The 286418-nt window shown below is 31.7% G+C and overlaps 16 protein-coding genes and 1 non-coding gene across 28 annotated transcripts; 6 read left to right on the top strand and 11 right to left on the bottom strand.

Moving 5' to 3' along the window:
• Positions 1–35882: 35882 nt before the first annotated feature.
• On the bottom strand, positions 35883–43890 carry LOC126780641 (uncharacterized). The gene is made up of 7 exons (XM_050505263.1): positions 39578–43890; positions 39285–39444; positions 38996–39174; positions 37084–37275; positions 36707–36825; positions 36103–36238; positions 35883–36027 (listed from the first exon to the last, which is right to left on the bottom strand). The coding sequence occupies exons 1-7, from the start codon at positions 43888–43890 to the stop codon at positions 35883–35885; spliced, it is 5244 nt and encodes a 1747-aa protein (XP_050361220.1).
• An 897-nt stretch (positions 43891–44787) lies between these two features.
• On the bottom strand, positions 44788–46778 carry LOC126780462 (lysophospholipase-like protein 1). The gene is made up of 4 exons (XM_050504962.1): positions 46544–46778; positions 45684–45950; positions 45452–45592; positions 44788–45060 (listed from the first exon to the last, which is right to left on the bottom strand). The coding sequence occupies exons 1-4, from the start codon at positions 46626–46628 to the stop codon at positions 44867–44869; spliced, it is 687 nt and encodes a 228-aa protein (XP_050360919.1). The 5' UTR covers positions 46629–46778; the 3' UTR covers positions 44788–44866.
• Positions 46779–47270: 492 nt separating this feature from the next.
• On the bottom strand, positions 47271–49178 carry LOC126780635 (uncharacterized). The gene has a single exon (XM_050505257.1). The coding sequence runs from the start codon at positions 49176–49178 to the stop codon at positions 47355–47357; it is 1824 nt and encodes a 607-aa protein (XP_050361214.1). The 3' UTR covers positions 47271–47354.
• A 1477-nt stretch (positions 49179–50655) lies between these two features.
• LOC126780700 (uncharacterized) lies at positions 50656–74158 on the bottom strand. 2 transcript variants are annotated; one of them, XM_050505332.1, is made up of 15 exons: positions 73990–74158; positions 71325–71384; positions 66448–67352; positions 66243–66359; positions 66068–66129; positions 64037–64143; positions 61630–61755; positions 60954–61211; positions 58543–58652; positions 57961–58090; positions 56980–57083; positions 56361–56625; positions 54068–54436; positions 53164–53318; positions 50656–51332 (listed from the first exon to the last, which is right to left on the bottom strand). In XM_050505332.1, exons 1-13 carry the CDS (start codon positions 74035–74037, stop codon positions 54275–54277), a joined length of 2454 nt encoding a protein of 817 aa, XP_050361289.1. In that variant the 5' UTR covers positions 74038–74158; the 3' UTR covers positions 50656–51332; positions 53164–53318; positions 54068–54274. The 2 variants fall into 2 exon arrangements, with proteins under 2 accessions (XP_050361289.1, XP_050361290.1); XM_050505333.1 differs by lacking the exons at positions 50656–51332; positions 53164–53318 and adding an exon at positions 53840–53917.
• Positions 74159–77057: 2899 nt separating this feature from the next.
• LOC126780585 (circadian locomoter output cycles protein kaput) lies at positions 77058–95282 on the top strand. Of its 4 annotated transcripts, none has more exons than XM_050505182.1 (14): positions 77058–77098; positions 77392–77550; positions 78342–78490; positions 78574–78755; positions 78836–78953; positions 81325–81420; positions 85137–85197; positions 86821–87059; positions 87233–87380; positions 88021–88204; positions 89040–89219; positions 89328–89489; positions 89825–89947; positions 90451–95282. In XM_050505182.1, exons 2-14 carry the CDS (start codon positions 77513–77515, stop codon positions 90637–90639), a joined length of 1869 nt encoding a protein of 622 aa, XP_050361139.1. In that variant the 5' UTR covers positions 77058–77098; positions 77392–77512; the 3' UTR covers positions 90640–95282. The 4 variants fall into 4 exon arrangements, with proteins under 4 accessions (XP_050361139.1, XP_050361141.1, XP_050361138.1 ...); XM_050505183.1 differs by lacking the exon at positions 77058–77098 and adding an exon at positions 77108–77171; XM_050505184.1 differs by lacking the exon at positions 77058–77098 and having other exon boundaries at positions 77105–77550; positions 89831–89947.
• A 684-nt stretch (positions 95283–95966) lies between these two features.
• LOC126780605 (multidrug resistance protein homolog 49-like) lies at positions 95967–113102 on the bottom strand. The gene is made up of 26 exons (XM_050505214.1): positions 112961–113102; positions 111749–111797; positions 111079–111275; positions 110522–110666; positions 109075–109175; positions 108578–108749; positions 108114–108238; positions 107199–107394; positions 106894–107118; positions 106292–106478; positions 106018–106160; positions 105712–105920; positions 105226–105320; positions 104972–105148; positions 103261–103376; positions 102610–102750; positions 102352–102534; positions 101853–102056; positions 100719–100848; positions 100425–100620; positions 100165–100327; positions 99886–100080; positions 98524–98733; positions 96886–97032; positions 96470–96578; positions 95967–96252 (listed from the first exon to the last, which is right to left on the bottom strand). Exons 1-26 carry the CDS (start codon positions 112984–112986, stop codon positions 96164–96166), a joined length of 3930 nt encoding a protein of 1309 aa, XP_050361171.1. The 5' UTR covers positions 112987–113102; the 3' UTR covers positions 95967–96163.
• Positions 113103–134079: 20977 nt separating this feature from the next.
• On the top strand, positions 134080–183874 carry LOC126780578 (dendritic arbor reduction protein 1-like). Its single transcript, XM_050505175.1, has 8 exons — positions 134080–134204; positions 138352–138423; positions 181459–181896; positions 182149–182253; positions 182393–182549; positions 182857–182916; positions 183136–183374; positions 183462–183874. The coding sequence occupies exons 1-7, from the start codon at positions 134154–134156 to the stop codon at positions 183324–183326; spliced, it is 1074 nt and encodes a 357-aa protein (XP_050361132.1). The 5' UTR covers positions 134080–134153; the 3' UTR covers positions 183327–183374; positions 183462–183874.
• A 6251-nt stretch (positions 183875–190125) lies between these two features.
• On the top strand, positions 190126–192340 carry LOC126780634 (uncharacterized). Its single transcript, XM_050505255.1, has 7 exons — positions 190126–190267; positions 190380–190532; positions 190608–190738; positions 190837–191092; positions 191237–191421; positions 191643–191844; positions 192213–192340. The coding sequence occupies exons 1-7, from the start codon at positions 190126–190128 to the stop codon at positions 192332–192334; spliced, it is 1191 nt and encodes a 396-aa protein (XP_050361212.1). The 3' UTR covers positions 192335–192340.
• Positions 192341–192525: 185 nt separating this feature from the next.
• Positions 192526–196683, bottom strand: LOC126780447 (prostaglandin E synthase 2). Its single transcript, XM_050504939.1, has 5 exons — positions 196318–196683; positions 194827–195036; positions 194548–194750; positions 194256–194468; positions 192526–194111 (listed from the first exon to the last, which is right to left on the bottom strand). The coding sequence occupies exons 1-5, from the start codon at positions 196585–196587 to the stop codon at positions 193853–193855; spliced, it is 1155 nt and encodes a 384-aa protein (XP_050360896.1). The 5' UTR covers positions 196588–196683; the 3' UTR covers positions 192526–193852.
• Positions 196684–199230: 2547 nt separating this feature from the next.
• On the top strand, positions 199231–213739 carry LOC126780445 (ankyrin repeat domain-containing protein 11). 5 transcript variants are annotated; one of them, XM_050504932.1, is made up of 16 exons: positions 199231–199426; positions 199541–199697; positions 199775–199930; positions 201594–201851; positions 207741–207899; positions 208139–208337; positions 208470–208641; positions 208863–209082; positions 209506–209654; positions 211193–211327; positions 211442–211502; positions 211766–211932; positions 212021–212205; positions 212344–212452; positions 212620–212781; positions 212945–213739. In XM_050504932.1, the coding sequence occupies exons 2-16, from the start codon at positions 199562–199564 to the stop codon at positions 213116–213118; spliced, it is 2442 nt and encodes an 813-aa protein (XP_050360889.1). In that variant the 5' UTR covers positions 199231–199426; positions 199541–199561; the 3' UTR covers positions 213119–213739. The 5 variants fall into 5 exon arrangements, with proteins under 5 accessions (XP_050360889.1, XP_050360888.1, XP_050360887.1 ...); XM_050504931.1 differs by having other exon boundaries at positions 207741–207923; positions 208485–208641; positions 212945–213738; XM_050504930.1 differs by having other exon boundaries at positions 207741–207923; positions 212945–213738.
• A 1678-nt stretch (positions 213740–215417) lies between these two features.
• On the bottom strand, positions 215418–219181 carry LOC126780448 (surfeit locus protein 1). Its single transcript, XM_050504940.1, has 5 exons — positions 218933–219181; positions 218503–218624; positions 217423–217620; positions 216761–216934; positions 215418–215692 (listed from the first exon to the last, which is right to left on the bottom strand). Exons 1-5 carry the CDS (start codon positions 219104–219106, stop codon positions 215476–215478), a joined length of 885 nt encoding a protein of 294 aa, XP_050360897.1. The 5' UTR covers positions 219107–219181; the 3' UTR covers positions 215418–215475.
• Positions 216723–226381, top strand: LOC126780446 (uncharacterized). Of its 3 annotated transcripts, none has more exons than XM_050504937.1 (8): positions 216723–216820; positions 222023–222137; positions 222748–222918; positions 223009–223306; positions 223420–223620; positions 225163–225328; positions 225501–225628; positions 226212–226381. In XM_050504937.1, the coding sequence occupies exons 1-8, from the start codon at positions 216800–216802 to the stop codon at positions 226339–226341; spliced, it is 1230 nt and encodes a 409-aa protein (XP_050360894.1). In that variant the 5' UTR covers positions 216723–216799; the 3' UTR covers positions 226342–226381. The 3 variants fall into 3 exon arrangements, with proteins under 3 accessions (XP_050360894.1, XP_050360895.1, XP_050360893.1); XM_050504938.1 differs by lacking the exon at positions 216723–216820 and adding an exon at positions 220150–220168; XM_050504936.1 differs by lacking the exon at positions 216723–216820 and adding an exon at positions 221236–221313.
• A 1810-nt stretch (positions 226382–228191) lies between these two features.
• LOC126780559 (acetyl-coenzyme A synthetase) lies at positions 228192–247741 on the bottom strand. Its single transcript, XM_050505145.1, has 9 exons — positions 247352–247741; positions 244280–244475; positions 243747–243983; positions 243524–243639; positions 239581–239773; positions 235934–236067; positions 231632–231821; positions 231287–231476; positions 228192–230842 (listed from the first exon to the last, which is right to left on the bottom strand). Exons 1-9 carry the CDS (start codon positions 247651–247653, stop codon positions 230400–230402), a joined length of 2001 nt encoding a protein of 666 aa, XP_050361102.1. The 5' UTR covers positions 247654–247741; the 3' UTR covers positions 228192–230399.
• A 478-nt stretch (positions 247742–248219) lies between these two features.
• Positions 248220–273325, bottom strand: LOC126780286 (membrane-bound transcription factor site-1 protease). The gene is made up of 20 exons (XM_050504613.1): positions 272827–273325; positions 269829–270008; positions 268135–268227; positions 267713–267809; positions 265995–266215; positions 265347–265487; positions 261100–261258; positions 257079–257166; positions 255926–256107; positions 255419–255583; positions 254732–254881; positions 254567–254649; positions 253594–253799; positions 252670–252868; positions 252533–252596; positions 252263–252403; positions 252004–252144; positions 251415–251589; positions 250912–251100; positions 248220–250246 (listed from the first exon to the last, which is right to left on the bottom strand). Exons 1-20 carry the CDS (start codon positions 273049–273051, stop codon positions 250020–250022), a joined length of 3126 nt encoding a protein of 1041 aa, XP_050360570.1. The 5' UTR covers positions 273052–273325; the 3' UTR covers positions 248220–250019.
• Trnay-gua (transfer RNA tyrosine (anticodon GUA)) lies at positions 259427–259515 on the bottom strand. The gene is given in 2 exon segments: positions 259427–259462; positions 259479–259515. It is a non-coding gene; the product is annotated as a tRNA-Tyr (tRNA).
• A 394-nt stretch (positions 273326–273719) lies between the features above and the next one.
• On the top strand, positions 273720–277959 carry LOC126780297 (palmitoyltransferase ZDHHC16). Of its 2 annotated transcripts, XM_050504640.1 has the most exons (5): positions 273720–273932; positions 274642–274789; positions 276111–276302; positions 276499–276754; positions 276873–277958. In XM_050504640.1, exons 1-5 carry the CDS (start codon positions 273880–273882, stop codon positions 277373–277375), a joined length of 1152 nt encoding a protein of 383 aa, XP_050360597.1. In that variant the 5' UTR covers positions 273720–273879; the 3' UTR covers positions 277376–277958. The 2 variants fall into 2 exon arrangements, with proteins under 2 accessions (XP_050360597.1, XP_050360598.1); XM_050504641.1 differs by lacking the exons at positions 273720–273932; positions 274642–274789 and adding an exon at positions 275846–276035 and having other exon boundaries at positions 276873–277959.
• A 2852-nt stretch (positions 277960–280811) lies between these two features.
• LOC126780302 (T-cell acute lymphocytic leukemia protein 1 homolog) lies at positions 280812–285766 on the bottom strand. Its single transcript, XM_050504649.1, has 6 exons — positions 285714–285766; positions 285430–285605; positions 285217–285337; positions 282498–282618; positions 281525–281615; positions 280812–280930 (listed from the first exon to the last, which is right to left on the bottom strand). Exons 1-6 carry the CDS (start codon positions 285764–285766, stop codon positions 280812–280814), a joined length of 681 nt encoding a protein of 226 aa, XP_050360606.1.
• Positions 285767–286418: the final 652 nt, after the last annotated feature.

Below are 286418 nucleotides of genomic sequence, written 5' to 3'. Positions count from 1 at the left end.
CGGCTATTATTGACTTGAATATGTTCGTTTTTACATATGGTTTCATTGTAATGTTCAGAAATGGCTTCTCTACTTCACCCTTATAATCCCTATTTAACTCCATGAAGGCAGAAGCGGTTCTATCTATCTTTTATCAATATATAGGTATAAATATGCGAATGTTATGTTTTTGTTATATAAAAGGTGTTACAGTTATTATATTTTTTCTAAGTATAAAAGTTTTGAGGCAATTATACATTTGTTTGAAGTTGTATGAATCTATGTATCACTAGATCTAAGAGAGACGACCTAATTATCTACATACATATATATTTATATGAAGGTATTACCGCGTCAATTATAATTATGGTTAGTATATTATTTCTTTACAATATTGTAATAGCTTAGAAAAAATATTAACTATAACCAAAAATATTTCAAGGAACTACATCGATGAAAGGTATTTCATCGATGTAATATACATACATCGCATCATATGTCGTACGCCATTTTTTTATCTTACTTGCAGTATAGGTTCCGTTACTCAGGTGTTAACTCACTTAAATATTGAACTAGTTAGTTCAAATTATGAAGTTCAAATGACAATGGAATCTACATCATTTTAATAATGTCATTCAATATATTTGTATTTTGAGGCATATATCATAAGAATTACAATTTATATTGTTATAACAATTCAATAAAGTTCAAGTTTAATTCAGTAGCATTTTTTCTAAAATTAATCAAAGTAATGGAGCATTCAGCATAATTATGTGTTATGGTATTTGCGAAATATTATGGCAGAAAATGTGCCTCTGGACTGCCATCTATAGTCGTGTTCGCGAATGAACTCAATCTGCAAGTAACGCCATCTACAGCGTGTTAAATAAACTTTTACACAGAAAGTAAGATAAGCATGCGTATTAAGTATAGTGAGATTCAGTTAAAAAAAGTGTAGGATCGGTTTTTTTTTAATATAAGTTGGTATGAAGTAGAAAGAAAAGGGTTGATAAACAACAATAAAATAATTCACCTCTATACAATAAACAACCCCTAATCTGTAAGGGACTATGTTTTGAGAGTAGCCAAAAAAGTTGAGAGACCATTTTGTTTGAAATTGTATTGGTTATTTTTTTATTTTTAACTTTATATAATCTTTCAAATGATTTAAAAAAAAATTTTGTTCGGCCCCCGTGGATTGATTTTTTTTATGATAGTTTTTTCTCTATGTCTCACTTTACAACATTTCTATAAGAAATCAAATAAACTCAAGTTTTTATTTTTAATTCTTTTGACTGAACTAATTTTAATAAAGGACGGGCAAGTTTGCACTACCTAATAAAATGACCAAAGAATGAATTCTGGTGATATCGTGTACGGTACGCATATGATTTAAGTAGCTTCATATACGTATATATGTACACACATAAACGATGGCACAAAAACTTTCATGTGAGATAATACGAAAGCTTAGTTATAAAATAATTTTGCTCAAAATCTTCCATGCACATTCTAATTATCTATACGTAAATTACTACTAATACATAGCTAGAAATACCTACAATATTTGCAATTAAAATTGCAGTATTAAGTCATCGATGTAGTAGCCCGAATACGACATTTCAATTTATCACTGTGTCTTGTAAGCTCTGCGATTAAGGAGTTGTCGATTTATATTATGATTTGTTTGTTAGGGGTTGAAGGTCAAATCTACACAAATAAAGTTGATCTTATCAAAAACAGCCCTATTCACCAGCCTAATCACTGCTATTTTTCGTTACAACGCTACAAATAAAAAATAAAAAGAAGTTACTAAATCATTGGCTAGTGTCTATCTTTGAATCATCTTAAAGACTAAGAAAATCTACGAGACATGGAAATGTCTACGAGAATGGAGTGTAATTTTAAAGTAAGAGTTGCATCCGTTTTACAAATTAAAATTCACTGAGTATGGATTAAAATTCATGAAATATGGTGGCCATTTATCTTTAAGATACTGAAGTCTTGTAGGTAGTTAATCGATATCATGATGATAAAATATTTGTATTTGTAGCTTCGTCTATGACTTTTCAATTGTTTTTATTCAAAGTATTCAGATCTGCTCTGTGTGTGTTTAGAAAAAGGTACTTACAGTGTTTATCTGAACAATGTAACTATTCTCTTATCTTCAATATAACTAGCCAATGGAATATCCCATCGGATACATTATTCAACATTTTTTGCTAGCTACTATTTGTGTAACCCTGCTAACGAAAAATATGTTAACAATAAATCAACTGTAAGCTTTCACGGAATACTTCATTTTGTGTTTAAATTTGGGAGTGAACCCGTTATTAATTTACGAAAACTGACACAAAACTTTCTCCCACACGTAATGTGCTATGGTGGGGTTGTGTGTTTTACCAATTTCCTCCATCTGCGAATCAGGGCTTGTTGGGCTAAAGCACTGATTCGTCACACCTGCACTTACCTTGGATTGTCGTCGCTCACACAAACTATCGTCCACGTACTCTACGGTAACGTTAGGCCCTCAACGCTCCAGCTGCATCCGCGGGAGCTCCTATTCTGAGCGGTGGGAGTGTCAACCTCATATAGGTTGACACCTCATATAGGTGCACCGTACAGCACCATGGAGCGTACCACCATGGAGATCAGGCAAAGTTAAAACTAAGTTTAGCCAACATACTGATTTCCGTATTTCTACCTTGAGAATTGACAAATTTCCATAAACTTTAATCTCCCATTTAACCCTATGAACCTTATCTTAGTGCTTAACTACGAACTATAAGGTTTTTTTGAACAAAATTTCAGTCAGTCATTTTAAAATTTTATGAAGTTTATTACCTAAAATATCAGAGCTCTGGATGTCAGCCCTTGCGATTTTATTCGTTTTTAAAAGCATTTGTGATTGTTCAAAAAAAAAACAATCTTAACACAGTCCTTTATTTATAATTAAAGGAAGATGTCTGCTCCAAGAGTAAATAATATAGACATTTTATTCGCTAGTTACCTAATTACTCTACCTAAACTAAGCCAGACTGTCATGCGTGAACACGATCGACCGTGCACGCAAACACTTAGCTACGTAGCCTTAAAATGTTTTGATATTTCGAGAACTGGACCTTAATGCAAGAAAGCCTTGCATAAACAATTGCTATCGTTCTCAATAATTCAATTTGTTACGAGATATTTTATATAATTATAGAAAAAAATATGATAAATAAACTTTTTATTAATTTTTCATGCATGTACTGTCTGACTGACTGAAGGGGTTACCGACTCCATTTTTGCCTCTGAAATAACTTTTTTCGATTTTTTGAGATCTCGAGTGTTGGATTATATTTTACCAGGTATTTCTTAAATTTAATAAAAACACGTATTTTTAATAATTATATTGAATAGATACCGGGGAATAAGGAATAAAAACAGACAAATTTCGTTAAGACTTATTTTGATTGTTTTTACGATTTACATACCTACTTGCTGTCCCAATAATGTTGATATTTCCAAGAATATTTTTGTTAAATAAAATTGTCTTCTATAAATCGGATCCAGCACAATATCTATAAACTTTGAAGTTAACATTATAAATCCATACAAGATGGATACACAGAAAATAAATGCAATATTTATTCATTCGTCACTGTTAAAACATTTTCAGAATGATTTGCCTAAACGTTTTAATAATCAAATAATAATAATTTAAAATACGGGAGTTATTTAAACCTACATTTTATTAACAATAACAATAGAAAATATTGCAAGTCTTTTATCATTTCCGTCATTTAGGGTGACTAGTTGGCAAGAGTTTGGTAATTTAATCAACTATATTTAATTATTCCAAAAGAATTTATTGAATTATGTGACCGATCATCAATAATACTACGATATTTACATGAATGCGGTTAAAGCTTATCCCCGTAACAGCCTGTGACTGTCCCACTGCTGGGCTAAAGGCCTCCCTTTTTTGAGGAGAAGGTTTCGAGCTTATTCCAGCACGTTTTTCCAGTGCGGGTTGGTGGAATACACATGTGGCAGAATTTCAGTGAAATTAGGCACATGCAAGTTTCCTCACGCTGTTCCTTCACCGCAAAGCACTAGATGAATTATATAATCACAAATTAAGTACATGAAAATTTAGTGGTGCTTGCCCGGGTTTGAACCCATGATCATCGATTAAGATTCACGCGTTCATACCACTTGGCCATCTCGGCTATTGCTAAGCTAAGCTTAAGATAATTAAGAGCTTGTAACCACAATTGTTAACTAAGCTGTTGGTTATTATTTGTTTGTTGTGACTAAGCTTTGGTTAAAAATCATTGGGATCATTGCTATAAACCGATTTGTTGATCATCTTATTAAAATATTATAATGATTGTTACTAGTAACTTTGGATAGGCATCAGATATTGTTTTTCTGTTATTTAAAGCCGTAGAGCGATCCAGTATCGAGTTAGGTTTCGAATACTAAATGGTAATCCACAATTTGATAATCTACAATAATTAATTTTCTTCTTTATAGATGACACTGAAATGTATGAGTGTATTTTCCAATCCTCAGATTAAATGTTGTTTTATATATTTGGTGTGCTTGTACACAAATGCTTACTTAAAGTTTTTAAGACCCTGATTGAAGTTTGATTATGTAATTGTCTTTAATCTGAACGGTCATTGGTTCATTGTAGCTGATGACGCAGTAAGTGACCAATGATCTTTTAGTCAGGTTAGGTCTGACTTTGATTATCAGCACTAATTTCAGAAGTGAGGTGAATCTCGCATGTCAATGTTTCGGCGCAAGTAATGTATTTCTGTTCCTCAATAATTGTGAAATCAGATAATTTTACATGGAACATATAGCGAGTTGATATTTTTTTAATATTGTTTATTTTTTGTAAGCCGTACGTTGAGCTCTTGTAAGATAACTTACTTGTTCATTAGATAAATACTTTTTTGAAACTCTGTATTTATGTAAGTCGTTCGATACATTTGAAGTAACTGTATAATGTTATTTTGTTATTATCTATACAATTTGTTGAAAGTAATTTGGCTCATGTTGCATATTTAAACGTATCTGCTATATTTATTAGAGGAAAACTATTTTTTCTCTAATAAATATCTATATGGCACTGAATTTATCCACAGTAAACCTATTAGTTTTAGTTACCAGACCAACGGGGCATTTATTGATTATTAGATATTTATTGAAATATTCATCCTCTTCAAACGTCTTGATTTGGCGTTAATCTAATTAACATGAATTGTATACATATTCAAAATAAATAATCAAATAGTAAAGTATTTTGCACTTATTGAGAAAACTGCAATATTGCAAAATATCTATGAAAACTTGTCTTAACGACTTTGTTACTGTCTTGATAATATCTCGCCGCATTGAAATCACGATCACAGAAGATTTTTGTTTGTACAAGTTCTCTACAACCACACAATAACGAATGATATGACAATGATAAAACAATGATATATATCTACTTGACTTGACTTATTGAATTAATAACTGCCAAGATGGTGTTCGATTACAAAAGGTCAACTAAAAATTTAAAACAATTAAAAGATCACAGTCACAATAATTATATAGAATATTTACATTATTTTATATTAGTATTGTAATAATGATTACAATCACAGCAATAGTGTTAAGAGAGACATATTAAAATGGCTAAATCTTAACTTATCAATCCTCAGCAGGTCATTCTTGTGCGGCAGTGGAATATTCTATAGAAAATTAAAGATTGCCTATGTAATTGGTAATTATATATCTTATGGAGATTTATAAATATGGATTAAAAAAAACCGCGCTGTATTTCTTTCAATAGTCATTCCCACATCTGAGGTATTTATTTTCGAATCTGTCGTATTATATCTTACCTGACAACCTACATCTATTTTTAAACTTCATTTGAAATATATTATAATATATTTTAACTACTGGACCAAATATCAAAATGTAAACGACAGTTTTAAAATGTCGACGTTAATAAAGATTAATATTGCTTAATAAATAAATTTAACTATAATTATGACGATATCAAAAACAATATATCACGATAACTAAAAAAAATTAATTAAAAAGTAAAAAAATTATAGCCGTTGTCGTTCGGGATGATAAAAGGGTTCTATCGATACCACATTCGATATAAATGTTTAATAGAATAATCAAGAACATCAAAATATTTTATCTGAACTTCAAACTAGTACGTAATATAAGAAATTAATTTAATTTCTTATGAATGTCGACTATTTTAGATATGTGGTTAATATTTATTGATATAGAGAAGCCTATAACAATAATCTAAATACAGTAATCAAAGCATGTTGGTACATGTTGTAGCTTTAATTCCAGTATCGGTAATAGTAAGTACCTAACCTAACACATATGGAGAATTTTAGTTAGTCCTGAATGATCTCTCTCTTATTAGATATTAAATCGTAAAACCAATTTTTACGATCCAGTCAGTTCAGTCTCATCGAAATGTTATTGTTACTATTAAAATAATGACAATCGATTAAAGCTTTCGACGTTACTCTATCTTCTTACACTTGACTTCTTTCAGGTACCGTCTTAATTATTTTGAATACGTTCATTTCTCAGTTATTTCAAAATTTATGAGGAGCTTTCAAGTCTGTGCCTGTGTTTAATCTTAAAATCCATTATTTATGTACAGATTATTAGCAGATTAAAAACTTTAATGAAACGTATTTGAACAGATATGAATATTTTTTTAACTATTACCATTAATTACAAAAACATATCTATTAACAAAAAATAATATAAAGATATATTATAAGATGCGATCAGTAGTTCCTTTTCATTATTATTCTACACCAAACGGAGATATTTTTTCTGTTTCTTCCTTCATCCATTATTCTTGTTATATCCCTCTTACGCACGTTAAAGCTTATATTATCTTTCTCGCTCTAAGGCGTGGGTGTGGGCCCATCGGCCGATGAACTTTACAACAGCTGTTTTCGTTAACTAATAATAATTTAGTTATTTAAGTCAAGCCTTTTTATTTTATAATAATAAATATACAAATATTTATTGGTAATAAATAAATGAAACGCTAGACATTTTAGACATTATGTGTTATAGGCGCAAATACTTAAACGAAGTATTAAACAAGTACAAAAATAAAGAATCAATTACAAATTACTAGTTATTTGTAAGTAAATCCGCGTCTCTGTTAAGTTTGAATCGATTTTGATGTATATTAATATTTGGTGTATATATTTTGTAGATGAAGTTTCTCAGTAATCGGTAAGCGATACGGTGGAATATTTTTAAAAAATTGCACGCGAACGTAGTTGCGGATAAATATTAGTCGTTATTATATATTGATGGTGGTCCTTAAAACGATCTATCTTAAAGTCTGTATCTATTTCGTTCTTTCTCAACGATTTTATAGGTAGAGATAAGTATAAAATTTCCTTATTAAGCAGGCTTAATATGACAACAAGTATATTTTTGAGTTTGATCAGAGAATTTGAAAAAATGTCATAATTCTAAATGTACATTTATTTACTTACCAGTTTGAATTTTAACTTCACGTTTTCAGAATAAGCGTGGAACAATTGTAGTCTCATAAAAAATTATTTAAAAATTAAATCATTATTAATATATTAAAAAAGGAATCGCGATATATGTTTACAAGCAAGAAACGTAAATACGAAAATAGTTTAGTTCTTATTTTTAACATTTTAATTATCTTAGGCAGATTTATTTTATCTGCAAAAACACTACTTGAATAAAGTATCTATAGGTACTTTGATTTAGGACAGAAGGCTTCGATATCAGGATACAAATACTTGTTATTAATGTAACGCTCAATAATTTTAGAACAAAATATTGAAATACAAAAATTTATATGGAAAATGTATCGAATTTGGAAAGTACATTTTTAATTTTAATTTGATTTTCTACTATTTCCAAGGCTAACGCTTTACACGTCGTTATAATATACGTAGCATCTACAGAATCATCTCGTGATTACGATCTGCGGTTCGCTTGGGCAGTAGGGACGCGGCTGGATCGATCGAAGGGTGGCGAGAACCCCTTGCAGAGTGCGCTACGACACCCTGCGCGCCGCTCTCTGTCGCGCCCCCGACGTTATTACCTACGTTAAAGTTGATTTATGTTTGTAAAATGACGTAGAACTCACTGAATTTGTACAACTTCGAAACTTTGTTCTGACGTGATTCTGGCGATTGACCAAGTTACACAGGCTTACATTGGGAGCGAAATGACATAATTATATAAGAACAATATATATTTTTATTAATAAGCTTTAACATTAAGTAATTACTCATTTTATATTTTCATATGTTATGGTACACACAGTAACACACAGTAACAGCCTGTTAATGTCCCACTGCTGGGCTAAGGCCTCCTCTCCCTTTTGAGGAGAAGGTTTGGAGCTTATTCCACCACGCTGCTCCAATGCGGGTTGGCAGAATACACATGTGGCAGAATTTCAATGAAATTAGACACATGCAGGTTTCCTCACGAAGTTTTCCTTCACCGTTAAGCACGAGATGAATTATAAACTCAAATTAAGCACATGAAAATTCAGTGGTGCTTGCCCAGGTTTGAACCCATGATCATCGGTTAAGATTCACGCGTTCTTACCACTAGGCCATCTCGGCTTCGGCTCGGTTATGGTACCTCAACATTGAAATAGTTGTCGATTTTTATGTTTGCAATTGTTTTACCTACTTGCTACTTACATAAGAGCAATAATTATGATTTTTTAGTAAATTATAAGACTATTAAAAAATCCTATATGACCAATATAACTTACATATTAAGGTAAAAATCGACTCGTAATTCCGTAATTTTTCAGTCGAAGTTCAAGTACGAATTATTATTTAACTGGCATTTATCAATTAGATACTTAAAGATATCGAAAGTGCAAAGTAAGCATGTTTGGTATGACTTAAATAAACATGGATCTACCTTTTGTCTCGTCTGTTATGGACTTAGCAACTGTCTGTTTTTTATTTTAAATGTTGGTAATATACTACCTACTTGTATATATTTACAACACAATAAAAAAATCATATAGTTTTGCATCTTTTATTTATTACTATAAAATTATAATACGGCAGTTATTTTTTATTAAATCTTTATTTGTCTTGAATAATTTGTATGATATGATACTAAAAATTATTAGCAGACATTTTATACCTATAAATTGTTAAGATATAATTTTAGAAGTGTATAGTAAACAATAGAGTCACCAAAATCGTTTTGTATTGGATTTAAAAAAAAAGAATCGTATCTACTCCTTAGTATTCAATTGATATTGATTAGTGTCATTGAGCAATTTCAACATGGGACTGACGTAATTTTTATTAAAACCAAAATGTATCCATAAAACTGCTCTAAAATATAGTTACTAAATTTGCAAAATGTCGATTCTTAGAAAGTTAAACAACTATATAGTAATTGGTATAATATAATAATGCATGGTTAAAAATAATTGTACGCTTTTAAATATGATAGAGTGGGATCGATATATCGTGTTCGTCTCCGGAGATACTTTGACGCTGATCACACTCAAACAAAGAATTTCTCACAAACAGAGGTAATACTGTCCAAATATGGTTACATATTATATTTACGTCTCTTTACAAAGCAATTAAAGGAAAGGATGCTGGAATAAGAAGCAATGTACATGACTAGACTATTTTTAATATTCTTATCTTAAAACATTCACATTAAAAATTATAGTTATGCGATTCTCTATAGCCAAAGTAACAAATTCTACTTCCTTTTATATAAAGGTTTGTCATATATCCAATCCAGTTATCACTTTTTTCAGAATCGTCGCATTTGAAGATTGAAAAAGCTTACTGTTAATACATTACTACGATTTAATACATATAAAAGTTTTTGTAAAGATCATTTATCAGTAAAGTGTTAATCAAAGATGCCATGTAGCTTAAATCTTTTAGTAATATTTATCCTACAATCAGCCAGTTAGTTTATAGATAAAACACGACATTTATACGTAACATCAAACTCAAAATATTAAACTGCTCTTATTGAGATCGAAAGATGAACGAAAATCACCACGTTTTGTAAATACAATAAATTTAGAATGTAGCTCTAAAATGTCAGCAAGTGGTATGCGATATTGACTATAATAATTATAACTTTTAAAGGATATGCGTATCAAAATAGCGTATCAGTCGTTGTCTGTAGGTCGGTCTTTAACATTTCACGAGTGAGATACGAAATATGTTTTTCAGAATAGCATTGTAGACATTAATTATCAAGTTTTTTATCAAATAACTTCCCCGTATTTACTTATTAAGACATACGAAGCATACGCGAGTTTCATATCGGAAATCGTTTGGGTATGTAACATCCACTCAACAGTTCCACTATCAACCATTAATACCTATTATGTATTGCTGTTTCGATTGACGGGTGGGTGTGCCTCTGTAGTTAAAGTCTAGTAGTCTTCGGTATTCAATTGTAATTAATTGTATATCGTATGTTAATACTAGTGAATTCCCTCAACATCATCTTGGGGCAAGTTATAATATTGACAAAACACGTATAAAATATTTATATGTATGTTTGGTTAGATTTCTCATAATTTAATGATCAAAACAAAGAATAGCAGCCGCATCTTTATATGTCCAAACCACTTCACGTGAAGCGCACACACACGTAAGTATGTTGCGATTTTATTAATAGTTATATATGTATATCTACAATAAATAAATAAAAAGACACACAACGATGATCTGATCGATTTTGCATATATATATAACAATTATATTTGTTAAGTGTTAATGTGGACTTTTCTTCAATACCATTTGCAGACTAGGTTACAGCCCACATCCGGTGCTCCTTAAACTACTGTATGTAGTATTTTTGCATTCACTTAGGAATGCAGGAGCATAGGGTTTTAGTGACAATTATGTAAAAAAAAAATGGCTGAATAAAATACACTTTTTTTGCTATTCAAGTAGCTTAAATTGATTCGTCGTTGAATATGTTTTTCCTACTTTTTTAATGACACCTATTTTATTTGTGACTAAAAAAGAGTGGAACACATTTCACTACACAGAAACCGTATCATTGGTTTATGGTACAGATATTTATTAGTTATGCAGAAACTAAATTTACATTAATAAAACGCTATTTCGTTTTTATAAATATTTGACAAAAAATAATTTTGTATTGTTGAAATTTTATATTTCCAAAATGTGAATGTGCTTTCCACATTTTTGAACATACTCTAAGCGAACATAGATATACAAATAAATAAAATTTTCCTCATGACGTTTTCCTTCACGAGCATGAGATGAATTATAAGCACAAATCAAGCACTTGAATATTCAGTGCTCGTCCGTCGTCCGGGTTTGAACCCACAACGTTCGATTAAGATGCAAGTGTTTAAAGCACTGGACCATTTCGGTTTAAATTATTTCTACAAAGCTAAAAAAATAAGATTACATAACTCTTTCATTTAATTACGCAAAGGACAGCCTTATTATTATTGTGAGATTTAAAATATTATAAGTATAGGTACCAATTATTTTCTCTTAACAAATTTGATGACGATCGTGTAATATTATCATTTATGATGTCGTTCGCCGTTAGTACGCTTAAGCTTACCTATACTTAAAAGTTATCAATTGTTTTTATTCAAAGCGATTATACAACATAGTACAAATTTAAATGCCTGCGTACCATATTGAAACATTACACTTATTGATGGTCAAAGTAAAATCTACTTTGGAAAAGAAAACTATTAATAGAATTAAATTAACTTAGACGATCTCATGTAATGTTTCAGATGATTGCGACTCATTAAAGATAGTCTAGTTTCGTATAATTATTCCGTAACAGTGAATGTCCCACTGCTGGGCTAAAGGCCTTCTCTCCTTTTTTTTGAGGAGAAGGTTTGGAGCTTATTCCACCACGCTGCTCAAATGCGGGTTGGTGGAAACTATATAAGTATAACTATTCAGAAAATTCGAATTTACAAGGATCATAATCGTAACAAGCATTCAAACTTGATCCATATCGCGTCAATTCGATGTCAAAGTTGTTTATTTGTCTTCACTCCTCTTGTGGTTGGAATAGGATACACGTTAAAAAAGGTTGATAAATGACCAATATTTAACATAATTAAGAGAATAACATACGGTGTGTTATATACGTATGTCATTGGATGGGATACGATAATCATAATTTAAGCTCTAATGTCAAGAAGAAATATTCAAATTGAAGTGGTTTACGTCTTTAATGACGTAACTTACTAGTTGATTCGTTGAATAAGTCTTGAATTGATGGATATCGAAATAACTATTTCGAATTATTTAAATTTTCGTTTCGGCAATTAAAATTAATCAATAAAGTAACATAATCGCAACTCGGAATTTGATGTATCGATGTTTCCAATATAAAATAAATTTGAGTAGATAATTTTATATATTTATGACATTTAAATACAACAATATTTTTTTATTTTTTAAAAATACTTTAAAGTAATAATAATAATATAAACAATTAATCTTTCTCTTTTTCTTTTATAATAATAAGCTTGAATTGTCTGTAGACTTCGCAACATTAGTTTATAAATTTCTTTCTAAGATTGTTACAAGCAGTTAGTAATTTAAAATATCTTATTATTCCGTGTAAAACATCAAGCCATCCCAACTCAAAACGTACGGTCGTGGCAACAATAGTAGATCAGGTAAAAACGAGACCCTGTCGTCCTTTCGGCCACGCTCTTATATCTAACCTCTCACGAAATATTTGTAGAAGAGCTTCGATTTGGCAACGCCGCTGTCACTTGGTAGCGTCCAAGCAAGGGAACGTCAAGCGTGGCAACGTCGCATAGCCAGGATGTTCCACTCGGTGATTCCACTCATCCCATTAATGATTAGTAGTTACTATCGTAGTTATTGTTGTCGCTTTTTACGTGTGTAATGACCTTAAAATGATGTAATGACAGACTTAAAACACGACGTAAAACTGGACCATAAAATGTCGATAAGGGCAATATTTAAAGGATACAAACATCGAAATAGCGTAACACTGTCGATTTTCAACATTTTATGGTCGGTTCGAGCTTGGAATATCATTGTCTGAGAGAATAGCAGCTTTGTAGTTGAGTTTAGTCCTCAGTTTGTGTCAGTCATCGGGCGCTTAAACATACCAATTTATAGTGCGAACAAATAATGTTTTTTTTTTATTTAACCAAGTCCGAAGTTTGGTGCGATAAGTGTTTGTGCAAATAGATTTGAATATTTTTAGTATGCTTACCACTTTTGTTAGGTTCAGAATCGAGATAAACAATATCGTGTGGAATGTATCATTTAACTTTACTGCAAATTCTTTTCCAACTCCCGTATATTATACATATATTTATTTTACTCTATATTATACTCTACACATAAAAGCTTTCTTTAAAAATATGTTTTTTTTTTAAATAGACTAATATAAAAGCGGCCGTAAGAATATTTAATTTATATTGAAATAAAGTCACCAAAAATATTGTATTGTCTTAAATTGATGTAGTAATTTATCTGTAACGTTAAGATTTTAATTCAATTTACACTCGCATTTTATTTATTTTTTATACACAAGTTTTGTTACAATTCTTATTCAAGCCCTGAATTCCAAAAGAGCATTTCGCTCTGTTTTGGAAATTTTATTTCGATAATATATCTACCAAGCCTAGCCTACCTATGAGCAGAGAGCAGCCATACGCTGCGTTTTAAGGGTTATTTCTTTAAAATTATATATTAAAGTGGTATTTCTCCAAGTCACAATATTGATAAACAAAAACTTTCAGGAGCTTTGAACTTTTTTAAAAATTATTTGGGATCTTTATTATAACTTGAGGTACTTTTATTAAATGAGAAATTCTTATATTATTGTATATATTTAATGTATCTAAAAGCAGTTTTATAAAAAAAATATTACAGCCAGGTCGCTCAGTTACTCATGAATTATTTAAGTAATAAAAGTATATAATTCTACTCGAGATCTAAACTAATAAAAAAGTAAGCCCGTTTTATTGAAATATTTAATAGTATTTAACATTTGCAATTGTTTACTTATTTTCTTGGCACCTTTTTCTAGATGTCGCGGTCGTAACGAATCCAATGAGCCCTTACAACTGTTTTAATTTGCTCCAACAATAATAGTCACGTGTATTGACTTTTGTACATAAATTGAAATGTTTAATTACTTTAACGAACTTTACAGCTAGGGAACATTTGGTATTGTCCTATTTATAAAAAACTTTATTGAGTTATTTTTTATTTTACTGATCAGGGCTTTCTTTTATAAAGTGACTTTTTCGTTGGTTTTATTTTATACTCTTAATTGTTTCGTTTGCATTAATAATTTATACATTTCTATTCTACTTAAAACATATATTTTTGTTTCGATTGTAGCGTTGTAAATTGAATACAAACTAGTCTGGTTACTCATGAATAATATTTTTTTATTAAAATTTTTAAAGACTAGCATCGCTTATATTAATTAATTAAAAAATAAAAAGTTAAGGTGCGTCAATTATTGAAATTATGAAAACTATATAAAGTACTTTATTTTAAGTGTTAGTATGAAAATTCGTGCTCATAACACATTTTTTATGATAGGTATTTAATATTAGATATATTTTCCTAACATTTGTTTTTTTTTTAAATTTTATAAAGATTGAAACGACTGTCAGAGATTGACGGAATCGATATTAGTATCGACTAATTCTGCAATAAAATAGTCTTAATTTTATACAATATATATAATGATAGAAAAAAAAACAATTCTTATATTACATTGTTGAAAATAATTGTGTTCTGAACGAAACAGAAATGAAAGTAAGTGAGATGTACCTAATTACTAACTACCAGAAATACGCAACAATTCGAAAAGTCATTTAAATGGTATAGTATTTCAGTCTCATTGTGTAATTACGTCATTATTTGCTGGTCTCTGTCTACACTTATTACTTATGGAGATGGAGGGGCAGTGCGGTATTTCCACGTTCTTACATACATTTATAATTTTATCTACACTTATCCTAATTCCTTCCTCTTAGGTTAGGTACTGATTTGTTATACATGCCACCCAGACCGAATATATTGCACGTTTTTTTGTGTCTTATAAAGTTATAACTGTCAACTTGTTAAACTTCATTGTTTTAACTGATTGCCTATTTATATAATATTTTTGTTTTGTTGAGGCGATGGTATATTCTATGATCCGATGGGCAGCTTTGCAGTCAAGTTATTGAGAAATTCTTTATGCATCAAAATTACTCATATAGGTACGATACTTTAAAATAAATCATGAGATGATGCAATAGAGTTATTCGAAAACATAAATGTTATATTTTTAAAATTTTATATAACAATTATGTTTTTTTATATAAGAATACTTCATATGGGTTAATGCGTTTAGGTGTCGTCGTAGAAAACGGCTTTATTATATCCTTCATAATATTAATTATATTATTTAATTTTAGCTACACGACGAACAAATTATAACGTGTTGTTATTTTTCGTTATAATATAAAATAAAATCAATTCATTTAAATTAATTGTTTATTATACAAGAAAAATCTGACTCGCTAAGACTTAGGCCTATATGTTTTCTTTTATATATAAAAAAAAGGTTCTAATATATCTTTTTCCGAATAGAGTATCGTTCAGCCTATCTATTTATGAGTTATTCTATAGAATTGCTGTGTTTAAAAATTAGTAAGCCAGTGGAATAATCTTGAGGCTTGTGTTTAGAGTAGTTTTTGCTTATTGCCTACTTCGTGCTTGTATTTATGGACAAATATGATTATCATCATTTGGCCTTTTTTAAATTTGAGTTATGCAAAAAAAAATTATTATTTAATTGTATTCAAACTCAGTATAATGGAGAAAATATCTGTAATCTTATTTGAATGGTTATACATATTACAATAAGAAGAGGACGTTTGTAAAAGAAAACTGTTGTCAAATATTTTCATCTAAAAAAATTGAAAACAAATATATTTCCATCGTAACTACATTACTTTAAAAAAATACGTACTAATTTTCGAAAATTATGGATTATTTGAAAATTAAAAGTTTTAGAATCTGTATTAAGGCTTTCTTTTACTCGTCATCATCGTGTTTCTTGTATCTGAAAGATAAAAAAATACACGTTATCGCTCATTAATGTGAACTAGGGTCATTTTGTAGGGCTAGCTAGGGTTGGCAATTAAACTTTACTAGCCGTGCCTACCAGTGCGCTTCGCTGAGCGTAACTCAATAATTATCGAGTACGTTTCACGGGAATTAACTTCTAGGACGGTCTCGAATGTCAATTGTTTTTTATCTTCCAATTTTAGATATACGAGTTCCATAGCTATATAATTGCATATAGTATACATGCAATTTATATAATTTCGTATTGCAAAATTATCGTTTTTGATTGTCTTTGAATACAGTTGTTAAATTTGAACGTGAGTGAAGACAGTGGTTATTCAGTAATTATTTTTCTATATCATTTAATTTCAACTTTTCCAATTTGATATATGTCAATAGATTGACCTGTATATCCTTGTGTATAATTGGTCATTGAGAAACTTAGATAGGTATATATGTACTAGTACAGATGTCTTTTGTAATTTGCCGTGAATATATATGTTTGTATTTTCCCTGGAATTCATTGTGAACTGGCTCTAAGAAATCGAAACGAATGTATAATAGACATGTAGAACAAAAACGAAACCAAGTTTGGAAATGCATTCCAACTGCGGTAAAATAAATTAAAAAAGACATCTTATTGTTAAAAATATAATACGTAACTTACGTTAACATTAGTTGACAATAATATTAAGTGCCTGTTTAAATATGAAAATGAAAATAAAATTTATTATAAAATATGATAAATATGACTCAAAATATTTTCTGAATTCAATTTATTATAACCTTTTAGCTAATTCACTGTATATATGTTTATCGGAAGAAATGTATAGAACATTTCTTTAATATTAAAATTGACTTTTAACCTTAATTTTTTTAAATTATTAGTAGTATACTTGCATGTATTAAAAATCTTATTAGATTTTACGCCAAGAAATGTTAAATAAACATATAATTTTAGACTAATTTAAATTACCGCAGACTTTAAGGTCTCGTTCTCATCAACATTTCGTTCGTTAAATAGTTAAGGTAGTCTAAATAAAGTGAAATAGTGGAAAAGTATGAAAAAATAACTAAGAACATTTCTATTATTATTGATGAAATCATGAAGAATCACATTGATAAGACAATGTTATAGATATATATCGTGAATAAGAAACTATCACTACGATTTTACATACTTATTGAGGATTTAACTTAACTTAGGTGTATAGTCATCAACATTTGATTGTGTTTTTTGTGCAGACATTTGATTTATAATAACTATATTGTCATTTTCAAGAAAAAGATATCTAAAAATTAAATATTCTTATTTTATGAAACTCAAATTTGACCTTAAACTATTTATAAAGTATATTGCCGCTGCATACTTATTGCTATCGAAATACATGTCAGTGGTCAGTATTAGATAGAAAACGCCAACAAAATAATTCATAAGTTGGCGGAGTTACAGTCACATGTCCCGGAAAGCCGTTCTCTCTCTCTCTGCTCTCTATCCGGTCGTTTGCAATTGCTGCCACATCAGAATAAGAGAAAATAGAGTATAGATATAGATATAGAATATAGGATAAAGATGTACAGTATGTCTATGCATATATTAACAACAAAAATTTATATCACCTTTGCTAGTGTATGTGTTTATTAGTCATTGATTCTCCTTCACTGATAGCATTGAGAAAAGTACACACATTTTCAAGACAAATAGTTAAAGTATAAATAGTAAGATTAAAACAAGAGTGTAAATCTTATTTCGTAAGCCATTTTAAATTGTTGAGGTCTCAGTGCATCAATCTAAGAATAAGGCATCGTACACGCTTTTGCTTATCGCTGGAAGACACGGGAGTTAGAATAGGTACGCGTTGCGTAAAAAGCATAGTTTCTTTACCGCTTTGTTCCAAAGCGGATCAAATGAGCGCTTTAAATAAAAACTTTGCACCGATACATTCAATATGGACGCGCTATAAATTAAACCTCATTTGCAGCAAGTGGTACGTATACCCAGTAGATCGATTGTAAGAATGCCAAAAGAAAAAAGTCTAAATTGATTGTTCATCCAATTATAAGTGAAATATTTTTAAAGGCAGTTTTAAAGGCAGGCAGTGAAATATCTTTAACGTTACACGTCTACTGCAAACTTGTATAAACATCCTTTCTTTAGATAATTAAAGATATGTTATATAAGATTCTTAACTGTCAGAATCAATGTTTCAAAAAGCACTCGTTCAAACTTCTGTATACGTTTATCAATGTTGTACATATTAGAGACGCTTTGTGCCCGGAGTTTAAAATAGAGCGTAGACTGATAAAAAAACTTCAGGCGTAAAAAAGCACCAACGTGCGATCATTGGAAGCGAGCGTTAGAACATTGAAAAAGCGCTCGTGCGAACGATGCAATATATTGGCAGTAAAATAATTAATGAGTATTGATTGATACTTAAATAATTTGTATTGCAGTGTTTAAGCCAATGAATTTACAGGTACAAAGAATAGATTTCATAGTTTTCAGCGCGGCAAAGAGACTACAAACCACAGGATATCCATCAGCTCGTCTGCTTTGTAAATAACTGAAATGTAATAGTTTTAAAATAAAAATAAAGCCATTTTAGCCACAATGAACTATCAAGTCAGTTTTCGAAATAATTCTTGCTGCAATTTCAAACAGAACTAGTAAGTATTCTTATATTATATTACTTTATTTTACAATTTTAGGACGGATACCGGCTATGCCTGTACTGTTTCTGGACGAGTAAGTCAGCTAGAAAACTAAAAACGAAACGAAAGCTAAAAAATGGGAAAAAATAACGACATTGTACAAATCCGTATCAAAATAAATAACAAATCAATTACAAAAGTTTTTTTAAGCCATTTGTACTTTTTAGTTTTAGAAATATAACAAGATATTAAATGAACGCGTGACGCGTTTTACGCTACATTAACACAATACGGACGACTAGATCGGTTGGCCAATGTTTATATTTCATCGCTTAAAAAATAACACGAGGTAGATTTCTTATTTCAAAATTGCGAAGGCGAGACGAACTAGTTATAACATAGATATATACTTTTTAATTGTCTCATCGGTCTAGTGGCTCATAACAATACCCAAAAAAGGAAAGGCTAATAACGAAAATTGGTTTTTTTTTGTCAGGAAATACTTACTAGCAGGGCAAAGTTTGAAAGTTAGCAGTGTCAACATCCCCTTGCCTCGGACAGCACATAAAAACCGTTGGTTTGAGCACAAATTCGAACACTATATTATAATCTCAAATCATCATCTCTTTATATCTCCTACGCAGTTGGGTATTCTCCATTGAGAATTTCCATCGTGATCAGTCACGAGGACATCATACTTTAACTAAAAAAATTTATTTTAAGACAGCAATAAAACCTTATTAGATAACGGATCGAACCTGTTCTTTTTACAAAAAAATATTGATTGATGGTTTAGTGTTTATAGCATTGATTTTAAATTTGCTAATCATTAAATTTAATCTGCTTAAATTATAAATATATATAATTTATCGTTGGAACTCTAAAAACCAGCGACGTTTAGATGAATATTTCTTATTATATAATACACTTCAAATAAATTTAACTAAAAAGCCTGAAATGATAGACGAATTACGAGCACATACTTACGCTCATATTGCATTACAGAAATATACCATACACTACACTTACACCTTCAATAACCACGGAATTAAAGATGTTATGACCCTGTAATTACACTAGCTCACTTGTTCATCCTTGATCATGATCAATAGGTATTGATCAGTAAGTAGGTACTTTATAATAGTATCGTTTGGCGGTAAATGGCGATTAAAAATATAAAATAAGACTCCTAGAATTTAAATTATTTTTAAATATCGATTATAGAATACATGATTAAGGTCGAACTCATAACATAACCATAACCCAAGCAATAAAAATCCAACGTAATATGACTATCTAATGCAATTTATTTCGTTAGGTCATGGCGAAAATGAATTTAGTTGGGAACAGCTAATTTCTTATGTGTTTTTGTACTTATGCGCTGAACACGACGTCATTTACAAATAACGAGTACATTCTTACGAGTACAACTTGTATGCGTACCTATATTAAGCAAACTAATTTTTTTATCTGAAATTATAAATAGCTATAAATTTGCGTTTCATGTTTTATATTAGTTACAATACTAGTTCTTGGTATATTTTATCGCATCAACTTTTAAATACGTTCTCGGCATTGAAAAAACGGAAATCAGAAGCAATCCAAATAGAATAATTATTTATTATAAAATATACACATGTCTGAGATAAGCACCGAAGAATGAAGCATGCGCGCTTTCGGTGGTTAAGAACTTTGCATATTTATGATAAAAATCTGCCACATTCGTATCAAACTCCTCAAAATGGGAGATGACGGCTTACCACTAAGGGTAGTAGGATATGTCCAGGCTGTTACTTTACATTTACACATGTTATTTTAGGTAAGGAATCACTCCGATAGTATTATGTCATGTTTATCAAAGTAGTAATTTAGCATCGCGCTTTATACAAATTATTTAGAACTTCCTACTAGATCTATAGTTTTTTTTGTATACAACTACGTAATGAATAATAACAATATTATTTAAACAATCAAAATTAAAACAAGTAATAATTTTTACATTACCAGAATTCACTTTTACGCATCTTAGTAACAGATATTTTATTACCTGCACTTTATCAATTAAGAAATTATAAAGCGACTGACTGTCACAGGAACTCACGGATCATATGACAATATGCGAGTAGTGAGAACGACTCGTCACTCGAGAGCCACCGATAAATAACCCTGCTAAGTTGGTAGTAGAAATAAATCTTACAGCAATAAGAACTTTATTAGAATACATGCAAGAATTAAATTCTTATGAGTCCGATATTCTTTAATACCGTTGAAGTGGTCTGTTTTTTCATTATAAAACGGTTAGTATTTAATAGATGAACTCATATTGATTACATTACACTTAATAAGTGACTGATCAATTTAATAAAATATATATAACAATATAATTTAAATTGCTTAATTTTAAAAACCTAAAATTTAATCGATGTTTTTAAGTATAGATTGTTAAACATTGGGCGCCCTTATAGTCCTTGTTATTTCCCAGGTAGCTCAAATAAATATTATCTGAACACTTACCTATCGGCGGAGATTATAATTTTGGAAACTTTAGATTTAGATGATGTAGAATTTCGAGTAGTTATTGGTACGATCTAATCGTCACTAAAATGTCTTGTAGAAAGACCTCATTTAATGTCCTGCTAAATTAAAAAAATACGATTTTCTGCCCTTAAAACATGTCGCCCTAGTCTCGAGACAAAGCCTGCTGGAATGTTCATTTATGACGGTTTGTGCCTTATGAATGTAATAATGAATTATTAAGAACGAACTGACATTATATAAAATTGTTTTATTGAAAAGCTGTCAAGTGGTTAAAATATTTATTCTTATAAATTAATTATTATTAAACACTTTTTTTTATAGTATAGGTAGGTGGACGATCATATGGGTCACATGTTGGTAAGTGGTCACCAACGCCAATAGATATTGGGTTTGTAAGACATGTTAACAATCGCTTACATCGCCAATGCGCCACCAACCTTAGGAACTAAGATGCTATGTCCCTTGTGCCTGTGATTACACCCTTGGCTCACTCACCCTTCGAACCGTAACACAACAATACCAAGTACTGCTGTTTTGCGGTAGAATATCTGATTAGTGATTAGTACCTACTCAGACGAGCTTGCACAAAGCCCTGGTAGGGCTCGTCTGAATAGCCAGGGCCAGTAAAACTGAGGTAACATGTACTAAAAAATATACAAAACGTTATAATTTGTTTTATTGTTTCCATTGTTATTATTAGAGAGTTTATAAAAAATCTATAATAAAACATAAAAAATGGACTCAGACTTGAGTCGTATTTTTCAATTAATAATATTTCCTAAATTAAAAAGCCTTATTTCAAACACTTGTACACACACTTTATACACAGTACAACCGAAAATTGTAAGCAATTTTATTTACGGAAAATGATTTTTTAATTATGTATTTCGATAAAGAATAATACCGTGACAATTTAATCGAGCTGACGAACAATTCTCAATGGATAGTGCAGCAGATATTAAAGTGGTTAAGACAGCGCAAACGCGCACACTTTTTTCATGCACTCTCATACTCCGATGGGTCAGCAATCCGACACGGCTGGATAGAGTTCAGGCGCAGGATGAAGGGCTTTACTTGATTTCCGAGGTTCGCGGACTGCGGTGTAAGCAGTAACGATGTCCTAATTTCGGGCTGCTACTGAGAATTTCTTGACAAAAACTTAGCAACTTCTTATTGGGACAACCCGCGGTTTGAACAAAGATTTTAGTTTCAAATACGTTTAACAAATGGTTTTTTGTCCTAAATATGACAACCCAACCTAAAGTGGTATAGTTAAAACTTCAATAAAGATAAAATAGTAATAAAAAAATTACATGCAAGGCACTTCGAAACAACACCTTCATCCTGATGCTTTATCTACCATAGTTCCATTTAAAGGTGTAGCAGATAAAACGAGACATAAATTAGTTCCTCGTTTAATTGTAGCTTTAAGAATCATCTCATTTATGTTATTGAATATCTATCTAAGATCCGATAATGATCTAAGATGAATATCGGATCTTAGATCAAAAGCTTAAGATTTGCAAGGAAATACATATAATAACCACAAGATTAATAACGCTTTAAATTTTCTCTCGAATGACATGAGGATATTAGATATCTGAAAATAATGTCACATAAAAAGCTAATTTCATAATGTTGAATTCTAGTAAGATTTTCCTTCAGGGACTCCGGCTCGATGTGATGAGTAATGACATTACTGTCGATGCAACGCTTGACTTGGTTTTATTCAATATGCCAAAGCTAGTTAGTTATATTTGAATTCCAATCACTATAAAATAATACCAAAAGATTATCTTTTATTTATAAAATTATTAGAGACTAATTAATTTTACAGCATCGTTGAAGTTAGACTACGGTATTTGTGCGACACCTTTTCAGCATAAGCAACTTGATTCATAGGGAGGAGGAGGGGTGTAATCAAATCAATATCTAATCTAGCAACAAAAACCGGCTTTAATATAAAGTCTAATAATAATCTGATAACCTTAATGCCAGAGTTATAGATTAGTTTCTTCATATTAAGTTACTCATATTAACGTAAAAAAGCTTCCTTTTGAGAGCTAAGTTGAGATGTCCATCAATACACACTTGATTAATTAAACTTTATTCTTTATTTTTTGTATATTTTAGTGTAGGTTTTTAAAAACCTATAAATTTACGTGACACTCACAGTTACAAAATTACGTTAAGTGTTTAACAACAAATCTTATAGGTTTCTTTAATAAGAATGAAATATTATTTACCAAAATATAATTTACGTTAAGACATGAAATAATTAAATGTCTTTATAGGAATCAAAATGATATTGAATTTCGTTTTCTCCGAGAGAAAAATAAAACAGCCTCCGGTCACCAGAGGAGACAATAAAGACGAAGTGTTTAATCTTTTATATTTTTTTTCATTTTAACACTAATGGGATAAAAAGGTAATTGGAGAATAAGTGATGTAAACAGTTAATGGTTACTCTTTAATGGTTACTTAATATAGGCATTTAAAATATTAAAAAAACCTTTTTAAAAACAAATTTATATTTTACCTTCCATGAACTAAAATGAATAAAATGTAATTATAATTTACATATTTAGGATTGTATTGTGTACACGAGAATAAGGTAACAAATTTGACCAACTTATACCTACTAATAGGTGCTGGAGCTAGATACACATTGGCTGAGAATTCAATACAGTTCACTTCCATCTTCTCTGATCATACTCAAATTAGCCAATTTTAATATTTAATCTTGTCATTGGTCGACGGCAGCCGATGACACAATAAGCGACCAATGAGCGCATTTTAAGCCAAATTAGTTAATCTGTCTTTAACCAACGTTAGACTTACAATGAAGGTATGACATAAGACAATTATATTCTAAGTACTAGCTGTGCCCGCGGTTTCACCCGAGTATAACTTCAAGATATCACAAGAGCAAACTTATAATATTTAAGTATATACAAGATTTTTAGTTTCATTTTCGTGGGATATTAGTATTTTTTACCGTACCCGGATCTAGAGAGGGCCACATGCAATTGACCATGAGAAAAATAGCATTCCCTTAAATCTATTCCGGCATACTTGTTTTCCTGTGCTTTATTTATTGTGACTGCAAACGATACCCTCACAAGAAAACCAACTAAGTATAAATTTAACAAAGAAATTAGAAAAAAATAAATGCGGCGACAAATGGAAATATATATGTAACCAATAAACTTTAGCTTACAAATTTACAAACAAAAAACTAATACTTAAATGTATTTTTTTATTTTGTAATCAACCTACTCACTACCTGTTGAAACATGTCAAAACTATAAAAAGTAATAAAAACTGTCTATGATTTTATCTCAATATCTTTCATATAAATTGCCACGTTTATAATAACGACTTCACAAATGAAGCATTATTTTAGAACAAATTTGATTACCATAAAAAAGGTTGAGTCAACCTTAAAAGATAGATATATGCTATTGCGGATTCTTTTTAGAACTTTTCTAGAGGAATAATTCTGTCATACATGATTGTTGTGTAACTTTAAACGTTTACGCAACGGAAGTTTTCGTTTTTGCAACATTTTTATTTGATGCTCCGCTATTATTGATCGTAGCTTGGTGTTATATAGCCTCAATAAATGGGCTATTCGACACTAAAATATTTTTTCAATTCCTGAGTGCAGTTTCTCAGAACTTCCTTTACAACATTAAGCCAAACAAACTCTTCAGCTTTAAAATATTTGTATAGATATATGCCTTGTTGGTCTAGCGACTAGATATTAGGCCGCAGAACCCGATGGTTCAAGTCCCATGCCAAAAAGTTATCGAGTTTTCTGTAGAAAATTCTTAGTAGCAGCCCGGAGTCTGGTAGTTAGAAGTGTGTACACTGTGTGTGTGTGTGTGTGTGTGTGTGTTTCTGCAGACATTTGTGCACTATAATATGTGCTGCGCTTGGCTAATCTCTCTTGACATTGGCCGCCGTGGTCGAAATCGGTCTGGAGGACATTATTATTATTATAGATACATAAAGTTTTCAATGAATAAAATAGTTTTATTTAATTTCAATGTTTTGGAATAATAAAATATATTTGTGCACTTGGTCATTTACAACATTAACAACGACGTGGATGACGGGGGCATCTGAGCTTCAGCATCGTAGATCGGAAAACATGTATAAAATTAAGTTTTGGTTCAAACCACTTACGTCACTACAAGATATATTAAGTCAAATTAGAGGTAGTCACTCTAAGTTCAACGCTATAGGCAACAGCGCGGGAATCGGCGCGTTTAACAGGCGTATGTCCAGCATAAACTTAACCCTTTTTAATAAAATTGATCATATAGATCTGAGCTCAAGTTACATTGGAGGATTCTAAATTTCTGAAACTGTCAATGATTTAACTTTTTTTTAAACTTTAAATTATCATCACTTTACAGACTATCATTTATATGTAACTAAAGTTTAAGCCAATTCAGCTGAACAGTTTGTTTTGTAGCATTTTTATCGAACAAATATTTGACGTGATTCTTTAAATTGACATAACACTTTTATTTATAAGCCAATTGAAGTGAAACAAACACTTAATTTTAAGAGAAGTTTGCCACAATACATTAATGAAAATTGCATCCAAATCAGTTTAGCAATTTCTAAGATTAGCGCGCACCAACGTACAGACAAACAGACAAAAATTCTAACAACCATTGTTTGGGTTCTATTGCTTTGATAAAGGCCCCAGATAATAGTTATACTTATATATAATATAATATTATATATGATAGTAGATATATATGATAATAGTTATACTTCCTTGTACAGGCAGCGGCCTGTACTTGGAAGATATCAGTTACATATTTATTATATGTATAGAATAGATGATATAATATTACTTATATTAATAACATTTAACAAAGCAAACTTAAGTCCTATCTAATCGTAGTGTATATTTTCGACAGACTGTATTCTAAACTTTAACGCGCTATTTATTCAATAATATAATATGAATTGCATTAAAGAAACAGCCTGTGAATGTCCCACTGGGCTAAGGCCTCCTCTCCCTTTTTGAGGAGAATGTATGGAGCTTATTCCACCACTCTGTTCCAATGCGGGTTGGTGGAATACACATGAGGCAGAATTACAGTGAAATTAGACACATGCAGGTTTCCTCACGATGTTTTCCTTAACCGTCAAGCACGAAATGAATTATAATCACAAATTAGGCACATGAAAATTCAGTGGTGCTTGCCCGGGTTTGAACCCACGATCATCGGGTAAGATTCACGCGTTCTTACCAGTCGGCCATGGTCCATCTCGACTTTAGCCTTAATAAGGAAAAAATAAAATTTACAGGATTTTTTTTTGTCACATTGTCATCAGCAAAGTACTCTGTTTTTTAAAAAGGTCTAGATAACAGTTTTCTAATTTATAAAGTAATTAAATCTACACATGGTTTCAACGAAAAACGTATATCGTATATCGTACCTACACGATTCCATTAAAACTATGGCTGTGTCATCAGCATATGCAAAGATCTTTCTTTAACGAACAACTGTTGATATAAATCATTAATATGAATCAGAAAGAGAGAAAGTCTAAGAATAATAAACTCCGCAGAACAGGTATCTCTGTACTGACATAGTGTTACCATTTATTGCCTACTATTAAATCAAATATCTTCAAAAATCATGTGCGAGTTACTACTTATTCTAACACAATTAAATTTGTAAGCTACATAGTATGGGTATCGATTCGGAGTCAAGTGCGTTATCTAAGTTAAGTCTATAATAAAAAAAAACTCAACAACAGCAAACATTAACTTATGTTCAGTTTACCTTTCAATTCTCCTTCTCCCTTTATGTTGGTTAACAGCCTACATAATAATAATGCCGACTTCATTTAAGATTAGGGTTTATAATGCTAAAACTAACCATGTAAAAATCCTGTTACTAATTTATTATGCAAATTTATACGTACAATTAACATTAAATACAAAAAACATTATTTGACGGGAACATTAATGTATAATAAAAAGATGATAATTATCAATAAATAATTAAGGCATTAAGCTGGCTTAATTCAGTAATCCCTATTAAGATTATAAATATGAAGGTGTGTTTGTTTGTTTGTCTCTCTAACACGTAGCAATAGAGCATAAAAGTAAACATGCTGCTTATGAACCCAAGAGTGATAGAATTTGTATCCCGGAAAAATGTACGGTTTCTAAACCGTAGCAAACTTTTTTATTATTTAGGTAGGTGTGATGAGTTATAAAAGCAGATTTGCCGAAATATATATCCCTACAGTCCAGTAGGTAATTAATCAAACTTGCATTTTATGTGAAATAAAAACTACCTTGCTTATTTTTTTATATTACAGTTTGAATCAAAGAAGTATTATTTATTAAAATAATCTTTATGCTACAAATATAGAAAAGATTCAAAACAAAAAATGTTTAGTAGCTATATGAAAACTCATAACTACCTACTAAACTAAATCTTTAGAGCTTGGGGAATTAATATTTGCAATATCCATGAACAGCGGTTGTATATACAACACTACGCAGATTCAGTTTTCTCTCGCATCCAATAATAATTAGAGAAAAAATTGAAAAAAGCGTTTATTCAAATTCCAACAAGACAAACGAAAACCATTACCCATCAAATTATAAGCCTGTAGCTGTGAGCGATAGTAAGAAGTTTTGAGCGTTATCGCCTCTGAGATGGTATTTTGGAAAACAAAATTAAGTTATGTTAGGGGAACGGCCATGTCAATTTTCAATTCTGTATGTTTAATAGTTAGGAATAGAAATCGCAAATAATTCTCCATTTGTTAAAATTTGTTGTTTGTTATACGGCGTTGCTTAAAAACGTTGCTTTATATGTAGAGTTGAATTGTTAACAGCAGCTAAGCAAAGTTTTTAACACTGATTTCGCTCTTTCTGCAATTAAAGATTTGACATTCGAAAGAATTCAAACACTGCATTGTTTACCTAAGCACCTGCTAAGCAATGTTTATGACTATGACTGATAATTACTAATCTGTCATAGATACTTATTTACGCATATTTTTGATGCATGGACACTCTGCGAATACATTTCTTAGACAACACATTCTTGGTAAATAATTACATAAGCTTATATAAGCTGACCAAAGTGAAGTGATTATTGTCACTCTCGAACTATTTTCACCTAGGTCTAGGAAGACTTAGGCCTAGATCTAGGAAGTTTAATTTCATGATATTTTTTTTACTTAATACCGCCGTATCATCAAATTATGTTTTACGTTCTGCTATGGTAGACGGGTTAGCTAGTTAATTAAATGCTGATGATTAAATTCTATATAAAGTCGAGATGGCCCAGTGGTAAGAACGCGTGAATCTTAACCGATGAACGTGGGTTCAAACCCGGGCAAGTACCTCTGAATTTTCATGTGCTTAATTTTTGTTATAATTCATCTCGTGCTTTTCGGTGAAGGAAAACATCGTGAGGAAACCTGCATGTGTCTAATTTCATCGAAATTCTGCCACATGTGTTTTCCACCAACCCGCATTGGAGCAGCGTGGTGGAATAAGCTCCAAACCTTCTCCTCAAAAAGGGAGAGGAGGCCTTAGACCAGCAGTGGGACATTTACAGGCTTTTACTGATTAAATTCTGGCATGAGGATTATTAAAAATATATAGAGACCTGGGAAGAATTACGGAAACAACGCAGATTAACTTATATGCCCATCGATTGCGTGAGTTATGAAGAAAGCTACGTCGCGGCGGCTTTAAAGCCCCGTTTTTTTAACCGAAGCAATCTTATTTCGAGATTTGATGCAAATTGAAAGATATATTCTGGGGCTCGATTATCTGCTTACCTCTTTTTATTTGTTTTACATGGTATAGATGTATATTTTTAGTTACTTCAGTACAAGGTTTTAGGGCGGTATTCTTTGAGGTAATGCAGTTGACCGCTGTTACGCAAAAGAGGATTACTTACACAATCCATTACCCGGACCCTAAAGCTTCATTAGGAAATAAATATGAAATAAAAGCATTGATTGTCACTTATCAATAATATAGTTAGATTAATATTTATAAGAAACAAGCATACAGTTATGAGGCGCTATTACAGCGGGATTCAAGAAAGCCAATAAAAAATCGTATTAAAATGATATTACTCCTATTTCTTCTTTTTTGTACAATTCTGTGTATAGGTAGGTACTTCCAAAAAAGGTAAATCTCGGGTCAGTTTCAAATTTTGCACAGAGCTTCGATTACATGTTTTGCGAGAGCGTGTAAGAACTTTTATCTAGTTGCAATATTTTCCAAGAAATCGAATTTATAAAATTATCGAAGTTAGATGACAGATTTTGGTACAGTTATGAGTGGCAGAAAAGTCAAAAGTCAAAAATCTTTATTCAAAGTAGACACGTTACACTTGCTTATTGATTGTCATAAATCTAGCACCGGATCGGAAATAAACACCACAGACCTGAGAAAAACCAGCGAAAGAACCTCAGCGGGATTTTTTTATATCTCATCCTTTACAATTACAAGCAATATGCAACAATAGCATAATAATATAGGTATATATATTATTAGTTTGAAATAACCTGGAGGCGATCGTTTCAATCCCAAGGTGCATGTGCACTTTCATCATCATTTAAAAAGTCATTGGTTGTGTATGATCCTTTAGCACACAAGCGTTCCTTAACAGGAACAGTATTTTGTACTCAAAATAGTTTTGTACTCGAAAATACTATTCAATGTTGTGGTAATCCAAGGATAAATGGTGTTATAGGTGTATAATGGATAATCTGGTATGAACTTGAAATATAAATATTTTAATTAATTACAAATTACTCTGGTAATATGTTTTAACTTTCCATGTTCACACTGCTATCACTAACTGAAAAAAACTCAATGAATTTTTTTTTCAAATATCCCTTAATATTATAACAAATATTTATAAGGACCTTGATCTTTACACAACATAAGATATGATTAGCCATCGTTGGTTTTTTTTCCAAAAATTAAAAACAAAAACAGATAAGTTGGTTTTATCAAGCTTATCACAATGTTTTTGTCAATTTCACCCGGAGTAATGAGCAATTGTAATAATGTTATATTAAATAAAAATTTTGACTTTGGCTCAACTATGCAATTCAGTCTTAGTTAGTATAATAAATAGCTCAAGAATTCATTATATTATAATGTATACAGCAAAGGTGAACAGAAGACTAAGTATATTCAAATCAATAGAACTTAATGTTCAAGGTATATTATGCATTTATTGTTTTATAGCTTATTATAAAGTTCTACGGTTATATCTAACAGGTCTTTTTTCCAATGAGAACATATAAATAGGTAAGTACTGTTATAGTAAATAACTTTTTATATACAATTAAAATGATATATATACAATTGGGTACCATTAAAATTATTTCATATTTTAAAACTCTCACAACTGTTGTACATTTGTTTCAAATGTTATGTGATGTGTGTACTACAAGTTACAATACGACGCGAGATATGCAAGCGTTGCGGATACGTAAGGGTCATTAGACCTTGGTGACTAGGACTACTCAGAACGCGTCATCAGAAGACAATTCTGAATTTCGATGGTATGGAAGATAGCCTTATTGTTGTTTTAGATAAAAGTAAATTTCCAAGAATATTTGAATTCCTTTTCTATAAACGTCGAAGAAATGAAAAGTGTCGATTTCTATTTTTAGATTGAAATAAATAAACAAGAGGCATGCATTCGATAAGTTGTCAAACATTGCGATCGTAAACTAAAACAGACCAACAAAGTGTAGTTCAATGACACGACTGGAGGAGATATGCATCCTAACGCCATCTATCACCATAGCGCGGAAACAGTTATTCCATTAAGAACTAACTACTCACGTGAAGAGTATATTGTTGTTCAATGAAACACGTCCTCAATTTTATAATCAAATGCACATGCACTCACAGTTATTAAAGACATTTGTTTGCGAACATATGACAATCCATGCAAATCACGGAAACGGCACGATTCTTAGCAAGGGCCCGGGACGGACTGTGAGCAGTGAGTATCCGGGCATCTGCACGATCCCTTTCGTGCTTAGGGCCGATATACGAACGGCTCCACATTGGCCGTAGTGTGCACCAATCGCATCGCTCGTAGCTCTTCGTTGCCACTGGCCCGGCGTCACAGCGGAAAAAGCGGTGGGGAAAATCGTCAAACGAATTCGCCTATGTTGCTTAACACTTCTCCCGCCATTCGAATTACACATAAATTGGCTGACGAGGCCACACCGCTCTATGTAAGGACACCAATGGGCTGCAACCATTTAACTGCTTAACGAGGAAATCCTAATATTAAGACAATGTGATTTGTCATGCGAAAGAATGTACATGTTGTCACTTTCGAAATTCATTAAAATGAGCAGAAAAAAGTCTTGTAATATGGTATAATAAAACTTAATCTGCAAATAGTCATAAAAATAATTTAATTGTTTATAAACAGCTAAAAAAACATAGTTATATTTTTATGTCTACCTATTTTTTCTCTTTTACTAAAATATCAACGATAATCGCTAATTTATGTTTTCCCTTTTTAAAAAAAAAACTATTAGGAAAAGAACATCACTAGTAACTACCTACATAAAGACGAGGTAAGGAGCAGAAGGAGCAAAATAGGAGCACCATTTTGTACACCCATATTTATGAAGTAATTAAATGAAACCTCCCTAATAGGACTGGCGTTAGGTCTATTACTGAATTAGAGAATGCTAAGAAAATATGCTTCCACGTCTGAGGAGCTTTTATCGGTAGTTTGAATACTTTAGTACACAGATAGACATGTTAGTACATTTCTGAATGAATAATTTGTGGAAACAGTAGGTTATCCTAAAATGTGTAGTAATGTGAAAGTAATCTAGACCCAAATTTAAATATAAATAAGTACTACAGAACCTTTTATGGGACGTAAATACCGATAAAGAGGTATTTTAATTTTAATGAGACTAATGAAGCATAAGTAGAATCGAAGCTGCATTTCACCTACAAATTTCGCAATCATTTAAAATCTGGATGCTTGGTGCAACAGGTGCATTTCTCGATTATTAGAGTATTATAAACAAATAGGTCTTATAGGTTAAATGTAAATTACGTTAGTAGCAGTCCGATGGTTATAAAAAACCATTTATTTAATTTTTTTTTTATAACTTAATACTTAATTATGACTAACTTCTAAATCGAAGTATGATCAACTAATGATCATTACGAACTAAAATTATAACTAATTGGGTGACTACTGATCGATGTTAGATCAAGCAGTCATTATTATGCCTTCCTGCTATGCTTAAATACTTCGGAGGTCACGTACGATTGAAATGAACTTAGGTTGTTGCTAAGCCTTGCGGGTTCGTCGATTGACGTCAATGCCGTCATTGGTGCTGAGCTTGCACTTCGTGCTGTCGAGGTTTGTAGAGCGACGCTAATGCGGCGGTTTGCAAATGTTGTTTTTGCGTAAAATGTATCCCAACAAAGTTTATTACAATTTTTATTCCCAATTATTAGATTATTGCTCGTACAATGAGTATTACTACATAATTTTTTTACGTAATCTTTATAAATATGGAGATGCAAGTTGATAGGTAAGTATGCTTCGTGAATATTTTACTTGATATTTTATTTTATTAGAGCCTACTCTACCCTACCTAGTAAAACTATATTGATATATTTCAAGTATCTATTTCACCTTAATATATGCACAAAACTGTAACTAAGTACATATAATTTCTTTCTTCTTTATATATCAAAATAAACTTTTAGTCGATAGTTAAAACCTAAACCATAAATGTATGGTTACCTGCACATTTTTAGTTCACTCTAGTTAAACTGCGCATTTAAATCTGAATTTATTTTATATACACTAAGATAAGGCAACTGCAAATTTATACAAATAATATGTCTCTGCCGTTGTAATATAGAGATAGGTATAGGTATGGCACGGGAGAGAGATCCCGCAGCCTCTCCGATCCGTGCAGAGGACGGCCATCGCAGTGGTTTTAGTGGGTAAGAATCCCACATAACCTGGTTCCACCCCCATAGGACCCGGGTACCTTTCTGAAGGTTTCCACTGTGAGAAAAAAAAAGGTATAGGTATAGACTACCATTTAATATTTTAGAAATATTTTTATTTTTACTTGTAATCAACAGCGTTACAGAAATGGTTGTACAGTTATTACTCATTACTAAAGTAGGGCCACATAGGATTACAATTTTATAATAGGAAGCTTGAGATAAAAATAAAAGTAAAGATTAGAATTTACAGTAAAAAAAACATTCTTGTTTAATATTAATGCAAGAGATTCATACGCGTGCGTTTGCGCGCATGTTTTGTGTGTGTTTCGCTTTTTTTCACGACGAATTCGAATTATTTCTTTTTTCAATTGCATTTTGGATATTAAATCACTTAATTATTGTTCCTAGATAGGACCACACCGGACCACCAATTTGAAAAACAAAAAATACCTGAGGCAAAAATCTTTCTTAGACAACAAAATATAAGTCAACATTAATAAACACCAGGATAGGAGTTCAGATACCTAGGTTAACACAAACATCGGTTGTAGTGTATTTATCTCTTATATGAAATAAAATGATTCAAAACTGTTCAATATAAGATCTACCTACTAGCCTAGCTGATACTTACACAGCCTGTTAATTTCCCACTGCTGAGCTAAGGCCTCCTCTCCCTTTTATCATAATTTCAATGAAATTAGACACATGCAGGTTTCCTCGCGATGTTTTCGTTCTCCGTCAAGCACGATATGAATTATAAGCACAAATTAAGCACATATATAGCATAATGTATCTTTATGGATTCTATTGTTTAACTCAATTCTTACTTACAGTATTTTTCAAAGGAGCGTTCACGAGCCTTGTTTTCACTGTAAAGCTCCTTTTAAAATAGTCGGCACGGATGATCGGTTTTGTCTGACGGGACACGTAGCTTGTTAGCAGGATTGTTTCATTCAACGGGGCGCATGATCACGTTTCTAATAGGTCGTATAGTAATATCAGACAAAAATATCTAACTCTAAACGTAGAGCGATTATATATATTATTCAAGTGCCTACCCGGTTAGAAATTTTTAAGCGCAGTTAGATACAGCAGATTGTTAATCAAACATACATATACTTAGTTAATGGTAATGTCTGCCTATTAACAACTGCTATTGTAAATTCGCTCTGTTATAAAATTTCATAAGCTTATTTTAGTCCATAAATATATAGATAAAAAATTCAATACAATAAAGAATTTATTTATTTTCAATTATTCATCAATTTATTTTTAGACGAAAAATACTAATAGGTACATTGGTAAATCAAATTAAGTAAAGCAACAAAACTTTACCTACATCGAATTTTGTTTACAATATTATTATTATTATTATTATTATACGCAATTCTTAAGTAAGAGAATTATTTTTGTATTATTCCATAAAAAAAACGCTACGGGGAGAGGAGAATGTAAATATAAACCTCGGGTTCAAAATCATTAACGGATGGTTAACTAAATTTTACGCCCTGAGCCAACATGACAGGCCACCCTAGTGCCCAGTACCCAATAGCAAAATTGAAAAAAACTAATACAAATAAAAACTCTCTGGTACCTGCCGCTCGATCTGCCCTGACGATCGCTCACTAAGCTCTAATCTATCAATATCCAACTTTTGTTTATTATTTATTAATGTAGATAGAGCGTTGTACAACACGAGCGTTATCCTATACAGTAAAGGTATAACTTGGAAAAAAGTCTTAATATTTCCAGCAAATATATATACGATCTTGATATCAAAGTTTTTTTGAAATTATTTTATGAATATACAATGTAAAAAAGCAGCATTGTAAACGTGACGATAAATAGCATGCATTTCTTATACATTTTAATTAAATGTATATCCTTTTTCCATACCAATGTTAAATATTTTTATTGATATTAACATTCGTATTTTGTACAGCTTGGACACTTTTTTAGGACATATCGTTCAATTTTCACTAAAAACGCTTGTCAGCTTTATAACGAAATGCGACACTGAATGACCGAGGCGAGGTTATAAGCCAAAAATTTCCTAATATTTTTTTCAAATACCTAAATACCTAATCAAAGATTAAATATAATAAGTAAAAGACTGTATAATGTTCTACAGCTGGGTTAAAGCCTCTTCTCCTTTTAAAGGAGTTAATTCTAACACACCTTTCTAATGTGGGTTGGAGACAGATATAGGTACCATTATAAACGTGGCAAATTTTCATCCGACACATCGTGGTTTCCTCACTATGTTTTCTTTCACGGCTGTGCAAATTAGGCACATGAACATTCAGTGTTCCTTGCCCGGGCTTGAGCCCGCAATCTTCGATTCAAATTCGCCTGTGCTAACCACAAGTAGTAGGTACCTAGGTATAATTCCCTCAGTTTAAATGTATTCCTACGTAAAAAGACAACATGACGACAAGCTTTCTAATATAGACCGAATTTTTTTTAAACGAAATAATTATATTTCCGTGAATTTTTAATTAATCTTCATCACAAACGCATTGCATATGTCGTCTTTCCGCTTTTGTAACTGCGTCGTCCGCAGCCTTGCTCATTTGCCACCAAATTGCTCCTCCGAGTACGTTACGGAAATATGGAGGAACGCTGCCCTCTTGAAGAAGATATCTGTAAAATCAATTGTAATACAATTTCGAGTTCCCGATATTATATCAAAAAGCGCAAATTTAAAAAAAAAATTACTTATAAAACTGCTCCTCTTTGAATTCCTCGGCGCGTCTATTCCAGTAACGTTTCAGATTGATAGTCGTTGCCTCCGCAGATTCTGTTTCTTTTAGATTTTCTCGTCTTTCTTTAATGAATTTAAGCTCTTGACTCTCTAGAATATTTATTTATTTATGAGGATTTCAAAAGAACATATCGCAATTAGGTACACTTATTCCTGGTTCACTTGTTTAGGTACCCATTGTACATCAAGTATGTTAATACCTTGCTATTTATGCTATCAAAAAATGCGAAGAGTTTTTAAAGTCAGTCAAATAGAAAAAACACGATGAGTGCGGCAAAGCCTACTCAACGTTCTTAATTATTTCATTTAGGTTTAGCTTTTGTTTCAAAATGGAAATTGGCGAAAGCTATAGGTGAAACGAAGTCAAATGAGCCAGTGTAACAAGTTGCCAAGGCTAGTGGCAAGGACTTACATAGTCAAGGTTACATTGACTGTGTAAGAAATATTTAATGTTTCTTATGGCGCCAACGACTTTGGGCGGTGATAGCCACTTCAATCTAATCATCAGGTGGCCCATTTGCCTATCCACTTATCTATTTTATAGAAAAAAAAACTTACCTTCCTCTGATTCTTCTTCGGAGATCTCATCAAGGAGTGAACAAGGTTTGGTGGTAATTGTAGGCTGTGCTCGAAGCTGCATGTCTTCTGCCAGACGTTCTTTCAAATCCTTATATACCCTACATGGTATTTATAACGAGCATGATGATAAGTACCAGCATACTTGTAGTTAATAAATCGTTTTTTAAGCGTTTATGTATTATAGGTTGTGTAGTGATTGATTACTTATAGAAGTAAGTATCTTTATAGGTATAGTTAAGAGCTCTAAAATCTTTAAAAATACTTTGAATCAAACGTTGATTCGTTACATTCAAATCATTCGGCGTTAACAGTCGATTTTATGCAAAGATTACGTTTGCGAGAAAGATAATGTTAACCTGTTTGCGATAGCCTGCACTAGGTCGTCTGTTTTCCTTTCGTTTTCTGGACGTCGATCTTCAACCGGTACTTTTAAAATAGTATCCCGATTTGCCTCTAAACGGTTTCGATAACACAGTATAGCCTTCGAAAGTTCCTTTGCACCTCTTAATTTTTCACTTTGCGAGTCATTCCATTGTTGTTCTAAAGTGCTAGTGCATATAATTTTATAGTGTATTTAAGGAAAAACTATTTATAATATTAAAGAAAATAATTATCTCTACTCTAAATCGATTGTAAAATTTAAGTCCTTGAAATAATTATACTGAATGGGCTCAGTATCGTACTTATCTTCAGTACTTATGTCATAATAATATTATGAAAATGTAAGCTTAAACAAAATTTATATTTTCCAAGTTGGTTAAAAAACTACTTATCCGATTTACCTATATGCAATTTTGATATTATTAGATTATTTATAGCACATGTTTAAAAAAAATAGGTGAAATAAATGAATTAAATTATTTATCGAAAAGACATAAAAAGGAGCTTTCGCTACAAAAGGTCAAGACAAGTTCTAACGTGCTAAATTATTACAATTTTGAGTGACACCGCCACCGTTGATTTCCATTTATTCAGGTATTATATTATTTCCTTAAATACTCATAATATCTAAATTTTTCGTAGGAAACTTTTTTGAGTCAAATAAGTAGTTCACGCAAAGGTTCATAACAGAGTCAAAATCAGCATTTTTTTACAATTCATAAAATCGCTAATTTCTTTTTTATAATAAAATTGTTTCTGTATTCATAGCAAGAGAAGGTTTTCGCGTCCTGCCAACACTACTAGTGAGATCTCACACAAACAATTACACCGCAACGTTTATTCGCAAGTCAGACAGAATAAAATTTTATGAAGAATAATTTACTCTTCTTGACGTAGAAAGAAATAGAAGAAAGAAATAGTAATAAGAAATAGTGCCAAACTAGTTTTCTTATCATGTTGTCTCCCAAAAACCTACGACGTAGATTTTTGTCGATCAATAAGCAAGTGTAGAGCATAAAAGCTCCTAGAATCTCAGTACTGTCGCTAATGGGTACAGATACCTTTTGAAAAGTTAGAGTCAGGGGGAATGGAGTCCTTTTGGCGGTGAACAAAAACGTTTGTGTCTTGATAGCTCTAAATTTGATTAGGTCAACGTCACCCTAGTCCAATTTCGTGCTTAAGAATTTAGGCTCCACTATTTTTCGTTTGAAGAAACCCGGGTTGTAAGAGGAGGGGAACACGTAAGCTGAAAATAATTCCATTTTTTGGAAGTGCGACAAAGAAAGGAGTTGCCAAATTTCTTTGTGCGCGAATGAATTTTTACAATTAGGCGATGACATAGAGAGCCAGCACGCACTATAGACTTATAAATAAAGGGGCAAGCAGGAATTAGAGAGAATAATTCCTCAGAGCACTCGCCGTGACACAGACGATAGAAAGCGCTTAGCGCTGCTATTTCTCGACGCAATTGTAAAAGCTCGAGGGTGTTTGTGACCTTTACGTCGCCAATAATGCGAATTGTGTGTGGCAAACACTAAAAGATCCTTCGACTGAACATCTTTCTCTTCTCAAATACTCTGTACGCTATAGTACCCCGGGTATTCGCTCATAACTTCATCGATTTATCTCTGGACCCAATTCTAAAGACAACGGGTTGAAAAATACCTTATGTGTTAATCCTGGGTATGAATTAACTGTGCCAATTAATTCAAATTTGTTCAGGCATTTTTGCGTAATTGAGTAACAAACATCTAAACTTTTACATTTGTAATTTAGTTGTATTCAAATTTTAAAAGATTAACTTTAATTACGCGAAAGCGGGATGGGTAGTCGTAGTATAAAATAATAATATATATATTATAACAAATAAATAATAAATTTAGTAACCGCAATACGAAGGCTCTAGGCAGTCTTTCCGGCAGGACAGGTTTCGGCTTAATTGGTTCCGGTTGAAATCTTTTGTAAGGTCGCATCCAATGATAAAAACCTTTACCAGTATCATCAACCAGATCTTTATACGTTAATTTTTTTGGCTTAGGTGATAATTTCGAGTCCATTAACCATTTCTGCTTTCGATCATTAAATGATAAAGAGAATATTAATAACAGTGGGTTTGTAATATTTTTGCAGTTTTAATTTAATACCAGTAGTTACAGTAGTAGTGTAATTACTATACCTCTGATTCATTAATATGTACGGGAGTGAGTATGGACCAGATGCTGCGGTGGTCTCCGAACGTATCGAACTGGTTAACAGAACACCATCGATGACTGCGACAAATTTCTTTATAACGTTCGACGATTGCACGATGTATCAGTTCTGAACATGTTAGATCACTGAGAATTACACAAGCAAAAATTTATATATTTAAAGTCTTTATTATGTTTGAAAAATAAATTGATAAATTGACCTACAACGAAGTTTGTAAGCTTGGCTAGGAAAAATTTCGTGAATAACAAACCAACCTACCGTCTAAGAATAAAGAATTTTAATTGTTTTGATTTCCACATTTCCTCACATCTATTATGATATTCCTTATTTTTTTCAATGATTTTGCCGATATTATCAAGACCTTCACTATTAATCTCATCGCTACATTTAGAATTTCTTCGTTGTAAATTTTCGTCATTTATGACTTTTTCTATAACGTTTATATTACCTTCTTCGTCAACAGATATTTTTTTACACGACGCGTTACTCGAGTCTGTCATATTTAACCAATTTTTTTGCAATTGGGATACACTTTTAACTTCACCTGACTTCATTTTAACTTCACAATTAGTATGTATATTAGATTCAGGGCAAATATCATAATTGATAGTCAATGCGTTTCCATCAAAATATGCAGAAGTTTGTTTATCTAAAGTAAACTCATATATATTTTCTGTGTCAACAGTAACGCAAGTGTTGTTTGGCGATTCAATAGATATTTTTTCAGTATATTTATTAATAGTAACTGTAGTAAAATAAGAATGTTCGATTGTATAAGCAATATTAATTGAAATGTATCCATCTTCCCTTGCAATGTTGTTATCCGCTTCTTGCAATTTTGTAGAAGCAAAATAATCAGAGCTAATGCTATTAGTATGTACCATGTTATTTTGATTTATAGAACTCTCTGATTTAAAAACATCTACATCGGGATTAAAATTATTTATTGAGAAATATTCCATTTCCTCTTTCGTCCATTCTGGGAATATTTCTTCATCCTCTATAATAATACTTGTAATTATTCTCGTATTATTAGGAAAAGTAACAACTTGCACTCCATCCTTATTTAATAGAACATTCGTTCCATCCATGCGTTTTGAAAATATTTCGCCTAAGCAAAAATCTGTCGCTGTTTTTATTAACAATTTTTCTATGTCAAATTTATTATTCTGAACCCACTTTTGTCTCAAACCGTTACTACCTATAGTTTCAAACTCTTCAATAATTAGTTCATGCTCTATTGACCGTGTATGTGTATTTTTATCGTTTTCTATCAACATTTTTTTTGATGGCTTAGACGAAGCTTTAGCCTGTTTATCTTTTCCTTTCTTGCTTTTATCAGAATTAGTGTCAGTTATCATGTTTTCGGGATTTTCATCATTAATCATTTTCTTTTCACACTTTGTAATCCTAATGTAAGTTGAATCTGGTTTTAGTATCTCTATTTCATTATTGCTTTTAAAAATGACAACTTCCCCTTCTAAGCTTATGCACCGCATATCCTCATCGAGGTGTTGCAATGGAATAAGATAATGTTGCTTGATATGGGAAATTTTGGCTGAATTATTTTCGTGGACGCTTTCGGTTACAAGCCCATTTGGCCATGTGACAAACAGTGAATGAAATGATTTTGTTTCATATATTTCTGGAATTACGTCGCTCAAATCAGATGACGGGGATTTTAATGGGTTAGCTTTATATATCGTCTCGCCTGACTGGATTTGTAAGGTTCGAACAACTTTATATAATTGTTTTTTTACATACATAATTAATTGGTCTTTTGTGTGAACTCTGAATGACTCGCGGATATCAACTGTTCCCAATTTCAGTTCTCCTAATTTGTTATGAACCCAAAACTCATTATTTGAATTTCCAGTAATTATATTCAAGTTAACGTATTCTAAATTCATAGGTATTATTAAAAAATAAGAACTCGAAATGCGAGTACCATCTTTAGCAAAATATGAAGAATCTTTTCCAAACACTTCTACCCTTCTATCTCCTAAATCATAACCAAAAAAGGGTTTTTTTAATGACTCAACGTTAGCTTCTGAATCTGAATCATTGCGTATAACTTTTGGCGTAGATATTGCCGGTGACTTGGTCTTTCTGCTACTTTTAGTGGAATCCATATCTGTAGTTGATACGGGAGTTTTTTTCGTTATAAATACTTTAGAATCTGACGTATCAACATCGATTATTTCATCATTCTTTATTTCTTCATACTTTAAGGAGCCCTCCATAAGTAAATCCATCTCTACTTCACTATTTTCTACGCAAGATTTTTCAATTAAAAATTGTTGAGTGTTTTTGAATTCTGATTGCGATCTCAGTAAATTGTGTTCATCGTAATTTTTCTCTTCATTTTGTATCCAATCGTAATGTTCTTCTAACACAAAGTCAAAAAAATCTTGCAAACATACAGGTGTCGGAAGATGACAGCGCCATTCTTCTCTGGTAATGCTGTCCTTATCGTAGCTATTATAAAACATTGTAACAAAACAATCAGTCACTTCACAATACTTGTAATCGATGCAGTTGTAAGTGTTAAAAGCATCGAGAATAATTTGAAAAGCGCTTGTACCTGTAAAATCTTCAAAATATTTATATTCGTCGATCATATGATCACACGGCTTTTGGTTTGCTATTTCAACAGCTGATACCAATTCGCTTATGTCAGGACAATCAAAAAGAAGTTTAAATCCGCGTGATGCAACATCTACGTCACTAATTATCTCGTGAGATTCTTCACTTTCTGTTTCTGAAGAACGTACCGAGGAAGAAATAGACGTTTGACATCTATAGGAAGAATATTTATTAAGGGGTTCGGCAAGTATGCTGCGTTTCAAATAAATTTTCTTAAATTCTGCAATAGTTGATGGCAATATGTGTGATTTTTTTAATGAACTTCTATTATTGTATAATTTACGGCATGTCAATATATGTATTAGTCTACATAATTCCGCAGTTTCCACATCGTCTCGATCAAAGCAAGATAAAAGCAAATTAACATGAAAATTATTTCTAGCACTCATCTCTTCTGTTGGTTTGTTTCTATTAAGCCACAGTTTATGTAAAGGGATGCCGTACAACATGGAATATACAATATTATCTAAGTTTATATTGCCTAAATGAAATGTATTATTTTTACAAAAATCACCATACTGTAATACAATTGGGTTTTTGTGATCTATATATTCATCACCATTTGTAAGTCTGTATTTCTTTTTTTGGGAATCAACCTTACAAAAGTCGTTTATTAAATCCTTAACGAGTTTTTCAGATTGATGTAATCTAATTTCCTCAATATTGCTTTGGTCGACTGGAACTATATTAAATGTGTCATCTAAGGAAGAAATTGTACTTCTGCTGTTTTTATCGCTAGTGTTATTTTTACATACTGCTTGAAGAATAGCATCAAGAACCAAATATGCCGAGACCGATTCGAATGGTATCCCATCTAAATGTTTCTGATAAAATGATTTATAAAAATCCACTTTATTATCATCAGGAATAGTAATGATATCCATGTTATCTAAATAATGCATATGTTGCCTCGTCAAATCTTGTATGTCGTACAATAAATAACATATTTCATCGTAAATTTTTTCAGTACAACCAGATAAGTTTTCAGTATTCCAGTAAGGTGGTGTAAAAACAACAAATGCTGTATTTTTAAAATCATTTGCTGATGCCATGTTTATACGTAGTCGTTGTAAGTCTTCCCAGAATTTAAGAGATTTTTCAGTCTGCATTTCGGTTTGACTTTGTCCTCTTTTTGTCGCTCGAAGTAAACTGGATGGCATAGGAGAGTGTGTAGAATCAATGCGAATTTGAACTACAGCTGTTAAGGGAATGCCAACTTTAATAAGACATCCCGCTAAATTCGGTTCTAAGAAACCCGTTACAGCAATATAAAGATTTGGACCATCTGTTGGGTAGTCATCAATGTATATTTTATCTCGCCATTCTTCTCCTCTTACCCTTAACAGTGTACTGTATTTTTTATTTTCGTCTATTTCTATAGAATAAACATCTGTTTCAGTTTTTTTTATATTAGAAGACGGGGCGGTATCTTGTTGTTCGGGCAATTTAACATTTACTGTTCCTTTAACTTCGGCCCTATTAATCATCGTTGCCGATTCTCTCTTTATTCCTTCTCGTACTTCTAATCTTTGTCGCTTTATAAAAAGATACTCTTCCTTCATCTTAAGAATAAGATGTTTAATAATCAGCGCCATTATTTCTGGTGGCACATCCCGTTTTTCTTTTAGGTAGCTTTGACCTTCTTCAAATACCCGAAGATTATCATCTTTTACTTTCTTTTCACCACCGAGTTGGTTAATCATGAAAGTAGTTTCAGTTTTACAAATATTTTTTATTACAAATCGTCTTTCTTGAGCGGCATAATTTTCAAATTTATTTAAATAAATACGATCATGCTCACTGCCAGCCGCTTCCATTAAGATTACTTTAACAGTCCACGTTTCATCATTTAACGGGGTTTCTTCGATGCATAATCTCCAATAATTTTCGTCGTCTGTACATTCTTTGGCTTTTTTCGGACCCATTAGAGTATTGTTCAGTTTCTGGATCTCAAATGAATCTTTTACGTTTTACTAATAAACAATAAAATTATAATTAAGTGGAGAACTTTGGCAAATACAATATAAATGTCAGACATAAGATATCGGTCAAAAGGAGGCGTCAATATATTTTATTTTCTAAGTGTTATAGGGTGACTGTGTTTTCATTTATGATATGACATAGTTTCTTTTTGGTACCTTTCAGAAGGTATTAAGAGTTTTTATCTTATTTTTTTCACATTATGTTGGGCTAGTCCAACGAAAAAAATAAATGTTTATTTATTTTATAACGGCACCCGACCCTTGAGTCAAAACGTATCTTGTCCAGATACTGACGACACGGCTCAAAGTAGTAATTATACGTAGCTAATAGGTATACGCGTGTCAAGTGGCATCAAGTTGCGGTTACAAGATCATCTTGCTGATGAACTCAACTAGTGCTATGTATATTCGTCTAATATCTTTTGGCATCTGGAATCGTTTTTGTAAATAAGCTTGGCAGTCAACGCGCTCACATTGCCAAGTTGACTGATATATACTATTATTATATATACTTTCCACATGACAGATAGATTCCATTTAAACTATTGTAAAAGAATTGTCAAACTTATATTTATTTAAAATATATGTTATCTACTAAAAATGTTCTAATAAAAATGTCAATTAAATTGGTGATGCAGGAATTGGGAAATAGAAAAAACCATAATTGTCCTTTTTGAGCATCCTATATTTAAAAATAGTAATATTAATTAATTTGCTATAATTATTTGTTCTTTATTTTATTGCTTCATTAAACAGGTTGATTTAATTCTTAACATATGTATTTTCATATCAGTCACAATTCTTAGTCTTTAAGATTTTTGTAAATAATATAACCCCATAGATATTTTATATAGCCAGGTTTTTGTTTTTATTTCAATTCAGTCTAAAAAATAACAAATAGAAAAACATGTGTTTATCACTATGAGTTAGGCAACAACTTTTCTATCCAATCCTTTATAATATGTAACCCTTTTTTGTTCAATGAGTGTCCCAACCTCTCCATAATGTGAAACTCTCCTTGTACTCCAAGAGCTTGCAGCTCGTTAAATGTATTTTTTCCCCAAGAAATAGGCACTAGGTCATCAATATCTCCATGTATTTGAAGAAGAGGTACTGTAATTCATAAAAAATCATTATTAGAAATATATAAGAAATTACACTTGTAACAGTAGTTAATGAAAATAAATTATATAAATATACTGCAATCAAATTGCGATATAATATTAATTTTGGCAACTACTCTTATATATACATAATAATGTTACATCTAAACTGAACCCAATCTATATGCAAAACCGATCTTCAGAACTCACTAAGATTCATTTAATTTTTCAAATTATTACTATTAAAATTTTGTTTTAACATCTTTAATTTGATAAGATATGAGAGTACACAAGTGAATTATATATATTAATTTATGTTAAAACAATTGATTGATTATTATGGTTATATTACTTTACTTATTAGTAAATGCAAATGAATGAAATATTCTACAATTCCTTACCATCCTTTTGTGATTCTGTAAGTTCTTTATATACAACAGAATTATCATTGAGAAAGGAACTAAATGCAAACACTCCAGCTAAGTTAGATTCCCATCTATATGCTGTGTGAAGGGCTAACGCTCCACCCATTGAAAAACCACCTACATTATAAATAATGGGATTAAACAAATATATAACATGAATTAACTATAAGTAAACAAATAAAATAACAAAATTAATATGCAACATTACCAACTATGATTCTATTGTTTGGTATACCAACATCATTTTCACTTTTAATTAAATTTCTGACATGCACCTCAATGTTTTTCAGTGATTTTTCTATCTCTGGAACTTTTTTACTTATATCGATACGATCAAACCAAACATTGCTCATTAACCCTCCTGCAGGAGTGTAAGGTTGCAGTGGGGCTGTTGGATACAGAATTTTAATATGGGGAAAAGAAAAATTTTTGGCCATTAAATTTACCCATTCCTGCATATGTTCACCAGAAGCACCTGTAATTTTCCAAATAATAATTTTGGTTGCCCACAAATTTAGTCAACCAATTTTAATTCAGTCTTGTGAAATAAAAAATCATCTATTGAAATTGAGGTGCCAGATTCTTTTATAGTAACCGCAATGTTATTGAAACATTCAAATTATTTACAGGAAATTGTGGATTTATATAAGTCCATATTTATAAATTGCTTAAAAAAAAGTTTTTATAGTAACTTTAATGAATTAATTTTTTTAGTTACATAATATATAAAACTGTTTAAACTGTTTAAAAAATGTTTAAATTATGTATCATATTAAAAATAAGATCTTTATCTTATTTTTGTAAAAAAAAGCACTTTCACAAAAATGCAGATGTCCGTGTCTACTTAGCTGCCATCGATATATTCATTTTATATTTATAAGACAATAAAAAAACATATATAACTGTATAGCACTTTCCCATACCACCAGACATACATTTTAAACTGTACTATAGACAAATCCATTTATTACATATTAACCCAACAATTAAATTCAATATGGAAACTAGTTTAATATAACACTAAAGTTACCAACGCAACTATGTATATTATAAAAAAATATAACATACCTGAACCATGAAAAAATATAACTGTTGCAGTATGTTTTGCTCCTGTATTTTTTGTTAAATGTAAAGCTCCTAAAGTAGCCATCATTTGTTATAATTGTTTAGCTTTAAATATCACAATTATAAAACAAGCGGTAAATAATCATTAAGCATTACAATAATTACACGCAATGTATTTAAATTTTATAACTTATCTATTTAATTATTTTAAATGATAAGATTGAGAATGAAGTATGAACACGAGATTCATTTTCATATTTAGTTGTTTTATTTATGTACTTTGATCATGATAGGCAATGGTATGTAGTAATTCAGCCGATATATTTCTTTTTCTTAAATTATATGTTGTAAGAGATTTCACCTTTTAAGTTCATATTATTTAGTATGAATAAATAAAAATATTTACAGTATACAACAGATTTTTGCTGTTTTTGTTATAAGAATTTATTTGTATCACGACGCTGTAACGTGCTTTGTTTCAAGCTAACCTTGGTGTAAAAGCTCTTTTTTATTTAGACTATATATATATATACCTATATTTGTTATTATATATACCTATATTTGTTTACGATTAATAGAAAAAACTCATTTTCTAAAGCATAATCTGAACGTAATGGTACAAATAAGAAAAAAACACTCAAACCTCAATAAGAGATTTGGTCAAAAATATATTTTTTAAATTATTAACCAAATAATACAAAGATCGTTTTCGTTGTATTTCATTGTAGGGTGTGATTTTTAAATAATGGAATGATTCTTGTTGCTATTGCGATTTTGTGGCATATGATAAAGAAAATGAGTGTCAATTTTTCATTTAATAGTACTGTTTGACTTTCTTGGCGTAGAGGAAACAACGTAACAATTTCGTTTGGTCAGTTTCGCTTTTGTGTACCAGCGACCGAGCATCCTTTTTTTCTTCACATTTTGAATATTCGAAAATATCTGGCACATCTAATAGTGCAATAGATTTGTTTAACAATATACCCACTTGTTCATCTAAGCTTAATTTTCTTTGTTCCACAGGAACCTTCCAGACATATTTATGTGTGTTTTTGACATTTTTTTTCAATTTTTGGTTGTACGTAGTTAATTTATTTTCCAGACCTATCTCAACGTTATATGCGTTAGGAGCAGGAGTTTGTGTTGCATGAGAAGTAAAACGTTTGGATTGACATATTGGGCCATTTCTAACGGCAGACAAACACTTTTGTTTCTCAGCATTATAGTAAGCTGGACCTGGAGTTTTGTCTTGACCTTTTACAGGTATCCAATTATACCAATTTCGAAATCGCGCTTCAGATGAATAAAAAGGACAATTGTACTGAAACTGAAGCAATCTTTTGCCGCTTGTACTGCTTGAAATTGGCAAATCAGCGGCCCTGGATTCACTAATTGATTTAATTAATGGTTTAATTCTAATGGTTTTTGATCTAAAAACCCAAGTGGGTAAATTCACTTTACTATGAAGTTGGTGTTGCTCTGTGGTATCATCTTCAAGATTTTCATAATCATGAGTTTGAGTATCTTTTTCAAAGCTATCTTTAAATCTTTTTGAAAAGGAACCGAACGGTGCTTTATTACAATGTCTTATATTACACAATGTATTATTTATGTTATAGCTAGCTGGGCTTGGTCCTACTTCAGGTCGATATTTGAATCTACGAGCTTTTACACCAAACGGTGCAGATGTAGGCAAAATCGCAAGACAAGGTTTAAAAGGGAATCTATTTTTATCGAAATCTCTTTTTATAAAATACGATGTAGGATTAGGTTTATCGTCACATTTAGAAGACAAAAATCTGTCCGCTTTAGGTCCAAGAAATCTTAAATCGGTACCTTTAGGAAAAGTAGGTTTATAGTTAGCTGGCCCAGGTAAAGCATCTAAAATATTTTGTCGTTGGACTTTTTCGATAAATCGAAGTTGTTTAGAAGTTTTACGTTTTAAAGCTCGTAACCTTTCGATGCACATCACCGCACAATTGGGTTGATTTACATCAATAGTGTAATCTGCTGGTCCTGGATTGAGTTTAATTGACTTATCATTTCTTTTTGATGTCCATCTACTCCATTTACAACCGCGATAAAATGCAGTTGATTCCACAACCCTTGCATCATAAAATGGAGGACAGTCTTCTTTAATCTGTTTAAACATACGTTCCTTGGAGCCATTTGGTAAGATATTGAACCCAAAATCATTTCTGGATGGAATTGAAAGTCTTTCTTTCAGTACAGACCCAAGAGTTTGCCCTTTAAATAATCGTCTACGAATCCTTTTATGACACTTTATTTCGTCTTCTATATCAGTTTTCTCTTGGCCGACTGAACAATTACATGGATTTTGTGCTCCGCATTGACATAAAAGTTCTTCAATATCTTCAGTTCTTAATTTTTCGTTCGCAAAACGCGGAGTTATTGACGAAATGGTAGTACAATTAGGAATTTTCGGTTTGATCTCACTATAATAAAGAGCATGTGTCCATATTTTGTGTCCACTTTGAGTATTACGTGGTACTTTTGAGAGAAACGCTACTTTATTTGGTTTTACCGGTAATGAATTCACATTTTGATAGGCACCAGGATCTAAAAGTTGAATTGATTGCTTCACTTTTGGGAATCTTTCACACAAATTGTATGCCATTGTGCATGGATATATTATTGGCTAAATAACCGAAATATCAAAAATTCATTCACAAAATAATTTCTAAAACTATTACTAAACTCACAAAAACACATTATAACATGTCAATGTCATATCCTTGTTAACAACTAATTATAAAATAAAACTTTGACAAAGGTTGTACACGACGAATAATGTACAATTAGGATAATAATCAAGGTTTAATAAAAAATAATATCAGGTGCAAATATCTTCCAAGATGGTTCACCTGTAAATACGATATTAAATTAATAGTAGGTAAATAGCGATATTGTGATTTGAGTAACTCGAAAGACAGGCAGATAAGAACAAGTATGATTATTTAAAAATAAAATTACTTATTTTAGGTATATAGTCCTACGAGGTTATTAATGTGTACTGATAAACCTGTATAATGTTATTGAAATAGACTATAGGAGTTGCTGTAAGTTAAAAAAAATCAAATGAACAATACCAACCGATTCATAACCTAGAAGATCACTGTCTTATTAAGGATCGTCAATACGGGTTTCGACCAAACGATCCGGCCGGTGATCTTCTAGTTTACGTAACGCACCTCTGGGGTGAAGATATCGACAAACATGGGGACTCGTTGGCTATCAGCCTCGATATCTTTATGTCTTTCAATAGGGTCTGGCATAAAAGTCTTATTTCCAAGCTTCCAGCATATGGTCTGCCGGCTCAGTTCTTCACCTGGATAGCCAGCTTCCTGTACAAGCGTAGCCTTCGAATTTTATTTGACCACCTAACTGTGACATCAGTTCGATCGTGCACGAAGAAATTTGCCAACAACTTCTTTGTCGCACTTCCATGAAATGGAATTCTTTACAAACACATGTGTTTCCCTCCTTTTATAACTTGGGTTCCTTCAAACGAGGCGTTAAGAGACATGTTGCGGGGCAGTAAGGCGGAGGCGGCTAGTGCAGGCCATTCATTCTGAATGAAGTCTTGCTTTATATTTAATTATACACAAAGCTACATAAAAGTTAAAGTTCTTTGACACAAATATTCCGTCTCATCCATCTGTATTGTCTTTTAAATAAATATATATTTTTGTTATTCTCACTTTGTTTGAAATTGAAAATGACATTAATAAGATTGCCACTAAAAATGTTTAAAAAGAAAAATGAAATCCACGATCTATTGATTTTTTGACTACTTTTAATGTAGAGTACAATGTGCAATCAAAATCTCCATACAAAACGAAAACATCTTTCAATACGACAAATCAACATGAGCCGATGTGTCTTACTGAAGAATTACATAAGTGGGAATCACATAATTACATACAGATTCGGTTGACATTATTGAAAGGTTTTATTACCATGTATTTTGTCGCTGCGTCATTGCTGTTACTTTAAAAAAATACTATACTATTAAAATATTTTTAATCAATATATTTATTATGATAATAAGACAGTAAAAGACATATAAAAATATATAGAAGTAGGAAAATCCAAATAAAAAAAGTGTTTTATTATTTTACATATTAGACGAAAAATTCATTTTTACAGTGACATAAAAGCTACTAAGTCCAAGCTTTATCAAAAAATATACTTAATAATATGCTTAGAGTGATCACAGCAAACATTTCAGCTTTGTTGAACTGACTTTATACAGACAAAAAAATATTTACAATATTATAATAATGACAGATTTTTTAATATTCTATTACTTAATAATCATATCATTCTTACAATTTGAATCTTATACCATAATTTAATTATAAATTGGAGAGATCATTAAATAACTAATTCCATATTTTACATTTGTTTTAATGCACTTAATTAAAAAAGAAAGAATACTTTAAAGAAGTTACTTAAATCTAAATGTTCCCATAGGAAGGCAGATCGTACCACCATGAGATCTTATTTTTACCTCTCTATTAGATAAGAAAAAGTATTGTATTCAAATCAATTTACTGATAAATACTTGAAAGTACAAAATTTACAAAATCCATTAATTAGTTAGCATTCTCTTTCATTCTCAAACAAAACATTACAAATCTGACTGTATTGTGTATATATATTTGTAATGTACACATAATTGTAACAAATTCTATGTTAAGTTAAAGTTGAAGTTATTTTTAGGTACTATTGAAAAATAAAAATAAATTTACTTGATTCAAAGAAATACCTGCAAAAAAATGCAAGTAATATTTGCATAAATTATCATATTGTATTGTATTGTAATGTACACATAATTGTAACAAACTCTAAGTTTAAGTTAAAGTTAAATTTAGGTGCTATTGAAAATGAGAGCCGAGATAGCCCAGTGGTAAGAAGGCATGAATCTTAACCGATGATCGTGGGTTCAAACCCAGGCAAGCACCACTGAATTTTCATGTGCTTAATTTGTGATTATAATTCATCTCGTGCTTTACGGTGAAGGAAAACATTGTGCGGAAACCTGCATGTGTCTGATTTCACTGAAATTCTGCCACATGTGTTTTCTATCAACCCGCATTTGAGCAGCGTGGAATAAGCTCCAAACCTTCTCCTCAAAAAGAAGAGAAAAGGCCTTTAGCCCAGCAGTGCGACATTCACAGGCTGTTACGGTACAGCTATTGAAAAGTAAAAATAAATATACATGATTCAAAGGAATACCTGCAAAAAATGCAAGTAATATTTACATAAATTATCATATTGTATTGTAATGTACACATAATTGTACAAGCTCTATGTTAAGTTAAAGTTGAAGTTATTTTTAGGTGTTATTGAAAAATAATAAATAAATATACATGATTCAAAGGAATACCTACAAAGAATGCAAGTAATATTTCCATAAATTATCATATTGTATTGTATTGTAATGTACACATAATTGTACAAGCTCTATGTTAAGTTAAAGTTGAAGTTATTTTTAGGTGTTATTGAAAAATAAAAATATACATGATTCAAAGGAATACCTGCAAAGAATACAAGTAATATTTACATAAATTATCATATTGTATTGTATTGTAATGTACACATAATTGTACAAACTCAATGTTAAGTTAAAGTTGAAGTTATTTTTAGGTGTTATTGAAAAATAAAAATAAATATACGTGATTCAAAGGAATACCTACAAAGAATGCAAGTAATATTTCCATAAATTATCATATTGTATTGTATTGTAATGTACACATAATTGTACAAGCTCTATGTTAAGTTAAAGTTGAAGTTATTTTTAGGTGTTATGAAAAATAAGAATATACATGATTCAAAGGAATACCTGCAAAGAATACAAGTAATATTTACATAAATTATCATATTGTATTGTATTGTAATGTACACATAATTGTACAAACTCAATGTTAAGTTAAAGTTGAAGTTATTTTTAGGTGTTATTGAAAAATAAAAATAAATATACGTGATTCAAAGGAATACCTACAAAGAATGCAAGTAATATTTCCATAAATTATCATATTGTATTGTATTGTAATGTACACATAATTGTACAAGCTCTATGTTAAGTTAAAGTTGAAGTTATTTTTAGGTGCTATTGAAAAATAAAAATACATGATTCAAAGGAATACCTGCAAAGAATGCAAGTAATATTTACATAAATTATCATATTGTATTGTATTGTAATGTACACATAATTGTACAAACTATGTTAAGTTAAAGTTGAAGTTATTTTTAGGTGTTATTGAAAAATAAAAATAAATATACATGATTCAAAGGAATACCTACAAAGAATGCAAGTAATATTTCCATAAATTATCATATTGTATTGTAATGTACACATAATTGTACAAGCTCTATGTTAAGTTAAAGTTGAAGTTATTTTTAGGTGTTATTGAAAAATAATAAATAAATATACATGATTCAAAGGAATACCTACAAAGAATGCAAGTAATATTTCCATAAATTATCATATTGTATTGTAATGTACACATAATTGTACAAGCTCTATGTTAAGTTAAAGTTGAAGTTATTCTTAGGTGTTATTGAAAAATAAAAATATACATAATTCAAAGGAATACCTGCAAAGAATGCAAGTAATATTTACATAAATTATCATATTGTATTGTATTGTAATGTACACATAATTGTACAAACTCAATGTTAAGTTAAAGTTGAAGTTATTTTTAGGTGTTATTGAAAAATAAAAATAAATATACATGATTCAAAGGAATACCTGCAAAGAATGCAAGTAATATTTCCATAAATCATCATATTGTATTGTATTGTAATGTACACATAATTGTACAAGCTCTATGTTAAGTTAAAGTTGAAGTTATTTTTAGGTGTTATTGAAAAATAAAAATAAATATACGTGATTCAAAGGAATACCTACAAAGAATGCAAGTAATATTTCCATAAATTATCATATTGTATTGTATTGTAATGTACACATAATTGTACAAGCTCTATGTTAAGTTAAAGTTGAAGTTATTTTTATGTGTTATTGAAAAAATTTATATAAGTCAAAGGAATACCTGCAAAGAATGCAAGTAATATGTCCATAAATCATCATATTGTATTGTATTGTAATGTACACATAATTGTACAAAATCTATGTTAAGTTAAAGTTGAAGTTATTTTTAGGTGTTATTGAAAAATCAAAATAAATATACATGATTCAAAGAAATACCTACAAAGAATGCAAGTAATATTTCCATAAATTATCATATTGTATTGTATTGTAATGTACACATAATTGTACAAGCTCTATGTTAAGTTAAAGTTATTTTTAGGTGCCATTGAAAAATAAAAATACATGATTCAAAGGAATACCTGCAAAGAATGCAAGTAATATTTACATAAATTATCATATTGTATTGTATAGTAATGTACACATAATTGTACAAACTCTAAGTTGAAGTTGAAGTTATTTTTAGGTGTTATTGAAAAATAAAAATAAATATACATGATTCAAAGGAATACCTGCAAAAAATGCAAGTAATATTTACATACATAATCATGGAATGCTAGCAAAACTTAAACTAACATTATAAGATTTATTTAAAACAAAGACTTGTTATTTTATTTAAGCTATTCGTAAGTGCTTTAATGTAGCATTACAGAATTGAATGCAAACATTTTCAATTTGCATTAACAGTCATCGCCTATTAATATTTAATCTGTGTCGCTTCACCTGTTTCGGTTCAACCATTCCTGGTTTGTGAGTTCGTTAAGAGGAGGCTCACCGTCTGATTGGTTACTCGATGTAAATGAGTCCATATCCATAACATCGAGTGTGCGTGAGACGGCCAACATGCGTTTTAGAAGACTGCGGGTGGATAGAATCAATATCTATAAACAAAGAAATGACATTTTATTTATTATATTTTCCCTTTTTTTTCCTTTAAGGAAAATCTTGCATCATTTGGAGGCAATAAAAAAATGTGAAAGTAAAATTGTCTGTCTGTTAAGCTTTAAGCGGCTAAACCATCTGAACTGATTTTGATAAAATTTGGTATGGAGCAAGCTTGGCTGGTACAAAGTATGGAATAAAGTGAAATATATATTTCGCAAGTGCTTCTGATTAAATGATAAACAACTTTTATTGGGATGTGTGTAGAAATCGTCGTTGGACAGGCACAGCGGTTCGAACAAAACGTGCTAAATTACACAGTATTACTCATAAACATATTATCATTCTCCAATTTATTCTCGATAAAAATATAAACAAAATTTAAATATGGTAACGATATTAATGAATAAGTTTTATCAAGGCATTACAAAATATCAATGGAATCTGTTCTTCTGTTACGACATGGATCAAGCCAGCTCGTAAACACAGCTGTGCTGTATTTGCTTTAACAGAATAATGAGTAGACTCAGAGTATCTTGACAATGAGTCAAGCACGAAACATTTAGTTTCATAACTAATGTGGAATAACATTAAAAACACTAGATTAAAAATTAATTACGTATTTAGAAACAAAAATAATATTAGGTATTTTAATAAAAAAACTACTTACTGATAAAACGAAATATCTCTATTCGTAGAGTAGTTAGATATTCGTAGAGTAGTTATATATATAAAGTTACTAGATTGCAAAGGAGGAATGAGGCATTTTCTATTTTTTTTGCTAACATTTTAATGCAGACAGGTTAAGAATAAAATGCTTACGATTGTTAATTTTAAAAGTTGAAGAAAAAATAAGTAGATTTAATCCGTACCATCTACCTCTATATACTATTGTTTGCCGAGTGCTTAAAATTCGACCATTATTATTGACAATTCGAGGAAACCATTTAATGATAAGCATATTTCGAACGTTATAACACGACTGCCCATTAAAGGAGTGTAATATTTTCAGGGTTCATTTATGTATGTGTGAGTTTCTTCATTCCACCATAACTATTAAATGCCTGAACAGAATTGGGTGTACGGGGTATCATAGAATCCTTAAATAAACTAGAATGACACTGGCTATAAATTCATTCAATCATTTATATATTTAGTTCAGGTGTTTCTTTTTAATTTTAAAAAAAGTTGTTCTTTTACTCTTTTTTTTAAATTTGGTGATAACACTCATGCTCATCAATAACTCCTAGACAAACAAAAGAAATTGGGTCACAAACTGAGAAGAATCTCTTTTAGAAAAATGCATTGAACTGCTTTATTTTAGCTTATGTTTATTTATTGTATGTAGTCTTAAACGGCTGGACCGATTGTGATGATTTTTTTGAATGATTATGGATGGTTTAGATTGGAACCAGATGACTGCAATTAGGTTCCAGGATTTTTTTTAATCGATGAAATAAAAAAAAATCATTTTACCCATACATAGTAGGGACGGGGAAATAAGTATATAAATAGATTAATATATCTGATGTAAAGTTTTGTGCATTATATTGAACGATTGACATGTCAATGTTTCCCGTTTGCTAGAAAAAAGAAAACACTAACGGCCTTACTTATAAACGTTATTTGGCGAGTGATTAGTTAAACAATGCTGTCTTCTTCTTTCGAATGTCAAATCAATAATGTCAGAAAGAGCGAATTCAGTGTTTAACTAAAGAGCCTTTAAGCAACGTTTATAACGTAAAGCAGTAAGTTTCTTGGTGGTTTTTCTCGGTAGAAACTGAATTCTAAATCGGTAGGTCGGTAGCTTTATAATTCATATAGTTTTGTAAAATTTAAATTCAAAAGTGCTTGGTAGTCATTTTTGAACGAAGTTTTCCTTGTTTATTTACAATCAATTTAATTATTTTTTTTTGTTTTTACCTTTATCTCGGATTTAAGTGGTAATATTGCTATCAGCCACCATAACCAATTCGGTCCATCGGATGTTTTCCACCACTGGTCAGGGGTTCCGTCATAGGGAAGGGAACCAAATGCAGTCTCTATTTCCTCTCTTACACCCTCGTCCATGTTCTTCAGCCACGTCAGCGCCTTACAAGATATCTGACCAGCCAGTAAATGCAGATCTTGGATTTCATCTTCCGCTGGAATTATATCAGTCAAAGGCTGGATGCGGGCGACATCGTATCTACACAAAAAATATTAACAGATATTATTATATTATATTATTCATTTAATGAGCTTAATTAAGCCAAAATTTATAATTAATTGGACAATTTTTTTTGAGTTTTAAACCATAATCATATTTCAAATATCATTAAATATCAGTCAAAATTACAAAATATATTTGAACGATTTGTTTTTAAGCAAGAAACTAAACACGAGCTTGATTGATTTCGATAAAAATCGAATCATTTTCATATAGAGAATTCAATCAGTAATCATATCTAAACAAACGGCAACCCCAGTTGTAGTATATCTATATTCGTTTTGAAAATATTAATATTGTTTAAAAAAAAACCATAATATAAGACAAACTGACCCATCCTTCACACGTCTCTCAAGAACCCTAAAACGTGAGACACCAATAGTCGATACAATACAGCGGCTATCTTCTAACACCACACAGTCACAAATTTCAAGGACCTGTAAACACAATAATGGAGTTTTCAAGTAATTAAAAGTTTTACTATCGTGATAATGTCTTCTCGACCGATGTCAACAACGGCGGTAGGAGGGAATAGAAAACTGCGCTTTTAAATATCCCAATTCCTAGGGTTGTAAGAATTATCAACCATTCCGTACATCGCCAAAGCGCCACCAACTAAGATGTTATGTCCGTTATGCCTGTATAACCTATTCCAATTGTAGTCAAAATAAACAAACTTTAAAATTAAACATTCTATGCGTGCAAATAGCTGTGCTGCATTAAACATTACAATCACTTCTCGATTAATATTTTTTTTATTTATAATACAAGACTAATCCACTTTAATTTTACTTCCAAAGTTTCGATAACAACTTCACCGACACCCAAAACGCCATTTTGTCGCAAATCCATAAAAAAATATCATAGATTGTTCAAGATCTCGACCAACGATATCACGTAAATTCAACGTCAAAGTTGTTTATTTACCATTACTCCTCCTGTGATTGGAATAGGCTATAGTTACTAATTCACTCACCCTTCAAAAGGGAATACGGCCATACTAAATATTGCTATTTGGCGGTAGAATATCTGATAAGTGGGTGGTACCTACCCACGGGTGTGCACAAAGCCCTACCAACAAGTTCTATATAATTTGATATGATTTCACGACGAAACATAGGTTTCTAAAAAAATATTTATTATTATAGGATCTTATCGAAATTAGACCATAATGTTAAGCAGTGCCCTTCTTCAAATAACAATATTTAAAATTTCGAATCGCTGTTATGTGTATGTGCCCTAATCCCACGAATTACATGGTCTTTATTATATAAACGCTTAAATAGTATTTCAACTGAAATATGAATAACTCACAGTTCCATAATCGGCAAACGTATGTCCCCTTTCGTAGGCGAGCATGCCGAACCTTCTCGATCCGGACTCCAGCACCCGCCGCACCATCAGCCAATAGCGAGGGTCGAAAATGAACAGCGGACATGGCATTCTAAAAAGTCATAATAGCGAAGTTGGTGCTTAGTTGGAAAGAAAAAACGAATTCTACTAACGTTACAAGAACATATTCTGATGTAAGAAATGTCAACTAAAATGTTTATTATATCTTTATACTTTACTGTTTCTAAATTTATAATGACTTTAAAGTATGAGCTAATCTATTGTGAACCGACAAAAGTTCGTCATAATTTAATTAAAAGAATATAAAAAAAGAATCATTTTTTAAACAATTAACTTTTTAAGAATTTCAATTCTATAACAGGAACTTTTTCAATGTTACAGAGACTTCATTGTTCCATAAAAATAAATGCTTTTAGGTAATATAAATATCGAAGTTGTTGATATTAAAAAATCGTAACTTAATAAATGTTTTTATGGCATTATGTCAACAATGACCTTTTCATTTGTTATTCTACGTCAAAAGCAAAAATAAGTTTAACTTACCCAGGAAATGCTACGTAACAGGTAACAACTGGTATTACGTCCGTTTCTTCTGGCAACGGTAAGACGTCAATTGAGGCCAAAATTGATGTAATGAATTGTGTATCGCGAGTCTGGAAACATCAATAATTTTTTTTAATTTTTTATTTCAACTGAATGTTCTCGAATGTCTGAATGATTATAAAGGGTTTTTCGTAACTAAATAGTAACATTCATAGAAGAAAAATAGTAGTTTACAAGGGATAAATATATATTGGGGTTTGGAACTAAATATTCTTAATTTTTGAAGATAGAAATAGTATAGGTTATTTATTTAGGTAAGGATTAAAATAGAAATAACAAAAGGCGATTTAAGATTAGTGTCAGCTTCACCACAAAATGGTTTTTGAAGATAGATTTTTATGTCATAAGTACGAAATAATATACTTTTTTTTTTACAATTAATAAATAGGCCAGCGTTTGACCGTTGACTTGCCTGATGTTAAGCATCGACACGGTCTAGGATGTAACACGCTTGCCTGGAAGAAACCTGTTTACTCTGGATTTGAAGACACCAACATTGTAACTATCAGGAAATACGGACTCTCGAAAATACATCAAGATAAAACGTAATTTCAATGAAAGGATAGCACACAACTTAATCATATTATCTGCCCTGTTTATATGCTGTTCTGCTGGACAAGGACCTCTTCTTAGTATAAGTAGAGTTATAGCCTATTCCAACCATAAGAGCAGCAAAGACAAATAAACTATTTTGTCATCAAATTGACGCGATATCATTGGTCGAGATCTTGAATAATATATGATATTGACAATGGATTCGCGAGAAAATATCGTTTTTAATGTCCGAGCAGTTGTAATCGGAACTTTGGAAGTTACATTAAAGTTACGTTACGTTATAACTAGATAAGTGGAATAGTCGTGTAATATAAATAAAAATAAATTAATCAAAAACTGTTTATAGTTCATAATACAGCGGAACTGTTAGCTAATCGAATGGAATTTGTAAATCTAAGGTTTGTGGTTTGTGCTTCTTCGATTTTAATAGGGTACAGACACCGTTCAAGTTCGGTTTCAAGGCAGTAGGCAAAGTGCATAGCAAATCTCCGAGAACTCTGACATGTTTCCCAATGTTTTCCTTCAGCGTCAAAGTCAGCGAAAAATTACTAATTAAGACGAACATAACTTCGGATAGCTGACAAAAGTTCGACCCCACTGCACGCATCTTTGAAGATCCTAATATGAAATTACTTCAATCCTTCAAATTATTGAACAAGGATTTTTGTGTCAATCATAAATTCACGCAGGCGAAGACGCAGGTTCAGTTACTATCTGTTGTTGTTGTTGACGAGATGTTTTAATATACAACAGTATTAAACAAATCTATCCTAATATTATAAATGCAACCCTAGCTCTGTCTGTATGTTACGCTTTCACAACTGAACCACTAAACCGAATTTTGATGAAATTTAGTAAGAAGCATTTTTGAACCCTAAGGAAGAACATAGGCTACTACTAAATATTTGATTCAAAAAATTCAAACCCCGACGCGAGCATAGCCGCGAGCGAAACTAGATTGCTACAAATGTCATCTTTTCGAAATAAATAATCAACAAATAATGACCCGTTTTGATGTGTATTCTTTATTTGTTGGCTAAACGTTTTCATATTAAATTGATTTAATACTACGCTGCACGTGTGTTATGTAATCGGCGATACAGTATAAATGATGGCGACATTGCCTGTGATATACTTTTGATATGCAATTTTATCCCCATTTAAATTAAATGAAAAGCGAATCACGTGTTTAACGATAATTATGCAATTAATTGCCGGATAAAACTGGAGCATTCAATGTTGTTAATTGCTCTCAAGATAGGCGAGATGGATGAAACAAACACGCGTACATAATATATATATCCAGTATATAATATTCAGAAAACTTTAAATGTTTTATTCTTTATTAAAATCGTGATAAGTCGATAACATTTTAAAAATACAATTGTTAAAATAAAAACCAAATTATTGCTTAGTGTAAAACTATTGTTATTTAATTATAAAAGAAAAAATATTTTTAAATACTCATCAAAATATTGCATTGCATGAGACAAAAATTCGTCATGCATTCATGGCTTTGACTTTTAGTTATATAATACAAAAATTATATCGAAATGAAGTTCAGGTAATATAATAGCCTTCTTTGTACATGTATTGGAGAATGGTGACGTTTGAAATAACTTACCTTGGCTTAAGTTATATAAAAGGTGAGTTTCACGCGTATTGTAATTTATAATTAACTTAAATTGATTATATCACTTTCGCTTACTGTGTACTTTATCAGTGTAGAGTAAAATGTATTATCATATATCAAACATTATTAGAAACTAGAAACAATACAACGAAACAATACTCACCTCGGCGAGTCTAAAATTCTCCAAAGGTCCCAAGCACAGTGCGCATTTCTTTTTGTAGTACATCGAGCGTTCGATACAGCTTCGACAGTATGTGTGGCCGCACGGCGTCGACACGGGATTCGTGAAAGTATTGGTGCACAGCACACACTCCAGGTCCGAAGGACTGACCCAGCTGTGCGCAGACTGTTCACGGACCGATTGTGAGAGCTCGCGAGTTATGGTGCGACGTTTTCGCACGTTACACATGGCACTGATTGTCTGTAATGCGAGGATTCTTTCTATTTAGATCATAACTAAACGCAAAGGATAGAAATATTTGCAAATAAAAGAAACATACGGTTGTGTTGGTCCACTAGTTCGCTTTTCGATCAGAGATCTCGACGTATATTCGGCCGAACTATTCGAACGTATTTGAAGCGAATTTTACATTTGATTACATGGTTTGAATTTTGTAGCGATAAACAATGATTATAAAAATATATTTAACTTGACTATTTTTAAAATCGATATTGTGCCAAATAATATTTTAGGGCACAGAAGGTCGAATACCGAACATTAGCCGAATATTCGTTGAAATTACTCTAATTATAATGTAATTTATACATTTATCAAAATAAAGTCATATAAGTCTTTTAAAAATATTTAAAACTAGAACAAAATAGTTGCAATAATATACCTGCGTCAAGAGAACACGGGCGACGCGCGCATATGGTTCCGTAGAGGCAGCAACGCGTGCGAGATGTGGTGCGGCTTCTAGAAACTTTCCCGCGTACATCAACTCGCGCGCTCTGCGATGCCGAGCCTACCACGAAACAAAATTACTTGTCATATATTTAAAAATTATATAGACAGATTGATAACAGTTGGAAAGCTTTTTAGTATTTTTTTTTTAATACCTAACTATTTAAATTATTTTATGTTTATGCATAAAACATTTTGTTACCAAAATGATGCGTTTATTTATAATGTTAAAATTGACGATGTAGTTAACATTTATCAATGTGCACAATAATATTGACACCGTTGAGAGAAATTGTGACGTTGTTTTATGACGTAAACAAAAGAATACAATATAATGTCATTTACAATTATTATCTCTGCTGGGATATGCAGACCAATGCTTTGTATAAATTAACTGAAAAGATCTTCAACTCAATACAATAATAAACTATAAATACAGTGTAAAATAAGACAAATTATAGAATCTATAAACGTTGCACAGCGGGTTAACCATTACACACCGTTTTATCTTTCTTTCGTCAGTAATTTATGACTCGAAAGGACAATACAAAGCTGTGTAAAATTTCAATCACTACGCAACTTTTCTTAGTACGAAGGTTAGGGTAATAGAGTTTTTAGTGAATCTACATTTATACTCATATACAGTTTAAAGCACAGTGGATTTCCTTTACAATATAAAGAACTAGGTTGTGACGTTTTTTCGGTTATAGCGACGTAACAATTAAGTCTCGAATTTAACGCATACTTTTGAAGGAAAATAACTTGAATTTTGCAAGCGAAAGATCATAAGGCTTGCCTTGCTTTTGTTTACAACAGTTGTTGTTATTACACGCTTTTTATAAATATTAAGACCGATAAAGTTAAATCTAATATTCATTTACACATTAATTTTCAGTGCGTTAGCTTGTGTTTAATATGGCACCTAGTCAGTGGTATCTAGAACAGGGCGAGGCTATGCGGTGCACTACGGCCCCCTAAGGTGAAGGACCCTTAGTGTCAACGTGTTAAATAGATTATATTTCAATACCAAATTTTATATATTTTTGCATACCAACTTTCATTCTTGCTATATTTTATATAACAATAGCTTTTGGTTCAATTATGACTAGAAAAAACGGAAAATAGTAGTTATAGGCAAGGTGAAAAAACCTAGTTATGTTTCATAAAACACAAAACTTTAGCAATTGACTAGCGAAGCAAACAAAATAGCCTTAATGACGTCGGAGATAGTCGAAAAATGTTTACGTAAACAGGACTGAGCTAAGAAGACAAAAAAAGATAAATGATCTATGTTTTGACAATTGTCGTATATTTCATACTTTTACAATACTAAAAAGCCATTATCGAAAGCTTATTGTGCAGCAAATAATAAACTCTATCATATATACGAAAAAATAACCCATTTTTTGACAATCTCCTGGATACCATCGATATTGTAAAGACAGGGTGGCTTTTAGTGACAAGTTAAATAGAAAATACCCATTTTAATTAGACACACCAGGCGCGCAATGTGCATAAATTGGATATGCGCAATGCGCGCCTGTATTGGGTCGCAATAAATACAGTTATAGTGACCCGATACAGTGACGGTATTTTATATCGTCGTTATAATCGAAATCCACTGTATTACAATTTTCTTTTATTTTATATATTAGTAAAATTCGCTTAGCAATAACATATTACTTCGCAAGAACTTATATAACTGCAAGCGTTGAAATTAAAGAGAAATAATAAACAAGCGAGACCAATCTCAGTATTATCAGCAAGCACTACTATGTTAGTTTGTTATATAAAAATAAATAACGAAGATAAACTTTTAATGTCATCCGCGCTTATTTTTGTAATATTGTTTATAAAGCGATAAATGTATTTTGATATTATTATTATTATTATCAATTTAACGTTGCAGGATCCACAATCGTTTAAACAATGGGAGCAGTGGAACTATGCAGAAATAATGATCCGTCTGAGTGAATAAAATCTACATTAAAATCCAACTATACCCTTGTTTTCCATGAAAGGTTAGTAGACGAGTGTAATTAAAAATGTATGTAGATGCCGATGGCCATGGCTTGAGTAAGCGACGGCATGCACCGCATACCGTTCATGCCAATGATAGATATTAAATAATAATTGTGAATTTTTTTGGAGTATTCTAAAATCTGATCGCAAATATTGAGTGAGGTAAGAATCTATCCTAAGGCTATTACTAGCATAATGATTTAAATTAAAAAAATAATTCGCAATGCAATAAAAAAAATCGCAATTATGTAACAATACATTTGCTATAGCGTTAAAAGTAAAAAAAAAATAATACATATATTAGGACAGTGTATAATCACCTGCACCGTCATTGGGACCCGCGGCCGTGAACCATTGTGAGGACAGTTCACATGTTCCCTGCTTGTACGAGTCTGCATACTGCGTCTTATCGAATAACGTGGCCTGGCTGTTGACAATAGGAAAAATAATTATAGACATTGATGTTCTTAATCTTATTATTTTATTTGATTGATAGTTCATTACGCTAAATCCTATTATCACTAGTATTTAATTAACATGACATAAATGAAAACAGCAAGAACTGTTAATCAGGTTATACAATATATTAGCAAACGGTTCTATGGATTAAAAAAAACTTGGATTAAGTAATTCGAAGCAGATCGCGTTATACATACGCATATACTCGTATTTTTACAAATGATCTAATAAAATATGGATAAGAGAAGCTGAATGTATCTGCGACATTAAGTCCGCAAAGCTACATGGTCTTATGTGGCGAGGTTACGTAATTTTGAATGAAGTCAGAGTTTGAACTACGTTACATAACGATATTAACCAAGCGATGAACGGCAGCGGTTGTCGGATTATCAGTTAAATTAAATTAATTAAATAAATACTTTAATTGTAATGCGACATTATGATAAACATCTTAATCAAGCGTTCAAACGCATCCCGAAAACTCTAATCTATCCGACACACTGATGAATAATAATAACAAAGCAATCACTTATAATTGAGTAAAATAAAAATGAAAGAATTAAAATTTAACATAGCACCCTAATGAAATATTTAATATCAGACCAAACCAAGGCCGAATGAAGACCAACTATTTAAAAGGACTAAATTGGTCAATGTTAAAACAAAACAGATTATACAAATAAATAAAATGTAACATTTCTTTAAATAGTTTTTATATAACAACGTACTAATATGGCCTTGACTTAGTAGAATAATCGCCAGTCGCTTCTATCGTCGGCATATTATGGACTATATAATACTATTCAAGTTCGCCTATCGTCGTAACCACTTACTAGCCAACGACCTAACTTTAGCGCAAAATAAAACTTACGAAATTAGGTGACCTTTCACTATCGTGTAGCTCCACAGATTAAAAATATTTTGTAAACAATTTGTCTATATCTAACCCATCGTATATCGTTATTAGTGTTGTACCTCATTGTAGAAACTGTGAAACTACTTAGTTTTTGCAATTTCTTGATTAATAAGAGCTTTGTTTTTACTCTAGACTCAATATGTAATTGATGAGACGTGATGAAAAAAAAAAAATAGTGGCCCACGTGGACTTACGTATCTACGAGGCTAACGTAACCTGCGACCCGACGCTCTCCATTGCGTTGTCGACAATATACTTATATAACCGCAATGTAACAAACCAAACGTCGATTTACATAATACTTGTCGGTGTGCAATTATTATTGTTCACGTTCAGACGTGTTATAAAACTTATAATCTTTTTTGTAACAAATAATACATTCATTCTTTCCAAATTTTATATTGGTTAACCCAAATCAACTTGAACCAAATGGGCTCTTTCAAATTACAAATACCAATGGTAACTTAAAAAAAAAAAAAGCCGAGATGGCCCAGTGGTAAGAACGCGTGAATCTTAACCGATGATCGTGGGTTCAAACCCGGGCAAGCACCACTGAATTTTCATGTGCTTAATTTGTGATTATAATTCATCTCGTGCTTTACGGTGAAGGAAAACATCGTGAGGAAACCTGCATGTGTCTAATTTCACTGAAATTCTGCCACATGTGAATTCTACCAACCCGCATTGGAGCAGCGTGGTGGAATAAGCTCCAAACCTTCTCCTCAAAAAGAGGAGAGGAGGCCTTTAGCCCAGCAGTGGGACATTCACAGGCTGTTACGGATGGTAACTATACTGTCAAAAAAAGATTCATTTCTATCAGAGAAGAACAAGCGAGAAACTCAGTAATTACTATTTTAACCATTTAAATAAAACAGTATTTACATTTACCGTACATTATATTAACTCCCAATTTTTGGAATTGTGTGATATATGTATTGGTTTAAGATATGCCTTCAAAGAAATTGTACATTCTTACCTCCAATTACTGGAACAGTCCTTTGCTCGACCATTCTTGTAAGTGATCCAGGATCTATTGTTCTGTCACAAAATTAATATTTTAATTAAGTAACTTTAGTGATTTAATTATTGCATACAATGTAAGATGATATCGGTTCAATGACGATCATTATTAACTGTTAAAATCTTTGTACCTTGGCTTTTTAATATATTTCATCATTTTTTCTACTATTTCCCGTACTATTGTGTTTACAAATAACGTTTTTGGAGCATTAACACCACAAGGACAGGCCCCGTTCAATAGGATACATCTGAAATTAACGAGAAAAAAAAAAACAATTCTATAACTAATGGCTTGATAAGAAAATGAATAATAACATAACATTTTTTATATTTTACCTCATACATCTCGTGTGGCCACATTGTCCTGTTACTGGTAACACAGGGATGTGACAGCAATTCAGGCAGCAAAGTTCATTTAGATTTGGAGACTTCAGATAACGCGAAAGTTTTATTAAATTATTAGCTAACTTTTGGGCACTTATTGTAGGTAGTGGAAGTTCAGGAATGAGACGTAACAATGGTGACAATGGATCTTCATCAACATGATGATAATATTTCGTACTTGTTATTACTCTTAATGTTCTTTTACTATTTGATTTAAGTGATTCTTTGCTATGGACATGGTTGGATCTAAAAAAGGAAGTCAGAAATGAAGCCGAAACTGGCTCTAAGTATATTTCACTCGAAGAATTTGAATTTTGGCGACTACTTTCAATGGGGGCGGTGGGCGATGTCGAATGTGCAGGATGTGATTGGAAACGGAAAACAAAATTTTCCATTGAATCAGAATCCTGATTAGAAACCGATGGCTCGGACGTAACGCTATTGTTCGACGATATTTGTAAACGATTTTCTGATAAACTATCGTTTTCTAACGATCGGTTTTCTCTTTCTTGCCCGATACTGGACAGATCATCAATGCATCGGCCACGACGTCTTCGCTTCGCTAGAGCTCCAACGGGTTCAACTTGACTATCACCACTTCTTAAAATGTCTTCTTCAGTATTAACTAAATTACAATTCCCAGTATGTACTCCGAATAATAAATTAATATTAGGTATTCTGTAAGGGCGGAATCTTTGAGCGCCATACGTTCTTCTACGTTGATTTCTAAACCGTGACGGTTGAATATTTGAATTCATTTCTAACAAAGTGTCGTGAGGCAAAAGTTGTGTCACAAAAGAGGAAGTGACGTCAGGTATTCCATAACATATTAGTGTTTGGCGAGAATTAGGCAATACCTGTAAAGGAAATAATTGACACAATTTTATAAGCGAATACATCTTACACGTACCAATATCCGTTTTAAATCAAGAACTGGCAATAACAATAATAATATATAAATAAGAAGCAAGTTTTCACTAAGTTATAAAAAAATCAAATAATTTATAATATGCAAAATTGACTACTATCACTGATCATAAAATAATAATTGTAAGATCTCAAACTGTATTAAACGAAACTGGATTCCAACGACGTCTTTTTGAAATAATAACGTTTAACGAAAATCTTTAGCTTTAGATGATTTTCAATGGAACTAGAAAATTAGAAATGGATGCGCCCCTCTCGAATGGTTGCAACAACTAATTTATTAAAGATTTAGCTTAGTACACTTTAATATATATTTTTTGATATTATAAATGGTTTGTACATTATTTTTGTACAAACCTAATTTACGAAGACGGAAACTAATATTTTATCTTGAATTTGTTATAGATAAATATAATTAAACTTAAGTTCGTTAAAGACATCGTTAAATTATTCAAAGATTTGTCAGTAAAATGTCCGTTATATTATATTTTTCCTATATTCATATTTGTAGAAGACAACATGATTTATTAATAAAGCTACTAATATACTGCATAGGTGTCTTCAAAGTATATTGTATATTTATTTTATTTAACTGTGTTCACATTAAACTATTATATCACCCTCCCACAACTTGACAGACCAGGCATTAATGACGTAATAAGATGTTATTAATTCCTATGACAAATTCATACACATCAACTTTATTTTCGTACGTACCTAATCTAACATTTACGTATCTTTCTTCCTTTCTTCGTTTTAATTACTATAATTAAAATATATAATTTCATTTGTGTTTCTGACATAGTACCGTCAAAATGCAATAGGCGGCTCGCAACTAGTATTTTATTTTTTTAAACAGTAATAACAAAACCCGTTTATCAACCTCCAATTAGGCATATAGCTTGGGTTTGGAGTGGGGACGACAATAACCGAAAGGGTCTAGATCGAACCAGCGACTTATACATCGCTAGGCGGCCCGTAACCCACTGCGCTACTAACGCTTAAAACAAACCAAAAAAATTAAAGAATGAATGCAACGCATGCCACAAAAAGTAGTTTTTTATATTAAAAAAAATAATTTAAATCGTTAGGTCATGTTTATTGGTCATAATATCAACTATGAATTCTTATCAAAATAAGTAAACTTATCGCCTCAAGTGTTTAGAACAAAAGACTACATTTTTACTGCATATAATTTGGACCAATGGTTAAAGAGATAATAAGACATAGGTATGTAGAAGCCACCGTGTTGTAATCTATTGAGTGACATTTCTATTATACGGTTTTTTTTCATATACAACACGTTAATTTATTTAAAAAATAAATTGCTTTATTACCAAGGAAAATTTATTTATATAAAATTTGTTTTTACGGTTTATTTTTTGGTTTCATAGTTTAAGAGATAATTTAAAATATGAAATACGCGAGACAATTTTATTAATGTTCGGCCAATCGAACACAAGTAAAAATGTTTATCGCCCAACAAAGTGGGCACGGGTCAACTAGTAATATTATAAGGAAGTAAGGATTTCCACAACACTTTAAATATTTTGTACGAGCGCTTGGCCCGCGGCTTTGCTCGCGCCATAATCGAAAAACAAGTTATACACAACACACACCACCTTTCGTATTTAAGATATAAGTGCGATTATATTATTATTATAGTAACTAAAAATGGATATATAGAATTATTGTAATGCCTCCTTATTTTCTATATTAGGTGTAGTATTTCAATTTACTAGGATACACGTGAACATGCTATATATATAATTGCCCATAGGTTAAGCAGCAACAAGTAATAGTAAAAAATATAAGTAATAGAAAAAAATTATAACCCTTCCTATCTTATAAAAGTATAAATAGGATAAAATTATATAAAATATAATAAGAATTAAAATTTAATGCAAACTTTATTAAATCCTACAACTTAAGCATAGGTAACCTTAAAAATAAAAAGTAGTAATCTATAAAATTAAAAACAAAAATATTACTCGTGAAGTTCATACTAATAGAACAAAATTACAACCTAGTTAATAATTACAACTCAAAGCCACATAAGTATTAAATATTATTAAAGTAAGTTTTATTATTGAAATTTAAAACTCAAAATAAACAAGCGGTACGAATATAACGCAAATTTGAACGAAACTCGAATATGTATGGCAAAAAGTCCAAAAAAAATATTTTTGGTCTCTCGTAAATAGCCAAAACAACCTTAAAGGAGGTATTTATTTTGAAATCACAAGCGAAACTAGTTTATATTAAGAGTTGACTAGGCATTAGTGCATTTCGTCACCGTAGCATGCGAAAGCCGATCCCGTGGCGCTCCTCGTTAAGTCGGAAAGGGTACCGCTGGTTTTTAGTGGGTATTCCGATGTCCGAGGCGCACTCGGCGCATCGACGCCCCACACTGTTGCCGTGGGGGAAACGCTTAACGCGTTTTTCCAGCGAATAAAACAAAAGTAAGGTAATAGTGCATTTACACGAGATCAATAGCCCAGCCAACCCACTAAGCCAAAACATTACGCCAGTTGAAAGAAAAATGGACTGTAACTTACACGTAGGCCTATATACGAGGCTTTCTTCTTTTTGTAATAGAAATTGTTTCGTTTAATTGATTGGCTTCATCAATGAGAATGACCAATATTTATAACGACAGACGTGTTTGATATCGAAACAAATAAGATTTTGTAATGCTACTCCAGCATCAATGTATATTGAATACTCAATTTACACGGTTAACAGGTTCTTTAAGAAGTGCTGCTATAAAAACAATTAAGAAACAATCTGTCGCAACTTTTTTTTTCAAAGCAGTGAACTAATAGATACGCTGTTTTAGTGTCGACATCTGTACTAATGTAATGGATGAGATAACTTCAAGTTAAATAATAAATTTAAATAAATACTAAGTATTGTTAATAAGCTGATATTTTGATTAATTTCAAATTCATACCATATATTCCAATAATATAACGAGATCCTTTTTTACATACAACGTAATATATATACTATTTGTGTCGTTTATGTGGGCACACTAACTAATTAAAAGTTTATACAGAATTTTAGTATTATTATATTATATACTTTACTTTTTGTATTTTAAACTTACCTTCTAAAACAAAGATAAAATGAATGCATGACTTTAAACAAAAAACATAATCTTTTAAACAAATATATTATATAAAAGTTAGCGTCAAGCTATATGATACTGACAGACGATTGTCATTATACATACATACTTAGCTTGCCTAAGAAATACGTAATAGTGAACTTGGCCCAGTAAAAGTAGACCGGTTGGAAGACTGCAACACGTACGTAATATAGTGCAAATTTTCGACAAGTTTTATAGTTTAAAGTTATTAATAAACTAACTATCATTAACTAACTGTAATAGCATTACAGTTTGAGATATAATGAAGTAGGTAAACGAGTCAAGCGCGCAGTAAAACTTTGTTTAGTGTTATGAGTTTAGCGCATGATTAGTCATAGAAATGTTTTGTTTATGATTACAACTACCCGAAAGTTATTTTTAAATCATTGAAGTCATCTATTTGAATAGAGTCAGATATAATTCACAAATCAATTAAGGTAAGGCAGTGATAGATATCAATTTGCATAAACGTATAATCTGGTTCAATTAAAACATAATATGTTATGAAACATATATGTTTTTCCATTAAAACTTTGGCAGTACCTTATCATTTCGAAAAATGTGACAATTAAGTTCCTAAAATGTTACTCATTAGGCTAATTAAAGACCATATTGATATTAAATTAACTAAACAAAAAAATGTATTTTCAGTTTTATTTAAATAATAAACAAGAGTGAACAATACATTAGTAGTGCGTGATACAAGTTTTAGAATTTTTGTTTTAAATATAATATTTAAAAAAAAACTTACACCATCATTTGGTGAATCCTGTGAAGTAGGCGAATGGTTAGATTCCTGTTGAATTGAAACCTGTGTCCAAAAATATAAAAATGCGTAAGTAAAAATCACATCAAACAAACAGCAGCAAAAGTTCCAAAAGAACACTAATTAAACGTAATTAGTTAAATTAACAGTAAATCGCGTTGCATTATTTAGAAACTGAGCAATCAAAAACATGAAAAAACCAAGGTCATTTTTTTTAGTTTATTGGTACATATATATATATATATATATATATATATATATATATATATATATATATACCTTTGTACTAAAGATTGGATGTTCGAGCTTAACTTCGATGTGGTCCAAAGTAACACTACTCACAGGCAGGCGACGTACAAGTTAAGTCATCGTCTGGCTGTGTATTGCTTACGACGGTTCTTACGCAAAGGTAAGTGGGGGGCGGTCTCTTACATAATGCGACCTACTGGCACAGTGACTCTGTAAGTGCATGCGCTTGCACTTACTGTAATCTATTTTTTACTTTGTCAACGTAAGCACAAAAGCACTTATTAGGAAGGTGAGACGAAACTCGAAGTTACGAAAACGTATAGTAAATATTGAGACAAGGCATCTTGTTTATTAAACAACGGAAAATGATGTTAATTACATTATATTTAATGATTTAATTATAATATCATTAAAATCAAACTTCAAACCAGAGCAAAAACTGCCTACTTAGAAAGAAAACTAATAGTCAACAAATTAAATCGATAATTGTCGGCTGGTTAGTTTTTAATTAAGTTAGTTTGAATACCCAAACTTAGGAATACCTTAAAAACATTTTTTTTAATCCAGTCAATAAACTACTTAATAAATCGCATGGGTAAGCTAATAAAAATGTGTATATAAATTTTTAATACTGTTTGGCTCCTCATGAGACTAACAAATTTAGAGAGTAAGTAAACAAAGTTTTAAAAAAATTTTAGTAATAAAAAAAAATATTCCACATTTTTAGTTTTACTAATATTAATTTTAAATAACCAAAAAAGTTTAAAAATAATTTTAATGTAAAATTTTCTTTTAGTTAATTCTTTTTTAATCTTGCCTTTCGAATAATTTTTTCAGTTATTTATTTATATAGATTTTAGTGCATTTCGCTTATACCAGTGGATTTGCGCTATATTTACTCAAGATCACAGTGCAGTAGGGTGACGTAATAAATACTATATATACTATAAATAATAAATACTATATATATGTAATTTTTACACAGTATCTAAAGTTTTACTCATAATGTTTTATACAAAATTAGATACTTGCAACCCACTGCCTGCAAGACAAGAATTTCATGATTTCATATTCTGTAGGAAGAGTTATGATGGCTATAGAAAGACAATTTTTTATCATGTGTATGAACGAAAATAATGATATATAACATAAAAAGCCCATCTGAATAGCAACATGACATTGACCATCATATAATATAGATAAAATTATGGTAAGGCGGGTTATTTTTATTAATATACATAAAAATAAGATTGTTTACAGTTATAGCACCATTTATATGAAGCATAATATAATAATCCTAATAATATAAATACGAAATTACTACAAGCAACTCTAGAATATAGCATGAGTGCCTCCTGAACTCACAATGGACCAGAAAGAACATCATTCAATAGAACTTGACCATTGGCAAATATTTTGATAGACATATTTTTTTTAATTAAAATTGATTAAATTTGATTTGTTTTTAATAATCACTCAATAATGGAAGAAAACATATATCCCCCAACCTATCTTATTTAGATAGTTGTACTACTACTATAATATACTTGATATTAAATATTCTTCTTGATATAGATTGAATATAGAGGAGAGTGTGCCTTGACCTAACGTTTGTGAAATTTACGGGCCTTTGTTAGAACTGTTTAAGTTGGTTTTATTGCCAACCTTTTCTTACAGATATTTTCTTTCTTACAAGGAGCCCTATCCTTGTGCAGGTTCTGGTCTATGTTTTTTTTTTGTTGATTTTTTTTTTTATTGTAGTTATGTAATGCCTGATTGTAATTTGTTTATTAGTAATGTAAATTTTTTTCTTTTGTTAATTTAATAAATAAACAAACATTATAATAGCCCTTTAACTTAATTTTAAGTTTATTGTTATAGTTAAGATCCTCTTACCACACATGAAATAAATTCATAATCTTAGTAAGTAGTACTTTATATTTAATGTGAGGTTTTATTATTATTGATTATTAAATTATTATAATAACAATTAAGCAGTTTCTTTTTACATGGTATACTAATTAATAACAAATTTGGTACTAAGAACTATGAAAAAAAAAACATATTGTGAGAGCATAACATCTAAAACACAATAGAGAATGAAAACTAAATAATATTGTTAGAATATTGCATATTCAGACAGAATAGTTTTTAAATTTCTTTGTTATAATGTAATTTGTTAGGCTCAAGAAAATTCCTATCCTTCCACTTCTTATATAATTGCAAACTTACGTAATAATTGCAAGGTAAGGACATAAGTAATTTCATATCATAAAAAGTTAGCGTTATAATATTACATAACAAAACACCAGAAAATATAGTGACAAGCAACATTCCAACAAAATTATGTTACCGGCAAAGAGTTGTAAGTTTTTTTAAATATTCGTTTCTTTCTCCTTACCTCGCTTGTTAACGAAGACGGAGAATATAAGGATGATGACTGCCACATATTCTATGCAATATTTTTAAAAAGGCGCCAATTTTCTAATAAACAAATATTCAAAATATCTTGCACTGAAGACACAAACACTTCCCGCCACGTGCAACGCACAATTAAAATTAATGTGATATTTAAGACCGTAAGCCGATAACTCGACTGATTTCATATAGGACAATATCTGTCTTTTTCTTTTGACAGATTGACATTAATAAAGTGTTTCTAGACATAAAAATGGATAGCCTTTTCAAGTGTGGCATTTAATTTTATTACAAACTAAGATTCAATTTATTACGGACAGATACAATTACCTTAAAAAATACGTGATCACACGTTTATTTTTGAATTGGCAACAGCCTCAGTTTTTTTTTAAATCAGCTTAGGTTTTTTTCTTGGCGTATCTAGATACGCGGTAGCGTGTCAAGCCAAATTCAAGCTAACAGATCTGGAGAGCAGCACCGTGTGTTACACGATTTTGAGCCACTTTTGACCCTTTCATAACTCAAAAACTATTCCACATAAACATGTCAAATTTGGCTCATATATAACGTCCAAAAATCGTCATGTTTATCACTGACTGACCAAAACTCTAACCCAATTCCAGATGATCTAGAAAGTTCAAATTTGGCATCCTGATAGGTAATTGGGTGAATACAAAGGAATAAATCAGAAACTAGTACATTTTTATCATTTTATTATAATTTTTCAATTAATTGATTCTATTAGGAACATTTTCTTATAGTGCCTGTAATGTAAGAATCTGCAATTAAAATTGATGACAGCCGGTCTTTATGTGGATTTTAAAGTTCACGTGAATATATAAAGAGTGGAATACTATCAATGTTTTTTATTGAAAATCGGGGCAATTTTTTTGCTGACGCTGGCAGCACTTAGATGATAAATAATAATTAAGAATATATGAAAACTAGAAAAAAATCTATAAGCAACTGTCAAAGTTTGTTTCGCAACTAGAGTTGCCAACCTTCATAAAACGGTTTACGAAATAAAGGGCAAGAAATTTGATACCAGTATTTCTATCTAAAACATTTGTTATATAATATGCGTTCTCTTTCTTGTGTAAGTGAGAAATGAATCGTTATTAGTTTCCTTGTCTACGAACTAGGCAATCCCGAATGACAATGACGCTGACACTGCAAAAAAGTTAGTAAGTCTGTCAAGAATCAAGATAAGGGGCTATCGAAGTATATTATTGTAGAACGTAGGCGGGAAAATAAACTAAGCTAAAAGGATGTTCTTCAATGTTACTCCGTTGCTTATGCCGCTAAGTAGTTTAAATCAAACAGAAACGTTTCTAATTTTATTATTCTTAAAGATACCTAGATTCATTATTTCAGAAGCAATATATATCAGTAATAATATTAAGAATCAGGCAATCACTGTCATTAGCAACCCATTAATAAATCATACATCTGATGAATATTTATATAATTATGTCGTTCATGATGTTGTTAGCATGTTTTCAATATTGTAATCCATGCTGCATACTTTCCATTGGAATATTGAAATTACCTTAAAATAAAAAAAATGTCACAAGCATTTCGCCATTACCGTAAAAACTCTAACGGTAAATATTTTATGACTAAGAAAAAAAAAAACAGATATACGACAGCTCGCCCCTTCTTCATTTCTTCTTGATATGGATTCATTTTTTCTTGATGTGGAATGTCAGGAAAAGGGTCCAATCAGCTATTGGCATATAAACTGGCATAATAAAGAAATTCGATCCAGAAATGTATGAAATGATAAGGAAAAAGAAAGATTAAGGTATATACGATAGTATAAAAAAGTGTAATTAGTTCCATTAGGTGAAAAATAGTCTAAAAATCCCAAGCAGCAAAGAGAAAAACGGCATAGAAATAAATTCTTTCATAAATACGTTTTTATTTTCAATTAGACTCTCCCAATTCTCAAGACGGCAACAAATATATTTTTTACAAGATTTTAAGTCGTTAAAAGTTTTTTTTCACAACTAAGAGAAATAATCTGAAATTATAGCGAAGCTTGGCATGGTAAACGGTTCCAGATGGGGTTGTAGCAGTCTTAAAATGGACTGCAGATAGCATCGTGTGTTTTGGCAAAGAACTTGTCACAAACACCCAATATATAGACAACGTGCAGCATAATGTTGATAATATTGTCGTTATGGCTGTGGTTAAAAATTATGTTCTCGCCAAAGAAGTTTTACTGCCAACAAACTTAAAACCATTCAAGAGCAACCAAAATGTTTATCTAGTGTGTTAAAAAAAATATATCACAAAATCTAGCCTTCAGAATTGCTCGCTGCTAGACTGTAGCGCAGAATAGGCTTGAAGACACAACAAACATTTAACATTTTTAAAAGTCCTTAATTTTACTGAAGATAAATGTTCTAAACCAAGTTCTTCTGATGATCAAAACGTAGCACCTCTAGTAAGAGTCAGTGAATTTCAGCTTATTCTCAGTAACATTATAAATTATCATAGTAGGAAATACGAATATTATTTCAGCAATAAATTTTCATTTTTTTAATTTAAAAAATGCCTTTTTAAATTAGTTATAAGGCTAACATAAATAAATTGGATAGTCTGAAGATATGGTGAGGTTTGGTGCCACACAAAATCTAAAGACAAACTTATAGATTTGGACCAAAGATATAATTCATGTATCAGTCCTTTTTGTATGATTTTCCTCATGACAATGATTTTACAAATTACAAGATTGATGATTGAGAGAGAGGTACACTTCTCTTTTTAGTTTTTTTCTTCGATAATATAAAACGATGTTAGAGATATGGACTATAGGTACATGAAGTATCATATATATAACATATTAAGGTACTATGATTATAATGAATTGTAACGGTTTCTTTAATTAAATTGCTTATACAGATTTATTATAACGGCAAATGTTTACTAATAATATTGTAAATGAAAAAGTTAAAAAGCATATTGGTGCGCTACATTGATTTTATTATTCCTTAAAAGTGTTTTTTTCAGTGTTGCTACTTCATATAAATCATTTTCAAGGGCTATTTTTTATCGAACTGAACCACAGTCAGTCCACAGTTATACTTGTAAGTTCTAATGCGAATATTATCATTTTCTTAAAAATTGTGGTCTATGTTATTGGCGTTTTCATACAAATAAGTGCGTTGTTTCTTTAACTGTATCATTTATACTGTATATTGAAGTTAATTATATTAAAAGTGCTTGTTTATATTGAATAATACACGAGATATTCAGACATCGCAGTGAATCAATTTAAATATTGTCTACAATTCCCAAAAAGCGTTTGTGTATATTTTAAACAAAACTAATTCACTAAATCATAATTGTTAATGTGACCGTGACGTGTTTTCAATCACAGGTAGTTACAGTGATATTTATTTTCTCGGACAATCAAGATTTCACATTATGTCGTTAGTACATGATAAAGTGTCGCTGCTGTCGTACAATTGATCGACATTCGTAGAGAAGGCGAAAGAACCATGGACGACGACGGTGATGATAAAGATGACTCGAAAAGGTAGTTACTTGCATGTTATTTTTGCTTTTAAAAACTTATGGAATAAATATTTTTTTTATTTAAGTAAATAAAACATCAAAATTTTCCGCGACAATTTCTGTTATACAATCGTTTTCTGCTTAATATTTTTGTAAATGTCAACTAGTTATTCATAGGCACAGCACTATTAATCAATTGAAAAAGAATATGGATTGAGGTGTTTATTCATGTTTAAACTATCAGATTAATCAGTGATTCTATTAATAATCTTGCATATCGAAAATCTGCATGCTATTATCTTATTTATTATTAAATCGTTTTTATAAAAGTGAATCTAAGTTAAGGTTTTAACAACATTTAAGCAAAATGAGGTGAATTTTCAGCCAGTTTATAATTTTATAAGAAATCAAATTGATGTTTCTAAGTTATTGTTACTTTTTTTTGTAAAATAGAAGAACACTCTAACACATTCTGGTGTCATAATACCAGCTAAGTAATGAGTTAGCATTTTGATTATCATAATTGCCTTATTTTTCTACTTTAGTGTGAATTATTTCATTTAAGTGAATGTCTTGTGTTTTTTTTTGTTTTCACACTATTCTAAGTAAAACTGTTACGGAAATATAATTATTTTGTTAGTTGGTTTGTTGTTTTACTATTTATTAGGTAAATTTTTGCTTATAAAAAGTAATTGTAAAGGAAATGTATAAAAAATATATAAAAGCGAGCTCTGAAATAACATTGCATTGCATCTGCTTGATACATATAATTTGATTTAATAAGAATAGTTTATGGAGTTAAATTATTTTTAGGAGGACACGTAACTTGAGTGAAAAGAAGAGGAGAGACCAATTCAATATGCTTGTCAGTGAACTTGGATCTATGGTTTCGACAAATAATAGAAAGATGGACAAGTCTACTGTCCTTAAATCTACAATTTCTTTTTTAAAGAACCATAATGGTAATTTTTTTGTATAATATTTACTATACTATTTCTTGAATTTATCATGAGACATTTATATGGATGATGTATTGCTCTTACAGAAATAACTGTCCGTTCAAGAGCTCATGATGTGCAAGAAGATTGGAAACCTGCATTTTTGTCAAATGAGGAATTTACATATTTGGTATTGGAAGCATTAGAGGGATTTGTAATGGTGTTTTCGGCAAATGGTTGTATTTATTATGTCTCAGAAAGTATTATGTCATTATTAGGACATAAACCGGTAATTATATATGTTTTATATCAATAAAATTCTTAAAATATGTAATGAGAATATTTTATTCTTAAACTAATTCTTTTCAGAGTGATATGGTGAACAAAAGTATATTTGATTTGGCATTTGACGATGATCGTTCCAACCTGTATGCATTGCTACAAAATCCTAGTATGGTGCTACAACCTAATCAAACAATATCATCAGGTTTGTCAATTCCTATAATGCTTTACAATAGATACTATACAACTACAGTAAGTATAATATATATATATATAACTCTACCTATTAACAAATTGAAGGTATATCAAGTTATAGTTGCTTGTAATGCATAGCGAATTATATATAATAAAATCAATGTTTCATGTCATAACATTTATACTGCTGCAATTTTTTATGTTAATGTTGCTTATGTGTCCAATCCTTTTCTTTTTATCAGTAAAGCCAAATTTTATATGTAATCATTTACTTAGTATGCTATGCTTGAATTATTTTAGCTTGCAGCGAATACTTTTATCTATGTAATTGCCAAGGCATAACCATTTTTGCACAACAACTTTCTTAAACAAACTACCAAAATAAAAATGTATTCTATAGATGTTTCACTGCTAGAGCTCTTTAAAAACTTTTTCTATAATATTGAACATATTGCATTAAATGCTAATTTTTAATATTGCCCTGAAGTTAAATTTTGTTTGTAGAATATATATATATATATTCCAAATAAAATACTATATACAGATATACAACCCAAAAATATAGTAGGTTTATTAAGACCTTATTACGGAACCTTTGTAATGCTCCTTTTCATATTACGGAACAGGTGAGGGGCACTTATTTGTTTTCCTCCATGGCGAAATCTGAGTTTTACCAACTTGTTACATTTGCTAGCTTTTTAACATATTTCATTTTGTAACTTTGAAACTCAGTGAATAAACAAATTATAACTTAGAAAGAAAAGTTATTGACACAGCTTCAAATCTTATACTTACAGAATTATTCCTTTTCCTTGTGAGACATCTATGGGCTGTTACCATGGTACCAAGGTGCTTTTATATTGTTTATTTTCGTTTTGCTATGTTTTTTATTCTATACTTATACACATAAAAGGTTATTTGTAAAACATTAATAACCTAGACTTTATTACTATTACCATAAAATACAACATTTGTTCTATTTTAAATTTTAAAAATTCATCAGATTTTTATTTTCTACAAAATTAAAATATTAAAATTGATTGTTCTAAATAGTAACAACCCTGCATGGTAGCAAATAAAGCTCTCAGAAGTGTAAACAGTAAACCAATTATGCGTTGCGAAATATAGGAGCGGGGTGCAGGTGGAGCTCTATTTGGGCGGCGCTTGTACTTGTCCTTGTGTTCATTAGTTTTTTGTGGTGCTAAAACGCGCTTGCGCAGCATTTACTGGTGGCTCGATTTACGGTACCTATTGCGAATTTAATAATATTATAATATATATAAATAATATTTTTTTTAGCCAGTTCTAAAAATAGTTACCTACCTAACATTGTGAATGCAATCTATGAGGGTAGCATGCAATTAAAACCTTGTTAAGTGGTAATAATTAAAATTTGCTTTTACAAGAAATGAGATTAGAGAGAGTCAAAGGTTGTTTCTATTTCACGGCGCTTACAACAAATAAAATATCTTGGTCATTTCAGCTTATTCAAGCAAATTAATAAATAACTTGATATGACCTAATGATCTATCTTTTATAGTATTATAATAATTATTACTGATAGATAAAATCAATCACTCCTATATAGGTTACCTACATCCAAATTATTATTGTTAATCACATCTCACGGGAGACGGGAACTCATTACCGAATACAGTGATCGTCTAAAGTGTCCACAACGTGTGTCTTTTTACCTTCCTTGGACATTGTGTAAAGGGGTAGATTTTTCTTTCTGTGTAAACTTAGTCGCTCGCTTACATAATTAATCGAAACTACTACGGGATGATATTGCTGCTGAAGGTTCATTGCTCCAATTCTGCATATGTATTCCAAAGCGAGTAATGATATTTTTTATATAATTGATCAGCTTCGTTTTTGCTGATTCCTCCATCTATTATAAATTCTTGTTAAATATCAAAATCTACTTTTAGATTTTGATGTTTAACTGAATTTATAATTACGTATTATGTCTAATATGGTGACGTAAAATGTTTTATTGGAAATAATTTATTTGTTATACACTACACAGCTTTGCGCGAAATTTATACTTGTGATCATTAAATGTCATTCCTTTCATTTGTTGATAAGGCGAAAACTAATTATATATCCATATATGTTTACAAGCTGAGTTTTTATCAACCCATTTATACGTGTAACCGAACACGTATACAGACAAAAATCAAGATAAACACAATCATAATACATGTAAAAATTTTACAGATTATTATTTTTTCAATGAATAACAATAAAAATAATAAACTTGATTGATAGCTTGGTCCATATTCATATCGATTTCATTATAAGACAATAAATATTCCTTTCTAAGACGGTGTTAATTGATAACATAAAACGGTAACATTTTTGTGTGCAATTGTTTTCAGAGAACGAGATTCGGTTCCAGTGTCATTTGCAAAGGGGAACGTTGGATTTTCGAGATGATATCACGTACGAATTAATTCAGTTCAAAGGACATTTTCGTAAGTCATTTTATATTTATTTAATCTAAATAGAAACATAAACATTAATAATTTTGTGTATGTTTTTTTTTTAAATTAATTTCCTTTTCGTTGCCAGCGTGAATAATTCTTATTCCTATTAAATTTACATTTTAACTTCACGATATGCTTATTAAAAGTGTTAAAGCGAGTTGTTTTCATAGATTTCTATTTTCATATTATTTTGACAGTAATAATATTTAAAAAGGAATTTCTTCTTGCCATACCTTGATAACATCTACTAGTCCAGTCTTGTACAATTATCTAACTATCTACCAAAATATAAAAAGCATTTGAATAAGCAATTGAATAAGCTTATTTAAAAATAAAAATATTTATATAATAAAAAAAAAAAAGTTGTCATTTTTTCTTATATTTCATTAAATATGTAAACTAAAAACTGAATACGTCAATTGGGCGAGAAAATAGTTTAAAAAATTAACTACAACGTGGTATTCGTATTATGTATTACAAGTAAATAAAGATCAAAAGTGTCGTGAGTCTTCAGAAAGACCATCATTCGTGTCGTTGATTTCATAATCGCTTGAAGATAATAACAAAATTGCGGTCATCAGTACTTCATATCATTAACTCAATTTATCGTAAGTTATTTGCTCGACAGTCAAGGATATAATATTAAATAGAACAAGAATGAATTCAAACTTTATTGGTTTATACATATCAACAAGTCAGATCCTTTTCGTTGTATCAGTGGTTACATCGGTTAGCAATCCGAACGCGTTATGCTTTTTCTTGATTAGTCGTATATATGTATGTCGTATGCGCAGTTATCTAATATCATTTCAAAACATGTGTTTATTAGGCAATTACTTTTAATATAACAAAGATTTGTAAGCTGTTTTTCTTTTATTGAACTCATTCGGTTTTTGAGCCTAAAATATTTAATCATATTTCGTATAATCGCATGATGTGATTTAACTTCACGCAAAATGAATAATCACAAATGAAAATTGGTTGCACGGTACACAGATCTAAGTAACCCTGGACAGCCTTACACAGGAGTTAAGTTTACCGGTCGATATCACGTTCAATAATAAATAAATACGTGTGATTTTAAATTGTTTACGAGAATATATAAATCGTAGTGATATTATTATACTTAATATATTGATTTTATGTTCGGTTTTATTGATTGAACTTTATCCGTGAACATAAAATTAAAGATTTTCAATAAGTGCTTAGTTGGGTGTTTTAATTTCGCTTCACATTTGTGAAGAGAGAATTTAATTATATAAAACTAAGTAGGTAAAAGAAATGTATTGTTTTTGCAAAACAATGTACTCTGGTACGTAAAATATGGGGTAAAAACACTTTTGAAGATTCTTTGATAAGGAAAATGGACGATTTTTGTTTCGAACTATTCAGCGTCTTCAGCAGTGCTATTCTGTAAGCGCTTACTTCATTACTTACCCGTACGTGTATATTAGTGCAAAGGATTGAACAAATACATTAACACAAAACTATCGTTTACGAAAATAGGACAAACACAGAAACTAAAAGGACGAATAACATTTGTCTCGTAAGACAAAGGACAAACTACGGTAAAAAAAGTATATTATACGAAGTAGCACGTTTATACAATGACTTACTAAATCGGATTAAAGATATTCAGTCTTTTACTTTATACAAAAAAAAAAAAAAACTTTATAACACCACATCTTAAAAGAGTTTTCGAGGCCATAAAGTATTTGTTTCATTTAATTCTATTATCGACTATTAATTATTACTACTATTTTTACTATTAATTATTTAATACATTTTTATTTTATGGTACTGTTAACACTTAATATTGTATAATATGTTTTACAAATTATAATTTGTAAATTAGCTGAAGACGATAAGGTTAATTGCTATCTAATTGCTATAACATACGACGATACTGCATCATGGTTTTGTTATTCCCACATTAATTTTAGTGAAGTACTTCATTTTTTTTAGTACCGCCCGTGTGTTGTACGTATATATAACATTTTTTGACGAGCCGTTTGGCGTGGTTGGTACTTACTTGCCTTTCATGCCAAAGGTCGTGGGTTCGATTCCCACCCAGGACAGACATTTGTGTGCATGAACTTGTCTGTTTGTCCTGAGAGTGGGTGTAATTATCTATATAAGTATGCATTTACGAAAGAAAAGTAGTATATGTAGTATATCAGTTGCCTGGTTTCCATAGTAGAAGCTCTGCTTAATTTGGGATCAGATGGCCGTGTGTGAATAATGTCCCAGGATATTATTATTATTATTATTATTTAAATATCTTATCTTCTCAAAATTTTTAAGTGAATTGTGTCCTTTTTTTGAGAAATAAATACTTAAACCATGCATTGATGTTGCATGTCGCTTTCTGACATTTAACGATCGTTTTCTGCGATGAGTTGAAGTCTGTTCTTACAGAATAGCCCTACAGACGATCGCTACTAAATAAGCATCATAGATTTTAATAATAAACTGTAAAATTTTATTTAATGAAACTAAAATATTTGTTTGAATTATGATGATAGATATTTCACTATAAATCGAAAAAACCGTGGTCCGCTATATAAGGGTATGCAAAAAAAGCCGCCCAAGAGGTTATCTTGCGGCATTGTACCCAGAACGCTGGCGGTATTACCTCTCTGAACTGCTAAGCACAGTCTTTAGACTAAGTAAGCGCCAGCTCTTGAGTCAGCTAAAGTGTTGAATTTCTTAGAAAGGTCGCTTTTTAGTTTTTTGGTATCCGATAACCACGAACCTTACGTTTAAAAGTAAGCCTCGCCAATGCATACTCATTAAATAAAAGTGAGTTATCGCGGCACTTTGAGTTTCGATCCTCGCTGATGGCTTAGAAGATATTTTCATTAATGGATATTGGCTGGATAGTATTTCGATGTGTTTTTATTTTGGACTTGATTTATAAATAGTCTAATTGATTTTTTTTTTCTAGTTATATATTGATTACATAATTTTGTTGAAAACGGACCCATTTAGAAAAACTATTCGCAATCAGACGTATAATGGGTCTTACAGTAACAGCCTGTAAATGTCCCACTGCTGGGCTAAGGCCTCCTCTCCCTTTTTGAGGAGAAGGTTTGGAGCTTATTCCACCACGCTGCTCGAATGCGGGTTGGTGAAATAGACATGTGGCAGAATTTCGATGAAATTAGACACATGCAGGTTTCCTCAAGATGTTTTCCTTCACCGAAAAGCACGAGATGAAATATAACAGAAATTAAGCACATGAAAATTCAGAGGTGCTTGCCCGGGTTTGAACCCACGTTCATCGGTTAAGATTCACGCGTTCTTACCACTGGGCCATCTCGAATGGGTCTTACATCCGGTAAATTTAAAGTATTTTTAATATTTTTATGTACGTCAATCAATACAAATCTCTGAAAAGAAATGCATAAAATGAAAGGAGTGAATTATAGTGTAATACGGCAATATTGCCTGGTATTATATTTCGCATGTAAATCGATTTAGAATTTTTATTATTGAAAGTAATTATTTAAAAATTCTCTGCGTTTTAAAATAAACCGATGATATCCAACAATTAGATTACCAGCAACTATTTTGTGTTTTATTTTACTCCAAAATAACAATTGGACTTTTTGTATTCGTTAATGTTTTTTTTATGAATTTAATTATTTCTTTATAAACTTAATACATACTGATGAAAGTACAGACTAATTTAAATATTACAGGTACATATATGGAACAGAACGATAGTTCCGACATCTTATACCAACAAGATCAGGACTCAAGGTAATAAATAGTATTTTATTATATTACACATTCAAATTAATAAAAACTTATTATAATAACAATAACAATATTTTCTATAAATTTACAATTGGGCTACGCTTCACTTGTTCTACATTTAATGATTTTATAAAATATGCGTCGTCGTTAATTGAAATAAATCCAACCTTGGGAAAGGTTTGCCTCTTTTCGAATTGTGTTTCCGTTCGTTTAATTACAGACTCATGTACATAGTATCTAAAGTCCTTTACAATGTCACTCATTGACAATGACAGAGAGGAATAAAGAGCAGTTAAAAATAAAAAAACAAATGACATTATGTTGTTACGGTGGAAGAAGCAACTTAAAACCGGTCTAATTATAAAATTGTGTATCTCGTTGGTCTAGTGTCGAGCTTATAAGCGCTGCTGTGATCTAACAGGACGGTGAAACATTTTTTGCTAAGAAATTCTCAGTAGCAGCCCTAAAGCTGTTGGAGACCGCCTGAACTTTGCAGAATTGGTCAAGAGGATATCTCTAATAATATAACATGTCCGAGCAAGTCTACCAGAAACCTGAAGACTTTTCTAACATTAGACCACATTACATTAGATCGCCGTCATAACGTTAAACGATATTTACAAAGTCATCTTACTTGTTCGTCTTTTGTAATTCTACGTTATATTAATTTAGATTACCTCGTATTAACTGTTGATGTTGAACCTTAAGGTGGTATATCAAAAACTTACCATTATAAATATTTATCTTAACTTCTGTGAAATAATTTTAATCCGTTGGTTATTATATAGGTATATACAATTAAAAAAGCGTTTCGGCGCATGACTTGTTCATGTTCCATATCAATAGGTTTTAAAGTTTAAATCAATACAAAACGGTGCATTTGGTGCAGTCAACTTAAGTCTTTACGTTAAGGGATTTCGAATTTGTAGTAACTTTTATTAAAACATATATTCATTGTCATTCTGAAAACGAAGAAAATCCTCGAGTAAACCTAGTTGTTGGAAAAGTATATCTATTAAAGATATACATCATGACTTAGTAATAAATAGAGGAAATTTATGTTCAGTAATTTCAAAATTTCACGAGTCAGGCTGAGCTTGACGTTTCAGGATAAAACTACAGATGCACACTGTGAAGGTCATACTTACCATCAAAGATCACCGTAAAAGTGGCCTCTGTTTGTTTAGTGCAGAAAATATTAAACGAGAAGTTAATTAACAGGCTTGTTGACATTATAGTGGCGCCGTTTGTATAGTTGGACACAATTTTCGACGTTGAAAAAGAATTGTATAATAATACTAAAGATATTGTGATGATGGTTATGAAAAAAATTGAGATAAAAGTCACTATTTCTCCTGCGAAGCAAACTAAATAAGAAGATTGTGTGAGGCCTTTAATTAAAAAAGTCAAATACCACATACCTTTCCCCAAAAACTTATATGTAAATGCTACGATTTATTAAACTCTCAATCAATCAATTAAGTCAATTATAGCCAGCTACGATTTTATTATGCCACAAACCGAATTCCAGAAGGTTTAGAATGAATGAATGAATGTTTAATCTACTATATATAAAGATGCTAAAACTACATTAAGCAGAAGATTGTAAAGTTTATTTTGTTTCAGGCTCCTGTTTGTCTGTACCGGAAAGCTATGCACGCCTCAACTGATCCGTGATGTGTCCCTCGTCGACACAAGCCGTAGCGAGTTCACATCACGCCACAGCTTAGAATGGAAATTCCTGTTCTTGGACCATCGTGCACCGCCCATCATAGGCTACCTTCCATTTGAAGTGCTTGGAACCTCTGGATACGATTACTACCACTTTGATGATTTGGAGAAAGTCGTGACGTGTCATGAAGCACGTAAGTAGTTTTCATTTTCGTTTTTTTAAGTAAGTAATTGTTGAGATAATTTGTTTTCATTGTGAGCATTATTTTATAGTTCTATTGCTTATATAAAAAGATTTTGTATATAATTCTTAACAAAGGCGTTTAGAGGTCGCAACTTATAAAAATATGAGTATATTTTTTTTCAGTAATGCAAAAGGGCGAGCTTACATCATGCTACTACAGGTTTCTAACCAAGGGCCAGCAGTGGATCTGGCTACAGACCCGCTTTTATATTACTTATCATCAATGGAACTCTAAGCCAGAGTTCGTAGTCTGCACACATCGTGTTGTGAGGTGTGTGTAACATCGACATTTATTTAATCGTACATATCTTGTTATTTTTCGTGGATTTTTTTTTATAGAATAGGAAGGCGGACGAGCATTTGGGTGGTGACCACTTACCTGATGGTAAGTGGTCACCAACGCCCATAGACATTGGTATTGTAGGAAATGTTAACCATCGCTTACATCACCAATGCGCCACAAACCTTGGGAACTAAGATATTATGTCCCTTGTGCCTGTAATTACACTGGCTCACTCACCCTTCAAACCGGAACACAACAATACCAAGTACTGCTGTTTTGCGGTAGAATATCTGATGAGTGGGTGGTACCTACCCAGACGAGCTTGCACAAAGCTCTACCTTCAGTATATTTTGATATAGTCTAACTATAATTGAAGACATAAGTGGTGGTGAAGTTGTTACATCAATGAAAATTTTAATTCAATATAAACATGAGTCCTTCAGCTCTCACATTTTAAAATTATAATATATGATTTGAAAATTAACTATAAATGTAATGATGAGATGGATGAATGGCCTATGTACACCAATAGTTATTCAAATAAAAATAAAAAAAACATTACTGCTGTTTTTAAAGCTGGCAATAGCATGTGATTCGAGTTTATTTTAAACTATATTTTCTATTTTAGTTATGAAGATATATATAAAAGTGCGAAGCATGAAAACGTTGACAATGAAACCGTAAGTGAAGCGGAACCTAAAAGAAGTGACTTGAAAGATACATTATCAGAAGATGCTATGATGGCCATGTCACCGTCGTATATGTCGGAGGCAAGTGATGCTTTCGGGACTTCATACCAATCTCTGTCACAGGTATTTGTTTTAATTTTATTTATTCTATTTGACATTATATTATATGCCTTATTATTATATATGGTTCTAGCAAACGAAACACGCTGCCGGGTCGGAGATAATTCTCGATCGGAGATAGCTTTATAACACCATACCAACACTGTGTTGTCATATTAGAAAATTACTTATAGATTTTATTATTAAGTTATTTGCAAAACAGAGAAATGAACGTTGTCTTGGGAGGCTATAAGTCAAATGCATTTTTTTCTACTTCTGGAATGCCTCAAGTATCAAGACTAGATCTTATTTTATTCGGATTTTTTTTTAAATGATGTTGTTAAAAAGATCACCGTAATTATCAGCTTTATGCTGATGACATAAAATTTTATAGAAAAATAAAAAAAAATTGCAACAAGATTAAAATAGATTTGCCGCATAGTGTTGTGAAAATCATATGAAATTAAATAACTTGAAATGTAACACTATAAGCTTTAGCAGGAAAAATTTGGACATTCTGTTCAATTATAGTATACGTAGATAGCTACACGATTAAATAGATTGCACAGATTCGAGATGGACATTTGTTGATGATGATGCAATGATCACTTTTATTCCACACATAGACAGCGTGGTGAGCAAATCATTAAATACATTAGGGTTTATAAAGAGATCTTTTAAGGCTTTTAAAAAAATCATTAATAAGGCGCAAGTTAGAATACTGTACAGTAGCTTAGAATCCATATTAATAATACAAAAAGAAAAAAAAGATCCGTTTAATATAAAGACAGATAACCCAAAATAGATGACCTCTCTAAATCGTTAATAATAATTACATATTTATGTTTTCTGCTACCAGCCACCATCGGTTAAGTCGGCGGCAACGTCAGCTGGCAGTACTTGCGCCACGGCGGCGACCATGGCGACCACTGCCACCTCTTCGTGGCCCACTCGTGCATCGCAAGTGCAGTACGCGGCCGGATCCGATACGGCCTCAGTGTCGGGCGATTCGCGATCGTCGCGCATAACCGCGCAAGAAGTTAGTTTTGTTCGCTTGCTTATATTTCATCAATCTACAGCGCAGATTTAATACTTCCATTAGAAACATTTTGGAAACATCAACAAATGTTTTGTGCACTTTTCGCAGACGTCAAGGTTACCGGAACCGGCGATAGTACCCCAGCACGTTATCGGCGCGCAATACTTGGAGCCAGGACCGTACATTGGATCCGTCGGCGTATCGGGGATGCTGACGCTACCTATGCACTCTGTGCCGTTGATCGTCAGCCCCGACCAAGCGCAGTTGCAGGTACGCCTTACTTCAGTTTAAATGTTATTGCAGATTTATTTATTTTTTTATTAATACGAAATATCTCTCGAACTCCGTAAGTATGACGAGATTTTTTATTCTTCATTTGCGATTAAATTATTTTATATTACTTTCTATATTACTATTACATTATTTTATATTATTTATACATTACAATTTCCAGTGAATTAATTTTCTTTGTTTTGATTATTGTTTTGATCAATTACGATTGTTTCTATTGAATGATTTTTGAGTTAATGGCTATAATGGTAATCGCAATCGAGCGACCGGCGAGATTGTTGGTATATGATGATGCGAGCTAGTGGCTGCGGCAGGAGCAGTTGCAGCGCACACATCGCGAGTTACAGCAGATGATAGTGCGCCAGCAGGAGGAGCTGCGGCACGTGAAGGAGCAACTCCTACTCGCACGCCTCGGTATCTTACAACCGCTCATTAACGTGAGTAATTGGCCGCAACCGGCAATGTATAGCCTAGCATTGCAGTTTCGACGATAGGTAACGGAGAGGCCGACAACACACTTTTTGTCTCGAAATATGTATATACGGTATATGCTAATATATAAGTATCATTTTCAGATTGTCAAACTAACACAGATAGTTCAAAAACATAACAAATTTGTAAATTGTGTTATATACAGTTTCAGTTTCAACAATTGTTTATTATCCGTTTTTATTTTCAATAACAGCATTAAATTATTAATATCCCAGTAAGTTGTTGCCGCTTGAGTTATTAATAATTTTATGTAATACTTTTAACTATAAATATGCCATGATATTATACTCAAAAAATTACAACTATTATATAATACTTCGTAAATAAAACAGTATTCATGTATTTTTAATCTTATATTACTTTTGTACCTGATGAAACCCGTATGTTTTGTAAACGGCTTTCCAATTCTGAATTGTATAATTACATTTGAATAATTTGTAAATTTTAGGTTCAAGATCCGTTCACACATACCGAACAAATGCAACAAAACGATCTGCTACCAGCACAAATGCTTTACGACGAAACAGCGGCTAGACCTGTGCCTAGCTATCCACACCACCCACCGCCGCCGCCGCCAGGTGGTCACCACCTCAACACGCATCAAAATCAAAACCATCATATGCCGCCGCAGCTGTAAGTCACCTCGGTACTTCGCGACGCTGTAGGACGCCCGGATCTCATTTAATGATAAAGTACTTCCTTTTTAGCACAAATATATAAAATAATCACTTCAATGTCATTTACCGTCTCGGTTGTGGTTGTAGTTTAGCTTTTCTGTAGTAAAATGTTAAGTCAGTACGTTTTGCTACTCGTTCCAATACAAATACAAATGTTTATTATTATTTAGAGAATCACTTATAAGTTCGTCACTTAATAAGTACACGTTTCTTATAATATATTTTATGTTATTTTTTTTTATCTCGTAGAATTATTGTTAATCTCAGTTAGTTTCGATATATTCTTATGATATTTGTTATAATATAATCGTATGTGTATTGAGTGATTGTTTTGTTAAAAATATTTGTACGTTAATTTTATCGACATAGAGGTTGGGACTCTTTATCTCTTATATTTATTGAAGAAAAATTTTGACCTATATAAAATTTCATACGTATACATTTTTCAAGGTTAGGTAATAAAAATATAAAACTATAAATATATTTCCTACGTCGTTCGTATAATAAAGTACGACTTGACGTATTGCCTACGACCTATTCAGAATAATTAACAGTATCAGGTAATTTTCTTTCATACATAGGCTTGATTAAAATTAAAACAAATTTTATCATATTAACCATAATTGAAGTGAAAAGTGAAATCGTGTGAATAAATTTCGAACGTAAGGGTGACCTTCATTGTGATGAAACTATATACTACTTTAGGATAACGGCATTTCTTATTTTTGTATTCTTGTACGAAGGGCTGTGCAATCTTGTATATACATAATTATGTCGGTAGGTAACAGTGAATCTATTTTTAGTTTATACGTATCATATCCAATGGACATTTGTGCTTAATGTTTAAATTATATTAACAGGACTAAATGTATTACAGAAAATGAGACAGCAGTATGTTTTTAGTTCTGTCGAATGGATTAGTTTAATGTTTATGTACAACACAATCGGCTTCGGAGCCTCTTTTGCGTTTTAGGGTCTTTAAATTCAATGAAACGTTGCTTCCGATTATACTAACTAAACTGGCGTATGATGACAGCTTTTAGAGAACGACTCAAACCAGGCAGCTGTTTAAAAATAATTACTAGATATTTTGTACAATAAAATACTTTTCTAACCTATAGATTAACCTCCAGTTTTTAAAATGCTTTCAAAATTTTATCTGAATGGTCATTGGTTGGTGGCAGCTGGTGACGTGACATGCGAAAAATGGGCGTTCAATATTTAGTTAAATCAGTTAATCGTACTTTGCTCATAATTTCTAAAATTGTATTGCTAATGGTGAAATTATATTTTATTACTTACTTTATTACAAAATTGTTCAAGAATTGTAAAAACCATAGACTTGCAAATACAAACAAAAAAATTACAAACAACAAAAATATTTAAACAAATTCAAATAAAATTATTTTTTATTTGAAAATACATTGACATGACATATAATACAAAAAATGGCCGACGCCATTTTGTTATATCAATCTGTAATATCATCATAGATAGTAAAAATAAAGAAGAAATTTATTGTTACGTTTTAAGAGTAATTATTTACTTTATGTTGAATATTTTTTTTATATATAAAGACTATTTTTATTATCAGATTATTTATTTCAATTATTTTTTTATATACAAACATTTGTTATCGTTACGCATCTTAAATTATTTTTATATATATATCGATTATTTATTAAGTTATTTACATACTGCGATGGGGACGTACCAGAAAAAATTTGGCTCTGTTGATACTAGATCGGTTTCTTTATAAATTTGACATTTCAATATAAATCCTGCTTATGAAGTACATTTTAGAAAAATAACTCGTGTTGTTAAAATGTCTTTTAAAAAAGATCTAATATATGAATCTGAAATAAATTTAAATAAAAAATGTTAATTATAACTATTGCATTGTAATAAGGTCATTACTTATTTGTCAGTAACTTTTTGAAATAATTAAATGCAAAGCAGTTGCAGCAGACGATTACCATCATCATCATTAAATCATTTGAACCGAAAATATATACCGTTACCGGTTAAGTGTTTAATTGGTAACGCTACCTGCGTTACCAATAACGCATACTTAATAATAGATGTTAATAAATACTTTTTAGAATAGTCTTGAAGAAATGCTGATTGTCCCACTCTTAGGAAAGTCCTTCTATCGTATTCTTAATACCGTTTTTGATAATTTATATAGTAAAAACAATGTCCCCGCCTCTCTTATTTGAATGCTTGATGGTAGCTCTTAAGTATATTGAATGTTAGATCGCTGTTAGTATTTAATATCGACATAATCCGTAGAAAGTTTGACGATATTGTTACAATAAGTTTGTATCGATTGGGTCATATTTATTTTCAGGGACGAGAGGGTAATGCATTGTGGGTTTTATTTCCGCCTATTGTATAACGATTTTTAATTTTGCTAACGTTATTTAGGCTGGAGTGTTCGTCATGTTTTAGCTTTACTCGATAAGTAACGTAGAAAATTGAAATATATTACTATCGAAGGCTCAATTTATTTTTATTATCACGTTAAAAGCGAAATACTCCCGTTACGTAGTTAAAGAGAGTTAATGATAGAAATATTCACGTTCATATAAAAAATTTAACCAAAGTGTTATTATATACTAAAGCTCATATTTTGTTACGTTATGTACTGAATGTTATATCGTCTTATTGATAAATAATATATTAATTTTGAATGAATATTTGTGTAGCTATTTTTAATATATTATGGTAATTTGTTATTTATGTCTTGTAAAACTACTATGTTGCTAAAACTAAGCGATGTGCAACCCTATACGTCCCTGTTGCACTAGCTTTGTGCAGACCTGTGTGTGCCATACAAGTGCCATCGTTATAGTTCGGTTTCATTTGATAAATTTACTTATTATTCAGAGATAGATTTTTTTTTTCTATTATATATCAAAACATTACACTTGTTTTATGTACAACTTTTGTATAAAAAATAGGCACGATTTTCAATGAGTAATGGTGCTCTTGTAAAATTTTATCAAGACAATATTATAATATTGTTATTGACACTTTTTGATGAATATTGTGAATAAATATAAATTAAATATATCGCCATATCGAATATTCAATAATATTGATAACAAATGATTTTAAAATTCTACTGTATCTAAGCTAATTAATTAGTTCAAGTTTTGACCGATCATATACGTTTTTCATCAACTTATAACTTTTTCTATATTATAACTTTCTTTTTATAATATTTTGATCAATAATTCTTTGATCTCAATATTTGAATCTTCAGTGATAATCCCCATGATGACGTTCTCACTAATACCAATTTTTTTTAAATTGATTTTGACATTTCTATTTGATGATTCTATTTTTGGGCATCTTCAATCCTGGTTTTAATTGATGCATTAGAGATAATGCAGAAGAAGGGCATTGGTAACTTGAAGGACCTGAAGATTGTGCTATGGAATGGCTTTTGGTAGATAGCTGTGCACAGCTTTCATTACAGTATAGGATACTCTCAACAAGTTGGGAGGCTGAATCATCAAAAGTTACAGAATGAGATTTGATAGACCGCATTTGTATCGGGAATACTAACTACTTATTAATTTATTTATCATAGTCTTGTTGCTCACTTAAATTAACTGAATTATAAATGTTGGCACTTTTAACTGTAGCAAATATTGTTTCATGAATTGTCGCACCGAACAATTCAAGTCAATTTTAATTATTGTTTTATAAGTACGAAATAATTATTTTTTATATTATCTTGCCAATTTTTTTATTATAATTTATCAAGCAAAACCAAACAAATACAGACCATTGATATTTAGTGATACATAGTGAAATATGTTATTTTTAATGGACTGTGTTTATATAATAGTGCAACAAACACTTTTATGATTAGAATGTATAATTATGTGTACTTGTTAGAAAGATTAAAATAGAGTTATATCTCCACCCCAAACTTGCTTCACGATTATGTCACCTAGTATTGGCAAGATTTGGTGCCAAATAAATGTCATCGTTAAATTAAAGTGATGACAAATAGCGAGCATATTTAATTGGCATGCGCCTGCGTCAATCTACAATAGATGTTTGCTGTCGCTAGTAAACGGCGTTTAAGTGGTATTATTATCCCCACCCTTGTGTGAGTTTTAAATAAATACACGGTATCACATGGTATATGTATATGCAGTATACAGCGGCGAATACATTATCGAAATAAAATAATTCGTATTTAAAATTCAAACAAGGAATAGAGAAACATTTACTTATCTAGAGGTTGTCTATGTAAATCGTGATACGCACGATATAACCAGTTTGTTTTCATAGCAAATAGCGGGTATGTAGATTTAAAGTCTTTATTAATGGGATGTGATAGTAATTGTAGCTTACACTACATTAGCACGTGGAATGATATTTTGACAGTGATAAGATTCCATATGCTAATGTTGAAATAGCTTAAAGCAGGACTAATAGCTGCTTTTTTGAGAAAGAACCGATATTCTGATTAAAAGGAATACAGGGTACAGCAAAAAGATGGAGTTAGAGTGATATTGTTAGTAGTTCTCTTTTTGTGCAATTTAAATATTGATATAATTGTGAAAAAATAAATAAAATTACAAAAAAATCCTCTTTTATTTTTTACATATTCGTATTATAGTCATGTATATTTTTTTATTATTAAAAGCTAGATAACCTGAATCACGCTTACATTATCGATTCGCATATTATTCATTGAATATCGCTATTTCGTGTGAAAATGCTCATTATTCATTCTCATTTTATTTTTTATTTTTTTATAGAATAGGAAGGCGGACGAGCATATTGGCCACCTGATGGTAAGTGGTCACCAAACGCCCTTAGACATTGGCATTGTAAGAAATGTCAACCATCGCTTACATAGCCAATGCGCCACCAACCTTGGGTCATTTTAAATGCGCATAGGTATAGCATTCGATTTTACATGTTAGAGGATGCTTACAAGTGTCAGCGTTCTTGAAAGGATGCCTAATAAAGCGAGTGTATGAAACAGACGTTAAAAAAATACATGAAATACTACTTAGGAACCATATTGTGCGTCCGTCTATAGTATGAAAGTCAATTTGACAGCGTCACTTCACGTCAATCTTTGGTGTTTAAAGGAATTAGTGTCAAGACAGTTTGATTTCATATAAATCTTCGAAAGTAGTACACAATTATATATATAATATTACGTGCTAAAAATTACAACCGTGTAATTGTAATTTTTTTTCTAGATCATTTTCAGAATATTGGTTTTATTAATACTTAAATAAGTTATAGACTTATAATTTTTCATTAATATTAAATTTATTAAAAAAAACTTATAATAGTAATACATTTCGTACAATAATTGAGTGAAAAGAAAAAAAAAACTTATGATAGGTCTACATATATCTTAGGTTTACCTTTAGTATCTTTTATTATTTTATGACATTTGAGAATTCTTATTTGTAATTTGACCATATTATGAATACGAATTTCTTAAGCCACGTTTTGTCCTTTACACATTTGCCAATAATAGCTCTTCAAGTTGATTAATTCTTTGTGTGTTCCTCGCTCGACGATTTTTCCTTAAAAGAAAATATTAAGTTAAATATAACTTTGACAGAAAAAAATGTCAGTATCAAAGCTTACGTTTGATTACGTAGTCGTGATGTTAAGATAAATTCTTAATGGTCAAAATATATTTTCACTTCACAATTAGTACAATTTTTGTTTAAGCCACCAAATGTCACGCTTCAACACATAACAAAATTAAAATAATCATTAGGTATGGAAAATCTATACCTTTATCTAAAACGCAGATTAAATCCGCATCTTTGATGGTGGAAAGACGATGAGCTATGGTTATACATGTTCTTCCTTTAGCTGCTTTCTCCAGAGCTTCGGCAACAGCCTGAAAATATTTTATTTATATAAAAAATACGCTGAAGTGTATTATAGAATATTGGAAAATAGATATGGAAATTCTCAATTCAAATCTAGGACTTTACATTTACTGACTTCTATATATACTAGACTACTATACCCTCTATGATCTCAGAGTAAAAACAACTTGGGTTAACGGTTCTCGTTGATGCTAAGCCGTTTTGTTTCATGCAAAAATATATCGGGATTTCAGTCTCGAACTTATTAATATTGTCGAAGTAGATCTGTGTTACGATTGGTGTCGTCAAGACATATAAAACTTAAATAAATCTTACCCTTTCGCTGTTGGCGTCCAACGCAGACGTCGCTTCATCGAGAAGAAGCAGGCGCGGAGATCTTATGAGCGCTCTTGCGATGCATACTCTTTGTTTTTGTCCTCCAGACAGTTGAGCGCCACTCGAACCTAAGTTTGTGTCGTAGCCCTAGGATAGTTATCAAATTTATTTAATTTTAACTGAATTTTCGAGATTGGATAGAAAAGGTTAAAAGGATACTGCTTGGCAACATTGTATCATTATTTAATTGTCTAAATTTAAATATTTTTATTTTATTGTCGTTTTCAGTATTTACACGTCATTCTAAGTGGGATATTTAAACATTTAGATAGCAAATTAATTTCAAATAATAATATGAATTACATAAATGTTATATATTATCATATGTACGTTTCACATTTAAAAAGACAGACGAAACGGACTAATGATAGTTGATTTGTTTATTGACAAAGGATTCATCACACGGGCTTTTTTCATTTATTTAAAATAATAAAAGTTAACATTTATTTATCTATAAAACTCTTAGAGGTCTTACTAATGTTGTTATATATAAAAAATACAACAACAATTGTATGTATATTGCGCGTTCATGCATCACTCATTAATTTTAATTTCATAGAAATATCTAACATAAGCAAAAATTGTACTACAAAGGGAAATTTATCTCTTATGAGATTTCTTCCAGCCACTCTAGATTGTGAGAAATTTGAGTACGTACCTAAACTATACTGATTTACAGGCAAAATAATAAATGATTATGTACCATGTCATCATTTACATTTTAAACATAATAAAAAAAAACCAAAATAAATTAAATACTAACGGTTAATAATACACAAATGTCTAAATAAATATCGTTCATCCGATTCTCGTAACAGCCTGTGAATGTCCCACTGCTAAACTAAGGCCTCCTCTCCCTTTTTCAGGAGAAGGTTTGGAGCTTATTCCACCACGCTGCTTCAATACGGGTTGGTGGAATACACATGTGGCGGCATTTCGGTGAAATTAGACACATATAGGTTTCTTCATGCTGTATTCCTTCACCGTAAAACACGAGAATGAATTATAATCACAAATTAAGCATATGAAAATTCAGTGGTGCTTGCCCGGGTTTGAACCTACGATCATCGGTTAAGATTCATGCGCTCATACCACTGGGCCATTCTCATCCGATTGAGTTAAAATTATTGTAGACGCTTGTGGGAAAGCTTCTGGTATAAGAATTAATATCAAATCTAATAGCTGGCACCCCAGTTGTATTGAATATAATATTGTAATGAAAAAAATCGCACGTCATTATTATCTAGTGTGTTAGCCTCATTACTTTTTCAAAAAAACGTGCAAAAATATAAAGGTGCTACTTTTTATGTTATAGGTAGGCGGACAAGCAAAAGGGCCACCTGATGGTAAGAGGTCACCATCTCCCATATACTTTTTCGAGATAAGAAATAATTACCATTCATGCGATGTACGCCAATGTGCCACCAATCTTGAGAACTGAGACGTTATGTCCCTTGTGCCTGTACACTGGCTCACTCACCCTTTAAACCGGAACGTAACAATACTACGTATTGCTGCTTAGCGGCAGAATACCTGATGATGGGCCTGCACAAAACCATGTAAATTGATATTACTTACCTTCGGCAACGAGACAATGAAGTTGTGGATATTGGCGGCTTTCGCAGCTGTGATGATCTCGTGCGTTGTGATCTTACGGTTGTTATCTCCGTACGCGATGTTCTCTGCGATAGTCCGGTCAAAAAGTACTGGTTCTTGCTGAACAACACCTAACTGGCGACGCAACCTTGCTAGAGTGAGCGACGCTCGCGTGTCACGTCCGTCTAATTCCTAGTTACGAAGAATGTATACATTAATGTGTTTTTAAAATAAATACCTCCAATAATTTAAAAATAAATCTCATAATTATAGAAACTCCTAATCCTCATGTGTGTACATGAGACGACAACTTCGATACTATCGGAAAGAGTTCAGGTGCAGGACCGATGTCCTTACTTAGTATTAAAGCTAGCTCCTTCCAAAATTTCACCAAAATCAGTTCAGAGGTTTAACCGTCAAAGCGTAACAGACAAACAGACTTCCGAATTTATAATAATGGTATAATTACATTAAGCAGACTGTCTAGTCAATTCCAACAAAAGCTTATAAGTATATAAATATGTATATATAATTAACATTACTACATTAATTAATAAAAACAAAATACAATAATACTTATAAGAAATCTATTCAAATAAAAACAAATTTTAAATTCTGTCTCATATTATACTGTAAGAAGGTAACTGCAATACGAAACAAAGATTAGCATTGGGGCGTAGTCTTTTTGATTCTTATTTCCCTTTCTCTCAATCTTCTTTCTCTTTCAAATTCTTTCATTCTTAAAATATAATCGTCTTTTTCACAGTTTAAGTATGCATGCCTCTGTTCATGACATCTATAGAGTAAAGGCATGTGCTTATAGCGACACACTTGGTAGTCCAAGAGATAGTGTGCGCAATAATCTCTATACTTTACTGGTATAAGCGCAGACACAAGATGGTCATTAGCTGCTATCATTTCGCGCTTTGCTCTGGCACATCGAAAACCAATATTTGCATCAAATGTGGGAAGATCATCACTTTTTAAATCTAAATGTCTTGTTTTCGAAGTTCCCATAATTTGCCCCATTATATTTATTTTGATGATATTATTGGTATAAAATTTTAATATATAATTAATTGTAAGGTAATTATACCTGACAATAAGCTGGGTAGTTGCGATACCACTGACAGGTGTCAAATACACTCTAATGTTGAAATGAAAAACATGACAGAACTTTTTTGCAAGGCTTGATATGTACCAACAATCAGGAAAATAAAACCTAATATTTTAAGAAAAACTTAATACATAAAACGTGTACCTATTTTCAAGTTTCAAGTTATGTTTATAAATTGCAAAAATGTGAAATTTCGCAAAAATATGATATTACAGAAGGGCACTTACAATATTGCCAGTTTCAGGATCGTAAAACCTTTGCATGAGTTGTAGGATGGTAGACTTGCCACATCCCGATGATCCAACTAGAGCAACTGTTTTACCAGCTTCGACTTTCAAGTCTACCCCCTTCAGTATTCTCTGGTGAGGTCTCGTTGGATAACTGAACTCGACTTCTTTGATGTTAAAGTTCCCTGTTGCAACCTAAATAACATATTTTTGATTTGGGTAATAGTATTCATATTCAAATAATAATAGTTTGGTTTCTGAGAGCAATCTATTTCTTACCCAGTCTTTTCTGTCCTTAAGTCCAGGTTCTGTTTTGACCTTAGGATCTCTATTAATAATCGATAAAATCCTTGCTCCACAAGCTTTGGCCGAGTTGAAACTGGGAGCGTAAACTAGTGATTGTCCTAACATATATGCACCATACATGAGGGCTTCGTTAACACTGGGAATAAAAATTAGTTGATAAATATTTGTCCATGAGGTGGATAAATTCCAAATTCATTTTATTTATTAAAGAATAATTGAGATCTTTGACTCACAGCATAACATATTTGTATTCGACCTCTTCATTAGCGACGAGCACTGCGCCGTACACGGTGGCACTGCAATAGGACATGAACGGAACATACACCCCTAAACCCAGTACGAGTCCTCTCAATCTCGTTTTTTTAGCAACGGCTGCGCACGAAAGTACAAGAGCTTCCTTAAACTTTTCAAGGAATACATTTTCCACACCTGTAATATTTGAAATAAATAAAATACAATGTAATAAGATGTTAATGTTACTGTAATAAAATGTTCTAAATAAATAATTTTTACTAAAAGTATCTTACCCAAACTTTGGACAGTTCTGATGCTAACCACAGCTTCGGTAGCTATTGACGTCGCCGATTCCATCGCGGCGCGTTCGTCTGATTGGGATTTTTGGGAAATTATACCTTCTAACCAAATACTTCCGACCATCTAAAATGAAAACTTAATTATTATTTTTAATATACAATACAAGTTTTAATAATATTTTGATTATTTTTTTAATTTAAAATTTAATTGTAATTAATCTTTAGGAAAAATTCTATTTGTAAATAGCCTTTCCCTTGGGTTCTTGAAAGCAAGTTCACCAATTACAATACGTTGTCTGCCTTATGTCTCTGTACCATAAGTAAATATTTAGAATCCATATTACTATTATAAAACCCTGAGATTTGTTTGAACCCGGTGACTATATTATTTACCAGTTTGATTTAAAACAAAAGATTGCGTCACACATAGCCTAATTTGAGAAAGATTTATTTTACGTCATGCTACGATTCTCGGGGGCGACGGGCCACGGCGTAGCTAGCTAGCTAACGGCGTAATATTTAATACGGGTGAAGCCGCACAGAGTAAACTACTTTATTGATAAAAATAATATTTTCATAATGATTTTTTCCCGGTTGATTTTCGCCACGGTGGACATTCTCAAGCGCATGCGCAATCGCACACTCTCTCTATTCCCCCACTCTAGAATATTCCGATGTGACGATCAATCTGATACAGTGGTGGTCGGATGGTGTAGGCACAAACCAAGGATTTTTCTTGCTTTTCGAGGCACGTTAATTTAAAAAGTGCCAACGTCCAAACTGATGCTGTAATATTTTTGTCCGAAAAAGGTAAGCTGTATAAAAATAAATAGAAAATTTTAATAAATTTACCAAGGTTTTGGACGGGAATTAGACCTGCAACCACGGAGCGGAAGGCAAAATCTCTGTTGACTACGCCATCGAACGAACCAAGATAGACAATATTAAATATAACCAATATGTATACCAACGAACCAGACTGCAGTTTATAGGTACCATTAAATATAAACTTACTTAGAGACAAACTGTTATCAATTCATTTATCTTTATACTATTTGAAGTTGCAATTGCTCTTGAGGTTACGTCAATTTCACTTATAAATAAGTAATAAAATATTTATATACTAACAAGAGGTAAGAAGGCAGTGCCGACGAGCGTTAGTTTCCAATTATAGCAAATAGCCATAATAAATCCAACAACAACCGAGCTTGTTCCCTGTAAAATCAGTCCAATTCTCAAGCCAGTTGCCCCCTGGACCTCGGCTGCGTCACCACTTAATCTCGCGCATAACGCACCCACTGTATTAGAATCCTTATCGAAGAAACCGATTTCCTTAAAGCAAATAAACAAGTTGGCATGTGATGAATGTTTTTCAAATAGAATATACTTTTATAAAAAAATAAATATGTTATGACATAGTTTTATTAATAAAATAAAATAATTTTTTTATTATATTATTATTATATAGTAACGAAGTATTTTGTACGCGCGTCATGCATATACAAGGGAGTAGAGAGCGGCAGCGGAGAGGGGGCCATATTCGTAGATTTTATCCCCAAGGCGCGTCCATAAATCTTAGACATCAAAAATATATATTATATGTTATAATATTAAATTATAAAAATACTTGTCTGAGTAATGCAGAGAAATACTGTTGTCTAAGTCGAGTAGTCATCTTGAGTCCAGCGTTGGTGAAGGTTGTACTTTGGAGACACATTGATAGACCAGCGACCGCTGCTACCACAAGAAACATGCCCGAATAGAAGTCGGCATAGTATATAATATCATTACGGTCAGGCAAAACAAATATCTAAAAATATAAACAAATAAATAAATAAATGTCTTCAAATAGATATTATTAAATATATCATTTTTCATAACATACCCCTGAAGTATATCCGAATAGTAAAGCAAAAACTGGGAAACATGAGCCTTGAACAAATGCAGCAATGGAACCAATTACTATATACGGCCATTCTGGTGCGTTTAATTTTAAGAGTTGCCAGTCGCTTACTGGTTTTACTTCCTAGTAGACACAAAAGTAAGTTTATAATATACACAAAAAAATTACAACCATTAAAAGTTATAAGGAGAAAGTTTAATTCGTTGTCTTAAAATGTCTCAGACTTTCTTCGGACACATGTGAAGCATTTCTAGTACGAGATGATTTATAAATACAAATTAAATACTTGACAACTCAGTGGCGCTTGCCCGTTGTCTCAGCTCTGTGTAAGTACATAGGCTTATTTTATTATATATCTTAAGCCTTACCCTATTGTATCTCGTTGAAGTGATTCGCATTTCATTCGGTGTAAAGTTAGGTTGTATGTTGTTGTAAGGATTTTCATGTTTCATAACAATAACATTTAAATAAATTTATGTCACAAAGTTAGTAATATTGCGTTATTTAAATGGCTTAAATAATAGTATACTAATATAACTATTCTACTGTTTATGTGTTACATTTGTAAAACTATCGTGACTAGTTTTTTTAAAGACTAATTTTTGTTTATACATATTTTAAAATGAGACGTACTTCATCGTCTTCCTTTTCTTCTCCAGAATCATATTCAGCGTTATAGACAAAGCTTTGCAGGCCGGCAGACATAACGGACGTTATAGATCCACGGGGTGTCATCCAGTCGTGGGATTCTTAACAAAAATAGACAATTAAGAATGAACATTAATAATAATTAAATTATTTACTGTACGTCAATTTTATAAAATATTTTTGATATAATAGACTGTACTTTTTTGCAAGAGTATTCCAGTTTTTCGTTCGTTTACCTTTACGTTACCTGGAAAGTCTCCCAAGGGTTTCGAAAATTGGTGATTGATTTTTATTGATCTTACGATGAAAATAGTTATGTAATAAATAAAATAATTTCTACAATATACGTATTGATTTTTTTATAAAAAAGTTTTATATTAAGTGACTGTACTGTAGGAGCTTTTTAAATTTTGGGTGATTAATGTTCTATACATAATACAATCTATAATATTAGGTCCTTTCATATGAAATTAGCGTTTTGTCGTACTGACCACTTTGATCTGAAATATCTCCTCTTTGGTTAAGAATTCCAAATTCAAATTTATAAATTTATTTAGCTGGTACATTTGAGTTTTGAAAACAGTCATTCATTTGTTTTTTCCTCATTATTTTTTTCTTTGGCGTCGCTTATTACCGCACAATGGAAAACATGAAATATCGGTATATTTACGAGTACGAGTTCTACCGTGGCTCCAGTGCTGCAGAAACAGCACGAAGGAATAATGATGTGTACGGCGCTGGTGTCGCAAAAGAAAGCACGGTACGTTTTTTGTTTCAAGGTTTTTGTTCTGGAATTTTCGACCTCCAGAACCAGCCCCGTGGATGGCCGGAGACCAAAGTGGAAAATGAAGTATTAAAGGCTATTGTGGAAGCGGATCCATCACAAATCTCTTCAGAGATAGCTGCAGGCAGTGGGGTAAGTAATAAAACTATTAATCCACTTGAAGCAAATCGGGAAAGTAAAAAAACTTGAACGATGGGTACCTCATGAATTGAGTGAATCGAAGTTGCAAACACGCGTCGACTGCTGTGTTACTTTACTCAACCGACGCATCGTCGCAATATGGCTGAACCCTGGAGACCCAGCCAAATCCTGCCCTAAACGAAAATTGACTCAGAAAAAGTTACTTGTGAGTGTTTGGTGGACTAGCACCGGTGTCGTTCACTACAGCTTTCTAAAATCTGGCCAAACGATTACGGCAGATATCTATTTGCAGCAGCTGCAAACCATAAAGGAAGAATTAGCTGCTAAACAACCGAGATTGGTCAATCGCTGTAGGCCACTGCTGCTTCACGACAACGCAAGACCGCACACTGCACAACAAACAACCACTAAGTTAAATGAGCTACAATTGGAATGTCTGCGACATCCACCGTACTCCCCCGACCTTGCTCCAACAGATTACCATTTTTTCCGGAATTTGGACAACTTCTTACAAGGAAAAAAATTCAACTCCGATGCGGCAGTCCAAACCGCTTTCAAAGAATTTATTGATTTTCAACCCCCATGGTTTTTTTAGTAAAAGGATCAATGAACTACCTATGAGATGGTAAAAGTGCATAGATAACAACGGTGCATACTTTGATTAATTAAACTTATTTTACAAAAAAAAAAGACTTTATATTCCTCCCGTGCAAAACGCCAATTTCATATGTAAGGACCTAATGTATTAGAATTATAATAGAAGTAAAATACCTCTTTTTGTAGAATGATGTCTAACCAATCTTCTTGTTGATCGTCGTTTAACTTCTGTCCTGGATACAACAGCTAAATCTCCAACGTCAACATCTCCATTCTCTTCTTCAGGCAAAGTTTCTATCACATCAGGTTCCTTATTCTCATTTCCAGTTGTTACAAGTTTATAATAAAATCCTAAACACGCACAATATTGTTGTTTAGAAAAATATCATGAAAATAATGTGTAATAACAATTGATCAATGATATTTACCTTTAGCTTTCATGAGCTCTTCATGAGTTCCTTGTTCGACGATCACTCCTTGGTCCATACAAATAATACGATCAGCATTTACTATAGTTGATAATCTAAAAAATGTGATAATATTATTTAAATAAATAATCATAAACTTCTTGAACAAAGATTAAAGGAAACTGGAGACCTTTATCTTAATAAATATTTAGATTTGTAAACTAGACATTTATTTATTTTTGTTGTTTCTAAAAGGTCAAATAAAACATCTGATGGTAAGTGGCTACTACTGCCAATCTCTAGTCTTTTTAAGATGAAGGCGGAGAATGAGCGTTTGATGAGGGTGGAACCGGGAAGAAGCTTGTCTTAAGTAAGTATTGTCCAATACTGTAATGATTTTATTGACTGTATCGCATTTTTAAATAAGATTATTACTTTAGAGTCGCTAGGGTTTTAATGAAAGTGAATTCATTCAGGATTAAGAAAACATATTACGAAATTAAATACCTATGCGAAACCATGAGCGTGGTTCTTCCTTCACTAGCCCTATCCAATGCAGCTTGCACTTGGCGCTCAGACTGATTATCAAGTGCAGATGTCGCCTCATCCAGTAGAAGCACTGCTGGCTCTCGTAATAGAGAGCGAGCGATCGCAATGCGTTGCTTTTGGCCACCAGAGAGTGACGCTCCTCTCTCTCCAATAACAGTATCGTAACCCTTTCAATTAAATAAAAAAAAAACATATTTTATTATACTAAAAATTCCCTTATTTTATTTTTGTTTAAATTATATTATTTGTCTCTATAACACTCACATTAGGAAGATGAGTAATAAAATCATGTGCATATGCTATGTCAGCCACTCTTTGAACATCCTCTCGAGTAGCCTCCGGACTGCCTATAGCTATATTGTCATGAATCGTTCCTCGGAATAGCACCGGTTCTTGACCCACCACACCTAAATAACTCACAAATAATATATATTCACGCTTAATTAAAGGTATTACTTTTTATACATAATTCAAAAGCTTTTATACATTAGTGTGAAAATTAAGAAAATTAATTTTAAAAATAAGCTCAATTATTTACCCAAAGATGATCGAAGCCAGCACAGGTTTAAATTTTTGACGTTTTTCCCATCAAGTTTCACTACACCAAGAAGTGGATCATATAATCTTTGCAAAAGTTGAAGTATTGTAGATTTTCCACAACCTGAAGAGCCTACAAGTGCAACGCATTCACCAGCTTTAATGTGCAAGGAGATCCCTTGCAGAACCTACAAGAACAGTTCACATAACGGAAAATAAATTATTTAAATATTGTGCAATATCATATCGATTTTTATATAGACATGACACTAAATTAAAGAATAAACCTTATGATTAGAGCATAGTGTCATAATAGTACTGTAAACATTTTTGTTATGATAAGTACCCATTTTTGAAATGTTCATATATATATGTCTTTTTTAAATATTTAATTTTAAAGAAAATTTTTTTATAAAAGAAAATAGCAACAACATAGTGCACAGAGCACTACCTAACTACCTACTAATTTCATATACCTCTTATATTGCTCAATTTGATATAATCTTAAAAATACCATATATTTATGTACATGAAGTATCTTATCATATGTATGTTTTTTTCCCAAATTTAACCTAGAATAAAAAACATTCAAATATATTTTACTTTAACATTAGGTCTCGACGGATAACTGAAGTGCACATCTTCAAGTGTGATCTCTCCCAAGACTCGCCTGGGCGATACCCCTCCCTTGTCAAGAGCATCTATTTGAGGTGTTCTGTCGAGCAGGTTAAATATACTAGCAGCTGCTCCGCGAGCAGCAGCAAACATCTCCGCATGAGGAACACAGAAAGTAATTGACTGCGTAGCCATGTAGACGCAGAAGAGAATCTATAAAATATTGAAAATTTGTAACGAAAAACTCACATATAGTACCAAACGTGTAATTGAACTTGTTCAAATATACTAACGCTGAATACCACACCGACGAGATATTTTCGCTCGTCAGTCGGTTTGTCGGCGTCAATGAGAACAAGCCTCGCGCCATACGTCAAACCGATAGCGTTAAGGGAGTATGTGAGTACCCAATTAAAACCTGTGCCTAATCCAGTGTATAGTCCACGTTTCCGGCCATATAATTCCGCGGGATCTAATAGGCGGCGATATCTGGAAGTTACAAAAGCACTATTAAATTATATTTCAATAAGTAATAGTATTTAATAAAGATATTAATTATCTAATTGTAAGAATACAATAAATAATAATTTGTGTTTGCACAGTGGTCGGATTTCGACCATATATTAATATTGAAAGTTGGATTAGAACATATATGAATTTGCACGCTCCGCACACATTTTTCCTACCTTTTTTCCAATATTGTGAATTGGTAACATTAATGCTCGTCAATAGATACCAAATAAGAAAAAAAAGAAAGTCAGTTAACAAACAGAACAACTGTATTGCCTACAATTATTTATATGTAGATATAAATGAAATGTATAACTTATTAATATAATAGAACGTTACTCGAGTTACATAAAAATGTTAAACATAGTTACAAAGTTAAAAAAAATCCAGGCGTTTTGGCAGTTGATGTACCCACCAGGTCATATTAACAGAAGATCGCGTTTTTTCTAATTTGCGTTAATAATTGAGCTTGCCCCTTCGATGAAGGATCGTGAGAAAACCTACATATATGGAGAAATTCTTACACGTATGGTTTCAAACTCCTCGCTTTAAAAAGTTCAGAGGCTTTCGCTTAACCGTGGGACATTCACGAGCGGTCACTTATTTACAAAACTATTAGAAAAATTGAGTAGGTATTCTAAGAAAGTAACTTTAATTATTTTTTATTTGATAAATTTATAGACATTTATTAATTTAACCTATCAACTTCCTTATTTTCTCCCCCAAACGCGGCTACGGTTTTTATTGATTTAAGAACTTCTTCCGCTTGCTTTCCAGCTTGGCTGTAAGATTCCATTTCTCGAATTGAAGATTTAGTTTGATACTGAAAACAGTAAACGTGCAATTATACAATAATTAAAAAAAACAATATATTTACACATATAACAAATAAATAAAGTGACCTCAGCACCAAAAAAACTGTGTTAATTAATAATAAATATTTATAACGTTGAAGTTGATAATCTAAATTTATTAATTCATAAATACATGCATTTAGTTTTAACGATGTTTTCTTGGAACATCAATAACAATAAATCAAATACATAACGAAATGAGGCGAACGATGAAGTGGGCTACCCGGATTTAATATTAATATAGATTTTATTCATTACGCAAATTGTTTTATGATAATGTCGTTTAATATCACTTCATAAATGCTTACGTTAGATAAAACGACCGACGCTGCTATTGAGAATGGTACAACACTAACGCACGCGAGAGTTAATTCCCAGCCCATTGGAAAACTCTGACAGAGACAGATTATAGCCGTTCCGATCAGGTTTGAAACCACGCCGAGTTTCTCCCCCATTCCTTCTTTGAGCTTCATCATATTCCTGTAAAGAAATACGGAGGTTTTTAATTGAACTCGTCATAATTTCAGTAAAGATTGATTGGTAAAAGTTAGTTCCCAGTTAGTTTTCCCGTTAGCAGAGAATATTCATGGTTGGTTGGTGGCTTATACTGAAATACGAAATATGTACTCATAATTGTAGCTCTTTTTGTAATAAGTATTGCAATTTATTATATACAAATTTGATGATGCACACCAGTATTTTTTGTTGAAAAGTTGAAATATAGTGCGAATCATGTTTTTTTTAAACATAACGGTTCATTATTGATTTAATATTTGTATACTGTATATGAAAAAGGTTTACTTACTCAGACATTTTAGACGCCAAATTAAATTCATTGTCTGTGTCAAACCACGCCATGTCTTGGCGCAAAACAGATTTTAGAAATAGTAGCCGTATTCTTGTGATCTAAAGAAAGAAAGAAAATGAAGCTTTTTAAGAACACTTTTTTTTTTTTATCAATTTATGAAAAAATTATATCATGGATTTAAGCTTAAAAAAATAAAGTAAAAGCCTGCCCTAATGCTGGCCTAAAGCCTCCTCTACTTTTAAGGAAAAGATTTGTACACATGTGGTAGATTTTCATCCGACACATGTAGGCTCCCGCACTTTGTTTTCCATCACCGCCGGGGATGAGATACGTGATATTAAATGTGAGCCAAAGAATCTTAAGTTTAAAAAAAAGTCAAAGTTTTGAAAGAAAAACTATAAAAAATAACTTTTAAGCCTTGCAAACAGTAACAGAACAGTCTGATAGGTCTCCTCTCCCTATTGAGAAGGTTTTGAGCTTATTCCACCACGCTGCTCTAATGCGGGTTGGTAGAATACACATGTGGCAGAATTTCAATGAAATTAGACACATGCAGGTTTCCTCACGATGTTTTACTTCACCGTCAAGCACGAGATAAATTATAAACATAAATTAAGCACATGAAAATTCAGTGGTGCTTGCCCGGGTTTAAACCCACGATCAGCGGTTAAGATTTACGCGTTCTAACCACTAGGTCATCTCGGATTCAGACCTTGCAAAACCTGCAAGACCTTAAAAATTAAAAGCTATCAGGTTGATAAAGTTTATGTAATTTTATTCAAAACAGAATTAAATAAAATAAAAAAATATTGATTTGTCATACTTAAAATTAAAGTTTCAACTATTTTTCAAATATAATAGAACTTTAAGAGATTAAAAAACGAATTTTAGCGGTTCAGAGAGGGAATAGTGCCAGCCTCCTGGATACAATGCCACAGGACAATCTTCTGGATGACGTGTTTTTTCTATAATTTGTATTTGTATGTCTTTATAATTCGTTATTATTTTAGTTTAATTTTTTTATTTTCATTGTATATTCTTTAAATAATTACATAAAATTAAAGAGGCTTAATGCATTAAGCCTGTTTATTTTTAAAATACATATGACTTAACAGTTTTGTTATGTAATTGTATCTTTATATAAAAATAATATTGACTTATATAATATTAACAATTTGTTGAAATTGTAATCGTAAAACTTCAGAGACAATCTGAGACAAGGTCGTCAATCAAGACAATTAATTTTGTTTACAGTTGCGCAAAACTATCGTAGAGAATTGTGTTCAAACGTACGAGTAGGTATCAACAATAACAACATTCGAATGCCATCTAACTTTCGCGATTTACAACACACAATACATTACAAGCGCTATTTAAACACAAGCTTAATTTACAAAATCAACAAATATATTGATATTATATTAATTAAAGTACTACTATGTACCTGCCGTAAGGCGCTCCAGCTTATAAGAGATACAGAGAGCATGCACAATATTAGGGATATTGCAATACTAATGAACATTCCTATGGCCATCGCAGTTGCATCCTCTACGAGGGCTTTCATATTTTCTTCATTCGAAGCATTACATCTGAATAAAAAAATAAAAAATATTATAATAAATATATTATAGTTCCAGTTTACCTTAACATTTATAATTTATTTTAATTTACAAGAAAAATAAAATTCATATTCGCAATAATTATGTTGGTTGGTTAGCTTATCAGTTGATAATAATTTAAAGCAATATGTAGCCTTGAAATGACTGAAGTGAGTACAGATGGCATCAATTGCCTAGATTATTAGGAACGATCTGCTTCATCATTCATGTTTAATTGATTCTAATGAATATTATTAATAAATAGAATTTAGATCAAATATAATGTATTAATTGTTTCTATACTTATACATTTTTGAGGCTAACTGCACTTGTGTATTCTGTCATCATGTGCTATTTAATTTGGTCTTTTAATATAACAATTAGTTATTTTAAAACGACTTACAGCCTTCGCCCTCCTCCAAAAAAACTGGAAAGAGGCATGTAGCTCGATAGTTGATCCTGCTGAGCTGTTCGTTCTACAAAAGCTGTGCTTAATTCGCCAAACTGTACCAGGTTGTAGCAAACGCCGCCTCCGCTGAGTAGACCCGCAAATATACCGACGATTGTAGCTAGCACTTCCGAGCATGTTCCGTAGCGAAACTGCAATCCACTCAAATCTCAAGCAAAAGAAATATACATTTACATTACATACATATTTAATATTTATCATATATTACATATAACTAGTAAATTAACATATAAATTAATATATTTTTATATTGTCCTTAATAATAATACTCTCCCGACCAATTTCGGCCACGGCGACCGCTTCAACTCCCTGCATGGTGTCGTTCATGTGCTCGCATGTGGTTTATGTAGCCAATCTTCTAACTGATGATCCTCCCGCATAGCGGGCATGTGAGCACTCCATTGATATAATTGTAGTTGATTGCCGCGGGTGGTCGGGCTTGCAACTGGGCGCTTCTGGCGTCAAGCTCAGCGATGCGACTCACTTCAAATTCTTGGATCCTCGCTTTAATAGTGGATCTCCAATGTTCCCTGTTGGCAGCCTGCTACTCCCTATTGTTCTTAATATAATAAAGATAACAATAGCTATTTTTCAATTTACTTACAATTTGGAAATATGACAACTTTAAGTCTGGTTCGTCTTCTGGCGATTTTCTGTAAAAAATGTAGTAAAATTTATTTAATAGTGAAAGATATTTGAATGTAATCGGGTCGTTTATTTGAACGGTATAATCCAATCAAAATATTAACCGTTTATATTTAAAAATAAAATTATTAGTCTACCAGTAATACTTATTATTGTTATAAATTGTGCAATACTAACATAGGGTTAAGAAAATTGTAACTAAAAATATTATATGGACATACTATAAGTTTAAAACAAATAAATAATATACTATTTTTTTAGTTTGAATGAAAAATTAATTTTGACAACTGATATTCTATGTGTACACAACAATGATAAGTTATATACATACAAGAAACATATGTTATCTCCGAACTCATAAAAAAACCGTAGGAAAATATCCGAACAGACAATTATGGAAACTAATTACATTACAATTTATTTTTAATCCTTGACTTCGAATCACAACTAATATTTCAATTTTTTTTCCAACTAAGGGTAATACTAAAAGAAACAAATGTTCAAGAGGTTTGAATCGAACCTGCGACTTTTATACTCCTAGGTAGGCCGCATATAATTAATCTATTATATTATTAACCTTCTCCGCAAAAGGGAGAGGAGGCCTATTTTACTTAAAATGACACTATTATTGTACTCCGCGAACACGATACTACAAGTGTTATTTATTATCGCCGGAAAATATTATTAAGAACAAAAAGTGTACAATAATCATTTATTTTCATTATTGGGAAAATGGATTTCACAAAATACTGAATGCAATATTTAAGACTAAATCTCCAAAAAACAAACATGTATTTCGTTCATCCATCATGAAATTACAAGTTAAAGACACAAAGCTTTTTTTTTTTTTAATATATACGTATATTGTAATAAAATTTCACTATTACTTTATAAATATAACATGGAACACTTACATTAAATAAAAATTTTTATGTCAGCAGTAAAGAAAAATAGGTACACACTTATGTCGCAAAAGCTAGGACAGTGAAAATTATTAAACATATATATAACGATTTCTTTTCAATATGCATTGTCGCTTAAGATATTGTTATATTGTATTATTATTATTTTTAAACACTGTTTTAAAAATCGCGTAGCTTCTGTACTATTTTAACAAAATAACTACTATTGTTTTTATATTTAATCTAATTTTAATATGAAACACACTTACTGAGTTAATTTCTTTTTGTTCGTCATAGTTGTAGCGCTATATTTTCCGTGTACGTTACATCTGATAATATTCTTGCGTTTGTTGCCAGAGTAACAACTGAATTTTAATGAACTCGCGGAGATTCAGGCGGCTTGCGCGGCCGATACTCTATTATTAAACACGCGATTCTTCGAGACTCATGTAATATACCCTTGCTCGTACGTATCATTTCTATATACAAAGATAATATAATTGCTACTCACTCATACCTATCTGTTTACTAATATCTTATTAGACCTATACATTACAAAATATATCATGAAGTTATTACATTAGATCTTTACAAAAGTAATTTTGCCCGGCAACGCGGTTAAAAGTACTTTTAACATAATAAGTTAGCTTTATTTATAAAATCATAGATCTGACGGCACAGATGATGGGACGAAAGCCGTGTTGTACTTGTTAAACTTACCGAAATAAATCTGATCTAAACGTTTATAGTCAAAATTACCATTACCTGGAGGTATCTTACACAGAGGTCAAAAGAAATAGACCCAGGATTTTATTATGGAGAGGGCCTGGGAAACCCAATAATTATCAATTTCCGAGTAATTAAACTTAATAGTAAGAGGGCTGTCACCCGCTGCCCACCCACAAAAGTTTCATGTTTGTGAAGATTTGGCTTATTGCAAAAATTTACATTTCATATTTTTTTATTTTTATTTTTTATACATATTACGTAATTAATACTTGGTTGTTGTGTGATGTTTTTTTAGTTAATAAAACATCACAAATCATTTATTTGGCGAATCGTTCTAACGATATTATATCTGTATGTAACGTTGAGAAGAGATCAACTACTGACAAAGATTTTTTAATTAATTTTAGTTTAATAATATTCTAAATAAAAGAAGTAATAACTATGTCCAAATTGTTCATCAAGTGTGTTTTTAGTTTTATACAATATAAAATCATTTTCAGATGGTATTTAATAGAGAGCTATCCCTCGGCTTTTCGGCGTTAGGTTAGGTGAAGTAATAGCAATGGCCTCCGGGGCGGGCGTTGATGTTAGCTTTAGCTTTATTGGGGTGTAGGCTGAGGCGGCTGTTCAACAGCTACCTCCGTCCTGCCACGTTTCCCAAGGTCTGGAAGGAGGCGAATTTGTTTCTTTCGAAGAAAGAAAGGGTTACAGAATCTCTCCTTGCATACCGTCCGATATGTCTACTGGACGAGGCTGGCAAGCTTTTTGAGCGAATGGTCGCTTTTCGTCTATGTGGGCATTTGTCGTGTGTCAGCTCTGATCAGGCTCAATGCCAGTTCGGCTTCCAGCAGGGCCGTTCGACTGCGTTGACGCGATCTTGCGTGTCCAGTCTTTGCCCTGGGATGCTATAAGGGGGGTGTATTACACTCGTGTGCCCTAACCTGCAGGCATTCGTCGGTGGCTCCTTACTTGATAGATACGTCTTGTGTATGGAGCAAGACGGTACGAGGACCCGGGTAGAGATGCATTGTGGAGTTTCGTGGGGATCAGTTTTGGAGCCTATCTTGTGGAACATCGCGTATAACGCAGTCCTACGCGTCACTCTCCCTGAATATGTCAGCGTCGTTTGTTAAGCAGAAGACACGTTGGTGCTGGCAATGGGAGAAAAATTTGAGAGGTGAACATCGTAGATGCGAAGCGCCTAGCATATGTTGGGGGCATGCCCAGCGTAGAGCGCGAAGAGGCAGATCCGGGTCCGCAAGGTCGGATAAGACCTCCCCTGCGAGCAATCGTGTCGGCAATGTCAGAAGGAAATCAGCGTGGAGGGCCGTAGTCTCCTATTGTGAAACCGTCATGGTCCCATCCACGTGGATGTGGGGTTCGATGAGGGAGGTCTTGCGTGTCCTATTTCAGACGGCCCTGCGGATGGTGGCAGCCGGGATGGCCTCGCGCTACTGTACGCACTAGCGAGGAGTGCGAGGAGAACATATTAGAGATACACGTTTTTTTCAAATTTTAACAGATTCTTGATCTATTTAATATAAACATTAAATAAAGTGTTCAAAACAGCCTTTTTGAGTTTTTTTTTTAAAGTGAGTTAAAATAGTAATATAATATTAATATAGTGATAATTTTTCATATTCTATAACATTTATTTCATAGGTATTTTATTTTGTTGTAATGGTTTATATATTAAAAACATGATCGTAATATTTCTTACGGTATAAGTAATTGTTAAAGTATATCAAAATCATTTTCATTAAAGAGGTTTTTTTCTTATAATAAGAAATTTTGAAGTTATATAAATAGAATATCGTAAATCGCGTTCAATTAAATTCAATTAATTGTTTATTAATCAAGAGCATCGTCAACAGTACCGATTGTACTAATAAAATCAATTACAGTATTTGAAATTCATGAAATATTACGCTACGCTGATTCTTCCGTAACAGTTAAATAAAATAGGCATGAGCGTGTCGCTAGTCAATTGATAATAAATTGCGGAGATGTAAATTCTTTATGTATCTGCAACTCTTCAGAGAACGTTGTTTTAAGCATTTCAATTTATTTATTTTAATTTTATTTATTGATGATTAAAATTATTTATTCATTTATTTTTAGGTTATGTACAGTCAATTTTTTGATTTCAATTATTTACAATTTTTTAGCTTTACATTTACAATAGATGACTTTTATGTCCTCAAATTCTGATATATAGCCTTATACTATAAAAGGCTTACTATATTTGCGTTGTATTTTGTCATTAGTGATAAGATTTTGATTTGATTAAGATTAATGAGCAGATTCATTTTTACGCCTTAAATTTCTTGATAAAATTTAAGGCGAACATTTTTTGAAATATATAGATTATCGGTTATTTAAAAAAAATGGCATAGCACATTCAAGCAAGTGTCCATGTTCTTGTTGGTGAGATTTAGTAAGTTCAGTAGTAATCAGTATTGTCCAAGTCCAGTTTGAAGGGTGAGTGAGCCAGTGTAACTAAAGGGAGAAAAAAATATTAACATGATGATGAAGTGCTTCTGACCAATTTCGGCCACGGCGACCACTCTCCCTATACTCCGGTGTGGTGTGTGCGTGGCGTGGTGGTGTGGCGCTGCACGGTGCACCCATATGAGTGGACGCTCTCCCCGCTAAGAACAAGGCCTTTCTACTCATAGCGGTGAGGGCGATATTTGGTTACCGCACGGTGTCGTGGACGGTAGCTACACTCCTTGCGAGTGATTCGCTCAGGTAACTCCATGCGAAGGTGCTCGTAGAAGTGTACTGGTTTAGGTTTAGGGTAGAAGCCAGGGCGAGTGGCGACCGTCTAGTATCGGCGGAGGTGGGGTGTATCTGGACTAGCCCAACAAGCGCTTATTTGCAGATGGGAGGATGACCTGAGGTCCCCATTAGAAGGCCTGGCGACAGTGGAGGCGATCTGCCCCCACTTGAATCACTATGACACAGGTGCTTACCGGACATAGCTGTTTCGGTAAGTATCTGCACAGGATAGCGAAACGGATGGTAGCACTCCTGCCACGAGTGTGGCTTCCATGTATCCAGGAACGCCCCTAGAAATAGAGGCCCGCATAGGTACGTCACGGCGTCACGGTAGCATGCGCAAGCGATGCCGTGGCCCCCCCGGACAGACGGAGAGGATACCGCTGGTTTTTAGTGGATATTCCGATGCCTTCAACGCCGGTGGACCCCACATACCCCCCACTTCTAGTGGGGGAAACGCGTAAACGCATTTGTCCAGTGAAAAAAAAGGCGGTCAATCTCAAGGGAGATTCTCCAACTGCGCGTGACATATTATACAAGTGTGTGCGCGGCAAGCGGAACGAGTTCGAGTGCAGTTCTAACGGCTTTCCTAGGCACGTACGGAAAGAACGTAAAGCACACACTTCCAACTTCCAGACTCCTGGCTGATACTGAGAATCTTCGACAGAAAAACTCACTAACTTTTTATTGGCCCGACCTGGGGTTTGAACCCATGACCTCGGGATCTGTGGCCTTAATCTAGCCACAAGACCAACCAAGCAGCTTATTAACATAAGAATTATTTAAATTGAGAGCTTAAATAAGATATATATATATTTATTTATTTATTTATTTATTTATTTATTGGAAATAGTTACACCATCGACTTATCACTAACACATTCACTTAGCATTAGATACAGGGTATTAAATCTAGGTGAATAAATCATTACAGGTGTAAACAACATTGAATGACACATATCGCATGATTTTTTATTTTTACAAAACAATTGCCTAAATTTACGTTTCAAATAAAACTTAAAAATGTCTAATACCAATTAAAATAAATCTAAAGCAAAATATTCATCAAAAATCGCCTTATAAACAAAAAAGTTATGTCCGAAAATAAAATTATATATGTATACATTTTATAAATAAATTCTGAATATAAAAAATATACAAAATTTAATTAATTCCTGATTGTACATGACACATATAAAATCGTATGACGTATTAAGTACATATTCTGCCACCAAGAAATCATTGACTTATGAATGTCTCTATTGACTATGACAACATAGAAATATATGTGTTGACTTCTATAACCCTCTAGGTCATTATTTATGAAGAAAAGTCATTTGAATATTTGACATCACGGCTTCAATTGCGTTTCTGTTGTTAATGCTTCGATATATTACATGATTTAAACTTAAAACTTGTTATTTAGTTACTTGTTATAGTCTTTACAATCAAATTATGTACCTATTCAAAATCAAATTTCAAAAATAAATAAAAATAGATAAAATATTCGAAAGCATGTTCTATCTAATTTCTAATCAAACTTTTATTACTTTTTACGAATTCACCAATGGAACTTTCACGATAGAATAAGTTGCAGTTTTAGAACGGCTTTATATTCTTTTTGTAACGTGTACTTTTTGAAAACATTGTCAGCCCGAGTGCTGCCAAAGCTGTAATAGATTTTTTTTTTCGAAATTGTGCGTTACCGTAATTGTAGTTGGCCTTGAAAATATCACGTCTAGTATGTTTTCCCTGCATGTACGCGTTTTTCCAGCGATAAAAAAGGGGTCACGACACAATAGAAGGAGCCTATTGGAAAGAGAAGAAATGGCAGATCAAAGATCTGTTGATCTGAAAGATCTGATTTGTCTTGTAGACAAATAACAAACACTTTGCTTAAATATAATCGTTGTTTTTTAAAGTAAATATTATGAATAACGGCAGTATCACGTGAATATTTTTTACTCTATTGTTACAAATATATTCATTATAATATTATAATATGATATGTCACATAAAATGTTTTGTAGACGAAGAACAGTATTACTGTATGATTTTAATATCAATATCAAATGTTGAATCTAGTCAATAACAAAAACGCCGTCTAATTTATATAAGACCAGACAATTGCCAGCTTCTGATCTTACAGTTTACGTAGCTTGTGCTGCACTTAGCACTGGACAAAGGTTACATTATTATCAAGTCCTTGAATACACTTTAATATAGACAATGACATCAATAAGATCTTGTTTATTTTTTTAACAAGCGACGCGCGTCTCCACGCTTCGCAGTAGTGATTTTAATTGTCACTTGCATTCAGAAATATCATATCAATATTATTTGATGGAAGAACTGAACGATTCGATATTTATTTTAATCGAGTTTTACCGGTCAAATTGATTCTTACTGTATCGAAGTCTAATTATAGAAAAATAAAATGTTTTATTTTTTTTAAGTTAAATGTTTCATCGATATTGTTCTAGCATTTGCATTATCTTATTATCTGAATCATAAATAGAAATACTGATCTAGCTGATTTTGCGTTTCCTGTAGCAATGTCTATATGGCAAACCACTATACTTTAAGTGCTTTCTTTATATTTGGGCAATAGAAACCAACGCCTTCCATGGTACCCAGTCACTGCAGGGAAAAGTCAAAGAGTAGATAATACAAATATTTGTTTTATGTCATTGTTTTGATTCCACAATATAAGATAGTTTCGGTAATTAGTGTTAGTTAAGATTCTGTTATTTTCTCATCATAAAAGAAAATTTCCTGGTTGAAATGCTATAAGATAATAACTTTACGATCTGATGAGCCGTAAATGTTTATCTACAATTCCATCCATAAATGATTACATTTGTAAACGTCGCCTTATCTATTTTTACAGTTACATATGTATTTATTTATATATTCTACAACAACTTTATCTTGCTTGTCATACTCTACACATGATACTAATTATAAATGTTTTTGTGTTGTCCAACATAAAATAAAACATGTAATTTATATTTATCATATAAACTAAATATATTTTACTTCATTGATGATATATGTAGGTACTTACTTGATTGTTTTACTGTTGGACTTAGGCACTATTATAAATAGTAACAATTCCTTACAGCGTCAATGTGTCATGTGGGTCTAACTCTTCAAAATAAGATGTTGTGTTGTATGATAAATGTAAATGAATTAAATCCTTAACTATAATATATACAAATAAAAATTAAAAATAATTGTTACTGTAAACATAATAGTAAATGTAATAAATAAATAAATACACTGACATAATATATTTTAAGCCGAAACACACATATATATACAGACATACCTTTGGTGGTCACAGTTTGTTGGTCGAAAAATTTATAGGTGAGTGCTGTGCTGCCTTTCCAGAGCGAATTGTGTAAAAAATGCTCAGTGGCATTATTGGTCTTCTTTAACAAAATCAAATAAATAAAAATGAACTGTACAGATGAAATGAAATTTCTATCAAGTAAGCAAAAGAAGTAAAGTAGCTGATAACAATATTTCAATTATCAATGTAAAAAAAATAAATGTTTAATATATCTTTACCAGATGTTATTTTATCGAATAATAATGCACCCAGTTACCCACTTATGTGTGTGTGTGTATCGAAATACCATTCCACTGCCTCCTTCTGCGACATGACTTTCTGGCAGAAGGAGACCAACTCCGTCCAGAACCTCTCGCTACTAAGTATGGCAGTTATCACGCTTGGCAAGTAACTCTATAGGGCCTGCATACTTTAAGCAAAAACAGTCTTGTCCAAAATCTTAGTTTGAAATGAAAAAGTGTAAATGCTGAACTAAGGCCTCCTCTTCTTTTGAGGAGAAGGTTTGGACCTTATTACATCACGCTGCTCCAATGGGAGTTGGTGGATACACAGGTGTGTAGCAAAATTTCAGTGACATTAGACACATGCAGGTTTCCTCACGATGTTTTCCTTCAACGCCACATCGCACAAGAAAATTCATTGATGCTTACAATATTAAGGGATTCAGATTATATATTATAACATTTAGGCATTCTAACCACTGGCATTTTTAATTTTGGTAATAATGTTTTATATCTGATGTCTTCTTCTCCTGACAGATATAGGTTAACACAATTTTAGAAATTGGAGAAGAAAAGTGTATCAGTAAGTTTACAGTTGGTGTAAGGTCATATTCCACCATTTTTCAGCAGACCTATCAATCTAATACCGTACGAAGATATAGCAAGGGTTGCGGGAAGCCTTTGCATGCAGGAAACGCAAGACTCGCTATCGTGGAAATCCTCCACGATAGCGAGGCCTTTGTCCAGTAGTGGATGTCTTCCGGCTGATATGATGTTAATAATCACTCTTATGTTGCATGCCATCTGACTTCATATCACACTTAGGAAAAAAAACCCATCTGTCCATTGCCTGTTAGAATAATCAATTAATGAGGTGGCTGCGAAAATTGAATGTAAATATAACAGAGGCTTACAAATATTTTTTGATAGTTACAAATAAAAAAAGTCTAAGCAGTGAGTAAAGTGATAAGTAAAACGCGGAATTTACTATACGGCCTACGATTACGATTAAGGCTTTATGTTTTATTCGACACCGTACCCGGATAAAGTTTAAGATTTTATGATTTTATATTCAAAATAATGAAGTTTAAAACATCAATTATCTTACAAATTTTTATAGGTACTAATCGTATATGTTGTTTGTTCAATTCTGTTTTTATAAGCACTCATTGCAAACCAAGACAACAATAAATCCTGCGAAGAACTGGTGGTAGGGCTTTGTGCAAGCTCGTCTGGGTAGGTACCACCCACTCATCAGATATTCTACCGCAAAACAGCAATACTTGATATTGTTGTGTTCCGGTTTGAAGGGTGAGTGAGCCAGTGTAATTACAGGCACAAGGGACATAAAATCTTAGTTCCCAAGGTTGGTGGCGCATTGGATATGTAAGCGATGGTTGACATTTCTTACAATGCCAATGTCTAAGAGCGTTGGTGACCACTTACCATCAGGTGGCCCATATGCTCGTCCACCTTCCTATTCTATAAAAAAAAAAAAAAAGAACACAGCGCAAGTAGACCAGGGAGCAGACTTGTAGTGCTCGAGCACGTGGTACCTATTCATAAGGATACTTTTGTATGTCTATCGAATCTTTGATGTAACATTTTTTTCAACCGAGTTTTCGTTGGGATATTTACAGTAAAGCCCTTATTTTTTTAAAGTGCCTTCGAATTCAAATGACCTATTGTTTTTTAAATTAAACTTGCGCTAATATTGCACAATGTAATTAATATCTTAAGAAGAAAATAATATTTCACAATATTATTTCACGCCCATTTCCATTTTAATCTGACAATCTACTATGAGGAATATTAGCTTATCATACAAGTGGCTTGGGTGAGTAGGTATGAGCAGACGCATGTTTGGTATTAATTTTTATTACACTATGATCTTATTGATATCTTATACTTACTAATATAATAAATGCAGAAGTGAATTTGTTTGTTTTAAGTCTATAAAATATACAGATAAAGTTCTCTTAAGTTCTCTCTCTCAAATTCCTATCTAATTTATCTAAAAAATGGAGTCTCAAATAGTTAAGGCTGTTTTCGAGATACACAAAATAAATATATAAGATTTGTTCATTTGTTTATTATAAGGTAATAAACAAATATTATTATAAGGTAAATGAAAGATTCAATTTAAAAAAAAACTGACGATATCTTGACACTATAAATTGATAATTAAATTTCGTATATGAATGAATTTTAAAGGACCGCGCTCGCATATTTGTTGTCGTGTCGTTTAGGATTTTAGAGACTTACCCTTGAAATAGGCCGCCATAGTCGAAATCTGTCAGGCTTAAACGATATCCTTTAATTAGTTTGCTTACCTTTAACTGTATTAAATGAAATACTCTTTTCTTATTCTTCAGAAACCTACGAAGTCCAGAAAATTAAATCAGATTTTTTTACTGATGAAATATGATTAAGAATTATTCAATATTATATAACTGAGCTGTAATAAATAAAGTATAAATTAATTAAATTGTTATAGGTAAAATACAATTATTGATAACATTAAGCATTTGCTATAAATAATATTCAGTGATTGATAGAAAGTCATTGGCCGGAAAAGTTGATTTCAATTGTCTGATAAATACCATTTACTTTTAATTAAATAATAATGATTAACATAATCATATCAGGTATTCATTGCGCAATTATCAATCGAATAAAATGATATATGTAGATTTGACTCGTTTTCTATTTTCTGAGAACAAAGTATTATTTTATCATCATTCGTCACCTGAATATGTATAAATATGTTGACAGGAAAACCCAATAATATTTTATCGATTCTACACGCGACGTGAACCCATCGTATGGCCTGAGACAGCCAGTGACACGAATATTTTCTGTTAATTTAGAAAAATAAAAATAAATATAAGCATTAAAGTATTACCAAAAGTTATTATAACATTTGTCATTATACTTATAAAACTAAATAAACAAAACATATATTAAACAATAGAAAAATATAATAGAATCGAAAGACATTTTTACAACACTAAAGACAAGTAAAGAAATCAATGTAGTTTTTTTAAGTAAATTATTAATAGTAATAATAAACTAAAACTGTTGAAGATTTATTAAAAGTTGCATTGACATTCTACAACTTTTTAAGAAGATGATTGATACTGTTGTAGTTGAGTCTATACCTGGCTGGTGATAAAGAAATAAAGTTAGTTGTCAAGGAGGTGATGTCTATAATTTACAACAGATACATCGGCTCTTGTGCCGAAAATAGAAAAATGAATCTTATTATTATAGCAATGAAGCTTATAAGATTTTTGCTACGTTTTTGCTACGCTACTCAGTAATGGGATAGTCTTATTAATATCCTAATTTTATTGGTTTTGGGGTTGGTTTAAAGTTTAAACCAACCCCATAATATTTTTCGTTATACTTAAAATCATTTTTTCTTTTTTAATTATATGTAAGCGTATAACATCATTTAACTTAACAAATTTATAGGTAGTTATAATTCTCCCAGTTATTGAGTTATATTTAATTATAGATTTTTATTAATGTATTATGATACTTCTTGGATTGTAGTATATATACATAAATTTAGAAAACCATTGCGATATTCACTGTAATTGAAAAAATGATTCTTGGTTATTATACGCAAAGGCATGCGGATATATAAAAAAAAGGAAAACATAATCAGTGTAAGCTGGTCTTATTGAAAATTTTACTATCCTGAAGCTATTTTTTTTCTCGGAGAGGAAAGCCCGCTCGTGGCTTGGCGGAGCTCTTCTCGGGGGGCGGAGGTAATCTTTTATTTGAATAAAATTCATCTCTATTCCTTTGATTGTTGAGAATTTTCTTTGTCTGGATACAACCCTGGGTCAGAATCAGGTTATGCTTACTATACTGAACTGTGTGTTTGTGTGTTTTTGATTGAATAATAGTTTCTCAGAGTCGTCTTGATTTTAACTAAGCGCTCAATTAGACTCTACTTTTTTACATTTATAATAAATTAGGTGATTTATATTTAACCTAATTACTTTATTCTTTAAAATATAACAAACATTGCAAGTTAAATAAAAGCTTGTAAATTCTCGTATTGTACATTAGCATATGGGTTTATTAGCTATTAAGAGGATTTATATGTCAATTAAAAGCGTATTGTGAAACATGATACCTCTCAGAGTTGTAAAAGAGCGTAGCTATTGTATGTGTATGTATGCGTATTGTATGCGTAGTATGATTTGCGTATTTTTCTACCTTAATATCATCCATACAATATAATTATTTCTTCTTCTTTACCTATAAATATTGTTAAAAATAAACTAAACGATTACCCCTTTTTGTATACTTGCTACTACATTGCGTGTCACCAGGTGGAGGTTGTAAATCCTACTCTCGCGTAGGAAGTCCCTATTATTATAGATATTGCTAGATAAGCTTGTGGCTACAAAAAACGTACGGACGAAGGAAAATAAGCTAAACTATTTTGGCAGGGCAATCCCCATGAAGAAAACAGTTTGCAACGCATAAAAATGGAAAATTGAAACGGAGCTTCCATATGATTTCTGACTATAATTATTTTAAGTTTTCTGCTTGATGATGTAGGATTATGAAGAGTAGCTTTTTCCATAATTTTATTATGTCGATTATTAAAAACATAGTTTTAAAAAGATTAACCGGTCGATTTAATTATAACCGTAATAATATTTAAATCTAGAAAAATTTTTGAGCATTTAAAATTATTGAAAATAACTATTTAGACATACGGGAGATCTTTTGCTAAATGTAAAAGATTAGCCAGATAGTAATATTTACATCTTTTGATTGTTACTTACTGTTTCTATGGACCTTATGCATTTACAAAACGGATTAATAAATATAAATAATACTAGAACACAGTAAACATGTATTTAAATAAAAATCGTATATAAAATAATAAATTAAGAAACTATTATATAAAATATAAAAGTTTTTGAACAATTTGAAAATTGCCCTGAAATCACACCATGCATTGACACGGTTTTTTATATCGTGAAATGGATCTCAATCGTTGTTAAGTTCGATCAGTTGTAGAACCAACGAAGCCGATAAAGTTGTAACGATTTTTCTATTGTTTTAAGTGATTACATTACAATAATTACTATAATAATGTAATAATATTAAAATAAATTTAAAACGATTTATGATACGAAACTTTCTATTTAAAAATAACATTCCCTTGGCGCACAGTCCCCTGACATTTTATGCCACAGGGAACTGTTTCTTATAGGCATCATGGAGTCTAGCTTTCAAGACAGCAACACTCATTGTCAAAATCATCGAAATATTGATTTTTTATAAGTAATTTTCCATTATACCACTGAAAAAGAAATCAAAAAAGGTAAGAGATATTAGAACCAAAACGTGAAGCTGAACGTTTCATGTGACGTCTTAGAGATTATCTTCAAGAAAGTGAAAAAATGAAAGAAAAGAAACACTAGAAATGCAAGAGGAAGAAAGAAAAAGACATAAGAATTAATTAACGACAACAAGGCTTCAAAAAAAACTCGGAGAGAACAGACCAAAAATTTGTTTTGAGTGAAATTACCAAAAAAATAGTGTGATTTGGAGCCTCTGTGCAAAGAAGATAACATAAATAACTTATGAGAGAGTTTTTATGGCAAGAGTGCTAATGATGGGGGTTGGAACTACGTGCAAAAATAACTGCTGATAAAGTTGGTAGGTGCAAGAAGTTGATAGTTCGAAAACATTTAAAGACATAATAAACGATTGATAACAAAACTATTCAGAAAATGACTAACTATATACAAAAAGACGCCGCTAATTTGAAAAGTAATAAAAGTACCCTTAAAACATATTAAGTTAAGGGTTACACATAAAGAGACAAAATATCACTTGTCCGTTGTGATGCCACCGCATGGTACTACCAACCATTTAGTGAAACGTTTGAGCAGCTCTCGTGAAGACGAGCATTCAACATTTTAATCTAGGTTGGGGAGTATTGACGATGTTTACGCGGACTCCGAATATGAAGTTAAAATGAGACCAATTATCATAAAGTAACTGTCTCAAAGAAATTTCATGACCTCGGATACGTCGAATAATGATTTTGAGAATATTGCCAATCTATCTGGTGAAATCGGTTGTTCACCGATTTTGTTTTAACTGATATTAACTGTTAAGTTAACTGTTAAGTTTTCCGTCAGCATCACGGAATATCGTTATGTTGTAGTTTATCAAACATATAAAGAAGGTAAGCTAATAGTAACTTTTATAAGACGATAATCAGTTTAGCCACAAGTTTAATCTTTATGAAAATGATGTGTTTAATGTTTTTTCAACCAAATAAAGTTACCAAAACCTTTTTTTTAACGCTGGAAAAACGCATTACGCGTTTCCCCTACGGGAACAGTGTGGGGGGGGGGTATGTGGGGCTCGCCGGTGTCCAAGGTGCCAAGTGCACCCCGAACATCGGAATACCCATTAAAAAACCAGCGGTACCCTTTCCGTCTTGACGGGGAGCGCCACGGGTTCGCTTTCACATGTTACCGTGACAAAGTTACCAAACTCTGATATAACCCATATTAGGAAGATTTTCGAATACAGAAGTTTTAAAATAAAAATGTTGCAAGCTGTTACTATATGCAAGATAAATAATAAAATAAAAACCTAATATTTAAAGTTAAAAATAATATAACAAAGTCAAATCAAAATGATTGTTGGGAGATTAGATATGCAAAGTAATGTTGTTTTCGTTGTAATATGAATTTTATTACTTTAAGTTTTTAACTTAAGTACTTACTTTTAAGTTACTAACAAGTAGAAGAAATCAAGAAGTTGATTTTAACAGTTTTAAAAAAAAGCTTTTTATTACATTATTTAGAAAACTATATATCTTGTATTACTAGATTGTAAAAATTGTATAGATAAAAACTAAATTGATTGCTTATATACAATAAGAATATGATTTTTTTTCGAAATAAACATGCCCCCGGATGATTAAAATCTGTTCCGTTTTTTACTAAAATCGGCCAAACTTAGAAATAAAGAAAAAATTCTGTGGGCTTTTTCACGATAAATATTACATTTACTAATGATCATCATTCTATTTACATATTTTCTTAATATTCAAGAAAAACATGCTTGGGACACACTTGTATGGGCCAGTTACACAGTCCATACATCACAAGATAATAAATTTGATCAAGATTTACAAATTAAAAAAGCATATTAAATATTCGCTTTAGTGCCGGAATAATGCACCGATGTCATTAATTAGCACATAGAGTAAATTAGACACGTTAGGTATTTTAATTAACAAGAATATACATAACACGCGTCAAAAAGACAAAGAATATGTACAAGCATAACGACTCTTTAGGGCTCAAGCTAATTAATAAAAAGAAAATAATGGTCACGGCACGTCGTCTAAACGTTCTTGCGGCCGATTAATTAAGCTTGGCAGATGAAATATATTTCATTGAAATTAAGTTATATAAATTGTATAAATCTAAATTAATTTCAGCAAATAAATAGTTACATTATATGATAATTATTCATTAACAAGAATTTTGATTGGAAGCAAATACGCTTGTTTTTAATTTTGCTTAAAAAATATTGTAGGAGCTTTTAGTTGAATCACGAAACTGTAATTAAAAAATTAATTAATTAACTATTTGGGACAATACTATTCATTCCCATGCCTACAATTCGTGTTCTATATATAGCCTCAGTATATACAAGAATTAATTTACTTAGGCTGAAATAAACACTGATTGAATAACTTGAATACTTGAATACTAAAGACAAGATAATATATATGTGATAAAAATGATAGAATTATAGTATTTGTTGATTTTCAGGCAGGATATATTGAATAAACTTAATTGCAATTGTTATTTTTGTATTTAAAATTGTATAAAACACTTCAAAAGTGCTTGTTATTCAAAATTAAACCCGACTTGAATAAATTATACAAATTTAAATTTTGTGTTTTACAGTTTCATGAAAAGCTTTTTTTTATTATTTAGGCTTTTTTATTTACGATATAGATGTAATACAGTTATATGTAATAACGTTCTACCATTTTTGTAATTAATTTGCCTGAGTGATGGATGGATCTTATCATCACTGCCATATACAGACAAATAGAAAAGACAAAAAGAAAAAATCTAATGTGTTCAATATTTCAATAAATAAATAGTATTCATTACTTTTTTAAGAAAATCGCAGGCAAAATAAGAAACCGAAAAGAAAATTGGCACAATTTAGTGATATCATTTTTAAATATGTACTTGCCCTATAAATCTATAACATGCGTTTAAATGAAATGTGAACAAAATAACATTTATTTATTAAAGTATCTCTTCTTTCTTATCGCTTTGGTTGTCGCATACCTATTTAATACTTATTTGATATTTTACACTTCCACAAATCTATCGCACCACACCATTTTTATCGTTTTCGTCTATATTTTTTCTAGTCTCCAATCGAAACGATTATATTGATGATAAAAATTATGATATAGCTGACCAATTTTCGTCACGGTGGCCGGTATTCAGAAGGAAGACTTACAAACTGCTCAGGATATATTATAGTGCATATATACAAATGTACTTTCATTTCCCATAAACTCATAAAGCGATTTTGTTCCGTCCGATGGAACGGCAATTAGATACGGAGTTACTATACAGAGTTAAGGCGTACAACCTTTACATGCTTACTAAGATACGGGAGTGAGTACCAACTTCAAAACTGGACCGATATTGAAACTCGGCAAAAAATCGAGTAACTTTATTGTTCCGACTCAAAATTTGCACCCGATTTTTCTAAAACATTTTTATAAAGGTTAGTATTATTAGATGCTCTTATAGATCATATTGTACATATCGTATGTATATGAACGAGCTCTTCTATTATGGACAGCGTGAAGAAATACTATTGATTCTTATTTTTAATGATTAACAGAATATAGATCAATTCTAAATTAAAGCAGGCGAAAAAAAAAAGTTTATTAGTAATACCAAAAAAAAAAAAAAAACTTTTGAAAAACATAAATATTAAGGCTCATCTACTAATAAATGAGAAGACATTTGTTTTGTATAAATATCTAAAAAGACTACTAAATATATAATATATATACAACTTATACCAAAAGATGCAGGACGTTTCGCTAGAGATTTTAGTACATAACATTATTAAATATAAGAAGCTGCGCTACGCAGTTACACCAGCTTTTAATTGAGACGTTACGCGAATTTCGTGTTCTTATTACTCATATTTTTAGGGCTCGACATTAAAATATCAAACAAAATTTCCATAGCTCTATGAATTTAAGCATGGTTCAAAACAGAATAAAATGTATATTGTTAAGATGTAAGTTATGTTTAGCAAAAATTAGATGAATGCTCATAAAAGACGATTGTTGGCTTTTCATTGGACTTAAACAGCTGTTTTTGTTGTTTTTAAAATTGAGAAATTAAAAGGAGAAATTTTTCAATGATGCCTTTTTATAATGAATTTAGAGTAAATAAATATATTTGTAAATAATGTGTAGGTTCCTCTTTTTTCTAGTATTGCCTTTAGTTAGTATTTGCCTTGGAATCGACATTTGACAGGATCAAAAAAATATAAAGGTACCACCGGTTAAGAATGCCAGTTTTCACGTGTTCCCCTACTTTTACAACCCGGGTTCCTTCAAACGAGGCGTGAAGAGGCATCTTGCGGGCCGGCAAGGCGGTGACGGCTAGTACAGAACATTCTTTCCGACTGTACTGGCCGTCGTTGCGTTTGGACTCTACTACCACTTACCATCAGGTGGAGTAGAGTCATTTGCCATCCCGGACATATAAAAAAAAAGTTAATCTATAGTTACACTATTTCAAAAAATAAACTACAATAGTGCCAGCATCTTGGGTACAATGCCACAGGACAATCGAATAATTTTGATGGCGTTTTTTTTCTTTAAATTTGTAATGCGTATTTTGATTTTTCATATATTAATAAAATGACGGTACATAGCTTAAAAAAATTAATAAACAACTAATTACAATGTAATAAATATCATTATATAAAAATATTCTGCATGAAATTTAATGAATATTAGCTTCCTTTATTATCTTTTATTAGGTACCTCGCTGTATGCGCTCTTAACACGTTTCTTCATGAGATTTAAATTTATTATTTGATTAATATTATCTGCGAGATTTAAATATAGAAAATATTATTTCGCCCAAGGAACATGGTCTATTGACTATTAGTTTTGCAAATTTTACAATGCCAAAGTCGTATTGACAGTGGTGACCACTTAACATCAGATGACCCACTTGCTAGTTTGTCTACCTAATACTATACAAAAATATTTACGTCCTTATATAACGTGTGACACCGTTTTATCGAATAATCCAACTTCCAATGAAGCTTTGAATCTAATGTTTAATATTTCTATTGTCCAACATCATCTTGGACAGCAAGTGGGCCATCTGATGTTAAGTGTGTAAAATGCACTATGCATTTTATTTTATTAACTATTTTTTTCTTATTAGATGTACTTTATTTGTGTATTAATATTTTGAAAGTAAATATTAAATTATAAACAAGACATATCCATTATTCAAATCTACGTTAGTTTTGGTCAGTAGCACTTAAAATTCAAACACCAATATTAAATGGCCTCGTGATGTCTTTAATAACCATAATTATGAGCGTAAAGGAATATTATTTGCCAATCATTTGATTAATAGTAGTACAATTAATTTTTGAAGATTTTATAATTGATGTCACGCTGTATATGATTGTATGAGTTTTAAATCAAAATAATAAATCTGATGAAATATTTTTAAAAGTTGTCACGTCGGCAACGATTGTTGAGGCATGGAAACGAGTAAGATTCAATATATTGATAGAAATTTTGCTTACTTTTTGATTGTTACTGTATATTATGCTAGCTGTTGCCTGGCTTTTGATTTTGGCTTCGCTCACGCGTAAATATAAGTAAAGGATAAATGGTTGAATGGAAGTCAAAGTAAGAAACATGAAATTTCATTCTGGGTAAAAAAAGTATATTACGGTGTTTCTTTTAAATTTTAGATTGATGATTAATTCAATAAATATTATCAGTGAACTTAGTTTATTATATTTTATAGTGACCTAAATGGGTTGAAACAAAAAATATTTTATAGATGTCTTGTGATCTACAATGCTGTAGATCAAATTCATTCAAGCCGTTAAATATGCAATGCTGTAAATGAGGAAGCGTAAAAATTTTTTTTAAATTTAAAATACTCAGTTTAAGCAATACTATTTAAGTCAATGACAACTTTATTTATAATTAACTATATAAATGAAATGCGGCTTATTCTTTTGGTGTAGGTACCGATTTTGGGTGTAATTTTATGTGATAGGAAACAGAAGGATTCAAACTAATTAGAAATTAAATGGGTTAGTGGACAGCACCATCTTTTTCATTCATAGGATATCTAACCTGTATTTAACGACTTGTTCCCTAAATGCTTTCGACAAAAGGTCAATATTTAAAGCAGCTCTGTCGTCTTTAGGAGATCATATAGCACGCTCTAATACCCATTTCATGGGATTTTTCGTAATGTTACTAATATCAAGATATCGAGGTCGAGGAAAAGTTTTTTCGTATTTTATATACATTAAATATATTTTATTTGATATATATATATTTTTTTTCTTACACGGTCTGTTTTGTCCATAAAGTTCAGATAGACTTTTCCGCCACAGTTCTATAAATTATACAATTAAAAGGGCTCTTGCCACCATTGACGTTCCTGCTCTTAGTGAGCCCCATGGAATTAGTTGTGATGATGGCAAGAGACTAATTTACTGGTGGTAGAGCTTTGTGCAAGCTCGTCTGGGTAGGTACCACCCACTTGTCAGATATTCTACCGCAAAACAGCAGTACTTGGTATTGTTATGTTCCGGTTTGAAGGGTGAGTGAGCCAGTGTAATTACAGGCACAAGGGACATAACATCTTAGTTTCCAAGGGTGGTGGCGCGTTGGATATGTAAGCGATGGTTGACATTTCTTACAATGCCAATGTCTAAGGGCGTTGGTGACCACTTACTATCAGGTGGTCCATATGCTCGTCCGCTTTCCTATTCTATAAAAAAAAGACCTGATGGACTGACATTGGTTCCCTGGGAACGAGGATGGGCCCTAATTTGGGACATAACATGTGTTGAAACACGGGCCTCATCTCATATCAGGGAAACAATGTTATTAAAAGCCGAAGCTGCCGCGGAAAGATCTAAAGCGAACAAACGTTACAAATATTCATCTCTTATTCCAAATTACTTTTTTTCTGTTTGCAGTTAAAACGCTTGGACCTTGGATTAAAAAAGCAAAAAGATTCATAAAAATATTACACCCCGTCTTATTGCCTCTACTGATGACAAAAGGGCTGCTTCATTTTTCGCCTAGAGAATCGGAATTGCGATTCAAATGGGAAATGCTAGCATTCTTGCCACCATTTTACGCGGTCATGTTTTGTACAGTAACTATTTTTAATTTTTATTTGTATTTATTTAAGGCTTTTTTATCATTGTTTATTTACATTTTATTATTAAATATTTTTATTGCACGCTTTATGTGTCGATGCACTTATGTATTTACATATCATTATTTGCACTTGAAGTTTTTAACCAAATATTTCCAATAAACGCTAATAACCCATCAAAATAAAAAATAAAAAATGCTACCCCTTTTCTCGTCACTGGAATATTCAAAAATTGATTAAAATATATGTTTATTAATTCAATCAATATACACTAATAGTAAATTTCAAATATATAAGATCATTCTTTTTTTCATTTTTATACTAATCTATTCACCCATTTCTCCCTTTTGATGTTACATTTCCAAAAACGATGACATATGAATTTATTTTTGCTCAGAAGCTTTAATAATCAATTTCATTCTTCTAATTTCAAAATTGGCGGGTTCACCATATAAACTTTCAAAATATACGTCTGAAATACGTCTTTATTTATTTCTAACCAGAAGCTTGTATATAAAATTGCATGCTCCTAACTTTGAAAATAACGGGTTTTTATACAACCGTTCATCCCTTATTTTACTCGTTTAGCGGTGGAAATTCCAAAAATCATTGCTCAATGGATGTTATCAGCATAAAATGCATGAACTGTCAAAATTTCAAGTCTTTAATCAACGTGCTTTAGGCTCTGCGTTTATTAATCTGTCAGGACAAGTCATTACGTATATACGTAGGTATAGATCAATTCGAAATTAAAGTTAGTCAAATTCAAATAATTTTGAGCATGAATTTCAAGTACACTTGTTCTCAACGAACGAACTTTGTTGCTATTTTCATATAATTTCAGTTTTATATCGATAATAATCGGTATTAAAAGAATATCAGTTAATTTATAACCCTAAATTTAATATTATTCAAGGTTAAGTTATAAAAATTACAAAAAGTGTTCATAAATATCCAAAATGTTAATCAAACTAATTTAGATATATTGTACTAAGTCCAGATGTTATGAACAGAAAATCGTTCAGCCATGTAGAGAGTTTGTTAGAGCTCTACGTGTTCACAAAAACAGCACCAGCACGACAACGAACAGTGAAAGCAGAAATGAGAAGATATACAGATATTATATTAGTGTAGGTAAATCCATTATGCAGGTACTTAACAAACGGGTCTGCTCTGATAAGAAACTATCGGGTCTTATAACTGATACGGTGAGAGCATGTGTGCATGGTATTTTAAATTTCTCTCATGATTGCAATAAATATAACGGTGTATGTATGTGGCTTTATTTACGACGTTATACGGTTATAACGTAGAAATAAGAACGATAGTACCCTTAAGGATAGTCAAACATGATTGTTTACTTGTGGTGAAAATAGAAGAATTATTTAGACAAATCTACCTAATAATTAATAAGAATTTCTTTCCAGTGGGAATAATCCTTATATATTTATCCGATGAATATTTCATAAATGAAACACTTAACATATTTTTTTATAAAAAGAACTGAGATTATAAAAGTTATTATTTCGTGAACTATTTTTTATTAAATAGGGAACTTATTGCAATTTCACCGTAATGGTTGTAATAATTAGCAATAATATACTAGTAGTGCGGAAATAAAGTGTAGGCTGGAGTGAGGTGCGAGCCCTCGTTATCAGTCGCGAGTCGCGCAAGAGCCTAATCACTTTCATTGCAACCCTGCGAAGGAGGTCGGTCGGGCCGCGCTATCACGCACGGCACTACGGCAGTCGGCGAGTCGGCAGTCGGCACGCAGTCGGTCCCGCGCAGTGGGTGCGCGCAGGCGTGCGCTGACACCGCGCGCGATCGCGACCGTCCTTACGTCCTCCTCGCGTGACGACACCCGGCCGCAGCCGGGAATGGAGGCCTGCTGCGCGATCACACCTGCCGAGGAACTCGTGGGCGACCAGGTACGACTTGCGTTGGACCACCCGATCCTCAGTGACAATCTTACTTCATACTTTGTAACAAAAACATGCAAGCCCAACAAAGTGTACCGCCTGTGACGTCTACTGAGAGTAGTGATTGCTGTTAGTTTGATTGTGTATTCGACCTGTCTTGTATATTACATATAAAATCATCGATTCAAAACACGTGAAACGTACCAGTGGCGAAATTAATGGTCCAGTGCGGCTATCGAAGCAATTTATTCATTTAAAAATAAAATAAATATTATATTAGTATAATTATATTATTAAAATTTTTACTACATAGACACATACATACCTAAGCATAATAATAAATAATATAAAAATAATAAGTGTTATATGACCCTCATATGGTCAAAGAAATATTATTTGAGATTTTTCTATTGATTTAAGTATAAAATAGATTAAAAAAATGTTTTTACTTAATTACATTATAAAGAATTTTAAGGGATTGGTACCCATATCATTAAATTACATCGGATTTCAAGCGTAATATTGGTATAAAACCCAGCGCTGAAAGTTGTTTTCCGCCGGCATTGTTTCCGCAGAATTGGTCGGAAAAACTGAGGTGTTTAATGGCCCTTGGAAATATGTTTTCCGATAATATTTTTATAGAAATATTTTACAAAGATACATAAAATAAAATCTTCCCCTTAGTTTTACAAAATCTACTGACTTTTCTAATTATTCTACAGGAAATTAGTAAGAGGAAGTCCCAATCACAGTTTGTGATTTGATTGCAATCGAAGTAAACAGAACAATAAATACATTTCTTGAATTCCGTTTTAGTTGAATGTTGCGTTGAAATATACAAAAAACAGACTTTTTATTTTCATATCCATTATATAACATAATAAAATTGTTTTAGATAATTGTGTACTATTATTAAAATATTTTCGGTGTCCAAATATTAACAAATTTTTAAGCAACATTTTATATTTTATTATATTCTTATTGAAACCGATTATTTTGCTATTGACTGTGTAAATTTTTTAATTAATTATTACAATCCGAAACTTGTGCGCATAGAAAAGACATCAACGACTACCGACGGCTTAACGATCAATCGAAATGAGGCTTGGAGAATTTTTATTTTGTTACAAAGTTTAATTACCTTTTAAATTATGCAACTCTAATAAAATAATTAATAATATAAATTGAAAATTCGTAAAAATTAAATAAAATCAAGTTTTTGAAGACTTTAATTCATTCAATTAGAAAAATATATTTAGAATAAATAAAAGAAAAGAATATCGATGAAACATTAATTCAGTTTTACATATTATAAATGTTAATGCTGCATTATGGGCAGCTTTGCTTCCGGTGGGATCGGGAGGGACTATTTTAAATTTGATTATAAAAAAAGGTCATTAATTAAATATACATAGTTAAAAAAAAATTAAAATAATGATTTAATCTTTAACCATTGATAATTTTGCATCAATTATATTTTCGTTCAATGTATTTTTTGACACATTATAATTTAGTATTACATAAGAGGTTGATTTAAAATTTCTGGATTATATTAGTAATGTTCTTAGCTTGTAAAAAGAAGAAAATCTAATGACTATCAAAACGTCACAATGTTTTCTAATAAATGTTAATTATTAACAATAAATTGCATGTTATAAGAATATTTTTAAGATATTGCAACTGCCTTTATGTTTATAAGTTTATTTACTTTATTGTTTATTTTACATTAAATAACACAACTCTTTCTTTTTTACTTATAATTAACATGCTTACCATGGCTTTATTGTTAACTGATTTCAAATATTATACCTCAATGTTTAATAATTTTATAAAAATCCAAATATATGCGGTAATGACAATTCGCTTACTTTAGGTTTGTAAATGTTCATACATTATATGTTTATACATATAATTATAATATATTTAAATAATTTTAGTTATTGTTAAATATTCCAGTGGTATTTTCAGTGAATGTTTTATCATTTTACTAGTTTTTCAGTAGTAAATATCTAGAAGCGAAGATCAATTGGTTAGTGTAAAAATAAAATACATAAAACTACAAATATATTTTAGTAATTATTAATATAAGATGAGCAGTATCAATGTGTTGTTATGTAATCACGCAACAGCAAATGACACACGTGCTGTTGGGAGTAAAAGTTAAGAGAGATTTTAAGCATGTAATAAATATTACTTGATGCCAAACATAAAGTAGTCTACAAGTAATAAATGCAAGTTTTAACATATTTACATATGAAACCGGCTTTTTATCTATAAAATTAATTAAAACTTTATAAGTTTGTGTTCGTAAAGAGCACAATTTCATCTTACGTCTACGAGAACGAAATTACACCAATTAATGTAAAATATATGAACTTAATTGACTGCCTCGTTGGTCTAGTGGCTTGATGTAACCTCCGCAAACCCGGAGGTCCTGGTTTCAGTTCCCAGGTCGGGCAAGAAAAAAGATATTGGGTTTTTCTGTCAGAAAGTTCTCAGTAGCAGCCCGGAGTCTGGAAGTTAGAAGTGTGTACACCCCCGTGTCTCGGAAAGCACGTAAAGCCGTTGGTCCTGCGCCTGAACTCTTTCCGGTCGTGTCGGATTGCCGTCCCATCGGATTATGAGAATTAGGGAATAAAGAGTGTACCTGTGTTTGTGCACACACTTGTGCACTATAATATCTCCTACGCAGTTGGCTAATCTCTCTTAAGATTGGCCGCCGTGACCGAAATCGGTTTGGAGGACATTATTTTTATTATTATTATGAACTTAAGTGTAAGGTTGAAAGAAATACATACATTTATTGTCAGAGACTTTTATGTAATAAATAATCGCTAAAAGAAAAAATTCCAGTTAAATAAACACGTAATATATAAATAATAAAAGTACAGTTAGAGTCGTGAAGAGGTAATCTCTTATTCACAATATTCTCTTAAAGCTTTCCTATTCTTTAAATTAGCATATTAGCTGAGAAATCTCGAATGTATTGGATGTCAGTTGTAAATATAAGCGGCGATGCGATGAAGAGCGATGTTAAGTGGACGTAACTTAGCATAAAACAAATCTGATCATTACCATCGTCCATCGATGTCCATATTCGGGTTTTACAAAAGCTTAATTGATTTTAACGCGCACTTTCGGCCTTTTATAATCATATGCCCATGACACATTTTTTTTTAAATCTCATATTCCAATATCGAAGAGAAGTATATAATTGTTTACTACACTTATTGAGTAAAACGTATGCGACGTTTTTTTTATTTCAGGGCACTATTTTTTGTTCTAATCAATCTGCCCAACTTGTTGCGTCTTCGAGCTGATGGGTCTCTTAGCAATTTTTCTATTAATCTAATTTCTTTAAAGATCAGTATTTAGAATAACTTAATACAATCATAAATGTATATATATAATTGACTATATACATCTTTGTATATAATTCTTATAGTTTACATAATATTATGACTACTGACTGATGATATAATATTTGATTAGTATAAATTAAATTATTAACATTAGTAATATAAATACCATTTGAAATGTAGGCAATAATACAATATTGTATTTAAAAAAAATCTTTCTCTTCGTTCATCTCTATAGGAGTTGTTTAAATTTTTTATTTATTTATTTATTTGATTCCTGAACGGAATACCAGGAGTAACAAATTATTGGTTACTAAATGTACATGTCACATCCGTTAGTGTCTTTTAATCTGTGAAACAAATACTTATAATAAATCATAAACTTTAACACAATATTTTACATTATATTTAAAATTAGAATGTTGATGTATATATGGATCTATTCATTTTTTATCTTTAAAAAAACTATATTTCTACGTGCGCGTAATTTTAATAAATCGGATAAAATTAAGGAAGCGTCTTTGATCGAGTCTCTCTTACATATTGTAAGCCGGTGGAAGTAAAATATCTATACTCTAGCTTAGGTATCTTAGATCGGCCTAGAATTTGCTATTTGACTTGGGTGACATAGACAATCCAAATCAATAGATTTATAAATGAGGTCAGGTATTTCTGTATTATTTTGACCTTTAAAATAATAAATTGCTTAATACCATGATAAATTTATATTTTATAAAGTAATACTTGTCGTTGTTTATAAAAACAGTTAGTCAATCTTAATAAAATATATTTCGCAGATTGTCCCGGGCGGCGGCCGCTGGGGTGCTCCACACGCCGCCGGCCTCCTGGACTCCTGGTTTCAGATGCAGGTCTGTTTATGTTACTTGTAATTATTAATTCTTAATTAAAGTAAATAACGATATAAGATATTTTGTTACGAATAACAGTTTTTGTCCGAATATTCAGAAGGAACATTTTCGATCGAAACGAATTCCAACTAAATGATTATAAAATTATAATACCTTGGAAATATTCAATACATGCCATTGTAGAACTGTCAAGCATGTTCATTCAGAATAAAAACATTAAACGAACCAATCGTCAAACTTCTATGAAATAAAATTTGTAACCTTAAACTTTATGACGTGGGTATAAAGGCAACTATCAAATGTCAATTCGAATGTAATGATATTTAGGTGGCGGCTTGTACATATTTGTATGCCGCATGCAATAATGACATTGTCACGTATGAGCGACATGCCATTTATGTGTATATACTTACATCTGTTATAATCTAAATGATAAGCCGTTTAACTTTATTAAATGATCAAAATTCTGCAAAAAAATATATAAAAAAATCTTTAGTTAATCATACACATATAATAATAGGGATGTGATGTATCTGGCTACTGCTATGCATGAACCTGCATTTTTACAGCCATTACCTCTGAATAAATATTTTACTGCATAGTCAATTTGTTATTCTATAAAAAAACAACAATGTAATAACTTCATAAACAAAAATTTAAACTATAATATTAAACATCACTGCCTAAAAAATAGACTGAAAGAAAGTTAGTACTCAACTGGCATTCGCTCAGTGTATCCAACTTTTCGTCAGGGTTACCGTTGCCTTAATCTTTTCTACTGAAAAAATAAAAATATTTGTGGGCACTCGCCAAAACAAGACCTATTAAACAGTTAAGTGTTCAAACGGTGATAACATGAAAACCCATGTTTTATTTCAGTAGTCATAAAGCAATATTTATTTACAAAAAATGATAATCAAATTATAAGAAAATACATAGAATTGACAAGTCATAAATACATAGGTCGACAGTTCTTTCATCTTTACTTTACTTCTAATTAAAGGTGAAATTGCAAATAAATAAATGGCCTAATGGTTAGTGATAAGATAATAGAGACCTGTTTAAAAAAAAAACAATTTACAGAACCACATAACCACTGCGAAAGTGTTTGATGTTTTGCAAAGGTGACATATTAAGGTGATTAATATTTTTAAAGGTTTTATTAGTATATTAATTAAGTTTAATTGTACGGTGGTATAGAAAACAAAAATCACATAAGTAAATAAGTTTATTTTTAAATAACATTTAGTACAAATCTATTTCTTAAATAGGTTAAATCGTTATGGTAAAGATAAAAATGATTTACCTAGACTATTACGACCAGGACGAACTATCAACAACAAAAAGATGAAACAGGCTTTTAAGTTCACACCATGGGTTAAGATGGCCATGACAGTCTTAGAAATAATAACGCATGGCTTAGCAAGTCTGGAGACATTCATCGCTTGCCATAAAAAATCATTTTTCTGTTCCCCCTTTTTTGGGGTGAGTGCAATATGTAACCTACACTTTTTTTAAAAGTTACATATGAAGAGCTAACTAACTCTTCATATGTAACTTTTTCTCTTTTGAATGCTTGGATAGATAACGACTCAGCTCTCTCTTGTTTATCGATAATAAATACGATATCAAGAAATCATATTAAAAGTAATTCTACAAATTACATTTAAATATATGTAGGTATAGAAAATGCATCGTAATCTAAATTTGAAAATAACAAACAGCTGATTACATTTTAATTACAAGCGATTTGATTCCTTAAATATTATGAACTAATTTTCCGGTCGACCAGAAGTGCTTATAGTTTATATTATTTCTGGTGGACAAATATGGAATTGATTGAGTGTATCGTAACAATTTACACGGTACATGATATCGTGTGCAGCATTGGGGCTATTGTCAGGGACCAGACACCGTGTCGTGCATGGGAATTTATATCAAGATAATATGGGGTAAGAAGCAGCCTTCCGAAAATTAAGAGTTTTGGTCTAAAAGTTAAATGAAAGTTAATTTAAATTTTTAAATTAAATTTAATATAAATAAAATAAAATTTCCGGAGTACAGTACGTTTAAAACCTTACGTTTTAGCAATATTAAACTATTTTTTAGTAACAAAATATTAAAATCATCTTAGAATCAATCATTTTATTTAATTATTACTAATAATTTCTTGTATTTTTAGATATCATGTATATATATTTTTGCAATCAAATAAAATTGTAATGAAACGCGGCTAACAATTGATTTCCCGAATGATGTATAGTTTGATAAAGCAAGAAGACCTTGTACGTAACTGCTTTGTAAGTAATGCCTTCTGTTATCAACGGACACGACGTACACGCGAGGGGTGCGTACTCGCATGAATGAGGCCGATCAAACATTTTTTTTAATCCGTCAGCAATATATATGCGTCTGCAATTAGTGTTAAATAGAAAATTTTAAATGAATAGTGAAGATTCAGGGATACTAATGTTAGCATACAGAATTTAATCCTAATTAAGCATTATCTAATATTAATTTTATGTAAATATCGATGTTCTATTGTATATTTATGAAATTACTATTGGATATAACTAAATATATAAAACATTACAAAATGCACATCAGGTTAAATATAACTTTTATACGGTTTACCCAAACAAAAAACACGACTCAAATTATGTATTGAACGACATAAAGAGATTTTCAGTCATTTTGTTTAGGATTCAACCTTACAGCTTATGACTGAATAATAGTGGTGTGTCGTTAAAAACTACTTTATGCGTTTCCACATAAAGTAGAGGGGAGGGGGGGTTTGTGGCACTAGCCGGCGCCGAGCATGAGCCGGAATACCGACTAAAAAACCAGCGGTACCCGTCTCTTCGGAGGACGTCACGGGATCGCTTGCGCTACTACCGTGACGCACCGACGGTTGGCCCGCCTATACGGGCCTCCTAATCCTAGGGGATTACCCGGGGTACAGAGATATCCTAGCTTTGGCTATATTTATGGCGGGAGGAGGAAGTGTGCATTGCGCTGACGCCTTCTAATAGGTCTTCTTCGGCGAAGCCAGCCAGCGGAGGCACTGTCCTCACGCACCCGCTCCGCCGCTTCCTTCTGAGACATGACATTTTCGCAGAAAGAGACCGTCTCCTTCCAGCACTTCTCACTACCAATCATAGCGTTTATTACGCTCAGCAGCGAACAGGTCTCCGCCTACGATGGCCGCCAAGGAATAGGCCTCCATGCGGCATACTTAATCAAAGTGTGACGTGCCATGTCCGAAGGCGCGCCGCACACGCGGTAGAAGGATGTCACCTCCCGCCTTGCTATCAGGTGCAGGAATCTACCGAAGGAACCGTGCCCTGGAAGTACCTGCGTTAGCCTGAATGTGAGTGTGCCGTGACTCCGTTCCACCCAGCGACACAAGTAGGGACAGACCGCCTCTACCGTCACCTGACCTGCCTAGGGGGTTCTAACAAGAGAGTGGAAAACTGAACTGATTAGACCTCAGCCCGATGATTCCATTTCTCTGAAGTCACAATAAAGCTAACGACATCTACATCGACCTCAAAGTCGCACATCGGCGAAATATTAGACGTAAATAGTTTAGATAGCTTGATTTATAAAGTAGCTTAGTTGTTAGTAGTAGTTTATAAAATAAAACTAATAAGAAGGAAATCTATATGTTTGCACATTATATAATGTACTTCATTACTTTTTTTTAATTTTCTTTAAAAGTATAGAGATTAGTTTCTTATTAGTTTCATATTATATATATTATATATTATAAAATGTATTTCTAAAACATATAGTTCCTATTATTAAAAGGATGTTGGGTTTTAATCGACGCATTGTCCATTTCAAACTGCGTGTAAACTAAAATTAAACGCATGATTTAAGCTCCATGTACTGTGACACAACTATTTTATTTTTAATTCAGTATAACTTATCTAGCGTAGTTAACTGTTTGCTATGTAATAAGTAATATAACGATTAACTAAAAATCTATAAACAATTAATTAGCACTTTAGGTAAAAAAATAATAATAGATAGAAATGTTATTGCATGGATCTACCATACTTATACATATAAATATTTTAAAGTAATGTTAATAGTAGATTAGTAACACTATGAAATTAAACCCTTACCTAGGTATAGTTCAGGATACATTTTACACATTCAGTTGAGTTAAGTTTCATTATCCTAAATACCCAACAATATCAGTGTCAATTAATATTACACACCTCAATGACTTTACTCAGTTGCGTAAGCGCAAACGTAAATGAGATTCATGTAAAGAAGAGGGTCGGGGGAGAGAGGAAGAGGGAATAGTGACAGGATTCACGGTCCAACTGACGAATACAATGATCGCGCTCAATACGTGATCGATTATGGCTTTGTAGATATGTACATATATGTATGTTTCATTATTTGTTATTTTGAGTGCCTAAAGCCGACGCAGTATGGTACAGTTGTACAAAGGATTTTATTTACGTAACACTTAAAACTTTTACATTTTAAATATATATATATATATATTAATATATATATATATATATATATATATATATATATATATACACACAATTATTATTTTTATTTTGGACACTTCACACACGGCCATCTGATCCCAAATTAAGCTTGTACAAAGCTTGTGCTATGGAAACCAGACAACTGATATACTACATATACTACTTTTCTTTTGTATATACATACTTATATAGATAATTACACCCAGACTCAGAACAAACAGACATGTTTATGCACACAAATCCTGGGTGGGAATCGAACCAACCACGCTAACCGGCTCGCCAAAAATTATTTTATTGTAACCAAAATAATATATATTATTTTGGTTTTGCTCTCTACACCTATACTTATCCAATTAGTATCCAAGAAATTAAATTAGTATTATTAATGACTATGTAGAACATATAAGCAGTAAATAGATTATATAATATAAAATAAATTAATAATGTAAAGGTTATTAAGTTTTGCGAAGATCTTGAAATATATTATTATTTTATATGCATATGGCATGACATGTATGACTAGTGAAAAAATACTTTACAACTGTCCCAAGTCGACAGTTCCACTTTGGATATTAATTAATAATCTTAATTAAATTATTATATACTTTGTAAAATAAATATCATATTTGTATGTATGTGTGTCTTATTTATGACGTAATTATTCAATGGTATTACTTAAAAAATAATTGCACAATGAGACTTAAGACATAGAAACATACAAATAGACATATGATGCTCATCGATAATGCTAAAATCCGCAAACGTACTATATCAGTAATGGTGTTCAAATAACGATTTACGTCTGTGTACACATATTTATGAATCGCTGGAAACTTATCATGATATCAATAAGTAAACTAAAGAAAACCTCGTTACTTTGAATTTATCTTTTCAGTTTTGTAAGAAATGTGTTTCTACATTTAAAAAAAAAATATACAAGTAGAGCACGGTTTTACGTTTTCGATATTTAAATTCAATAGTTACAATTATTATCTATTATACACAGTAATTGAATACGTCTCATCTATGAATTATTATTTCATTCATCGCGCTGGAATTTATAAGAATCCAAAAGAAGAGATATATTGAATGGAAAATGAAACCGTATTTTAATTTGAATATCAATTAAACAAGGAGACACAATCATTATATTTGACATTTTATTACTTCTACAGTTTTTTATTCACATAAAATATAATCCCCGAAAGCAAGCTTTTAGACAATGAAATATAAAATATCTAATGTACACCATAATTTAGTTTAACTGCTCGCTAACGAGATAGCAGCTTTACTTCTTCAGGACTCGTAACTTATGAATACACATCAGTTTTTAGTTAATGACTCATTTACTTCAGCCTATTAATTTTTATTGCTGTTTTAGAAACCCGTTGTGATTTTTAAGAAACTCATTGATCCTATAAATCATTTAAAAGCTAATCATTGTTTCCGTAATATTTGTCTCATGCAATATTATTTTAAGATTATCAAAATCGTAATAAACTGACAAATTTGGTACGAAATTGTAAAGTACGAGTTATTGCGAAGAGTACATATTCTTAAATTAAATTAGTTATCGGATGAAAGCAGAATGTGTCAAATTTCTGAGTCACATGACCTGTCCACTATTTTACATCACGGTGAAGTTATTACTATAATAAAAAAATGTACTTAGTAGGTCTCCAAACATTATTTAATGTTTATAATTTAATTATTTCGTTATAGGTAATCGTAGCACATCTTTTTATAAACATGCATGTCATTATTCGATCGAATGTATTTTTAAAAATCTTAGTATAATTATTTTACTTTAATAGATATAGTCCATAATTGATAACATGCGGATTTCATAAATAATGTTGTTAAATATTTTCAAAAACATAACAAAAACCAAGTAGTGTTTGTAAGTCAGTATCAGTTTAATAACTCAACTTTAGTGTTCAGGCTACAAAAGGTATCCATTTATTTTGTAATCCAAGTTCAATCAATCCAGTTTTTTTATTGATAAAGAATTAACTTGTACTTACATTGTAGACTTCAGTATTTGTGTATCGATATCGGACAATCAGACGTAATATATTAAGTGCTACCTGCGCAAACCAATAAAAAACGCAACGTTTTATTAATTTATACATAAATGCGCCACGCTTTCTATACGATTATATAGTCCACTAATGCAATACGTCATATACTATATAATTTTAATATTATTATTCTGTAATATAACACATGCTATTATATCGTTACAGTTTGGTTTGAATGTGTCGCTCTTAAATTTGTTTGTTATAAAATTTAATATAAAGCGAACATGTCTAAACCTAGGCTGCCTGGAGTGCATATAAAAGGACAATTAGTGGATCATTGATAATAACGTGTCATATATCTTATATGATTAATGAATGACGAAACAAATATATTACAATAATTAGTGATCGTTGTTGGTTAATATTACTTATAGTTAACTGTGAACCGTGTAACCGGTATGGAATTAATTTGATTAAAAGTATGCTACGATCACAATAAATGTTATTATTTTATATAATGAAATGTAATAAAATGTAAATATAATGTAATAAAATGTAAATAAGAAAAGTGTAATATAAAATATATTAATTAATGTTGTGTATAAACATAGTTTTATACGATGCCATTTTTTGTGAAAAAAAAAAAGTCTTAGGTCATCTCTAGGTAATTTTATATGAATATATTTAAAAAAAAACTTTGTTCGACCTTATCATTAAAACTCGGTGTATATTATATTACTAGTACCAAAATATATAATTAATCCGGTCAGTACAAAATCTAGGTTAGGGCGACGCGACCCAAAATCTTTGTCGTACGATAAGTGCAAAAGAGACAGCACTAGGTGACCTAGAGAAGCAGGTTGGGAATCCGGAAGGTACGAAGAAACCGGCTCCACGATGCATTTTTCCATTCAATGGAAAGCTCTGCCTTTACTTCGCAAGCCGTTGATTTTTTTCGATAGTACGCTGACACGATAACATAACGTTCTCGTCTTAACTAACCGTCATCAATATTCGTAATATTAATCAGTTAATTTTATAATCAATTAAATCATGGTTTTAAATAATTTATGTAAATGCGGAAAGGCTATCTTAAAAGTAATATGAAACTGTTGTGTTTATTTTTTATTCTTAGCGTTTATGATCGATTTTTGATCTCAATTTTTGTTATTTTGTAACGCTTTAATCTTAAAATCGAGAATGGTCCAGAAAAATATTCATATTGTTTTTGAATACGTTGAATAAACTTCTTAAAAATGCCACCACTCAATTAATGTGTCAGGACAAAATAAAAATGATTTGATTTTATAACAATTTTTTTTTACATAAATAAAAAAAAGAATAATAAGTTTGTGATTATATTATCAATTTTAGATTAAGAACAGCTGTCGAACTTAAAAAATATGTTATTAGTTACTTTGAGAAAATTTAATTTATATAGTTGAAGTAACACTATGAACTAATAGTTCTCAAAACTTGAGAACCAAACCAGTGAAAATCAAATAGAACTAAAGGAATGAAGATAAATATCATCAAAAATAGGTACGTTATGACATAAACACTTGACAATATCCAATACCAGTGAAATTTCGATGTGACAACTTTTGAAGTTATATTGAATCCAACCCAAAAAGAATCAACAAAATCAATATACGAAGATATCTAAAGATGAACATTTCCGGCCGAATTGGGAATCTCCTATTTTGAATTTGCTTAAAAAACATAATAATATCATATTAGCTCATATTTTTAGCTATCTAATAATTGAATCATCTATCTCACCCGAGTACGTTCTATTATCTGTAAAAGGCAGGAAAATGTCATCTAAAGGGCTGGTCCGTTTGCGCGAGCGAGTCGTCTTGTCGAACGGTTGCTTTCTACCCCGCGGCTGCGGCCCCTTCTTGCATTCCAAGCGTGCGGCAAATCGCAGCCTCAACGTATGTCACAGAATACTGCGGAACCCATAACAATTAAATTTATTTTTCTATTTCTTAGTTATTATTATCTTATTTAACAGTAGCAACAATGATGATCGAAATGATTTGACTTATATGAACTAAGGTACTGAACTAGCCTTATGTGAAATTTTAAATCATAAAATTAGAAAGTAAAATTAAACGCAAATGTAATAACTTCGTTCTAAATTACTAATATTCGTAGTTTCGGGACTAAATAATTATGCTGAAGTCTTCATGTTTCCTTTCTTGTCCCAGTTAAAAGTGTCATCGACTTAGTATGTTATTTGCGTTGGTTATCTCTTATTGACACATTCAAACAACTTATCGGTCGACGAGTTTCAAAAACGACGCTTAGAGCTTGGTGTCAGTCTTGTCGAAATAAATATTATTAAAAAACTGTGTTTCATTCTAAATAATAATATTATGCAACACGTCTTTGTAATACTAATCGTACATATGTAATCATGCATATTATGTTTATGAGTATCTATAAACTGAACTCCTTGAAAGAACTGGATTCGTTACAAAAAATTTAACACGTCAATAATTGTACAAATAATTTGATTTACATTCTGTTCGGTTAGTTTTGTGAATACGATAGAGTGAGTAGCTCCACCATTTTCTTTATACCTATTTAGAGTTTTGTTTAACAAAACGCACCGTTACATGGCAGCGTGACGTCAGTGAGACGGTGGCGAGGCTGCGGAGCAACGCGGGGTACGCGGACGCGGGGCGGGGCACCTGCGCGCGCGCCGTCGAAAGTGATCAGAGTTGTAGACCACGCAATTTGCAGAAACGGCACGGCCCGTGTGTACTATACATGTATTAAAACATACATTATTTATATTACCTTCACATTGCAACCAACGGGTTCATTTTAATTAACTAATTCTAACAAAACTGGTACACTTATGTATTTGGTATAATTCTATTTTACTTAAACGATGTATTAATAAAAATAATGTTTTACGATTTATCTTAATTTTAACGTGATATATTATCGAATATTTAATTTATTTATGACTTTAAGACTGAATATTATTTTACTGTTGAAAATATGCAGTGACACTTCTGTGTGTGTATTGTAGTCGAATGCGATCGAATGTTGGTCATGCGGACTGCGGAATAGGACAGGTTAACGTGCCCGATAAACACACCATCGTAATTCCATTCAAGTTTTTAAAGCCTTTTTAGTCTCTGCCCTGAAACGAATAATTCAACGCACTGATATGGATGCTTTGTCTTAAGAGAGTTTAAAATGTATTGTGCAATTGCTGTCTGCTTGCTTTTAGCTAAGTGTTCATGTCATGGAGGCGATAGCACTAAATTAGTGCGGACGGTATTTCCAAATACATAATAAAACGATGGTGAATGACGAAATTTTATTCGAAGCAAACTTGTTTGTACCAGCCTGTAAATGTCCCACAGCTACACTTAGGGCTGCTTTTGAGAAGGTTATGAGCTTATTCCACCACGCTACTTCAATCGATGGATACACATTACTCGCATGTGGCACATTTTCATCCGACATGTAGGTTCGCATCAAAATAAATTTGTGCCTGCCCGGATTTGAACTCCTAGTCTTCAGTAAATATTCAGATGTTCTATGTTATCAATGGATCACTTCGGGTTATATAATTTAATTTAAGTTATTATATAAATTATTTAAAACAAACATTATCGGAGAAATATAAAAAATATTTGACGGATAACTGATATATCAATCAAACCGATTAATGCAACCGATTTAATGAACAGTATTCGAAATATGCTTAAATAAAAATTTATTATTATCGATGACATTTAAATTATTATAACATTTATATTACTTTATACATATATCCTTAAGCTACATGCAGTAACATTTATTTTAGCAACAGTGATTAATTTTTTTGTGAATGAAAATATTAATAAACTATTTAATTAACATCGACGTTAATTAACTGTTTTTTTTTAGTTAAATCTATATTGACTAAGGGTGAAATATGGTAACAAACGCTTATTGAAGTTACTTTTCATAAAAAAAATCAAGCATACAGGTATACATGTTTCGAAAATGAAATGACACGTTTTACTTTAGAGATCGGGTGTTGTAAGTGGCAACAGTAAGCGGCAGAGTTGTCGTGACAATGGTTGGAATTCACGCAGAGATGTCGGTGGCGGAGCGCGGCCGTAGAGTCGGGCCTAGCGCCGGGTCAAACATTCTAATGTATGACGCAATGCCACAACTGGATTTGCACTCGTCTTACTGATACTGTATGTTAATCGCCTTTTGGACAATCTAAACTTACCGCATTTAAACTCGCGCTTATATTTCAATGTCAATTTTTTTATCTCTTCAAAACCGACTCTTATTAATGTATTATGTACATTAAACAATTTCTGTCTATAAAAAAGCAGTGAGATAAATTTCTTTTTTTACGAAATATAAAAAAGTGTAAAGTGTATAATATGTAATGAAAAAAAAAATTGTAATGTGTAAAGTCTATACTTTAATTGTCGCGAACATAACTTTAATTAATTTTCACTACTTCATTTCCGATGAGCAACGATTACGTAGAACATTTAATAAAATTATCTCAATTTTTAACGAAAATTTTGTAAAATAAGCAGGCGCGTCAAGTATATATTCCTCAGGTGGTTATTACTTTGAACTTTTGGAAACATAACTACTTATATGGTGTGTAAAATTTAATTTTAACTTCTTCAACGCTACATAGCGTTTGCAAATCACACATTTTTCTTATCCAGGCTACACGTACGACCCCACTTCAAGAGACTCCAAAAGTGAAACTTAAATAAAGAAAAAATGGAGGATACGCCGTGTGTTACTATTATTAATTATTTTGAGTGTGTTTAGTCAACATATAAATTAAGTACGAGGACATAGTGTAAGCCAACTGTTCTTTGAAGAAGAAATATATTTTTTTAATCTTCATTCGAAATAAGCATTATCTTAAGATATTTATTAACGACAACTTAAATATTTATATCAAATATAAACATGTGTGTGGTATATAATATATAATAATTTACGAATAACTATATCATGTAATAGGAAAACTCATATATAAAATTAATAGATATAAACTTTTGTAAATAAGAAAAAAAATGTTTTTTTTTGTAGTATATCAGGTGTGGGTGAAGTTCGATATTCTTTTGGACGAATATCGACTAATTAATAGGCATAGTATCTCTCGAATGAAATTTTATGTCCACGTGTTAACATAATCGAGTTGTATATTTGAAGTCGTTTGAAACGTTTAGTATCCATCGATGCATACATAAGAGATATTATATCATCTTCTCGTATTAAGAGTCAGTGCATATGTTTCATAGCAAAAGCTCTCGTGTGTATCTTACGTTACAGTGACATCGTGCAGTGGGCAGACAGCTTGGCGCGCCACTTTTTTTAAATAAACCTATGTCTTTTTAACAAACGTCAGATGACTGAATATGCGGCTGTCGAGGCGGAAACTGTTGACTTTCTTTTTTATAGCCGCCAAGAATATAACGCGAACGTCAAAGTATTTTTAATGTTTTATACTATGAATTTAACAGTTTCGATTGAAATTACTACTCACTAATTTCATTGCTTTAGCTTAGAACGACTATCAAAATATCCACTTCTCAAAAAATATGTATTAGATATGTAGGAATGTATTTTTGAAATATTAAGAAAAAACAAATAATTAATTCTAAAATACCAATATAATTTTAACTTGACAAAAACCTTGAATTAAAAACAACTTTAATACTATTAAAGTTAATGTATTGTCATAATATTTTTAGCGATGAGTCACATTACTTCTCAAATTACGTAATAGCTAATACTAGTTTAATTTAAACGAATATAGGTAGCATATATCATTATATTATAATGGGATGACTCACAAATATATAGCTCACGTGGAGTTGTATAATTCGTGTTTTCGGCTCAGGTTATTGGCTTTCTATTGATTTCGTTTAAAATGTTATTAAAATAATATACAAGTATCAATTTCACCTCCGATTGTTTTGGATAACTTGCCAAATAATTAATATTTCAATTAAATATATATAAATAACACAACTGTAGACTAATTTCATTTTAATCTCGGCTTACTCAAAACTGTTAATTTTTACAAAGATAATTGAATCGACGCGTAACTGTCACAGAAAAGTAAATGTCCCTCTGCACTTTAAAGAAACAATTATAATAACATTTAAAATTAGTAAACAATACTCGCTATAAATAACAAAAGGATTTATTTACCCAAAACAAATAGACCATATCAGCGGATATTGAATCATAAAGTGTGTGTAGTTTTATCGCAATAGTTTATATTTTCAATAGACCGTCCCTCTATCTAATCAAGTAGTAATTTCAATATATTTACCAAAATATTAGCCACATATACCGAGCCATAGTATACAGGTACTGGTACATTTACAAGTTATTTATTGTATTATAAAATTATTATACCATTTATTAATTGTATTTGGTGTTTATTAAAAACGGCGTATTTTTCATATATAAAATACTATTGATAAATTATATAAAATATGACTCACAATATAGATTTTATTAAAAACGATTCATAAATTTTATTTTAAACGTCGATCGTGCCCTCTAGCGATAACATACTCTCTTGTTAGAGTTTTTTTGCCTTGCCATGATACCAGCCTGTAGGCTGTACTGACGATAAATGTACTCTTTGGTCATCGCTTGCGCGGAAAACATGGCTCTACTTCTCTGTAATAGATCGTCATTGGGACCCCATGAAAGATCCAATGATAAATATTTGACAACTTTTTTTTTACCAATAGCATACAATATCCTTATGATAAAAATGAAAATCAGAAGGCTTACTATGAATAGAAGCCCATAAGTAGCATAAATATAAGTTGATGCGGTCACCATTTGATAGTATATTTCGGTACCAAACGCGTATGTCAAAAAAATAGTGGATAATATCCACGATACTTTAATACATCTTTTTGGTTTTATACCTAGCATAAAATGAACGTCTTCGGCAAATTTGTTTATACCATACAAAATTAAAAATACAAAGCATTCCAATATAGCAATAAATGTTGAAAATAAACTTATATACCGCCGAAAACTCAAAGCAACGATGTTGACGCCATTATAGCTTAGGAAAGGAATTGTAATTATAAACAGGAACACAACAGCACAAAATGTCGTTAGCCCCGGATACTTCCTTAGTTTGGGACACCTTTTTAATATGACTTCAATTATATTAAAAAAAAACATTACGCTCGTACAAATGCCTAAAGTGGCGTTACAACTAAACATAACTATCAGATAAAAAGTTTTATCTTCATACATATACAAAAGTCTAGGAAACTTTTCGAAATTTAATGTCATTGGAGTTTTAATAATAGCCAACGTTTGTACACCGTATTCGAAGGCATAGGGGCAGGTCATCATTGCTATAGTGAAAACAAACATAATCGAAAATACTGTAGAAAAAATCACTGCTGTTACAATATCTGAGAAGCAAGGGGTTCGAAATGACGTACTAGATGACAAAGTGAATATCACTCCTGTACCAATATTCAAGTTAAACACTACTTGATGGATGAGGGTGGACAGTCGAAATTTATTTTTAAAATTATCAAAGTCCATGTCCAAGGCTTCTTCAAATTTTGCCACCAATCCTTTTTGTCGCATTGATCCTATAAATAATATCATCAGTGCTAGCATCGGATAAGCTGCAAATCCACCAACAAACCACTTCAACGATTTGGATCTTTTGAAACAGCTAATAAATACGAAGAAACATATTAACCCTGACGCGAGGCATACTTTCCAAGCAATTTTATAGCCATTGTAATCAGCTCTCACCAAATTTTGCCTCCAATATTGATATTCCGGGAATGTTTTGTAAAGGTTATCACAATAAGGAAATAGATTTTGATATTTTATACAGTCTTGATTAACAGTGTAATTAGCAACTATACTATTACAAAATTTTGAACTCCATGATCCACAAGTATAAAACGGTACTGGACTCTCAAAGCTTATTAAAAAGTAATGTATCAAGAACGACGTTATAATATGGTTGAAAATAAGAATGACAGCTTGCCACACTACAACCACATAGCCAATATAAGAGAAACATGGACGGATCTTCCAAGCATCAACACAGTCTCGAGTTGTAAACTGACCAACTACGGATTCCATGTAAAGTATAGGAATACCCATAAACACATAGAAAACTGTTAGAAATATGGTGTACCCGAATGTTCCTTGCAGGAGTGCATTGCTTGGTATGCTATTTACATTCGACATTCCTATGAACTGACAGATTAGGACCATAGTGTAGACCTTTCTCGAGCCCCACTGGTTTTCTTCTTCCTCACTTAACATTTTAAAATAATTTGTAACTGAAACAAATATTTTAGCACTACTTATTTGTGATTTATTTACACTTGTCAAATAAATCCGTAGCCAACATGTTTACAAAATACTAAAGTGAATATCGCTTCTAGATTTCAAATAGGTTCTTTTTTCTATACATTAACATACATGTATTTCTAACAAACGATTTTGTCAATAGCTATGTAACCTGGTCAAGGCTCACGAAATATATTTATATATTATACTATTATTAATACTTTTTAACGATACGAATCAAAATTATTAATTATGTTTTCGATTTCAGTCAAAACGAAGAGAAACAAAAAGACAGAAATTTTTTTTTATCGTCAATCATGAGATATGTGACATTTCAAATATTATGCCATTCTTTTCTAAACATGTGGGTGTATAAGACAAACGATTTGTTAATTTTTTTATAACATATTGTTCTTACCGATAGTGTATTTAAGTATTGGAATATTATATTGGAAGAAAAAAAGGAGGCTGGTTAGTTGAACTAGGTATGTAACAACTTTTGCCCGTTATTTTGTTTTTATTACAATAGTTTACCATCACTCATAGGCATCGGCACTATATTTTTTTTAAATATTATTATATTATTATAGATAAATAATTATATTTTACTATAGGAAAAAGCTGAGATGGCCTAATGGTAAGAGCGCGTGAATCTTAACCGATGATCGTGGGTTCAAACCCGGGCAAGCACCACTGAATTTTCATGTGCTTAATTTGTAATTATAATTCATCTCGTGCTTGACGATGAAGAAAAACATCGTGAGGAAACCTGCATGTGTCTAATTTCACTGAAATTCAGCCACATGTGTATTCCACCGACCCGCATTGGAGCATCGTGGTGGAATAAGCTCCATTTACAAGAATATTAATTTAATGTAATTGCATTCGAGAATCAAATTATTCATAATTTAATTGAAAAATACAAAAACATTTAACAATGATATTTCATTATCCTTAAAAAATAATTTTCCATGTCGCAGGAGGCAAATTTCAAGCTTAGTATAAAAACGAACAAACTAAATTCATAACAAAGTGATATTGCGTCTGGTCGCTGCGAATTCGTAGGCTAGCAAGGCAGGTGTCTGCCGTGTAATGAAATTGCAATTGATAAACGGCCCGTAGTTTCACTTTATACGTTTAGATACTACCAGGACCCGTTCTTGTTATGTTTCCACAAGGCTTTCTTGTTTCACACTCGTCGCGTCGTGTGATCCAACACTATACCTAACGTTTGTGATTTAAGTTAATTCAATGCATTCAAACGGTATAACGTGACATAACACGCAAAAGTGACAGAGGCAAAGTTATATTTTGTTTATTGAAATATGTAAAATTATTATGAAATTATACACTTAACGATTAATTAGCTTACTTATTTGTGTTCTTTTTATAGTCAGATGCAAAAATAATCGCTAAACATAAAAAGCAGCACTTGTTTTAAGTTTTCAATGATTTACAGTAAATTCAAAGTAATTTTTAAAGTGGGTACTCGGAGTTATCGGCAAAAAATATGCATCTTCTATTTAGTTTAACGTTTTATCTATTTGTATTATCTAATCAACATTTCTGCAACGTACCGCAGTACGAAAAGATAAAGTGAAAAATATACTATTTTGCCAACCCCACCTTTATTTGTTGACCCACATACGATTTTACTGCAATTATATTATTTGACAGTTATTAATGATACCTAGCACTTCAAAATTGGATAAAAGTTAAGTCAAATAACAAATTTAATTCTCTAGTACATAATATAAACTTTGGGTAATCATTTTGTCTGTTTGTTTTTTTTTCAAATTAAATGTAGATACTTCGTCCGTAGTCCGTAGTAGTACTTACATTAATTCAACAAGTTCATAATAACAAATTCGAATCTCAATGTGTCATTTAACACTATATAACTCTAAATACTAGAAAGGAAGCAAAACTTACACACAGATGTAAGCTTTAATGTTGATAATCAAACTTCTTCTATTAACATATTTATTTGGTTTACTAGGAGTTAGAGGTTAGTGCGAGCGCATCTGGGTAGGTACCGTCTACTCAACAGATATTCTACCGCTAAACAGTATATATAACTTAGTATTGCTGCGTTCCGGTTTGAAGGGTGAGTGAGCCAGTGTAACTACAGGCACAAGGGACCCAACATCTTAGTTCCCAATGTTGGTGGCGCATTTACGATGGAGTTGATGAGATTGATGAAGGAGTGATTAATATTTCTTACATCACCAATGTCTAAGGGCGGTAGTGAACACTTAGCTTAGATGAGTTGATGAGATTGATGAAGGAGTGATTAATATTTCTTACATCACCAATGTCTAAGGGCGGTAGTGAACACTTAGCTTAGATGACCCGTTTGCCTGTCCACCTATCTATAAATAAAAAAAAGTAGATTTGTATACGATTCAGATAAGGTAAATATATAAAATATGGCAAATTTTTTATTATCAAAATATTAAAAAGAGAAGTCGCTTCTATCGACTATGCTGTGTATTACTGAATGCAATATTTATCATTTTATCGTGATTCGCTAGTGTGACGACGATACATGCTAGATTACAAATTATATAGTGTAGAATCATGCGTACACATTTTAAAACGTTTTATTAAATAATCCGTGAATACAATTTTTTACAATTAATAGCAAAAAGTACACCTAAGAAAAACTTAGTTAATGAGTAGACAATTTAAGAAAATAAAACTGTTATACATATAATGTATACCTATTTATGTACATCAGCTTAACTGAAGCTGATATTTATGTGTGTGTGTGTTTTGGCTACTAAATACCTAAAAAAATATGTAGATAGGAAATAATTTCTAAAGTGGATACTTGTCACAATAAGTGTGGTCGTTACATTTTCTGTAATTTCCGTATAATCGTAGTACGTTCTTGTAGGCAAACGGTGTCGTGTTATCAGACGGTGTATCTTGAACAAACAGCTCAGTTCGGACCACAGCGGCTCGCTATTGATTTTGACTGATTACAGGCTACAAGTGCCCGTTATTTAATCTACGTTTACGGTTCTGACATTCAAGGGCAAATACAGGTCTTGACATTTAAGATATACTTACCCAAGTTATTAGAAACTGAAACAAATGTATACAGCGTTAAAATACTATTATCGTTTACTTTTCTAAAATGTATGCCGCTTTTATTAAACTGAAGAAAATAATTATTTTGTTTAAGGATTCAAACTTTTTTTACGATATAAAGCAAATGGGGCGCTGAAATCCCATTATAAGTATAAGAACTTAGAGAAACAATCTCCTCGCATTTTAGTTAATTTATAAGTTTCAAATATAATAAAATGAATGTCAATCAGTTGTATCGAAACAGTCGCCAGCTGTGTGAATAGTTTATATAATAGCATTTAATAGAATTAATATTATTGTTTGATAACACAACACAAATGATTAACAACAATGAGGTGAAATACCGACAATCTCAGAACAGAATATCGAAATCGTGACTTTAAGGTAACTTATTTAAAATAAACTTTAAGCAGAATTATTACAGTCTCATTTGCATTATCGGCTTATCTCGCCAACATTTCATTGTCGATAGCGCTATCCCTCTCTACTATTGGAGGCGTGATTCGCCATTACAAATGGAATTACGTAGCGTAGCTTTGTAAAATATATCCGTCCTGGTCTATCATTGCAGCGACCCTTGACCTAATGGATCGATTTAGTGAATGTGGCTAGTTTGTTGTACGAATCGATTAGTAATTCAGATTAACCAGATCGCTAATGGACGGCACGAGTCAACCCAAGAACCTGATATGAGTTACTCAAAACGTGTTGTTAATTAAAGTATTAAATAAAAATATTAAAAATCAGAAAATTAAATTGAAGTTTACATGGGATTCTTTTGTTTTAATATAATTAAAATAATAACAAGGATCTGACGAATCCAGTAATCAGGTGAGCTAGGTAATAAAATTTCTAAAAATGCAACCCGTAAAAGGAAATTTTACTGCATTCCTTAACACTTAAAAAGATCAAACATAATAAGATTTAGACAAAAGTAAAAACTAGCAGCCAATGTCCCACTGCCGAGCAAAATACTCCTTTCTCGAGGTCTGTGGAGCGCATTACTCAATGTCGCTCCAATACCGGTGGAAACAAATTTGGCAGAATATCATCCGGCACATGCAAGTTTCCTTCCGTTATTTTCCTTTATCGCGGAACACGAGCTTAATTATAACCACAAATTACATCTTAATGGAATGAGAACTCTATGACATAAAAAAAGCGGTCGACTTGGTTAAAGATTTTTTTCAAAATAATAAACTGTAATTTCTTTGAATATATACTAAGCAGTACAACTAACACCGAATTAGTTAAATGGTCTTTGGTTAACTGAATTTTCATAACTAATTTACAATACCGCCCCTAAGCTTCGCATTTTCGCACCATGAATGACGAAAAGTCTGACACGTTTATTTTTGAATAATTTTTAATGTTATCCATTTAAACAGCACAAGCTACTGAAGCTGTTTGAAAGCTCAGTTTCATCTGAAACCTCATAACATAACATAGATAACTTGCACAAAATATTTAGAGGTAAATTATGCACTTAATCGTTCCCCGAAAACCGAATGAAAATCATTAATTCGTTTTTTATAAGATACAACTTATTAAATCGTTTAATTTTGACACATTCTCTTATGTACATCATAATTGATTAAACAATACAATAAATCTAACATTCTCTTTTTTGTTACAAATAAATACTTATTAAAGTGATACTCGATTCTATTTGTTTCTTCGAAAATCATAACGGAAGCTAGCTTGTACGAGTATAAATCACAAGAAAGACACGCATGGCTTATCTCATCATGCTTCCGCGTCCCGGCAGTTAAGATTACTTACTCTGATCAAAATAAGCCTTTGTTATTAAGATTTACAAATTATTCCCTTCACTGAGTTGCTTAAAAACGTAAGAAAATTCAACTACAACCCTGCCAGATCTATTCCTACAGAAGCCTGCCTATAAGCTGGCAAATACAAATTTAAATTTTAAATTAGGAATTCTTATTTGATAAATAAAAAAACACAATAGTGTTAGTTATAATAGAATAGTTATTTGTATATGATATTTTATTAACCGTTTTCAATATATTTTAATTTTAAATCATATTGTATTTCAAATTCAATTTTATATTATTATAGAACAAATTTCACAGTCATGTAGTCAAAACATTGAAACAATAAAGTCTGCAGTTTTAATAGCTCTTAACACAGGTAGCCAATATTCTTTTATGCCCTATAACAGTGAGTTACGATTATTGCGGGTCATGTACCTTTGTCATTAATGGAGCGATTTAAATCGATCTTTAATCATAAGATCATGTAAAAATAAATTGCCACCTGATAAATAATGCAACTTTATTTAAAACTACCTATCGGTAATACTTACATAGTACCTTTAAGCGTTTATACCGCTTGCTTTTAATTAAAAGTGAATTATCAAATTAAATATTTAGTTTAGTTTTGTATTATAATTTATTTAAATAATAAAAAATCATCGTATAAAATATTTCTGTGAAATATGCCTGCGTCACAGGAATTATGAGCCGTTGTGGATTCGACTAACGTTGACTATTATCTTTTCGATGACAAATGAGCTCAAACCTCTGCATACAATTGGGATAACAATCACACAAATGCTTCATATGACGTAAAATGGAATTGCATCTACATTGCTGCGTTTGATGATTCGTTAGAAACACACGGGTAGCCTACCTGGCGATGTGTAATGAGTAAGCGATAATGACGCCAAAGCACGACGCTAAGTAAAGAACTAAGCCGATTTAGATATAACTGATACTAATAACGTGCATGACGCTCATTCAATTTATATAATTTTATGCTTGTGTATACTAAATAACAATTTTGACTTCTTAGTATGAAAATAACTTGTCAGACTGACTAATGATAACAATATTCTTGTTTACGATACCTTCCAACAACATAAACATACATATATCTGCAACCAACAAGGAGAAGTACGCAGACTAATTATACCAGTTCCTTTTTGTTGTAATTGTATTACGAATGCTAAAATTAAGTATTCAGCAATTTACAAAATATAACGTACAGGTACCTACTGAATAGGATAAGTACTGCTCATTTTTAAGATTTTAAAATGAGCAGTACAATCGTATATTTGCAATAAAGCTGTAGCTTTTTACGTGTAGGTAATTCACATTAATAATACGTTTAAATGAAATAAAGAGATCAATGCGGTCGGGTCGGGTGAGGGCCATAGAAAGTGGCGCGGCCTAAGGGCCGGCTCTTCGCCCGCGGGCCACGCGTCCATCTGGGACCGGCTGTGCTCACGAATAATGTAATCGTAGTCGAAGCGAATACCTTCCTCTTATTTTTTTTTTTGCCAGAATGTTAAGACCTAGAAATATCATCTGTAAAATTACAATCCATTTAAATATGTATCCATAAGCAACAATAAGATAAAAGCCATTATTCCAACGAGGTATCGTTCATAATTATTTGGCTTAAATTTGGTTCTAGTTGGTCAAAATAAATATGCAAAAATATTAAGGTAAGTAGTTTAGATAAATCGTAGTAAAACCTTGCAGGAGGCAAGTAAGTTGTATAAATTATGTAATTTAATAATTAAGTTTATACAATTGACCATATACTGTAAATACATGTATATACAATATATATAAGAAATTAGTGTTTATCGAGAGAGAACGGAACTCTAAAAGCCATCAAAGCATTGATCAATAGAGCTACGTTATCGTGCAATCAATCTCCCCACCTGCACAGTTCAGTAGTAAATCTTCATTATTGTCAGTTTTTTACGAATTTACTGTTATACTGACCATTCACTAATATCGAATCGAAGCTCGCTTAAACCATCGCCTCGAGACGTTCATAACGTATTCGAACGCTATAAACAATCAAATGCTAAATATTTCATGGATCTCGAATGATATAAGATAGTTTTAGTGTCTATTAATTATATAGTAGACAATAATATGTTGTGCATAAAACAGTGTGTTTATATTTAGGCAAAATAAATATCTGTTCATTGTAAATAATGAAAAATAATTCCATTGATATCCAGTGTAGTTACAGGTTAATTACACTGTCTCACTCACCCTTCAAACCGGAACACAACAATACCAAGTTCTACTGTTTTGCGATAGAATATCTTATGAGTGGGCGAAGTACCAATGTGTATGCCAATAATATAGAGTAATTAATACATAATCGAGACATAATGCAAAAAAGTGTGAAACGTATTTGAAATCTTGTACGTTGACGTGCTTTCGCCTCGTATCTTCCGAACGTATCCAACTTCCGTAGCCGTAAGCACTAAATTGACTTACGCATGCATTACTAATTACTGACTAATTTACAAAAATAAAACTAGTGTAATTATATAATAAATATTTGAATCCATGAGAAATAGTCAATTAACAAAAAGTAATTACATTTCTATCGCGGATGTTTTAATTATTGCTTATATCTACAATTTTCTCTCCGAAGCGATTTGCTCTCTTGATATCGAAACTGATAAGAGACATCAAGACATTTCATCCATCAAACTGGTTACAAGGTAAGACTGACTCGGAACGTCATTAAATGTGACCGAAAAGGATTTGGACTGGTCTTATTAAGGAAGGCTTTAGCTAACTGTGGCAAAAATATCTATTGCAATGAGCATTAGTAGGCTGGTGACGTTGTATTGTGCCGTTGTTAGCGTCACGTTTTCAAATTTGGAATACGATAAATAAATAAGGTTTAATAGGCACAAGTCAAAACTTTCGAAACAGACCTTCCCTGTATGGAAAATATAAGATTAAAATGTTCACATATATATATATACATATGTATATATATGTATGTATATATGTATATATATATACAAAGCGCTAGCCTTACCCGCAGCTTTCAGAATTGTTTCATTAGAAACTAATTTCCATAGTGCTTTCTTCAAAAATGAAGGATTTCCATAGAATATTTGATATAATTTAACGCTGCCTTAGCTGTTAAATTCTCAAAAATCCTTCCTGAGTGCTAGTCTACTGTGTAATAGAAATCCGTATGCAGATTTTCATGGTGCTAGTCTTCCGTAGCCTATGTTGATATGTCAGCCAGTCAGTTAGATAGTTGGCATTTAAAATTTGAGGTTTCTCATTCACGATCTTTTTTTTATAGAATAGGAAGGCGGACGAGCATGTGGTCACCAACGCCCATAGATATTGGCATTGTAAGAAATGTTAACCATCGATTCGCCACCAACCTTGGGACCTAAAATTTTATGTCCCTTGTGCCTATAATTACACTGGCTTACTCACAATTCAAACCGGAACACAACAATGCCAAATACTGCTGTTTTGCGGTAGAATATCTGATGAGTGAGTGGTACCTACTCAGACGAGCTTGCACAGAGCCCTACCACCAGTAAAGTACCCTTTTCATTTAACTTGAAGGACGAGGGTAAAGATACTTTAATTGATTATTACATATAAACATTATAAGTGATTATTTAAGCAGCGAAATCAACAATTTAGATTTTATTCCAAAGTTATGTATGTGTTATTATATCACGATAATATTAATACACGCAGGACTAACTTAAGTAAAATCAGATCAAGCGTTGCTGTCGTTGATGTCTTATTCACTTATAGGTTTAATTTATATTGTGGTTTTAAAAATTTATTACAAAAGACTTCGCCAAGATATAGAAAACATTATTAACAAATGTAAACATTATTAATTATGTATACTTGGACTAGAAGAAAGGGAGCTTTTTTTAAAATGAATTGTATGAAATTGTATGAAATGGCAAAAATTACTCAGCCCTTCTATAATCATTTGAGACAAGATGTTATGATAATGATTTTCTCTATTACAACACAAGTCATAATTGTTTTAACTGAAAACGACACAGATAAATAATTACAAATAAAGAAAAGAGAGACTATATAATTTATGTTGTGACAAGATGGGCCGACGATTTAAAAAAGGTGGCAGGTTCGGAATGGATGCGGACTGCCCAAGATCGGGATGGTTGGCGTTCTATGCTTTCGTCCAGCAGTGGACGGCAAAAGGCTGAAAAAAAATATATATATAAGATAATTTTTATGATTTTTAAATTTATCTTTCTATTAATATTTATCATAAAGTTTAAAGTATTTTTGAACCTCAGTATAAAATAAAATAATAATATACTTAACAAAGAATTAGAATCGTTACCAGCTCCTTGAGTACCGTGGATGATGTCACCGTATATTCAACAACAAAATATTTTCTAGTGAAAGTTGATTTTATAGGGCTTTTTAAAAATTAAGTCATTTAAAACTAAATTTAGAAATTATGCAAATCATATATTTTAATTATAATATAATATATATTTGACATATAGCTAATGACATTAGTAAGTATCACCAATCCAGTGATGTAAGTTATAAAAAGTTTATTTCAATTATATAAAGTAACAAATATTTACCAGTCTGAAACATATTTTGGGTAATCAAAAAGTAAGCGATAAAAAATAAAATTTTAAAAAGGTATCGTATAATAATCATTATAGGAAAATATAAAACAAAAGCCTTGCGCGTGACTGTACCTGCGCTTACGGCAGAGCGTGGGCGGCCGCGTCGTTTTCCCGCGACCCCGACAGTTATATCAATATGCTGACTGACGACTCTCATATTGATGGCATTCTCAATTATGCGCATTTTATACGCAACATTTCTAAGAACTGATCATAGTCTATTACTCAAAATTGCGAGCCACTATAAAAGAGGTCACGTTACTATATTATTTTGGCTCTTAAGAAACTCTTGTTGAACCGAGGCTGAAGATTAAATTATTTGAATAATAGCTTAACGTTATTTTTAATTAATCTACAATTTATGCTGTTTCAAATTATTCATACAACACCTTCCTACATGAAATTTGTACTTAAACTAAATAAATTAATACGTATACCCTGAAATAGCAATGAAAGAGGCATAAAGTTAAGATGGGTAACATTTTTTTACATGGTAATATTTGTAAAAAATTGTTATCTAGTCGCCTCCGATTACTGCTAATTTAGAAGCTCTTGTGAGTGTGTGTGAAGTGCTCAATGAGCCATCGATCAAGTTTTCTATTTGTGATTATAAAAGTGGACATAAATTATTAACTCGATAGTTAATAATAAATTATTTAACATATTTTACTGGTACTGGTCATAAGAATTATAAAATTTTGAAGTCAGAAATGATGATTAGAATAATAATACAACCCTTGCAACGGGTAAAGGTAAGGGTTGCGAATAGTTTAGAAAATAGCTCATTATCATTTATGCATTCTAAGTTTTGATAACATACCTTATATCTTTTTGACTTTATAATAAATACAACACTTTTTGGTACTTAAATTTAAGTCCCACATCTTGTAAAAATCCTTTTATATCACTCTAAGCTGGGACGGCGGCTTTTAGTGAGATATACTATATGACACTTGAACTCTTACCTATAGTGTCAAATTGTGAAAGAATAGAGACTGCACTTATGATTGCGTATACTTGTGCCTATATACATATGTATGTCCCTCACAGATGGCCAGTCTCCCTTGAGAACGACCTGTGTCTGAAATCGGTCAGTAGGACATGATCGCATAATAATATCTAAAACGAACGTAATAATTCTACCAAGATACTGTCCGATATTTCGGATGTTGACATCATCAGACAGCGATTTTCATTCTGAACTCAATATAAATTTCTCGATTATGTTGAAATGAATTAGGATATTAAATAAAAAATAAAATAAATTAAACTTTAACAATAAAATAATTTATATCTGTTACTTGTTACTTGTGGCTTGTAAACGAGTCTCATCGGTGATTTTATCTTAGATATATATATACATGTTTCAATTTCTGTTTATAATTCATCTCGTGCTTTTCGGTGAAGGAAAACATCGTGAGGAAACCTGCATGTGTCTAATTTCATCGAAATTCTGCCACATGTGTATTCCACCAACCCGCATTGGAGCAGCGTGGTGGAATAAGCTCCAAACCTTCTCCTCAAAAAGGGAGAGGAGGCCTTAGCTCAGCAGTGGGACATTTACAGGCTGTTACTTACTTACTTACTTTTTTACTATATATATATATATATATATATATACATGTATAATTTTTTCATGTTATTTATTCATGTGCGTGATACATTTATTAGATTTTGTTTATGAAGTAATATAATTTCCATCCGACAAAATAGTAAAATAACTTTTTACATGACAAAACATTTCTTCATCGAATGACTCACTTTATTGTATCTTCCATTGTTGTAAATAGATAACTTTTATAAAATTATAATATTAAAATAATTAAGCATTCAGTCAATGTATTCATATAATACAACCAAATTTAAAGAGCGTATATATATATTTACGATCAATTTTAATGAGATATCAATAGCTAAAGTTCCGTTATCATATCGTTGGGTTACAGCAATTCAACTTCATTCATAAAAAACGCGGTCGTCTAATGTTACGAGAAATTTTATAAAGCCTAATATAAATGGATACATGACATTTTTAACAACATAATATAATTTGTGTATTTTATTAAAATAATATTTAAATTATTAAAACATTTAAATTTATAAAATAATATTTGTTAAAAGTCCAATAATTATTACATTACAAACCAATTCCACTACAATGGCTGTCATGACTTTTTTCCCATTTTTTAATGAACTTTTAATGTCATTGATGTAGTAATGAGATATATGTAGCTATATGCTTCAAAATAATCATAGATAATTTATAATTATATTCATTTATACTATTCTAATTTAAATTACATCCAATTTCATACCTTGTCTTTTCAAATGAAACAACTCGCGCAAATAAGAACCAGTTACCTTGATAGCTTCACAAACATATTCTTTATCTGTGGTACAAATTTAATTCATTATAATACTAAACTTAGTTTATGGCTTAGCATTCAAATATGTAAGTGTTTAATTTCAGCTGATTTTAGATATGAAATAAACTAATTAATTGACAAAAGTGAACAACGAAAATTTTATCAAAAAACTTACAAATTTAATATAGAATATAAATGAAAGTAATAGTAATCACCATTTCGTTAAGAGGTGATAACGTTAGATGACATACTTTTTTGTCTAGACTTTATGAAAAAGTCTATTTTGAATTCACAAATACTTATTACCGTGATATATAAACGCGTATATGTAAACAATTGTTTCAACTACTATATTATTTGCTAACGTAATTTATATAAGAATTATATATGAACCTAAGTAAATGAAAAGTTGTTTGATAGTTACCAATTACGTCACAGCAGCGTTCGTGATGAAGCGATTAGAGCTAGACTGACAGTCGAAACCGACTGGCACGCGCTCTCAGCTAAGTAGCTGCTTTTGAAACCGCAAAACAACCGTAGATTTACATTATTAACGCTCATCAAAGTTTCAAACGTTTCATCATAAGTATCTATAAAATAACGAATGTACTTATTGATGTTTATAATAACTTTGCCATTATCACTGCTTTTAGACTGAAGGACAATTGATAATTCACTTCACGTCTCGACAACAACATACTCTATTTTTTAAGGATTTCAAGCAATTCTCACCGTTAGAGACCAAATTTTCGATTATCTTTCTTATCGTTGTCCAGGCTCCTTTTTTGTGAGGCAATAAGTGCACAATTCCTCCTAATGACGAAATCGTGAGTAGCATACTAACATAAAGTTTCGATACCATCTGTACAATATTTCCGGCAACGGGTGGGCGTTACGGGTTTGTTTTCCGACCGAAAACGTTTAAAAACTTACATCGCACACTTAAGCAAGTAACTTCCTTTTAATAACGGACAACAACTTTTCTAGCTACGTAATTTTCCTTTTGAAATGTTGTGTACAATTTTGAATCTTATCAGCTTCAAGTTATGGTTCTTTATTCAAAAAAGTATTCTTAAAAGAATTTGGATATTTGAGGCATACCATTCATTGAGACGACTAACGGGCAAATAGTAATCTCTCATCTCGACATCGCCATTCAAGAGAGTTTGTACAGTCGCGTTCAAAACTTTACGGAAGAAAAAAAATTATGAATCTGTTTGTTACCTTTAGATACAGAATTGTTACGAAATAATTGAAGTGCGATTATAATTTCGCGTCGCCTTTTACAGTCATTTGTCTTGACTTCTGCTTATTATTATTTATAAAGCAATAATAAAGCTTAATTCGAAAAAGCCAAAAATATGTTGAGTTTAATACTTAATTGCTTATCTCACTTTTACTATGTACATTTCTTAGATATTTATAAAGGAGTTAATAGATATTAATCGGTATATTTGTATAAAACGTTATTCGTTAGGTGTAATATATTTTTTAAATGTTTATGATAATTCAAGCAGACATTTGAAGTGAGCTGTGTGAGTAGCAATAACTTGTTTTGTCTGTCAGTGTATAATATCTACATGTGTATTTCGCGTTTTATGTGTGAGAGGCGCGTGCGCCACATTCCTACTCGTCCTCATTCATACATACAATAAAACGATTTCGAACGTATAAAATTAAAAAGTATTTTTTTTTATATAATATAACCTTTATCTAAATAATCTAATATAATAAATGTATATTTGAAAGTGACTATATTTAATAGTAAAAAGATAGGTAGACAGCATGGAAAATTGATATATGATTTACTCATGTGGTAAATGTTACTGATATCGATAATTGTACCAAAAGAAACAACATGAGCCGCGTTTGTCACCATGGCCTTGTCAATTAATAGAGCCTCGAATTCGTAAAGGTACTTTATGATTTAATCGTTCTGAAACTAAGAACTAAGAAATTAAAATAGAGTGGCATCTGACACTGCTGTGACTTTTGTAGTAACATATTTATTAAGTTTTTCAAGACTTAAAAAACGTTTCGCAAGAGCTCACAGATTAACAATTGGATTGTTCGATTAAGAATTATTCCAAAAGAAAATATGAGCAAATGAAATTAGTACCCTAGTGTATATTTTTAATTTATAATTATTTAATGCAAATGCTAGTCACCTTGAACTTTATTTTTCTGGACGAAATCGAATGTTATTAATCTGAACTTTAATCCCAATAGAAATAAAACATTACTAAATAATATAACGAAACGTTCTCCATCGTTTTAAAATAAAGTATCCTCATATAAAAAAAATTACAAACTATGTCTTACAGAGCACAATGCATCCAAAAAAAAAACAGCAAAACGGTACAATTTAAGATTATTCAAAGCTTCAAGCTTATTTATAACTGTGAGATTCAAGTAATAAAAGCTTTATTAAATCCACAAGAAAATCATCATCTATACATCAAGTTTTAGCTGAACAGGTAAAAATCACTACTGTATTTTCACCGCTAACATAGAAAAGGAAAAGTAGTATAAAATTTTTACAGTTATATAACAACAACAACAACCTTTACCAAGAACCTAGTCTGCTAATATTTCTATGGACGGTTTTGGATTAAATGCCTACAGGGTTCTTCAGGGTTCGGTGCCCACATCGTCATTGTATGGAAATTTAAATAAGACTAAAAGCATGCGCGCGCATTTATTGATGTGTCACTCCACCCTTACCCCAACAGCCCGCCCTGAGCCGTGATTGGACGAATACTTGGAAAATGTAACTATGTATTGTTATAAATTGCTATGAATATTCATTTTATATAAAACGACCATAATTGAAAAGCTTGGCTAAAAAAAAAATATAAAGCTCGGCGAATCAAAGGTCCTTTATATAAATTCAGAAAAGATTATTATAATAGATTATTATAGTAATCTTTCCTTTTATTTTATTATAGCATAGATTATTGTAAAACGTATTAGTATTGATTAAAGATAATATTATTTAAGGTTTACGTCTCGCAGATTATAGTTATATATATTTATATATGTATTATAACTTAGTCACAATTTAATGTTGTACTTTAATTTTAAAGTAAATATTATTTATTAGATTTAAGGTATAATTTTTCAGAAATATAAACTCGAATAATTGTGGAAACACATTCAAATTTGATAAATAAAGTTAATTTAAAGGTCAAAGCTGATATATGTCAGTGTTTTATATAAATAAAGAATAGAGTCAGCCAAACCTCTCAATTATTTGCCAATACATAATAGAGAATCGAAAATACTTCAACGCTGAGCAATGTTGTTAAGTAGAAAGGTTACTCTGGCACGGTGGCTAAAGGTCGTATAAAGAACGAAATATATTGAGCCCGTCACAATAAGAAGTCGGCGTCGTCGTTTTAATGTCAAAACAACATAATAGACTACGATAAAAATATTTTTATGTTAAATATGAACTATTTAACTACATAATAATAATATTATTCATCACAGCAATATGAACAATATCGGTGGCCTTAATAATATTTTCCTCCATTTCCTGGCAATGTTTAATCCTATATCACTTTACGAGCTCTTCTTATACGCCAAGCTAAAATGTATCATATTATTATTAGCTAAAAATATCAGTCTCCTGAGCCGACGTTGCCCCCACAACCCCCACGGACCCATTCAATTACGCTGAACAAGTTATGCGTTTTTTATTGCACTCCTCTATAAAAATGACGCCTCGATTAATAAGAAGTGCTCGTATTTAAGACAATATAACTGATGTTTATTTGATGGGAAATTAAACTTATAAATATCTTTTGCTTTCGTAAAATATTCTAGAAACACAGACGATATGATAAGTTATAAAACTTATAAAAATACGCACTGTGTATGCGGCAGTACAATATACGTATTTATAAAAATAGTACATGTAATTTTTTCATTATTACAACTCGAATCAAATTAAATGTTCGCAGTCACGCATGTGTTGTCCATGTGGTTTATTTTATTTCTTTATTTAATTTTATCCTTTTGTAAGATATCTATAATAACATTGTAATATTATACTAATTATATTAAATATCCTTCAGACACGTATTCAATGTATTCCTATATGTATTCCATTAAATGTCAACTGCCGATGATGAGTTATGGCAGTAAAATTGATTAAACGGTCTTTACCGACCATAAAAACGTTTATTGTTTTTGGTCTTTCTGATGTTTTAAAGACTTAAAAGATAAAACGAAACATTTTCATTCAATTTACCAATCAATTTACGTATAATAATATAGAATAAGCCTATAGAATTTTTTGAGATACATATATGTATGTCTGAATAGTAACTCGGTTTCACTCGGAGAGAGTAAATACGAACTGCAGTGACTTTACAGTGACAAAGATTAGAAATTTGTAGGCAAAATGATAACTCCTTTAACCTTGGGTTATAAAACGATCGCCACCACGTCGTTTCACATAATAAAATATCGAAGATTTTTTTTAAATATATAATCCCGCTGAGTTTCTTTCGCGAGTTGATAGGGACCCAGAAGAACTCGCAAAAGATTAGCTCAAGCGTATTTCATTCTTAAACTGTGGCAGATTGTTGGCAATGAACAGGTAAGTGTATTGCCTTCTATATTAATTCAAGATTTTTATTCTATACTAACTACCCTGGCTTTGCTGGATTTAATAAGCGTCTAAATAAAACATTAACATACGACTCGATTGGTTTACGTGGCTCACGCTCATATAGCTCCCAGTTGGCATGATATCTTCAACAATTATCGTTATATTTCAACCAATTTTGTTATATTTAAACTATCCACACTAATCACTACCAATATATGGTATTGGTGAAAACCCTACAAAAACCAGTTTGACAGGCTTAAGTTAATTGTGTTCAGATAAAAGATGGACGTGGGGACACTATTTTATAATATATAGTGATGATTTGAAATAGTATCCAAATAAACATCAACAAAAGGCAAAATGCTGCTTGAAATATGGAACTACTGCATATATGGCGATATATTATCGCTAAATACTAATATTTTTTCAAAATACTTAATATATTATACATACAAATAATACAAATATTACAGGTACTAAAAATAATATAACAATTTAAACAGAAACAAAATATACTTATTGTACCGCAATACAATATTCTTGTATTCCGGTTTGAATGGTACAGTTTACATCTTAGATCCCGAGTTTGGCGACATTGGAGGTGTAAGAATTAGTTTTATTTCATACAGTAACAGTATAAAGATACCATTTAGCATCGGGTTACTCGTCTATTGTATAAAACACCACACAAATATAAAAAATAATAATTAAATGAGTATTTATAAATATTTTCTTCATCTGAACATCATCATCATCCATGCCTGTCTATCTGTGAGGTTATTCTGGTTAAACAATATAGCGTGAATATCATGAGTAAGATGACAAAAATAAACGTTAGTTATTCAAGCAGTAAAATACTTGCAAAATAAAATCTATAATGAAATCATAAGCAAGATACGATTTCTGAATACCGAGATGGCCCAGTGGTAAGAACGCGTGAATCTTAACCGATGATCTTGGGTTCCAACCCGGGAAAGCACCACTGAATTTTCATGTGCTTAATTTGTGTTTATAATTCATGTCGTGCTTTACGGTGAAGGAAAACATCGTGACGAAACCAACATATGTCTAATTTCACTGAAATTCAGCCACATGTGTATTCCACAAACCCGCATTGGTGCAACGTGGTGGAATAACCTCCATACCTTCTCCTCAAGGGAGAGGAGGCCTTAAACCAGCAGTGGGACATTCACAGGCTATTACTTATAAGATTCCTGGTTGATTTATTTATTTCAATTTGTATACTAAACAGAATAAATCTGTACAAGAAGATTTAGAAAGTATAGAACGCTGGGACTATATTATTATATTTAAAAACATACTCATTTTGTTTGTATATCAATACAGTAAAACTATTCTATAAAAAGAAAGTCGAAAATTATCGGAGAACACCATCGTGGAATATCAGAAAGTTATATGCGACATTGACTATAGTAATTATAACATTTATATGATAAACGCAACAAAATACTGTATGACCATAAGTAAATTTTCAGCAATTCACGATTGATATACGAAGTGACTTGTGTACTTACAAAAGGAAGGTCTTCCTTGGTGGTAGGGCTTTGTTCAAGCCCGTCTGGGTAGGTACCACCCACTCATCAGCTATTCTACCGCTAAACAGCAATACTTAGTATTGTTAGTTTGGAGGGTGAATGAGCCATTGTAACTACAGGTACAAGGGATATAACATCTTCGTTCCCAAGGTTGGTGGCGCATTGGAAATATAAGGAATAATTAATACGACTTACATTGCCAGGTTTATGGGCGGTGGTGATCACTTAACATCAGATGACCATTTACCAAGTATTACAATTTAAAAAAGTAAATTTCGTAGCCCCTTTTATTGAAATATTATCAAAAGGTTGCACGAATTAATGAAAATCTATTATAATAGTTATACCCTGGTTCAACAGTTAAGTTACTTTTTGCGGGGTTAATAAAAGGTTTCCTATGAAAAAGGAGATTAATATACTATATTTTCAATAGCATCGTTCAGTCAAGCGTGGTTACAGATAATACAAACAAATAAATTAATAAATTTACTATGCCTTATGCCTACTATGACTAGAACAATTTAAAACAAATAAGAGTATAAATATTTCCTTGAAAAGACTTTATAAACTGTCAGTTTTATAATAAAAGCTTAACAGTAACTAAAATATTAAAAATAATAACGAATTTACATTGCATAATGTTTTTGACATCAATAATATTAGTGAAATGTATAACATAGACATATATAATTTGCTAAAAAACTACTTTTGCTAAAAACCTTTGCTAAAAAACTACTTTTTTATTAAAATGTTTCTGTTTTCAATGATAAGAACGAAATCCGAGATGTTCCCGAGCGACGGCAAGCGTGCCACAATCCATTACAGAGTAGCGTAGCGGGTCGGAGGGTGGCATCACTCGTCCATTAGCTAATTAGCGCTACCAAAACCCCCTTCCCGCCAGATTGCTAGCGCGCCGTGTCTTTGGTTGCTAATTGATTGTCGTAATAAAATATCTTACAGTTTTCAAAAAGCCTAAAATAATTTACTTATGTCAATTAAATATTCAGACAATTTTCCAATCATTCATAATGAAAATGTGTCCGTCATTAAAATATAAAATGCATTAGAAGAAACAAAATTTTTATGGACCCCTAAAATAAATCACACCCTTGCATATGCAATGTGTTTCACCGCAATGACGCCATCAAATTAAAAAGTTAAACTTTCCCTAGCAGGGGTTTGTATCATCACGACTATCTAATGAGGTAATGGTCAACCGAGGGGGCAAATCGACACGTGGCGTACACGCGACCCCGGTCTTCAAATAATTTCATTATTATAATAAAATGGATTCAGAAGAGTATAAACGTGTAACACGTGATAATTGTGACCTCGTGACACCGAGTCGCTTCAGTTTAGCCCCATTTCCGTGTGAAATTATAATTATTATTTTTATTATATATATGATTTGAATTCAGTATTATTTTATATTTTTATAAAATTATATTTTATTTTTTAGCTACGAAAAAACCTACCCTACATATAAGAATAGCAAATACTGTAATAGTTCTTGTTATAATTTAAGTTCTGAAATTTATAAAACCTTGAATGGACTGGCACCGAGATGGCTGTGGAGGAAACGTGCAATTTTTAACCAAAAATTACAGCTTCAAATACACCACTGGGTATTGCAATCTTCGGTTAACAATTGCGTGTTAAGTGCATACTCTGTTGTTGTATGATAAATATCGCGCTCAGCGGAGAAGAAATAAAAGACATCTTGAAGAAATCTGCAACTCTTGGATAAATTTCTACCTAGTCATTAACTCTCGCTTAAGTAGTATAATAGCAAAACCATAAAATCATATCTTTCTTCCTTAACAGGAGAGTTACTTAGCCTAGCAATGAGATAATAACTTATCTTACCTCTACATCTCGGTAATCGTAAAATGACTACTGAAGTAGTTAAAAAAATTAATTATCATTTGTCTATTGAAATAACTTTGAGTGTATATAAGTAAAAATAATATTTCGTTATATAATTATTGCAGTATGTACGCTATTTTTAGTTTTCTACTTTTTTAATATCACTCGTAACAAATTTTCATTATCTCGGTAACAAATAGAGGATTGTCATGACAGTTAATTTATAAAACGATGAGTTACAAGCATTACCCAAAAACTGCTCAGCGGGTACAATAAACATTATGGGCGCATTCATTAATAGCTGGCCGCTGACAAACGGTGCCTTTGCCCCCCACTGCCCTCTCAGTACCCATTACTCCTATAAGCCGCGGGCCCCCTGCCCTCCTCCTCTATATCTGCCCGACCACCCCGCTCCCCATTCGACCAGGTGTAAAACTGCCCGGTCACGGAAGACAGACATGCAATGCGGCTAATATGTTTTTATTATTAAAGCTATACGTATTGCATCCCTCTGACACTAGGGGATGACCCATGAATATTTATGCGGTGATTTGTTTATGGCGCTTAACGTTTTCTGTGGTATGTTGATGTTAATATACGAACATTTTTATTACAAATAGTGATGAAAAGATACGTGCTAAAAGTCAAATACGTAAAGCGTATCACTTATATATATGCTACAGATATTTAAATTGTAAAGATTTAATATTTCAGTAGATTACCTAACCATAAAAGTAATTTATAAAGTAGTATGTTACATACAGTTCGGAATAGCGGATTCAAGATACGGCGCGTCAAGAATTACAATCCAGCATAGGAAGCATAGATCAAGATACAATCTAAGTAATCCGTCACATACATATATACTAATAAATAATCCATGAGGTATCAATGTACGACGTTACGTACATCGTTACGTTTAAAAATGTTAACTTTTATTATTCTCGTTATGTGCACATTACGTGTTGGTAAATAATAATAATTTGATATTAAGATTTTTATTCTAGAAACAACTTTTGAATTGCGTTATTCTATTTTATTAAACGTTTAACCTTATTGTAAAAAAATCAAGTACATGGTGGAATATTGGTAAATGAAATGATATCTGTCAAATAAATCATAATTATTTCATTCAAAAACTTATATTTCATTTCGTGCCAAAACAATATTGTGCGGTTATATCATTGTCGGTGAGTCAGGTGTTCTCTCAACGAAACAATCTTTGTAATATGTTGAAAGCTGATGAGTAATCAGTGATGTGCGAGTTATGTCAAGTTTAGTGCCGAGTTATCTTTATGCTTCTATCGTTGGAAAGTCCCGCTTCCTTCTTTATTACAGGATCTGATTGCCGATACGATAACCATGTTGCGAAGGGAATGTATCGCATTATAATAAAATTATGTACAATTCATTATTTCACATAAAAATAAACCTCATATCATATCTTAGATTGTGACTTGTTATTCTACACATAGACCATTTATTACAAAATTAATCCCAAATGAAGCTTTGTTGTAATTATTTACCATTATTCGTATTGCTGCTGATTCTATTTACTTGCTGATATTTTGCTGTTTTATTCGTAACTTTTTGTTGAACCACGACTTATTTAAAATCAAACAAATTAATTATTAAAAAAAACATATTCACTTGGAACACAAGAGATGTCATATTGAAATAACCGATATCTGAAAGTGGAAAATTAATTTACAATGTTTTATTACATACAAAATTTCATATGAACAGAACTTAAACAATCTACCGTACAGAGTCATGGGTGCTAACTAGTGTGGATAATATGAAGGTTCATACTGTGGAATGGATTGTGTCGTAATTGTTCGCGTGCTTTGCGGTTGGTCACTAAATGACGCTTTGGGAGCGCTCCCTGTAGCTTTGAAAATATTAAGTGAACTGTGACACGATAGATAGCATTGCATAAATTCGATTTCAATTGAAAAATATTCGATTTGTCGTCAGTAATTATATGTCTTGATAATCATTTCATTCGATTATTCATTTAATTATTCGTGCTATTCGAAAACGAAATATCGGTAAAAAGAATGTGAACTATAATATTGTCAATTACTATTTTTTCGATCGCTATACTTCCCACCCTCGACCCATCGTTTACCGAAAATTATGGGAAAAGCAAACATTACTCGAATTACAATGTCTTTTGCTATAGCCGTGTCAGGGGACTTAATGTGGAAATTATTTTATTAGTCTGACATGTTTGCGTTATGCTTCATTTAACTCTACTTCTGTTCGCTTTTTGTATTTTTTCGACCTCATTTTATAAATATTATTGCGTTTCGAAAGTAGATAGCTTAAAGTATTCACTATTCATGTATGAATGACTTTATGTGAATATTGTTTCAGAGATTTGAATTTTTGCATAAAACATAATAGAAGTAAGCGGAAAGTTTCCTAAGAGATCACAAAAACATGTGAACATTGTTTTACATTTTTTTTAAGCAGGAAATCAGAGCAGCTATTGGGTCACCTGATCATAAATCGTCAGTTATGTATAATGATGTACATGTAAGAAGTAAACGAAACAACAATAGAGTTTAAATATTATGTCATTAGTGCGTATAATTAAACTCACCTTTTAAATAAAAGAAGCAAATTTCAGTTTGGTAGTAATTACATTTCAGATGATCTGATGAGTAATCGTTTGAGCTTGCATAAGCCCATACAGCCTATAAAAGAATAGTTATTTATGCCAAAGTGAAAAGAGTAAATTGTGAAACGTAAACTGAAGACTTTCAGTTTTGCTCGTCAACTTCAACATTTTGTTTGAGTAATGTAATATTTAAAACTATTAAAAATCCATAATAACAAGCAACTGTTAGTAATAAATACTATTTGTCCCTTGTTGACTTACATTTAATCACTGTAATTAAATCCGTATGAAACGATATATGAAAGCTTACCACAATGCTTGATTGAATACAGCTTGCGCTTATTATCAATGTTTGCTCCATTGGATTTTTTTCCCTGTCAACAAAAGTAACCATATATCTTTATTTATGTGTTTATAAAATATCGTAAAATGTTTTACAGACATTTTAAGCATCTATAAGAGGTGTTTTCATAGGTAGAAGGCCCCTTTTCTAGTGGGCGGCGTTTAATATCGATCGATGTACGCCCTGACCGCCGCCCGCCTTGTATACTTTTTCAGGACAGAAAATAACTCAACTGTTAAGTCTTAAAATACGATAAATAATTATATATTTATTTATTTAATTGTATTTATTGTTGTACATAAATCATATATATAAGCATTTCCATCGATGAGTATTTTATTTCAGTTGGTACTTAATTATGTAACTGTAACATTGTACTAAATTTTACAAAATTAGGACGATTAGTTAAACGAATGAATTGCCGCTACAAGACGAGTTCAGTTCATTGACCTTTGTCAACAATGAGAAATTCCTAACATTACTTGTTATTTTACAGTCTGTAACACTACTGATCAAATGCTTCCTCTTCCTTTGAGGAGCTTAGAGGTTACTCCACCACGAATAGGCTCACCCGATACCTAGCTGTATTAGTTTTGATATTAAAAGATATTAAATTGAAAGAATTAGAGATAAAGTTAAAAAAAAACCCTCGCTCTCATTCTATATTTAAATAATTGTGCTTAAAGCAAAAGCTTAAATCGACTATATTTCAATATTGTTGAAAATAACTATTCTATACGTATAAAAACTACGATTTATTATATATTTTATTATATATATATATAGAATAATAGATTACCTACCTACCCACTAATAGCGAAGGTATTTATTAATTTTGTTTGTAAATTTTACTTTGTGACTTTGTATTTAGTTTAAAATGTAGACTCACGAATGCAACATGTACTGAAGAATGAGTTAGCGTGGGTGTCCACTTGAATTATGGAAATGGAGCGTCGGCACGAGCCAACGTGCTGTTCAAACAATGCCGTAACGGGATGGTATGGCAAATTTAATTCCTTACGAGAACATATCATCAAAAAGGTCACATGCATAAGGATGATAATAACTACAAAGCTCCGTCTATTATTATATATTCCATAATCGGCGTTGAAGCCAGATCTTAGGGATGAAAATCAATTATATTTTTTCATTTGTGTCAAATCCCTTATGCTTAGTTTTGAGAAACCGTTGAAAGATGACTTGGGCATGCATCTTGCATAAAAAAATGTATATTTTAGTTGAGTATAAAATGCTGATCATCTATACCTCCAGCTTTGTAACTTATAAGATGTTATGCTAATAGCTATTTGTTTAAATAATTTATTTTTAAATGATTACCTAGTACATGTATTATTCCGTTATTATATGTAAAATAATAATTTGAGATGAATTTGACTGTTACAATGCGATTACATTCACTTGAGATACAAAATCAACGTAGCTTAGCAACAAGCCCGACCAGTTAATATGTATCAACTATTTTCCGAGATAGACCAACAACAGCAGGCATTTATAAAAGCGAGAGAAAATTGCTTTCATATATTGCGACGCGTCACGCGAACCATCTCTGATTGGTGGACAAACGTAGAAAAGGCAGCGGAAACTCAGAAAGCTTTTTGTTCACGATAAGCGTTTTAATTCTATTTTTTGCTGTCGCTAATTGGAACTCAGCGGGTATACCCCACCAACTTTAAGCGCTCAGAGTGCTTTAGAGAGTATTCAGTAAACAAAAAGTATTATAAAACTTCATAGATGTGTTCAGTGGCATATTGCCAAAGGGGCTGGGCCGGCAGGTTGAAGAGCCAGCAGCCTAAGCCCCTTTCATAATCATTAACCATTTAATGTTACTTTTTGATTTGACTATTCTAAAGGGACAAGAATAAATCTACCTAATTAGCGTCACACATGTACTCTAAAACTCATTAATAATTAATGAATAATTAACAATACAATATATTACACTATTGAACCTACATATATACTTATTACTTACCAACTAAGATACAAAAATCTTTAATAAAAATGTGTGTACAACTATGTAACATAAAATACGTTTTTACAGTACAGTTGTAAAATTTTAATCCAATAACACAATCAACACAATTTGAATGACGACATAAAAAAACGACTTAATTTTATAATATGAACAAAAAAGCGTAAAAGTGATGCATAAATTGTCATAAAAAATAGATGTACAAAATACCTACTGCTTTTGTCAATGCAAAAAGCTTGCAAACCTTTTTTATTGCCTGCCGAAAAACGTTTTTTTTCTTTTAAGGGTTTTATCTGTTTTTTATTAGTTTGCTTTACAGTTTTGAATATTATTTTTAAATTAATTAAAATAGCACTTTTTTAAAGTTTAAACAATATTATTTTGAAAACTTATTATTTAATATAAAGTAATAAATAAAGTAATGATTATGAAGTACGAAAGACTTCAAGCCAAAATAATTTTGGATCAGTCGAATCAAACGCAAATAAGCGTTTAACTATAAAATGGTAAATGAAAAAAATGTAAATAATTTCAAATACAAGGAGGTAAAAACTACGCAAATCTGATAAAACCAATATATCTAACATTTTAGCAAGTAACGGTCGATAATTCTTCAACTTCATTTAATTTACATTTTAGTCTCATAAATTCGATAAAAGCTACATAAAATTTAAGATTAACTATGTATTTTCACCAAAACATGGATTCCTATTCTGAGTTATCATCAAATATAAAAAGATAAATTGGATTTTGATAAAGAAAAATATATGAATAACTAACGTATTGATAGTAAATAAAAACATGTATGTACTTTGTATATTACGAGTTTAATCATATCATCGCTATTGGATGGGCTGAGCGGAGGCGTCGGCGTCGTCTGAATCGTCACTTCGCGTTACTACGTTGATTACAAAAAAGATTAATACGTCAGCCGTCATTATCTTTATACCAACCAATCATATTGTACATACTACGATTACTTAAATCTGAATCTATTAATACGCGGGTTAAGTTACTTTTTATCTACTCAATTTCTATTACATCAACTTTCCACCTGTTATAAGCTTTAAAATGAGTCTTTTATTATTATATACTAGCTACTGGTCTCGACATGGCATGGGTAGAATATTTATATTCAAGGACAAAAGTTCAAATAAAATCTCTCGTGTTTTTGTGCTAGGGACCTTCTCGGGCGTATGTAGAGCAACCCAACAAAGTTTCATCACGGTCGGATGAATGGCTTAGGAACGCAAAGAGAACAAACGTACAAATATAAATTTTTATTTATTAGAAAGAAAAAAAAAGAAATAAAAAATGTTAGAGTTACTTTAGAATAGTATATTTCAATTTTAAAAAACATGACGATAAACTAAAAACACCTTTAGAATCTTTCGAAGAACTCGAGTAATCGAATAAAGAAAATCTCTATTTCGAGATTGTACAATGAACTTATTTACATTCGTATGACTTTTAGGTAAATTATTATTACAGAAATTAATATAAGCTTTTACTTTTAGAAAATAGGCTAAGCGATGCAGGTTAAACAGAAAACTGCTTAAGGCAAAGATGAAGAAACATATTCTAGACTGTCTCTTTCGATTACGTATTGAACTGTTTATTGTTAAAAAGTATGTTTATATCACTGCAACTCATAAATTATACAAAAGTAGCTAAATCAAAATGGCTATATCTATAATTAAATTTTTTTAAATTATTTATATTCATTAAAATATATCGCATGAAAATATAAATTTTAATATATAATTGATGGTAAATATGATTAATTATAAATAAGGCATCCAAAAAGATTCGTGTATTTATCAAAGCTAGTGTTACAAAGGCCCAGGGCGATCTGTAACACATCTACTAATCTATGTTGCAATTGCCTAAGCTCGTCTAGCCGTGGTGGAGGAGACGTTGGCGCAATCATTTCGATCCGCAAAGGTCAAAGAAGGAATTTGCGCGGTCCGGCACGCTTGCGACACCACTCTGTACGAAGGAGGTTCCACTGCGCAAAGGGTTACCGATCTAAATTGAGCCGGAGCAGGTTGATCTGATATTTGCTCAATAATCGTTTCAAATTGAGCGGCATTTTGCGATGCCTTAGTTGTTTATTAGGAATCGTACATACTGTTTAATGGCGATTTAACGATAGTTCCATTATGGTCAATATCAAACTGATTTCTCAGAATCATCCATACTAATTTATTTAAAGAAAATGAAACAAATGTCGTTAATACTGACAAAATTGGATTTTGCGTGGACATATACACAAAATAAAAAAGTTAGAAGTTAACGAAAATCCCATACAAAGATGGCAGTTTATAAAAGCAATTCTTAAGACGCGCCTCATCACCTGCGTCTTCACGTGGGCGCACTACATTGTATGCTAATGGGTATTGGCTGGTCCGTCCACACTGCGACTGAGAGAAATTGAACACGAGCCATTATTGTATCATCATTTCTCCAATATTTCTTAACCATCTTAATTTAACCTAATAAACTGCTAATATGACGGTGGACGTGATAGTCAATATAACAAAAATTAACATTTAACATTACATTGCTTACCCCACACATTTAAGAAAACCATTAATATAAATATCGAGGTGAATAACTGTTTTGATGGCAAGACGTCAACACGTAGCCGCAAAACTTGTTCTCAATGTAATAGAAAACTGATAAACGTTAGTTTTTCAATGTAACCAGACATACGAGTCAATTAAATAAAAAGTTTGAAATTAAATAATAACATATGGTAATCTATCACAATGAATATTTATTGCATAAAAAAATAAAGATTTCTAGATCTTAAAAGTACAAATCAAAATCACAGTATTTACAATCAGAACAATATCTTTGTTAACAATCTGTGCCTCAAGAGCAAGCATAAAAGTCAAAGCTGTCCTTTTCAAAAACACGGCCTCATGGGATTGCTCTTAGCGATCAAAGGATTTGCATTATAAATTTCTCGGCGCATTTCTTGGAATAAATCAAATACAATGTACAATTGCTATAAATATTAAATCATTTGAATTAATTATTTATTTTATTTTCTATATCATGAATATAAATGGTGTTAGTTATTTAATTTAAAGTATGCGTAATTATATAAAAATTGAAAAATATACTTTAAAACAGTATGCCTAAAATTCATCGCAATATTGTTAAAGACAAAGATTTCTTACTAAATGTTAATGTTTATAATGATGTATCTCTCAATTCTTCTACAGACATCTGAGCTGGAGTCGCTGCTTTATAAGCAAGAGGGCGCTTCACTTGCGCCCGCCCACATGGACCTATTCGACGGAGGAACAACTTCGCGCGACGATGCCTTCCTTCGCCCCGCTCTCTGGGAGGACATCGCCTCTTCCATCAGAAATATTGACCCTGAGAATGCAAATATGCTGGCTCCGCTTGGAGCTACCCATGTTAAGCTCGAAGCTGATGATGCACTCCTCGAAGAATGCGCTACACCTCTACTCAGTCCGCTGGAGATCAAGACGGAAAGGCTTTGCGCACCACCTACATATGCCCATCCACAGCCTCCTCAGCATCAGCCAATGCAACAGCCAGCAACGTCTTTTTCAAAATATCCGTCGAGACTAGTCTATATGTCTCCACTGACTCCACCTGGTTCGGATCAGGGTAGTCCCGGAAATACAATGCAGGTAATTATACACGATACATTAGGCGTTAACGCTTTGCGATTGCTAGCGACTATTTGATGGTACCATCTCATGCAAGCGACTGTTTTGTATATATATTTTTGCTTAATTGATTGTTGACGTAAACATCTTGAGAAAAATAAAAACATTTTAACGTAAAGACGAAATAAGATAAATAAGTTACTTTAATTTTAATTTGCAGTCTTTTTAAATTCAAAATAATATCGTACATGTCAGATATAATTAAAATTACAGGGTGGACCGCGCCGAACACCACCGCCACCATACCACCCTCCGCCGCTACTTCGCGCGCCCCACGTACCTCCGCATCCAGTACCACAAACCCATCACCATCCTCAGGTAGAAAAACTGAGTAAACACCCAATGTGGATATATTTTTTGTTTCGTTTAATTTTGATAGTTTAAAAAAAGGAAAGTATCACTCAATTTACTGAGTATTTATAGACTAATACCTATTAATATAAAAAAAAATCGTTAGGCCTTACAACAACCTTTACAAATGCCGCCTGTACCTGCGCCTGCGCCACACCAGCATGCAGCTGCGCATCCTCGACTTACGCCTCCTTCTGTTAAATACAACAGACGAAATAATCCAGAACTGGAGAAAAGAAGAGTGCATCACTGTGATTTCATAGGTATATAATCATTTAAGCATTCGGAATTAATAAAGTAAATTCAAACTTTTAACAACTTAAATATAAGTTCCATTAAATTTAATTTATCGTAATTATATACATGAAAAATAATGTATTAAGTACATTTGGTACTTTATATATAAAAAAATTAAATTTAATGCGACAATCTCAAAAACTTTTTGCATGAGATAGCCCATTTGTTGAAAAAGTTAGAATATAAAAAATCTGACTACGATCAAAGGGGATGGAGCAAAGACGTGAACGTGGAAGTTGCTGGTAATAATAATGAAAATTTTAAAATTTTCAGGTTGCACAAAGGTTTACACAAAAAGTTCACACCTTAAGGCTCACCAGCGAATACATACAGGTAATGCGAGGGTTCCATAGTATTTAAAGATTAAAATGCGTTGCGATTACTAAATGCACCGCATCGGCGAATATAATTATCAATGTAATAACATATTATCGTATTGTATTATTGTCGTTATATTAACTAACTTCACAAACAATCAGTTACATGCAAAGCGACTGCCCATTGCGTTCCTATAAATTGTTATATAAGTGTTAAGTATTTGTATTTTCATAGGAGAGAAACCTTACACTTGTCAATGGCCGGAGTGCGAATGGAGATTCGCGCGGTCGGACGAGCTCACTCGCCACTATCGTAAGCACACGGGCGCTAAACCATTCAAATGCGCTGTGTGCGAGCGGTCTTTCGCCCGGTCTGATCACCTTGCGTTGCACATGAAACGTCATCTGCCCAAAACTTCTAAATGACACCCGAGGAGAGGCGCGGACCAGACATCCACGCCTCACACTGCTCAAGTATGTATTTTTTTATTTTATTTCTAAAATATATTATAATTTGTTAATACATTGAAAGTGATGATTACAGTATTTTTTGCGTTTCAGGAAGAGAGCAGTGATAACCTCTTTTTAGAGTGCGATCTGGAGACAAACCTAATGGACACATTCTACAGCGTGCTGTGACTTCGCACCTGGAGTGGTAACCACGACAACAATACGTAAATTGTATGCTAAAGCGAAGCTAAAGATAAACCTATAGTTTTAACTGTAACGTATAAAACAATAATCCAAAAAACGCAAACTGTACATTCACACGTGACGCATGATATTAATATTAGAGAATAAAACAAAATTTCGTATTAAACAATAATTCGAAATTGTGTACCGTAGTGTGACAGTTAACCTTAATAGAAATTACTTATATGATTAAAAAACAATAGGTACAATCATTACCAAGGAAATCGCTTTACATATCTACATACTTTATTTTTATTGTAAATTGTTAGTAGAGTCATCTATTGAACAACCCAAATTATGTTTTATAAGGTATTTTATAAATATTTATGTACATTAGAAATGACAATTATTTTTAGTAAAGCGGAATGTTTTGTGACACCTTGTTATAGAAGTAAATAACAAGACGAAATATTTATGTTACAAGAAGCATAGTCAAAATTCATCGCATTGTAATCATTTTGTAAAAATCAAATCAAATTATCAAAGTACTTCATAGATTTTGATAAATATTTAAGACTCTAATTTTCTCGTAGTTTAAATGAAAATGAAAAAGCAGTTTCATGAACTTGACATTCAATATTAAAATTACAGTTTAGAGGTTGCTATTGTAGTATAGTATAAATTAAATCTATTATATCTCTCACAAATAAAGCGTATTGAAATTTGCTCAGTGTTAATACAAGGGGTCACAAATATACTGCGTTGTAAAAGCTCTAAGTATTCATTAGATATGATTAATTTATTGTAAGATTAATTAATATTAAGAAAGCAAGGAATATCCAAGATATTATAGATATTTTTATGTTATAATTTTTAAAAATACTAGAATTAAGAGATAGTGGTTACTTTTAATTTTACTGAAGCGTTGTCGGATCTTACGACCTGAGTTTTATTAGCAAAAAGTGAACAAAATACAAAGCGATTATAATCTATCATTTAAATCAGATTTATATACAAAAAAACCTTTTACAGATTTAAAACCATTTGGAAAACATGACTGGAAATAATATATATTTTTATTTTTATTTTTTCCTCCGAAAATGGTGATCCTGATGATTTCATCAGAAAACGTCAAAAAAATCAGTAACAGTCTGGTCTTTAATTGACACTAGCCATTTTATTCTTCCCGTTTATCATAGAATGGACACAAAATTTCATTAAAAAAATATTCGACATTTCGAATATAGCAAAATTTAAATAAAGTAGGTACGCTCGAGGCCAAGTTTCCTTTGTGGACTCAATTTTCGAATATTATTTCTGATTGATGACTTACCTTATAGAATAACTCCTGTGAAAATTTTCTAGACTCACCGGCTTAGACCAGGATTGATAGTTAGCCGGTGTTTTATGAAGTTTTAATGTTTTGCGTAAAAAAATTGTTAATTTCATGAAACAGGATCTAATTGTTTTTAAGAATCTAGAATGAAGTCGTAGGTACTCGTATGTTGTATGAGTGTAAACAAATGCTTTTGATAAAACAGTTTCTAGTAATTTGAGACGATGAAAACTCGTATTATTTATTCAGAAAGTCGCATTATCCATATTATATATAAAACAATTCAGGTCGTTTTATTCGAACACGCAGCTACACACTTTCTAGTCTCGATTTATAACAATTTTTGTTATTTTATATGCACGTACATAATAACAATCATATTATCTGTCAAACATTCTTTCGCAGTTCGTATGAAAACACATAGATCGCTTTTTAATACGCACTTTTTTATCTTTAAAATTATTAAATTTTAATAAATATAAATAAAATACATGCTTTAGTATTTTAGGATTAATATTTGTACTTATCAATGAACTAGCCTTATTGCATCCGTCCACAGGAACAATTTTATATATATACCTACTCAAATGTAAAAAATGTTTTGATAGTGCTTTTTAAACCTGATCAACCCACAAGAAAACGATATTTTTACCCGATTACGAAGAAAGAAATAGGTTAAATTGTAATTTTGTTGTAAATGCTTAGATTAAGCATCACACGCAAATAAAATCTCTTCGTACGCACCTAACATTATTTTGAATTGTATTATTCTACATAAAAAAAAGTTCTAATCTAAATCCAACATTTGTACTGAGCTGACTAGTCAAATACATAGAAAGTTTAAACGTATAAATAAAAAAATAAACCTTAAACTTATTACATTATGAATGATATATTTATAAATTTCCTATTTCCGTGATCGGGTTAAAAGTTGTCTTAACTTGAAATATAGTTGTATAAATAAAACTTTGTCGCAATTGCCATCACATATAGTCACTAGTTGTGCTAATGTAAGTGCCTACTTATTGTTAATAAAAATCTTAAAATTATTGTAGTAATAAATGTATTAAATAATGGCTTCGCAAATTTTTGCTATTTCATCGTTTTGTTTTTATAATTATTATTCGTTATCTTGACTGATTAGTAGAACGTAAATTCTGTTTAATTTTATCACTAATTTCTAAACAGAATATATGATGAGTATTTTCCTTTACTTGCACCTTACTAAGCCATAAAAGCTATTAAATAATACGCAAATAAGCGATATTAAATTATATCTTGCCACTTTTCTTTGCATTTAGTATGTTGTAAATTTCTATACTTTAATAATAATATCTTTGTAAATTTGAATATAAGCTCTATTTAGGAAAGAACCACTTTGAAGAAATTGCCATTAATAAAAAATAATCAAACATTATGCTTAAGATTTTATTTTATACTACATAAATGAAAATATATACCTATCTGTACTTTACGATCCAAAGTTTTATATAAAATAAATATATTATTGTGTCCTGTATAAATTTAACTGTATCTGAATAACCGTTTATTAACATAAGCAAATTCTACCAGCAACGCAGTAAATTTACCTACAGACAGTTTATATAATTTTCTTCATGGATCACAATCTTCTATTTATTAAAATTTGTCCATTATTTCTTAACAATTATGTTTTTCTTAACAAAAGTTATTACATATATTATTATTGCCTATATTAAAAATATAGGCATATTTAAAAATAAACCACAAAATAGAAATTCATTAGATATTACGTTTTGTTTTACATCTTGTCTCTCATTATGTATATTAGGGTTCCATGGTTTCTACATATTTGGTGACACTTCTACTTATTTTCAAAGTAGATAGAATTGTTGCTTTTAATAACTGTTAATAAATATATTAAATACAATCTTTTAACAGTTATAAGCTAATAGACCGCACTAAATTAATTTGCATTTATTTTGTAATTTTCAACTTTTTATAAAATACAGAAATACTATTGTACGGAAACTTCCTTGTCCTAGTCTTATTCAAATTTTTAATTATATAACACCTACCTAATAATATTGGACAATTTTATCCACCATAACTATGATAATAATGACTTTAATTGGCAAATGTTATATATTTTACTACTGAAATTTATTTCTAAAGTAGAATTTGCTTTAATCGTGTCATCATGATTATTATGATATATATATGCAAATATTCTTACTCAAATTTCAATATCAATTTATATTTTATTTAAATACAACTGCGAAAAAGCCGAATATCAGTCATTGTCTTTATCCTGTTATTTTAAATAGAGATTTATAAAACTTATCTAAAGCAAGTAGATTCTTATTAAGTTTTGCCATAAATATCAGGAGATGCCATAAGTTAGGATCATATTTATGATAACTTTATAAATAATAGTTGTAAGCTTAAATTTCTGCGTAGAGAAAATATTGTACCTCACTGTTATTCTATACTTACTAATTCCTCGATATACGTATTTATACTTATTTATATATCTTTATTCCTTACAAGATTAAACAATAGTTTGATAAATTTTTCGATCATTTTACTTTTAAGATGTTTAGTTGTAAAATAATTTGTTGACTAAGTCACGAAATAATTTATTACCAATGACATGCTTTTGATTTCTTTTATGTATGAATATTTACTATAATTACACAGTTTTCGTTAGATATGCAATACGTGAATTACGGTTAAAGGTAAAGGTATGCCAAGAGAAATTTGTTGTAACATAAATGTTGCCAGACGTGTGATTTACTAACTTATCTAATTGTATATTGTACACCACACTACACAGTATGTGACAGCAATCAAACATGTCATTACTTTATAAACGTTTTAATCCAGATAAAGTATTATGCCGATCCAGTTTTTGTCTCAACTATTGGTAGAAAGTAGATCGTAAACGTAATATAAATACTGTAATAACTTCACTATCACATATTACAATATTCTGTTGTAAAGTTTTTAAAAGCAACTGTGGAACTAGAAAAGTATAATTAATATTTAAGTAGTTTTATTTCAAATATTGTAAGTCACTGTGCCATACAGATGTATGATTCTTTGAGTTGTTTTTTGTACCATTATTTTGTAAATACACGATTAATAATAATAATATTACGCTTTCGTTATTTGGACTTTTTTTTGTTATTATTTTTTCTTTATAGGACATTCTAGGCTTTGATCTAAAATTGCGTAATAATTGACGTTTTCAATCTATTAAAGTACTTGGTAGAAATGGTTGCTCATTATGAATAATATTTCTTACTAATTTATATGAAAAATATCGTATTTGTCGATAATGGTACAAATGCACAACATTAACGTAAAATCCAAATTACTAAACTCTTTTTTGTTCATTTCTATTAAATACAATTTTGTAAAATATTTTGCTACAATATTCACACTTCAAACAAATTAAATATAGTCACTTTGAAACTGTTTTTCTTTTACTACCACATTTATTATTTTTAAAAATAAACGTAATTATATAATTCAGATAATATTCTAAAAGCCTTAAAAAATGATTATTGATTAAGAATTCCTTTAATCCTTTAATCAATTTCCTCCGATATAAGCCTAAAAATAACACGGTCTGCTTTTTTAAAAAAAATATCTGTAATGATGAAAACAACGTATTTAACGTTGTTCTAGGTTCATTAACTCCTTAAATTCGAAAGTTATATTAAGTTAGTGCAAGGTTTTTGTTAGTTTTGACAATATATCGGTAGGTGTATTTTGCATTTAAAAAAAAAAAGACAAACGTAATCCTTCTCCTAACAGAACGAACTTACAGTTTTTACTTATTTACAAAAAATATCACACAACAAATAACACTTAAATTATGTAAAAATATATTTATTTACTATATGTAGCTGAAGTATTTAATTTTCGAAAAAATATGTCATAACAAAATTGCCTCCTATGGGAATGCATATAACAAAGATTATATAAACTTATAATGGAACAAATAGCCGCTTCGTAACGAAGCTTACGATTGTTTTATAGCTCGTTACTACGAACATATGTTTTTATCATATTTTTTAATCAATGACTAGGCTTATGTACGCATTGTGGCTGTTAGTTGAATTTCTTTTAATCTATTTAGATTAGGCTTTATTAATGATGGTTAAATGCTTTTTTTTGCTTGTGGGTAACCAACAAGCCAGCCAACAGAAATACTTCTTCCTTTTTTTATGTAATTGTAATTTGTGCAGGAGCTTTAAAATATTCAGATAAACATACAAAGCAGTTGCATAATGCAAGAAAACGACAAGTTTTGTTATACATTTTCGTCGATAATTTAGAATTATTTTAAATTAAAATTCATATTCGACACTAATTGACAAACAATATTTTATTATATTTGGAGACCTACTCACAGTGACAAAATTTTATACGTTTATAGATGCTAAACTTAGATTTCTAAAGCTGCCTAAATTTATAATACTGACAATTTGTAACAAATGGGTCAATAGAATAAAAAGATGAATTCATTCTAAAGTTGACAGTTATTTTATTCTGTAGCAACATATTTAAATTCGTCGATCATTCGAATTCTATTTACATTTGACCTTTTTATAGTTTAACAACTAGACAGTGACCTGTGGCGACGTACTCTCTCTTCGTATACCAGTCAGATTATGTCACATAGTATTGTTTTCATTGTTAATCATATTATTTATAATTAGGTATATTCATTTCCGGTTTCAGATTTCGAATTATAGATGCAAGTTAACTTTTTTATTATATTGATAAGACTGATATCATCACGAAAAACTGAATATATAATTTTGATCTTACAAAATATTATTATTAGCATTTATATTATTAGTCTCATCCAATGATCAATCTCATTTTCGTTATTTCAGTAGCTACCTACCTGTGGTGGTGAAAATACTGGAGTTGTGAGAGTACATATTAGACGAGTTGTCTTTGCCTTAATACTGTAGGTTACAATAGAGAAATAGTACTGTGTCACCCGCAAGCGCTAATTGATGAACGGTAACATCCCTAACAGTTTCCTCAAATAAACTAACCGTTATCACCCACTTTATATAAGTTTCATGATTGACACGACTATTCTCATTTTATGATCGACATTGTAGTAGTAAACTTTTCAAACTTTAAACAGTTATACAATGACACATTTTGATACGTGTTAAGTAAATAATATTGAAACAAATGTGATATAAAGATTCTGTAACGAAAGAAAAGTTTAAGTGGCAGAAAAACAAAATGACTAAAAAACTTTTTTGGATTTTTATAGCGACTTTTTTAGTGGCAGTTGCTTCTTTTACGGTGTACGAAGACAATTTCAATGATGACCCGTACGATGTTGATGACAACGATAATAATGAGGAAAGACAAGGAAAAATTTGTTAGTAATTAGCTTTCATATTTTATTTAATATATTTGTTTAGATACTACTTTTGTCTGTTATATTTCGAAAAACGAAATATAGGGATGTCTTTAATTTATTTTTCTTTCAGTGTTTCCTTTCGTCAGCATAGTTAGATTTGCGAATGTGGATTGTGCTAGTACGAACACGATGAATGGCACGTGCCTGGCTCGACGGGAGTGCAATAATCTAAATGGAACAATTACTGGAAGTTGCGCTGCCAGAAGAGGCAGATGCTGTATCGGTTGGTTTTATTGCTGTATATTTGTATGAAACTATCATAGAAGTGCAGAGATAAACATATCTAGTTTAATTTCAGTTTCACGAGCGTGCGGTTCTGCAACAAACGTGAACAACACCTACTTCACCAGTCCAGGATATCCAGCAGCTTACGCAGGTGGACAGGCATGTTCGATAATTGTAAATCGTTGCAATAACAACATATGTCAGGTAAAAAAGGCGATAGTATAGCGATAAGCTCCCTAAGATATTTTAACAAAAATCTTTATGTTATATGACGACTCACAAATAAATCTTGTTAATTTCAGCTCCGTATAGACCTTCTAGATATGGTACTCGCTCAACCGAACGGTGACGGTGTGTGTGCAACCGACGCTCTTACGATCACAGGAGGAAACACCATTGTTCCCATTCTCTGCGGAGACAATACAGGACAAACACTGTTCGTAGACTTTAATGGTAACGCAGCCATTACGATCTCCGTCACAGCTACTCTTGCCACAACATTCACGAGACGGTGGAACATTAGGTTGACTCAACTCGGATGTGATTGTCCGGGCTTAGGTAAATATTCGTATATTCAGAACGAACTAATAATTTAATCCATACGTTCGGATAAAATGTGTTATTTTATACGATAGTGAAAGTTTAATCTTGTTACAATTATATCTTATTAACATTAGTGAATGCCCTATTGAACTGTTTTAGCTCCTAACGGCTGTTTACAATATTACACGGGAATAACGGGAACAATTAGAAGTTTCAATTATGGAACGGCCGCAAACACGGCCCTTAGTGGATCTTTGGTGACGGGAACGAGGCAGCTGGCCAACTTGAACTATGGAATATGTATAAGAATGGAAGCGGGATACTGTGCGATACAATATGCACAGGTATTGTCTAAGTCGAACAGGCATTACAGAACAAAATATTGTATTTTTTAGTTAACTATTTCATTTTGACTACATCTTAAATTCAATGGAAAGATCATTTCCATTCACGTAAGAAAATTTTACATAAAATGATCTAGGACATTGTTGTCTATTACAAAAGAATCAGTTAAACCGAAAAAAAAAATAGTGTAAGATAAAATTATATTCATATTGTTTATTAGACTGCAAACGACGTGTTTTCTTTCACCGTCACTGGTGACGTGGAGGGGGCTGACAACACCGTCTTGGGTACTGCTGTAGGAGCGGTGAGCGGAGCAGCGTGCACCACCGACTTCGTTGTCATACCAAACCCTATAATTGTGAACACCAACGTAGCCGCGGGGACTGATCGATTTTGCGGATTAGGCTTCGTACCTGTACAATGTAAGCGACAAATTAAGCTCAAATTCTTAATATTTTGCTAGTAAATTTATAAACCTATAATTGGAAATCATGTTGCGAAGTCTATACTTTATGTTATAATAATCGCAATTAATTGGCCCGAAAATAAATTATACCATATGATCTCGGGTTCGTTTGTCGAACATGAAGAATTTACCGTAAAAAAATGTCTGTTTCTAGAAAATGCGTAATATATATCTATGTATGACATATGTTTTCACAGTTGAAATTTCAACACAAGTTATCTTGTTGAAAATCAAAGATAAGGAATCCCTTGATGAGCTTAATTACTTTAAACTTGAACAAGACAAATATATTTAAAAGGGCACATTTCACTTGCATGTTTGCAGCTGGGGCCAAGCCGTTCGTGCTATACGTGGTGACGGACGCTAACGAAGGTGCTACCGCCGCTACGCCACCGGATATTGCCAACAGAGGATTCTCTCTTGCCTATACCCAAATCGCTTGTTAAACGTACATACAGTATGGTACGTAAATATAGTATGGTTTAGATTTAGACTAGTGTTTGAAATGTCAAAAGTAAAATACGATTCGAAAAGATGACATCAATGTTAACTACATGTCTAAGAGGTTCATTGTCGTTTTCTTTTTGACCATTTTTAATGTAACTAAGTCGTTTCAATTTAGAATAAAAGATTTATCTACAAGAATGTTTTATTATTGAATTAATCATATACCTACAATACATAGTCTATTCTAATGGCAGTTTACTACCGCAAATATAAATACGCACTAGCGAGGGTTAATACAACATCCAGTATATAAATAAAGAACAAAAATTTATCAACAATCACTTGATATTTATATTTTTCGATAAACAAAGAGCAAAAATAAATTAAATGTAGTAAATATAAAAAATATTACATGTTTGAATATATTAACCGTCTTTAACTATACTACTATTAATGTATACTACATTGCTTAAACTGCATTTAAAAATCGTACATCATTTAGAAACCTATAAGAATTCGCAAATCGACAATCAATACATTCACATTATCCTTATTTTTTAAAACTTAATTCCAATAAAGAACAAAGTCGCAGGCAAAACAAAGTTTGTACATATTTAGTTTTGGCCAAAACAAAAGGGTAGACATAACAGAAAATGCCTGTCTGAAAAAGCGATTTTAATTCATTTAATAAAAATAATAATAGCCAACAATTGCAATCAATCAAAGTTACACCTTTATAATAGCATTATGTCCTCAATAATGATTATGGAGTACGTTATGCTTGTAAAGCATATATTGCGCACAAATGGTACTTACAGGATTTTTATTAAGATAAAATATATTAAAAATTAATTTGTCATTTATTACAACAACAACAAACGGCTTTTTCTTTAAATGTTGTTTAGTTATTAGGATATATAATTATTGTTAAAAAATGCTGCGTCTTCTTCTATCGAATGTCATACACAGGAAATCAGTGTTTAACTAAACACCGCGACTAAACAACCTTTATGAATAAAACCGTTATTGAATAACAAATAAAAATTTACTATTGTTTCTATAATTTCTTTTACATACTTGGCTAAAGCAAGATACTAAGCCAATTTTTATAGGCTATGTTAAAAAAAAGTCATAGGTTATTTAAACACGAATCCGCTAAAGAAATCAACATAGTTTTCTAATTAATAATTGAATCATTTTTCTAAAACTTTACAGTGCAGATTACTTAAGGCTTAATTAATAGTCACACTACATATTGAAAATTCGCGGTTTTTTTACATGTTGATACATATATAATAAAATAATGATTGTTGATAAACTTATGAAAATAATGATGATTACATTATGTTATGAGCCTGCTGAATAACTTTAATGAACTATCATAAATAAAAACATCAAACCGAAATTAAAATTGTTATACAAAAGAAACTAAATCATTAATATCACTAGCATGAAATATGAGCAATGAAACCAAGTCGCATCTGCAGTTATTTTTAATAACAGTGACCATGTTACAATTAGACTGTTATCATTCTTCCTCGAGTCTCATTCATATTATTCTTCATGTTATCAAACCATTTACTGACATCTGTGTTTTCCTTTAAATCTTGAAAGGCTTTACAACCTTCGATGCTGCTCAGAATACCATACACTGATATATCGGCAAGATTAGGTTTTTTACCTCCAAGGAATGGTGTTCCCTTTTTATTAATGGCATTCATCCAATCATTAACTGCATTGTACAGAGACTGACGGACATCATCTTGTATATTGTGCCTAAAATTAGGAACATAGGAAAATTAGGAACATACACATTAAATTAAGAACTTCGAATTTAATAAAATGAAAATACATATAACATTTCACTTGAGTCCTGATGTAGAAAAGAAATATATATAAAATAAATACTTTTAAAATTACCTAGACTTTAATCTTTTAGAAATGATCCACATAGCTGCGGCACCAACATACACCATCACAGCACATTCCCAACTGGGGAAGTTCTGTCTCCACCCACCGGCTTCTTCAAACCATTTAAATGTTTCTAGTGATTCATTCACTGTCCTGTATACATTTGGTGATAATGTATGGACAAGGACTCGATCAGCCCATTGTCGCCATTCACGTTCTTCACTAAAACATTAACAAATCAAATAACCTTACATGTAATTCCAAACTATTATTCTATTATTTTTAAATTACATAAACTTACATCTCAGCAACACGCTGTTTCTCATCTGGTACAGAAGTATTGTGCATAATAAAGTATTTGTTTGTAACATCAGTAGTAGGTTTTCCTGAATCATTTTCAAATTTGGTTACAGGATAAAACTTTACAATATCACGCAATGAATAGGACTTATCTCTTATATGAGTTTCCAAAATAGATAAAATTGCTGTGCTATCTAAAAGTTGCTGAAAAATAAAGATTTTTTAAATATAGAATTAATATATGAATAAATAAGGCTTTTTAAAAAGCTGCAAGCATTACCTGATAACCACCATCAACTTTAGCAAGTAATATTGGTACTTTTTTGTAGCCTGACCATTTAATAGCTTGACGAAGAACAGCATCCACTTCAACTATTTCATAATTAATGCCACGAGCATCTAAGTAGGCTCGAACCTTACAGCAAAATGGGCAAGTTTGATATTGGAATAATACTAGTTGTAAGTCACTCTGGTCAGCTTCATTAACAACCTAAAATTATAATTTACAAATTTTTATCATAATGTTTAAAGAAACAAACAGTAATCATAATCTTAGTCCTATAATATAAAGACTGGTTACGATAACATTAAGCAAATTATTAATAAGTTTATACTCATTTAAAACAATTTTCTTTTCTAAATTTATGTAAATTAAAACATCAACATTCAACATTTTATAAAACAAAAACACAATTTTCTACTTTTCTTATTGTTACCAGCTTATTATATAGAATAGAAATAACTTACAAGAATATAATAATTCAAAGTTTTTTGTTTATATTTTAACTTTAAATCAAGTCTTTTAATCCATAAAAATAATACATTAATACGCAGTAGAAGAACTTTCCTTTTTATAAACTATACCTAATGGTTGATTTACTTTGATTCAGTATTTTGAATCAGCGCAACAATCCTGTAACACTCGATCGATATTTAGTCAATGTTTTCAAACCAGTCTAGCATCAAGTATCCAGCTCTATTTATCAATCCAGTGAATGCTTCACACACCCCTGCCCCGTTCTGTGCTAGTGCCGCGGGACTGGTATAGACGCAGGTATCCATGTAATTATATAGTAACCATGTAGCATGTAATTATATAAGTTAATATTTCATATTTATTGACTGAATGGAGCTTCCAATCACTGACAATAATTCATCAAGGTTTTTGATTATCATCCTTTAAACTAAAAATATACTGGTTGGGGTCATCTGACTTTAGTTGGTTCATAATTCATTCTTCCTCTAACGTCGTTTTTAGACAATGTTTTTAGTCACGCATCCAGTGCCATAGTTGATCCAGCGAAACTGGATAGCTGCATTGTATCAAAATACTGAATCAATGTACACCAACCTTAACCCGTCTATTACACACAAAATGTACAAAATTAATTATAGCAATTACTTTACGAGACATGATTCAATTTTTTTTTAATTTATTGTATTTCTTATTGTTTTTACAGCTATTTTATTACTTTCAAGCAAATATGTTTCATCAATCATTTTATCTAGCGTAATGTATATTAGCTATATAAAATAATGAGATATATAATTGTTATGTTATTATTAAGTTATATTCACTTGCATCTATTAAAAGAATAATGATATAGTTCTTACCTTAAAAATAATTTTATTTTCAAATTATAAAACTATACTTTTATTAATTAAAGAATAACAATGGAATCAACATAGTAACTCTAGCTTATAAATATAAGAGAATATACCTAATATACATTAGCCTTACATAATTGTAAACTCTTTATGAAAATCTTACTTTATAGTGAGACTTATATTCTGGTGCGTCTTTGAAAAAAGCAAATTCTTCATTTTCTGATGGACCAGATAATTTCTTTGTGTTTATTTTATAATGTGTATAACCACCATATCCAGCTCCTACTAAAATACCGACACTCGCACTAATGAGGGTTAGCTTAGCGGTCGACCGCGGAGTTCGACTTTTAGTAGAGTACAAAAATTTTGTTAATGTAATATTTTCTTTAATAGAAGACAACACAACTCTGCGCAAGATTGTTGGACGCCACATTTTAGTGTTATTTAATAATTATTATACATTAAAAGTAAATTTTTAGTAATAGACATTAAAATTATACTTGAAAGTTGAAAATGTTGACACTTCTCAAATCTCAATTCTATATGTTGATTGAAGAGTTTTGACATTTAATAATGTTGACTATGAATATATCTGAATTCTGTTATTAATGTAAAACTATTACAAACTACAAAGGCACGGCGGTTTCATAGAAAAAAAGGTTTGCAAGTATTTTTATACTACTTTTTTTTGTTAATATTCTAACATAAACAAGTCTGCAAGTAATTTAATGACACTCAAAAAAAGTCTAAAGACTCATAAGCATTCTACGTAATATAATTTCCTTTTAAAAATAAACTTTATATTTTTTGTAATACGCAGCGTTTATAGGATTTATTATTATAGGAGAAAGGATTTTATTTTTACAGGATGTTATCATTTTCTTGTTTAGCAATCTCACTTTTGATGCTATCTTTTCAGGACAATACGTAATTAAATTTCATAAACAATTCAGTTTACATTTTTAGCTCATAATATATTAATAATAACATGGTAAGCCAAATTAGGTCATAACCGCTAATTTCAAGAAATAGGTAACTGTGTATAAGGCAATAAGTGTATGTGCAGAATCACACGTACACTCACAATCCGATGCGATTCAATTAAATCCGACATGGTCTGGTCGGAGAAATATCAGATCAGAGACCTAATACTAATACCTGATACGTGACTTTCCCGAAGATAACCTTGACCAGGTTCTCCCTCAGACAACCCGGTCATGTCAATATTATCCAGTAAAATCTCTTGACACAGATCGGATTAACTATGGAATCGCTTACATAAATAACAGTCTCTCCAGTGCCAGTTTCACTCGTGGCTCAACGGAGTTGTGGCACTCAGGTAGCAAGAGTGTTTTCGCCACACCACACTCCTTGCTAGTGCGAATATCAGCGCGAGGCTATTCCGCCTGTCATCTTCTTCAGGGCCGCCTGAAACAAGACACGTGAGGCCCTCACAGCACGCAATCGCTAGGAATTAGTAAATAAATATAGAATATAATTTCAATCAAAATCAATTTCACTAAAATGTTTTCGGTACGCATATATAGGTAAAGCTAGGGTAGGGTATTGTAAATTCATGAATAATGTGATATAATAGTAATCTACTTTAGCGCCACACACTATTTTTATTTTATTACTATTTATACATTAATTGTAAAATTTTGCAAAATTGTTTGTACAGTTTCACTAATTGATTAGGAAAATCCTTGTCTTTCAGCAAAACACGACCATAATAGGCCAGTAACTCATGTCTATTAATAATCGAGTAACATGTAAAAAATACTGAATATGCATATTTGCAAGGACTACATTGCAATTCCCAAGATTTGGAGCTCACTTTATGAATATTATTGACAAGCGACAAGGACCTTGTGATTAATGTTCTTTCTGATTACGCTAGAAGCAGATACTAAATTGTCGTGTTTAAAAATATATCTTAGGATTATTTTACAAAAGTGAGACGGATCGACGACGATATTTTAGTTTTATATGCCTATATTAAATTATTTAACATGTAACAAAATTTTGTATCATACCTGACACCCTATTATTGTATTAATACGGTATTTAATGGTGCTTAGAGGACATGTTCAAATAGTCTGAATATGTTAGTTTAAAGTATTAATAAAATGCAAAATACAGCAACAAAGACGACAATTGAAATTCTAAGTACTAAAGTTCAAACATACATCTTGATATAATGTTATTTTTATTGAAATTTATGTTAATAACAAAACACAGCAATACAATAAAAAACTGTTTATAATCTGAAAACATTTTACGCAGTTACCATTTAAGTAGTATATAGTTTTTCTAAATAATAAATTAAACGTTTTCGCGAAACGATCAAAACATTAAAATTCTACCGAACAGACTGAAAATATACACCTATTTTAAATATTGTACATTGAATTTTATGAATACTTTAACAAAAATACCACAATAACTTACCATATTACATGCATAATTAAAAACAATATCTTTATATACACAGTTAACCTGTTTTATTGAGCCGGTTTGCGTGGTTGGTAAGATACCTGCCTTTCACGCCGAAGGTTGTGGGTTCGATTCCCACCCAGGACAGACATTTGTGTGCATGAACATGTCTGTTTGTCCTGAGTGTCGCGGGTCCTGTGGGTGTAATTATCTATATAAGTATGTATTTACAAAAAGAAAAGTAGTATATGTAGTATATCAGTTGTCTAGTTTCCATAGCACAAGCTCTGTACAAGCTTAATTTGGGATCAGATGGCCGTGTGTGAATATTGTCCCAAGATATTATTATTATTATTATTTATATAAGATTTCTTTCACTGTTATAAATCTATACATAGCATTTGTAGAATCTATATAGACCTATATACAGAGTTGTACATAGACTTGTAGAACATTTATAATTTATATACCTATTACTTATCCATTTTTTTTAAATAAGTAGTGTTAAAAGTATGTTACTTTAAGAGACGATAAAATCTTTCTTAAAGTGTGCCTATATTTATTGGCCTGGTATCACTAGCTTATAAAATAGAAATAAACTGAGACACGATTTCAATCCAAAACGTCGAGTTTTGTGTTTGTGGCTCTTGCTCTTGTCTCTTACTCGCTTAGTCTTAAGCCTGTATTATCTATGGTCGTCCGTCGCGATGTCTGATTGAAACATTAAAGTAAATCTGAAGATGTTTAATTTTGGTTTTGTTTTTTTTTAAATTAGTGTCGCAATTTTTAAAAAATTGTATTAATAAAGCGTAATTCTGGTTGGGGTAAAAAGAAAGGTAGGTAATGTAAAAACAATCACCTTGCATTGTGTTTTAGTTGTTGGCGCGTTAATAGTCCAGACTTTTAAAGTACTTTTAATTTTACACTGCAATGGTTTATTATATGTGTAGAAGCGTGGTTATGCTCGAAGCATGCCTTCGACGTCGCGGTCGCGGGGCTCAGGGCGCGGGCCTGACGGCGCGCCACGAATTCAAGTCTTAGCGCCCATGTCGGAGCGGCAGCAGTTGGCTCTGGTGATGCAAATTTCATCCCAGGATGCCGCTCTAGGTAAATAATAATAGTGTAAGCAAAAAAAAAATAGATTATATAGGTCAAACGTAACTTCCCGCCATTTTTATATTCAGCTGCTCCGACACCAGATGAAGAAAGAAAACAATCCAGGCAACAACGGAATGAACGAGGAGAAACCCCTTTACATGTAGCATCTATCAAAGGAGACCATGAACTTGTTAAAAAGCTTCTCGGTCAGGGCCAAGATCCAGACGTTCCTGATTTTGCAGGTATGATTATTTAATATACCTTAACAATAAATTGGGAAGTTTATAATGAAACTTTAATAATTTGTTAGGGCAACCTCAACATTCTTAATTTAATTTTATTAAAATGTAAACTGTTAATTGGTTTGCAAGATGATATTTATATGTTAGACATTGTGTTATTTTCTAAAAAGAATATAATAATGTTTATTGTTTCGCCTGATGTGTAAATGAATTAACAAAGTCTTCTTCAAATAATATTATATAATAAAAACCACATTCATGCTGAGCTCAAATGTTAGATTTGCTCGTTGCTTAAGGTTTATGACTTCATACTACTAATACCAGCATTATTTGCTTAAAATGAATATTATTTGAAAACTAAAATCTTTCAATTTTTTTAAAATAAAATCACATTTTCTACATGTGAATAGGTTCAAATTAAAATATTATTTTCCTTACACTTAGATATTTTTAATAGGGCATAAAATTGTGTAATTAGTTTAAATTTTTTAATCATAAGATGTTTGTGACTATAATTAAGTTAAGAAATGTAATGTAAGTGTGGTGACCATAATTAAAATGGAAAAATATAAAAGTATCCAATTTTTATTGGATTCGATTTTGTTGTGTGGGGTAAGTAAATACTTTAATTGTTATATTTTTATAACATCTTTTTTATATATATTAATATTTAAAAAAAAGAGCATATATAGTACATGCTTTAAATAGTATAGTCAAGTTGCAGAGAAAAGCTTGTATATGTAAAAAAAAAAACAAAATGTACCTGTTGTGAAAAAAAAAGTTTTCAAGTAATTTGTTTTTGTGGCTTCTTCTTGTTTCAACATTTACATTTACTATGGATTTCTTTACAACTCAGTACAAAGCTAGGTATTTGTACAACATAAAACTCATAATTCATTTTATGTACAAAAATGTAAAATAATTAAAAGTTTTTGAAACACGTTATATATAAGGTTGGGAGAGCTAAATTGTATTCAAAATTGAGTTAAAAAAATTATTTAAATGATATCTGCATTTAATAATGCTAGTATTTATAAGATGTAATGAAATGGCCTAGTGGTTCAAACGCATAAATCTTAAACTGAGGTTACTTGTTCAAACCCCCGGCAGGCACCAATTTTCATTTGCTTAATTTGTTTTTATAATTCATCTAGTGCTTGGTGGAAGGAAAACATTTTGAGGGAATCTGCATGTGGATGATGGTGAAAACTTTAGAGCAGCATGGTAAAATGAGCTCCAAACCTTCTCAAAAAGGAGGCCTTACCTTAGCAGTGGCACATTCACAGGCTGTTACTATTTCAGATGTAAATTCTGTGTAATCTGTAAAACATCACAATGTCACATAATTTATTTTAAAAATCATTACATCCAACTTTATGTATCTGAAGTGATGTCAAAAATTACATTAATACTGTAAAACTTTTTAATTGTTATGTAATATTAGTTATATGTTAATAATACAATTATATAAGAAACTTTAAAAAGGAAATAGTTCTGTAAACTGTATTCTCTTAATTAATAATAATATTTTGTTTTGTTTTTATTTTGTAGAGAAAGCTTACATAATGCCAGAATTATGAAATTATTATTATTTTCATTGATTATTTTGTGCCTCTTGTAATTATATTTGCATTTGTTTTTGAGATTTTGTTTATATTAACAGGTTGGACAGCACTTCATGAAGCATGTAGTTATGGTTGGCTGGATGTAGTAACGGTGCTTGTTCACGGTGGTGCTAATGTCAACGCAAAGGGCTTGGATGATGATACGCCACTTCATGATGCCACTACATCAGGCAATCTAAAAATGGTGAAATTTCTCATTGAACAGGGAGCTGATCCATTTGTTAAGAATGCAAAAGGCAAAACGCCATCCGACTATGCAGCACCACACATTTTTGAATATCTACAAACACTAAAAGGTAAGAAACATTATTAATAGCTATTGTACAGTCATTTCATAACTATAAAACTCCAACTAACAACTGTGAACCAAAATTACCTTTATTATTATAATTAATTTGATAAAAGATTAACTATAAAAATGGTGAGATTCACAACAATTATTTTTTAGGAAAAATTAAAACAGACTAATATTATTTGGAATTTTGTGCATTAAAATAGGAAATTTTAATTTTATTACAATAAACTTATTATTCTCTTTATCTTCAAAAGTAGATTTAGAACTTAAAATTTATAACATTAACTTGTGTTATAATTATTGAATTCATTGGATAAATGCTATGGAAGTAATATTTTAAAAAATCCTTTGCCATTTGATCAGTATATTTATTTTTATAAAGGACTCTACTGCATACAAAGATTTTTTTTTATTTGTATTTTACGTCTTACTAACTGAAACCAAAAATTGTCTAATATAGCAGTTTATTAAAATTCTTGTTTAAACGGAATATGCATAACCACATTAAATTCAAATCAAATCTAACAATTTGAAGTTTATTTTTTTTTTTTTTTTTTATTATCTATATGTCTTTACTAATAAATGCGAAGACGTTTTTTGGAATGCCCAACTGAAAAACTAGTAAACCAATAAAAATTTACACAAGAAGATGCAGCGCGTTTCGAAGAAGGTTTTAGTTTACAATATTATTATATAAGTAGTGGCGCTTCGCAGTTTCACCCGCTTTAAACTTTGACTGTTGACTTGACAATCGTGAAGTTCATGTTCTTGTATATAATAAATGCTGCAAAATTGAAACTCCCAAGTGTTGCTATTTATATTAGAAAGATGATGTGTATCATTGTGATACGGAAACTTAGATAATTTTATTTATTTGTCTTAGCGAACTGTAACTAATGTCACTAAAGGGGGGAGATCTGATTAAGTTGATGATTTGATCCAGCGAGACATGTTTGTCTAATAATCGAAACATATATCAAGTGTTAGATACGTAAAAACAATTGAGTTCAAGCTTGCTTCATAGAATATTTATCAAAATAATTTCAGTGACGTAGTCAACAGAACACAGACAGTTACTTTCGCATTTATAATTAGTATACGTAATACATACGGCAATATTAATAAGGTAAATTGAAGTAGAGAAATTAACCAGATCACGTTTTATATGTTACGAAAATTAATCGAAACAGACATTCTGATTATTATCACATATTCGTCTAGTAAATATTGTTTCCCTGTGTCATTGTGGTAAAACGTAAGCAACAACTGATAAAGCCTAACAATCTTACAAATCATAAGATATTAAAACCCATATAAAATGACTAAAAGTGACGTTTCAATATGTATAATGAACACTTAATTGAATCGGTACATAGAAATTTTCAACTTTATCCGAGTTTATCATCCCCATATAAAAAAAATCCATCTGAAATTATTTTCCTGCATAATTGCGTTTTTATTGACAAAGTGTTATAGTTAATGGCATAATGTTATTGTTTGATATTATTTTCTAAGTCCAATAGTATGAAAACACTAAAAGGGACTATGTAACTGTTATATATATAATTTATAAAATATATACAATAAGACATTTTAAATCGAGAAGTTAACTTATAAAATAAATGGGCGCTTAAGAATACCGAAATACGCCCATAGGCGGCAGCTTGCAATGTATGTCGGCATGGCGGTAACGTACCTATTTTCTAAGGTAACAATGGTTAAGCTCGCTTTTTTTTCGAATAGCTTCATAAAAGCCGAAGTTATACTTTTCCGCCCCGCTTTCAAATTGTTCGGGATGAGGCCTTCTGGCAACCCTCAAGAAAGGTAAAAAAAAAAAAAATAATAATCAAAATCGATTCCAAATGGCTTACAAAAGCCGGTTCTAACGTGACCCATCTCGCCCACGCTGCGACTTTCGAGACTTGTGACGTCACACCACTAAACGCTTCGTGCGGCTTTTTGTTTTTATTAGATACAGTAAAAGTCTAATAACTTTGTCTTTATATTTACCGACTTATAGTATTTCAGTATATACAACATTTTTAGTTTTATTTTCGTAGGGTATTAGTATGTATTAGTTTTCGCCACATCCGAATCTAGATAAGGCAACATACAATTGGCTATGAGAAAAGCAAGATTCCCTTAAATCTATTCCGACATACTTGAATGTCTGTACTTGAGCTTTATTTATTGTGACTGCATAGGATATCTTCACAGGAAATTGTATCCTTTTAAAACTGAAAGGTGAATCTGTATTTAAAAAAATAAATATTTTTAACCATTAAAAAACCCGACAAAGTATAAATTTAACAAAACAATGATAAAACAAATAAACAAACTAACTACCTATTATAAGTATGTCAAACTATAAAAAGTACTAAAAATTGTCTATGATCTCATATCGTACCTTCCATAAGAATTATCACGTTTATACCATTATACCAAATACCTTGTTTATAAAAACGACTTCCCAAATAATGTATTATCTTAGAACAAATTTGATTACCGTAAAAAAGGTTATAGTGAGTCAACCTTAAAAGTTAGAACCTTAAAGAACTTTTTAAGAGGAATAATTCTTACATACACAATTGTTGCGTAACTTTAACCGTTTACGCAACGGAAGCTCTAAAAAGCAATAAAATTTTACCCGTTTTTACAACATTATACATTGATGTTCCGCTCCTATTGGTCGTAGCGTGATGATTTCATCGATAAATGGGCTATCCGACACTAAAATAATTTTTCAATTAGAACCAGAAGTTCTTGAGATTAGCGCGTACAATCAAACAAACTCTTCAGTTATTTGTTTTCAAATAATTATGACGTAGTAAATCGAGGAGATGTTTATTAAAAAATTTCGATTATGCTAATTTTCATCGCCAAGTCAGGCCTCACCAATTAGAGCGTCACGGTAGTACGCGAAAGCGACCCCGTGGCGCTCTAATCCTCGTTTAGATGGAAAGGGTACCGTTGGTTTTTTAGTGGGTATTCCTATGTTCGGGGCGCACCCGGCTCCTAGGACACCGGCGAGCCCCTCATAGTCCTATCAATAATAACCCCCCTTTACCCCCCTGTTCCCGTGGGGTAAACACGAGACGCGTTTTTCCGGCGTTAAAAAAAGGCTTCAATCAAATTTCTTTTATATTAATAATCAAAAATGTGAACCTTTTCCGTTCAAAACGCAATTATAATCTATAACATAAAACAACACTATATTCAACAAAATTTAGATTGTTGTAGAGACAAGTCTCTAGCTTATAAGGCCGCAGATCTCGAGATAAGGTTCTTGGGCTTAAACCCCTGAGACGGTCATTAAAGTATTTTTATTTTTTGTCGAGAAAGTTCCCCGCGGCTCGGATTCTGAAAATCGGAAGCGTGTAAACGCGTGCCTCAAAAAGCAGGTAACGCATTTGGTCATGCGCCTGAACTCTTTTCCATCGTGTTAAATTTGCCGTCTGATCGAAAGAATACACTTGTGTTTGCGCACACACTTGTGAATTTTAAAGGTTACCGCGCAGTTGCTTAGTCTCTCTTGAGAATGGCAGCCGTGAATGAAATCCATGGTCAAGACATCATCATCATCATTGTCATATTAAACTTACTTTTTGAATAAACAGTAATAACAGTAGTCTTTGTTTCAAAACTCGAAGAAACAGATTCATAAATGAATACAGAAAATTTATTATAAATTCTAGCTGTAAAGTCGTCTGTAGTAGGCTGTGTGTTGCCATATTCGGATTTTGCTATAGATTGCTATTGTTGTATCTTGTAGAAACAATGTTATATTAAGTAACTGATTAATTACGTTTTATGCTAGATGATGACTAAAGTAAAATTTAAAATGATACTATAGGTAACTTGTAATTTTTCCGTCTACATATTGATCTTTGGTATTTTGACTGCCGTTGACGTATGTTTCATTTCTAATTGCACTTAGATCAAAACGTTATTCTTTACTTCATGGCGTTTCTTTTTTTCTCTAGATATACATATTTAAGATGTGAAAGCATTTACCTCAACTTTTATTGAAAATGTTGCTGTTTCCTCTGATATATAAAAAAATTAAAAAAATTGTACTTTGTGTTGTGTAAATACAACGTACAAACAAATATTCAACTATACAATTCAATTATTAATCACGACTATTCGCGTTAGCACGATGAATACAAATATTTATCGGAAAATAAAAGATATTTTATTACAATAATTATAACGGTAAATAAACATACTAGTGTCTTGAATCTTCTAACGAAAAACATCTTTATGTAAATTTGACATAATCTTTACACAACAAATTTATCTGTCATTAAAGGTGTTGCATGTGTGGCATTCAAAAATTGCCTCCTCGATAATTAAATATTATTTCCATATTAAGACCTAACATAGACTTTTACTTTAGAGTCTTCATATAAACTACAATTAGGTACAATATTCATTTAAATAAATAGTAGTAGTTTTTTTTTGTGAATTCAAACAGTTCAATAATTTGCAAGTGTAGTGAGTGCATTATTTCTCATTAATAAAAAACTAAATTATGCCGTTAAGTTTTTATCTTAATATATAATATTTATCACAATTAATTATTTTGATTAAATGTTAAAAAATATATAATTAACTTTTAATATAATTTATCGGTATATATTTATACTAAAGCACACATGCCTGTAAAGGAACGTGCAGGGGCGTGTTGCTTTTAACATCGCGATGGCCGCTTCGTAACGTCAACGTCGTGATGTTGAATTTTCGAAGTAAAATTTGTCGTTTCGTATAAAAAAATCGTTTTTGACGGGCACTGATAATATTCTAACTTGTCGGGCATCGTGAAATGCAAAGAAGAGCGCTCGCGCACAACAAAGGGGAGTTGATATTATTCGATTTTCTTTTCATATTCGCGTAGTATATATTGCACGCTTTATTTAAATCACGATAAGATGCTGTGACCCTTTTGTGAAATACTTAATGACCTTACTGACGTGACGAGCTAATTAGTTTAGGCATCAAAATTATAAGATTTACGACGTATTATGACAGTTTATGGTGTTATTAGCTTCACTAACAGTGGAATCAACTTCTGGGTAAATTGCGTTCAGTATTTAAATTATGTACATTTTTTAAAAGCTACTGTAGTCACATTAACATATTTTTATAATAAGCTGTGATGTATTTACTACTATCTGCAGTAAATGATTTGCACCTACAATGTTACTTATATTTATATAACCTTTCACAAAGTAACATATCTATAGATTTGGAAGTTATGTGAATCAAATAACTAAAGATTGCTGCATGTAGCTTATAAATTTAATATTTTTAAAAATATTACATAAATTGATATAAAGCAATACAAAAATAGAATAAAGAGTTAAGTACTTTTCAAAAAATCAGAGTGATGAGTTATGTGTTAAATGTAAACATAATTTTGAAGTATTAAAGCTTAATTGAAATATTCACATTTAAGTAATTGGGAATTAGCTGGAATTTCAGTTGCTATATTTTGTGGTCATAGTGTTTGTGTCAGTAATAACATTTATCACAAAGCATCAAATAATATTTTGTATGATTATTATATAGAAATGTATTATTGCCTTAGATTTTACACATAAAACTATATTTACGCATTAAACATATAAACGGAACATTTTATAACAAAATATATTGGAAATCATATAATGGGAGAGTTTACTGAATTAAAACTACTGAATGCTCAAACCATTCAGTAGTTGTAACACCAAATATATTATTCAATATAATAATACTTCTAATGTTCTTATAACTAAAAAATATATAAGCATCACAATCAAACTATTCTGCTTCTAGAGAAAATAAATTTGATATTTAAAAAAATGTTTTTGTTTTATTGTTTTAAATTATTAGTTATTTTATAAAACAGATAACGCGAGAGCTGCACATACTGGTCGATCAAGGGATGACAGCAACAAAAAAGGTTGCAATGCAAGTTCAAACAGCCACTCTAACAAGCGAAGCAACATGGAGAGCCTAGCGCAGGGCGAAAATTTTGAGAGCAAGGAAGCCACCTCTCAAGAAAAAGGCAATAATGTTGAAAATAAAGATGGTAAAACTTACTCCTTTAGTGGTCTGACTGGAGACATTCAAAGTTATAAAGAATAATTAACTTAATATTTCGGTTTTGTTACAGTTTAAGGGAGTAAACCTTAATAAAAAACTTGTGACTTAAACGTGTTTCTGTTATTAGAAACTACTGCAATTCTTCTCTATTACTTTAATTTAATTAAATTCTCTCTATATTAAATATCATGCATATTCTAGATGGAGCACAGCTGAGCAGTGGAGTAGTATCATCAACACAAGACGAAGTTGGTTCTGGCTTGAAGAGGTCATATGTGGAAGAAGGGCAAGAGGCAGAAGCAACAGAAGATGAGATATCGAAACGGAAAAAACGAAAAGATAATGAAGAGAAGGAACCAATGGCGAAACCTGCTCCTGTGGCAAGAGGTGGCACTGGACGGTAAACATCAAATTTTTTTATATATAGATATTAACAACTTTTGTGTGTGTTAAATATTATCAAAGGTGATGGAAAAGGGGTGTTTTAAAAGTAAAATTACTTATAAGGTGGTTTTTTAAAATGATTTAACAGAATACTAACTGGTAGCAAACCACCGGGACCGGCGAGCAAAACTGGAGCGGCGCCATTAGGTAAAGGCGGCGCGGCGCAGAGCAAAGGCGCCGGTGGTTCTTCGGGGAAGGGTGCGCAAGTACAGGGCAAGGGAGGCGGCTCAACGAAAGCTAATGCTCAAAGTACACATCAGGTAAAATTATAATACTAGTAAAATTTAATATTAATTCTTACCAAAAACGTCTTTTTTTATTTTATTGCACATAAATATATTTCTGAAATAAAATATAAGATCACTCAATAAGACTGGATTCACACATTAATTCTTTTGTCACAGTGCCTAGTCTCGACTAGTTTTATCTTTAAGTAAAGAATTGTTTCTTCTAAAGATAAGTAATTTTTTCCAAATATCAGGGTAAATCAGCAGCAAAAGGTGCATCAAGTTCACAGGCCAGCAAACAAGATAGAAAAAGCCCGGTAGCAAGTCCAAAGCCAAATCAGGGTAAAGATAACGATGGTGACAATGAAGAGACAAAGAGCCAGGAGTCTTCCGCACCTAAAGTTCCACCACTCAAAATTGTGATACCTGGTGGGGCAAGTGGATCTGGTGGTCGTAACGAGCAAGAGGGAGAAGGTATTAATGGACTATATATATATTTATAAGTAGCTTATAACCTATTCCCACCGCAGGAGGTGTAAAGAAAAAGAAACAACTTTGACATTGAGTTGACATGATGTCATTCAACTGAGGTCTTGAATAATCTAATATATTCATTATGGATTCGCGAAAAAATGGCGTTTTGAATGTCGATAAAATCGTTATCGGAACTTTGGAAGCAAAATTTAAGTGATACAAGTAGTGGAATAGTGTTGTATTATATATTATGATATATTAATCAAGAACTATTTGTAGTGCATAATATAGCAGTGCTATTAGCAAATAGCGTGGATTATATAAATCTAATTATCTTTGCTCCTTGGAACTGACTATAGATATGTTTATAAATTATTTTTTACTAACATAATAACCATATAATGTTAAAAATATTCAAACTAGGTGGCACTGGTCAAAGAGGCAGCGGTAAAGGTAGAGGTGGTGCATCAACTCTGCCCTATGTGATACCATGCACTAGTACCGATACAGGCCAGACTTCTGACAGCTCCGACGGTGTTTGTGAAGAGAAAAGAACTGGAGAAAGCAGCAAGGTAAGTTAAGTGTCTCCGTCAAATTTCTTATAAATTAAGATTATAAATTTGCGACAGTTTCAAAGTGACGAGATTAAGGAAGTTTAAAAATGACTCCCCTTTCGAAGGCTTGACCAGACCCTTGGTATCAAAGGTATCAAGGGTAATGAAATTTCTATAAGACAATGCATATCTAGATTTGTAAGTTTATAAGTAACATTAAGCCCAAACTATTAATTGGTATTTCTACATAATAATGTTTTTTCCTTATCACTAGGTTACAATATAATATCACAAATTAGTAACGACTTCAAGGAAAGAGTTACCTCAAAAATGCTAATTTTTATCTTACATAATCTTCATCAAATCAGAATGCTATCTTATATACCTTACAGTTATTCAAATTTAGGATAATTTTGTGGTGATTATTTCTGTCCACATTTTTATTAGTTTATTCAATTGTATAACTTAGATATTTTTCTAAATGACTACAGATTAAAACAGTTACGAACAAAAATAACATTCAAGGTAATGTTGCCAGGTGAGGTTAACCATTTGTTCCAAACAGACAATTATGTATGAATATTCATTTCCAGAAGACATACATACAGCTGAGATGAAAATCCACAAATATTCCTTTATTTTTCAGTTGTATTTTACTCCATTACGGATTTCCTTGTTTGGCGACGATTGGTGCATACACCCCATGATTATTATGCCATTGAATTTTTTATAGAAGATGTGTTGTTTGTAGATTTTGTGATAGCTTACGTTTTTCAGTTACTTAGTACTTGGTAGTTTACTTGGTAGCCTGTGTGCACTTTATAGTTAAAGTTATGTTAAAAGTATAACATTTATTATAATGCGTTAATTATGATTTATTAATACCACTATATTAGTCTCCAAAATAAAATACGGAATGATATGAAGTGTCATCTGCATAAAAAAATCGATTTGATAGTTTCAGAGATTTCACGTAAAAAATAGACTGGGGCACGATGTACAGGTTTCCGTTAGAGGGCGATAAAATCGAGGCAATAACATTGGTGTTATTGTTAGTTATCACATTTTAGCTTGATTGTCATGTTGGATCGCTGATAGAACATGACACAGTCAGCACAATGAGGAACTTGTAATTGATTACTGTGTTTGACAAATCACTATATCCTCCAAAACAATCGGAAGTTCTTGTCACCGCCATTGGGGGGACACCGTACTGTTCAAAGCAATGAAGTACTAGATCGTAAAACAAAATAATTACAACGGACTTATTATATATACAGAATATGTTGGTTACGATGCACATCGTATTAAATTATGAAGTTTTTAAGTATTTTGCCTGACAGAATACAAATAGTAAAATGTGATTCGTGTTTGTGAGCTATATTTCCATTGCGAGTGCGTTATTTTAAAGTGATGATCGCGAAGATTACTCGTCGCCGAAAGTAAATCAAGGCCTAGCATCGAAAAAAAAATGATCTAGAAGTATGTCTTTAATTAATAAGACATTACAGGTAGAAGTAACTAGATCAAAAAAATATTAAATGCTTGTCTTATAGGCAGGGCAAAGAGTACTTCGCTCCCACAGAACGAATGACGGTGATAAAGATAAGGGGAGGAGTTCTCCGACAGGGTCGGACAATCGCTCAGGACACAGTCAGGCTTTGAATTCCAACAAAAGTCCGACGCCCTCTGTAAGTACTCTTGCCATAATCACGGTAGAGACCTTAGATGTTTTAGATGATATCTGTCTCGGTGTTAAACACTCTGTGATTGCCGTACGTTTTAATTTTATAATTTTATTGCAGGGACATGACGGTGAGCACGCAACGTCTACTTCATCTGGTTCGGGTGGGAGATCTGAATCAGGTGAAGTGACAAATAAAAAAAAACAAAAAATATTATATCAAAAATACCTTAGTTATGTCAACTATAATATAAATAATATATCGACCTTAGTATAAAATTTGTAGTACATATAAAACCATATATTTATTGTATTTATTATAATAATACATTACAAATCCTTGATTTTTCTGCATGCTGTCTCTGTAAAATTGGAGCGAAATGGTAAGAGAAAAAAATAATGTAAAAACTAAGCAAGATCTATACTAATCAAACGTTTTTAATAGCTCCAGGACCTTCTGTGGAGTTGCATCCGAGGAAACGTAAGATCAAGTCTTCCAAGGACAGCCACTCGCGGGAGTCGAAGAACGAACAAGTCCCCGACAGCACCACACTCACTCACAACATCACCCATTCCAACCCATACCAGATGTACATACACATACGTAAACAGGTAATTTTGTAACCATGCATATTGAATTATAAAAGCAAGTTCACTTTCTAAAATTTCTTAATCACTAATTAAAAAAAATATATTTTAGATTGAGCGGCGTCAGAAAGGCTTGTTCCCAGTAAAACCAAAACCACCAAAAGATTTCAACAAATATCTTATGAATCGCTGCACATACACCCTACAGAACAACGTAAATCCTGAGCCACAAGTCGAAATACCGATCAATTTGCCATCACAAATGATAAACGAATTTTTGGCTCAGGAAAAAGAAAGGTAATATAAAATACTACTATTCTTCCAATGTTTTAGTAACACTTACATTTTGACAATTTTTTTAAAATGATAGATAGATATATTTTATAAAAATGAATTTAAAAATAATATATAATTTGTATACAATATTAATTACAGGACACGTTTGCGTATTCAGCATCTAGTTGAAAAAGAAAAACTTGTTCTTGCTGTCGAACAAGAGATACTCAGAGTTCATGGGCGCGCCGAACGCGCTGTGGCTAACCAGGTAATATATCTTAATATTTATTTAGCGTAAAGTAACGCGTTAAATAATTTAATAACAATTAATTTGCTACAAAATTAGTCTGATATAAACAATTTGTGATAACTATATTGTAAGTATAAATTTTGTCTATATATAACAAACGGATGCTAATTGTTAATAATTTGCAGGCTCTTCCTTTTTCGGTGTGTACAATATTGCGCGACAAGGAAGTTTATAACATTTTGGCACCGGATCAAGAAGAGAAACGTAACGCACAGCGCTCTCGTTGCAACGGACGGCAGATCAACTCGTGGTTGCAGGAGGTCGATGATAAGTGGGAGAAGATCAAGGTGACGACGATTACAACTTCATAAATAAATATTAGAAATGTCATTAGTTCAACATCCTTCTGTAACCTACAATATTTGAAGGACGTTAAAATTTGATATAAAATGGAAGCAAAGGAAAGTATCGTATTAAAAAGTTATTTTAGTCCAACTCATTTGATTACAGGAAGGAATGCTTCGACGTCAGCATACTGAAGCAGAAACATTGCACGCGGTACAAATGATGGGATGGGAATGGAAATTAAAGGAACACGGCCTGTGTGATTACAAAACAACGCCTAAAATCGAACCCACGCATGTGCCACAAATTCATGTGTCAAATTTTGACTTGCCCGCTTGAATTTTAAGTTCATATTGCCTGTGTTTATGTAAAGCTAGCACAATTATTGTGCCGGCATAACTCTAAGTTTTGTCATTGTAACGATCTCTTAACACTTTTATAACATCGATTGGTAATACGACTCAAGCGGAGCTACGAAATTGGATTATAACGTATCTAAATTTTTCGACTGTCGTCGCCCCTTTCTAGATTTTTCTGATTCTCCTGCGCACCGCTTTCCGGTATAAGTTGACTCTGGACATAAATAAAAAAATACCATCTACTCAAAACAAGCAGAATCAACCACTATCGGAATTCGGATATGATTTACTTTTAATTTCTCATTATGAATCTGACGAACGATCAGATAATGTTTTGGCACAATAGCCTTCTAATATAATAATAAATCTTTTAATGTAATAACCACATTTATAATTGATTTTAATTAGATTAGGTTAAAATATACAATTTAATTAAAACTTTGATTTCAAATGTGTATATAAAGTTTTACGCTTTTATTTTTAATAATTTAGATTTATGACTAATGATAATTGTTTTATGAAAAACTTCGAATTATGGATTATACAAAATGGTAGTTTTTATTTAATTATAATTTTTAATGGATGTATTTAAATGACTGTTTTAATATTTACGTGAATTTAATGATCAAAATTTTGATTATATTTTTAGTTAGCTTTAATCAATAATTATTTGTGACCATTTTCCTTATATGACATGAATTTTATTACTAGTTTTATAATTTTAATATGATGATTTGACTGTCTGTCAAATAAATTTGCGTATTGTATAATTTATTTTGAAATGAAATTATAGATCTCAAAGTATACTTCTATGGCCTTTTTATTTGCCCTTATTTCAACTGTTCTTTCGTTTTTTCAATCGTCAATTATTTAACGTTTTAAATAGACATCACTTACGTCCACCATGAGTACATATGTGTATATACACTTTGGTATAATAAAAGAAATTTCCATGAAAATGGAATGTTGAAAAGTTTTTTATATAGATATACAACATATTCTCACTAACCAGAGGTGAAAATGACTTTTTGAAAAGAATACATAAATAAGTATTTAGAATGTTTAACAGACTTTATAATTAAAAATACACAATAAACAAAAAAGATTATCATTAATTACTTTAAATGCTATATCATTTACAAAACCAACTTAAACGACAAATACTCCTTGACTACGTGATTGTATGTTCAAAGCACCCAAACATCGCGCCAAAAGTAATATTCCTCTTCTGTGACAGGCGATGACGCGCTTTTCTTTTTTAAATATATTCCGACACAAGGAATTGATGCCTTCGGTCGAAGATTGTGAAAAATATATTTCAATAAAAACAACATAAAACCTGTGTAAAAATGTTAGGTACAGAAATTAAGAGATATTTTAGGTAGAAACTTATTGACGTAGAAAATGTTTTCTTATATAATAATAAATTTATTTATTCTCTCCCACATACATTTATGTTTACATTTTTTGATATATTATCTTTTACAATGATCTCTTAAAAATAATTAACGAGTAAAAAATAACTTAATCACCGTAACCGCCTGTGAATGTCCCACTGCTGGGCTAAAGGCCTCCTCTGCTCTTTTTGAAGAGAAGGTTTGGAGCTTATTCCATCACGCTGCTCCAATGCAGGTTGGTGGAATACATGTGGCAGATTGATGCAGGTTTCCTCACGATGTTTTCCTTCACCGTAAAGCACGAGATGAATTATAATCACAAATTAAGCGCATGAAAATTCAGTGGTGCTTGCCCGGGTTTAAACCCACGATCATCGGTTAAGATTCACGCGTTCTTACCACTAGGCCATCTCGGCTCACTTAACTTAATCACCGTATCTAATATAATAATAATCCATTGACATTTGACGCAAGGAAATATCTTTATTTAGGTATTGGTCAACCCGAAAAGCAAAAATTTATTTATTATACAAAGTTTTTTTTAATGTTATAGGCGGACGGGCAAATGTTAAGTGGTCTATAGACATTGGCGATGTAAGAAGTATTAACCATTCTTACATCGCAAATGCGACATCAACCCTGAGAACGAAGATTTGTCCCTTGTGCCTTTAGTTACACTGGCTCACTCATTCTTCAAACCGGAACGCAACAAAATACTAAGATTTGCTGTTTGGCGGTAGAATATCTGATGAGTAAGTAGTACATACCAATACGGGCTTGCTCAAAGCCCTACTACCTAGTAAACATTAGATATTGTATATGAACCTGTTTCGGTAAGGTCACTATTAATTAATTATAAGTAGGTTAATAAAAAAATCTGAATACTATTTAAATAGTTTATTTTTAACTATGAATTCTTATGTGTATAAACTTATTTAATTTATAATAAGGGAAGTTTTCTTATAAAGTAACGATGCCACATTACTGCTGTAAAGGCCGACAGCAAATACCACGTCACGAGATACGAGAAATGTTCATTCCTCATGGTTATTCTAGTTTGATTCGGAAGGGGCCAACCTTCTGGCGGGTCTGGGATACCCTTAGCGTCTAACCAAACAGGAGCGCAATCAAAGTAAGCACTCATTTGGCACAAGTCCCTGGAGTAAAAGATGATAAAAAAAACTTCACCTGAATTATTAATATTACAAACTATCATTTTTGTCTTATATATTAATTTGCTTTTACAAAAATGCGTGCATGGAGTCAAAACCAAAATATACTTTATTCAAAATACGTTTTGACAAGCACTTTTGAATCATTAACCTATAATCCACACAGAGCTAGCGTGATAGACTATGACTTAACTCTTGTACTGAGAAGTGGCTCTTGTTCAGTTGTGGTAAACAAAGAGCATTACAAATACTAATATTGAAAGTCAAAATTAAAATTATTATCCATTCTAAAAAGTAAATATTCTGTGCCTTAAATAGAGAAGATGATGAAGATGAATAGTAACAGTCTGTGAATGTCCCACCGCTGGGCTAAGGCTTCCTTTCTTTTTTTGAGGAGAAGGTTTTGGAGCTTATTCCACCACGCTGCTCCAATGCAGGTTGGTGGAATACACATGAGGTAGAATTCCAGTGAAATTAGACACATGTAGGTTTCCTCACGATGTTTTCCTTCACCTTGACATACGACATGAATTATAATCACAAATTAAGCACATGAAAATTCAGTGGTGCTTGCCCGGGTTTGAACCCACGATCATCGGTTAAGATTCACGCGTTCTTGCCACTGGGCCATCTCGACTTTAGCCCTAATATGGAAAAAACAAAATTTACAGGATTTTTTTTCTGTCAAATATTATATTTTTACTATAGTATATTAATTAGTAAACAGTAATACACAACAACATAACAATTTTAAAAGATTCTGAATAATAAGACTATATAAAGGTAAATGTAGTAATGTCGAATATAGTCAGTTGTATGCAGTGTTGGTCTGCCTCAGATCTTTTGTTCGACTGGTGACAAATTAGATTAAATGCAATTTTTAACATTAAAAAAACAAGGTTTTAAAAGTACCAGTATTCTTAGTAAAGGTGAAATAGCAACTACTGATAAGAAATTACTATTTCAATTACCTTTTTTTAATTGAAAACAATCAAAGTAATTTTTTCACCTTTGTGTCATTATTATTGTGGTCGTACATAAAATATTTCATACCTGTAAAGCCATGAATTTTTTTCTGGATTGTTTTTGGGCATGAAAGGACTTCGATTTTCAGTAAGTCGTACCACTCCAGTTAGCTCCACTTCACCCTTTACCATTGATGCCTGTCTTTTTTCTTTAGGGCGTAAAGTTTGAGGTATCCAACCACGATTAATTAAGATAATTTCTCTGGAATGAACAGAAATCATGCGAATAAACTATAACATACAAAACTTCTTGCAAGAAACATTTAAAAATATCCAAACTGCCTACAACAGAGTTCACAACAAAATACATCTTTTAGACATAAGTCACATATTTATTTAATAAAATACCTCAATTTTAATTCCATTTACTGTACTGACACAAATAGCTTATTGATTGGAAGCATTTTCTTGTAATTAAGGTTGCAACTCTAAATGTACTGTTATACACTATATATATAAAATATGCAGGGCATGCGGTAAGTCATATAACAAAACAATTTTAGAGTTTTCTTATAGACTTGATATCTTAATGAATTATCCTTTACATACACTTTATTACATTATATAATTTGGTTACATATCCAAATTTTGCTTGTGCAAAAACGGATGGGTAGCATGTGACTTTATAAGCTTATATTCAATAATATATATATTATTATAATGAATTTATATTAAAAAAAATTAGCTTACCCACTATCCGACAATTTGAATGGAGTGATAAGTAGCCATCCTTGATTCTTTTTAGGATCTGATATAAGGGACCCAGTTCTTTGCAAAATTGCATCATTTTCAATTAAGGCACGAGGTCCTATGAGAATTTCCTTTTCGTGAAGAAACTCTCCCTTCACTTTAACAGGTCTGTATTCCATATTTTCAAGTTCTTTAAAACTAAAACATATCGTATTTTATAAAAGTGGTGAAAATAATATTTTTTAAAACAAATAAATTATTAAAACATTAAGTATCTACATAATTAAAAAAGAAGTACAATAGTCAAATTAATTGCACAAAATTTTTGAAGAAATTATTACTAGATGTGTGTATTATTTTTTTATATTATACATTATATAATAATTTATTATGTTACATTGTGTCATCTAGGAAAATTAGAGCACTTAGTTTGATTCCTTTTTCATAGAACCATGTTTTTGAATTTTTTTCTCTTTTGCGTCTAAACTTTTAGACACATTTTACCATATTGTCTTTCACTTTTTACTAAAAAAATAACATACTTGTTTGTTTTTAAATAAATTTAATTAAAGAAAAGTATTATATTCTTGTCTAGTGTGTAGTTTTGATATAGACATTATTGGTGAAGATATATTGTTTTCTGGAACTGTGTTTACCCATAGTTTAGTATCGATGGAAAGTTCATATACTTCACCAAACTTCAAGTAGAAAATGTGATGCAGGTTTTAGCATTAAAACAAAAATTAAAATAAACATCCTTTATCCAACACTTTATTTAATTTTTTTTTTATGTGTCTATAATTTTATCCAAAGCTATTGGACATTTTTTTAAGAATCAGGCAAGTGTTCATGATTTAACTGAGTTCTGTATTGATTATGATAATTTTAATGATAAGAAAAATAATTATATAATTCTTTGGTAAAAGACCTGGTAATTTTTTACAAAAAATTAAAGGAATTAACCATTGTGCTTTGTTGTTTGCATTGTGCATTGAACATAATTCATTACTTCTAGAATTTTCACACATGTAATAAAAACTCCATTATTAAAAATGTTTATTAGTGAAATGAATATCATACTCCTGTGGCATGGGGATTGGTGTTGAATTTGATTTTGCATGGAGCATATCTATTAACTCCAGCTTCCACTGTAGCCTATACACTTGCCAACAGCCCAAACCAAATGATGTTACTGGTATCAGCTTTAAAATAATAAAATAATCTTTTATACAATTTATTTTATTAAGATATAAAATAGTAACAACTTAAATTATTTTTTTAAACATATTTTTATATAAAAAAATTCAAATTACATAGAGTTATGCTTAAAGAGTCATTTAATTTATTTGAATATGGCTTGTCCCAAGCTTAAATTACCAAACTGACTGACAAAAAAATTCCTAAATGCAAAGAACATTATCCGATATAATACAATCAATGATAATTCGGTCAATGATAAATAAATACATTTTTATAATGCATGCATGATATAAAAATAACATAACCTTACCAATAAAACCCATTTTATTATCTCTCCTGGATCCTGAGTTTTTGGTTTTTTCACTCGGATAGAATGAGTAAAGATTTTGTTGGTTCTTACAATATTAACAAAAACATTTTTAGGACTGTTATTTAACAAAGTATATGGTTTATATAGTCTATATACACCTCTTAATATTGACATTTTGCAAAAAGATACCTATACCTATTTTGTATTCACAATTTCACAACTCAGTATTTCAGTACCTGGGTAACCTACTGTCCGGTGACTGGTCTGTCAGTTTGACACTTGTCAGATTCATACATGAAATATAAGGCCATTAAAACGTTTAATGAAGACTAACGAAACATAGTAGCTGTCGTTAATCGTTTTTGTTTGGTTCTGAACAGACTTTTGATTGAAATAAGAAATGGGTAATGGTATTAGAAAAATGTGAAAATTACCGCTTTATTACATCTACTGAAGTTTCCATATATAAATTTGTTGTTAGGCTCTTCTTTTTGATATTAAGGAACATTAGTAGTATCTTAAAGTTTTTGCAAATTCAATAGCGTTTTTAATGTTAGTTTTAAATCGTAATTATCGTTGCCTGTAACGGTGAAGGAAACACCCCAAGGACACCTATATGTCTGACAGTTCCGTTATGTGAGACTACTATTTTCCATTTGTAGATTCAAATTTTGTTTTCAATTTAATTCAATTTAATTTAATTTAATTTAGTAGCTGTAATGCTCCTAGTATTACAACTACTATTTTGAATTTAATTTCCGAAAAATATACGGATTTGGGTATTTTAAGTTTAAAAAAAAAACTTGCACAAAAACCGTCAATTCCGATTCTGTCTCCTCGAAGGGTGAATTTAAAATAGTAGACCGTTTCAGTGTGCTTTCTTGAGGTTCAAGCTTAATCACTATCTAATATATATTTAAAATCGGTTCAGTGGTTTGGCCGTGTAAGCGTAACAGACAGACAGAGTTAGTTTCGCATTTATAATATTAGTACGGATATACAATTTAAAATTAGTACAAGTCCTTGAAAATAATAGGAAAGTAATATAAATATAAACTTTTTCATAAGGTTAGGTAAGATACGTTTATATTATAGATTATTTTCATTGCTGTGTTGGCATACCGTTGGCAATGTTAAACAGTTACGTAAGCTTACATCACAGCTTCACAGATTAAACTGGATGTAACAAATATATAAAAAAAACTGTAACGTCGGACAGTGTAACTGTAATAAATGGTATGATTCTTCAATTACGCAAAGCATGTGTGATTTTTAGAAATAAAAAAAAATCCATTTTTTTCATTTATTTTGTTTATAGTTAGAAGTTTCATATTACATTACTATATTTTGGGAACTGGCTTTATTAAATATATCTATTTATTTTAACAAATAAATATGAAGGTAGAGACAATGAGAAAGCAAGCTTCTTTAATAGTACAGCTATATATTTATTTAATGGTAGTTAACAAATAGGTACATACACCTAAACATACTTGTAGATACTATGTTTTTGTAATACTAGAATGGAAAAAGATCTTAAAAAAATATCAACTACAAGCTTGAAATCAACCGCTGATAATATGGACATTAAATTTACGTATGTATGTATTAAATGTATGTGTACGGTAAATTCGAATAAAAGTAGTTGTACGGATTAAGTAGGTGGGTAATTTTTATGTTTATTGGTGCAGTTTTAGGGGCGGCAAATTTTAAAAGCAGTACCCTACTACGGCTATTGACCGGTCATTCGGTTTTTAAATTATATTTTGTGGTAGGGCTTTGTGCAAGTCTGTCTGGGTGGGTGCTACTGATTAGATATTCTACCGCCAAGCAAATATACTTAGTATTGTTGCGTTCCGGCTTAAAGGGTTAGGAAGCCAGTGTAACTATATGTACAAGGGACATACATCTTAGTTCCCAAAGTTGGTGGCGCATTGTAGGTGTGGTTTATGTTTCTTATAGTGTATCTACGAGCGGTATAAGTGGTCACACTTACAATCAGGTGAGCCAGTTACCTTTCTATAATATTACATATAATAAAAAAAGATAACTAGTTTAACAGAACAATACAATCTTAGAAATAAAAACGTCACTAATATAGCTTAACAATTCACCTATCTACCCCGTAGACTATTATCATAAATAAAAAGTATAATCACAACGATCTAAAAGTCTATTAAAATTATTACAAATGATGAATTTATATTTGATTTAATGTTAAAATTTAACTTTTGTACAATTACTTCATATAAATAACGAAAAGCGTATCAATATTTGTTTTTTCGATGAACACTGTCAGTTGCAAAGATAAGATATCCATTTCACTCGTATTTTTTGTCATATCGATACATGTAACAATGGCGACTAGTCCTAATCCGACTGTGAGTATTTTTTTTTAAATTATATTATACTCTTCTATTATAGTTATTTTATCATTGTAATTTAATTAATACTTAGACCGGTTTTCTATTAAAAATATTTAATTATAATAATACATATGGCCTATGTAATATTAATAATGGTATGATAATAATCGGCGCCAAAGGTTAATTATTGTTGGATTTACTGATAATAACATATTTCTGACATAAAATTACGGTTACATTTTCATTTATTTTTATATCGTTACTATAATTAAAAAATTTGTTAGTACAATTAAAAGTAAATGCATTTCGTAAGAATTTAAGGCGGTAAAATACTAACTTGTATGAAGTATAAATATTGGCAGCTACGTGTATTATAAAGAATAAAAAAAAGACAATCGAAATTTATGCATGCTATAATAAGTATATAATACATAGAATAATTATATTCAACACCAAATATCTCGCTGAGACGATAAAACGTCGTTCAATAGTTATGATCTATGAACATATGGTAAAAATTTCTCCATGAGCTCCGCCACGCGCTATTCCAATATATTAATTCCAGTGCAAGACAATTAATTTAAAGCTAAATTGCAGTACTTTTGTACGCTACAACGTTATATTAAAATATTTCTATGATAAGTAAATTAGAAATGGGAAAATAAGTTGTGGTATGGTATATACTGGGTGTAAGTAATATTAAAGATATATATTTTTATTGCAGTGGTTGCAATGGCTAGTAACTACGAATGACGTAAAGCAGTTATGGGCAGCTCAACCGACTTTTTTAATCTCACAGGCGGTATACATTCTTGCGGGTGTAATTACTTTAATACATGGTAAATTATCTGTGTTATACATAGAGAATAATTTAAGGCTTTTTTTTTCAATTATATATATTCAAATTGAAGGTTCCTGGCTAAAAGATCTCCGACACATTACCAATGGCTCAGAATTTCTCTTTTAAAAGAAATTATGCATATTAAAGTATTATATATATATTTATATATTATTATTTAAATGTATCAAGTCATTCGGAGCGCGTGACTCAAATCTCTCGAGAATCGTTTTCGGCCAGTAGATCTAAGAGTATGATAAATCGAAACAAAAAAGTCCAAATATGTCATGTCATGGCATCAATAAAGTAATAGTCGTGTAAATAGTAGTTTTCTATAGGTCTCGTTAAATTTTAATGAATTTGTTTAACAGCAAATCATGCATCCTACACATAGGTACTATAAGACTTAAAGTAAAATAAAAGCTTGAATAACAACACGCTAACATAGTATCAATAGATCATAAGACAAGATCAAAAAAAAAATGTATTAATAATATTATTATTTTAAGGCTCAGTACTTGGACAGCTATGAACTATTTCTAATAAAAGTATAAAATCGGTTAGTTGGGAATTCAATAAATTAAACCTAAATATTTTTGCGTATGTTTCAGCTTTCAGTAAAGGTGGGAGGTGGCCTTACTTTTGGTTAGGGACTGTACTGCATGGAGTTTATGCGGATAATTTCTGGCATTTTGTTCTACCCGAATATGACAACTTCTGGCATTCGCAGACGCCTGTTATATTCCTCGGAGCTCGTCTGCCCTTGCATATAATCTTATTATGTAATATTTTGTTATATCTAACAAAGTACTGTTTACGTTATGTTATTTAAAAAAGGACTAATAGATTTAATTTCGATTTATTTTTTACAGATCCAGCATTCATTTATCATGCCGCATATGCAGTGCATAAACTAAATTTACCAAGGTATGCGCAACCGTTTGCTGTAGGCCTGATAACAGTACTAATTGACATTCCATACGATATAGTGGCCGTTAAATTCGTCCATTGGACATGGCATGATACGGACCCGAATATTTTCGACCGTCACTATTGGGTGCCATGGAATTCCTATTATTTCCATTGCACATTTGCATCCAGTTTCTACTTCTTCTTTGACTCGAGTAGAAGATGGCTGGCCCCTCGAGTAGCGCAGTGGTCTTCCGCAACGTAAGTGATTACGATTATAAAAGTACTTACATGGACTTAAGTACTACACATAATTTAAAAATATTATAACATATATTAGCTATTTTATTCGTTTTTTTTGTTTTATATTACAGAAAAGGAGTCGAGTGGAAGTCTTTGATGATAGCGACACTGTTGGGCATGCCTGGTGGCGTTCTATTGTTTATTCCCATTTACCACCCACTACATGACGTGTACAAATTACACTCGGAAGTTACTTTCTCCCTGTTATTCTCCATTTATTTTGTTGTAGTTTTGTTAGGCCTTCTCAGTGACCGTGAGAAAAATAAAGAAAAGTAAGTATTTTCATTCACTATATATTTTATTATTATTATTACTCCCAGGTAGCAAAATTGGTCACTGTAATACTATGTTCGTATAGTTACGTGTAAAACAATCCAATAACTAGTTATTTTCGAAGTGATTCAGCTGTTCAAATCTAGAATCGAACCGAACCTGATCAAACAATACAGGAAATTTTGAAGACAAAATTCAATGCACGAACTAATGAATTATTGTTTTAATAATAGTACAATAAATATTTGTACATGAATATCTTATAATATTGAATAAGCAAGTACCTATATTTAAAACGGCTCTAACGGTTTGGTTCAAATTTTGTATTTAGAAAGTTTATCTAAATAGGTGTCTTATTAGAGAAACACAATTTTTAACAAAGAAAACTGTTTTTTTATGTAACACTTATTTGAGCCGAGCGAAGCTCTTTCACCCAGGTACTATCTTTTATAAAGATAAAAGTTAGCTATAATGAGTAGTACAAATTATATATATTAGAATAATTGTATCAATTTTTCATATAAATACCGACTGAGCGAATATTATATGGTAAGTTTTAAAAAAGTTAGGTAACGTTAACTTGAAACTAAAACTTGATTCCAAATATAATATAAAAGATGCCAACAATTATATTTGCAGATTTTCATATTTTTGTTTTTAAAGGCTTGGTACCAGTCGTCATTGTTCATTTTGCAAACTATTTCTATATTTTACGATTCCATATTAATTATATTTATTGGCTTAAATGCTACTCATTTGTAATACTTACATACTTGCTTAAGCGGAGCTGCAGCTAACACATTAAAATAACACGACAATATTATGTAAGATAAACGATTCACGGCAACATGTACATATACTTTGTTGTAGATATTTTGAATACACGTAGTGATTCCCATTGTTTTGCATCCTAAATAAGGGATCGCCATTGTTCCATTTGACAGTTACTAAAATATGTTAGTTAACAGATGTTAGTTAAACAAAGTTTGTGAGTGAAAAAAATTGTCTCATCAATGGCCATTAATTTTTTCTATATGTATATATATTATATATATTGCAAGTGGCCCTTGCAAATCTGTGGAAAAAATGTAAATTAATTCGTTCATCAACTTCAATTTCATGATGTCGTACAATGGTTGTTATTTATGTATATTTAAACGTTGCTAAATATATGTATATTATACATGTGTTCGACATTGCTCATAATCATCAATAGCATGTCATTAAACATACATTATTTAATGTCAGAAACGAGTGGAAATTATTTGGTAAATTTTGAGGCTGGCCATAGGGCCAGGTATAGACCTGACACCAACCCAATTTAACAGTGATGTTTCCATTTTATATATAAAGGCTGATTAAGGCATAAGCGCTTAAGCGGTAAGCGTACAATTGACAAAAATTCTTAAATCGTCTCTTAGGACATTCCTATCCCCTATCCTGTACTTGAGGATACTGACTGACTTATAGGATGGTTTAAAGGTTTTCTACTCTGCTCTCTATATTTAATATTATTATTATAAACTTACATACGTTTTCAGGCTTACAAAAATTGATTACGTGTTGATATTACAACTCGCTGTTCACTATATAACCTACTGGGTGTTTGTGGTGTTTTTCAACCCTGAGAAGGAGTGGTCTTCAGGTTTACACGAGCCTGTCGGCCCTTGTAATGAAGTGGCTTCGTTAACTTCACCCTTTGGACAGGTAGATTTCTTTTATTTAAAAATAACATAATCTTTGTTTACTTTATTCATTTCCATTTATTAAAAACACGTCGAGTTACCGACCTCGAGGTTTTTAAGTATAATTTGATGGTTTTGTTGGCTTAACTAAAGTTATGTTACGAATAACGTTAAATACCTATTTTTAATTACAGACTTTGTACAAGAGGAAATATTTCTGTCCTAAAGATTATAATGAGGAATATTTTGACTTTCATTGTGTCGGCGGAAAATTGCCACCAAATGGCGCCAATTGGTATACCATCTGTGGAACGCCATTTGAGTAAGTGTATTGAACGTATATAACTTATTTCTATCTTTAACTTATTTTTCAATGTACGCCACACATGTTCTATAAAGGTAAAGTGGGCATTAGGCCCTAATGAATCTATCGTACCCGCGTACCTCATAGTTGTTAAGGTTATATTTCGCGATATAGGTACATTCGCAATTCACCTATATTAAAGTTAAATTTATGATTACGAAACATGAAAACCTTAACTGAATGTTCAAAATCAAGACTTTCCAGTTTCGCAGTAAAAACAAATCAAATAAACACATAACCGAAAAAAAAAAAATCTTTTACATTTTCAATTACATTTAGCCAATTACGCTATGAGAGCATATTAGATATTATTAAGCCTTTTTTAACACGAATTACCCTTCTTATATCCATGAATGTATATTGTTATGTAGAGTACATTCCATACAGTCTGACTAATAAATTTTTAATATTAGGAATCGACGACTCAATACCATGGTATTTTGTAATTTGTTTTATAAATTATATCCCATTTTTGTCAATTATTAAAACGAAGCAAACAATGTTTAGTGACTAGTATTAATATTTTATATTAACTTTTTAGAAACCGTGTCGAATATATAACCGTGCTGTCAACCATACTTATTATGGCGTCAGGAGTCTTTTACGGAATTTACTTCAAGACAATACAAACGACAGCGGCACCTGTTTCTAAAAAAATGAAAACAAAATAAATTATTTCATTGTTGTGTTAAAATTGAATACATTAATTACAATAAAATATAATAATGTTCTTATAATAATATCTTTTAATAACCACACTCCTTTTATTCTCTTCTATATTATGACGAATAAGCTTTAAAAAAATAAACAATAATTCGATACAAGCATTTTATAAGGACACACTGTGAGTATGTGAAGTAAAATGAACTCCTACGATCTAAGATAATGTATTATAATCACTATAAGAATTCTTTATCTAACAATTCACTAAGTACTTAATAATGAACACCATTATGACACACCATGTACCCAACTCCTGCGTATCCTTGTGGTGTTCTGTCAATACCACTAATCTAAGATATTAAGATGAAACCATAGGAAAGTTACGAGGTACTTTTTACCGATTTGACAGATGTGATTATATTAAAAATATTTTTCTTAATTCATTAACAATTCCTAAGGAAACATTTCAATTATAGATAACTCTATTCTCGATCTCGGCTTAGATGAATATTCAATTGATCTTGTATTTGATCATCAAAATATTCTTCATTTAAGTACCCTACTTAGGTGCGTCCTTATTAACAACTTGTGCATCATCATATTCTGCCAAAAAGAACAGATGAGAAACTCTAACGAAATTTGTTTAATGTTTTTCACAAATGAAATACATGTAAGGAAGATTATATATAAATATATATAGTGTTGTTTCATAATTTGTACTAATATCATCAAAAATAAAATTTTCAAGATTTAGGAGCAGTTCAGTCTTCTACGTGTCTTCTCTACGAATCTCTACAATAGGAGTACTTAGTTCTTCCTTACTGAATACGTCTTTAGAGTTTTATTTCCTACTTGGAAAGTTCGCACAAGTCGAGCACGTGGCGAGGTCATTATAAATTCTGGAAAACTTAGCAAGTACTTTTACACAAGATTTTGTTGTTGCAAGGTCAATGTGTGGTAGAGATTTTATGTGCTCTTTTTTTTTTTTTTATAGAATAGGAAGGTGGACGAGCATATGGGCCACCTGATGGTAAGTGGTCACCAAACGCTCTTAGACATTGGCATTGTAAGAAATGTCAACCATCGCTTATAGCCAATGCACCACCAACCTTGGGAACTAAGATTTTATGTCCCTTGTGCCTGTAATTACACTGGCTCACTCACCCTTCAAACCGGAACACAACAATATCAAGTATTGCTGTTTTGCGGTAGAATATCTGATGAGTGGGTGGTACCTACCCAGACGAGCTTGCACAAAGCCCTACCACCAGTATAAGTACGCTACGCTTAAATAAGCATTTTTTAGGAAGTTATAATACGAAATAGGGAACGTGTATTTTGTATTGTATTAAAGAAAAACGAGTGGTGTAAATGGTGGTGAAAATGGTGGTTATGACTGTATCGAGAAAATATATATGTATTTTATTTTTGAAATGTTTAATTTTTGACCGTACATATATTTAATTTAATTATTTGTAATAAATATGGATTACTTCCTGTTTATTTGACGTCCATATTAACGTTGGTTACGTGCTCGTGTTGGTAAAACCGTTATCCGTTCTTGAACTTAGTTCCATTAGATAGCAAAACTTACTTCAAAAAAACGGTATTACGTCGGTCGTTCGCATTATTTTTACCTATTTAAGTGGCACGGCTTTCCGGATTCACGCTTCATTTTAAATATATCTATATTTTGGTCGAATATTTCAATCAAAGGAATATTTGATTCGAAATGTGAAAGTAATGTGATTGCATGTAATTTATAGAATAGGTATTAAGTGTAGTTTATCTTTAAAGTTTGTGTTCAAATACTGATATATATATTTTGATCCTGAATGGATAAATAATTAACAAACAATTGGAGTAATATATCACTTTTAATGATATGTTTGTTTCGACATACAATCACAATTCCATTCTTAAATCTAATTTTATTAGATTACACATACGTATCTATCTTCATTTCTTGGGACAAAATTTGTTTGTCATCGAAATATTAATAACATTTAATATCCATCAAATCTACAACACCAGCTTTACTAATTAATAATTTGAATATGAATCTATTATTCGCGTACTCAATTTTCATAACATTTTTAATGGATTCCGAAAGTACGTATTTCAATACATTTAATGATAATGACGTTTGTGACATGTTTAATTTTTTAATAATTTACAATGAAATGTATTAACAAAATTTTCGATAAAATATACTTTTAATAGTTTTTAAGTGTTATTTTTTATTTTAATTTAAACACATTGCGTTAAACATATTTGCTTTAATAGCATTTTAAAAAATATAATAAATCAATGCTAAAACATACACATAACAAATACAATGCGAAGCAATTTTTATACAATTACAAACAATATATTGAGAAAAAATATTATTTATCTTCATATTACTATATATCACTGTGAATATATTTAATATAATAACACAATTAAACGATACTCAAAACGCTGTTTAGTTTCTAAAGAGATCTTAAAATTCTGCTTTGAAATTATCGAATTCAGATATATTTTAATTAATTAAAAATTGTATATAAATTCGCGAACAATAGATCATATGTTATGAAGCAATTCAACTATAACCATGGCCTTCCTATACTACTTACAATAATAATAAATTCACAAATACATATTTCCTACCTTATATAATCAAATTGTGCTTCACAAAGAGGTGCAGTCGGATCTGTCGACTGTAATTACATCTACAAATCGATTACATGAACCTAACTATTCTAATACGTGGCCACAATAATAGAAATATCAATCCGTGTGCGTTAATATATCAAGTTTATGTAGAATTCAACATTAAGATAATAGATTATACCGCTAAAGCTCCTTCCTTACAAGTAATATCGACTGCAATATCAAAATAATAGGCAGTTTACCTTAATATGAACTCATTGTATACAATTTATTATTCAAGATATAAAATGCGTTTAATATTCGTTATTCAATGGCAACGGAGTTAGATATGTTTGGTCAATTTTAACTGTTTAATATGTAACCAGAATTAGTACTATTTAAAATAACCCCTAATAAACTAAATATACAATTGATTGTAATAATATCTACTAAATAAATCCCTGTTTAAAATCATCATTATTTGTGACATTACAATAGTATACCAAGCGTATAACCATTAGAGAAAAACTTTTAATAACATACTAAATTATAATTATATTTACGAATAATAAATAAATGAAATTAAGCTGTTAGTTTCAGATTCACAATAAATTATTATAAGATAATTATTAAAAACTAACAAATAACAATATAGCTGAAAGTACAGTTTTCTCAACAAATGTTTGGTAATTTGATGGATATTTAAAAATTGATTTTAATTATTTAAAATATCGCACAAATATAACTATAATTACATATAAAATTATGCAGTAATAAATCATACTTTATTATTAGGATATAGATTTTACGATTGGCGTAATTTTGATTGATCGTGAGATTTTATATTAGGTATGTGGCTCGGACAAAAGGTAAACATGAGACTTCATAGATATTACGATTTTAGGCAATCATATTAAAGTATTTTATAAATAAAACTTTTTGATATTTATTTATTTCATATTTTATGCATTTATGTCTAGAAGTTCTAGGTGATAGATTCTATGGAATGATTTTAATTCGGACTTATTTTAAAATGCTCAATATTGTACGTTAAAAACGACATAGCTTTTATACCAATAATAAGTTTTGTAATAATATAACTGCGAAACATGTTTGTTCAATCCTTCGTAAGGACGACATGTCATTTATTTCTGAGTTAAACACCCTATGGGAACGAAGCGATTGGTACCTAATAATTATATTAATTACCATTTTAATAGAAGTTTCCTATTAATTTTACAAAAACAATATATTGATATAGATATTGTAATTATATTTAAACAAACAACGTGGCCATGCTCAAACGCATTGTTACAAATATTGTGCATTTTTAATTAACATTCAACTATCAATATAATCTATGCGGCATTAGTCAATCACGATAAAGGGATCTAGAAAATGAAATAGGAACGTAAGAAGAAGCCAGTCGTATCTAAGCTTTGGGCCTGTTGTTCAACAGTTCTTCGACGACAGACGGATCGGCCAGCGTCGAAGTATCCCCGACATCTTTTTCTCCCAGAGCGATTTTTCTAAGTATCCTCCTCATAATTTTACCGGATCTCGTCTTCGGCAGCCCAGGCGCATACTGAATGGTGTCTGGGGCTGCGAATGCACCAATTCTATTTCTGACGCGTTTCTTCAAAGCATCAATTAAGTCAGCGTCGAATTTTGTACCCTCATTGAGTATGATGAAACAGTAAAGTGATTCCCCCTTCACCGGGTGGGGTTTGGAGACTACAGCAGCCTCAGAGACCCTAGGCTCTTCAGTGAGCACGCCTTCTACTTCCGCCGTCGACATCAAGTGACCGGATACGTTCAACATGTCGTCAATACGTCCCGTCACCCATAAGAAGCCATCTTCGTCACGTCTGGCGCCTATTTCAAAAGAAACGCAAAATGATACCTGACACTTCTATAAAAGCTTTGCATATTCTAAAATTAAAATGTATCATCTGCTATCTAGAGACATCCGACAAAGGTTTAAAATGTAGAAACCAATAATTTGTAGGTATGTTTTTCATAAGTTATTATTAAAAATAACATTAATATATATAATAACATTAATAATATTTGCTTACTACCTGAATATTACAAGATACTATTTAAATTTAGAGAAAATGTCAAAGCTTGCAAATACTACTTTCTAATGAAACTATGAAAATGTATTTTTAAGTAACTATATGATATCAACTATATGATATTAAATATGTACCTACTTAAAAAATCCTTTACAGTTAATTTTAGCATTTTTTATTGATTGCCTTACAAAACAATTTATTCCGTTATAAAGATCAATAAAAAAAAAAAAGAATAACAAACCATCGCCAGTGCAATAATATCCATTGAATTTCGAGAAATAGACCTTTTCGTAACGGTCATGGTCACCAAATAGGGTCCTCATGGTCCCAGGCCAAGGCTTGGAGAAGACGAGATATCCTTCACCGACTCCCTCAATCACTTTTCCATTCTCATCGATAAGACTCGGTTCAACTCCGAAGAAAGGGAAACCCTTTTATGAATAATTAATACACATAAGACATTATATCGCAGACATCTAAGTTCTATTAATACGAATTCAATAATTACTTACTTTTCTAAGAAAAAATTAAATTGAATACGCTAATACTACGTTTCTATTGTTAAATGATAAAGATGATATCTTACAGCAGCTCCAGGTTTCATTGGAGTAGCTCCAGGGAGACTGGTGAGAACGTGACCGCCAGTTTCGGTCTGCCAAAAAGTGTCAACGATGGAACATCTGCCGTTGCCAACCACATGGTAATACCAAAGCCAAGCTTCAGGGTTAATGGGTTCCCCTACACTTCCCAAAACTCGAAGTGATTTCAAATTATGCCTAAAACATTTGTTTATTTATATAATGAAATATGATATATAATATTTACGGAATATGAAGCATAAACACAATAAACATTTTAATATCTTCTTATATGCCATAGCTGGAATCGTCATCTTTTTTTGAAAAATCTGGCACTAAAGTTGTTGATGTAATTATTAAACAACTTTATGTTGTTACTGATATTATGGAAGAAAGTTATTATTTATATTTGGTTCCTATATTCATGAGTTAATTTACGCTCCCAAAAGGAGTCTTTACCTCAAAGTTTACAAATAGTTAATTTATGTAGAATTAATACAGTTGTTTTGTCTGAAGCGTCACTCCTAAGTAATAAAATCATGAGATAACATACCATGAAAATAACAAAAATATACAAATCAAGCCGAGACTACCTGCGGCACAAGTGATCTGCTGGAGCTTTGAATGTAATTCTTAGAGGTTCTTAGAGTTATAATATATTGAAAAATCTATTGTCTAATATTAGCTTAAAATAATGTTGTTGAATACTGGGCAAAGTAAACATATTTTACTTTTTTAGGCATTTATAACTGAATGAAAATTAAATTGTATTATTAATAAAATATTTTAAGGCCTTCCGATGGTAAGTGCTCACCGTCCATAGACATTCACGTTGTAATTGATATTTGTTGTTGAAATGACCTAGAACAATCCGTGTGGAACCCTCACTTTTAGTATAAAGCCTAACAGACAAATAATATTGGCCTTATATTGAGGTAGGTAAACATATATTTTAAACATATTTATTTTCTCTTTTAAATGTTCTTAGTATTATTTTGCATCGACATTTGACAATCAAACGCTGGTTATGCGCAAGCGCAATTTAGTATTAACCAAGTACTTATTATAACATCGCACCTAATAAATACAATCGAACGCAAGGTCAAGTCCGGCCATTCGCGTAGAGGCGAAGTAAGAAGTGTACAAACAAATTATCATTAAAAAAATATAATAGTATCGTTTACTTATTTTATTCTGAAAATGAATGTTTACCATATTTTGATCAGTATCTATTACAAGTTTAACAACAATGAGAATAGTATTAACTACTTCGAGAGTTATATATTTTTAGTTTTTTTCCTTGCTGAGACAAAAAAAATTATTTTATTCCCGATGAATATTTTGCATTTAACTGTACTTAATTACATGAAAAGTAACAAAGCCAAATAAGCAAATATATTAAATTCCGTCACTCAGGAGGAAACATCAACACACTGTTTCTCCGACGCTTAAAAATGAATAGATGTCGACTCAGATAAACTTAAAAATCTAACATAATTTTTTTCGGTTTTGAATGTGTACTTATTAGTAAAGTCAACTTAAAGTAATGAAATTCGTGAAAATGGTTTCATGTGAAGGCATAATTATACATATAACTTACGATGGCATGTTAATAAGTACTTATTCTAAAAATTAAAAAAATATATAATGATTCTCGTTATCGTCTAAAAACTGGCGTGTATTGATTAGACCATGATATAATTCGGTATTTAAAATCTGTCGTATGCTTCTTAAACGATCCCAACATACTCGAGACATTTGCATTGGAATATATTTTTGATCAACAATGATCAAACACGGCACCTTGCTATATGTGATGTGTCCCTTCTTTAAAATGCAAAGCATTTGCCGGTCAAATCTGATAATCCATGCACTTTTACGATAATCTCCGGTGTCACACTGTTTGGATGGCCACCATCCTACCTTTTACCAATGTACGAGGAACCTTAAAACCTTTGGGTTTCTTCAATAATCTCAGTGTCTAAATATCCGAGCAATGTCGGGATCATTGTTCGGATATCCAGATACTTAATCATTGCTTTAATCGAATTTTATCCATTTTCAAGAAATTGCGAAATAGCAATTACATTTTATTCGCGTGACTAACTTGAATTTGTTTATGTGTCAATATTTTTTTACAAAATTGAAGCGTGACACGTAGAACGTCTGGTGTGGGCTAACAAATTATTCAATATACCTCGTAATAATGAGAGACTGAAACAAATAAAATAAAAGACACTAGAATTTTCAATATGTTTCTAATCAAGTAGGATACTCAATAGCTTATTTTAAGGCACACGACAACATATTATATTATTTTACAAAATAAGGCGTGTCGCTGTTTATTTTTTACTCTTGACCGCTGAAACTATAACGTTTATTTCTTGTTGACCTCCATTCAAGGGATTGTAATACGATGATATGTTTACAAAAACATCATTTTATGAGTGATTTGTTTTTTAAATATTATGATAATCGATATACTTTATTAGAATAGGGGAAAGGCCAGTGATTATCAATGGAATAAATACGGTTATATAATGTTTTTCGAAAAGAGATGGAGTTATTATTTTAAATGAAATTTAAATTGTTTAAAATGTTTTTATGAATCATTATATGTATCAACACCATAAGTATTATATATATTATTTTTTCACTGAAAATCAACATGACGTTGCCTTGAATTGACTTTGATAAAATAAGACTAACAACAGAAGCATTCTGTAAGAAACAAATTTGATACTCAATGATTGATGTGTTCTTAAAGAATTTAGCTGTATTTGTAACTAATATTATAAATTCGGAAGTAACTTTGTCTGTCTGTTACGCTTTCACAGCTAAACTAGTGAATTAGATTTAATGAAATTGGGTATGAGGTATGCTTGAACCCTAAGAAAGGACATAGGTACGTATTAAGAAACACTAAATACGATATTATTTTTTAACTCGGTAGATAGACTAATTATTTATAATAATACATACTTTGAAATGTAATAAAACAATGTAACAATTTTTATTCAAGATTCAGTTAAAATTAACAAGAAAATATATAAGTTAGATATATAATCTAACCGTTTAATAAATAAGTTAAGTTACAGTATAAATAATAAAAGCGAAATTTTGTGTGTTTTTTACTCAAATTCGCTCTAACGACTGGACGAAATCAAATTTTTAAGTAAATACTAAAATAAAAACCAGGGTTCTCGCAACATTTTTCTACCGCCGGACATGAGATCAATTATAAAAATTACAAACCAATTTAACTCAGTATCGCTTGCCCCGATTTGAACTCGCGATCTTACGTGTTTAATGTGTATTCTCTGGAATAGTTTTTGAAGACAAATGGCCACCTTTTGACACTGGCATACTCATTCTTTAAATCGGAAAACAATATTTACTGAGTTATGTTTCTTGGCGATAGATTATGTGCGTGTGTGACCTTCCTAGAAGGGCTTGCACAAATCCTTAACACCAAGTAAACTGACATTACTCTGAATTCGTTTAAAACTAGTGCGTAACGGGGCAAATGAATTAAATTCAAATAGTAATAAATGTTTATAATAAATCTTAAGTGACCAATGCCTTTATCAGTAAATGTCCAATCGTCCTTGCTCATGTAAGTGAGCCCGTAGCAACAATCGACTAGCGACCATGTCAAACGGTTACGGAGCAACATATAAAACACTTCCTTAATGTCACTGCTATGTCTAAGCTTGGTTACACCTTGAGGTTAGTGGCTGTAGCGTTGCCGCTCTGCTGAATCCGCTTCATTTTGGAGAAAGTCAATGTTATAATCGTTTCTTAGTTCGCCTCTCATGTTCATCGTATGTGCAATTTATATTTAATTTTCACCGTATTAAATACATATATATATTTAGGCAACGTGAGGTTCAATATTGCACTATTCAATACTGGATATTCGTTTTAAAGTTTTTATTGAATTGCAATTCATTTCATGTCGTGACATCTTGGAACTCATACCTATCGGAAGTCACTAACCAAATCAAACATTCAACGGAACAATATGGCAATGTATGTACTATGATAAATGTAAATCTTTATAAACCTTTTTTTGATCCCTTTTGGAACTCCCTTACCTAACGAGTTTTCTTCATGTTATGAAGACATTGCTTAGTCCTAGAGTCTCGGCCAGACCAACCAATACCCACCGCTCATTTGTACAAAATAGCACCTAGATTTTTTACACGTCAATCCTACCAAGGATAAACAATAATATAATTAAAACCGAGTCGAGGTACAGGTGGAGACGCTACCTTTACAGCTAATTAATATATGTATTTAGTACTTACGGTCTGACAATATCGTCGCCGAATTTCATCAGCGACCTTATAGCAGTTGGAGCGGTGTAGAATTGTGTAACTTTGTATTTCTGAACAAGGGACCAGTAACGATCGTTCTCCGGATAAAATGGAGTACCCTCAAACTGAAAAAAAAAGTAGAAAACTCTAGGTATCGTTCAGTTCTCAACTCATTTGTGTCATAAAAAAATTATTTCATATATTTTTGGTATGAATGCAGTTGTATACTGATTCGTCTAGTCTGTAATAGGAGAGTGAAGATTTGCGCATTATTTTATTTGCTTTCACCATTTTTTTATTCACCTGAGCTATTTTCTGAAATGTAATGCTAACGGTATTAATAACTTAATTCAATGCAAACTTATTTTTATTAATATTTCATAAATTATACCAAGCTACATACACCTTACAATACTACTCAACATTTACTTCTAAGAATTGTATTGTATTTATCTTGAATTATTTGTAGGTGCTCGATTAACTGGAAATGAGCAATCATCTTATTTTAGTCATAACAATGTCTATATTTATTTTGTTCGATAAGTCAATTTAATCGGTCGACCAAGTTGTTTTTTTTTTAATTTTATGTGCACTGTGTTACGTTACTTAGCTATTCGACAATAATTATACGTATCTCGTGAGGTAATCAGTTCATGGCTTATTCAATAAATAATTAAGTAACAAAAAATTTATTGAATTTGAATAACAATCCAATCATATTCAAATAGATGTCATAACATTTTATTGTTTTATTTTTGTTTAGTATTATACTTAGAGCCCACCAAATTGGAGATAGAAGGAGATCTCTACTAATCCCATTGATTACATAAAGAACATTAACTCTTAACCCACCTCCGCGTTGGTGGATAACAGACAACAGTAAATCATGTTCGCAAATTGTCTGCTCGCAAAAGGCACAAGGTCGCAAATCAAACTTAGTATTGTATTAAATAATGTGGCACCCAATATGACGGTTTGGTCTTGAAAAAAATACGAAAATTAGTAAACGGTACAAAAAATTAAATTAAATATAATTTAGCTAGAAAATTTTGTACATATTAGATATGTTTATTATTCCGAGGACCTTTTTTTCGAATATATTTCCATGTTTGTTTAATATGTACATAGTTGAAGTCATTCTAAAAGTAATAAACATTATTAAAATTACGCAAGATATATTGTATCTAAAAATTCAGCAATATACTATTACTGAAGCGTATTTACGAAAGTATGTTACGTTGTGTTATGTAATTTTTCTAAAATTTTAATAATATACGAATACTTTGCAAGTTATATAATAGTTTGTTCTAATTATATTTTATCTTTACGATTCATATTCATAATCATTTGGATGCTGCCTTCCTTTGGTAAAATAAATTGAACTTGAAAGATAAGATTTGCCTGCTAACCTCTTTCTTTGATATGATAATCCATTAGCAAACTGATAAACATAGGGTTTGTTTCAATTACCCAATGATAAATAATGTTAAAGATTAAGGAAATACATATATCACACATATGTTTAATGGCACAATATCGATTTTAGGTCATTATATTACTTATTATTATTATTTATTATTATAAGCCTGGTGTGCCCCAGAGCTGGGCAAAGGCGTCTACTTTCTTTCCACAATTCCCCATTTTCTGCTACATAAAACCAATCTTTCCGATAGGAGTCCAGCTCGTCTCGCCATCTCCGTCGAGGCATGCCGCGATGTCGTTGGCCATAAGGGGGATCTATTCGGTTGTTACTTTGGGCCAGAGATCATCTGACATTTGACGGATATATCCTGACCAGATCCATTTCAACGTCGCAGCTTTGTGAGTGACATCGATGATTCCAGTTTTAAAGCGGGTCGCAGTATTCCTAACTCAGTCTGATTATTTGATTTTACGCTCCATTGATTAGCATACTGCGAGAGCGGACCTCTGTTGAAATGTCAAAGACCATGTTTGGGAGGCATATGTTAAAATAGGAAATGCATACGTCCATAAGCTTCCTCTTTAGGGATAGTGGGAGATTGCCCTTCATAAGATCTTTCATTGTCCAAAAACTTTTCCAGGCGTTTTCAATGTGTCTAGCAATTTCTTTATTTTGTCTCACTTGGAAAGAGATTACATTGCCAAGATAGAGGTAGTCATCGATGTATTCGATTTCACTTGCCCAACTGTTATTGGATGATGAGTGCAATTTGTCATCAATTTTGTCTTCGCCTTGTTCATTCGAAGTCCGTCCTCGAAGCTTGCCTTGCTAAGGTCTTGAAGCATTGATGTCAACTCGGAAGCTGAGCACGAAAAAAGGACTACGTCGTCAGCGAAAAGAAGTTACTTTCTTGTCACGAACAACTATGCCTCTATATGCCCAGTTAGTTGCTAGCTTTCTGAAAACTTCCTCCAGTACGGCTGCAAACAGTTTCGGTGATTGCGGATCTCCTTGTTTAACTCCTTATTTTACTTAAATAGAGCGAATTTCGAATAATATTTTTTAAAGGGTTTATAAAAAATCAAATTGGTCGTGTTATTTTTTAGTTATCATTTTATCAAACTTTCGACAAGGCAACAGTTAAAAATTTAATGTGATTATTAAATTATGAAACATGATAAATTTATGTAACTAATGTCTCTTATGAAATTTCTGTAAACAAAATTAAGTGTTTTTATATGAGCATAGTTAAGTATTTAAGTTAGTGCAATAGCAGAGTAATTAATAAAGCTTTTGCAAGGCCTTGTGTCACAGCCGTGATCGTGCGTTCATTTCCTATGAATAATAACCGCGTATGGACCTCTTATGACAGGGCCATAATTTTGTGTATATTTCATGATGGTCTGTTTAATCACACCTCTGATGATCACAAAGCATTACGCGTAAAATTTTATACTTATTCGTGCATTTTCTTAATAATAAATAATTATAATTATTCTAAGTCGTCGTATGTATTCATAATGTTAAAATTTTATATTCAAGTAAAAATATAATAATTAATTTAATATAATCAGCTGTAACTTGTAATGTAATGTTTATGACCTGAATTAGTAGTATACTTTTTCTCCTAATTTACATATCATATTATTGTGTAATATAAAGTTAAACTGATTTTTTTTTACTGATATTTATTTTTATGTAGGTTGGTACTAACTTTAAATAACTTTCTTTTTAGACCTTTAAAATTTCCGTTGGGTTGAATGGTTATTATATTGGAAATAGGCCAACATTTTATTAATATGAATAGAGACGAGTTAGTTATGGTGCAGTAAATCGAGGACAAAAAATCGTAGCAAAATGACTTCGTAGTATGAGTCACCGCTTACATAACATGTATATTGATAGTCTTATGCAGATTTTTGTAAGGCAAATCATCACAAAATATCAATTCTATTATATACAGTTTTATCACTGAGCTATGATACTGACGAGAACACGACTGAGAAATATCAGAAAGACTGACTACATACATGCATCAAATATCGACCATATACGAAGTGAGTTCTTATAGAATAGCACTGCAAAATGAATTTTGATCAATGCTAAAACGAAAATGCGTTAAAATGTACCATTCAATCCTAAGCAACAATATGTTAATTTCTAAAGCTTAATGTTTTTATTTGGTACTTAAAATGTCTTTAAATCTAGATCTTACCATGACGGAAGTGGCGGCATTGGCTAGTGGCGCATACACGACATACGTGTGTCCGGTGATCCAGCCGACGTCTGCCGTGCACCAGTAAATGTCCTTTTCACGGTAGTCGAAAACGTAGCGAAAGGTTGCAGTAGCGTACAGCATGTAACCCGCAGTCGTATGCAGCACGCCCTTCGGCTTACCAGTCGATCCGCTATTAAAATATAATCCAATAATTAACTGACATGTCACGGTGTTTGTGGACGCACTCCTCCGTAAGGGCTCGACCGATTTTTTTTTTATATACATATGAGAAGTATAAGAATAGGTTGTAAATTAACTCCAAATTTTTACTCCCCGTCCTCCCATTTTTAATCGTATTTTAGTATTTTTGTATGAACAATATCCAAATAATTCAATCGTCGTTTGAATTTCAAACAGAACGAAATTATTTATAGTGTTGAATGATAGATGGCGATCCGTCCGCCTCATCGTGAGAAGCGCCGCGTCATTTTGCATTTGTTATGTCTGACAACACAGTGCGTGCCCAATTTTCTACTTCATTTATATGATTTATTTTAATATATAAGAATATATATAATATATATACATGTACCAACCTTCCTACAATCATAAAGATTGTAAAACGGTTGGTAAAATACTAAAACAACAAATACATCAGTAAGTACAACAATTTAGTCTATTTATGTGTGTGTGAAAGATACAATGAATTATGGCAGCAAAATGCAAGGAGGCCATTTGGGCCGTCGAACGAATAAAGCAATAAATATGCGAAACAGTAGAGCAGAAAGAACAGACGAACAAATCCAACAAGATAACGAAAATGTGCGAATGAGCACGTCGCAATTGCGTGCATCTTAATCACAAGAGGCATGAGCTGAACGAAATCAACAACGACAATCGGAACGGACACAAGCGCGCCGGTTCGTAGTTAACACACGCAGAGGACATTTCCTCAACGCCAACAAGTACATCGAGCATTTATATCCGCTTTGTTCCTTCGTCTAGAATTCGAGTACGAGCCAGATATTAAATATTCCGAAAGTGCAGATTGGTGCAATGGACGAAGAATGTACCCATTGTCATGCGTTCAAATTCAAACATGAGTCAGCCGGGATGCGTTGCGCATTAGGAAAAGTCCAACTAACAGAAATTGAGACACCACCAGAACCATTGAATGGTTTGCTCCATAGCACGGACCCAGATTCAAACCTTTTCCTGAAATCCATTCGCACATGAAAAAATATTGCAAAGGACTTCGTTCCTGACGGGTGCCCCAACCGCACTCTTTTTTGTTATCATTTTAATTTAGACGGGACTTATATCGTGTCTTCTACGCAATTTTATGGTGGAAAGTCGAAAAACTGAAACTGCAGCAAGTGTAAATAAGGCAACCTTAAAAAATAAGTTAATAAATCATATAAATGATGATGGATTTTCAGAAGTATTTACACATTATGTATACACACTCAATACACATACTGTTCGAGTGTTTACTATTACATGCATTACAGAGAAATTATAGTGAAACATATGCTCAGCGTCACATAACTATCAAAAGAAAAAAAAACAATATCAACTTCAAAATGCAAAATAAATATGTTCTTAATTGTCGCTATTATTATATGTATGGGCGCATATCACCATCTATCGGCATCAATTATCATATATAAATATTTTTGGTTTAAATAATCGTTTAAATTATTTTATTTTATAAATGTCTTAAACACAAAATTTATATTCCAATTGTAGTTCTTAAAAATTGAAAAAAAATAAAAAAAATAATTTATAGTAGACACTATAAACCATTGATTTAATTGTTTGAAACTTTTAAAGATATTTTGAATGTTTAATTTATTGTTAAAGGATTTAATTTACTTTGACAATATTCTAACTAAAATCTGATAGTATTCATATCATTCATAATCAAATTTAGTTATATTATGCAATAATAAACTCATTTGAATTCTGTTAGCAGCGCCATCTTTGAACAGACTATGCTAAAATAATGTTTGTTTATATAATTTGTGGAAAATCTCGAGTTATATAAAATTCAATAAAATATTTATTGTAAATATTAAGCTTTATTTCACAAATTATCTAGCAGTAATTTAATTTGGTTGTTTTAATAGAAGCCGTTAGTTGCTAACAATGCGAAGGTCGGTCGTTTTGAATCGATTGGAAGTCAAGAAAAAGACGTGGTGGCCGTAACTGGAATTTAAAAAAATAAGTCTCCTCTGTAATTATCAAAAAATAAATTTAGTGAAGTTGATTTTTTTATATAACTTATAATTCGCTATTTTATACTTAATTTTGAATAAATTACTATTTTCTTAAAATATTAAATGAAATTTAAATCTGAAAAATGAAAAATTTGTATTGAAAAAATAATAAAAAATAACATAAAATATACAAATAAGAGAGAGGGTTGAATAAAGGAGGACTACGCTTTTTGGTGTGACAAGAATACACTAATGTAATCAATAAAAGTTTATGTTTTTTCAACTCAATATCATAAAGAATTTCGTTCTGCCCCCCGACCGCACAATATTTTTTTATTATTATTTAAAATTTTAAGCCGCTATATAAAAATTGGACGCGGTGCCCTTCAGAACTTTGAAATTTAAACCAAGCGCTTAATAGAAATTAATATCTTAGGAGTTACGGCAAAATTAAAATACTCGCGCAAGAAAAAATATTATGGTGGTGGCCAACGACGCAATGGCGAAGACCACATATTCACCATCACCGGTTTGAAAGGCGAATGTAGTGTAACTACAGGCACAAGGGACAATTTAGTTCCCAAGGTTGGTGGCGCATCGGCGATATATGGGATAATATTTTTTAAGTGTCAATATCTATGGGTGGTGGTGACCATTTACCAATATTAAAAAGAAAACAAAACGGGCCACCTGTTGCAAAAGGTCTTATAATGTGGGACGAATTTACAATGAGCCACCACTCATATACACATAGAAACCTATAGACCCCTAGCACATTACTGTATGGGCGAATAAATCGATTGGCGAATGTTTATACATTATTGAAGAAAAAAATGGACTGCATAAAATCCTTATTTTACCTGTACGAAGTCGGGGCGGGCTGTTATAGTATACCTATCATATATTACTTTAGAAAATCCCAAGGGGTCCAACCAAAAATAAAATAACACGTCTCTAACCGCTTCGCAATGGAGAGGGGGCTCAAATATCAAATTGCCTAATGGCCTTGGATCTTTAGTCGGTGCCTGAGAAAATCGCCGGTTCGATTGTAATTTCTGATTCTCTGGACTTTTTAATTACTTACTCTTAAGGAGAAAAAAGAATGTTCGTAAATTCCTGAAAAAAGGGAAATTGCTAGTCCTCTGTGTAAAAATAATGAGTCAAACTCTAATTGTAGAATTGGGTCATATATCCGATTATAACGTATCAATATCAAAGTTCATGGCGTTAAGTCAATATGCCATGGAGTTATTAATATGACTCTATGACCTTGTTCGTATTGACTTAGTAATATTGCTAGTTATTTCCATTTAAAAACTCTATTGACATTTCACTTTAGTTTAATAGTTTGTATTTGTATGGACATTATTTTTAGTATACAAATATTGACATTCATTCGTATTAGGGCGGGTTGTTTAAGAAATATTCCGAATAATTGTAAGCCATCGACAAATGCAATTTAAAATGTGGTAATTTATGAATTCGGATTAAATGAAGCACACAATAGAACAAAAGTGAAGTTGAGTTTTCTGAAGATCTTTTTATGTGAAACGTTTATATTTATCACACTTGAAGAAAACACAAGTTAGTTATATAACATAGTGCACTAGAAAAATGTCAAATATTTAAAATATACGATAAATGTTTTTGTAAGCGCAAAATGTTTTGAAATTGTCGCGTTGTACACTATTTCGTTTGAGTTAATTTAGTAAATAACTTACCTCGTATAAAGCATGAATAGGGGGTCCTCGGCATCCATCCATTCTGGAGGGCAGATGGTCGATTGACCCTCCATAATATCGTGCCACCAAACATCAACATCGTCGTTCCATTTATACTGTAAATATGAATTACTGTTATTATGAAACTCCGTTTCGACTTTAGACTTGACTTAATCTTTTGATACACCACACCAATTATTATATTAGTATTTAAAAAATGTACCAAATATTTTTCATCAGCCATTCTTCCACAAGGGGTCACTCTATTTAAATGAGATACAACGATACACATGTTCACTTTGTGGTTGAAGTTCTTTTTGGCTTTTTCCAATGCTTCATCACATGTCTTCTTCAAGACCAACAGCTTTTCTCCTCGCCATGCACCATCAGTCGTTACAAGAACCTTAGCCTTGCAGTCAGCCATACGCTCCGCCAGAGAATCCGACGAGAAACCCGCAAACTGTTAAAAAGACCATTCTTACATAATTACAAAGATTTATTGCATTAAAAAGTCTTTATTTATTTTAGAACAATAATTGGAATTAAATAACATTAGTAGTTGCAGTTAACATCTGTTTCTGTAGTGATAATCATCATTTAAATTATTTCTCATAACAGAATTTAATAGTCTAAAAAATGATGATGATAAAAATTACCTCCTGACCGATTTCAGTCCTGGCGGTCACTCTGAACGCACTCTGAACGGCAAACAGACTTAAAGTCTAAACAATAAGATATATGCAAATTTTGCCTTACCACTACGGAATGAATAGCGCCGATCCTGGCGCATGCCAACATGCATACGACAGTCTCCAAGATCATTGGCATGTATATCGAAATCCGGTCGCCTTTTCTTATACCATTTTCACGCAAAGCATTAGCTAACTGACAAACTAAGTCCATCAGTTTTTTGTACGTAATGCGGCTGTAGTCGTCGGGGTGATTTCCTTCCCTGATGAATGAATGGACATTAGAACAACGTATTCATTCATGGGCTTTGTTTTTTGAGAGGCATCATTAATATTATAATGCAAAAAGTTCTAATCTGATCTTTCATATTAATTTAGTTTATTGTTTCAAATCGGGCATATGCTCCATAGTATGCTATAATCAACGAATAAATTAACTATAAATAAATATGAGGGTTGGATGATTCACTTTCGATACAACTTTGAGCATGCGATGATTTATTAAAAAAAAAATAGGCACAAGAAAATTGATTGGGGCTTGCCCGGTTTGAACCCGCAATTTTCGATTAAGATTAACGTGGTCTAGCCAGTAAGTGATCCCTGTTCATTATTCTTGGTAGCTAGTAATATTATTATTAGGTATACCGATTTTGTTCAACACATCAGCAATTAGCACTAATATACTTATTGCCTAAATGTCCTTTTGAGAGACTTTATATTAGAAACTGTAGCAATAATTTTATTTCTACCAATAAAGTTTAATGATTACATATAATAATACACCATTATATATTACTAACTATCCATCTTTCTTATAATGACATAAGATGTCGATCAAGAAACTTTGTCTTGGTATTCAAAAGTGCTTGTAATAAGCCTACTTTTATAAAACTTCTAACATGGACGGAATTTTTAAATTTTATTGGTACCTACGTATAAAAATGATTTTCAAGAAATAAGTAGGTCAATGTAAAGAAGGATAAAGGATATTGAATTTTCCGTAACTACGATGACGCGTATGTACTTAATGTGTATTATACGCGAGTGGTCAGGAATAATTAAGTTGTTTAATACTACATGCACAATATAGGTAGGTTCAGATATCGATAATATTGCTTTAAGAAGGTATAGGTCTTTCTGTTGTTTTTGGTAACACCTAAAGAAGACAATAAAAATTCATTCATTCCATTCATTGAAATCTGTAATACTAAAATATTGCTTAAACAAGGAAAAACAAGAGATATGTAGAAGGACAAAATATAGTGTACAATTTATTGATTACTTTTTTCTACAATTGCTACAAGTGTATGGGGTTTTATTCTTTTTTATTTTTACCATTTATATATGTATAACAATTATAAAACATTTCAACAATTATATCAGTACTTAGGTGTTTGCAACTCAATCATTTTAATTAGTTTCAGTATGACGTAATCCACTTTAACTGTCGTATGTTATCGTTTTATCTCAAATAAATATTTGTTATCAAAAGTCATCTGCCTTATGAACTGCTTATAGAAATATATTGCAACTTATATAATGAAATGCATATAGGCAATGCTAGCCTAGCACTCATGACCCCAAGCTGACCTTTTAATAATAAAATTGAGGTGTTGCCCTCACAATCACAGTAAAAGTTCTATTCTATAAATTTTGTCTTCTTTTTATTTCTCGTTAAGTGGTTATTATAGACAGAATTCGACGACTTTAGGTTATATAAACGTTGCTTAAAGGCTCTTTAGTTAAACACTGAATTCGCTCTTTCTGACATTATTGATTTGACATTCGAAAGAAGAAGACAGCATTGTTTAACTAATCACTCGCTAAATATCGTTTATAAGTAAGGCCGTTGTTATTACCTAAGGATAAAGATAGAATTATTTTTAATGATGAAGCTCTTGCTCATATTTAAAAAAACGATGCTTTAAATGTAAATTGTCACATATTATTAAAAAAAAAATTTAAAATATCTTTCAAACCTATTTATCTTTTGATCGTCAGGCTTTGCTACAACATAAAAATAAACGTGATTGATAACGAATGCTTTTCAGTAACATTGACAAGAATCTGCCCTTTGTGATGCATACTCGCGGCATCTTTGTGACTCGTTTAACACATAATGGTTATTATTTGCTAGTCTTATATTCAATCAAGAACACTTTAACGTGCATTATTCACCTATTTAAAAAACGATAAATTAAATTAATTAACAAAAAATTAACTTAAATTAAATTAAAACTTTTGACGTGAGGTATTCACGTTCTAATTAAAAAAAAAAACTTTATATCTATAGATTATGACTTGTAAGAAGTTTAATAATACAACAAATAAAATTAATTAAATCCTAAACGGCAAAATCATCACATAATTTTCGCATTGTTAAAAATAGTCGTTAAAAAATCAACTGCAATGCGGAGAATTGACCCTCGAGATGTGCTCAAAATCTGTTGATTGCGCAGCGTTATGTTACCTATCTAATACAATCTTATAGATTTAGTCTACATGTCTGACCTTTTTCGGTTCTTAATGATTGCTTTGGTTATTATATTTAGTGGAGATTTTCACATATTACATACTTATAATTTAATTTAATTTAAGTAGTTAATACAATTATAGTATTTTGTCCGTTGTCGTTTATTAATTTCGTAAGATAATAACTAAATAGTAAGTAAATAGAAATATAAAAAAATATATTTTAAATATATATATAACAGTTAATAAAAGAAGAAAAAAGAAATTCATAAATGAGTGATAAAGATAAAACATTTCAAAGGGTAATTAATGTAATACATAATTAAATGATATAACATATTATTTGTAATTCTTTTAATGAAACGATTAAAATATGATAAAAAATATATTTAAATTTACTTATGGAATAGATGTATTACGAAAAACAAAACAATAAAATAAAGCGTCTTCAATTTCACAAAAAAATCAATTTAAATAAACGTAAGTAATTACTCTTAGGTAATAGTAAATAATACATTAAATAATAATATTACGTAATGGTCGCAAATAAAACAAATAGGAAAATCGTACCAAATAAGAAAAATCAATACGTTCGCGCGCCGTCTCAGTGCGATGCATTCGCTCAGCTGACTATTGATTATTCAATGGCAATTGCAGAAATACTTACCAGTAGTAAGCGATCTTGTCCCCATGACCATTCCTTACGTTTCGATCTAAAAGGTTAAAGCAAACATTGGTTACAGCCCCTTGCATCCATTTAACAAATATGTCCCCTTTGCTAAGATCGAAGTTGTACGAAAGGAAATTTCCGGGCTGAAAAGGGGTCTGCCAATGGAATTCATTAGCTATTTCGGTCCAAAATCCTTCTGGGTCTTCAATAGATTTTTTGTGCATCTCTTTGTACTTCTCGAAAGAGGGCAAACGCGATTTTTCGACTACATAGTCGGATGGTTGGTAAACGCGCGACATATTAGCAGATTACGCTAAAAAGTCGCGCAGTAAATTATACTTGTCTTTCCAAGACGCCGTCCGCGCGGTTACTGGCTAGTGAAGTGAACAGTGTAGCTAACTTGACGTTTGAGTTTGACAGTGCAGGCTTGTGCAGAAACCGCGATCTATAATATTATGTATAGTGACGCATGCGTAAAAGACATGCGCAAGTCTAGTTTAAGTTCTGCTAATTATTATAATTACGTTCATAATTCTACAATTGACTTAAAGAAATATATTTAAAAAATATTAGTAAATAGATATTTCAGTAAAGATATTGATTAAAGTCAAATAAAATCGTAATTTTTAACTATAGTTGGTGATAGAGAAAAACCGAGAAAATATGAAGTAACGTTTTTTTTGTACTAAATCAGATTTATTTTTATAATTATGATATAACATCGTAATTTCCTCTAATATACAAATGACAGAGTGGAGCGCTGTTCACGTTTTAGAATTACTTTTAATATTGTTAGTTCATAATAATAGTTTGCTTATACATTTGTCAACTAATAGTAATTGCTACAAGGTAATAAAATGCCTGTTTGGAAAATAAGAAGTAATTTATTACATCAATAGGTACAGAATATACACATAAATATTTATTTATAAATAAATAACTCCGTCGTTGGTCATCAGACTGCAGATCTCGAAGTCCTGGGTTCCATAAGCTATACTAGATTTTCAATAAATTTATAAGTATAAACACAGTGTTTAGAATTGCTAAGGTTTAGATTTCTATGTTATGGCAACGAGGCCGAATTTAGGGTAAGCCTAATCTCGATTTGATATCAGTATTTAATAGAAAAAAAAAAAAAACAAAATAACAAAAGAATTTTAAAAAATTACAAAGTTCAACCGTTAATTCGAATAAACTATAACGAAAACTCCAATTCAACGGTGCAAATTATTATTAATTATGGCTTTGTATTTCTAATACTCATCGATTTTACTTAAAATGGTGGGTTGAGCATTTACAGATTGGAGACGTGTAATATACATGGTAACCGGAATAAACCAGTTTGCGCTAGCTACCACATATACCTCAAACTCTCGTATAAGTAGTAGGCCATACACTTCTCCAGTTTTATTAGGTCCATAAAGATTATGAATGTTTCTCAAAAGAAAAGCGACTTTATCATCTAATGCGTGGCATAACAAAAACTTGAATAGTTAATTCATTATTATCCCTTTAGAATCTTTTTGCTTAAAAATATATGCTATTCTTAGCAGCAAGATAGCAACAATAACCAAATTTTTTATCTATGTTATATAACATATAACTTACAATTACATAAACTTTCAATTTCACAACAAAAACATTTGTCGTTGTTTAGTTGGATATACGACGTTTATGGGACAGAATTTGTTGAATGGAATATATTCGAATCTACTAAAAAGAAAGCAACCTCGTACATTATATTAGATGAGCTAGGGAAAATAATGATAAGAATGGCTTTCATCGGTTGTACCCGTTTACAGTTAGCAACCTTATACAATATAATAACATTATTGATTTAAAAAAACAAGTATTATCCTATAAAGTTAAGACTATAACCAACTTTTACCCTTTTGCCTTACTACCTGCTCGCTTCCCTTTCGTTTTGGATTTCACTTTGGTTTATCTGTACAATAAACACTATCTTTCAATTAAATTTACCTCTCCCCGGGAATGATGTTTTTGCGATCGCTTGAAACTTTTTGCTATGTCAATATATGTTAGTCAATTTATAGAGATATAGTGAGAAACAACCCTTGCATGTAACAAGGATTGTATACTGATAAAATATCTATTATAAAGATAATATACTATAGACATAATTTAGAGACTTATCGACATAAAACTTTGTTTTATTTTGTTTACTTATATTTATATTACACACATATAATGGAAATTTCTTAAATTCATATATTATGCTTTAAACATTTCAATTAAAGACATTTTTAAACTTTAATAAAATAATATAACATTTCCTACTTATTCTACTACACATATGATAAACATCAATTTAAGTCGTTTTAACAGATTGCCACTAACTACTTTTACTATTTATGCATATTAGAATTACATAAAATTCTCAATTTTTATATAACTATATGAACCGATTTATGTATATTAAGTTGTATCACTTTTACGGTACTGTAACGAAAATGCCGTAAAGCGTTCAGTCTTTAATGTGCAGAACAGGCGATACTTATGCACCTTCCTATCTGCGTATCTATCACGCCTCTGTAGACGTATCGCTTAGTTAGACACTATGCCTAGTTACGCGCTACGCCTAGTCGAGCGTTTCTCTTTCTCCATCCTCGAATTCCATTCGGATTGGCTTAGGCGACGTATTAATTTATGTCGCTAAAGAAATCAATTTTCGCCTTCTTAATTTTCGTCCGCAACTTTTGAAGAAGACATGTAGACAGTATATGATAACGGCAATGGTGCATAGTTTTAGCATTCGGCTGGCGAAGATTGAATGGACGTCATCGAGGTTGTCGGAGTGATACCGCGACGTTGCCGCTCCAGCGCCTCGCCAAGCACGTGGCGCTGGCTCCGTCCCTTCCACGTCTACAGCACCTTTGAAAGTCAACGGTATCTCATTAATTTTTACCTAATAATACTAACTATTCATAAGAAATTTTGTTTTGTATTTTTTTCTTTTTTGGTTACCTAACATTTTTACAGTAAACGTTACTTCAAATTGTAGAGCAGTTTTTTAAGGGTTAAGATCTCTTATAAAATATACAAAGATAAAATGAGTTGTTTAATTGTATCTATTATATTATTTACACATATTCAATTGTATAAGAATGTATATATTATCTATAAGTATATATGTATTTCTCATGACAGATTTAGTACTTTAAAAAAACAGCTCATCAATCATTTTGGGTATAAAAAAAATAGTGGGTAATAATGTTTAAAATAGATTACTTAATATATTACTTTAAATTCCTGATGCGAAAATCTATTAATGTCATGTACACGTATAATTGATATACGTATTAGAAATTGTTTATATGTTTTTGTTGTGTTTCAAATGTATATTATTAGTAAGCTTATTAAATAAATAAATTATGTATATATTATAATGTATCAGAAACGAAATACAATTTCTTGATTAAGTTTTCTTTAATCAGTCTTACAAGTTTTCACCTTTTTGTGAAGCATTCTGTATCCGTAATTTCAGTAGGCAACGAAATTGTCAATTTAAAAACAATGGAGTTTGTATGTATATTTACCAATGCTCTTTGGATCAGTAGGTTGATGCCTGGGGGCCAATGTCCTGGATGACGGTGGAGCATGGACAGGCTCGGGATCCATTAGTGGAAGAGAAACGCATTCGGGCAGGGGCCGAGGTCCACTGCCGTCTGGCGAGAGGACTCTTGAATATGCATGCAAACGTCCTCCTTCCGCACGTTTCGGCAGTTCTTGGAAATTAACAGTAATATTTTAAAGGAGACTATCATTCTGTATATACATATTTTAAAACTTGGAGAATGTCACCTTTAAGGTACATTATTTTGAAAATCTGTCTGGGTGTTTTAATATAAAGTCAAAAATATTCTAAATGCTATTAGAATGAGAGCATTTAAAACTGCGCCACGAGGGTGGATAATTTAAATTATATTTTTTATTATATTTATATAAAATCTTGTATTTATTAATGTAAATAATAAGCAATTACGTAACCTAGTAAAAAAATAATACTTATTGTATAAATTGTATCAATTGCGATTCTTACCTGATGGTATGATGTGTACGTCGCGGTGATGGCTGGTAGCGGCCGCCTCTCTGAGCGAGGTAGGTACGTGTCCCACTAATGCGTATTGTAAAGCAGCTAGCATGAGCCAATGGCACGGCCGAGTCACACCACCCTCCAGGCACGAAGAGTCACCGTACACTACTAGCCTGCCAGCCTGGTGAGAAGAATTTTAATCATTATAATATTCCCAAACCTACTATATAAACTAATTTGACAATATTAAAATATTGCTGTTTATCTCTTGTGAGAGGCTAAAAGGGATAGCAAGTAAGAAAAAGATGTATATAAATAGTTATTTCTTTAAAATCTTAGCATTTATTAGTGTTTTTATGGGTTGAAACAATTCTGCGCAACAATAATACGATTGCGTTTTAAATTTTAAAAATAATTTACGTATTTCCTGATTGCTACAATGTTGGTGTCTTCAAATCCAGAGTAAACAGGTTTCTTATAGGTAAGCGTGCTACATCCTAGACCGCGTCGATGCTTGACATCAGGCAAGTCAACGGCCAAACGCTGGCCTATTAATTATAAAAAAAAAATGTTCCAATTATTAGCTCATTCAAACCTTAGGTAGCTTGTTGTTAGTGTCGTTGGTGTAGTCACGTGATTCACTTTCTATTTGCAACAACCCTAGTATCGGCACGTCTATTTTATTTCCGCCTCCCGACGGGTCGCTCGCTCCGTTCGTCTTCTCGCCTGACATTATCTGTAAAACGTAGCGATTATAGAAAGCTGACATAAATAGTGAGTGTTAATTATTAAATTATAAAAAACATATCATTATATATAACACATTTATTAATTCGAAAGAGATTAATTCTTACTTGTTGGCCTTGGTCTGACAATTTAGCCGTTACTAGAATACCGTGTTCGGGGAAGCTGTGTATGTGCGTCCCACTTGCGTAGTACATCGGGTGACCGGCAAGCTTATATGTCCCTTCGAACACTCGATCTCCTAGAGCAACCTACACAAACAAAATTGCAAATCTCAAATTATAGAATCGCTTAATCTATGTAGAATAGGTACGGTACAAATATTTATTCAAATAAGAAAATTACAAACGAACATTTTAATGGAATCAAAGATGTCATACCTGGAACATGCTGAGTAGATCATTCAAGGCCGGAACATTAGCTCCACCGGTTTCCGGTATCCACCTACGTCCGACATAAATGTTAATAAACTATAAATAACTTTAGAATTGTTCATTTCATAAATAAATAACATTACCACTGCCTCGTATTTTCATCGTAGAATTTAACGTGACGCAGTAAAGATGCATTGTACCAATCGGCGAACACTATTAGCGAGAGACCAGAGTCTACGGCTTTCTTGAGTGCCGCCATTTCTTCGGGGAAGTATTCGTCTTCCGGGTCCACGAGCAGGAGTGCGCCGTACAACGACGTGTCAATACATGTTAATGGACTTCCTGAAACATATAATCCGCGAATATCGTTTACTGGTGGTAGAGCTTTGTGCAAGCTCGTCTTTGTAGGTACCATCCACTCAAAACAGTAGTACTTGGTATTGTTGTGTTCCGGTTTGAAGGGTGAGTGAGCCAGTGTAATTACAGGCACAAGGGACATAACATCTTAGTTCCCAAGGTTGGTGGCGCATTGGTGATGTAAGCGATGGCTAACATTACTTACAATGCTAATGTCTATGGGCGTTGGTGACCACTTACCACCAGGTGGCGCATTTGCTCGTCCGCCTTCCTATTCTATATAAAAAAAAACACTGACAGACAACCCACGACCTTGAGAAATATGACGAATCAATCCCTTGATTGACATAATTTATTAAGCAAAACAATCACTTTCAACCACACGAGCTCACGGACAGGGTAGAGAGAGACAGACTTAGCAATATTTTGTTTCACTATTTCAATGTAAAGGTTAAATGAGCCTCTAATTACAGGCGCATTTGATATATCTTATTGCCCTTTGTAGGGATATTTTTTAACAGTATTGATGTCAGCAGGCAATGGTGACCATCAGATGGCCTATTTTATTTTTATGTTAAGCGAACAACAACACATTTAGTTACAGTTATGATCAGCATAACAAAACCTAGTCGGTCACACAGTGCAACATTAAATTAAAATCAGGTAAACATTGTAAATAAAAAGATGGCTGACAATAATATAAACCTTACCCATGACTTCCAGATAGAATCCATGTTCCCGCAGCCGACGGTACATGTCGCGGAAGTTAGTGTGCACGTGGTCAGCATGCCAGTCGAGCGGGTCGTGTTTAGCGCGAAGGTCGTCGCGGGGAAAGTACCCGCCTGGATACCGGAGGCTATGGAACTGGTCCCATAGCAGACGTCGACCGCGTACCGGGACGGGAATAACACGGGCCCTGTAAAATATCACCATTTATATTTGCCATATTTGTTTGTAGACAATTGTGATACGACGAGCCATCTCGTTATAGGTAATCTGTATTTTTATATTTAACTTTGAATGACGTAATCAATATAAATTATTTCATATAATAAAACCGATTAATTTTGTTTTAGTCATTCCGTGATGAAGTTGTTGAATTTATTTTACAAATAAAAACGTCAATGTTTTTAAAAATCACTAGAGTGACTTAGTTTTCTATTGTATCATAAAACTAAGTCAACAGCAGTTCATATATTTTATTTTATATGTATTTTATATTATATTAATTGAAAGATCTTTTACGGTTTTGTCTAGCAGATGAATTTATTAAAAACGAAAATTGTTTTTTTTTTATTTAAATGTAAAAGCCGAGATGGCCCTGTGGTAAGAACGCGTGAATCTTAACCGATGATCGTGGGTTCAAACCCGGGCAAGCACCACTGAATTTTCATGTGCTTAATTTGTGATTATAATTCATCTCGTGCTTTACGGTGAAGGAAAACATCGTGAGGAAACCTGCATCAATCTGCCACACGTATTCCACCAACCCGCATTGGAGCAGCGTGGTGGAATAAGCTCCAAACCTTCTCCTCAAAAAGAGGAGAGGAGGCCTTTAGCCCAGCAGTGGGACATTCACGGGCTGTTACGGTTACGGTACGGTTTATTTACATCCCTTATCTTCCCGGCGGAAGTTGTAAAACGCTTCGTATCCAAATCATAATAGTAAAAAAATATATTTACCGAATAGGAAGCATGAGAGTCGTATTCTTCATGACGAAATCGACGACAACATCAAAGCTCTCGATCGTGACGTTAACATGGCCCTATTATTAGCAAAATATATCATTAATACTTATATGTATTTTAAATATTTTTCAAGATAATAATAAGTTTTGTTTAACTTACTTCAACGATGCCGTCAAAGTTAGCACCACTCTCCAGGACCGAGAAACTAATAGCTAACCAACCAGACCATGGCCAAAGTACGTCGATGTAATCCACTGACACTGATAATATTACTCCGTGCGGCAGATGGGGATGCCAACCTACATTTGTCTATAACAAAAAGGCACGTCATCCGATGAATTTGTTAAGATAGAATTGGAATTGTAATGACGTCAAAAGACGTCTGTAAGTACCGTTAGCAATGCTATCGACGTTATACGTATTCGCATTATTTTAATTCATGGTAATTTCTTTTTATTTTTGTCTATAATGAGTGTTACGAGATTTAAAAAAAAAATCTAATACTTAAAATATTCATAACCACTTATCATAATTGCAAAGTGTGTTATCACAAAGCACCTCGTTTAAATAATAATTCACATTTCACACAATCGCCAGCAATGTTTCATATATCGTTAATTTTCATACAATATATAAATATTATTATAATTAATAAAAATTAAATACAATCGCATTGCACTGAAGCAAGAGTGGTAACGTTACATTAAATTGAGTAATTATTGATTTATTGTAAAGTACATATAGATGCATAGCAATAGTACAACATCTTGCCCAATCGTATAATTTTATTTATGAAAGAACAAACATATCAACAGATCTACAATTACAATTGATATTAAAACTCACCACTTTGCCCGACACACCCAGTCCGTTGATGACGGTAACGTTCGCAATGGTGGGCTGCGCGCTATAATACAGCGGCTGGGTGCAGTATGGCCACATGTACTGGCACTCCGTCAGATCTATGTACGGGGGACTTAGGCTGGCCTGGGGTTCGTATTCACGGAGGAACTAAACACACATGCCAAAAAAATTAATTAATTAAATAAAATGAAATCGCCATTTTGTAATATATTGACAAATATTAAACGGTTTAGATCCTGGACAAGTATCCATGAATTCTCATATACTTAATTTGTTTAAACAGCTTGAGAAAATCTACGTGTGGCGGATGATAAACCAACCCGCGTTGGTGCTGTATAGTGGAATAGGCTCTAAACCTTCTCCATAGATGTAGAGGAGAACTTAGCCCGGCATTATGTTTACAGGCTGTTATTACTATTTTATTTTATGTAATACTAACTTAAGTAATAAATCTTTTATATGAGATTTTTTTTTAATATTTATTATCACCTGATAAGCACTGATGAGGTCGAGTTTTCCGTGGCCCTGTTCGAACATATTCGGCCCGGGCAGTCTCCTGGCGGTTATACAAAGCGCTTGTTTCACCGACGCAGGCGACAGATTCTGGCGAGGTACGCCGCTCGCGAGTAAAGCTATCGCTCCAGCAACCACTGGGGATGCTACAGATGTTCCTGTAAATATTTAAAAAAATAAAATTATATCTTCAAGTATTTCTTGATAATTAAGCTTTATTACGATTGTATTGATATATTAATTTAAATTGATTCTTATTTCTCTTGAATAATATTAATAATATCCTGGGACATTTTTCACACACGGCCATCTGATCCCAAATTAAGCTTGTACAAAGCTTGTGCTATGGAAACCAGACAACTGATATACTACATATACTACTTTCTTTTGTAAATACATACTTAAATAGATAATTACACCCAGAATCAGGACAAACATACATGTTCATGCACACAAATGTCTGTCCTGGGTGGGAATCGAACCCACAACCTTCGGCGTTAAAGGCAAGTGTTCTACCAACCACGCCAACCGGCTCGTCAAAAATTAAAGTTGAATAAAGTCATGAAAAAAGAAATAACACTATTAACATACCATGTCCATATACTAATATACCATATAGATATGAATACATAGTATATATAATAGTAAGACTATAGTTTGTTTGTTATAATATAATAGTCTAAGATTCCATCGTTGTTGTTGATTTTGCATAACAATAAGATAAGTAATGCAAACAAACGCCATGATATTAGTTACGATCGATAAAGTACATATTTTACATTGAATTAATTATAACAAATATTTAAATCAAATTAGCTAAATGCAAGATGTTAATATATAGCTCGTCTGGGTAGGTACCATCCACTCATCAGATATTCTACCGCAAAACAGCAGTACTTGATATTGTTGTGTTCCGGTTTGAAGGATGAGTGAGCCAGTGTAATTACAGGCACAAGGGACATAAAATCTTAGTTCCCAAAGTTGGTGACGCATTGGCTATGTAAGGGATGTTTGACATTTCTTACAATGCCAATGTCTATGGGCGTTGGTGACCACTTATCATCAGGTGGCCCATATGCTCGTCCGCCTTCCTATTCTATAAAAAAAAATTAATATGAAATATATTTACCACTGAGCGATTTACAACCGCCATTCACATTCGACCCTTGCACGCCGCTTCCATATGTAACAATATCAGGCTTCATACGTCCGTAGCCCTGTTAAAAAAAAAAAAAATTTTTTTTCAAAGTCGTTGCAACAAATTTGCTTATTGATTGATTCAGAAAATAATATCGCAGACTTGAGAAGAAAGCGTGTGTACCTTCATAGTTACACAAAAGTATTACTAGCCTTATAATTACTATAGGTACTGATAAAAATAAATTAAATAGAATCTGATATTATACATACATATATTATATAAAATTAAGATTTTTATTTTTACCTTCTCCTCAAAAAGGGAGAGGAGGCCTTAACCCAGCAGTGGGACATTAACAGGCTGTTACTGTTACTGTACTGTAAGATTTTTATTTGAAACCGTGTGTGATAGAAGACACAATATTTTGTTTATACCTACCTATATATTATGACGGCCAATTAAGATAAAATTTATATATTGTAATGGGGTGGTGTCTGGTGGAGGATACTCTTTGGAAAAACAAGACTAATTGCTCTTACAAATGCGGTTTATTTTCCATCATGCGGGTGGTTACACTTAACAAATAGGCGAATGCACCTCTAAGTACGGAGCCAGCAGACTATCCCACCAGGTGGAAGTAGCCGGTAGCACTCGTATCAAGAAGCGAGTATTTTCTTAGAAAGCCTTCAAATAATGTCCCAGCAGGTGTGGAAGCACTATCTTGCAGCTATCAAGATCCCTATGACTCGATACAAATATTTAAATACACCGAGCAGGTCATTATTCGTGAGCGAATCTTGCCAGCGTTTCAGCTTTGGTCGCGTATCGTAAAGCACCATCTAGTGATGAAAGGTTTAACTAAGTTCTATGGTTGGGTTTGAGATGGCGCTAGTTTACTTGTTATAATATTTAATTTGTTATCAATTAAAATGTTTAACAAAATAGAAATAATAAAATAATTACAAAAATCCTGTTGTGCAGTATGAAGAACTAAATTAAACATTTATAACGGTCCCGATTTCGTAGGATTTCAATAATGATTTTAACTCATGGTATTTTTTACCTAATGAGATATAAGCTATGTCGGTGACTCCGGTTCTTTTCCGGATAATCTCATTTCTGATCTTATCCTTCAAAGATACTCCGAGCATAGCTTGCAAAATTAGCAGGCTGAAGTGGCAGTGGGCTGGTCACGTATGTCGTAGGACCGATGGCCGTTGGGGCAGACGAGTCCTAGAGTGGAGACCGCGAATCGGCAAGCGCAGCGTAGGGCGCCCTCCAGCCAGGTGGACCGATGACCTTAAGAAGGTGGCGGGCACCAACTGGATGCGAAAGGCGGAGGACAGGGAGCTTTGGCGCACCTTGGGAGAGGCCTATGTTCAGCAGTGGACAATGATTGGCTGTTGATTTTTTGATTTGAGATATAAGAATTCTTAAACCGATCTAATTACCAATGCGCGCAACAAGCCCCGCTTATTTATTACGCATTTATTTTAAAAGTGTTAGGTATTCTTATGTATACTTTTCTGTAAACTAGACAACGTATGTGCAAGATTAATGTTAGGTTGAGAAGTAAAAACTTGAAAGCGTAGCAAGCAAACAAACAAACACTTTCACATTTATGAAATGAGTAAGGATTTCGTAATATTTTAACTACCGTTTCGAATTGCAAAGTGTTTTTTGCATTAATTTACATAAAACGTTTCAAAATAATATATTGTTTTTAATAGAACAATAGAAATATTTCATTAAATAAAATTAAGTATATATTACATATCTGCTTTAGATTACCGTTCATTTCAAAAGTTTCTACACCAAAAATTTCATTTAAAATGTTATTAATTAATGTATAGTTTATTGTTCACCGCAAACATATATTGCAGGAAACATATTAGGACTAAAAATAAGTCGATAGTTGGGTTTAGTTAAGTCATCGCGATTCAAATATGTATTGCAGTTGAGGGGTCTATGCATCTATGAATTCAATTTACTGTAATTTCATCATCGTTCATTTAATTTAACTAAGCTTTTAATTCGTTTCAGTATAATTAATGATTTGAATATTTGATTGTTTATTTAAAATATTTATTTCTTTTCTTATTTTATTTTAAGACATTCTGATATTAAATTATTATTATTATTAAATTATACACTATATATATATATATATATATATATATATATATATATATATATATATACCTACACCTACATATACATAAACCCACCTTTATGTTACTAAAAACGATTCATTGATTTTTTTCTATTAAAATAATTATAAGGACTATAAATATAGTAAAAACATAGTCAGGTATTGTTATTTTAAAATTTAAAAAGTATCCTTCGAGCCGGATTTGAACCAGCGACCTATGGATTTCCGCATCAATTTCACTACAGTCCACCGCTCTACCAACTGAGCTATCGAAGGTACGTTAATGACGTCGAAATTTTGCTACAATATCTTCAATTTTGCGAAACAAACTTAAAATAAGGTTTTTGAATTTACGTCCATATCATTTTTTATGTATTATATAATCATGGAATATCATAATTACATATATAAATATATAGAGGGAAAATCATCTGGATAAGCATAATTAAATAATTGGAAAACAGTTAATTAGCAGTTAACCTTAATGTTTTAAATTAGATTTTTTTTAACATTGATATGATTACTTTTCTAATTGTTTGTTTGTTGTTACTTTTATAATTGTTTTTTTTAATGTTATAGGTAGGCGGGCGGGACACCTGATGCGCCCATAGACATGTAATAGATAGACAGGCGATGTAAGATGTATTAAAAACAGTCGAGATAGCCTAGTGGTTAGAACGCATGAATCTTAACCGATGATCGTGGGTTCAAACCCGGGCAAGCACCACTGAATTTTCATGTGCTTAATTTGTGTTTATAATTCATCTTGTGCTTGACGGTGAACGAAAACATCGCGAGGAAACCTGCATGTGTCTAATTTCATTGAAATTCTGCCACATGTGTATTCTACTAACCCGTATTGGAGCAGCGTGGTAGAATAAGCCCAAAACCTTCTCCTCAAAAGGAAGAGGAGGCCTTATCCTGCAGTGGGATATTAACAGGCTGTTACTGTTACTGATGTAAGATGTATTGACCATTGCTTACATCGCCAACGCGTAATAATAATATATCTTGTACATTTAAAATTAGTTAAGCAGATAAAGTAGTAATGTAAGCTTTTAATAAATTTTATCATCATCGTTCTAGTGGCTAACATATACTATAAAATTCTCCATTTCCATTGTCTTGGAAATCTTATCTCTTTCCAGGCTCCCTATAATATATCCTATTCTAGTATTTGAGATTGAATCTCTTAATTTTTAATTGAATCTCATATGAGATGAGAGGAATGTAACTTTGCTCTTCGGTCGTACCGCCAAACAATTTCATGCATTGAGTTGAATAAGTCTACACTATATTTAAATATTGTATGGAACTTATATCGTACGTTATCTTATTCTCTATACATTTTGTGAACTTTTAAATACAATAATAATGTCCTCCAGACCGATTTCGGCCACGGCGGTCAATCTCAAGAGAGATTAGCCAACTACGCAGGAGATATTATAGTGCACAAGTGTGTGCGCAAACACAGGTGCACTCTCTATTCCCTAACTCTCATAATCCGATGGGACGGCAATCCGACACGACCGGAAAGAGTTCAGGCGCAGGACCAGCGGCTTTGCGTGCTTTCCGAGGCACGGGAGTGAACACACTTCCAACTTCCTGACTCCGGGCTGCTACTGAGAATTTTCTGACAGAAAAACCCAATAACTTTTTATTGGCCCGACCTGGGAATTGAACACAGGACCTCCGGGTCTGCGGCCTTACATCAAGCCACTAGACCAACGAGGCAGTCACTTTTAAATATACCATAGCAATAGCTAATAGATTAGTTATCTAGAATATTATGTAGGTAGACCTGGAAAAACAAACATCCATTACGCTTATAACAATATAGTAAAAGTCAAATGGACTCACTTCCGGCAGTTCCCAAGTAGTCATCCCTCTGGAGGAGAACTTCGCGATGCGATCGTCAAACCCGATGCCGCCGACACCAATGACGTCCATTTGGTCCGCTGGGTTGTTTAGGGTTCCGTACAGTGGGCCGTCGTTGCCTATCGCTGACACCATTATCACCTGTTGACATTAAAACGAAAAATTAACGCTAAGCATCTACTCAAGTAGAGATGGATGGTAAGGGGAGATATTACGTAATATTTTTTTTTTACAATTAATAGCCTAGCGTTTGACCGTTGACTTGCCTGATGTTAAGCTTCGATACGGTCTAAGATGTAGCACGCTTGCCTAAAAGAAACCTGTTTACTCTGGATTTGAAGATATCGACATTGTACCTATCAGGAAATACGGATTCGGGTAAAGCATTCCATAGTTTCGCAGTGCGAATGATGAATGTAAATATGATATCGTTATCCCCCAGTCTTCGCAACGCTAAGCTCCCCACCTTCTCTTCTGCGTTAACCGTGTTTCATATTTATGTCGTTTATAGTACAAAGAAAAACTTTGGAGTTTATGCCTTTTATGTTAATTGACGACCGGTGGTAGGACTTTGCAAGCCAGTCTGGGTAGGTACCACCCACTCATCAGATATTCTACCGCAAAACAGCAGTACTTGTTATTGTTGTGTTCCGGTTTAAAGGGTGAGTGAGCCAGTGTAATTACAGACACAAGGGACATAGCATCTTAGTTCCCAAGATTGGCATTGTAAGAAATATTAACTATTTCTTACAATGTCTATAGGCGTTGGTGACCACTTACCATCAGGTGGCCCATATGCCCGTCCGCCAACCTATACTATAAAAAAAAATTAACGACACGTTTTAATTCGTAGATATCGATACTAATATTATAAATGCGAAAGTAACTTTGTTCGTCTGTTACGGTTTCACGGCTAAACCACTGATCCGATTTGATGAATTTGTTTGAAGCAAGCCTATCGCCTGAGAACCCAACACGCCGGTGAAGCCGCGAGCGAAAACCAATTATATATAAATAGATTAATGACGGTCGCGGTATCGGCAAGGCAGGGGGTGCTAAGAATCACCGGTTCACGGCAGGCTACCGTATAACATCTTCCGTACCGTATAACGACTTCACATGGCAACGTACAATGGACGCTCGATGAGGCTAGACCATCACCTCGCCGAATTAGAAGTAGAGTTAAGTCATATAAACTGGCTTATACTGGGGTTATCTGAAGTCCGAAGACAGGGAGAGACACGATAACTCTAGAGTCCGGTAACTTACTCTACTTCCGCGAAGGTGATAACCTCTCCCAGGGTGGTGACGGTTTTCTAGTCAAAAAGGATCTCATTAGCAGCATTGTGGAAATCAGTAGTGTGTCGAACCGGGTAGCGTACCTTGTCCTAAAACTTTCCGACAGGTACTCCCTGAAGGTCGTACAGGTATATGCGCCAACTTCGACATACTCTGATGATGTGGTCGAAGCGATGTACGAGGACATCGCAAAGGCCCTCAACGACACCTCGAAGGTCCAATACAATGTTGTTACGGGAGACTTTAATCCTAAAGTGGGAGTACAAGATAGCGGTGAATCGAAAGTCGGACCTTACGGCTTGGGCTGCAGAAATCACAAGGGGCAAATGCTGGTAAACTTTCTCGAAGCGCAGGGGCTCTTTTTGATGAATTCTTTCTTTCAAAAGAAGCCTCAGAGGAGGTGGACCTGGCGAAGCCCCGATAACGTGACAAGATAACGAGAACGAGATAGACTTTATCATTTCGAATAAAAGGCACATATTTAGAGATGTTTCAGTGATCAACAGGTTTAATACCGGAAGTGATCACCACTTGGTTCGAGGCACTCTAAATATCGACTTCAAAGCCGAAAGATCGAGAATGATGAGGTCTACTCTCCGACCTACCATGCTTCAAGCTGCTCAAGGCTCCGAAAAGTTCCAAATGGAACTTCAAAATCAATTCACCGCGTTGGAAACCATAAGCAGCATTGATGAGAAAACCGACACGCTGGTCAAAATACTGCAAAACACATCCCGCAAGTGTTTTCCGCCACAGAGAAGAGACAACGCACCAAAACTCTCTGCTGAGACACTCGAGCTCATGAGAAAACGATGAGAACTACCATCGTTTTTGTCAGATAAGGCCTTAAACCGAACAATAGAAACGCTGACGCGACGCGATTTCCGGCGCTTCAATACCCATGCCATCAAAGCTGCGATTGAGCAAAATCGGGGATCAAAAGTGTTCGCTCGCAAGTTTGGGAGGCCGCGTCTGACAAAACTTAAAACCGAAAATGGTGGGGTCGTTACCTCTAGGCCTGAGATTGTCGGAGAAGTAGAGAGGTTTTATGGGCAGTTGTTCTCTTCAAGATCGGATAAACCCGTGGGAATCAGTATTGATGACTAGCGCGCCCCTCTAACGCGCCATTACTCCGAGGAGCTCCCGGTCGTTGACCAAGGCGAGATTAGGGCGGCTCTAGAACAGCTTAAAAACAACAAAGCTCCGGGAGATGACGGAATCACAACAGAGTTGCTTAAGGCAGGCAGGACTCCGGTCCTGAAACAGCTAGCAAGCCTCTTTAATTCCGTCATCCAACATGGCAAGACCCCGGAACCATGGAGCGGGAGTGAGGTGGTACTGTTTTTTAAGAAAGGTGATAAAACCCTTTTGAAAAACTACAGACCAATCTCCCTCCTGAGTCACGTGTATAAGCTGTTCTCAAGAGTCGTCACGAACCGTCTCGCCAGACGACTTGACGAGTTCCAGCCCCCAGAGCAAGCCGGCTTTCGATCAGGCTACAGTGGCACACATCCATACTGTTCGGCAGATTGTGCAGAAGACCGAAGAGTACAATCAGCCGCTGTGTATGGCATTTGTGGACTACGAGAAAGCCTTCGACTCCATCGAAACCTGGGCAGTGCTCGTCTCATTGCAGAGATGTCATATCGATTGGAGATATATCGAGGTACTGAGATGTCTGTACAACGCCGCTACAATGACTGTCCACATCCAAGACTGTAAGACGAAGGCGATCCAACTGCGCAGAGGGGTGAGACAGGGGAATGTAATATCCCCGAAACTGTTCACCAACGCGTTTGGAAGATGTTTTCAAAACGCTGGATTGGACTGGGTATGGAGTCAATGTAAACGGCGAGTACATCTCACACCTTCGATTTGCCGACGATATCGTCATCATAGCAGAGTCGCTGGAACAACTCACCGAAATGCTGCGTAGACTAGGCGAGTCTTCCCGGTGTGTTGGTCTTGGTATAAACTTGGACAAAACCAAGGTCATGTTCAATAGGCATGTCGTGCCGGGACCGATATACGTCGAGGGGAAACCTCTCGAAGTTGTTAGTGAATATACCTACTTAGGACAGATAATACAAGTCGGTAGGAACAACTTCGAGAAGGAAGCCGATCGAAGAATTCGCTTGGGATTTGGCAATTAGCAACCTTCGTCAAGTCCTCAAGTCGTCTATACCGCAATGTTTAAGGACGAAAGTCTTCAACCAATGCGTCTTACCTGCCATGACATACGGTGCCGAAACGTGGACACTAATTGCGGGACTAGTCCACAAATTCAAAGTCGCTCAGCGTGCTATGGAGCGAGCTATCGGAGTATCTTTGAAGGATAAGATCAGAAATGAGATTATCCGGAAAAGAACCGGAGTCACCGACATAGCTTGCAAAATTAGCAGGCTGAAGTGGCAGTGGGCTGGTCACGTATATCGTAGGACCGATGGCCGTTGGAGCAGACGAGTCCTAGAGTGGAGACCGCGAATCGGCAAGCGCAGCGTAGGGCGCCCTCCAGCCAGGTGGACCGACGACCTTAAGAAGGTGGCGGGCACCAACTAAATGCGGAAGGCGGAAGACAGGGAGCTTTGGCGCGCCTTGGGAGAGGCCTATGTTCAGCAGTGAACAACGATTGGCTGTTGATTGATTGATTGATTGATTGAGATTAATGACTTTGTCAGTATTGCTTTAAGGTTCGGCCTGACTGCCCCAAAATTAAAATAATAATAATAATAATATTATAAAACATATGTTTTACTCCAATGTTCAAGCTATATTCCTAACTTATTACATGAAAAACAATTAAGAGGTGTAGGAAAGTAACGGACAGATTGCGTTACTCCTGCGTTTATATTATATAATTAAATATTTCTTATATATAAGTAAATATAAATTAATATTATAATAAGAACAAACAAAAATTATGTACCGACCTTATTAGCGCTCAGCTCCCAAACTTTATCGACAAAAGGGTGATCCATGAAGTCGGGTCCCCCGATACTTAAGTTGAGAATGTCAATTTTTTTCAATATTGCGTAATTGAAGGCGTCGAGGAACCACGACGTATAAGACACCTGCAAGATAATTGATGTAAATAAACAAGTCCTCTCACATCATGTAATAAATCCTTCCAGGAAATGGATATAGCTGGGTAACCACTGATAGTACTTTATTATACTGACAATAATGTCTATAATTGCTGAACATGAAGACCAATAAAGATGAAGACGATTTTTTCACCTTTTTTTTAACGCTGGAGTTACGCGTTTCGGGTTTCCCAGGGAACAGTGTGGGGGGAGGGGTATGCGGTGCTCGCCGGTGTCCAAGGCGCCGAGTGCGCCCCGAACATCGGAATACCCACTAAAAAACCAGCGGTACCCTTTCCATCTTAACGAGGAGCACCACGGGATTGCTTTCGCATGCTACCGTAACGCTCAAACGATTTTTTTCACCTAAGCCAAGACCAGCAATTCATATATAGAACTTGCGTCGAAATTTCGATATAATATTAATTTTTCATCGAGATAAATGTGTGACTGAGTCATATAATAAAATCCATTTTATACATAAGCTTCAAGTACCTGGTTGTCGGTGAATACACGGAATATATGTAAATCAGCGTCCGGCGCGAAGCCAAGACAGTCGGCCCTGGAGGCAATGACTCCTGCTACGAATGTTCCATGACCCAGGGCATCGTCCAGGGTATTTTCGCCGGTCCAGTCCGTTCGTTCCCGAACCCGGCCGAAGTGCGGGTGATGACGAGACAGCCCCGTATCGAATACCGCTACTTTGATTCCCTCGCCTGGTTATAAAAGTTTCGTTTATTAATGCTAAATATAATCTTAATTTGGTAATTACTGAATTAATTGCGTGAAATAGTCTGTTGTTCTAATATAATATGAAAAAAAAAAATAACATAACATGAAAACAAATGATTTACCTACTATTAAAATTAAAAACAAAACGATCAGACCAAAACTTTTAATTACATTTTATTATATAACAATTTAAATAATCAAAAAATCTGAAACAAACAGCATATGATTTGAAACGCTTATTATTATACTAAATAAACAAAACATTGTCATCTAAATTATCTTTGGTGTTGAATTATGTGGAATGTTAATGAGATTCGCATTCAGAGACTCGTAACGACTTCCTTACTAGTCGAACTATTTCGCTCATTCTATCCGCTCGGCAAACAAGCACATTTGATAACATCTATCATCTTACGTGTAATCTAAGTGATACCGACCGCAATTAAACATACGATTAATTATAATATTATGTAAAATCTCACGGTTCATAACCTTTTAATGAGCTTCCACTTAACATAACTTTGATAAATGTAATCAATAAAATGACGGAGATACTTTGTATAATTATATATGTCACCGGATAATTGTAAAGACAGTTAGTTCTTAACGTATTGTAAGCAGTAGAAAAAAAAAATATGAACGGCACGTATTATTTATATTAAATCAATTTTAGTTTTAATAATCGAAACCAATAACCAAACTGAATGATAAAAAACAATCTATATTTTATACATTTTATCGTAAATAAAGTTAGACCCTGTGAATGTCCCACTGCGGGGCTAAAGACCTCCTCTCTCTTTTTTTGAGGAGAAGATTTGGAGCTTATTCCACCACGCTGCTCCAGTGCGGGTTGGTGGAATTCACATGTGGCGGAATCAGTGAAATTAGACACATGCAGGTTTTCTCACGATGATGAATTATAATCAGAAATGAAGCACATGAAAATTCAGTGGTGCTTGCTCGGGTTTGAACCCACGATCACCGGTTTAGATTCACGTGTTCTTACCACTGGACCATATCTGCTTTTTTCATCGTAAATAAGAACACGAAATACACACTTGTCACGTAAATAGTCAAAGGTTAAAGGGTGTCTACAATGATATTACACATACCTTGACCGAAACGCGCTGCATCTTCTTAGTTTTATGTATTATTAATTTATTTGTTGTTGTATTAGGCATTACAAAAAAACATCTCTACATTTATTAACATAGTTTTAATGTTTACAATTTGTTAAGATTTATTATTAAATATATAATAATCTTTACTATGTTTAAGTATATTTCATCACTATCGAAATTAAAACATACTTTATTATTAAATGCTCTTATAAGTGCTTTAAAATAAACAGTTAACAAGATTAAATTAAATGTTAAATTAAAATAAAAAGTACTATGTGTTGTGTGAGTGTTTATTTGTTTCATTGCAAGATGTGATAGCAAAGCGAAGCGAAGCATCAATACTTCAACGATAGTACTGACCCGTTACCCCCAGCGACCACAGCAGGTCTGCCTTTAGGACCGATGTTATCTGCCGCGGAACCGTCCTTAGTAACTTTCTAGACGAGTAGCCATCATTCTGTAAATAAACACGTACCAAGACGACTTAAATATAATCTTTACTTTTCATTTACTACCGTAGCATTGAAATAATATATTATAAATTGTCGTTTTTATTTATATTGTAATTTTTTAACATTAATACATGTATATTTATATCTTTATATGAATTCATATATATTTAAAAGGCGTGGCGTACTATCGAATCCTAACAGTTTAGTCCTTTAGTGCTGGTAAGCGCTAGTGGAACTAGGCTATATAATAAAATCGAAGCATTTTTTTCTATATAAACCACTACTTCACCAGTATGTCAAATAGAAAGCAATGAACAAAAGTAACTTTACCTCTCGGAGCTTCCTGAGCGAATGGAGACCACGAGATCGACGTTTAGGATTCCTCCATCCAGAATAGAGACATCCGCCTGGACCGCAAGCGTCCTGTATCGAATTTTATTATGTTAATGAAAATATCAACCTTTTAAAATTTAATCTCATATTTATTTCGTATCTGTCATTTGACGGATTCGGCGATACCTATCAACACGTTCAGATACTGTACCGATACTGATGCCTGCCATTAGTAAAATATCAAATTCTGTCCAACCTGAGCTAACTATTAGTTCCTTACATGTGAAATTAGCGTTTTGTCGTACTGACCACTTTGATCAGAAATATCACCTCTTTGGTTAAGAATTCCAAATTCAAATTTATAAATTCATTTAGCTGGTACATTTGAATTTTGAAAACAGTCATTCATTTGTTTTTTCCTCATTATTTTTTTCTTTGGCGTCGCTTATTACCGCACAATGGAAAACATGAAATATCGGTATATTTACGAGTACGAGTTCTACCGTGGCACCAGTGCTGCAGAAACAGCTCGAAGGATTAATGTTGTGTACGGCGCTGGTGTCGCAAAAGAAAACACGGTTCGTTTTTGGTTTCAACGTTTTCGTTCTGGAAATTTCGACCTTCAGAACCAACCCCGTGGACGGCCAGAGACCAAAGTGGAAAATGAAGAATTAAAGGCTATTGTGGAAGCGGATCCATCACAAAGCACTTCAGAGATACCTGCAGGCTTTGGGGTAAGTGATAAAACTGTATTAATCCACTTGAAGCAAATCGGTAAAGTAAAAAAACTTGAACGATGGGTACCCATGAATTGAGTGAATCGAACTTGCAAACACGCGTCGACTGCTGTGTTACTTTGCTCAACCGACACAATAATGAAGGGATTTTAAATCGAATCATTACTTGTGATGAAAAGTGGATACTGTACGATAATCGGAAGCGCTCGTCGCAATGGCTGAACCTTAGGGGTCTCTAAGGTTCCAAATCCTGCCCTAAACGAAAATTGACTCAAAAAAAAGTTACTTGTGAGTGTTTGGTGGACTAGCGCCGGTGTCGTTCACTACAGCATTCTAAATTCTGGTCAAACGATTACGGCAGAAATCTTTTGTCAGCAACTGCAAACCATGAAGGCAGAACTAGCTGCTAAGCAACCGAGATTGGTCAATCACTCTAGGCCACTGCTGCTTCACGACAACGCAAGACCACACACTGCACAACAAAAAACCACTAAGTTAGATGAGCTACAATTGGAATGTCTGCGACATCCACCGTACTCCCTGGACCTTGATCCAACAGATTACCATTTTTTCCGGAATTTGGACAACTTCTTACAAGGAAAAAAATTCAACGCATCGGAATGCGGCAGTCCAAGCTACCTTCAAAGAGTTTATTGATTCCCGCCCCCATGGTTTTTTTAGTAAAGAGATCAATGAACTATCTATGAGATGGCAAAAGTGCATAGATAACAACGGTGCATCCTTTGATTAATTAAATATATTTTACAAAAAAAAACTTGACTTTATATTTCTCCCGTACAAAACGCCAATTTCATATGTAAGGACCTAATATAAATACATAATAATGTAAATGATCACACTAATTAATCTGTTTTGTTTTTCAGATGTTAACATATGAAGGTACATTAGACATCACTCCAATGACAAGTTGATAATATTAAAATATTGTCTGACCTCATTAACAAATTTAATTGTGCGAAGGACTTGACGCTGAGCTGTGACGCGAATGACAGCGGGGTGATCACGGAGCGCTTCAATGCCATCCTTCAAGTCATCTCCAAAGACAATAACATCAAAGTCACTTGGGTATTCTTTAGCGGCATTATTGCGTTGAAGTATGGTCCAATTTGAAATCTAAAAGCAAAATTTAGTTTGTCAATTATGTGTTGATCACAAGACAGCAATCCAGGTGGTGAAAGCTAGAGCTAGAGGTTGAGAGCTATACTGGTTATGTCCTCAATACTGACCAAATCTTTTCTGTTAAATAATAGGTTTAGAAATCATTCCACTATGCTACTCCACTACAAATTCGTGGATGATAATTTCGAAAATGCAATAATTTTCTAGCTGATATTAAAATAGCACGACAATAATGATTATAATAGCTAAATTTTTTAAGTTGAGATGTGTACAGTTCATTTTAATTAATGTTAATGTAATTTAATAAGTACAATTAGGAATATAACAAAATTAACACAAATAAAAGTTTTGTCTAGTTAATGTTTCAGACAAACAGCTGAAAATCAGCAGAGCGGGAGAGGTGCCTTATGTCCTTTTCTGTATGCAAAATTTCATGATGATCAGTTGAATAATTAAGACATAAAAGGGTAATAAAGAAACCAACAAAATAATTCACCACCCTCATCGCTACAATACAGATATGTAATCTTCATTATGATAATTTAAAGAGAAAATCAAGACAGTTTTATTAAGACTTTTTAAAGTGAGCAATATGTTATTTATATAATAATTTATTATTGATATTTATTTTAATGACACATCATTTTGTTTCTAATTAAATTTATTAATGTTAAACTCGGTGTTCCAAAATAATTTTTATTAACAAATAATTATACTCTTTTTTAATAATGAATATCATATCTTATCTCTTAATAGAAAAATAAGAATGATTTGTAAATTCAATGTTGCATGATAAAGCCAAATCAATTCTTGAATCTTTATATTTGCTGATAATACAGTTTTCTTAAATTGTGGTAGTTGTTTGGTTAGGTCAATCTGGTCTAAGAGAAACAATGGAACACATGAATTGGCAAGATCACAATTTCATGTTTAATTTGAAAACCAATTGAAATCAGCCAGTAAATGTACTACTGCCATGCGTAAGCCTCCTCCTGTTGAAGATCTACATGCTATGTGCCACCTAGTTGGCCCACAAACTTGTGTGAAAATTTCATGGGACATATGCAACTTAGCCTCACATACTTATCTTCACCACTGTGAATAAACTTATTTATTTTTTATTGTTTCAACGTTTGACTTGGTGCAACTAAATCTGTTATGTATGCACAAAGAGCAAATCTTATGTTTAAAAATGTTTCCTCTACCCTAACAACCCACTTTATGGTAACACTATAGATTGTGATTGTAATTGTCCCAATAATTTATATTCCTACTAACACTTTCAGGCACAGTATACTAGAGGCACAATAGCTAATTATTTATTATGGTGTCAACATATAATAACATTTGTTAGTTTTTCAACGACTAGTTTCTGTCCATGGCTTCTTTCCCTTTGTCCTTTTCTGTACTGATGACAACATATATGCAAAATTTCTTAATGATCAGTTGAGTAGTTAAATGAAAACATAACAAACAACCAATTTAACTTTCACATTTATATTTTTATTAAGGATGAAACAAATGATTGAGTTATGAAAGCAGAAAAATTCTCTCTGGACCATTGTATATTATGTTATGTAGTAGATTTAATAACTTTAATCTTTATTCCCTTACTCTTAACAATTCTAAAATTACAATTAATAAATTGTCATTGTATTTTGATTATGATATGGTAACAAACACACACATACACACCTATATCACATACACTCATTTTAAGACACAAAAAACTCATGTAATCCAGGCTTATAATCTCTGTCTGATCATGACAGATGTGCAATAGTACATAATACTTATTAATTTAAACTTTCATACCGGAAGTCTCGGTCTCGATAATTTCGAGTCTCAATGTATTAGTCATATTTTGAAACTATTATTTCCAATTTTTGAGACTTTGAGACTGACGTAAGTCAAATATTCTACAAAAAAAAATACTAATACTAATCTACTAAACTACCATTCTTTTTTAATTTGGTTATGTGACAAGTCGAAGCACAGAAAGCTTTTTCTAACGCAGGGTATTTATATGCACAGTTGAATGCCCTTTACTGTCTATGAGCCTATTACAAAAATGAAAAATGTAAATTTTACTTATATTTGATTATATTGTAACAGTTGATTAATAAATAATTAATTAAAACATATTGTATTGACTGCCTAAATGAATAGCCTATCAGTAAGAAACCTATTTACGAAAAAGTCTCGAACGTCTCGAATTTTGAGACCGGACCGAATCTCAAATTTTTTTCCTGAAAGTCAAAAATGTATCGAGACTGAAAGCCTTAATACTTATGTATGCTATATATGTTTATAAATATCACTACAATGTTCTTTTAGTTAACAGTCTTATTTTTTATCATTTTATAATGTATCTATTACATTTTTTATATACATGCAATATCTGATGGGATTCCAATCATTTTTATGTGAATCTTTACCAATGATCGTGGGTTCAATCTCGGGCAAGCACCACTGAATTTTCATGTGCTTAATTTGTATTTATAAAGCTCTCATGCTTGATGGTGAAAGAAAACATAGTGAGAAAACCTGCATGTGTCAAAATTTAACATGTACTCCACCAACCCGCTAAAGATCAGTGTGGTGGAATAAGCTCCAAACCTCTCCTCAAAAAAAGGAGAGGAGGCTTTAGCTGTGAAGTGGGACATTCACAGGCTGCTACCATTATAGTATGAAATCACAAAAATACAATTTTTATTATTATATATTTCTGATCATAAGCTTAAAATTATAAAAATTAATGATAATCTTATTTAATTTATAAAGATGAATTAATAGCAGAAAGAAAACTTACACCAGCATTTTTTAAAGCAGATTTCACATAATTTTCCCTAGTGTATTTGTAATAATAGCCTTTGAATGTTATTATATGTTCACTGTTGACTATCTCAGTAGTAAATTCATATTGTACACCTACTGTAGATGTTGCATTACACTTAGTATCATTATCGAGACAAAATACGAATGCATAGTTTGAATAACCAATTAAAAACAAATATACGAGTTGGATCAACCCCATGTTTTTTGAAAGAGTAGATCACATTATATTTAAAACTAAGTTTTGTTTAAAAAAATCACTGTGGCCATTTTTAGGCTTATTTACCACAAAAGCACGGATATCATTTTAAACTCCATTTAATACGAAATTAATAATTCTCTTATTTTTTTTTATAAATTTCACGATTGTTAATATCAATTATATTTGTAAAAGACAAGTATTTTTATTTCAGAAGTCTAAAAATTTACATTTGTCAATAATAGTAGTAGACAGAGAAACAAACTGTCTACGATAATAGTAGTAGTACTGTTCTTTGACATCGGTTCGAGTTCAGACTTCACACTTCACAGATCCACAAACTATCTTTTGTTCTTATTAAACATTTACGATACAATCATTATGTACAAATATATTCAACTAACATAATTTATTTACTAAAATACGATTATGGCTAAACTTAAAGTACAATGATTAATTTAATGTGTGATTCATATTTCACTTAAGTTTTGAATATAACAAAATAATTTATAAAATTCAAATCCACTTGTTTGTTTTTAAGTTTAGCGCTTTCTTCCACTGCTGGACGAAAGCCTCACACATAGAACGCCAACCATCCTAATCTTCAGCTCGCAGTTTCTGTATATAATCTGTAAAATAATTGTAGTTGTAGTACTTGAAGTGTCAATGTCAATTGTTCTGACAGACACATATTTTGAAAATAAATAAATCTAAAACTTTATAATGCTTGTTTCATAAGTGAATGAGTTTTATATTTTTCCGCAAAAGTTATGTTTTGTCAATAATATAATTTACAAGAAATGTGTATATATATAAAAATACTTTATTAAAATGGTTGTATTTCAATGGCGGTTTCAATGGCGAGGACTATATCGTAGAATAAAGTAAGTCATTGTTGCTTTCATAATATTAAATTTTGCATAAAAAAATTGCATAAAATTAAATTAATTTTTAACAAATATTAGATACTATTAAAAGTTAGTGTTATAATATATCTACTACACTAATTAAATATCATTTATATTCTTATGGTAATAAGTGAATGGTTCATATTTTATTGCCAGAATTTTATTGTCAGAAGCTCATTAACGGCGGTATTGGTTTCATAGGTCATTATAGTATAGACTATGAACTGAAAAAAACCTTAATACCCCAAAATTCGAAAAATATGATACAGTCTGGGGGAATTAAGGAATCATTCTAACTTAATATAGGTCCACATATTGCATAGTTTGCAAGTTTCTACAATGGCAATAAAATATTGTTAACTTTCAAATATTGATCCTCAATCTCATTAATATTTGATCAATTGATCAAATATTGATATATTGATCTCATCTAGTAAAAGGTACTTGTAGAATTTTTTTTCATAAATTATGCAGATTTCAATGACAACCTTATTTTATTTCTAAATATTTCTATTAAGCCTCTTAATTTTAAGTGTACTTTGCTACAAATCATAATTAAAAATATTTATAAATTTCTAGACATCAAATATGATTTTGTATTTATATGTATTTAAAAGCTATGTGTAATTTTCCATAAAACAAGGCTAACCCAATTGGAAATAAAAAATATTCATAATTATTTTAGGGAATATACAACTTGGAAAATATCCCAAGTTGTGTTGACTTACTACACTCTCACATTCAACACGCATATGGACAAGAGTTATATGATCGATTGCCTTTTGGAACCACTGTTTTGGTTTGTGGATAACTTTGCTGGAAGCTTAGGAAGGGTATGTATCATCATAACAATTTGTGAATTTATATTAAACTGTGAATTCTTTTATTTACACTGGTATATTTCAAACTAAACAATTATCAATATTTGAGGTAGGTTTTACTTGATGATAGAGTATTGTGTAAGCCCTTCAAGCTTAAATCGAATGAGATATTGTATAGCTAAATTGCAATACTTACTATTGTTTGTGTTTTGAGTATTTTTACCAAACAATCTATAAAACAATTCATTAAATCTAAATTAATAATTGATTTACATGAATTGAAAATACATGCTCAACAGCAAGTGACAATATCTCCTTAAGTTTCAATCTTATGTATTCATAAAAGTTCTATTGAACTTTTACTTCAAATTCATTTAGAACCACTCTCAACATATACTTTTTTAAAATAAATTAAGAATAATTAAAATTGATATACAATATAATGGTACTTGAAAACACACAAAAAATAAAGGTGAATTAATGAATTTCTTCTTTTTGAAGTTGAGTAGTAATAATAGCAATTTATTTTTTCAGTACACTAAAATCTATATTATTAATAGGTATAATTTGGATGCAGGAAGTAATTAAAGAAGCTATTCATACAAAAATCTTTTACCTAAATATAGAATCAATTTTCAGGATAGACAAAGCCTGTGTCGTTAAAATGAAAGTCGTCGAAAAACAGGTCTACCGAAAGCATATTTCATGAATGCTGTCTTTATGTATAATAAGCACTAAGAGATGTATTAATGCTTTCTATGAAAAATTTGTAGAGCACAAAGCAAAAAGAGAGCTGTATAAAAACCGCGATAACATGTTATGCTTAATTCACTTAAGCATAACATGTCGCATTAATTATTTTTGATAAAATATGACTAAAAGATATTTTTAAAATTGATTTTTAAACATTATACAGTCAGGACCACGTCTACCGGTTTTTTCTAGTAAATAAATAAACAGGAATTAAGTTTTTTTAATTTTCTGACAACTATCAACTGATGTCAACTGATGACAGATGTCTTCTCATAAGATAATTGTGGGGTCACCTTTGTTTGATGATTAAACGCTTCTAACTACTAAAAAACGAGTCATATTATTGTTTTGTAGTTAATTCTATTTTTTAAAATGAGCATACGAAATTATGAGGTCTGATATCAACTTCGCTGAAATTAAAAGCGCCATTTTTTCGCGACTCCAAAATCAATATCACAGACATTCAAGATCTCGACCAATGATAGCCCGTCAATTCAATGTCAAAGTTGCTTATTTCTATTGATATTTACTTTTGTTGGGATTGGAAATGTATAGTTAATAAATTTGTGATTTGTTTCAGATTTTCGTATTCTGTGTAACTGTATTAACGACAGCTGTAGTAACTATTGCATACTGGGTTGGATTGCCGTATTGGTGGCAAAAAAATCAGTATATAACAATATTTTTGGTTGTTTTCGGCAACTGGCTACTACTCAATATTGTCTTTCATTACTACATGGGTGTGTCAACTTCTCCAGGATATCCACCTCACGTAAGATATTTAAGCTTTTTAAAAAACTAAATAATTGGCTAGAGTATCGTATTTAATCGAGGCTTGTTCCTTGATCATCAAACAATATTATTATATAAAAAAAGAAAAGAACATCCTACAACGTATTATATTGGCGTGTCATAAGTTGTTTAAATAATGATAGAAATGTATTTGTAAAAAAAAAATCCATTTACAGGGTTCGATGATATCAGAAGCGGCAAGTATTTGCAAGAAATGTATTTCTCCAAAGCCACCCCGCACACATCATTGCTCTGTATGTGATCGATGCGTACTTGCAATGGATCACCATTGTCCCTGGCTTAACAATTGTGTGGGGTACTTTAATGTGCGTTACTTTTACCTCTACATGGCTTATATGGTGGCTGGAGTTGCTTTTGTCATAATAGCTGGATTGGATCTGGGGTATCAAGTTCTTTGGGTTAATGATACAGGTTAGTTTATAATGTTATTTACCTTTGTTGATTTCATTTATTTATGTAAATTTTATACTACAAAAATGTAAATATAGATTATACTTTGGTGAATTTAAATCATCTCTGATAATTTTAGGTGGGTTAACACAGGAACATGATCCAGACCTTATTGGACATCCAGTTCGTATGAACCAAAGTGGTGTACTTGTACCAGTCCAGGTGATTGCAGAGTATGATTCGGAGAACTCGCCTCGAGAACATGATCTTCCTACACCTGTTATAACTGAGGCACAGAGAATAACTGCACATCCATGGAAAAAAAAAGCTATTGTTTTCATGGCAATAACATGTTTCTCAGTACTATTTGCTCTTGGGATGTTAATTGTAATGCATGGAAAAAATATCAGTAGGGGCGAAACAAGTGTGGAGGTTCATATTAATAAGACACTGAAAAAAATTTATAAAAACCAATTCAGGAATCCATATAACTTTGGGAGAAAGAAAAACTGGAAATTATTTCTTGGTTTGACCCAGGGAAGGACATTCTTAAGGAATGTTTTATTTCCATCAAGGCACCCACCATCGGGTAATGGAATCACATGGCATACAATTCATGATACAATTGAAGATTGGCCATAAATATTTTAAATAGTTTTACTTCTTTAAATATTGACAACTTAGTACTTTGTGAATATACTTAATTATATTAATATTTAAAATTAAATTAAATGTAGGAAAGGGTAAGAGCACTCAATAGTATTATGTGGGCTCATATTGTATTGCACAATTGTTTATTGTATTTAGGAAAAAAATCTGTTGCAATTAAGAACAAGTTGGCATCAATAGCATTATATAATAAATAGGTACTTACCAAAAAACTTTCAATTGTATAATTTTTATAAACTTTTTATTATCCTTCTATTATGTCGTCAAGTGCCAAGTTTACTTACAAACTTACTTACTTTCAATATTTATCTAACAAACTCAGGAAAAAGATTAATATGAATAAAATATTGGACAGACATATGTTGTATACAGTTTAAAAAAAATCATTATCGGCTGCTGAAATATCCTACGCTTAAAATAATAAAATATAGTTGTTATAAACTTAAGTATATATATATAGTTGTTATATTACTTAAATATAAAATTCATATGTGTATTTATTTTTGTTATTAAGCTAATCGGTATATGTACCTATATTATCAACACGTTTATCTAATCTCAAATAAAAGTGGTGAAGAGATCAGTCTTTTATTTATAAATTTATACTGCAACGAAAATTACAATTCTATTTCGATTCGGTAATTTTATTACGATGAGTAGTATATTTAGCCGAATGCTTAAAAAGAGACAATTATGTAACTTTTAATAAAGCTGAATATATATTGTTAATTCATGGTTTTTTTCCATAAATATCTAAAACGGAAATAGTAAGATATAAGCTAACTAAATCAAATTTATATGTACTTATTATTTGCAAAACAAGTAATTAAGTCTTCGTAAATTATAGATGGAAAATTTAACTAGATTTTTTTAATTATTAATAACTAGTACTTAATTGGATGAAAATTCGATCTTAATTCATTGCTAATAAGAATGAGACGACATACAGAAGTACATAATATAATACAGGTAAATTGTTTTTGATTTCAATGTAATATATTTCATCCTTGTTATCTAAAATCTCATCTGTCTGTCAGTCTGTTTGTCCGGGTTAATCTTTGAAACGGCAAAAAATGACAAATTGAAATTACTGAATTATTATAGGGCGTATTTCATGGTTCCGTTTAGTCCTTATTTCGTCAAAATCGGTTGATTCTATCAAAAGTTATAAAAACGTATGAATTTTTGTTGTTATGATATATGTTTCGGCCATTAGCCCATAGATGCGGTGTGCTAAATATGTCAATTTCTAAATCGTGGTGTCTAAATTTTCTGAAGTGGAGTTATCATCTGCCATAAATAATTGCATTCTATAGTTGTTCCGTCGTCTTTTCGTCTGATTGTTTTGAGTTTTTTCAATTATTTCAATATAACATTGATAATATTAAATACGTTGTGGCTTTAGGTTGCAATTGTTGACTCTGTTGTAATTTTGTCTAATTATCTTCTGTTAATATTTTTGTTTTAAAATTTATAGAATAATATTTTTTACTGTTAAGGTTACCTATTCCTTAGTTTGTAGGGTTATATTGCATATAAGGAGGCATTACAATAATTCAGTATATCTATTTTTCCTTAATCACTAGAAAACATGATTCTTCGACGCAATCGTTTCTGCTTAGCTCGAGCGTGTTGTTATACTCAATCCTAATGTTTTGCGGCTGTCAGTTATATATGCTACAACAATAATTTCTAACCGGACATGCGCAGGATGTTGCGGCGATCAATAGACATGTGATAAACGCCCTGGGTCTCGCAGTCTTGCGTCTATATATTACATCTTGATGTATATATGTTATCTATTGATTTTTAATTTTTCATGATGATTTATTCCGAAAAACATAGATTTCAATCAGTAAATTCGTAGTATAAAAACACATGGTAAAATTTTATAGCAGCTTTTATTCAATAATAATCATGATCACGTAATAAATTGGTATTAAAAACACATTTTTTCCTAATTCTTGGCTGTTCTAAAATTTTTATTACATCACTTAAATACTATATTGCACCTTTTGACTATATAAAAAACTACGCGATGTGAATTAGCCTATTTTGTATTAAAGCGTTTTATAACGATATCTATTGTTCAGTTTACGTTGGCACTTGAATATTAATTTATAGTTATGATTATAGTATCTAATTATAGTTAATTAAACATTAATCGACATTGTTTTTTAAAGGATTTAAATAATATTTAGTAGTTTACATGTTATAATTAAATTATATAGTTTACATATTATAATTAATCAAAGATAATTAAGTTTTACTAAGACATTTTTGTGTCGTTAAAACAAAATGTTAAAAAAATATATTGAGTAAATGAAAAGTGAGACACATATAAATGCAAATACATAATTTAAATACACGAGTTATCTGTGACAAATATTTAAACAATGCAATGTGTTATATTTAGAATATCTACAAAAAAATATGAAACAGGTAAGTACTTAAATTCACTTAATTAATTAAAATATTCTCATTGAATTGTTATTTCTTTATAAATAAATCATGGGGAAGGGACTAGCAAAAAAACATAAATTTTATGTAGGTGTTAGGTAGAAAAATATTTTTCAATTTATGTATGAATCTGTGTAACAAACTTAATAAATAATAACAATAACATTAGATATGCATGCTTCAACCGGATATTTTAAGCCTAATTAGTAATAGTAATAGTTTTCAAAGTCGAATTAAGTATCTAATTGAAAGAAAGATTATTGGTAGCAGCCGATGACGCAATAGGCAACCAATGAGCGTTTAAGTTAAAGGTAAATTAGTTGACCTTTATTTGACTAACGTTTAAGGTGTAACTGGTGAAACGTCGTATGGTAAATGTACTGAAAATATTTTTATATTATAAGACCGCGCATAAAATTCGCCAACTCTACACTTCGCCCACAGATGAAACTTACATTTACAGGTAGCGGCCGCGTATTTCATTTGAACTATCAATTATTAGGAGATTTTGCTATTGCAAAATTTAAGAATCTTTTCTGGACTAAAAATTTTTACTTTACTTCTTGTGGAGTATTAAACGTTTATGTATAATCTGAAAAACATTTCTTCTATTGAAATTCTATATTATGACGTTAGGTAGGATCTGGGTACTGGATCCTATTAATTTCTAATTGCAACAACATAGATGTAACATTTACAGGCCAAAAGCAACAAGAACAAAAGTAGCTATTAAACTCGTTTACATAGCATATCATTTTAAATATTGAGATTTATACAATACCTACTACTACAAGTTCTAGCTAGACTAATTTAATAAATATTAGTACTTTTGAATATTTGTCGAATATTTACCATTAACATATTATAACAATGTACGAATACTTCTCTTTTATATTGTTGATATACCAGAAATATAAAAGGAAAAGCTTGAAGTTCGTTAGGTGTTCTTTCAATTGTGAGGATATTGGAGATTGTCGGAACTGAGTGCTAGTGAAGTGAGGACACTTCTCCGCTGCGGATTTACTCCGAGGTTCTCCCAGTTGATCCACGACAGTCTAGCTGTTAAATCTGTATAAAATGAAAATTAATATCACCACTTCATATCTTATTACTATTTTTAACAGAAATTTCAAAAGAAAACACATCGTTTTGACCCCGATTTTTCTTGTCAAGATGTATATTCCTCGCGCGGTAGCGTCGACAAACACACCTCGCTAGTCGCGAAAAGATGCAAGTGATTTGTTACTTATTTGAGTATTTGCTCGTGATTTGTTATTATTATTTATGTTATTTGTGATTTTACGATTTTTGGATAAATAATGTGTTGAACGAGAAAGTAAAACTATGTAAAGTGAAATCGGGGAAGATATTCTATACATACAAATTTGATAACATACTATTTGTAGGTAACAAAGACAATCTGCTAAAAACATAACGTCATTTTGGTTTTGCGAGAGTTGGAATTTTTTTTTTTCGAAATTATTTGCTAACGCTCTTTCACTTGATAGCTGCTATTTTTGATTTATTTTGACAAAGTTAAATCCGATTCTGCAAGTGGATAATGCGATTTTGAATGTAATAGTCACAAAAATAATATCAACATATTTTGAGAGGATAAATTATGAACATTTTATATTAAATGCTTAATTATTGTAAACTTACCACTGGTATTCCAATGAGCTCGATCTGCTTTGATTTCACCGCGAAGACATTTTTCAACATATGTCAATGGATCATAATCAGCATCCAAAACCTAATGAGTTGTAAAAGAAAAACTTTAAAATGTACAACGTATTGTATACGTACATATGGATAATAATAGAGTGTTACTAGTGTACAAATCGACCTAATTAATATATTCTATATATATATTATAATATATATATAATTTAACTAACTAACTTAGAAGAAAAAAGGAAGTTTGATAATTATGAAGAGCGCGGCAAAAAATAGTTCCATTATATTTAACTTAGTTCTGCCCATGTAATTTCTTAAAAAAATAGACTTAAATGTACCATATTTTACGCCAAAACGCATAAGAAAGACGATGACCGATGACGAACGATATGCATAATATGCATTTATTGTATTAATGATAATAATAATTATTATTATTACAAGGTACTTAAATATATTTCTTTTTATTATTCGATTTAACAACTATAAATTGCATTACCATTACACTTAAGCAATTTAGGTATATTATAATAAAACAACACTCGTAAGCGAATTTTATAGGCAAAAATCAAGCACATAAAAACGCAGTGCAGTTTTTGGTGCACAGTTTATGTAAATTAGAGTCTTGCGACGCTAAAGCAAAACATCGTGATGCAGGTTCCTTGCGACGGATGTATATCTGCCAACTATGTACCCGCATCGAAGTAAGCCGAGATGTATTGAACACATAAAGATAGGCATTTGGACGGCAAGGGTATTTTCTTGGACATTACTGACTTTAATTTTTTTAGGCTAGATGAGAAAAAAAATCCTTAACAAATGAACTAAATAAACACTGATTATGAATAGTGGCAGAATTATATAAAAATAGTTCATCGTGGTATCTTATTTAAGGTTATTTAAGGTTTTAATTTTAATAAATATTTTATTTTCGTTTGTTATAACTTGTAACACTTACTTCTCTCAAGAGCGCTATGTAGGCAATGGCAAGACGAAGAGTGTCGATCTTGCTGAGACGTTTCTCATAAGGAAAAGTCGGAACGTGCACTCGCAATTCGTCGAACGCCGAGTTTATACTGCTAAAGTCAGAACATCACACACACACTTTAGCAATGTCGTCAACGATTATAACTCGCTTAAATAATAATTATAATATAATTGTATTATAAATATTAACTTATCTGTATTAAAAATATATATTCGAGTATGTTTACATAACTACACGGTGCGTAATTTGATGGTAGAAGCAAGTAAAATAAAATCAAAATATAGGTTCTTAAGTTTTTCATTCAATTAGATTCTTATGAACACTTGTTCTAACCTAAATTAAATGTAAAGCTATTAAAGGTTAAACTGTGCTGTTTTAGACCCTTTTGGAGACTCATCAAACAAGTTTCACAAAAAAATATTGTCAAAATTGTCAGCTAACTAATTTATTTTGTTTATATTTGTATTTTATTATTTTACTATTATTGTTAATTCTTGTCATTTTTAACCTTGATTTACTAACAATTAATTATTTATAAGTTTGTCATCTCCAACTTTATCTTTGCAAGTGGTATTCACCTTAATAGGTAATGCATTTAGTTTTAAGTTGTATTAAAATTGTATACCTTTGTACGTGTTGATGTATTTACCACTGGTGAATCTTAAATAAATAAAATAATAAAAAAAAAAAAACTTCTAGATTTAGTCTCTCAGTAGTTTCTTTTTACTTTTTCCCCTTTAAGTTTAATCCAGTCATTACTTCAGTAAAAATTACATTATTAAATGTATGTGAACCGAAAAAGCTGATTTTCGGATTTTGTGCAGAGATTAGACAAGCTGAGCTTGAAACTGTCGACTTATATTTCCTTCTTGGGCAGTCGTGTAAAAATATGGCGCAAATAGCCATTTTTTTAAATTATTTTGTACTGGTTCCGAAACATTACACAATAAAGCACGCGGAAGTGATTACGATTAATTAATGCAATACCAAAACCGCTACATTGGTTGTTGCAATAAAGGTAAAAAAGACAAGCTTTTAACTAAGCTCACTAAACTTTGAAGAATTTAATCTATAGCCAAAACAAAGAATCGCAAACGTCTTACGGGCTTATTTATAAACGTTGTTTACTAAGGGATTAGTTAAACATTACTGTGTCTTCTTCTTTCGATTGTCAAATCAATGACGACAGAAAGAATGAAATCGTTAAGCAACGTTTATGGTTAAGGTTATTAGAGTTTTAAGTTCATCAGAAGATCAAACCCTTAACGTATAATATGATTCGTTCGTTATAACATCTACTTATGCCAAGGGTAAGCGCTATAATAATTGTGAACGGGATTTTGCGTTTATTATAATTAATTCATTTTTTCGATATTTTAGTCAAATAACGAATTGATAACAGGTAATAAATAAGAGTGTAATTTACATTCCACTGTTAAATTAAAGATAAGAAAGAGGTGGTGATTAAGGACGGATTCTTATCCGAATCTCATATATATTTGACATATAATGTTATTATTAGTAAGTAATACTGTTACTGTTAGTATTACTTATAATCAGGAAGAAAAAAATACCATCCATCATAGTGTTTTTAATAATTAGAGAAATTAGTGTGTTAAATAATTAGAGATATATTATACCAATATTTTTTTATGACAGAAGATAGATTTATCTCACAAATGTCTGAAACGTAAATAAAATGTAATGTTTGAGAATTTGTTTATATATAATAGTAAAGTTAATGTTCAATCGAACCAAAACATATTAAACAATAATGTAATAAAAAACAAGATGTTTTCGTTAATACAAGTTGTTTAAATATCTTATTTAAAAAGATACCGAATGTAACAATTTAATAATATGCAACACGAATGATGAGATAGATGGAGTTGTACTAAGCCCGCAATATTTTTGCGCAATATTAATCGTCAAAATAGGTTCATAAGCAAAAAAGTCAAAGTCGTTAAAAACATAGATAAAAATACTTGCAATTCAAGTAAAATATGTAATGTAAATTCACTTATCACATTTTAACACCTATTTCAAAACTGATGTTATAAAACAGTTATCTAAAACCGCCATAGCTTGTAAAGTGAACTTTCGTAACTGCTTGTCAATTACAAGTTACATTCGCATCGTAAAATAAAAATGATTCACTTAATAAAAGATTTAAAAATAAATACAATAAAGCTCAATAATTCCTTTTAGTGGAAAATTCATTCGCTCAATAGAACCTTCATGTAAATACATCGGTCCTATGAATATATATCTCAATAGAAAAGCAAAATAAAAAAAACTATAATAAATAATAATGTAAAAAGATAATCAAATAAAAAACGCAATGCATACCTACTTTTAAATACTTAGAATGAAATAATTATATTAAATATACTAACGTTAAACTCTATAACAAAATGTCACTGGCATAGGTATATATCGCTATATAGGGTAGAAGAGCATGAAATCAAAGAATATACGCTATAGAAAAGGTTTGTTATATAATCGTTTAGTTCTTTAAAATGGTTATAAGCTTATAGGTTGTAAGGTTATAATCCTTAGTGTAAAGAAAATATGTTATAAGAATTCTTGTTAGTAATTATAACCCGAATTTTAAAAATCATGCTCATCTAACTAATATTCTAGTTATGCCAGTAAACTTGCTATACACAGATGCAAATGAAAGTGGTACCCATTGGGTCCGGACCTCAGCATCCGTCTTCTCTCACGGACGTTTGCCGCAGCTCGTTGCACGCGGTATGGAGACCCACCGCATTGATAGTCCGTCTCAACCGATGACTCCAAAAGCGCATCTATATTGCATCGAAATTGGTCGCAATTTGATTATACATAATATATTATTGAATTTAAAATAATTAAAAAAAATACGTAAGAAAAAAATTACCTGTATGTAATTGCCTGGAATGCTGATGGACGTAGGCCGCAAGAGGCAGTTGCAGCCTAGTCCTCGCAGCCGCATATACGCACGAGGGTAGTTCCGTGGTTATAGAATGACCTTCGTCATCTGAGCCGTCGGCATAAGCGAACTTAAGTCCCGAATAACCCAACCGCCGATTTTCACTAAAATAATGCATAAAAAAATAATTTATCGAGCTTATGTTATACACCAATTACAATTTCGAACTACAAAACATTTTTATTGTTTATAATAAAATAACTTATAGCAACCTTAAAGGCGGTGAAGTCGAAGAATCGGCTACTTGGGTTCTTGTTCCTGACATTTTTTTTGTTAAATGATGAGACACTTTGCAGTTTTGTACTTTTCCTTATCCGCTTATAAAGTAGACTAACCGAATACTGGGCAAGACGCATAATTTTATACTACGAGGGGTGGCCATTTTGCGAAAACTGTATTTGTGTGGCGGGAATTGTGTCCACGTAAACTGACAATCTCTAAAGACAAGAGAGTAAGGTCCATTTTATGGTGTAAATGTGTGTTCTGTAGATAGGGAATTTTGTTGATGGGGCGGAGCTATTGAGTGTTAGGGCGGTAGGGGGTTGGTCCTTGTCGGCAGTTTGGAAAAGAGAGTTAAGTGTTGATATTATTATACAATATTTTTATTTAAAATTTATTTGTATGAAAATCACAATTACAATATCTGAAATTTTCTTTATAGTGCCTATTTAAAATAATAATTTATTTCTATAAATAATATATAACTATAAATATACTTATACATTATCCAGTAATGTAAGTTATTTTTGAATTACCTAGTTTATAAGATTCAAAAATGTTACCAAACTAATTGTAATTTTCTTTTATTTACCAAATGTGTGTCTTGGAGCGCGAGGGTGTTATTTATTTTATTTTACTGTACGGACACGGCGGGAAGCTGAACGGATCGATCCTTCACAATCTCTCTCATTGGCTGA

This window comes from Nymphalis io, chromosome Z (genome assembly GCF_905147045.1).
Source record: "Nymphalis io chromosome Z, ilAglIoxx1.1, whole genome shotgun sequence".
NCBI lineage: Eukaryota > Metazoa > Arthropoda > Insecta > Lepidoptera > Nymphalidae > Nymphalis > Nymphalis io.
Note: the sequence above shows the minus strand (reverse complement) of the source record. Positions and strands in the feature narration are given on the sequence as shown.

Bases quoted from the DNA above. Each gene is read 5' to 3' on its own strand.
- LOC126780297 (XM_050504640.1), top strand. From the start codon at position 273,880: ATGGTTGTATTTCAATGGCGGTTTCAATGGCGAGGACTATATCGTAGA. The intron at 273,933-274,641 runs GTAAGTCATTGT...TAATTATTTTAG, and splicing joins GGACTATATCGTAGAATAAA to GGAATATACAACTTGGAAAA. The intron at 276,755-276,872 runs GTTAGTTTATAA...TGATAATTTTAG, and splicing joins TCTTTGGGTTAATGATACAG to GTGGGTTAACACAGGAACAT.
- LOC126780634 (XM_050505255.1), top strand. From the start codon at position 190,126: ATGACTAAAAAACTTTTTTGGATTTTTATAGCGACTTTTTTAGTGGCA. The intron at 191,422-191,642 runs GTATTGTCTAAG...ATTGTTTATTAG, and splicing joins GTGCGATACAATATGCACAG to ACTGCAAACGACGTGTTTTC. The intron at 191,845-192,212 runs GTAAGCGACAAA...GCATGTTTGCAG, and splicing joins AGGCTTCGTACCTGTACAAT to CTGGGGCCAAGCCGTTCGTG.
- LOC126780445 (XM_050504930.1), top strand. From the start codon at position 199,562: ATGCCTTCGACGTCGCGGTCGCGGGGCTCAGGGCGCGGGCCTGACGGC. The intron at 199,931-201,593 runs GTATGATTATTT...TTATATTAACAG, and splicing joins AGACGTTCCTGATTTTGCAG to GTTGGACAGCACTTCATGAA. The intron at 211,503-211,765 runs GTGAAGTGACAA...CGTTTTTAATAG, and splicing joins GGGTGGGAGATCTGAATCAG to CTCCAGGACCTTCTGTGGAG.
- LOC126780585 (XM_050505182.1), top strand. From the start codon at position 77,513: ATGGACGACGACGGTGATGATAAAGATGACTCGAAAAG. The intron at 88,205-89,039 runs GTATTTGTTTTA...TTCTGCTACCAG, and splicing joins CATACCAATCTCTGTCACAG to CCACCATCGGTTAAGTCGGC. The intron at 89,490-89,824 runs GTACGCCTTACT...TGGCTGCGGCAG, and splicing joins CCGACCAAGCGCAGTTGCAG to GAGCAGTTGCAGCGCACACA.
- LOC126780462 (XM_050504962.1), bottom strand. From the start codon at position 46,628: ATGATGGCTACTTTAGGAGCTTTACATTTAACAAAAAATACAGGAGCA. The intron at 45,951-46,543 runs GTATGTTATATT...GGAAAATTACAG, and splicing joins TATATTTTTTCATGGTTCAG to GTGCTTCTGGTGAACATATG. The intron at 45,593-45,683 runs GTAATGTTGCAT...TTTATAATGTAG, and splicing joins AAACAATAGAATCATAGTTG to GTGGTTTTTCAATGGGTGGA.
- LOC126780286 (XM_050504613.1), bottom strand. From the start codon at position 273,051: ATGGGGTTGATCCAACTCGTATATTTGTTTTTAATTGGTTATTCAAAC. The intron at 265,488-265,994 runs GTACTTGAAGCT...ATTATCTTGCAG, and splicing joins GTGTATTCACCGACAACCAG to GTGTCTTATACGTCGTGGTT. The intron at 256,108-257,078 runs GTAAATATATTT...AAATATTTACAG, and splicing joins CGGTTGTAAATCGCTCAGTG to GAACATCTGTAGCATCCCCA.
- LOC126780578 (XM_050505175.1), top strand. From the start codon at position 134,154: ATGGAGGCCTGCTGCGCGATCACACCTGCCGAGGAACTCGTGGGCGAC. The intron at 138,424-181,458 runs GTCTGTTTATGT...ATTCTTCTACAG, and splicing joins ACTCCTGGTTTCAGATGCAG to ACATCTGAGCTGGAGTCGCT. The intron at 182,550-182,856 runs GTATATAATCAT...TAAAATTTTCAG, and splicing joins GCATCACTGTGATTTCATAG to GTTGCACAAAGGTTTACACA.
- LOC126780559 (XM_050505145.1), bottom strand. From the start codon at position 247,653: ATGTCGCGCGTTTACCAACCATCCGACTATGTAGTCGAAAAATCGCGT. The intron at 231,477-231,631 runs GTAAGATATCAT...TATTCATAAAAG, and splicing joins CAATGAAACCTGGAGCTGCT to GGTTTCCCTTTCTTCGGAGT. The intron at 230,843-231,286 runs GTTTGTTATTCT...CTTTTGAAATAG, and splicing joins ATATTATTGCACTGGCGATG to GCGCCAGACGTGACGAAGAT.
- LOC126780448 (XM_050504940.1), bottom strand. From the start codon at position 219,106: ATGTCAATATTAAGAGGTGTATATAGACTATATAAACCATATACTTTG. The intron at 218,625-218,932 runs GTAAGGTTATGT...ATTATTTTAAAG, and splicing joins TAATAAAATGGGTTTTATTG to CTGATACCAGTAACATCATT. The intron at 216,935-217,422 runs GTAAGCTAATTT...TGTTCATTCCAG, and splicing joins TTCAAATTGTCGGATAGTGG to AGAAATTATCTTAATTAATC.
- LOC126780700 (XM_050505332.1), bottom strand. From the start codon at position 74,037: ATGTGGCAGTCATCATCCTTATATTCTCCGTCTTCGTTAACAAGCGAG. The intron at 67,353-71,324 runs GTAAGTTTTTTT...TTTCCTTTACAG, and splicing joins AGGATTCACCAAATGATGGT to GTATTGCCTAATTCTCGCCA. The intron at 66,130-66,242 runs GTACAAAGATTT...ATTTTGTGACAG, and splicing joins AAATATATTAAAAAGCCAAG to AACAATAGATCCTGGATCAC.
- LOC126780635 (XM_050505257.1), bottom strand. From the start codon at position 49,178: ATGGCATACAATTTGTGTGAAAGATTCCCAAAAGTGAAGCAATCAATT.
- LOC126780447 (XM_050504939.1), bottom strand. From the start codon at position 196,587: ATGTGGCGTCCAACAATCTTGCGCAGAGTTGTGTTGTCTTCTATTAAA. The intron at 194,751-194,826 runs GTAATGCTTGCA...TTTATTTTTCAG, and splicing joins AAGTTGATGGTGGTTATCAG to CAACTTTTAGATAGCACAGC. The intron at 194,112-194,255 runs GTAATTTTAAAA...TCCTAATTTTAG, and splicing joins TCTAAAAGATTAAAGTCTAG to GCACAATATACAAGATGATG.
- LOC126780302 (XM_050504649.1), bottom strand. From the start codon at position 285,766: ATGTCAGGAACAAGAACCCAAGTAGCCGATTCTTCGACTTCACCGCCT. The intron at 285,606-285,713 runs GTTGCTATAAGT...GCATTATTTTAG, and splicing joins TCGACTTCACCGCCTTTAAG to TGAAAATCGGCGGTTGGGTT. The intron at 285,338-285,429 runs GTAATTTTTTTC...GATGCAATATAG, and splicing joins TTCCAGGCAATTACATACAG to ATGCGCTTTTGGAGTCATCG.
- LOC126780641 (XM_050505263.1), bottom strand. From the start codon at position 43,890: ATGGGTCCGAAAAAAGCCAAAGAATGTACAGACGACGAAAATTATTGG. The intron at 37,276-38,995 runs GTTACTAAATTT...TATATGCACTAG, and splicing joins CCTAGAGCCTTCGTATTGCG to CACTTTAGAACAACAATGGA. The intron at 36,239-36,706 runs GTAAGTTTTTTT...TAAATATTCTAG, and splicing joins CGAAGAAGAATCAGAGGAAG to AGAGTCAAGAGCTTAAATTC.
- LOC126780446 (XM_050504936.1), top strand. From the start codon at position 221,290: ATGGCGACTAGTCCTAATCCGACT. The intron at 223,621-225,162 runs GTAAGTATTTTC...ATACGTTTTCAG, and splicing joins CGTGAGAAAAATAAAGAAAA to GCTTACAAAAATTGATTACG. The intron at 225,629-226,211 runs GTAAGTGTATTG...TTAACTTTTTAG, and splicing joins ATCTGTGGAACGCCATTTGA to AAACCGTGTCGAATATATAA.
- LOC126780605 (XM_050505214.1), bottom strand. From the start codon at position 112,986: ATGACGAACAAAAAGAAATTAACTCA. The intron at 105,921-106,017 runs GTGAGTGTTATA...TTTAATTGAAAG, and splicing joins TTATTACTCATCTTCCTAAT to GGTTACGATACTGTTATTGG. The intron at 97,033-98,523 runs GTAAGTAATATC...TAACTATCCTAG, and splicing joins TCATTGTCTCGTTGCCGAAG to GGCTACGACACAAACTTAGG.